The sequence below is a fragment of the Neolamprologus multifasciatus genome, chromosome 7, assembly GCF_963576455.1.
Source record: "Neolamprologus multifasciatus chromosome 7, fNeoMul1.2, whole genome shotgun sequence".
Lineage (NCBI taxonomy): Eukaryota > Metazoa > Chordata > Actinopteri > Cichliformes > Cichlidae > Neolamprologus > Neolamprologus multifasciatus.
The window spans coordinates 46,451,853-46,710,328 of record NC_140445.1 but is presented as its reverse complement, the minus strand read 5'-3'; the positions used below and the strand labels follow the sequence as shown (position 1 = coordinate 46,710,328).

The following is a 258,476-nucleotide window of genomic DNA, read 5'->3' as shown; positions in this document are numbered from 1 at the left end:
ACACTTACATGCTTCGGATCAAAGAACATCAAATAAATGTTAATATTAGACAAAGATAACCTGGCAAGTCATCCAGGTCCTGAAGCAGCAAAGCAGACCCAAATCATCACACTACCACTACTACGCTTGACTCTTGGTTTGATGTTCTTTTTATCAAATGCTATTAATTATATGTCAATTTTAAACAGGACTCAAGCCTCCAAAAATGTCTTCATTTTTGATTTTGGCCAAGTATTTTCATTGGATGCCCTTCCTGATGCAACACTGAGACATGAAAAATGGTCCTGTGCCATATGTTTCTACCCAGAGCTCTTCCTTTTCAAGGTCCTGTGTTACTATAGATGTTCTAAAAGTTCTACCATCCTGTGTTACCCAGCCTGAAAAACATAACCTGAAAAAGATGTCCTGCAGCTCTGTATTGGCATAGTGATGTGGGTTGACCCAAATAATGGGAGAGATGATGCATGATAAGTGAGCGTTAAACTGGAGGGGGACAGGATACTGGGGCATAAAACTTTGGTAACAAAAATAGACTTTGAAACAGGGCGTGCTAATCTTTTTTTTTTTAAACAGCATGTTATAGTTTTGTTTTTTTGAATTATCTTATAAAAATGGCACTTTTAGATCCACCCTTTGATGCCTCCATAGACCAGCATAACTGTCATGTATTTGTATCAACACTCACATTTTCTATACCTGGAAAAAGAACATAATTTTCTCCTTGTCTTGCTCTTACAGCGGTATCACTATTGTTCTCGCCACCTACGTGGAACATTGACAGGTGAAAACAACACGTTTCAACACTTTAGACTGATTCTGGGAAACGTAGATCACTAAGTGTACAATGCAGCTGAAAGAAGTTCAGCATACCACATTTACACACGATAAGTCCTGGAAAGCATGATGTGGTTTGTGACACTGAATCAGTTAATTTTTTTTTCTTTAATGAACCATAATTTGGAAAATCTGCAAAAAAGCAACGTTTCTGCAAGTGTTTGCAGAGTTAATTCCCCAGTTTTCTTGCATCTGTGGTTAAAGGTTTCTGCAAAAATCTAAAGAATACGCCTTGTGTAATCCAGAGCAAATTGACAAATGCAGTTCATCGAGTACAGTCAGATACTTCCTCTTTCACCTCTGTACTGAGAGACATGTCAAACAGAGCAAAGCGAGATGTGTGGTTACTGCAAGAATTCCGATATGACTCAGCAGTACTTTCCAGGAACCGAGCACCTGCCAATTCACAGATACACTTTTCATAGTGCTGTCAGTCTCTCCCCCCCCCCCCCCCCCCCCCCCACACACACACACTCACACACACTCACACACACACCACAGACACACACACACACACAAATGCTCTGATCTTTACGAAAACCTTGTTACAAGACGTTTAAGGAGTGAAGCAGATTTGTGTTTCTTCTGCACATCTCTCTCTCTGTGCACGTCTGACAGTAATATCAGTGAGAGCAAACTTCATCTGTGTGCCACATTAGTAAAAGAGTGTAAACTGCTCTTCAGGTCATTAAATCTCCTCAGTTCGCACGCATAGCACTAACATCATACAGCTTCATGCAGCACTGGGTTCACAGACTTTGGCTAAGTGTGTTTGTGTGTTTGCGAAATCCATTTAGCACCCATTTTAGACTTGATGTATAAAGCCTGAAGTGTCATTAACCCGCATTACGTAAAACAACTTCAATCTTGTAGCGAACTGAATTTTTTTTTGGCAACAACTGTAGAGAACCTCATCTTCCTCTCTAGCTTTTATTGATGTTTTTATCAACTCTTGAAATCTTCATTTGTCACAGGTTTACTGCGTTCCTTTTTTCTCTCCTTTTAGTCAGATTGACACTATGAGGGGGAAGAGCTAAAGGTTTACCAATCACATTTTCCCAAAGGATGATGTCAGCTGGTTTCACAGGAAGTCTATTGTTGTCCACTCCCTTTTCCCTTTGGTTTTCAAGCCAGACTTTCTCACGCTTCAATATTTAAGGTTTGCTTATTGTGGGGGGTAATAATCGTGCATTTTAGTGTTCCTATATTTGATGGCCTACAGAAGCACGTTGACAAACACTGCCATCTTCCCTTCCTTCTCTATCTACCTATGTTGAGATAAGCCCGGCCTCTCACTTTGTTTTGCATCATTTTACCTTTGCAGTCTCGTTAAAACACCCAAAGGCGTGAAATGATTGCCTTCAATAGCTTTGTGGTATATGCAATCTCCTGGCTGCGCTCGAAATAACCTCCCTGCTGAACTATATGAGCAGCCCATAATATTCCAAGGGAGACCTGTATTGTGTCTGTGGCTCATGTTACAGTGACTTTATCGTGCTCTTGGGTATTTTCTAATTCTTATGATGTCATGTATTTCCTGTAAACTCTACTAGATTATAATGTAGCAAGAAGGAAGCAAGAGTTGAGAGTTTGACTAATTAAACTGCTATAAGTGCAACCAACTATTATGGATGGGCCTGCTCATATTATTATTTGTGTCTTCCCACTTTATGTAATGCATTAATAATGCGAACTGCTGGTTTGGGGAGTGCAGCTGTGCTGTAGACTCAAAGCTGATGAAAAATGTGCACAAAGCTGCACACTATGAATGCAGATTACAGTGGCTGAAAATTACAATAACATTGTGCTTCAGATTGCATGTACCTTTAAGAAAGTTGCAATGCACAGCTTGACAACCTCAACAAACACCATGACATTGCTGTTAGTCCTACCTATGGTGCTTACTGGCTAATGGTGATTCTGGTGTTCATTGGATTAATTGTGTTTTTAACTGAGAATAAGCTGTTTGAGGTCGCAGTGCCAGCTCAATGGCGGAAAGAATAAAAGGAATGTTAACCCTTCATTAATAGGATTTAAAGTTCTTGAATCAGGAATAAAGCTTGGAGTCCAACAAACAAATTAGCTGCAGCACTGTGCAAAAGTCTTGAGCCACCCCTTATTTCTTTATATTTTGCAAGAAAAATGGGGAATAGGTGGAGCAGTTTATTGAATTATGTGCAAACATCCATGGAATATGAGGAATTTATAAGGTATATAAAGTAAGTACAATTCTAACAAGCTTGAGGGTCAATATTTGGTATGGCCACCTTTATCCTCAACACAGCTTAAACTCTCTGAGGCAGCTTTCTTGTCATTTCTTTAAGTATGTTCAGGAATAGTTCTCCAGGCTCCTTGATGGACATTCAAAGCTCTTCTTTGGATATTGGCTGTCTGTTGTTCTGTTTTCTGTTAAGATGATCACACACTGCTTCAATAATGTTGTGGTCGAGGCTCTGGGGAGGCCAATCCATGATGGCATTCCATTCTTTTGTGCGTTTGTTTTTTAATATCCAGATATGTTTTTACAGTGTGTTTGGGATCGTTTTCATGTTGAAAAATTAAGCTGATGCTAATCATATGGTTTCCAGATGGTACTGCAATCTGACAGTACTGTTCTGAGTTTATAATTCTATCAGTTTTGACAAGATGTCCAACACCACTGGCTAAAATGCAGCATCAAACTAAAAGAGCGCCTCCACCGTGTTTCACAAATGTCTATAGAAAGTCACTGTTGTACCTCTACATGACCTCTTCTGTGCTTATTGATGACCATTTTTAATGTTCAAATCTGGAATCATCTCTTCATAAGACATGTTGCCACTAATTTTCAGTATTTACCTCAGAGTATTCTTCACATTTTCTCTTTTTAAGAATGGCTTCTTGGCAGCCACCGCTCCACTGAGACCATTTCTGACAAGGTTTCGATGAACAGTGGATGGATCAACTACAGAGCCAGATCCTGTCTTGGGTCTTTGCTGCTGTGGATAGGTTTTTTTGTTTATTTGTTTGTTTGTCTGGGGTTTTGTTTCGTTTTTTGGGGGGTGAACTATTTCTTCTTATGTCCTCTGGTACCACAACTGGTATGGTTTTGCAACAGGGTGCTCATAACAAAGTGGCTTGAGAAAGAAATTAAAATTGGTTCTTTGCTAAGTTGTCTGTTACATGTATGAACAGCATGACTAGACTGAAAATGAATGACAAACCAGCCAAAGAAACACTTGGCAGCCTGGATAACTATTGCTCAATACTACTTAAAAAAAATAACAACAACAACAAAAGAAAAAGAAAATGTGCACCCTTGGAAGCAAAGTATAAAGAAATGAGCAGTGCCTCCAGACTTTCAAATTATAGTTTTTTCTTACCATAGGAGAGAAGATGGGCTAACAAATCTCTACCTTGTACGCTAAAATATGCTAAGCTAACAATTTAATTGCACTAGCACTTACATAAAATAGCCACCAGTTTTAGCTAACTCCTCACACTCAACAAGGTGTGTTACTAAGATTCTATTTTTTAGTTAACAGTAGTAGTAGTAGTAGTATTATAAAGATAGAAAGTTCCAGGTGCTTTGGAATAAATACTGAAAAACTATAAATTTCACTTGAAATATAGCCTCCCTAGTCAAAACTACTCACTTAATTAGCTAAATTGAGATTAAAGGAGTTCAAATTTTGTACTTACAGGAAACATATTATAATAATACATATCACTGAACGCACTTTTCACGTGTTCTTTTTCAAATAAAGCATCCTTTTATGTTTAACCGATGCTAAGTGGCGTTTTTCCCCGTTAGTTTTCTATTTTTATGAATGAAGGCGGAGGTCAGTGTGTTTTCGTCATGTTCTCGACTTATCCACTAGGGGGGGGCGCAGCAATACGCAGAGAGAAAAGCCTGCTGTCTCTCGCGGTGCTCAGGGTCGTGCGCGTGTCACCGTCTCACAGCGTAAAGGCGAGGTTCACAGCTTCAAAACTTGCGATACATGGCATGGAGGAGGCAGCGGGCAGCCGCAGTCCGACGTGTGCTGAACACGGTCTGAACCCGAGCTGAATGAAGCGAGTCCTCGTCTAGGCTGTTCCGAGCGCCGTGCTCCCCCCCCCCCCCTTCCCTTTTCCATTTCTAATTTCCTTCTCGGTGAAATCTGACACATCAGCGGCTCGCTCGAGTTTGTAGACTGGTAGATTTATGCTAATTGACCCGCGTGCTTCGCGATCGCAGGCGGTATCAGGAGCGAACACACTCGGCCGAAAACTGTGGCGTTTTTAGATGCCTTCAAGTTTGTGAGCGAGAGGGACAACCCCCCCCCCCCCCCCTTCCACCTCCTCCTCCTCCTCCTCCAAACCCCGTTTTTTCACACGAGGGACAGACACACCGACATCACCGCCATCCTCTGCTGTATGAAACGGACCAGTGTCGGGAAGGAAACAAAAAAAAAAGAAGTGGTCAAAGATTTGACGAGAATCATGGCAGCTACTTTATCAGCGGAGGAAGAGCAGGTAGGCCCTGAGAGTCCGTGTCTTTTACACTTCTTCGTTTCTGGGTTATGTTGGCTAACAATAAATAAATAAAAATCTTTCAGTCTCGAGACTCTACCTGGAGGCTTTTTTGCCCTGTGTACTGTGAGTGCGCAAATGGTGGCTGTGCTCCGAAACGGTCCTGAATGCGGAGCGAAAATATTGTATCGATTTCTGGCGCATTACTGCTCTCTTTGCATCACTGTCAGCGGCTGAGCTGATGAGCTGCAGCACAGGCCGAGCTTGTCTTTATCGCCCCCCTAGAAAATGGAAGGGAAGGGGGGCATGTTTGTTTCGTGTGTCGTAGTTAAACACGGTGTATTGACGGGAAACTGCTTGGCCGCGAGAGTCGGAAACGCTGGCCGGTCTTTCACAAAATGTACACAGTAGAAACTTGGCTCAGCGTAAAGAGTCATGCATGCTCATGCCGTGCCATCCGAGCACATTTTAACGCACATATCGCCGCACTTTCTAAGTTAAGGATGGAGGAAGTGCGTTTCTCTCAAATATTTGAGTACTTTGTTGTTTGCTTTAAGTAAAAATAGCCGTGCAAACTCTGTCCCCACACTCTTAAACACCAGCTTTAAGTCATCATATCGTTTTCGACATTATTGGCCTGTTTTTCTACTTGGAGGCTTGGAAGTAGTGAGAAGTGGGAGAATTCTGAGAAAACTATTCCAAGAACAGGAATTGGCCTATTGGCTCATTCTAGGCTTCAAGAACTCGGAGCCCGAAGAACGGAGCGTTTATTCTAGGAATGATGAGACTCTTGATTATTGGAGCAGAAGGATTTGCTTGATAAATCCCTTAGATGATGGACAAATAAGCAGCCAGCCTTTGTTTTTGTTTGTTTGAGGTAATGTCTGAACAGGTCCTCAAGTGTAAAGATTTGCTTGTTTGCTCTTTTTGACTTGTGATTTTTGAGGTGAATATTCCTGCGATTTCAAGTATTTAATCATATGAGGATGGAAATCTTTTACAGACCTAGCTATAAAACAGAGTGTAGTAGTAGAGTTATGCATGAATGGTAGAGCCGGGCAGATCGAAATATCGATGGTATCGATGCCGATGCCGATGCCGGTATCTTACATAGGCGAGTTCAGACTCTTTTTAGGGGTGCTCAAGCGTCCCTAAATTTCATCACACCACCCCTAAAGAAAACTGCTCCATGTTCTTGGTGACATGATGATTCAGTCTCTCACAGAGGCGTTGCTGCTTCAGCAGTGTGGTTTGTCATTAATACTCTAGATAAGACTTGAGTTGCTGCACCAGAAAGAATATGCAGGGGTAATTTCATGACACAAATCAGTGATTACCTTAGCTAATGTAGCCTAAATCACCAGAGATTATTTGCTAATTTTAGCTTTTCAAGCCACTAGTCTGCTGGCAACTAGTGATATACCAGCAAAGGAGCTGATGTACTTTATTTGCGCACTTTTTAGTTTGTTAAAGATTTCTATTCCGGTTCTGCGCTTCATTGTTTGTCTACAGTACAGCTCCAGATCCAGGTGAGAGCAAGTCGAAAGGAAGTTTACATCCAGTAGCAGCCTGTAGTCAGTCTGAATATTGTTATAAATGAGGAGCAGTTTATGCCTTTCATTGGTTTGTAAGTTCTGCTTCGCTGTTACAGTTGAACTTTTGGGTAACAGCACAAAGTCGGAGAGAACAGAAGCGAGCACAATGAAGACAGCAGAGAGGAAAACAAACGGGCAAGAGTGAACCTGTAGTCAAGGTCAACAAAATTATAACGGGGGTGTTGCTTCCGTTTTGCATATATTCTTTGATAATGATTTTTTTTCTCACTCAGTGTCTAGGTGGGTTCTCTCCAGGTACTCTGGCTCCCTCCCACACTGTAAACACATGCAGTCAGTGGGGTTATGTTAAGTGGTTCTTAACTGCTCATAGGTCTGAATGGTTGTCTGTGTTAGTCATGTGACAGTTTCGCAACCTGTCCAGGGTGTAGCCCACCTCTCGCCCTATGGCAGCTGGGATAGACTCCAGCCTCCCCACAACCCTAATAAGTATAAGTGAAAGAGAATGGATGGATGGATGGATAATTTTACATGCATTTAATGGAAGCTTTGTGTGCATACTTAAAAATGTCAGTAGATGCTCGAAAGAACATATTCATGTTTATTGTTTGTTTTTGTTTTTTTGTTTTTTGTCCCCAATTTTATTTATATAGCACCAAGTCACAACAGTCACCTCAGGGCGCTTTATATTGTAAGGTAGCCCCTACAACAGTCATGACTCCCTATGAGCAAGCACTTTGGCGACAGTGGGAAGGAAGAAACCTCGAGCAGAACCAGGCTCTGAGAAGGGAGGCTATCTGCCGCGATCAGCTGGGGTGAGGGGAGGAAGTTGGGACAAAATACATGCTGTGGAAGAGAGCCAGAGATTAATAACAAGTAATGATTCAATGCAGAGAGGTCTATTAACACACAGTGTGGGAGAAAGGTGACTGAAGAAGAAATACTCAGTGCATCATGGGAATCCCTCAGCAGCCTACACCTATTGCAGCATAACAAAGGGAGGATTCAGGGTCACATGATCCAGTCCTGACTACATGCTCTAGCTTACAGAAAGGATTTTCCACTTTCTGTAGTGAAAAATGCTGCTTTAAGTGCTTGATGATTTAGTTGACTTCCTCTGTGTGGTTAAGAGACTGAACCAATGTCGTGCATGTTTCTTCTTTCTCCTCGCAAACTGTTATTTAACTTATTTTGAAAAGTTTGCTCAACATGAGTGAGCCTCTGCCTCAGATTTGATAACTAAAGTGTTTGTGATGTGCTATTCTGTATTGGCTGTTTCCAGGAAAAAATAGCATGTGTGTAGAAATGTAATTGAAAATGGCACAGAGATGAATGATCAGATAAACTGAGACTGGGGCCACGAAAGACTGTAAAGTCTGTGTACTGTGGGGGGAGGAAGGGAGGAATCTGGCAGAACATCTCAGAAATAATTAGGTTAGTTTGTAATATGATTGGGTATAAAAAGGACATCCCTGTGAGGCTTTTCAGTCAGAAAATGGGAAGAGGCTCAGTGCTCTGCAAAAGACCGCATGGGCAACAGTTTAACTAGGATGTTTCTCAAAGTAAAAGTTTAGGCTTCTCATTATCTGTGGTACATGGTATCATTAACAGATTCAGAGAATCCAGAGAAATCCCTGCACACGAGGCCAAAAACCAATATTTATCGGCCCTGATTTTTCTTTTTTGGGCCCTGGGGCGGCTCTGCATTTAAAAACAAATGCTCTTCTGAGTTAAAAAAAATAATAATTTCTGCGTGGGCTATGGGACACATACAAAAAACTGCATTCACAAATGTGAGTTAAAACACAATGTGAGAGATCCAGAAATGCTATCAGCTTCTCAGGATCCCAGCTCATAAAAGATAGACTGAGGTCAAAGTGGAAAAACTGTCGTGGATGAATGAAAATTTGGAATTTTGCTTTGGAAGTCATGAATGCTGCTATCTGGATAATTTGTCAACATACAGCCTGCGATGACCACTGACATTGGTAACTTGGAGATCTGTGAAGGCGACATGAATGTTATAAACAGGTTTTTAAACATTTACTGCCACACAGGTTGTCCCTTCTTTCTGGGACTGCTTTGTGTCCTCAAGAACTGTAATGTCATTCACATTCTGCACATATTGTAGCAGTACGATTGAGTAGTAAGACTGGCTGCTAAGGTGGCCTGCCTGCAGTCCAGATAGGTCATGCATCATGAAATGCAAAGACCCAAAACTGTCTTTGTGCTTTTCTCAATTACATACAGAGTTTATATGATTTGCAAACAAATGCATTCCACATTTATTTACATTTAAAGATTAGTTGTGTTTTTGTTTGTTGTTGTTTTTGTTGTTGTTGTTGTTTTGGGGGGGAGGGGGGTTAAATGTAAAGTTAGCATAACCATCTGTTCTCAGAAATCAGTGTTTGATCCTCTATGGGTTGTCGTACAGTTTCTGGTATTTTTTTCCACCTCATTGATGTCACTTATGATACTTGAGATAGTAGAGGACATTTCTCAATATAATTCAGTTGAAAGAAAAAAAAAAAAAAAAAAGCACCACAGACTGCTGCCTCTAAAAATAAATTCAAGTTGAATCAACAGCAGTCTAACTCATTCATGAAGGTAGGGGTTTATGTATGGCTGTCGTATTAGATTATGTAAGATTTCATCAGCTTCTGCTTTAAACATAACCAGTTGAAGTTATCTCGCTGTTAAGCTTACCCAATTATTTCGAAATCCAGCGTCAGCAGAGCAGAGCAGTGCAGTTACTGTGGTGGAATAACAATGAGTTTGCAGAAGCTCGATTTCTCATATATATACTTCTCGGTGCCAGTCATGCTCGTGCTTTCTCTTTCCACCGACTCCTCATCATCTGGCCAGCAGAAAGCTCCTTATCTGCCTGCTCCATTTCCTGTGTGAGCCAGGGCCCCTGCTAGGGTACCGGACGCCCTCATTACATCTGCAGCCGTGTGTGTGTGTGTGTGTGTGTGTGTTCTCGTGTTCTCTTGGGAGTATACACTGTTGTAGTGGTACTTCATTCTAAAGGCAGCTGTTAAAAGTATTTCCACTAGACTCTGGGTGGGGGGGGTGGGGGGACTTTATGAGTTACAGAGTGTGTGTGTTGAGTAGAGTCTACTCCCCGGAAGCAGCAGAGTGAGGGAAAGTGGGAATAGGGAGATAGTGACGTTATTGACTTCCTGTTTTGGTATTGACTCGTGCCAAATGGGACTCAGTGAAGTGAATCGAAGGCGCTTGGCAACAGCAGTCCTACATTTGTAAATAGATTAGCATGGCATCTGTAATCAAATAAATGCTGGAAAAACCATGTGAAGGGCAGCCATGAATCCCGGGGGGGGGAGGAGGAGGAATGATCCTTCCATAAAATATAAGCTGACACACTGATACAGTTGCCACGAATCCTTCTCAGATTATAAATACAGTGGACTGATTATTGATGTCAGTACTGAGACATTCAGGACCAGTTCTTATAACCAAGCATTGTGGTACACGTGAAAATTCCAGTTTGCACATTAATCAGGTGCTTCATTATGTACCATTTAATTGCTGGATAATGAGAGTTTCTAATCAGCCATATGGCAGCAACACAGTGCATTTTAGGCATGAAGAACTGATCAATAAGAACCTGTTGCAGTTCAAAGTGAGCATCAGGATGTGGAAGAGAAGGGGGGGGGGATACAGAGACTGGTCTGAAAACATGGGAAGGCGACAGTGACTCCATAGCCACTTGTTACAACAAGAGGTGTGCAGAAGAGCATCTCCGAAGCCACAACATATTGAACGTTGGAGCAGATGGCCTATAGTGGCAGGGGACCACGTGGGTGTCACAACTGTCAGTTAAGAAAGGGGAAATTGAGGCTAATTGGACAACAGAAGAAATTTGAGGTGAGGGTGAGTTGGCTTATCTGATAACCACTTGTTACATCCACAGTGTGCAGAACAGCATCTCTGAACCCACAACATGTTAAACTTTGAAGTAGATGATACTTGTTCACCAAAATTGGACAATAAAAAATTGGAAAGATTTTGCATAAAGAATATGAAAAAATGGAGCCATCTCCCTTGTATTACCGTTTCAGGCTGGTTGTATAATAGTGTGAGGGATACTTTCCTGACACATTTAGGTCTCTTAATGGCAACTGAGCATCCTTTAGACACCTTAAGTTGCCTAGATTTTGTTGCTGACCATGTCCATCCCCGTCTCCTTATGGCTGCTTTCAGCAGGATAACAGAGCATGTCACAAAACTTGGATCTTGAATGTGACACTGAACTCAGGTGACCTCCACAATCACCAGATCTCAATCCAATAGAGCACCTTCACATAATGGTTGTGCAGTCGACAAATCTGCAGCAACTTTCTGATGCCATTATATCAATATGGAGCAAATATTATTGTTTACTGTAAGCTTATTTTAAGTAAACATGCACAGAAAGAATTGACTTGTTTTACTTATAACATGTTGGGCCTCAGACCCTCATCAGGCAAAGTTTATGCAAACAGTGCTTTGTTTTTCTGTCCAGTTAAGAGTTTTTGGATCCTGGTTTACTAAATACAGTTTTTCTACTGATGACTGGACAGAACAAAACCTTTGCACATGGATCTTAACTCAGACACAAGGAAGATGTGACTGAGATGTTTTATTCACAAAAATGAATAGAAAGTAATCTTGATAACTGATTGGCAACATTGTTGCTCAAAATAGTCACCTTGACATAAAAAGTATAGCAGTATTGGATGGTAATTGCAGCTTACCACGACGTTGTTCCTTGGAGACAAATTGCAAAATTATTTAGTCATTATTGATGAACTACTTTTCCAACATGCATGCTAGTAGCATGGTGGGCAGTTGTGGCAGGAGCCTTAGTCTAACGTGGGTTGAAGCAGCATAGAATAAAGGTTGTCAATGAATGTAAGGGAATGTACTATAATAATAGTCGAGTGGCATGACATTTGGATCACACAGAAAATAGGAGTGTAGAGGATAATGTATGTTAATCAACTTTCAGTTGTCAAAGTGGAAATGCTGACTAAATGAATGCATTGCCAGTATGCTGCTATCAGTAATGATTTCCACAATGCAAAGTGCAGCATTATAAAGGTGTGAAAGTGATATCATGGTTCATTAGTGTCTTGAATCTGTTAACTCCTCACTGCTGCTGATTATAGCCCCTTTCTCTCTATAGCAGACATCTTCCTGTAGTGATTTCCTGTAGCAGTGACCCCTTTAGGGTGGGGTGTTGTAACATGTTTGTACAACTGGATCTTTGCTTTTAGCGCTAATAATCAATCACAACTTCATCTGTTAACTCCCAACACAGCAGGTCGCAACCACAGCAAATCTGATCAATTAGTTATTGTCTGTCATCGTCCGCCACAACCAGCGAACAACACTCAAAAACAGGATTATGTAACGTCAGGCCAGAAAATGTTTCTCTCTGCAGTCAGGATGACTTGTGACTAGATACAAACTCATTCTGTGCTCACAGAAACCCCTCTGGCTATGGCAGGACACATAAGCTCGAATCAAGTGGTGTGTTTTTTGGTGGTGTTTTTTTTTTTTTGTTTGTTTGTTGTTGTTTTTTAAATAATTGAACTTCAAGGAAAAAAGAGAATCTCCAGTTATTTCAGAAGTGGGGCAAGTCAGCCAAATATTTATGCATCCTCCAGGAATTGAATAAGTCACTCCTCTGCAGTGAGTCTTCCACAGCAATCCGGTGCGCTATCATGAAAACAAACTGGTTCATCCTCACATTCCACTCTTGGCAGATATGGCCCCAGTGCAGAAAAGCCAAACAAGACTGGCTTCTACTGGAACACAGGGTCACCACCTGGAGTTGGCAGGCTGTCCTTAAAAGGCTAAGAGCAGCTGTCAGACCGCTGAAGTTTTTGGAAACCTGAGTGTACCTGAAGGTAATCTGACAGGAAGCTGTCTTTGGCCAACAAAAGAGCGCAAACGCTTAATGTTGCAGCAACAACAAAGAGCACAAGGCCCATATTAAATACCTGTTGTACTTTTAGATTTGTAGACTAGAATTTTGTAATATTAGGAAATAGCTGTACTCAGAGCCAAAGCAAAGGAAACATCCCACGTTGAATGTCATGAAATGTGCTGGAGAGGTGGAGGCCAGAGGAAGAAGCCAATAAATGTTATGAATCTGGATCATTTTCTTTAAAGTTGCGAGTTGCGTCAAATGCGTTTGCTTTGACTGAGGACTACGCTCGTCAAGCCCACTTGCGCATCACATGTATGTTAGATTGTATTTTTTAATGGAGGTATATCTAACAAAACAAACTAGTCCGAAGTCCACTGCTTGTGTATCGCACAGATCTGCAAAGGGCGCTGGGTAAACTGGACCTAGCTCCGTGGTCCAAAACAGGACCTTCTTGGTTTTGCTTTTTTCTGGTTGTTGGACCAATAATGGACAGATATTTTTGTTTGTTTGTTTTCCATCTCTCTAAACCCTAGACCCTGTTGTTTGAAATCTGGCATACTGGATTCACAAGAGAAATCTGCAGACACGGTGGTCACTTTTCCGTGACAGGAATTCCAGGCAGGCATGTGGCGGGGCAAACATTTAGAGGAATGGACCCTTAATGGCCCCTTTTTGTTTGCATCTCTGTGTAGGATACATTAATGAGTTTGCAGTAATTTTGTGTTGGCAGCTTTTCCTCAGCTGCTCAGAAGAAAGTACCATGAAGTACATACATTCTGAAGTATCGCAGCAGGTGTATCTTAATGGCTCATTCCAGGATTTTTTATTTTCCTTGCTCTTCTCTGCTGGCCATTCCCACATTTTATGACACATTGTATCTTCTCTACAGTGAAAACCTCATAACTCATTATACCCTCCCCCGCTTCCCTTCCACATTTTTTTCCCATGAGAATCGGATGTCAACAGGCCTCAGCCCTGTCAGGTGCAATCATCCCTCATCCCTTGCATGCTAAGGCCTCTTGAACAGAGCAAAAGCTGCAGGCCCTCCTGCTTTTGAAAGCACCAGCTCTGCCGAGGGGAGACAGTGGCATCCTGTCTTCAGGCTCGGCGCTCATCAGGGATTGTTCTGTATTCCTGAAGAGCCGCGGATTCCCTGAACTTGACTTCCTGTCTCCCGAGCGTGCCCCACTGCTGCCGTGCCTGAGCAGAGAAGCGGAACCCTGTGTTTTCTGAAAGCGTGAGCTTTCATTGCCTCCTCCTGTCGCCTTTTTGAAGGATTCACTTGATGCTGACTCGCTAACGCAGAGAGTGGGAGGGGCGGGGGGAGGGGGGGGCTGAGGGAGTGTATATAATAAGAGGGGAGAGGCAGGAAGCCCCTGAATGACTGCAGGCTAAATGCAGAAGTTACTTCCAAGATGAGCTGAAGGCCTCGAAGTTAAACGCATTTTTCTAAATTACAAGTGCAGCATGAAGCCAGCAAGACATTAAAGGTATCACAATGCTGAAAGCACACTTTTTAAAAGGGAGAAAACTTTCTTACTTAAGGAAGTTATAAAAACATATTTATAGGTATCACATGTGACGATCCCACAGAGGAGTGCGTGAGTTTGCAGTTCCCTGCAGCTGTGCAGAGCTTTATGGAGTTGGCGCATGCAGCGTTCGTGTTTTGGCTCATTTTCATCACTCATGGTGTCATTTTTGGCTGCAGCAGTTTTCAGCTGGCTGTACCTGCTCAGCACCATGTGGCACATAGACAAAGTTAATAAAAGGCTAATGAAAATATGGAGTGTTTGGGAGCTAAAGAGCCAGATGTTTCCCTTACTGTTAGCAGAGACCAAAAAAGGGGAGCAAATATTGGGCATTAATGCCAGATAACCCCCAGTAATCATAACATCAGTTGCTGTTTTCACGCTTCTTGCCATTCTGTTTCGGTCCATTAGAGGTTCTTTCCTGTAGTTGCAGCCAGATTTCCTAAGAAACCAATTATCATCTTCACCTCAGATGCAGAGTTTGATGGCCAATTAATCACCTTCTCTTGAAAGAATAATGCTGACACGCAGTTCAATTTCTTTGAACAAGGCAAACACACCTTTCAGTTCGAGCAAGCTCAGGACACACGACTTTACCCGTGTTGTGTGGGGGGTTTTTTGGTTGTTTTTTTTTTTTTTTAAAAAGCTGGTGCTCCACAGCTAGACAAGTAATTTCACTGCCAAGTACTATTAAAAGTCTGTGCAGCCTTGTCATTAAAGCAGCTTCATGTCATAAACACCAGTTTGCAGGATTCGGTTATCTTCCCCCGCTCATGCTTCAGGCTGCGAGTTTTATTTCGAGCAACAAATGTCTCCCCGTAATGTACGTGTCCATTTGCATGTGTCACTCCACTTTTGTGTTCATTTTGGTGTAAATGTTTACTTCATCTTCTTTCTGCTTGCTGCTACATTCTTTACTTCATTCTCAAGGATATACAGCAGCATATCCCCCACTGCAGCAGGCCATAACATTGCATCAAATAATCTCTGGGGCCGTAGATAGCACTTCCTTTGAGGATGTATCAAGTTCAAACCCCCAGTTTCACTTCCTTCCTGCTTGACCCTCAGATTTTGGGACAGCAGAGTTTTCTGACAACATCTGTGTGTGTTTCAGGCTACCAGGCAGTTTCTGGAGGAAATCAACAAGTGGACCAGTCAGCATGGAGTGTCTCCGCTGTCCAGGGAATTGGCCGTCAAGTTCCTCATGGCTCGCAAGTTTGACGTCCTCCGAGCCATCGAGCTGTTCCACAGTTACAGGGTAAGGGCGTCAGGAGACGATGATGCTGCCGCAGCACTCTGGAACAAATACAAATATTAAAGGTCAACAGCTCAGCGACCTAAAAAGGCAGTTTTCCATCCTTGCGGCATATCCTGGCTTTTTTTTTTTATTTTTATTCAAGCTTCCACAACACGAGGGAAAATCTGCCATGCGTGCTAATATTACAATGATCATACAAATATGGAAGTATGCATATGATCTTTACATTTCTATTCTGCTTTCCAATTTTCCCATAATCCAAATGGAAATTGTGTTTTGTTTTGTTTTGTTATTTCCCCCAAGATTACAGAATTGGAATACAGTTTCATCGCCACAGAGCTACTGTTTAAAGTCTGTAACATCCCAGTGGAACACTTTTTTTTTTAAAACTTAAATTATAAAATGATAATGCTGACATAAGAATACAATGAAAAACTCACATCAGTCATTATCAGCCCCTTTCTCTGTCCTCCCTCTGCTGCTGTGGATTCATCACCTTCAGTTAAAGGAGTCTACTGTAATTTCAGCCTACAGCTAAGTTTACAAGTCCCCATTAAATCTGAGGATACACTGAATATGAAGCTGGAAGTTTTTTTTTTTTGGGGGGGGGGGGGGGTGTTTGTTTATTTTTTAGTACATAGTATTTAAACAGGTCCTACATAGAGTTCAGTATCAACAGTGCTACGGTTGTGTAAAACATACCTGCCATGTATGTTTAAGCTTGTTAAACGGGTGCATTGATACAAGTCTGTTCTTGGCTTTGTCCTGGCAAGGTTTTGATTTCATTTACATAACCGAACCCGGACATCAAGTCTAGAACAATGTTATCTTTCATTTCACCTGGGTTTGCTGTGTCATACACACGGGAGTGGCTAGAGCTCGAAACACCTAAACGCAATAGATAACATTCAGTATAACTGGGTTTTTTTCCCCATTTTTCTCTCCCTCCCAGCAATATTAAAAACCAAAACCAAAAAAAAAACTTCCCCAGATCTCACCTGAAACACAATTTAAGTGGTTGGGAAGTTTTAATTCGCACTTTGACTACTCCAAAATCTCAAAGTGTGGGTATATTAAAAAAAATAAAGAAAAAATCCTGAAACTAATTTATCCCACATTTGAAAGGGGGGGGACACATCCTTATCGTATAATGGTGAGATCAGCTAAAGGCAGAGATTGGATTAGTGTTGTCACTGTGGGCTGTGCAGGTGGGTGCTGTTTTTATAAGGCTGCTCCTCTGCTTTGCTTAAGGTCACAAGCAGATGAAAGAACACCTTAGTGACAATGATGCGATATGTGACGCTGCGCCTCCGTCAGCCAGGGTCAAACTGCAAACAAGCTCCCTGCGTTAGGTTAGGTTTAGCTCCTTTTAAAGGAGGAAAAAAAATAGAAGCCCTGACTCATCTCAAGCTTAGTTGTTTTGGTGAAAAGATGGTTTCCAGTTAATAGCTGCTCTAAATATAGATTTCTAACTGAGAGCAGCAGACTGTTATGAATCTGTAACACGTTGCTTCTGACGTATAACTACAGTTTACTGACTTGTTCCAAAGAAAATGTACACTTAGTGCTATATTCTGGGTTTCTGTGTAGTTTTTATAAAATCTGCTGCAGTTGACAACAAGCGTCCCTCTTGGTTGACGAGTGTGGGGTGTCTTCACTGTGCCCAGAAATGGCAGCACAAGGCCCTTTTTCATTGAGCATATTTCCTCAGAGGCTGTTGCCAAGCAAGAGATGGCCTGAGCAGATGCATCACAAACCTCGGGGCCTGACACACACACCAACTCACGCACTTGCTTTATTTTTTTATTTTTTAAATTTTACATTGGGGGATATTTCAAGAAGCGGTATTCAGGCTTTTCAAGCTTTCCAGAAAGCTTGTTGCGAATCAAAATAGGGGCTGGTTTGGTCAGCTGAGGTTATGAAGTCGGTCTAAAGGAGGAACATCAAGTTTCACATGTTGGGCGTGCATGCTAAACCATGTTAACACAAAAATAGTGCTGGATGTAACTACTTTGTGTTAGAGGTCAAGTGAACTAGATGGCACGTGACTTGTTTTTAAAGTTTACTTTGTGGGGGTGATCTTGTCTTTTGTATTTTGGAGCCTGTTTGAAGCATAAAAGGCAAATGACAGCTATTCATGTCAAATAGACATGGCTGATCTTCCCCTTTTTTGCTTCCTGTTTGCTTGTTGTGCTCTTAGCCACCTCCCTGGGGAGAAATGCAGTGAAAAAAGTTTAAAAACATACTGTATATCTGTAGCATGCTGGCTGTATAATCTTCTGGTGCGGGGATATCGAGAGATCACCAAAGAGTCAAAATGAGAAAACGATTAGGTGAATCTGAGGACTCACCTGACACTACGTGTCACAGAAAGGACATCTGGTGAAATGACTATCAAGCCAGAAACTGATGAAGGTAAACTTTCAGGGCATCAGGTCCTACAGCAGGTTTTGTTTTGTTTGTTTGTTGTTGTTTTTTTTTGGGGGGGGGGGTTACCCTCTAAATGTCAATATGGCTCCAAATATGAACATGCAGAATGGCATTTATCAAATCGACAAACAAAAAGTTGCCAGGCAAGTTTCACACAAATTCTAACTTCTTTGTGATTGTAGTTGTGGCACCGTCCTTTTCTTGTAAAGTCATTTCAGTCATCAAGGTAGCTTTCACCAGTGAGTAGCTGGCTCGCTCATGACCGCCTTCGGTGTGACTTTAAGAAGGATTAGTCTCCCCTACCACGCTGCAGCTCATTTAACACAGCTTAATGCTGCGCCAGCACCAGGACGAGGCTGGGGACAAGTCATTCGTTAGGAGAATCGGGAAAGGGAGGGGGCTTGGAGGGAAAGTTTCCAGTGCGCTGTTTGTTTGGAGGGTTAGAGAAATGAGAGGTCGGCTTTAAGTGTTGCCATAAAATGGAGAATCTAACCTGGTTTAGTGCCGCGAATGTGGCAAATGATAAACCCCAAGGATCAATTTGCCACTTGTTCATTTCCTATTTTACATTGAGATGCTACTGTGAGGTTTTAAAATGCACAAAAACATGTTTTTCCCTGTGATGATTTTAAATAATAAACAGAAAATGCAATGCAGTATGCAGGGGGTTATGAGCCGGGGTTTAATTATGGGGACACGACAAATTTTCCGAAGTCTTTTTGCTGTCAGGGTTACTATCTATAAACTTTAATAGTTGTGGGTCATAGAAAATGTAGCATCTTGCAAGTATCCGGTTTAAAAAAAATCGCCTTGCAGATCACCCCCTGTGTTTACGGTCTGAGGCCACAGATTGTTATATGACGGAGTGCAAAATTGGTACGATATTCTCTTAAAGAAACATGCGTATCAATTTTTACTAAAAGCTATTTAACCACAAGTAGACCAGCTTCAGATAAGCTAGCCAAGTGTTACATTAAGGATGATGGTGAGCATCAGTTTTGTCAAGACGTGTGACGGGATTCATTCAGAATATCAGAGCATCTCAGATTACTCCACTTCCTTGATAAAACATCATGAAAAAATCGTGAAACCACAGAGAAGGCTCTCCTCCACACAGTCCTCATTTAAAAGCAGTAACATTACGACTAACAGCTAGCCGAACAGCCAATCATTGTCTTAGCCAGGAACAGAACAAAAGTGATCCCCCTTAGGCTGATTTTTAGTTTTAATGTTAGTTAAGTCTATTAGACCCAACCAACCACATGACGTCACGTTCAGTACTGACAGAAGATGGCGCTAAACATGTTTTTAGGACTTTACGCACTTATTTCTTAAATCCAGCTTTACAGTGTTACTTCTATGTCAGTTTTTGAGAGCGAGGCTTGATGGTGCATATTAGCCATGTGTAGTGTTTCATGTCCCTTTTAAATTATCGGAACAGCTGTTACTTTATTCCTAAGGGCAATGTTCAGAAAGAAACATTGGCAGCTATAGTTATTGCATGTGGACATGTGAGTACACTATACTGCCAGTTTTAAACAGGACTTTGCTTCACTTTAACTATTATAATTCATTTTATCAGGATGTCCTAAAAAGCCTTCATTTGATCCAAAATGCTGTAGTGGGAGCACTGACAGGGAGCAGAGAGAGCATATTTATCCCATATTAGCTTCTCTTCAATGGCTCATTGAAATTAAAAAAACAAAACAAAAAAAACCTTCTCACATGCAAGGTTTTGAATAATCAGGCTCCATCTTATCTTAAAGACATCCTAGCACCATATCACCCCAATAGAGCACTTCATTCTCACCCTGCAGGTTTACTTGTGGTCCCTGGAATATTTAAAAGTAGACTGGGATGGAGAGCCTGCAGATTTCAGACCCATTTGGGGAAGAGACTCTCTCTACTTTTAAGATTAGGCTTTAAAACTTTCCCTTTTGATAAATTATATAGTTGGAGCTGAATCAAGTCGTGGCAGATGGCCGCCCCTCCCTGAGTCTGTCTCTGTTGGAGGTTTCTTCTGTTAAAAGGGAGTTTTTCCTTCCCACTGTTGCCAAGTGCTTGCTCATAGGGGTTTGTCTGATTGTTGGGATTTTCTCTGTATAATTAAAGTGTTTACCTTAAAGTATAAAGCCCATGAAGCAACTGTTGTTGTTGGTGCTATATAAATAATTATAAATAAATAAATCTTCAATCCTCTTTAGAGTGGCAAGAAAGCACTTCAGGAAAGCTGTACGGTTTAACCAAGAATGCTTTTTGTGGAAAGGGAGTGTTTGAATATGTAACTCTACAGTTTCCTTCTGACGTATTTCATGGAGTAATGGCAGTCTAGTGAAGTCTGAATCTGTACATCCGTTACCATTAAGACCCGAGTGCTTATAGTCTTAAAAGGAATAAAAGGGTTGCAGAGAAATCGGTGAGCTGCAGCAGTTCCCGTCAATCTGTAGAAAAGCTTCATTTAAAACTAAAGGTGTTTTAATTTGGCCAATTTCAACAGCGGGAACTCAAAGTATCTCTAGTTTAATATTGTTCACAATAAGTCTGTAAGATCAACTATAATTGAAAAGACACACCTAAGCTGAAGTTTAAGACTTTCCACAGAAAGTGGAAGGGGGGGGCTAGCAGAGAGGAATCCTCCCGGCAGGAAAGCCAGGCAGGTGATTCACTATTGTTCAGAAAGGAATTCACCTCAAAGTGACGGCCTGTTAGAGCTGCCCCACAGCTTGCCTTCACCTGCTGTGATCTGTTTTCTTCAGGAAACGCGTCTTAAAGAGGGAATTGTCAGACTTCAGCCTCAGGAGGAGCCTCTGCGGTCCGAGCTGCTCAGTGGAAAGTTCACTGTGTTGGTAAGTGCGTTCCTGAAATATCCTCCACATTTTTAGATTAATTCACGGTGTAATGTGTAACGTGCCCACATGGAAATGTTGTGTATTAATATTGTGCGTGTATATGTTTAGTCAATTTCTACAACGTACCTCATCCCAGTGATTCCAGTGACGTTTAGTGTGCATGTGTGTGTCTTTTCATCAGGTTTCTAATGCTGCTGCGTTAACAACAATAACAATGACTTTACTTCATTCCTTAGATTGAATGTTCAAAAACTAAGCACTCATCCTGATGTGCTTTTTGGGGTGCAGGCTATTTGTTGACTTTCCAAGTGTGTTTCCTGTGCGAGATAAATCTGGCCTTTTGTCAGCCAAATTGTGACCGTTAAAGATGCCGACTTCCACTGCATACACATGCGATCACACGCGCGCACACACATTCCCATTTCCCCGCGTTTCCCTTTTTTCCTTCCCCGCTGACGTGCCACAGTGGCATTGATGCTGCACATCCTCTCGCCTGACGTCGGAGTTCTCCAGCCTCGGCAGCGGGCTTCACATCCTGTCTGGTGTATTTTTAGCCCTCGTGCCAGAGAATACAGGCTTATTTACTTACAAAGGAGCTTTTTCCGGAGGATCTCTGGTCACCAGCTCCACTCGAGTGAAGAGCCTCGGTTCCCCGGGCACCCCCATTCTCAGCACAGTTCAGCTTTGGCTCAGAAAATGCATTCTGTCTCTACCCCAGGAAGAAAATGAAGAGATCCAAGACCCGCGGCATCAGTAATGACAACAATTGTTCATTCTGTTGAACTGTTGACAGCCCTTTCTCTGAGCTGGCAACCTGCCAGCAGCCAGCATGTGAACCAAAGTGCCCCCCTGTGGTCATTTTTCTTTTTCCATTCTTCATTTTTGCACTTCTGTTTGGGTGTTGTTGTCACACTTAGCTCTAGTAAACTCCTTCAAAAACCACACGGTTTCTAAGAATGGCATCATAATTCATGCATTTGAGAAACTTGAATGCTAGATATAAAGATATTCAGAATAAGGCTGGTATTTCTATGTGTGTGTGTCCATCTTGCTTATTTTCTGCCGCCTTGCTCATAACTCCATATAAACAATACAGAATGAACCCAGTACTAATAAACAATCCCCAATTCAGTACAGGGGGGGGGGGGGGCAGCTGTTGCCTGGAAAATTGTGACAAACTGCTTTTGCTCTGCTGAATGATAACCTGCCAGTATTGTGTGCTTGTGTATTTTCAGAGTGTACGAGACCCTTCAGGGGCCTCCATCGCCTTGTACACAGCCAAACTGCATCACCCCAACAAGACAGGCAACCATGTGGTGCTTCAGGCCCTCTTCTACCTCCTGGATCGGGCTGTGGAAAGGTGAGGAACGTGGATTTAAGTGAATGAAGCTGCAACAAAATGGTCACATTTTGTTTTGAATTTTTGGAGAGTGTCGGGTAAAGTACTGGGTATTTGTTTTTCCTTGAAATACTGCATAGTGTGGCATTGTAGCCTTTAAACATCTTACTAAACACATCACTCGCTTTATTTCGGTGAGCGTTTCTTTTCTTTGAAGGAATCCTATGAATCAAATTTTGTACATGAAAAGACTGTCTTACTGGAACTTGTTTGTTTAAGTCTTCCCCAAAATGACGTTTATCAGCCGTGTGGGGAATAAGTTCCACTTGACAGCACAGGGTAGTAGTTAAATGACCTAATGAAGATATCAAAAACTGGATTTTTCCTTTTTGTTTTTGTGTCACAGCTTCGAGACTCAGAGGAATGGCTTAGTGTTCATCTATGACATGGCAGGCTCCAACTACACAAACTTTGAGCTGGACCTCAGCAAGAAGATTCTCAACTTGCTCAAGGTTTGGGATTTCAGTGCAGTATAGTGAATAGGTGCTGTAAACATCAAAAATGAGATGCACATGCTCGGATTATTCACAGGACCAGATGTAAACAGTACTTTCATTGATCTAAAGGAGCTGAAAGTCTTCATTCCTTTCCAGGGCTAGAGTATCGGCTAACTGCACATTTATTTCCGTCTTAGAAAGTAGTAATCTGATTTATTTATAAATGTTTTGTCTTCCAGGATTTAAGTAAATGTCCAAAAAGGCAAATGAGTGGCTCACTGTGTGAGTTGATAGCCTTTAAAGTATTACTTAATCCATATGCAGTGGCAGTGGTACTTATTTTTGCAGTTGCCTGCATTTAAGTGAGTTACACTTTAAACATGTAGCAGTATGTCCGCTGGAGTCAATAACACCGACTATTATGTGGTCACATCAGCAGCAGCGGGATGTATTCTGTGCCCACATATTGATCTCTCTGGAGCAGCTGTCGTCCTCAGTCACATACAGTACACATACTGTGTACTTAATACCTAGATGCACAAGTACCATAAGATAAACTTGGCACTATCTCCTGTGTTTAGAGGTTGCCCCTTAATTTACAATATATTAATAAATATAATAAGCATAAAATTTAAAATGTGAGTTCTAAACAAAGAATTTGGTTTACTGTAATTTACCATCTTTGTCCACCAGGGGGCGTTCCCTGCCAGGCTGAAGAAGGTGCTGATCGTAGGTGCCCCGGTGTGGTTTCGAGTGCCCTACAATCTGCTCAGCCTGCTTCTCAAGGAGAAACTGAGGGAGAGGGTAAATGTTTTGACTACTTCTCAAAGTAGCTCTTCAGCTTCATTTTTATGATAATTTATTAAGTAAGGGAAGGGCAAAAGCTTTTTTTTTTTCTTTTTTTTCCTTCTCAAATGGCAGGCAGTGAGTGATTCAGTGTACCAACTGTGCATGTGATTATGAGATTCTTTAACTGCTTATCCTGCTGCCTCACACATGCCTGAGATGTTGAATCACTGGAGTCAGGATACCTCCTACATTATTACCAGTCATTATTTTATTAGCATGGATTTTTCTTAAGAGCCACTGTGCACAGGATGTATTTAATTTTTATGCCAAGAGTAGGAGAGAAACTGATATTTAAGATAAAGCAGGCTTAAAACAAATGGTATCCTGTTGCATTTTTTTTTAAATTGGTTCCATATCATGAAGTCAATTTTACATACGCAGGTTCCTAAGTGAGTGAGTATTTGCGTGCCAGCTGTAGAAAGACTGCAGCATTTTCACATTTATGTAAAGTGCACAAAACCCTATATGAGATCCAGTTATTGTAGTCTGCCTTCAAGATATGGTACTGCTAACAGGTTAAACTCACGGGCAGAGTGCCTTTGACCTTTTATGCCGTTTTCTTTGGGGGTAAAAACAAATCCATCTCAGTCTATGTCTCTCCTAACTCCAGGTTCAGATGGTAAAAATGGCCGAGCTGCGCCAGCACCTCCCCAGAGACTGTCTGCCTCAGCACCTTGGTGGCCTGCTGCCTCTGGACGCGTACAGCTGGAACCAGCAGCTACTGGCGGGCCAGAATGGCAGAATAGACCCTGTGGATGAATTGGTGGGCATCCCCTTTGAAGATGCCTCCATTCACGTCCCTGGACCAGAGTCCATGCGCCCGCAGGAGCTGCTGACGCACCTCGGCAGGCTACAGCGCTCGGGCATCCATCAGGAGTATGAGGAGCTACGCAAAGAAGCACCACCCGGAACCTTCCACTGTGCACAGTGAGTTTAGAGCAGCAGGCGCACATTCAGTGTTCACTTTAAAATCTGATTCTGTCTGGCTGAGCAGAGCTGCCAGAAAGATTAGTTTATTAATACCTGTAATCTTTTTATGCTGTAGGTGCAGCATGCATTCTGGGAAGGACAAAAATTAGTAGCATTGTAATGTAATCTCTTCCACGGCATGTCCTTTAACCCAGACTTCAATAGATGACCTTTCTAATATTTTCAGAATGTTTTGTTTTGTTCCTTATTGGCATTTATAAAGTGGAATGTATAGCTGTGCTTGGTGACTGCATCTTTTTCCTCATTTTGCATACTTAGCCTCTAGTTTTCTATAAATTCTTCAAGTCTTCTATAAATTATAGACCTCACTTCAATGTCACATGTAACTAAGTAGCACATGACCAGAAAACCAAAACTTTAGTTCAGTGTGTGTTGACTGTTATTGTAATTGTAAACCGCATTGGGCAGCAGCAGTAAACGTTTGTTTTGTCTACAGAGCAGCCTACAATCAGGAGAAGAATCGCTACGGCGACGTGTTGTGCCTTGATCAGACGAGAGTTCGTTTGAAACCCAGAAAGAATGAGGTAAATGCTGTTTTAAAAAAATGTGCATTTCATTTGATCAGTTCCATTCATGGTCACTCTTAGCTGTCAAGCTAACTGGCTACTGCACTCCCAGTACTCAGCTGGACACCTACCACCTAGCTTATAAAGCAAACGTGTAACCAAACTGTTGGATTTTCTCCTCTAAAGTCTCTAATGCTCCAACAATTGAACTGACATGATGTGTTTGGCATTCTGTTGACCTTTTGTGACCGAGTTTTGTTGCTCTCACAGAGATCAGACTACATCAATGCGAGTTTCATGGACGGCTACAAACAGAAGAATGCCTACATTGGTACTCAAGGTACGACAAGTTAATTTATTTAAAAGGACTGTTTTGCAGTGTTATGCCAGTTTTACAGTCCTGTTAATGAGCTAAACTGATATCATCAGTAATGTTAAGTGGAACCTACAGCCAAATAAGTGTGTGACTACAAGGGAACCTTTTTAAATGAGGACATTTGGTCATCAGCCTAAGTGGGTACTGTTACTACCACTGCTGTGTCATAAATGGCAATAAATGTAACTGAAGCATATAAGTGGACAGTGGCAGTAAGCTGAGGTGGACAGTTTGTTGCCCAATAAAATAAATATTATAATAACAGAAGTTAATACTTTCAAAGGTGTATTTCTAATTACTCTACAGTAAGTTACTGCAGATTTCTGATTAATTGAACTCTTCTGGAGTAAGGTTTTATATAAACACTTAAAAGTACAAGGAGAAAAATGTTACTAGGAGGTATGTACACTGCTCAAAGCATTATGTCAGTGTCACTACTGGTAACATGAGGTGATACCTGAACCCTACAGAGGTTGCGCAGGTAGTCCAGCTCCTCCAGGATTCCACATCAATGTGTGCCATTGCCAGAAGGTTTGTGTCCCCCAGCACAGTCTCAATAGCACAGAGATGATTCCAGGAGATGGCTAGATACTCTAGGAGAGCTGGACAGGGCTGAAGAAGGCCTTTAACCCATCAGAACTGGTATCTGCCCCTTGGTGATTAAAAAATGACCTCACATAGTCCACTTGTGTGAACATGTCTGACCAAACAATCAGAAACAGACATCATGAGGGCGATATAAGAGCCTGACAGGTGCCTAGCACCGTGGAACCCGATTGGCATTTACCACAGAATACCAGAATTGGCAGGTCCATCACACCCCATGCTTTTTACAGATCAAGGCATGTTCACCCTGAACACATGTGACAAAACATGAAAGGGTGTGGAGAAGATTGGGAGAATGTTGTGCTGCCTGTAATATCGTTCACCGTAACTGGTTTGGTGGTGAGTACCCAGTGTTGGGGAGTAACGGAATACATGTACCGCTGTTACGTATTTAAAATACAAAATATGAGTAACTGTATTCCGTTACAGTTACCGTTTAAAAAGGTGGTATTTAGAATACAGTTACTTTGTTAAAATAAATGGATTAAACGGCGGCACGTTCCTGTTTGATATTGTGGCGGGTCAGGCCTGTTTGGGTTTTGTTTGACAGCTATGTTCTGTTGTTCCAGGCAGCAGCATTGCGGTTGCCATGGTTACAGGGTGACGCCCTCGCTCTGCGTGTTTCCTGGGCCAGAGAGCGCCTTTTTGTTGTTGTTGTGCTAAGCTAATAGGCAGAATGCAGAATGTAGCATCATGGGCAGTGTAGTCCGTGCTGCAGGGAGAATGGACTGCCATACTCGTTATGTGTCTGTGAGCGTGAGGTGGGAGAAAAAAGAGAGTCGAAAACTACGAGTTGTCATCGAGCAAAAACGGGAGCTGGAAGCATGTAAATATAATAATAACCACTGCAGCCAAGAAGAGTGCCTGACGAGCCCAGTTGTAAGTACACCATTAAAACGCAACTGTACGCTTTGTTCGTGTTTTCCTCTGAAACAATAAGTTCCGTTGGAGCAGCCTTTCAACGCCTCTCTCTGTCTCTCACAAGCAGAGTTTACCCAGACAACAAAGTAAAGCTATTTTTTGGCTACGAGCCCAACACGGAACCCGTATTAGGCAGAGGTCCCTTTACTACGGTTCGGAGCCGCGGACCTTCAGTAATAGTAATAAATCACAGCAATGGTACATTCACGTAGTTGTAAAATGCATGATAATATGTTAAGTAATCCAAAGTATTCAGAATACGTTTTAGGGCATGTATTCTGTAATTTGTAATGGAATACATTTTAAAAGTAACCTTCCCAACACTGTGAGTACCTGATGTCATCAGGCATGCATAGAATCACATGGAGTCCATACAAACTACTGAGTACTCTTGAGCTGCTGTATCAAAAACTGTATCACTTTTTTCGTTTGGGGTTTTTTTTTTCTCTCTCCAGGGTTTCTTAGAATTCAGCCCTCTGTAGATTGATTATCATTTCCAGCCAATGATGTAGCACCCTTTCATTCCTAACACAGTACAGAGTTGTTGTTGTTTTTTTTCCCCACATTAAGATCTCGTGTGTTTTCAGTGTGTTCCTCCTTCCTTAATTTCTTTTTAACACTGTAGTTCAGGTAGAATTGTATTTGAACAGCCGGGAGTGAGAATAATCACTCATGCACTGATACGACCACAGTTTCTGATGGTTTTGCAACATGTACCAAAACGCACTCACCACCCAACCTTGTACACAACTTTACTGGCAGTGCAACATTTCTTCTCTCACTACAGGAATCCCTAGGCTTCTAGGAACATTTGTAAGATCAGTGGGAAGAACAGTAACACTAATGACCGTGCACCTGAAGACATCTATGGTATTTTACTTAAGCTTGTGTCCATAAATACGCCGTCACCTCTGAGAATGCTGGGAAAACCTTTGCTCACTTCTGGGACTAACAGTTGCTGACTGTATGAAGACCAATTCTTTGGAATAACCTGAATTAGACTTTAAAAAATGAAGTGACACGAAACTGATTTGTATAAATGCCCAAGGTTAATCTGTTTGTTTATTTTCAGAAATGATCATGTCATCCTGATTTCTGATGACATTTCACTGCTGTAATTCAATGATTCAGAAACGACTGCTAAGACCACCAAAATTATTTGGCAATCTTACATAATGAGCTGAATGTTTGTCTTTATTGTGGGTTAATGTATCTCATTAAGGAGCTACTCCATGCAGTTAAATGAGTATGACTCATTACGCTGGGATCAGATTTTAATTTTATTTATTTTTACTCACTGTAATTTTGATTTGCTTCAACTTTGGTGTTTGTATTGTGCAGGACCACTAGACAGGACCTACGGTGATTTCTGGAGGATGGTTTGGGAACAAAATGTCCTTGTTATTGTCATGACAACCAGGTAATGGAGTTGATGAACTACAAGTATCTGTTTTGATTTTTAGAAGTTGAATCAGTGTTAATTTTGTCAAATACGTCCTGACCCTCTGTCGCAGGACCGACGAAGGCAGTCGGAGAAAGTGTGGGCAGTACTGGCCTCTGGAGGAAGGTGGACAGGAGGTCTATGGCCATATAGCAGTAGTGAACCAGAGGGTGGACCGCCACAGCCACTACAACCACACCACTCTTGAACTGCACAACACTGAGGTGAGAAAAAACATTTTGCTTAATGTTGCGGCCAAAAAATCTGGCATTGCCTGAAAAGCACCAGTAACCAAGTGGGATTGATATCCTCATCATACTCTTTGCATTCCCCAAAATGTTCAAAGTACTCCACTCCCTGGTTCAGTTGAACGGTTTTCAACAAGCAGAATGCATTTTCTGTCGTACATATTTTCTATCATAAAGCGCATAACCTGTAAAATTTTATTTGTGTATCCAGACATGTGAACAGAGACAAGTGAGTCATTTCCAGTACCTCAGCTGGCCCGACTATGGCGTCCCCACCTCAGCAGTGACTCTGATTGACTTCCTGGGAGCTGTGAAGAGACAACAGAGAAAAATGGTCAAGGCTCTGGGATCTCAGTGGACAGGCCACCCGCTGGGACCGCCAATGGTGGTCCACTGTAGTGCAGGAATTGGGAGAACAGGTGAGATGCAGGGATAAAAACCTTCTTCTAGGGCTTTGGGCCGTTTTATACCCACCGTGCAGTGCCTCACAAACTGCACCCAACAGCAAAGTTGATGTCAAACTGACATGTCCGCTGTCGCTGCAGCTGGGTTGAACACAAGTGTTGTTCCTGTCAGTTTTTACCACTATTTTAATGATGTAGTTATCCAGAAGCTCACGTTCACAGATTATACAGAGCTAGATGGAGCAACAATCTTGCATCTTTTCATTTGAAAAGATGCAAGATTGCTTTAGTGGTGAGAATACTGTAGCAGGTACCTGCGCCTTCATGGCTTACATGAATAGATGCATGTAAAGTGACCAACACAATGGGTGTGCTTGTGCTTTAAGGCCTCAGTCACACAGTCTTAGCAACCCATCACCAACCACAGGTTGCGCAAACAAAATCTATATTCCCTGAGTGGTTTGAGACTGGTTGCTGGCTGTTAGCATGTGAACTAGCCACACAGCAAGTACTGCACCAAAAATTCTCCTTACTTTGGTAACTAGCAGATTGTTGCGGTTGGTCCTGGTTTGCCTACCTGTCTGCAGACACTCATACAGAGGGGGTTTGTCTCCAAAATAAAAGTCATGCCTTTTGAAAGGTGTTGACTCCAGTGCTAAGCCACAACCTTTACTCTAATGGGAAACCTTCTGTTTCTAGTTTGCGTTGCATGGCTTCAAAATTTCTTACCACTGAGCAAGCAGTTCCAAAGTATTTTCAGAGAAGTTTGCATGATGATCCAGACTGAGTCGCTGCAGCAATCTGCTAGCAGCCAAAAGAATCACAAGGAGGTTTTTTTGGTACAGCAACATCCTGCAAAGAGTAACCTGAATATTCTGTTTTCCTGAATGAGTATGTTTATCAGACTGTATGAGAATAAGGCTTCTAACCAACATGATAGCGTTTCATTGTCTGCAATCTTAGTGTTGCCACTAACCCGCTGTTGTCGGCAGGTACCTTCTGTGCCCTGGACATCTGTCTGTCCCAGCTACAGGACGTAGGCTCACTTAACGTGTGCCAGACAGTGCACCGCATGAGAACACAGAGGGCCTTCAGCATTCAAACCCCAGACCAGTACTACTTCTGCTACAATGCCATTTTGGAGCACGCCCAAAGACAGGGCCTCATCCCAGCCAATCAGTGAGCTTCAGCCATGATCTTCCAAACCAGTCCATGAGCCCTGTGATTCCTGCAGTCAAGTCTGTTAGCTCCAAGCCATGTTTTGTGATCAGTTAGCCCAGGAACTGTAACTTCCTCACAGATGCTGTCTTTACAAAAGATAAAAATAAAAACTAGGCCATAGCTTTTTGGCAGACCAAGACTGTGATGATAAAAGGCTTGATTGTTGACATAGTGTTTTTAATGATGACGTTTCTGGCAATGTGACGTTTTTGTTTATTTGCTGAACATGTCTCCAAAAATGCACGTCATTGTGGAGAAACTGCTCAGCGCAGCACAGTGGTGTTGCATGCATGAGATCGGGTCCAAGATCATCTTTTTTTCTTTTCTTTTCTTTTTTTTTCTTTTTTCCCAAAAGTAGTTTATCCCATTGAACCTTTTAACATGGACACAGTCCAAAAAACTGCTCTTTCATTTTACCTTAACTGCTGCTGTAGTGTTTCATAAGTGTTTCTTTGCCATAATAAATGCCACCTCGGATGAGACTGAACTGTGGCTGCTATCTTGTTTCATGTGTTCTTGGACAAATTGTTCTCAGTGCGGTTCGGAAAAATTGGGGTGAAATTGCTTGAACCATTACCATGGCTGTTCACTTTGGAAGCGTGTCTATGTTGAGTAACAGTGTGTCGTGATAAATGTTTGAGCTTTGGGAGAGTCAGATTGGGATATTTTTCCACCACTGTCCTTTCTCACGTGTAGACCTGAGGAGGGGAGGGGGGTGCTTATACCACTGGAACTGCGGTTTAGGCATGCAGAGCGTGCTCTAGGTAAATGCAGCAGGAAAACTGATTATGCTTTTTCACCGACTTTCTAATTGGGAGCCGGCAGGCTGAAGACTGACTAATGACCGATTTGGCTGCAGACGTTGTAGGTGAAAACGGCAATGGATGGTACGAGCTACTTTTTCATAGTCTCAGGAGTGTCATACCAAACACGAAGTGAAACCACAGTCAGGATAGAAGCAGTTTCATTCCATCAATGTATTCTCCTCCAGCCCAAATAAGTAAAGCACATCCAAAATGAATCCTCTCAAATCCCAAATGGCATTATTCATTTCAGTCCATGATTGTGCCTTTTTTTTTTTTTTTCTTGTTCCCCCCACCCCCCCTTGATATTTAGCAGAAGGACCCTTTCTGCTAAATATGGAGTCATGGCAGCTTCGCTTATAGTGAGGTGGGCCATTGAGCTTTCGTTATTGTGGGAATGTATTCCTAAGCCCCCCACATGCATCCTCACACACTTGCTTAGAGCAGCCCATGCTGCAGTTACTATGCCATTTAAGCATGCATCTGTACATCAGTTAAGACCTCATGAGTAGTGCAATACTTTTTTCTTTAAAAAAACAAAAACATGTCTTAGCACTTTGAAACAACTATTCCCAACATGCTCTGAGATTGGTCGTTATGGCAACGGGATTGGAGGAGGAAAAACTTAATTCTTTTGCTCTACACGTGATGCTGGGATAACTTGATTGTTATTGTAAATTTAGTGACGCTTAAATATAAACCATTTACTGTAAAATGAATACAAATCTGCATAGTGCTTTACTGGGACAAACAGAGCTGATTTTTACTGGGAAAACCAGACAGCAAGGGTAGAATAGTTGAAACAAGCACAAATCTGTGCCTACACCTTATGAAGTCCTTCTGGGCCATGTGAGCATCATAAACTTAAGTATAATTTTCATTATTATTGTTGCTTTCAGTTCTCCAGACTGTGGATGTAATCTGTGCTTTCATTTGGTCCCAGTATCTTGCCATCATCATTATTATTATTATTATTATTATTATTATTATTATTATTGAGTACATGTACAAAAACTGTTATGTTTATGCGTTGGGGGCAGGGAAGGGGGGGAGGGGGGTTGTTCTTTGCTACAGAATTCATATTGAATTTGCTTGTAGTGAAGTTTGGGGGGGGGGGGGGGGTTTCTGTCTGCCATCCTTGTGTGTACTTTTTTTTTTTTTTTTTTTTTTGTAGACTTTTCCTTTCAATGATGAACACAAATGTGCGCTATTTTATTTTTCTATTATTCAACAGCTGTTTTCATACGATTAGCTAGGATTATACAATTATCTACATTAATTTTATATTTGTTCTGTTATAACCTGTTTATCATTCGTATGACTAGTGATTAAAGTTATACTGTATTAAATAAAATAAAACCTATGCCAACCTGTGTCTTTGTACAGGCGGTGTGTTTCTTGGCTTTCAAAGCTGCACTTTTACTGTTCTTCACTGAATATGGTATCATTGTGTCGACAAACGCAGCTTCAGTCTTGTACTTAATGCAATGACATAAATGAAAACATGACAATTATAAAAGTAAAGCCAGGAATAAAAGATGTCTCTTACATCGTGCGCATGAATCAGTTTTTCTGATTTTAAATAATGATTTGAAAGCTGCACAACAGAGCAGATTTAATGGTATGCGGCTGTTGTCAAACCCATAAGGCAACTTTATTGACTTGGTTCCCGTTCACTGCGCTCAGCTTCTTGAGGAAAAAAGTTCTTGCTGTACATTAACTGGAGCAAAACCTGCAGGCTAGTTTAAGCAGAAAACTCAACCTGCATTGCATCGTGCACACCAGCATGCCTCACTCTCCTCAATTCACACCAAAAACCCTTCCAATCTCTTGGTCTGCTTAAGTTCTTTCAACCTCTTCACCATGCCTGCATCCACCTGTAAGCTCTGGGGATATTTTTTTTTTTTCATCACTATCACTACCCAACTTCTCTGGTTTCATATTTGTAGAGAGTGATGAGCCTCTAACCACCAGCTGCATTTTGCTGTAATAAAACAATCGTATAATCCTCTGATACCAAATGTATCATTTGACACGAGTTTTTGAGACCTCTACATTGTAAGCAACAAATCGTACAAGCTTGAGCAAACTGATATTTAAGTTTGGTTGTAATTTATCAGAAGCTTCAAAAAGCACTCTTAATTTTTTTTAAAGCAAGTCAAGTATCTGAATACATTATTGAAGAAGCTCAAAAAGTTACACTTTGCTAGTATGTGTATAGAGAAAATCCCAGAAGATCCGCAGTCTCTAAAATACTGGGACCAGCCCATCCATGACACGTCCAAAGTCACTTAAATCACTTCTCTTCCCCATTATGTCAGTTTGAACTTGACCATGTCCAGTTTCTGAACAAGTGTATCTAAAAAAAACTGGCTATTAAGTCTATATGAAAAATCATGTGAATTAAGCAGTGACCAAATCTTTACCCAATTGAACACAGTTATTTTTTTATCAGTTTTTTTTTTTTCCAAAAATAGCAACGATCCCTCAGATTGACCCAGATTTTCTTCCTGCGCATTTATTGGTAATAACTAATAGCAAACATAGCTTTTAAAAAAAAAAGTAGCTTCTTGCCACAAATACAATCGTAGAGACAATATGATCTCTTTATTTATATAGCATTGATACGGGGCTTACAAAGTGCAGAAATAACTAATGCAGGATTAGTCAGGAATTCCAGTCTGGCCCACTGAACGACTTTGGAAAATGTGAAGGAGGACATAAATTTGAGAGTTTTAACTGTATTTTCACAAGCGTTACAGCTTTCCTGTTGATAAAGAGCTCCCCCATAACCAGTCACACAACACCAAAGTAAGTAGTAATAGATTACTATAGAGTATATAGCTATAGACTATTAAATAAGAGGAGGGTTGCTGTTTTCACTATCTACTAAGGCATTGTGATTGTAGACAGTATTAAAACAAAAAATATTTTTTCCTTTATAATTACAGAACAGTCTGCGCAATAAGCTTAATTACAGAACTGTTCAGTAATTTCACACATTTATTTCTTACAGTTTAAGCAGCATTTCTTTATCATACAGAAATCCAGAGGAGCATTGTTGACACTGCATTTCTTTCTCCTTCCTTCAAATATCTCCGTGATTAAGTCCAGTTCTTCACACTGACAGAAAGCCGACTTTCACTGGTAGAGCTTCGTGTGGCCCGCGGTGTAAAATGAGCTTGACACCCCCACCGCCGCCCTCGGTAATCCTCCACCAGTATCGTAACTGCAGGTTTTGTGCGTGCTGGAGAGGAGGCTGTTTCCCTGTGATGCTGCCTCGGTTTTTAGCGGGTCATATTCAAACGCAGAGTGACGTGTCTTCGAGTTTGCGCCAATGCCAGTGGAGAGGGGGCGTGTCCAACTATTTTGTTACAAACACGAATCCGGAGTAAGGAGTCTTTTTACTGGGTATGTAACGGCTGCTTAAACTAAATAATATCAAGAGTGTCGCTGCGTTACGATGCGTGTGATTGTTGCGAAGGATCTGAGGGCGGTCTGGTGTCAGTGGTGGCTTTTTTTTAACATTCTTAATATTTTGTGCGCGTAAATGAATTGCGAGGCTCTTGTTTCGAGAGTAAACGGCAGCAGAATAGCCAGCTTCATAAGGTGTTGGCTGCTTAAATGTGCGGGATGGCATTATGTCGGCCAGTAAACAGCCTCCCGGGGCTGTGTGGACACCATCTGAGGCATCCCCTCTGTCTGCGAGTCGAAGCATTTTTGTCTGCAGCGTTGTGTGAGCGTGTAATGGATCGGCAGGGGGAAGGAGGGGAGGGGGTGTAGTTGTTGTGGTGAGACAGGTTAGACATTTTTACTCCCGACTAGTGAAGTAAACAAAGAGCTGCAATACGCGCGGTGGCCCTGTCTGCGGGACCCGAGAGCGGGAGAGGGGGGGAAGCGGAGAATGGCGTGGCTCCGGTATTGCCACACAGCTCCGCCGTAGTTCTCGTTTCGTTTGACTTTGACATTGTTTAGTAAGGACGACCGGATCGGCTCTTTCTGTCCGTAAAAGCCGCCGTGCTGCCCGCCGAGGCCCCACTGAATCTCCTAGTCCACCGGTACTCGCGTAAAACAAACCGCGAGTGAGCGGTGAGTGAGTGTTCTAGTGCCGCGAACCCTTTTGTTTGTGGACTCCGCAGCCAGCGTCGACCGAGCGAGTGCGCGGTGCAGAGGGGCTGGCTGGTCCTGCTAGCTGTGCGCCTCGGTGCTGGGGCTGTCTCCGCGTTTCATCCAGATGGGAACTTAAAGGGGAGCACTTTAATGTCACGCTTTTTGTTCGTCTGTGTTCGGTTTGGAGCGTTCGTGGAGATGGGTGTAATTATAACGGGGGGGGGGGGGGACCAACTCGGGATAGTGAAGCTGTGCGTGTTTGTGTGTGTGCTGCAGCCGACGGTCGCAGCTGAATCCTCTGCCTGGGCTGGAGGGAGGAATCCCGGGCTGCTGTTGCAGCTCCGCCTGTCGTGGGCGAGGGTTTATTTCGGAAGTTCCACCTTTTTAGGGGATTTGTAATGCGGGATCCGTGCAGCGATTGGCTGCAGTGCCCCCCCCCCCCCCCCCACTTCCCCGCCCCCTTACTGTGGGAGGGACGCAAGCCTTAATGGCATAGCCCGCCCGCAAAAGTCACGTGCCTCAAAACTCCAGGAAGTAGTTAATTGTTTTTCAAGATTGGGTGGATGGATAGATTACTTAATGAACGTTAATAGGGAAAATGCAGTATTGCAAACAGCAGGGCAGAAAAAAAGAATTAATACATAGATGCAAAAACTAATTTAAAATAGAAACCAGAAAGACCGAAAATTCCAAATATTTATTTATGTTTATATTATGGTAGCTCCAACCATCACAGCATTTTAAATGCATAGTTGCTGGACAATGGCAGCCACTGCAGCAGAAAAGTCCTAATTTTTTATTTTTTGTAAAACAACCCCTTGAAACATTTTTTGTGGGAAGTTGAACTGTAAATCTACTCTTACGCAATACTGCCAAAGGAACCCTGCATCTTAACATTATATTTTGCATTAAAATTCTGCAGACTATCTTGCATGTAGAAAAGCTGCAATGTGGTATGATGTGATGCTGATGCCTTGTGTGTGCTGTGAACTAAACTTCATCTTAGAAGAGCCATACCATAGAGCCCCAATCATTCCGTGACTATGTCCATTGAGTCAAAAAACAAAGAAATATCAATAATCACACTTGTGCTTTATTTATTAAGTAGTTATTATTTATTGAACATCCATCAGTTGTGCAGTAAATGACATGGAATATATGTGGATGTGTTGCTGTTGTTATGAGGTTAAAAGAACAAGACTTACAATTTAAACCAGTGGTGTCAATCACATTTTACACTGAAGACAACATACTGTACACTTTGATCATAAGTGGGTGGGATGAGTAAAAACATTTCTTTACATAAAATACAGAAAAGGTTCTGCCAATTCATTGACCAGACTGTCCTGTAATTATAAAATATGTTTTCATGAATTTACAGAAAATGTACTTGTACCCCCATGGACTCAATGTAACAGAATCCAAAAAAACAAAACACAGAATTGTTACAGTACATAGTGGAGAAACGGGAACTTTTCTGTTATAACTTTTCTGTAATATAACTGTTTATCTATTAGTTAATTACTTTAGCTTAGTAGTAATGGAACTGGAGGTGATGGGTATAGTTGGAAAACCTGTAAAACGTATGAAAATACAGTTAAAAGTTCAAAATCTATGCATTCCTTCTCAAAGCTGGCCAGTGGGCAGGATTGGAGTCTTGGCTGGGCCAATTCTGGCCTCCAGGTCTTATGTTTGACATCACCAGTGGATGCTATTTAAAACCCAGTAACTGCCGTCTGTATATTAATGTTCAAATTCATCTTCAAAGCAAGATAAAAAAAAAAAAAAACTCTCAAATGCTCTTTAAACTTTTCCCTGGTCAGTAACATGCTTATTCCTCTTGATGAAACTCATGTGGCACCTTATCTAACACCTCCGTTACCGTGTTATACTTTAATAATGGACGGGCTGTGCTTTCTACGTTCGTCTCTAAACATGGTGCTATTATGCTTTCCCCATTTATACTGCAGCTGAGCCTCTCCGCTCTGTGCTGGCATTATCGCGCTTCAAGTCAAAAGGGTGTGCTTGGTAACTGCTCGAGAAATCTTTGATTGACAATTCAATTTCACAACCGAACTCGTCGCCCCGCCCTTGTCCGGGTTCTTCGAACAGGCTGACCAATAGCTCCTAAAAGGAGGACCGCTTTTCACTCCAGGGTGAAAGCCCCGCCCACCCCAGCTAACCGAACGGAGATTGTTTTCGTTTGTAGGGGAGATTCTCACTTTGTAGCTTGAATTGTTTATTTCAAGTAATACGCCATAGATTAATTGCTTTTTGCAGATACACTGAGTTTCTGTCTTCTCCAGTCAGTGGTGTAGCCTTTCACCACAAGCGAACGGATTATCGTACCATCACCACCGAACTTCTGCTTGCTATTTGGGAGAGAGGGGTGAGTTCATTCAGCAAGCTAGTGTTGGCAAGCTAACTCCCTCCGGTCAGAAGACGTTTTAACAAGATCACGTAGATGATCGATGCTTCTTTGTATGCCGTTCACTCATAAGCCATCAGTGTGGCAAATCGTTAGCAAATATTCGCCGTTTCAGCGAGAGCCCACCAGATCGCTAATGGCTTAGCTGCATGTGCTTCCCTCTCCTAGCCCCGGACAGCGATCGGTGTCAGGCTACTCATGTTGTTTACATTAGCTAGCTGCTAGCAGACAGCAAACAACTCCCGTCGACAGAACAAGTTCCCAGCAAAGTTAATTAAAATAAACAGTATACATTTATTTTAGCCTGACCGTTCAGCAGGGTACCTTACGTACGAGTTGCTCTTGGCTCTTACCTGCTGGAAAATGGAGCGTAAACGCGCTGAACTCCTGCGCCACGCTCTAAATGGCGGGCGTGGGGAAAGCGTAACTCGAGGTCGCTGCTTGTAAAGGCCTGTAAACGGGACGGGAGAACCGCGGTTGTGGGGCTGTTATCGTGTAATAGACAACCGCGTTTTCATATTGGAGGACTGTAACGTTACTACACTGCGCTTCTGTCTGTAAATACCACAGGCTGGCTTTCTTTGGCCGTGCGGAACGACTCGTTTGCTGGCACGGTGGAACTCAGCTGCTGGTGGGAGCAGAGAGGAAGCGTCAGAAGCAGCAGCAGCGCACGAGCACTCGTGTTTATCATTGTGTTACTTTTGCTCGACACACGCGTGTAGAATTTTATTAGCTGCCTGACTTTAGCGCTTTTATCTTTTTTTAAGTACGCCATTCCTTCGAGTGCCCGAGAGTTGCCGTCGTCTTGAGGAAGTTGTGAATGGCAGACCGACTTCCACGTTCCCACAGCACCTGTTTGTCGGTGACGTAGTCTGCGTGTCCCATTGGCTGCTCGGAGCGCGAGTCGTACATTCAGTTCATGCTAACGTTGTCATCCATGTAGCACGTAGAGACACGGGACAGATAAGACATGGCAGAGGGGATCCGCGACAAGCCACAAGTTCTCGTAGAAATGTATTTTTGTCAGCGGCGTAGCCAGAAATAACAGAAAAATACACAATACACTTTGGCTCAACCAAACGTGTATCAGTAACGCCTGCGTGTAGCTGAGGGAGGGGGGGTATAATTAAATCATATTCATCGATTCATTAACGTGGCTATTACTTTAATGTAGCAGCTGATTTAATTGTCTGTATTCTGCCGTATTATTATAGCTAATGCTACCTGTGTATATTATGTATACATTTGAAAACTGCAAAATAATGAGAAAATAAGAAACTAGAACTCTGACGAAAATTAAAGTTTAGTATTTCCATCCAAAATACACTAAAGTAGAAGCTGAAAGCAGCAAAACATGCAAGTACTTAAATAAAGTGCAAGTACACGGAGCAATATTAGAAAGTAGTGAATTACCCATGATTAAATTATTATGGTACACACATTTTGTAGCTTCATCCGCTACATTATTTGTGATTAAAGTCCTTGTTTTAGCCAGTTTTTTATGTGCACTGCTGGAGTGGTAAACACCATTTTTTAATTTTTACCATACTCCTGTACAGTTGTCTTCTTCCCTTTGAAAAATACTGGCTAAAATGTGTTATGTTTTTAATCTAAATATGGACAGGAATATTTGTAAAACTAACTTAAGAAAAAAAAACTTCTATAATTTTATTAATCAGAAGGAAATTCACACATCAGTAACCAGGCTTCCCCCACACATAATAAAATCAAAATAGAAACTTCACTAAATACAAAATATGTGCCCCGTCCTCACATGGGAACTGCAGTAAACGTAACTTTGTGGCATTCTTGCTGCGGCGGGCAAGAGGGAGGGTACAGATAACACTGGTGCAGAAGTGCACAATGCAAAACAACAAAAAGACCCCCCCCCCCCCCAAAAAAAAAAAAAAGAAAAAGAAAGAAAGAAGAAGTGGGGACTCAAGACTCCCAGGTGCTGTATCCTGTGTGTAGTTCACCTTTGCCTGCCAGCTTTTCTTGAATTCTCCAAACGTGCACATGGCCAAACAGCTGTTCAGGAAGCTCCATATTCATGCATAAAAGTTGGATATAGTTTCTAATGAGAAAAAATAAACGTAGAGGCTTCTTTTTGGTGCTGAAAGCATCAGACGTTTCAATAAATCTGCGTACTGTGAAGATGGTTATGCAATCATTTTCTTCCACAGCCAAACAAGAAAAGTGGTTCACTGTGTGTGTGTTTGTCTGTCTATAAATTCACAGTACAAGCAAAAATATATATATTCCCACAAATTCTTGAATGAAATTGTGAGTTTGATGTAATAGATTCAGATAACTTCTCAGAGGTCTGCCAGTTTAAAATGGGCTCCATATGTTGCTGTGTATTTACAGATCTCGCAGCTCTCCCGAGTATGCGTACATAATGAAGCGGCGTGGGGAGGATCCGGAAACGGTTTTTGCGTCCCCGCAGCGGCGCCTCGGTGGCAACGCGGAGGCTTTCCAGCATCGTGTCCTGGCCCCTGCTCCAGCTCCGGCTGTGTACGAGGCCGTGTCTGACAACATGCAGCCCACAGCAGGCGTCCAGTACTCCGTCCCACAAGGATATCAGGTACACCGTGTTGGCCCACTCAAGATTTATTTGATCGTTTTGTTTGAAGAGTTATCATTTAGTGAGGACATAGCAACTTTTCTTCACTAAGCACTCACAACTCATGCTCCAGGCTTCCCCACCTGTCAGCTGTGCACATTCTGTCTATGTGTCTCAGTTTATATCGTCTTGAGGGGACTGTTGTTGTGATTTGGCACTACCTAAATAAAACTCAGTCTAATATTAAGGCACTATGTGTCACTTTCACATGGTACTATTTGCTATACTTTTAATAAAACCTCTCTGATTTCCCAGGTTCCCACAGTGGCCCAGAACAGTGGTGGGCATGGGCACACTCCAAGCCCAGCTGTCCATGGGGGCTCCCACCACCACAGCCCGGCAGTGCAGTCCCACGGGCCCTCAGTGATGTCAGGGCACAGCCATACAGTTGCTCCTCAGGCCTCTGCACAGGGCCAGCAGCAGTTCCAGAGACTCAAGGTCTGTAAATCTAATTTTACTTTTACAGTTGAAAATGCTAAAGAGGTTTGGGGAAATTAACAAAGCTACATTATTAGAACTTCTCTGGAAATGAGTTTATTTTTAAGTCATTTGCTTTTTAGCTTGTTGTTTTTTGGTAGTTTAAACACAGCTTTTATTTATTTGCACTGTGATCGTAAAAACAAATAAGATCCATTCATAGTGATGGTTCATTATGCCTTAGACTGAAACATTTAAAATGTGTGATAGTAGAGAAAATCTGCCCTTTTTAGGCAGATCACACATCAGTTGTGAAATTCAGTTCAGTTTATAGCGGATGCAGGTACCAGTGTTTTGGAAAAAAAAACCATGGCACATAAAGCTGACTTTCCTCTCTCCCTCTCTCTCTCTCTCCCTAAGGTGGAAGACGCTTTGTCTTACTTGGATCAAGTGAAGCTGCAGTTTGGCAACCAGCCACAGGTCTACAACGACTTTTTAGACATAATGAAAGAGTTCAAATCCCAAAGGTGAGGCCACGGTTTTGATTAAAGATTGATCCCTTAAAAGTTGACCGACTTTCTAGAGCAAATTTTACATTTGATCGTGTATACAATAATATTCAATGCAGGTTTTTGCTTGAATCGTATTAGCGTACAATTAAAGTGAGCAGTTAAACACAGTGGGAAAAAGTATTGGGGTTATTTATCTAATTTATTTACATTGGTTTTTTTCGGTTCATCGTGAATGGTAGCGGCTCCATACTGAATCCAATAACCTCACGGACGGTCGCACTGGAGTGAAATTATGATAATATTTTTTAACGAGCTGAGGACGACGCCTTATATTAGCACAATTGAGCACAATTGCAATAAAAAGCTTCGCGACACGTGTTAAACCACAGCAGCGACATTCTCGCTTCTAAACTGCGTCTCTGAGCGAACAAATTGAGAGGGAAAGTTCCTGAGCGAGCTAGAATAAGCGTCAGCGGATCTTTTCAGTCATGTCACTTGAGTTTGCAGTTTGCAGACACGGTTTGCAGTTAAGTAGAAGAAAAGCAACAAACACTTTTGCAAACATACAAACAGAAGGTAATGGTATTTCAGGGGTGAAGTACCTCCGAGTCTGCTGCTTAGCTTAGCTTAAGATAGCTTAGTTTTGTTCGAGTTAGCTTGTTTCATGCTAGGTTGGCACTTTCGCTAGCTGCTGCGGCCGCCGCGTAGCGAAGTAAACAACAACAATGAAATGTTGTGTAGATGAAATGATTCGTGGCACTAACGTGGACCTAGACATTAAACGTTTTTGACCAGTCGTTTATTTTACTTTTTCCCCCTTCAACATAAAACGAGCTGGCATTTTTTTTTTTCACAAGCAACAAGTCTTGTACAGTTAGCACCTACAGAGATGCATTTATATGGTTTAATTCAAAGTCCTAAGAGTACACACTGCTCTTGATGCCTCAGATGTTGCCAGGTTTTAAATGTACTCAAGATATCTCCCCAGGTATAACTGAATTTTCAAATTCTTTCTGCTTTTGCGTTTCCAGTATTGACACTCCCGGAGTGATCAGCAGAGTGTCACAACTCTTCAAAGGTCACCCTGACCTCATCATGGGCTTCAACACTTTCTTGCCTCCGGGCTACAAGATCGAGGTCCAGACCAACGACCTAGTCAATGTGACGACACCGGGTCAGATCCACCACATCACCCCACATGGCATTTCAGTCCAGAACATCCCCATATCGGGAGCTGCTCCCCAACCTCAGCCTCCGCTTCCCTCTTCTGCAACCACCACTGCTCCACCCCTTCTAACACAGCCCACGCCTGCCAAGACCAGCAAGGTGAGAATAAAATGTGGTGGAGTAGAAACTGAATATTGTGTGGGGTTTTAATTTTTTTATTTTTACTGTGAAGCATGTGTTTCAGTACACTTAAAATCTTTCCTGTTTCAGCCTCCTCAGCCCCAGGCGTTAACACCAAGCAGCCAGAGCAATCCGTCCATCCCTGCCTACACCTCTCCCCGCTCGCCACCTATGCAGCTCCACCCACCACTCAGCGGGACCCCCACCGGCCCACCCATGCAGAACAACCAGCCAGTGGAATTCAACCATGCCATCAACTACGTCAACAAGATCAAAAACCGCTTCCAGGGCCAGCCCGACATTTACAAAGCCTTCCTGGAGATCCTCCATACTTACCAGGCCAGTGTCTCAAAATGAAAGCCAAAGTGAAGTTCTAAAGCGTTTCTGAGCTTAAATTTTGAATTTACATTAAAATTAGCTTTTAAAGAGGACCTTTTATGCTGATTTCCAGCTGTTTTTGCTGTAGCTCTGTACTGTTCCTGCATGCAGTGTCAAAATGTATGGAAAAGCTACTGTTTTTTGTTAGTGCTGCTCTTGGTCATTTAGCCTGGCTTCTACTATGGAGTACACAGAAGCGGCCACAATTCATGTAATGAGATATATGACAGGAAAAATATTAAAAAAGCCCAGTACAGTGACTTTTAATCACTCAATTTGTTTGTGTTCCTCCACCCACAGAAGGAGCAGCGTAATGCGAAGGAGGCTGGAGGAAACTACACACCAGCTCTGACTGAACAGGAGGTTTATGCTCAGGTGGCCAGGCTCTTCAAGAATCAGGAGGATCTACTCTCTGAGTTTGGGCAGTTTCTCCCTGATGCCAACAGTTCAGTGGTGAGAAAATCCATATATTTAATGTACCGTATTCTACTCATGAGTTCAGATTTATTAGAGACACCTTAAACACAAAGGTAAAGTTTATTCATTAAAATCAGCCTCTCAGAATAATGTTCCCCCCATAGTCTGTGATCTGTCATGTTGATGCGCTTGTGTCTTAATCTGTGTTTTGTATTCGTCATAGCTATTAAATAAGACCACTGCTGAGAAGGCTGAGTCTGTACGAAACGACCACGGTGGCACTGCCAAAAAGCTTCAGCTCAACAACAAGCAGAGGCCCAATCAGAACGGCTGCCAGATCCGTCGCCATCCCACGCCAGGGGCCACGCCCCCTATCAAGGTACATGCAGTCTCATACTGCTAAGCCCAATTTGGTTTTATTTCCATGTTTTATGTGAAGTGTTTGAAAGTTTTGGTTTTTAAATTATTGAACCCTGTCTTGAATGTCGTTTTGGGAATGCTGCAGAAGAAGCCGAAGTTACTGAACTTGAAAGATTCCTCAGTGGCAGAGGCCAGCAAGCATGGAGTCGGCACAGAATCTCTGTTCTTTGAGAAGGTGAGTTTATATTTTGTTTTTTAGTTTGAATAAGAGGAAAGGGGAATTAAAAAGTGGATCGTCTTCCTCCATCCCACCCTGTCCCTAGCTTCCTCTTTTGTCACACGAACCCACTGCATGTCCTCCTTCACTACATCCATGAATCTTCTCTATATTCTTCCTCTTTTCCTTCTGCATGTTAGCTCCATATTCTCCGGCCTTTGTTCCAATATATACACTATCCCCCCTCTGCACTCCTCTGTCCAAACAGTGTTTAACATAATCACAGAGCAACTTAACTTTATTTGCTAGTTTATCCGAAGAACACAGGCTTTGTGTTGGTGGTTCTTGTTGTTCTCAAAAACTTGACTTATGCCACAAGACTTCAGCAGATTTTTATATTTTAGGTGCGCAAAGCCTTGCGAAGTGCAGAGGCCTACGACAACTTCTTGCGATGTCTGGTCATCTTTAACCAGGAGGTGATTTCCAGAGCTGAACTGGTGCAGCTGGTGCTGCCGTTTTTAGGGTGAGTAACTCGGATCACGTAAAATAAAACTTTTGCAGTAAATTTGATAGATTTATTTATTTTATTTTTTGGTTGTTTTGTTTTTTTTGTTTTTTTTATATCTTTCTGTTAAACAGAAAATTCCCTGAGCTATTCAACTGGTTCAAAAACTTCCTGGGGTATCGTGAAATGTCCCACATTGAAACATACCCCAAGGAGCGGGCTACCGAGGGCATCGCCATGGAGATTGATTATGCTTCCTGTAAGAGACTAGGCTCCAGTTACAGAGCCCTGCCTAAAAGCTACCAGCAGCCCAAGTGTACAGGCAGAACTCCACTTTGTAAAGAGGTGAGAGAGGAGTGGACATCCAGGCGCTCATAAAGCTACTGTGTTGTTCTTTAACAGCAGTTGTCCTTTTTTCTGCTTTGATTTAGATTTATCTTGTTTATCATTTCTGAAAGTAGCTGTTGAAACTCACTTGTCATTTCTTCCTGGTTGATTGGTTCGCACTTGCAAACAGGATTTGTACAGTAGGAAGGGGAGGGGCTTCTGTACTCACAGCCTGAGCTGTGTGCATTAGAGCCCTTATTTAGCTTCTCTGCTCTCATTAAGTTTAGCCTTTAGGCTCACAGGGATAACTTGTACCTGAGCTGAAAATTCTTCCCTTGGTAGATATAACGTATATGAATATAATATGCAACGCTGTCAGAAAATAAGAAAAAAAATCTTTTTAATACTTTATAGAGTGATATTGGAAGATTGTATAGAAAAAAATTGGATTTGCAAAAAATAAGTTAATTTCATATTTTTGTAGTTTGTTGGATCCGTTTTTGCTTAATGCTAACAGTCAACCTCATCCTCATGAATGTAGTTTGAGTTGACGTCTGTATTAATTTTTGTGGGTTTTTTTCCTGCTGTGTCCAGGTCTTAAACGACACTTGGGTTTCCTTCCCCTCTTGGTCTGAAGACTCCACTTTTGTCAGCTCCAAGAAGACTCAGTATGAGGAGCACATCTACAGGTGTGAAGATGAACGTTTTGAGGTGAGCTAATACGTGTAACTTGTGTTAATGATGACAACAAAAAGATGATATCCTTGAAGGGGGGAAAACATTGTGGTAGATGCTATTTTGCCTGTCCAGAAATTTTCCAATTTTGAAGTTAACTGGCTATACTGAAAACATCTCTCTTGTCCTCAAACAGCTGGATGTTGTATTAGAGACCAATCTGGCTACCATCAGAGTCTTGGAGACGGTGCAGCGGAAATTGTCCCGCATGTCCGCAGAGGAACAGGCCAAGTTTCGCTTGGACAACATGCTGGGTGGCTCCTCAGAGGTCATTCACCGCAAGGCCATCCAGAGGATATACGGAGACAAAGCGCCCGACATCATTGACGGCTTGAAGAAAAACCCTGCTGTTTCTGTCCCCATCGTTTTGAAAAGGTACAGCTTGAATCAAGGGCCGACTCATTTACTGTATTTCGTTTAACTCTTCACAGTTGCTTGGTCTCTGTGGAGGTTAGAAGATTAAAATAACATGAATCCATTCTGTGAGTTTGCCCACAATTTATAAACACAGTAATCCACACAAGGAAGGGAGCACAAATATCATGTTGGAGTGGTTAATCCAAAAATGGATTAAGAGAAACAGAATGATCTGGCACCTCCCTCTGTGTCACGCGCTGAAAGATGCAGATTGTTGTTTCAATTGTCATTCAGATTTGGAGTTCTTACATTACTTTTCTTTTCAAACAGGTTAAAGACAAAAGAGGAAGAGTGGCGGGAAGCCCAGCGAGGCTTCAACAAGATCTGGAGGGAGCAGAACGAGAAGTATTACCTTAAGTCTCTCGACCATCAAGGCATTAACTTCAAGCAAAATGACACCAAAGTGCTTCGATCAAAGTCCTTGCTCAATGAAATCGAAAGCATCTATGATGAGGTCATTTTCTTTCTTTCTGTGATCATTTTCAGCACTTGGCAAGCATAAAGGTTTACTATACAAAAAAATATTTTACTGAAGTTTTGTTTATTTGCTCTGCAGCGTCAGGAGCAGGGCTCTGAGGAGACCACCACACCAGTCACAGGCCCCCACCTGACACTGTCCTACGAGGACAGCCAAATCCTCGAGGACGCAGCAGCCCTCATCATCCACCATGTGAAGCGGCAGACCAGCATTCAGAAGGAGGACAAATACAAAATCAAACAGATCATCTATCACTTCATCCCTGACATGCTGTTTTCTCAGCGGGGCGAGCTTTCAGATGTAGAGGAGGAGGAGGAGGAAGAGGAGATGGAACTGGAGGAAGGAGCTTCTAAAAAGCACAACGGTGTCCCGGGCAGCGGGAGTCCCTCAAAGTCCAAGCTGCTGTTCAGCAACACGGCAGCGCAGAAGCTGCGCGGCTGCGACGATGCCTACAACCTCTTCCTCGTCAACAACAACTGGTATGTCTTCCTGCGGCTTCACCAGACACTCTGCTCACGTCTGCTGCGGCTGTACGAGCAGGCGGAGCGGCAGATCGAAGAGGAGGTCAGAGAGCGGGACTGGGAGAGGGAAGTCCTGGGGCTCAAGAAGGAGAAAAATGACAATCCAGCCATCCAGCTAAGACTGAAGGAGCCCAGTGAGTAACAGTATACCCCATATACCCCGATTTTGTGTTACTTTTGTACCATGTCTGTTTGTAAAGGTCCTATCAATGCTATCTTCGTAAAGTGCTTAAACGCACCGCAAACACGATAAAACCAGATTAAACGAAAACATCTTGGAACACTTGGCATAATGTTTTAAAATGGAAGACGCATGACAAGACCTAAGTGTCGTATCAAGAGTTTGGCGTGAAGTCTTTAAAAGTGATTTGAGAGAAGATACTGACGAAACAAGTTGCCGTTTATCAGGCAAGTCAGACCACGACTGCATCTCTCGGTCACCTTCTTTTAGCTTGAGGTGGAAACAGTCTGCAGGCTGTGCTCTGGTTGCAGGGACTGCATTTCCAGTATATCTCTAGGCCATGAAGAGCTTTAAATATAACATGTAAAATGTTAAAGTCAGTGCTGTGACTGTAGGAACAGTGAAATGTCAGTAACATGTAGATACACTGAGAAAAACTCACCAGTAGTTTTTGTAACAAAAAGTGGAAATGTTTTTTCCCCTCATGCTGTTCCACTTAGTGATCTGTTTTTATTAAATATTTCTTCTCTCCAGTGGACATCGAGGTGGAAGATTACTACTCTGCTTTCTTGGAGATGGTTCGGAATTTGCTGGATGGCAACATGGAAGCATCTCAGTACGAGGACTCTCTGAGGGAAATGTTCACCATTCACGCTTACATCGCATTCACGATGGACAAGCTCATCCAAAGCATCGTCCGACAGGTATTGGCCTGTTTTTTCAAGGAAAGAGCTGCTGTAGTTGTTTACCAGCCAGTCACTAACTCTCTTTCCTTCAGCTCCAGCACATTGTGAGTGATGAGATCTGCGTCCAGGTAACAGACCTCTACCTGGCAGAGAGCACCAGCGGAGCCACTGGAGGAAGCTTGTCCACACAGTCCTCCAGGAGCTCCGCAGAGACGATCTATCAGCGGAAAGCCGAGCAGCTCATGTCTGACGAGAACTGCTTTAAGGTAAATAAAGTTGCCGCTCGTTCTCAAACCTAGCCATGGCATGACGGCAGATTAAACCTTTTGCTAAAGCTTTGGAAATATGGAAATTAGCTCATTTAAAGTTTAGAAGAGGTACTTAAAAGTAATTTTAATTTTAATTTCCTGCACAGCCCAGATGTCAAACTTAATTTGTTGCTGTGAAGAACGTCCTACTTTTACTAACTGGAGAGTTCCCTTTTTTATGTATTTTGGGTGCGTTCACTGTCAATAAATGATCTCCACATTTTAAAACACAAGCAGTATCATTCAGTCTTTCCCTCACCATTTGCACTCATTTATTGCTTCCATTGACTAAAGCTGCTAAAGCCACCTGTCACCAGCGAGCAGATTTGCTTTTTGCTTTACTTTCAACTTCACTTTAATTAAATATTTATCCCATTTTGTTAAAAACAGAAATTACCCAACTGGCTTTATAGTTGAATACCTAAAACCCATTCATCCTGTTTACTTTGACTGCAAACTGACTTGTTACGAAAGAGAGATGGAAACTTCCACTGAACACATCCATTTCCACTCTTTTTATAATGTGTTCAAAAATCTGAAGCTCAGTAAATCTAAAAACTGGAATAAAAGAGTAAAATGTTACAGTATTTCCTGTAATCTGAGCCCTCAGGATATTTTTTTTAATCTAACACATTAAATAATTTCTTACTCTTGGATAGAGAATATCATAGACTATGGTCTGTTGCCACTACACTGAGTCCAACTACTTGCCAGTTTTTAGCCGAAATCCAAATATCAGATCAGCCCATCTCTTTCTGACTATGTTCCTTTCTCTCCTTACTTTCTCTTCGCTGCTTAGCCTTCTTGTTTCTCTCCACTGTCACAGAGTGCTGGTTTAAAGGGGATCGTTGGTGTTCCCTCTGTGTCAACGTAGGAGTCCTTATTTTTCGTTTGAAAAGTGTCTTAAACTGTCTGTCCTGTTGCTTTCTCAGGTGATGTTTTTGAGAAACCGAGGACAAGTGCAGCTCACGGTGGAGCTGCTCGACACAGAGGAAGAGAACTCAGACGAGCCCATGGAGGCTGAGGTAAGAAACACAACGGTAAATCTCGAGTGTCAAGGTCCATTAGCATCAGGAACTATTTTTAAGCCAATAATCCATCTAATCTTTTGGGGTTTTGGGTTTTTTTTCTTCACATTAAGGATTAAAAAAAACAAAACATGGCTATTATATAAATGATGTATATATGTTTAATAGGTCCTCTTTAAATAAACAGGCTCTGTGATGTCTAATCAACTGTAAAATGGCAACAGTGCTGCACAAATGTTGTTTAAATACTCACACTGATAACAGTATTTGTATGGCAGTAGCAGCTCTTCTTTTATTCCCACACTGCTGAAATGTGGCATTTTATTACACACAGTTCAGTTCACTTAAACTAGTCATTTAAATGCCTGTACCGGTAATCAAGATAACCAGTGTGTGGAAATACTAGTAAGAGCCTGTTGCCAAACTTGTGGTAATACTGGCGCAGTGCTCGTGTTTTCACAATCATAATGTGTGTGTGTGTTAAACTTGGGTTTTGTACTTGTTTTCTGTTTGCAGCGTTGGTCTGATTATGTGGGACGCTACTTAAACCCAGATTCCACAACTCCTGAGCTGAGGGAGCACCTCGCTCAGAAGCCAGTTTTTCTTCCCAGGTGCGTTTTCCACATTTCATCGCTCTCTGATGGGCCACGCCCTGTAAAATTCAAACAGGGGGCTTATGATTACAGCAACCCTAATTGACTTGTCCTGACATATTCCTGCTCGATGTCATGAGTCACTCTCATCACGTTTGTCTAAACCAGGAATCTGAGACGGATCAGGAAGTACCAGAAGGGCCGAGAGCAGCTGGACAAGGAGGCCTGCGAGGGTGGCAAGAAATCGCTGGATAAGGAGAAAATGGAGTGCATGTTCAAACTAAACTCATACAAGATGGTCTACGTCTTTAAGTCTGAGGATTACATGTACCGACGCACTGCCCTGCTGCGAGCTCACCAGGTATTTACCAGCTAGTATTGTTATTTAGCTGTTATGCCAGAAATATTTCTTGGTTACAGCGTTCCTGTATTTATCATAAGGGAGGAAAGTGAGTGACCTTTGACCTCTCATTCATTCTGTTTCAAGTCTTGGCTCTGTAAGATGTCAGTGAGGGCGGAAGGCTTAGGCTTAGTTTGAGGTTTCTGTGTTCAGTGAGTAGAAAATCTGTTTCGTGACATCAGTCTTGTTTTTCCTCAGTCACACGAGAGGGTGAGCACGCGACTACACAAACGCTTCCAGGCCTGGGTGGAGGCGTGGGTCAAAGAGCACGTCACCCGCGACATGAGCGCCGAGACCAACAAGTGGCTGATGGGCGAGGGACGTGAAGGCCTACTGCCCTGCAGCACCACCCGTAACCCAGAGGTCCTTCACTTCATGAACATCAACAAGTACCGTGTGAAATACAGCACACCTAGCAAGGCACCGTAGCCAGCCAGACCCACGAGGACAAACGGAAGCAGACTGACTTTTGGGGGGTTTAGGTCTGATATCAAACAGGAATAGAGGTAGAGACGAAGGGTCGTCAATGTGTTTTTAAAGCGGACATGGGAGCACAATTAAGCTAGCTGCCGTGTGTGTTGAGACCGGGGCGGCAGGATTACTGAAATCTTTTTTTTTTTTTTTTTTCTTTTTTTTTTAAACCAGCGTTTTTAGCTGGGCCCATTTTTTATTTTTATTTTTTTAATTTATTTTTCCCCAGGGCCTTCGGTGCCAAAACTTAGGAATGGTCATGTTCCAGTCGCAGACCTGAGGTCTTACCAGCACTCGGAGCCACGTCACAAACTTCCTCAAGCCTTTACGACAGAGCTTAGCGACATAAGAAAAGAGAGTGTGGTGCTTTTTTTACTTTATCACGGCTGAGTTTCAATTCAGCCTTAGACAGTCTGAAGCCATCCAAGTAATCGAGTTCCATCAAAATCAAATACACAGGGATTTATTTATGAAAGTGTTATTCTGTAGTATTCACTGAGAACAATATGATGGACAAGTGCACTTATTTAGAAAAAAAGGGGGAAACGGTTCAGAAAGTTTGTTCCCCAGATTGAAGGTTTGGGGGGAGCTCAGTAAAGTCTGAGAGATCTGGTTCAGACATTCCTGTGTTACGGCCAAATCACAATCATGTCTCATCAAGCAGACGGAAAGAGGGTTACAGTTTCTTTTCCAAAACACATGGCAGCACTATTAGAAACGGTGCCTGGGCTCCAAACCGCGTTGTCGGGTTAACGTAGAAAAAAAGCACTGTTACATCTGTTTTAAAAAAAGAGAAAAAAAATGAAGGGGCCTCACAACACTGTTTGGTCTCAGACTGTAAAATTGTATAGCTCGTGAATGTCAGATACTGACATGTATTCCAGTGTATGTGTTGTGTATATATATTATATATAGTTCTATTAACACACACAATCCTCGCCGCCCTGGAAGTCAACCTTTTTAAGATGCCCTCCGCCAATACACCAGCTTTAACACACTCAAATACAAACACACACATGCACATCTTGCTCATGCCCTCATGTTGTAAATACACTGTGTATATAGTCTCAGACTTTTTTATGACAGATCTGTGTTGTTGTGCTAGTAATACTTTCCAAGCTTACTGTGGACTTTAGTGATAAATGGCTAAAGTTAGTATGTATATGAAAAAGATAAATGCAAGACCATTTATTACCGTTTTTACCAAAGGGAGTCGATTCTAAAATAGCTGTTTTTGCCCCCTTTGTGTGTTCCTTTATGTCTTTTGCTTTTTAATTTCTGTAGTTAAACATGGGGGGTGGGGGAGGGGAGTAGAAATGTATCCAGGTCTTTCCATTTATTTGAAACAAAAACATCTTTTCTTTTCTGAGTGTCACATTTGTTTTCAATAAAATCACTGCCCCCGATTTCTGACAGCCGACACCGTGCGTGGTGATGGTGGGACTCATTTTAAAGTTCAGTGGACTCCACCACAGTCTCACATTGTGATGCACGCTTTCCTCCCTGGATAGATTTCTGCTGCAAACATCACCCCACACCATATTTTTGATAATGGAAGAAGTCACATGAGCATGTCTTTAGTCCCTTTATTTAGACATTATTTAAAGTAATAATAAAAATGACATTTGTAGCCTACAGAGATCTTTATTGTGTTGAGTGATTTATTTTTTTTCCACACTTTCATCTCATCTTTCAGTCTCTGGTTTGCAGTTTTATTGGTGGGAAATATTATGGAAGTTCATAAAATTCAGTACTTCTTTACAGCCCGCGCTCTGAATACGTTTTCACCTGTATTGCACCGTAAGAAGTAAAACAAAGACCAAGAAGAATAATTTCTACAGCAAAAATTACAAACTCCCCCAGTTTGCCTTTGAGTTGGATGAACAAATCAAGTCAGCCAGTTGCTCCTCAGTGCTCTGGAGTTGTTTATTTCTATATAAACACTGCCTGGAATCAAAGCTCACCTTAATCAAATACAGCCCATCTGCATTAGTTTGTATGCGTATATGATCTTTATGTTCACACACATTTGAACTTTTGTTACTGACCTATGAGGGATAACCAGGGCAGCTCGGTGTTGGAGGAGGAGAAGCTGTCGCAGGTTTTGTACCTACACCGTGTAAATCAGGATCATTGCAGCTGCTGACTGTGCTGCAGGAACTTTTCAGTCTATTTCAATGAAGCACTTTAAACACCACTAACTAAAGCAGGATCTTCTTTTGTAAGATCAGCTGACCTTTTTTTGCACAGCATCTTAAAAAGGCAGAAGAAGTTTTACCTTTTAAGTTACGTATTCCTGACCCGTTATGAAAGAGAATACATGTAGACGAAGAACTTAACGCTATCAGAGTGCAGAGTGCACCTCAAACAGAAAAGTCTCTAAATATGTTCTTTCATCACACTGAAATGTCCAAACTATTATCCAGAATATGTAAACATAATTGTTTCTCCATTAAGCAAAAATCTAAATTCAAGTATTAAAACCTGACCTGCATGTGATGAGCCTGATATCGAAGTGAGGTTGAAAAGTTAGACCTTTCAAATGCTGTGACTTATTCTCACAGGGCATCTATCCTACATGGTATTAACATTTACACACAATGCACATTTTAAAGTTTTTCTTTTTTTGAAGCTTAAAGTTGGCTAAAGAAATGTTTTGCTTTGAGAGCAAGGCTTTGGTTTTAAATTGTGTCCACTTCCATGTGACTGTCTCCTGTACAAAGGTTCTGAGGGTTAAAAAATGCTGGAAAAATTGTGTATATTAAATGTGGCAGGCTGTACAGTGAGTGCTTAAAATGTTCAAATTTTGATGGTATGAAGAAAAAAGGAAAAATTGCATGGCTTCCTTAAACTAAAGATGGGTTCAGCTCATTTGTAATGTACTTCTGAGTGGATCAGGTGGGAGTCATGCTCTGATTCTTTGAAAGATCCAGCAGCTAAGAAGCTCTCTGTCTCATAATAGGCTGTTTTAGATTTTAGCCAACAAATTAACTTAAATAATTAAATTATTTTTAAACTGGCTAATTTACCCTTCTATTATCCCATCCAGGTCGCACTGTGTAGCTAATTGAATCTTTAAAATCCACTGCCATGCTCTTCTGGGAAGTGCTGGGAAAATGATATGTTAATAGGGCTGAAGGTCTCCACAGACTTTCAGCGTGCTTTTATACAGTGAGCAAGAAAGCTGTTTTAAATTGCATCTGCCAAGATAACAATGTCTTTCTAAGGATGTATTAGCATGATTATTAGCACAATGGGATAGTTTAAGAATCCCATCATGAAACTGTCAGTTCTCCTAAAATCCTGCAGAGGGAGACCTCACCCTGTCCACCAGCATCCCGGGGTCACTTGTGTTGAGTATATAAGGACAATTATTATGCAGCCTCACAGATGAAGTCGAGTTTTATGTCTTTTGATTTATCTGTGTTGTGTTAATTTGCAGGATGGCTGTAGTAGGAAGTAGGTGTTAGACTTTGAGCCTCACTTTTCCTGAGAAAAGACATTTTAGGTTAAACAAACTCTCACAAGATTGATGTCTGTATTTGACAAGATTCATACTGGTGTACTCAGTTGTTTGGAAACTCGTATTACACAGAATCCTAAGTGATTGAAATTTAAAAAGCCAAACATTCAGGTTACCATGAAATTGAGAGGAGCAGGAATTCAAGAAGCAGAAAATAGCAACAGGAATACTTTATTTCTTTGTTATGGAGATCAAATGACCATTTTTATTTTATATTATTTATTATTGTCACCTGGCAGAATTCATTTTACACAATGCTGCCAGGTATCCAATGAAGTCTGAAGAATACAAAAAAAGAAACTGTTAGACCCTAAAATGCAACATGTTAAGATCAGTGGATTTAAATACAAATCCACTGACTGGATAAAAAATATTTGCTGCTCCTGCGTGGACGTCCAATTTGGTGTTAGCTCATATGATAGAGTAGAGGGAGTGCAGCAAAAGTATACACTGGTCACTTCATTAGTTACTCCTTGCTAGTAGTAAGTTTGACCCCTGTTGTGCCTGGTGTGACTTTGCGGCCCATCTGCTTCAGGCTTTGAGAGGCGCTCAGAGATGCTGTTCCACATCTTCAAACCCTGGCCTTGCATTACCTTTATGCCATATGGGTTATCTGATCAACCCGATGTGCTTCACTAGCACCTGCTCACATGCATACCTTGATTGTGATGAGTAGTTAGCTGAGTCTGGCCATTTTCCTCTGACATCTGGCATCAGCCTGGCATTTTTTTCCCACAGAACTTCTGCTCACTGGACATTTGCTCTTTTTCACACCCTTCTCTGTGAACTCTAAAGATGGTTGTGTGGGAAAATCCCAGGAGATCAGAAGCTTCTGGAATATTTAAGAGTAGCTCGCCTCGCACCAACAATTAGCTTAAATCTCCTTTCTTTCCAATTCTGGTGCTAAGGTTATCTTGAACATCTCTACATGCTGCCATGTGATTGGCTTATTTTTACACAACCACAGAGAGGCTGTTAATATTTAAATATGATGACACATCCTTTTGGAAAATCGCAAGCAATGAAAGTACCCAGAACTTGTATTGGTCTCACCCCTGAAGGGTGCTGAAGTTTAGCAGGCAGGACTTGTCTTTACAGCCGGCAAGGAACAGTAGAAACAAAAGGACCCAGGACGAGTTCAGGTACGGGTCACTGAGTTCTTCTAGGTGAAAAGGCCTCTGTGGGTGGTCTCACATACTGTACAGAAATCACTGAAAATGCCCCGAAGCCTCTCCCCAAACTTAATGTACCCTAACCCTTTCAGATCCTTTCACAACATTTCCACGCAGACTCACACACACAAACACACTAAGCTTTCACCCACTTTGCTGCCATAGCGTTGAGGCCCTGACAAGGAGTGAGGCTGACACATGCCAACAGAGCCCTCCATGCCTCCCACTAACAGCGCTAACAATGAGATCCTCAAAGGCAGCACCAGCTGAGGGGGGAATGGACACCCCCACCCACCCACCCAAGCTCTTCTGCGTGATTACTTCCATATAGGGCTACACTCCTGAACTTTCAACAGCTCTCTAATATGAGCGCTTCCACAACTTCTGACTTGAGAGCAAACCTATTATCACAGCCACAGAGATTGTATTGTGCTCTGTGCTTGGCAGCCTTGGCGCTCACAATGCAGAGCAATTAACTCACTCAGAGTGACCTCATAAGTTTCTGCTTGTCTCTTTTGTATGTGGAAAGGCTTTTAATTGTCTAAAAATGCATTTATTTTTTTTTACTCTCTTTCAGCGAGAGGGAACATTTTAGTGGAGCACAGTCTCCATGATGGCGGTTTTCCCTGTGTACAAGACCTGTGGTATTGCTGCATACAGATAGATTATCCAAACCTTTTTGTTATAGGTGAAGTATTTTTGGATTGAGTTATAAAGTTTGAGGCCTTGGCAGATTCAAAGAATAAGAAGCGCGAATCAGAGCTGCTATTAATAACACAAAGCACTCATCACTTTTTTTCACACGGACCATATGTCTGTGTGACTTTGCGGGTGGATGTTGTGTATGCAAGAGGATTTTTGTGTATGGCGGCGGATGCACATCTGAGACATCTGCTTAATAGGCTGATTTGTCTCAATGATGAGAAAGCTCTACCCTGCAGGCTCCTCTCTCCTCCATAAAAGGATTAGCCGAGGATTAGCCACTCTTGCATAACCGCTGCGAGCTCCTGTGCTTAACAGACAAACTCCCAACAAATTGTTTTAACTTTTTTCTTTTTTAAGAAAAGGTGCTGAAGCCAAGAAGGTCACTGTATTTTTGTAATAGCCACCAAAAGGCAGCACCCGTAGTTACAAAATCCTACATCCTAAAAAAAAATGTCCGTCACGCTTCCAAGTTCTTTCCTGATCAGATTTATGGGCTCAATCATTTGTCTTTATATTCAACAAAACATCAAGTCCGTTTCATAAATTTTGATCATTCTAAGTGTCTGAAAGTTGGATAATCCAGGCGGTGGCTATGTCACTATCTATGGCTGTCAACCCCTGGTTAGCAAGCTACAACGAAACAGTTTGAGTCCACGGATCCACAGACACGGATCTGCTAAATAAGTCGAAGTAACAGACTAATAAAAGTGCGGACTGTAACCAAAGTAAAGCACAGTGATGGAAACTATTTGATGAAACCAAGAAACGACCAGTGGCCACCAGAGTAACTGCAGTTTTCTCTGCATTTTAGCTCCAAAGGTACCACGCAGTACTTGGCTGTTTGTGGTACAGACTAATTCACTGCAGGAATCTTCTTGAATCTTTTTCTTTGGAAGTGAACTGCACTTGCATTTGATGTAAGAAATATTTGTTTTATTGTTGATGATGTACAACTGAAAGGGTGGCGTTATGACAGAATAATTTTTCTAATGACTGTCAGCATCGTCTGTCTCTCACAAGAAGAATCTCGAAAACATTTCCAATGGGACATGTGTTTTGAATCCTATTAAAACATTAAATCTTGTGACTGTTGCCAGGATTCCAGGGAACAGCTGTATTACTGATGCTTTGCCCAAAATAATCAGGGGAACACTTTTATTAGCACTTCTTTTCTTTTCTTTTTTTAAAACAATTTGCTGTTCAGTCACAGTTTTGGAGGATCAAACTGCATCAGAATAAACAAAATAGATGTTCAATCCTGGCAGTGCTCCACGAAATGCTAAATTTATTTACATTACTCTTTTGGGTAGTGCTCAATTTAAGTGTCTGCTACAAAAAAAATTATCCTGTCAAACCATGGAGATAAATAGTAAACATTAGTGCTGTGACAAGCAAGCTGTGAAATAATAAACTGGATCTAGACAGAAAAAAAGTCCTGCTTAGCAGTAGCTCTCAATCGTCTGAGTGTTCTTGAATGCAACTTTAAGAAAGATTTGTCGAATTGGTACAAGCTTCCATGCAAATTACTCTAACATCAAACTGACAGAGACACTGTGAACGCAACCAAATGCGAAACAGTTCCGAAAGCTTCTGCGACCGTTTCCTGGTAAAAATTAATGCCTGCAAGAAAGTTTGGAAACAAAGCCAAAAATTAAAGGCGATTTATTATTTACCACAGACCACAGCACCGGTGCAATCTTGTCCTCGCCTCTGGGCGAGACTGTTAGTCAAGTGGCAGAAATATAAATGGTTTTCTTTATTATCGGTGTCATCATTTTTGTTCCTGTCCTCTCCTCTTTGTGCCGGCCGAGTTCGTGCTGAAATACATGCGTGTCGCTGAGAAAGCCATTTATTGAGACTTAAGCGTGACTAAATATATCACAAGATGAGAGTCACTGAGGATGTCAGCGGCACAAAAGCACACTAGGTAATTTAATTTGAAAGCACCCCTCCCCTCCCTTCGCCGCTCGCACCCCACACCCACCCACCGGCATGCACGCACTTGGTTGAACTTGACCTTTTCTATCCTCCCTCAGTGTTCATATCCAATACGTGTGAGTTAAGGTGCTGAATGTTACACCCTTTTACACCACCAAAGCGGAAGGCTAGTCAGCACCATCTGCCAGGGGTGAATAAAACAGCACAAATGTGTGTTTTCTGTTAAATCGAGGGTTGTTTTCTATCATAATTAGCTGAGTCATGATGTTACAAAGCTGTACCTTTGGACACAGCTTTCCTATTCACTGGTGTTTTAAAGATGCAGTACAAGTGTTCATAAGACAAAGCTTTGTGGTTGTTAGGGTTGTGGAAAAAAAAAAACTATTGACCGTTTATGACAGCCATGACGTTATTTTAAAACCTTTCTAAGCCTCTGAGTTAGCATTTTGCCAGCATGATGGAGCCACAGGTGGTCCTCTTTGGAAATGATTGTTGAATGCTAAGTTACAGTTAAGTATTCATATTTTGTGCCAGGCTGATAAGAAGTGTCTGCCAGCCTTTAAGGAAACTTAACACCATTGGTGAAGAGACTCTATGAGGGAGAAGAGGAAGAAGAAGGATCCCTGTCCTACAGCTTCAAAGCCCCTTTAGCTTTTAGCTAAAGCTAAAGTCATCAAGTCACTCAGAGGGGTATTAAAAAGCTTGTTGCTGGTTATTTTGTGCAGGGAATGCAACAAATATCAAGTAACTATCTAGTTAGTTAAATTTAGTATATTTAGGGTAAGTGTACAGTAGGCTACACTCCTTTTTGACCGTATAAGCAAAATGTACTACTTAACTGCAAGGGAGTTTTTCATTATGGTAGTGTAAAGTAACTTTTGGTGGTGTGAAAATCTCACTAATAGAGTGAGTAGATGGCAGATTGCATTAAACTGAGCTCTGTTTTCTTATGTCTCTCAATTCAAGTCCATAATCCTAGCTAATGTGGCTACTATAGGACAGACAACTCTAGCTGCCATTCATCTGTAACAAGAGTATGCTGTCAGTCCACATCGATTTACTCTGAAGGAAGCTGTAAAATTTTGTAAATGGAGTCCAGTATGAGTCAAAGAAAGTTGCTTTTGTCTGATGATAGTGACACTAAGGTGAATTGTTGAGGATATCCTTAACTTTTCTATTGGTGAGCGCTGTTAGCCTCTGTTAGCTGCTGTAAGATGATGTTAGCTGCTGTTAGCCCACATTCCTGAAACTTTCTTTGAAGTGCATCTAACATTGCTGCATTCGGACACTAAGAGAATAAACTCTAATATGATGTGAGACTGTAATAAAACTGTTTAGGGGAAAGGAAAAAGTGTGTTTGTTTGTTTTTTTAACGTAATGTTAGCTTTTAAGCAGCTAATGTTTAGCTGGCTCATTGTCGGTTTTCCAGAGATGGGAAGATTACATGTCTAATCTGATCACAATAAGTAATTCTGACAATAACGGGAATAAATGATTTTTAGTAAGTTAATCTCCGTATATTCCTCTACTACCATTGGCATTTTTTTTGTGTGTCACCATGGCAATAAATTAGATTTGCATGAAATTCAGTGAATTCTAAAAACTTTGGCAAGACTGTCTCTGAAGCCCATGTGGTGTAGCTGTAATTACTTATTACCAATTAACACTTTGCTTTGCAATTAACACAAGACACCGAAGAGACAATTGATGGGTTAATTGTTTATAACATGAAAATGGATATCTACTGTGTTAGAAAGTTATGCATTACTCATTAAAGTAATTGGTTACAACCTTTTAACCCTTTAACAAAGTCATGAAAATAACTTACTATGTAAATAGTACTGTTGGTCAAATCTCTAACCTATAATGTTGCTGTTTCTCATAATTATTTACAACTAGATTGCAAGCTAGCTTAAATCTGTCTGATTATCTGAATGTTGTTTGTTATGCCACATTTCAGCAGTTGGCTTGGTGGAATTTCACTTAAGATTAATTAACTAATTAGTGTAAAGTCTTATTGTGGGGGGAAAAAAAATCCAAATGAGCTTCTTTCAATAAACAAGCAGCGAAGAGGAGGGGAACTTTTTATTTTCTTTGCAGTGCTGTACTCCAGTGTACTCACAGAGGATCTACTGTTTGGTGCCCAGAAGAGGTGCTCCCTTCTGGGCACCAAACAGGAGAGAGCACCCCTTGAGGCAGAGGGCCCCCCCAGTCTTTACAAAATGGAGCAAAAAGACAACAATCGCTTTATTCAGCTGTTTGGACCTGCCATCTGAACAGCAGCTCGTCATTAAATTAACATCACAGCAGGCGCGCGCCCTGGCCCTTGCTTCCCGGTGCATTGTGGTGCACTGAGGAGGAAATTCATTCTTTGAGCGGATACCAGGTCAAAAAGCAGGACTGGCATGGACTCGTCCTCACAGTCTTGGCGTTGAGGAATGGGAACAGAAGCAGTGCTGCTGTGTAAGTCCTTGCGAGTCCAACTGTTCAAAGGACAACCTTTTAATCCCTGGCAGCCGTGAAGGACAAAGACAGATTTGCTTTTTGTCTTTTGATGTTGTGCCACTTTCTCGCCATATCCACCCCAAGGACACGACTGTAGTCCACGCCAAGGCCTCCAACCACTGGTGAGGCTGTGACACATTTCCCTGTGCTAAGGCTGAAGCGTTCTTGGCCTGGGCCATAGGCTTATGTGTCGTGCACCTGCTCAAGGGAAGTGTCTTGTAGCAGTTTCCAAATGTTTTTTTTAGCAGAAAGTTTTGTTTGTTAGTAGTGCACGGTGAACAGTAAATTAGCTACTGAGCTTCATTGAAATGTCGTTTAAATAAAACAAATGCAAAGTTATTGTTAACGCAGAAGATTTGAAAACCCTGATTAATAAAGGAAATTGAACACAGTCACTTCACATTCATATTTCCAGATAACTGATCTAACTGTCCTATTCAAACAGTCAGGCCATTGACTCCAACCTTTGTGAATGGGTGCATTTGTTTTAGTCAACCCGTTTTCTTTTCCTTTTAGCATGAAAGAAGCCTTTCTGGGGAAAAACATTCAGCCTTAGTCCATCACACGAGGAAAGAGAGTTCAAGTAAAAGATGTAAGGAGGAAAGTTTAAACCAACAGTATCAGTCTGGGGAAAACAAACTTGTTAGGAGTAAAAAGTTACTTAATCACACATCCAACAGTTACAGAACTACACTATCACTCATTGTGGGTCTACTTGAGTTCTGTGTGCGAACTACTGAATGGAAAAATGCTCTCTGTTCACCAGCTAGTTGTTGTTGTTTTGGGGGTTTTTAACTGTGGAATCCCCTGTTTTGTTTTGTTTTTTAGCAACAGTGCGTAAATGTCTGGGAACTGAGAAAACTAGATGCTGGATTTCCGGGAGAGCAATGTTGTCCCATTCTTGCCTGAGTCAGTCCTGGGTCTTCTTTGTCTTATTTTTTGTTTCATGGTGTGCCAGATGTTTTCAGTTTGGTAAAAGATGTGGACTGCAGGCAGACCAATTTAGCATTTTGAGTTAGTTTTACATAGTTTTACATACAAAGTCATGCTGCAGTAATAGATTTTGTAGGCGGTGTAGCATTGTATTGCTAAAATATGCCTGAGAAAAACATGATGGATGGAAGCATTTATTGCTCTAAAACCCATATAGACTTTTCAGCATATATGATGCCTTTCCAGATGTGCCGTGTACCCTCTTACCACCTGAGATGCTGGCCTTTAAAGTGATTGCAGTGATTTCCATGACAGAATCGTGTCCGAGTCCTCAAAGATCACAGTCATTCAGTATTGGTTTTCAGCCTTGCCCCTTGCACACAGAGACTTCTCCAGATTTTTATGATACCCTGTACTGTAGCTAATGAGATATTTAAAGTCTTCCCAGCCTTTTGTTGCCCCATTTTTTTCAGACCTGTTGCAGCCATTAAATTTAAAATGAGTGAAAAAATTTTTTCAAGAAATATTAAAATGTCTTAGTTTAAACATTCAATATGTTTTCTCTGTTCTATTGTGGATAAATTATGGGTTTGTGAGATCTCCAAATCATTCTGTTACACAGCATTCCAACTTTCTGGAATTGAAGTCGTATTGCTTTTGGCCACGATCCCCATGGTGAGGCGTCCGCTCGGAGGAGTCTGTGTAACATGTGTGGTGCAGACATGAAACGTTCCTCTAATCAAAATCTATCAGTGTCAGAATACTGCTGACTGCAATGAAAGAAATGTACACAAACAGATTGCATTTTATTGACTATTTCGTTTTGCCACGAGACCAGGATGATGGCCGTCATGATGCTAAATGAGCAATGTAGTGACAGCAGCTATATTACCTGCTCCTGCCAGAAAGTGCACAAATATGGAGATAACACAGATTCTTTCATTTAAAAAAAGGATTAATTCACCAGCTATTAATTCTTTCTGTCTGACAATCTGGTCATCGCCCTTTTGTTCATCATAATTCATACAGATTGGGTTTTTTTTTTTCAATCTAACTGCCTCAGCAATGATAATCATATGCTTCCATTAATACTACTTCTTCTTGTCCTTCCTTTTTCTCTGGACTTTGTAGTTCAGGTGGTTATTTTTCACACCAAAGATCACTTGAGAAACAGATTTGAAAGGGTGGTGAAGCAAACAAGGTCAGATAGATTAAGTGACCATAACTCAACTCTGTCTGTTTGTTCCAACACTTCCTCCACATGACGCACCCGGGGAGCAAGTCACATGAAAACTATTTTCTTCATTTCTACCTCGCATCTATTTCTCTTTTACACCCTCAATGCATTTTCCAAAAATTTACAAATGTCTCCATGTCTTCTTATGTCTCCGTGAACGGTTGACTCTTTTAAATGTGTAGCTGTGGCATAAGTGAAGGTGGAATGACAGAGGCTTGCTTGGAAGCCTTTGCTCCAGTGTGACTGGTCTTATCTTGTGGCCCAGCTCGGTCTTTAATCTTGTTGCCTCAGCGCTGCATCAGACACAGAGACGCGTCTCTCTGGAGTTTCTGCTAAGCGCCAGCGCTAATGATGAGAAGCAGGTGTGAGGAGAGGAAGGCGGGGGTATGATGGGATGTCGTGTTTTCTGCATCTCTTTAATAAAAGAGGCAACTGAGTTTTTAGAAGTGTCTGAGAGTTCTTGCCACTTCACTCCAAAAATGCCTTCAGTCGCCTGTTTTACCGTCAAGATTTGAAGTTCATATTATATGTTTGTTGTATCTGACAAGGTTGGTTTAAATGACTGGGACTAAAAGCACAAAATAATAAGTGTTAGTTTGTTTCTTTGTTTACGTGGAATCTTTGACTTATTAACATTAACACATTTCTGGAGTTGGGAATTCAGCATGAATATTTACAGTATCATTTTTGCAAAATAATGTGACATTGTGCTCCATCTGGTAGCTACTCTGGAGCTGTCAGTAACAGTACATCATTAGTCAGCACTCAGATGAGTTTTCCCAATGGGATTTTAAGCTCATATTACCTTTTATAAGGGGAAAATTATAGTTGCACAGACCTCTATAGGTGGGAAGACGAGACTTTCCATGATGCACTGAGCGCTCCTTCTCCACTGCCCTTTTTTCACTCACAATATATTTATTTATATTTATTTATATATTAATTTATTCCTACACCTTCATGTTGGAGGTTTCTTCCTGCTAAAAGGGATTTCTTCCTCACCACTGTTGCCAAGTGCTTCCTTAGGGATCACTGGGGTTCTCTCTCTAATTATGTAGGGTCCTTGCACTATAAAGTGAGGCTGTGAACTGCCGACCTACAAAAAAACATTGTGTTATAAGGAAGAGAAGTAAAGAAAAGAATGAGAAACTTTTTAACCCATTCAGAGGTGGACTTGCTGGTGTTTTTCGGATTATTGTCCTGCTGTGTAACTCAAGGACTTCAGGTCAAAAGTTCTCCTCCTGAGTTTTCTGGTAGAGAGCAGGATTCATGGTTCCATCAGTTACAGCATGCCATCCACGTCCTAGACCATCACACTAACGCCACCATGTTTGACTGTTTGTGTAATCTTTTTATGAAATGCTGTGTTAGTTTTATGCCCGAAGTAACCGGTTGCAAACCTTTCAAAGAAATTCAACTTTTGTCAGATCAGACGTTAGAAAATTTTCCTAAAAGTCTTGTGGGACCATCAAGATGTTTTTGAGAGATGTAATGAAAATGACTCGGCCTTCCGAAAAACATGGTTAATCTCAGTAAATTCTCGATTTAACAAGGTGACAATTACTTTTTCACACAGGGCCAGGTAGGTCTGGAAAGAGTTTTTTCTTCCAAGAAATGAAATCATCATTTAAAAACTGCACTTTGCAATTACTCGAGTCATCTTTGTCTATTATTAAAATTTGTTTGATGATCTGAAATATGTATTACAAATATGCAAAAAAAGAAGATAAGAAACCAGGAAGAGGAAATTTTTTTTTTTTTTGCAGATTTTACTGATTCTATACATGCGGTTTTGTGTTACCAGTGAAGTTGCAGCTCTCTTTCCAGTCATGTAAACTGGGGAAGGGTCTTGGTAAGGCTAGTTGATCAAGATGATGCCAGTAGTTGCACTGCATGCTTATAGGGTGGCTGTAGCTCAGGACGTAGAGCAGGACATCTACTAGCCAGAAGGGTGGTGGTTTGATCCTGCATCCATCAGAGTGTGAATGTTCGATAGTAAAAAAAGTGCTTGTATGAATGTGAGGCAATGGGTGAATGATGCATGTTGGGTGATGCAAGCGTTTTGAGTGCGCAGGTAGAGTAGAAAGGCGCTATATAAAAACTACTCCGTTTACCATTGTCACTGAAGCAACTCATACATGTGAACGCTGTTTCTCTCTTTGTGGTGCTTTCACCAAACTATTCCTTTCAAATGATGTTTTGATGCCCAGGGCACCTTCACTTTAAATTCATGTAATCGAGAAATGAGCGCAGAGACTATTTGTTTCCATTTTTTATTGTGTGTTCTCATTGAACATGAGTATTTAATCGATGCAACTGATGACTAACTCCTACTTAAACAGCCGACACCAGGATTGTACATATGGATATGGAGATACCCAGCTACTGTACTGCTGACACAATATTCACTATTAATAACCAGATTACAGAGACATTGCTATGGGATACTAAGCAGGCTGATGCTGAGAGATAATACAGGATACGTCGCAAATGTGTTAGCATGTTAGCATGATGTGTTGTTGGGTTTAAATGAGCTGTGGCCCAAATGGGCGTCTGCCTCGGTCTGATGAAGGTCGTAGCGCTTCACTCCCGGACATAAATCCTTGTGCACACTACGTCATCCGCACCAAAAATCTGGAGGGGACAAAAAGATAATTTCATCCATGTGATAGTGATTATCGCTTATAATGTTCACATTTTGAAACTTCAACAAACCTGCCTAAAAGTCCTAAGGCACTTGGACTTTTTCAGTTTTTGAATGTGCAAATAAGTGCACAATAAATCTTTCTGAAAGAATGTGACTTTATCCTCTGTTCTAAACACACTGAGATGACAAAAGCCCAGCCTTGAGCTAATGCAAACATTTTTTTCCCCTTTGCACAAAGACACAGACACCGCAGCATAGTTTGTGTTGACATGCAGGACTACAAAATACCAGAAAATATGTGTTCTCAACCGATCTCCCAGGACTGATCATAAACAGGTTTTGTATTTCACATGAGAGTACTGATGTGTTTCCTGTAGTCTTATTACTGTTGAAGTGCAATGGGCTCATTTGGAAATGGCTTATGTCTGTTTCTGAATATGTCCTTCGTTTGCTATGAAATTGAATTTCATTTGTTCTCCACTGTTTTCTTTATAAATTTAAAGTTTATAAGCTTTTTTTTTTTTTTTTTTTTTATAAATTTCTGCTGTATATACAGGAGCATTTCCAAGATTTTTCTTTCTTTAAATAGAGTGGCACAGGTGGGCCTAAGACAGGAATTTAAAAATGTTCTCTTAAACCATTTAAACAACAGTGAGGTATCTGAGGGGGAATCAGGGGTGGTGTCCTCAAAGAAATTGTCTACAGAACCAAAAATCTGTGCCAAAAGTGACAAAAAGATTCTAGTTTCTCAGTTTCCCCCTCGCTCACATCCAGAATCTGATGATAGCTGCTGAATTCTTTGGTCAAAAATCATACTAGCAGTTGTTCACTGTTAAACTTTAAATGGGTGTTCAGTTCAGTTCAATTTGATTATATTTATATAGTATCAATCATAACAAGGCGTTTTATATTGTAAGATAAAGACCAACCCTACAATAATACAGAGAAAACACCAACAGTCAGAGAACCTCTTTGAGCAAACACTTGGTGACAGTGGGAAGGAAAAACTCCCTTTTGACAGGAAGTCCAAGGAACTTGAAAAGAAAAGCGTCTGGACTTCTTTAGGTTTCTTGATTTGATTGATTTCTTTACTTCTTGATTTCAAGAAACTTAAAGAAGTCCAGATGCTTTTCTTTCCAAGCTCATTAGACTACGATCAGCTGGATGACTGAGGACCTTCACAGACCTTTTAACAGGAAGAAAACCTACAGCAGAACAAAGGCTCAGAGAGAGGCAGCCATCTGCCATGCGACGGGTTAGAAGTGAGGGGAGGGAGACGGGACAAAAGACACACCGTGGAAGAGAGACAGAGATTAATAATAACTAATAATAAATGCAAAGTGCTGTATAAACGCAGAGTGCATCAAGGGAAGCCCCCAGCAGCCGAGGCCTATTGCACCATAACTAAGGAGGGATTCAGGGTCACATGATCCAGCCCTAACTATACACTTTATCCGGTGCTGGTTTAGCTCAGTGCATTGAGCGGCGACCACATGTCATACGGCTGAGAGTGGTTTGAGTCTGCCCCTGCTTTCCTGTCCTTTCTTCACTGAGCCTATCAAATAAAGCTGAAAAAGGCCCCCAAAAAACCTATATGCTTGATCAAAAAGGAAGGTTTTGAGCCTCATCTTAAAAGTAGAGATAGTGACTGTCTCCCAAATCCAAACTGGGAGATGGTTCCACTGAAGAGGGGCCTGAAAGTTAAAGGTGCAGGTAACAGTGCACATGACTCCCACCCACTGGGATCTGAATTGCGTTGTATAGATTTCATACTAGAGAGCTGGCAGAATAAAAATATCCGATGTCTGTGCCTGACATTTATGTTTCCACACACGCCTCCATCGAATAACATGTAGAAAGGTTCTGGGCTGCGACACGTGTTATAATGGTTTTAGACTCATATTAATAGGTTTCCCATTTTATTTTTGGCCATTTAGTCGTCAATCAGAGTGATTGAAAGATACTTTCAAATCTACTTACTTTCTCCTTAGAAAGTATCCTTGCTTTGAATTCTGAACCAAACAACAATCTGCTTTTTTCTTTAGGATAATGTCAAGAGAATAAGATTATGGGGGCTGAAGAAGAAAACTTTTCTCCTTTTAATAGTGAAGTATGTGCCACTACATCAGTGTCACATTTATGCTCATCAGTCTGGGTCTACCTCACACTGCCGATGATGAAACCAAAGGAAACTCCTGAATGACTGATTTATGCACAGCTCGAGCCCAGCCTTCTGTTCTCTGATTTCATTTCGAGATGATGCAGCTGCAAAAAGACGTCCACACAACAATTTTATCCCTCAAGTATTTCCAGACTTAAACCAATTAAACGGATCATGCAAATCATATGGAAATGTGCCCTAGTTATGTGCCACATTCAGACCATTGCTGTGTGATCTTGAGTCTTCCTTTGAGTCAGGAGCTGAAGCTCTGCTATTGTTAGTCTTTTTTTTTTTTTTTCTTAAAGCAGATAGCTTTAAATTAGATTCACACAATATTTCTTTTGGGTTTTGCAGCTCCTTGTCTGACAGAAAGGCATCTGGGTGTGAAGATGACTCGTGGTTCTCTCGTTCTTGTAATGGTGCTTCATGACGTGCTGAACAATTAGTAAATGATGCCTCTGTTCGTTCAGTGATTTAGAAATAAAGCAATCAAGAGTGTTGGCTTTCCACTTCAATGAGTTTAAAAAAACATAAACCATGTTAACCTGCTTGTTTAGTGTGTGGTGTGTTTCTGTTTCTGTTTGTTGAATTTCTTGTTTCGTGTTTCTAATAGTCTTATTTTCCCGGTGTTCCCAGTAGTGTTTATGCATTTATTTCCCTTACATTTCATCTGCCTCCTGTCTTGCATTTGGTCTTTGCAATTTTATAACAAATTAGGGAGATAAAAAGTCTGGAGGGTTTTTAAAAAAATGTTTAGTTTAACATTTGGTTAAGAACTCTTATAATCTGTCCAATGAGATGAAATGCAAACCAAAGGAGCCTATCAGAGACCTATCAGAGTATAGTGCATTAGTTGCCTAAACCTATCCAAGGATGGCTCCGAATGTAATCCAGGCAGCGATTATGTTTGCCACTCCAAAGTCATTTTAGTAATCTATAGACCAGAGCGTAGACCACTGAGTCAAGGTTAGACATCAGCTTGGCAGATCAGATGATGCCTCAGCTGACAGCCTTGCGTGAGTCCTATCCTGTCACATCCCCCATGCTGTTTAATCAGCTTCAGCTTGTGCACAGGTGCTGCTTCTCTGCAAGCCCCTTTGCAACCCAGAGGTTAATGGCAAGGCAATGGTACACTACTCCTTAGTATTATCATGGTTGGACAGTTTAAATTACATTGCATATTATTCTTTAAACTCTACAAGCATGGACAAATGTGGCTTCAAGCTTCTCTGACTGTGTAGCGATGTACATGGATAATAACAGTGAGGAGAGCTGAGAAGCACAGAGACTGAGCTTCTGTCACAGTTCAGCAGGATCACGCTCCGTAAGTGTGTGAATGCTTCAGCTCCTCCACAGCAGCATTTTTTTATTTTCAGCATCTAAACCTTCCATATTGTTTCAGGCTTCGGCCTTTTGGATATTCATCTCATAAGAACAACAGAAATGAGTGTGGGAGCGCTGAACATTGAGAATAGAAAGCTGTTGAGGCCCTGAGAACTGGTCTTCTGATGCGTTGCTTTGCTCCCCTGCACATTATTTGAGGGGCTTTAGACCCATTGACTCCTGCCCATATTAATCTGGATAAATACAGGGGGTATTACTGCAATGTCAGCGTAGCAGCCCCTCTTGTTCTCTTTTCACATCTCTCTGCGGGGTGGATGAAAGCTTGCCTCCTTGGGAAACAGCCTCTCTCATTTCCTTTATGGATGAATCTCCAGGGTGACTTCATACACTCACTGCCTGAGTTTTATTAACCATTTCTCAAACAGAGTACACTAGTTGCTCAAGAGGCACATCTTAATGCATCTGATGTCTTCTGGGTCCAAGCCGTGATGCCTTACAGAAAAAACCTTACAGATCCTGCTCTCGATCCGTGTAAAATAACATTTTTAGGCAAGCATTCATTCTTTGTCTTTCTCTTCATTTAGCCTCGACTTTTCTGCTTTTGTGTTGGTAAAGTTGTTTTGGGTTTTTTTTCTAAGCAACAGCAGTCATCTATTAAGAGGCTTTCAGTGAGAAGATGATTTATTAGTGTGCGCTCACCAGTGTGAGCTCATCTCCATTCAGCTCTCGGGTCCAGAAGGTCTTGGGGCCGTCACCATCCACCAGAGTCTGCTGACAGTGAATTTTGTTCTCTGACTCCCAGGCGGCGAGGCTCTGGGAAGACAGGGACAAAAAGGCATGAGGGTCAGCACGATTATCTAGAAGATATATATTCATGTTGCACTTTTACACTGTTTCAGGGTGTGCAATGTGATCATTTCCCAAATGGGCTTTTTGAATTTTACCCTTAATGCATGTCAGTGCTGATGCTGACATGCATTAAGGGTAAAATTTGTTGTAAGTTGTTTTAGCCAGAAGTGAGTTTTGCTCACAGACTGCATGTCAAAGATGGCTGGTGCGTGGACTCCCTTTTTTAAGGCCTCGAATTCAGCATTTTGACCGCTGCCATCTTGTTTTGTTGTTTTAAACTACGCATTATGAGAAACCGAAGAATGCTGTGTGTTCAGACACTGCTGACTTGCCAATCACAAGGTAGCACACCCTAAAACATGTCCAGCTTTAACATGAGTTTCATTCTAAATGGGAGCAATAATTTCAAACATGAACATTAAGCTATGCTGAACAATAACTAAAAGTAGTAGTAAACAAGGAAAATCTTTACCGAGATCATAAATCAGAGAACACGAGAAAGACTACTGAGAAACTTCTGAGAAAATTAGAAAGAAATGTAGGATTTAACCTTTTATCACCCAGACAGCTCACAGGCCACATGGACTTATTTTCAAATTTTGGCTGTAAAATAACCAAAATTACAGAATTACCAAAAATTACCAAAATGGTTGATGAGTTACAGTAATGTAAGGGCACTGTGTTCATACAGCAGCACTCTGTGAATGCATAAAGAAAGTTTCACATTTGGTTGATATATAGTTTCCAACCTTAAAATATCAATATAGCAACGATTTGTAGAACATTTACACATTTACCAATTTTAAACTCGTCTGCCAGCATTAATGTATCTTCAGTCTAGCCATGTACTGGTTCAGTGGACGTATTCACCAATAACTTGACTGAACAACTTTTATTCGGCCACACGTGAATTAGAACAACAAGCAAAGCTGCTTACAAACACTTGATGCATGTAACACATTACAGCCAGTCCTGGCAGACCTCCATTGGCTTCACATTTGCTAAAAAATCCAACACAGCCTACTTGAGAGAAAAAAAACCCAAAACGGTCAGCGTATATAATTTAGACGGTGTGGGACCCATAAACGGCCCTTGTAATTCATTTCAGCTGTCCACTGTTTCCACAGCTGTTCTGTTAAATAAACTGTATGATATTTTAGGAAATGTGCTTCTCTTTCTGGATACGAATTCATTGAGGAGTTATTTTACATCACACATGTTAATTTACTCTTTGTTGTAATTTTACTCAGACTTCATATATTTAAAAATGAGAGAAGAATTCAGAATTAGAGAACTTTTTTTCTAGTTTAATCAGTGTCACTGGCATCTATCGGTTTAACAGAGTGAAGCAGGGAGGTATGTTAAGCACAAAGACTGGAAACTCAGTGTACCACCAGCTCTACTATAACACCAAATGTTTTATTTTGTTAATCCATTATTTTATTGAATTTAACAAAATATCAGAGTGTAACTGGTGGCTAGGTTGTCACTCAAGAATAAAAACACTGCCTTATTCTTCTTTGACTCTGATTTCCCACAGTTGAAGTTTGCTTCGTCTCCATACAACCAGCTGCATTTTTCATTTCAGCATTGCATCCTAATTAGCTAAGTGATCTCACTCCAAAGCCTGGAACTGATCAAAGCTGTCAAAGCATTATCCAAGACTGCATTTAAGCTTAAAAAAACCCCCAAAAAATCTCTACAATAAAAACTCTCACATGGTGGAGTATTTGTGTTTTGATTTCTGATCATTTGTTTGATAGTTTCTTCTATTTTGTAATTCGAAAAAAGCACCATTCCTCTGATTTGAATTCAGCAGCCACCTCGGTTTCTCAGAGGCAAATGTTAATCACCATATCAAAGGTAGCCAAAGCCATCACAGATCCCCGCGGGCTGCCGTCCACAGTCTTTGCCAAGCTGAAGAACAGCAGGGCTTTCTTCCAGCGTTCCCTCTGTTTATCAGCCACGACAGCAAGGCTGATATGGTTTTTCACTTTGTAACTCTGTGTGTATCAGTAGCAAGTCTTAGTGAGATTTCCTGTAGCAGGAACTATACCACAAAGACTTCATAAGGTGCTCATATTTATATATCTGTGGACAGATTTTACCAAACGTCACATACAGTAACAGCTGTGCAACTGACATAAAAAATAATGGTCAAATTCAAAGTCAGCTGATGATATTCCTGCCAGATCATCTACTACTTTCTTTCTTTAGCTCTTTTTTTCCACTCTTTGCCTTTTTTTCTTTTTTATTCATTTGATCTTTCTTTTGCTTTCCCAGTCACAGATAAATTCTCATGCATCCTAAGTGCTTATGTACACACATTTGAGGCCAAGACCAATGTCTGCAGCACGTGTTTTACCTTTTCCAGTGTTGTCTGTAGTGTTTTACTTATCAGAAAATCCCGTCTTTGCTTTTCTTTTAGTCTCTCATGTTTTGCCAGATGCAAATAGTATGATGGGAAGTGGAGGGAAAACATCTCATTTCCTGTTAAGGTTTAAAGTTTTATGTTGGATTTTTCAAGCTTTCGTTCAGAGCCCAAAATAACACTCTCGCTCAGCTTCCTCCCACAGTTTGATCACATTATCTCTCTAACGGCAGTGTTTATCCTTCGCCTTTCCTTGCAGCTGCCAGAAGACAAATGACGTGTCAGACTGGTAAAGAGAGGGCAGATGCACAGTTTTTTCTAAGAACCGTTTAAAACTGACTCCTACAAAAAGATGACAGATATTTAAAAAGAAAATCGCAACATCTTTAGTGATAGATTCCCACGGGAACTTATGGTCACAAATGGTCATTTCGTTTATCTAATATGCATCTTTGCAATTTTTTCATTGTTTCAAAATGGCTTTTGGGGGCATATTTTTCAGTATCCGATAATAATTTCATACGAGCTCCGTTGAAACAATGTAAATGTATTCACATTACAGGAGAAAATAGAGAAGAAAAAAAGCTACTGTTGGCTGTTAAAATCTTTAGATTATTATCCATCAATGAATATCTCAGTGTAAACCACTGACTGTACAGTCAATGGTGTAAACCTGTGTAACTGTGGTGCGCGTCACTACCCGATCCGTACCGGAAACCCGATCGGTACCCCGCATGCGCGAAAGGTGTCTACTTCCGGTCGTAGCGTTTTACGATAGTTATGGGTCAGAGTATCTGTTAAGATGTTAAGAATAATAAGTATATCTTAAAATGTTTGCAATAATGAAGCATTTCAGTACAATGTAGACAAAAACGAAAAACAAAAAGATAGTTACGGATCGGGACTCCCCGATCCGTACCGCGCATGTGCAGGGGTTTTCTTCTTCTTCTGTGCGTTTAATAACAGTTTACTCCCCAGTGTACGAGGATACTGCCACCTGCTGACTGAGCGAATGAACCCTATTGTAAACTGAATTAGCGTCATTACAAACGTGTGTTTAATTTGATTTAGTGATAATCGAGTGTGTTTATGTTTGTCTGTGTGGAGAGGATTGTTGGAATAGTGATGATGATGTCCGCTATCACTGTCAGTTGTCAGTAAACACTTCATCTGGCTGCTGAATCTTCACGTGACATATTACAAAGTCTGTATTATTAACTCTGTAATTAGACGCCATTCTTCTTATTTTACGGCGCTGTTATTCAATCGGGGGACGCTCTCTGTTGAGGAGAAAAGCATGAATTTGTTTGTATACGGATTATCTGTCTGTGAAGGTTCTCAGTCATCCAGGTCATCGTAGTCAAAGGAGCTTGCAAAGAAAAGCGTCTGGACTTCTTTAAGTTACTTGAAGACGTTTCACCTCTCATCCGAGAAGCTTCTTCAGTTCTAAGGTCAAATGGTGGAGAGTCCCAGATATAAACCTAGTGGGAGTTTCCCCCCACAGAGGGACAAAAGGACCCCCTGATGATCCTCTAATCGCCTGAGCTAAGGTGTGGAACTGGGTGTGGGTCCCAATCAGCCAGAGTTTCGGGTGAGTTCATTGTGAAACCTGGCCCCACCTTATCATGCGAATTCCTGAGGTCAGATGTCCCAGGGTGTGAGTGGGCGTTAAGGCGTCTGGGAAGGGATCTCAAAACTGGATTATAGATGGCAGAGAGTTGGTGTCGTAAACCACCGCCTCTGTTCAAAGATGGTTGCTCACAGTGGACATAGATGGCTTCTTTCACTCCTCTTTCAAACCATCTGTCCTCTCTGTCCAAAATGTGAACATTGGCATCCTCGAAAGAGTGTCCTTTATCCTTAAGATGCAGATGGACAGCTGAGTCTTGTCCTGTGGAGGTGGCTCTTCTGTGTTGTGCCATGCACTTGTGAAGTGGCTGTTTGGTCTCTCCAATGTAGAGGTCTGGGCATTCCTCGCTGCACTGTACAGCATACACCACATTGTTAAGTCTGTGTTTTGGCGTTTTGTCTTTCGGGTGAACCAGTTTTTGTCTGAGTGTTTTGCTGGGTCTGAAGTACACCGGGATGTCATGCTTGGAGAAAACCCTCCTGAGTTTCTCTGATACACCGGCTACATAGGGGATGACAATGTTGTTGCGTCTGTCCTTCTTATCCTCCCTCGCTGGTGTCTGATCTTCTTTTCTGTGCCTCTTTGCTGACTTTAAGAACGCCCATTTAGGATAGCCGCACGTTTTGAGTGCTTCCTTTACATGTGTGTGTTCCTTCTTTTTTCCTTCAGGCTTAGTGGTGTAGGGTCCTGATTACTCCAAGTTTGTGTTCCAGAGGGTGATGGGAGTCAAACAGGAGGTACTGGTCCGTGTGTGTGGGCTTCCGGTAAACTTCGATGTTGAGGTTGCCATTCTCTTCAATGTGCACAGCGCAGTCCAGGAAAGGCAAACAGTCGTCCTTTGTGTCTTCCCTGGTGAACTTGATGTTTTTATCCACAGCGTTGATGTGCGCAGTGAAGGATTCCACTTCTTGTGTCTTGATTTTGACCCAGGTGTCGTCTACATATCTGTACCAGTGGCTGGGTACTCTTCCTTTGAAAGAGCCAAGAGCCTTCCTTTCCACTTCCTCCATGTAAAGGTTGGCTACAATAGGTGACACGGGGGAGCCCATGGCACAGCCATGTTTTTGTCTGTAATAGCCTTCGTTGTATTTGAAATATGTAGTGGTGAGGCAGAGGTCTAACAGTGTGCAAATCTGATCGGGTGTGAAGTTGGTCCTGTCCTCCAAGGAGTTGTCTTCTTGTAGTCGTTTTCTGACAGTCATTGTCAAGTCAAACCGAGTAGGAGGTGGAGAGCCCTGAGGCAAAAAAGTAAAAGTGACAGACTGGAGGGCGGAACTAATCTTGTGTCTGGGTTTCTGTCGGGAAGGAAAAAAGAAGGCGAACGGGGGAGCAACAGGAAGTTGCCACTTACGGGAAAAGCCCAGCATAATTCTTTCAATAAGTTATTACCAACATAGATATTGTGTGGAACTGAAGTATCTACAAAGCCAGGGAGGCAGCCGGTAAGGAAATGGTTGCTGACTATGTTAAAAGACTTTGAAGCGAGTTGCTAAAGAATCGCGGCTGCCGCTAGCTTACGTAGCATTAGCACTGTGCCGTCAGTTGGTCGCCTGTTTACGAGCGGTACCATTGTTTGTTGGTCTGCATATGGAAGACTGTTAATGCTTGCATATGGTTAAGAGAAGCTGGTTATAAACACTATTGTACTGCTTAAGTTCTAATGCAGATTGATCATTTAATTTGGCACTTTAATAGAAAGCAGTATTTCTCAAGGTGTATGTACAATTGTTAGTGAATTACATAATTTGATCATTTAAAAATACTCAAGTAAAACTTGTACTACAAAGCTTACGCACTGCATTGATGTGTTTAAAAAAGAAAATGTGTTTGGGATTGTTTACAATATTTGCAGATGTGTGATAACAAACATAATTTGTAATTTGGGTTTTGGTTTGTATTTAAAGGTTTTTCACCTATGGCTGACTATGGCCGAAAAAGAAGATTAAAGAAAAAGGAAAACAAAAGATCTGCCTGGTCATTGAGTGAAATCCAGTTAAACACCTGTGGTAGATGCGTCAATCCCTTTCAAGCGGGGAAGCTGCACAAACTTAAAGAGCTTGACAGTCATATTGCCGTACATTTTGGGAGGAACACCCTTCAACTGGTGCGGGAGTATGAAAGGGAATCAAGGAAACTAGCGGATTATAGGAACCATCTCCGTTTCAACCTAAGATGCAGACAAACCAGAGTTGTTCCTAAGAGCCTGCGCCTTGGATCCACTGTCAGGGGATACAGAGCAGACTTGATTCTACAGAGAGCGCAAAATCACCTTTTAAGTGAAAGGATAAGACAGGTCCATTTCACTATAGATGCCCTCCAGATCAAGATCAGCCAGACTCTGCAGGAACTGGAAACCCTTCTACCCTCTCCAATCTTAGAAGAGGTTTACAAGTTTGTGGACAAGGCTCAGCGGGCCCAACACTCGAAAGGAAAAGAAAGACAACGCAGGAAATTTCACACCTTGCTTTCAAAAACACACACTCCTCATTCTGAATCTGAACCTACACAACCCATAGAAGAAAACACACCTGAAGACAGTCAGGAGAAATGGGTTAAGAACTTTTCAGACAGGAATCTCACTGAACCTGAAAAGAGAATATTAGCCAAAGGTCTCAATTTTGCCATTTCTCCACAACAGTTGCCCATAGTGGACCTCATCACAGCCACAGAATCTGCCATACGGATTAATAAATTATCACAGACAGAAGCAGAGCAAATCAGGATGAAAGTCTCAGCCACCCTCTCCAGTGCCAAAGTCCCTCCGTCCAACCTCACAATACAGGAAAAGAAGGCCGTCGCTTCCCTGAGCAAAGACCACAACATCACTGTTTTACCAGCGGATAAGGGAAGATGCACCGTGGTCCTAAACACTACAGATTACCATACAAAGATCACTACTCTCCTCAGTGACAACAATACCTACGAAGCCTTAAAGCGAGACCCCACAAGCAGCTACAAAAAGAAAGTTATAGCTTGCCTTCAAGACTTGGAAAAGGACAAAATCATTGACCGCCTTACTTATCACCGCCTTTACCCAGGGGATGCCATACCCTGCATTTACGGACTTCCAAAAATCCACAAGGAAGCTGTCCCACTCAGACCCATAGTCAGTAGCATAAACTCAGCCACTTATAACATTGCAAAACACCTTGCTACCATCCTTGCTCCTCTCGTGGGGAACACCCCACACCACATCAAGAACTCCACCGACTTCACTGACAAGGTCCAGAAACTTACCCTGGATCCAGATGAAACCATGGTGTCCTTTGATGTAGTCTCTCTCTTCACGTGCATACCCACCACGGAGGCAGTGGAGACTGTCAGAAAACGACTACAAGAAGACAACTCCTTGGAGGACAGGACCAACTTCACACCCGATCAGATTTGCACACTGTTAGACCTCTGCCTCACCACTACATATTTCAAATACAACGAAGGCTATTACAGACAAAAACATGGCTGTGCCATGGGCTCCCCCGTGTCACCTATTGTAGCCAACCTTTACATGGAGGAAGTGGAAAGGAAGGCTCTTGGCTCTTTCAAAGGAAGAGTACCCAGCCACTGGTACAGATATGTAGACGACACCTGGGTCAAAATCAAGACACAAGAAGTGGAATCCTTCACTGCGCACATCAACGCTGTGGATAAAAACATCAAGTTCACCAGGGAAGACACAAAGGACGACTGTTTGCCTTTCCTGGACTGCGCTGTGCACATTGAAGAGAATGGCAACCTCAACATCGAAGTTTACCGGAAGCCCACACACACGGACCAGTACCTCCTGTTTGACTCCCATCACCCTCTGGAACACAAACTTGGAGTAATCAGGACCCTACACCACTAAGCCTGAAGGAAAAAAGAAGGAACACACACATGTAAAGGAAGCACTCAAAACGTGCGGCTATCCTAAATGGGCGTTCTTAAAGTCAGCAAAGAGGCACAGAAAAGAAGATCAGACACCAGCGAGGGAGGATAAGAAGGACAGACGCAACAACATTGTCATCCCCTATGTAGCCGGTGTATCAGAGAAACTCAGGAGGGTTTTCTCCAAGCATGACATCCCGGTGTACTTCAGACCCAGCAAAACACTCAGACAAAAACTGGTTCACCCGAAAGACAAAACGCCAAAACACAGACTTAACAATGTGGTGTATGCTGTACAGTGCAGCGAGGAATGCCCAGACCTCTACATTGGAGAGACCAAACAGCCACTTCACAAGCGCATGGCACAACACAGAAGAGCCACCTCCACAGGACAAGACTCAGCTGTCCATCTGCATCTTAAGGATAAAGGACACTCTTTCGAGGATGCCAATGTTCACATTTTGGACAGAGAGGACAGATGGTTTGAAAGAGGAGTGAAAGAAGCCATCTATGTCCACTGTGAGCAACCATCTTTGAACAGAGGCGGTGGTTTACGACACCAACTCTCTGCCATCTATAATCCAGTTTTGAGATCCCTTCCCAGACGCCTTAACGCCCACTCACACCCTGGGACATCTGACCTCAGGAATTCGCATGATAAGGTGGGGCCAGGTTTCACAATGAACTCACCCGAAACTCTGGCTGATTGGGACCCACACCCAGTTCCACACCTTAGCTCAGGCGATTAGAGGATCATCAGGGGGTCCTTTTGTCCCTCTGTGGGGGGAAACTCCCACTAGGTTTATATCTGGGACTCTCCACCATTTGACCTTAGAACTGAAGAAGCTTCTCGGATGAGAGGTGAAACGTCTTCAAGTAACTTAAAGAAGTCCAGACGCTTTTCTTTGCAAGCTCCTTTGACTATACGGATTATCCATTGTTTAAATGACCCGGTAGTCAGAAAGGAGGCAGAGCTGCTGAGAAATGCTAGGAGCTAACTGGGCGCTAACCGTATCATTCAAATATATTGAATGTCGCAATGTTGGCAAAGAGAGGAAGTGACGTGAGATTTGCGCATGCGGGGAACCGATCGGGTTTCCGGTACGGATTGGGTAGTGACAGTGCGTCTCAGACCCCAGAGTTGGTGTTCTTCCGCCATTATCATAATAATGTTGAGCAAGGATCAACATCGCAATTGACCAATCATGTTGTTGTGATGTCATAGCTTTGCGATGTGGGGAAAAAAGAAAAAAAATGTGATTGATTATACAAAACTCCCTTGTGGTAAAAATGGTAAACACTTCCACTCTTTTCTTTATTAATTTATACAATGTAATAAACACTTTACCAAGCAGCATATCCGATCTGACATCCGAGTGTTAGCTAGCTTTAAGGCTAGTGCTAATTGAACAACGCGATTGGTCAGTTGTACTGCTGATCTTGTACCAGCACTATTACGATGGTGTACGAACAATACCAATGAATCAGATTAAGATATCATAATTATTGCATCATTTCCTATAATTTTTTCATTTTTTTTTTTTAATTTTTTGTCATTGAAAGCATCGCTCTTTAGGTTGAAGTGCTACACACAACATTAGGTGGAATTATGAAAATCACTGGGTATTTATTAAAGCGTTAGACACAGCAGTATTTTTCTAAGATGTACATCGAGGTCATGTGAAACTTGACTAAGCAAAAGGTAAACGGTCTGCCCTTAGAAAGAAATTTTTTATCATTAGCCGGTGTTACAGTGGTTCGTTTGCAAAAAGGACACCACCGTCATCAGTGCTGCCCATCAGCATAAATGAAGAAAGTGCTCTTTGCTATGTTGTGCTCAGATGATTTTTTACATTTACAAATGCAAAAACCACAATTGCAGGTAGTAAATTACCTAATAATAACCACCTCTCTCCACTAAAGCGTATCTCCTTTAACTTTCGCTGTCACCTCTGGCATTGACAGGAAGCACCTTATCAGTTACCACACTTGCACAGATTAACCGGAGCTTTTTAACCTTGTGGTGGTGTTAATAAGCCCTCTGCTCTTCACAAGGTGCAGATCAGTTTGTAATCCTTTTAACCACTGGTGCAGCCAAGCCTGAAGGCTAAAACCCACTTAGGGCTTCTCTGCCAACCTCATCCACCTGAGACCTCGCCAACACCCGCGCACTCCCTCTCGCCCCTGTGGCACATGTGCCAGGGTCAGCGGGTCCTGCCTTCTGCAGGTTTTGCTCTAGGATTGTGTAATAATTGCCACACAAGGGAACTGACCACCATTGCTTCATTTTTACCTTGAAATGTGCAGCAGTATTTTTAATTGTGTTTAAAATAAAATCGTGATTATGTGGGGCATTTCATCACCTTTCATCTCCCTGCAGCTTTACTGTTTTGATTTAAAGCCTTAAGCTAAACAGCTGTTTTAAGACAAAGGGGGGCATTAAAGCCTTGCCAGCAACAAACTGCAGGGAGCTCAGTGGTAATAATGGTCTATTTAGTAGTTTAATACACAGTAAGTGGTTAAATAAGCTTAAGATTGGGTACATATTGGAAAGACCGGCTTCAAATAAATAATAGTGTTGCTTTATCTGTAAATTGGCAACTGCAAAAAATAATTCTCCTTGTAATGTTGAACCATCAATGCTATACAGTGTTTTCAGTTTCAGTCTCCCGTGAGTGTCCGGTATTTGTTCAGCACTGTTTGCATAACCCTTAATTAGTGGCTGAACTCAGTACAACACTGAGGTTGTTGTCATTTTCTTTTCTGTGAAAATGTCCTGCTGTTTTGCAACCATCTCCTCTTTTTTCACTTGTTTCAGACACTCTGTGGTCTCAGGAGAGAAACATGGGATCAGTCAGAATCCAGAACGAGAAGAATTTGCTGCACATCAAAACTAGCTAGAAGACTTTTTTTGTTATTATTATTCATATTATAATTTAAAATATTTGGTCCCCTGCTGAATTTGTAAGTCTTGCAAAGACGTGAACATTATCTAATTTTTGGACAAGCCCTTGTTGGTGGTAAGACATTTCTTGAAGTTGGTCAGTTTGCAGACATCTCAGGGTGGACTCCTTTAGGTTTCTTGGCTGCTGCTCAACAACTTGAAGGACTGAAGTCTGGAGACTGGCTAGGCCACTCCATGACCTTAATGTGTTCTTCTTTAGCCGCTCCTTTGTTGAAATGGCTGTTTTGGGTCTTTGTCTTGCTGGAAGACCCATCCATGACCCATTTTCAGTATTCGGGCTGAGGGACGGAGGTTCTTATCCTCCGTCTTTTTTTGTTGTTATTCTGTCTCCAGTAAAATGAAGCTGCCATAAAAAATATGTACTGTTCATTTCTTCGTGAGTGAACAAACAAATTCAGAAGTGGATTGAATAATTATTTCCCCTACTGTACATGCTATAACACAAATTTGATTAAGCCAAACACAATAAATATAAACCCCTATTTAAAGTGGCCCGACAGCCACTTTAATTTAAAGACAATTTCAAATCCAGGGTCAGGCACACCTCTGCCTGTACCTTTTGTCTCTCATAAAGCCTTTTGCCCCTAAAAGCAGTGACGAATCAATTCATGACAAAGTAGTGCGCTAACCCAAGCAACCAGAGGTGAGAAATGTGTGACGGTAACTTGACTTGTCGCCTTCCTAGCAGAGATGCTGCGAGCTGTGTAGCCCAGCCCCAGGGCTCAGACAGAAGGAGCCAACGCTGTCATATAAAATGGGTCATGTCTGCTCCCCCTGGCTGCAACATGTAGATCAAACCATAAAACAAAAGGTAAAGACAACAAGTCTGTGTGTCACATGTTATCCGGTGAGTGCAGCTAAAGCATTCACGTATTATCTGCAGTGCTACAGAGAGAGCGATACAAGGCTCAAACTGTTAATGAGTTCAGTCCAAATACCCACAGGGATGCTGTGGTTTGGGATAAATACACACTGTATCTCCAATTTCTCAGGCATGCATGCAATTACACATTTTCCTTTCCGTGTGCAGAATTTCTTCTCCACAAGCAGGAATTTCACTCCGTCCTGTTGCCCAGGAATATTTCGGTATGTTAACTTTTCCATTACAGATTTCAAAATGGAACCAGACAACTGTCTAGCTTTTTGGAACAGCAAGCTGGCGGGGAAATTACGTAATACAGGATAAAGAAAAGCAGCTTGAAAACTGTGAAAGATGCTACTGAATATCAATGCCCAATTCAAATAAAAAGAAAAAAGGCCTCTAAACGACTTCAGTCCCTCACGAATAGATGATAAAGGTATAGCGTGTTTTTTGATCATTTTTTGCAATGAAGTAGATTAACATTAAAAGGGAACCTCTTTATGTTTTAATGATGGTTGCTAATATTACCATTAACAGAGTTTTAGATATGGAGTTCATGTAGGTTCATGTGTGTACTGTACAAGTAAACCCAGTGAGCCAGTGGATAAGACTAATCTCTGTATGATGTTAAAGAGTGGCAGTATTCCCAATATAGTGATGTCAGGTGCAGATGCCCCACCCACCTGTTGTTTAAATCTTCTAAAAGGGGCAGCCAATCAGAGGAAAGGAGCTAAAAGTTCAAATATTTGACAAATATTTGACAATATCTTATCAAAGTATTTTAAAAATATGACTGATCTCCAAATTCATATAGGTTTGAGAAGGTCGACAAGATTCTCATTCGCACATCTGTTATGTAACTCTCTGCACTGCACTTTCTATATTCACATAGGTGAATATACTGCAGCACAGCTCTCACTTATTCCAAGCTACTTTTCTCCTGGCACTTATAGCAGGGTGACAGCTTACTGCTAGATACAGAATCCCTCCTAGCTACAGGATTTCTGCTGTGCAGCTCCATATTCTTGTTGAACACAGGCAAATGTAAAAGTGACTATCTTGCTTTTAAAATGCTTGTTGCAAATCCGCACGTGTGGAAAAAAAATCCTCAATTTAGTCATGTTAACTTTTATGCTCAGTTGTATGTCTCCTCTAAGTACCACAACCCAAATTAAGACTAGATATGTTTTTCCCTCTTACATACAATAATTTTTATATCAATTATAGGCCCAGAAAGACAGATGTTTAAATCGGTGGCTCCCAAACTTTTTTTGCTAGGCCCCCCTTTATTTTACAAGAAAAATGTTGGCGCCCAGCCCCCTTCTCGCGCGTGCACACGTGCACGCACACGCACAAACACATCCTCCAACCACACACACCCATATTTTGCTCCATTGCGGTTTATTTCACACCTCAAACATTTAGTTGACAATTAAGCAAATACAAGTAATATGCAATAAATTACAGGTAGTAATAAAATAAACTACTAACTATTTTACCCTGTGTCCACAACTACAGGGGTATTTTTGAAAACGCAGCTGTTTCGTCCACACCTAAACGGCGTTTCGAAACACAGAAAACTGAGATTTTTTTTTAAAACTCCTTTTTTGCGTTTACGTGTGGACGAGGAATACAGAGTTGGTCACGCAACGTCAAAGGTATGTGCCTTTTTTCACATCACGCTGTGCACCACGTTGTTGTTTACATGAGATGAATTGCAGAATGACAGATAGAGACAAAATACTGTTAATCTGATTATCTTCAGGTTTTACAGGCTTACATACACACGCAGTTACAGTCCCTCCATTTATAAAGGCAGAGGCTTCATGGTGTAATTATTTTATGTGTAGTTGTTTTTTTCATGTGCTATAATATTCAACATTGCTATCAATACATTTTTCAAAAAATGCTTCTCTGTGCAAAATGGGTTTAAAAACATAAACAACTGTGGGATACTGTTTGTCCGTGATTTGAACACCCCAGCGCTGCTCCCGACACAGGGAAAACCAATTCTGCAGGGGAGACCTACCTTTGCACTTGTGCAGGTGAAGCCAAGGGGAAGATATGCTTCACCATATTTTCTAGTCTTAGGCTTAGAATGAAGTTGGTTTGGAAACATATTCAGCTATGCTTTATCTCCTGCTTTGCGTTTCTGTAGGCGCCCCATGCTAGCAGTGTCCAAGCGTTTTGTTTTTTCCCCCCCCTTTTCACACCGCGCCCCCCTTGCAATGGCTTTGCGCCCCCCTAGGGGGTGGGCCCCACACTTTGGGAAGGTCTGGTTTAAATCAATGTTCAAATCAAATGTTTAAATACTCTAAGTTCATTTTTCTTCCTTCTTTCACACAGATTTGACATTTATAGCAATAAACAATATGACATCACGTATAAACTACATAAAGTAACTAATGATATTACAGTAACAAAGTAAAGTAGAAAAACGTCCACGTCTCCATTTACAGTACATAAATATTATCTCTGTAATATCAGGAAATGACTGAATGCAGATGATGTAAGTGACAGAAGTCAAGTGATTAATTTTCTATTAGGTCAACTTTAGAGGAGTGCAACTGATCATATGAGATCATTTTATTCGTTGATATGCAGACACAGGTGGCGCTCAACTCTAAGAAGGTCAGTTTTCACATGGGCCTTATCAGGCTTAATCGATCCCCGCTTCCTCTTTATTTAATTGTGCAGCCTGCATATTCACTTTACGGATGATGTAAATGCCTTGTTGTTCAGATCGTATCGAGAGATGTCTCTAAGAGACGAGCTCACTATCATCACAAGCAACAGAGTACAGCTGTTAGTTCAGGATGTCTACATTTCCTCCCCTCAGATGTGCAGATTGTTGTAATTATGAATTACACATTGAGTGACTGTTGCTTTACTGGGATTTGTTATTAAATGAACAATTTTATTAAATCCTTAGTCCACTCTGCTCCCCCTGGGGCACACACACACACATACACACATATATATGTATATGTATATGTATGTCTGTGTCAAAACTTTAGCTGCTTTTGAGGATGAATGAGTCCTCCCTCGGGGACTGCAGAGGTTCAGAGAGAAACTCTCACCAGTGCCCTTAATCTCTCTGCTCTGACGTGAGCACGATACCAATAGATGGGACTGTGAGGAGGTATTAATTTTCTCATTCGGGCCTTTGAAGACAGAAAGAATTACCAGGAGTACAAACAATGCAGACAGTTTAAAGCATGAAGCCAATTGTGTGTAATATCTGCTGGAAAAGAAGACCAAAGACAACTATTTGAGACGTACCAAAGATTACAACATTGTGCTTATATGTCACATCTTTTCATGAAATAAATGTGTTGAAGGATGCCTGCTGATTTAAACCTCACATTAGTGCATGCTTTTTTTCTTTTTTCAAACAGCTGCAATGATCTGTATAAAATGCTTAAGCCAACTTTAATGAACTCTAAGGCACTTTGTCAGCAGTTCAGGGGCAATACCCACCACATCCTAACCCTTACACTTAAACTAATTCTGATTTTTTTTTAAAAGTTTCTGTGTCCACCTTCAGGGGACTTCTGTTGCAGCACATGGGAGGCGAGTCCCCACAGTGGGTTTGTGGTCCCACAGTCACACCATTAATCAAGCTTATCCTAACACATGGGTGACTGTAACATAAACCATCTGCTTTGCATCTTATTTGCTTCGCAGAAAAACAGCACAAAAATTATTGTGTTTGAAAAAAAAAGAAAAAGATAGAGCTTAACATTTAAATGAGGGTGGGGAAAAGGGAAAGCGAAGGGGAGTAAAGCAATGTGGTTCTCATAAGCACCACAGATATAATTCAAAAATCTCAATAGCAGTGTCTTTTTTTTTCCATCCAGAAATTATGACTCGATTGCTCAGTAAAATCCACACATCTTGTTTTGAAATCTCTTTCTCTCTACAGAGCTACACCTGCCTCTTGTACCACTTTACAGAAGGACATGTGGACCTCAAGGGGCTTGTGCTAGTGACAGGGTATAAATATTTATGACACCTTTGTGTCTCTGAAACCACCGACATAGGGGTTTTAGAAGGCAGAAAGAAAATAAGTTCTGCATTAAGTGATCGGTTTGTGGATTTTTCTTTTTAAGTAAGTGGACTGTTTTCAAAGAGCCAGTTCTGCTGATTTTTTATTTATTTTAACAATAAATGAAAATAAAATCATTTTGACAGTGGTGCTCTTGTATTCCAGACCGTCCCATTATTTTCTGTTTTTAATTTGCCAAATAATATGCAAAATTAACATTTTCAAGAACCTGAGAGACAAAATTGAGCCTGCTAGAACAGCCTAAAACATACCTTTAAACTAAACCAAACTAAGCCCAAAAAAAAAATAGACTTAGTTAGTTTTAGCCTTTATTCTGGACCACATTTAACTTAAGGTTACCACTTGATCTTTTTACTTCTCACCAAATTTACCTTGCATTTCCGTCCATCCACCGTCTCCTCGTCAAACTCTTCACCGATGTGGAAGTTGATTTCAGTGGTGCGCACACTGGTGGAGGTTTTGATGTAGAACTGCTCCCCGTCCTGACGGATCTCCACATGAGGGTTGGAGGCCGCTGCCACGGCCACCTTCCTCAGCATGGCGTTCACTCCTGGATGGACACGACCCGAACCAGGTCAACAAGAGGGAGAAACAAAGGTCGGTCTCACGATTGTAGCTGGGTTTCACTAATTTATCGTTTCAAAATATCCTTTATGATGTTTTAAAGTTGTTTAAACTCTCCACTGTCTAAAAAACCTTTTACTTCCTCTCCCCTTATGCAATCTTTCTTCTGACTGGTTGCCCTTCACAAACAGAAGGTTTGAATAATGGTTGGGTGTGGCTTTTCTACCCAGACTCAGTGGTATGTGCTTGGAGTCACAATATTATCCCTTATGTTTGCTCTTGTTGTCTCTGGGACCCATTTTTGGTGTTCACCAAAACCAAATTTCTTTTGTTTTATTAATATTTCAATGTTGGGCTCTTTGGCTTTGGCTCGTTTTCCATTAAAAGCAAAAATTAAAACATGTTAAGTGACTTCACAAGGTTCCAGTCACATGATCAAGATGGCAAAAATTCTCTCTGCTCAGATTTTAGAAGAGAGAAGGATTTGAAATAGTTTTCAGATTGTGAGACCTTTTGGCTTTACTGGATAGTGCAAGGCAGACAGTTGGCAGGAAAGAGGGGAGAGAGTGAGGGACACACAGGAAATGGTCTGGATCAGACTCGAGCCTAGATCCCACAAACAAGGACTTCAGCCTTTAATACTTGGGTCACCTGCTCAACTAGATCAGCTACACCAGCATCTTCAATTCATAGTCTGACTCAGCGCATGAGACTGACCATCAGTCAGCTCCTAAATAAGTTGGTCAGCAGTCAGCAAGGGCAGAGATATGGATGTCAGAAATGGTCTTGCATGGTCTTCGTTTCCAAGGAATGAGCCACCCCACACGCCTGCCAGTGTGGTTACTTGTGGTTCCTCTGATATTCAAAAGTAGAGTGGGAGGAAGAGCCTTTTAGCTTTCAGCCGCTCTTCTGTGGAACCTGCTCCCAGTTTGGATTCAGGAGACAGACTTTCTCTTTACTTTTCACATTAGACTTAAAACTTTCCTTTTTGATAAAGCTTATAGTGAGAGATAGATCAGGTGAACCTGAATCATCCCTTAGTTTTGCTGCAATAGGCCTCTGGGGGTCTGGGGATTTCCCATGATGCACCAAGTGTTTCTTCTTCAGCTCTTTTCACTCTGTGTTTATACACCACTCTGCATTTAACTATTAGTTATTATTCATCTCTAGCTCTCTTAATCATTGTGTCTTTTGTCCTGTCTCCCTCCCCCAACCAGTCATGGCAGATGCCCCCTCCCTGAACCTGGTTCTGCTGGAGGTTTCTTCCTGTTAAAAAGGAGTTTTTCCTTCCCACTGTCACCAAGTGCTTGCTCAAAGGAGAACATTTAAATGTTGGGGTTTTATTATTATTATTATTTTCCTTATAACACAAGACACCTCAAGGTGACGGCTGTTTTTATTTGGCATTATATAAATAAAATAAAGTTGAATTTAACATGGAGAGGAAGATTGACTTGTAGTTGAAAAGAAGTCAAATACAGATTTCCAAAAACAAAAAGTCTTTTTAGTCTGTTTTAGTAAAGATATAGTGTTTGATTTTTTTTTTGTTTAATTTTGACACGTTATGAGAAAAAGTGGGACATGCTGTTTATTCTGTACATTAACTAACAAAATTCTACATGTGACAAAGAGAAATATCGTTCTGCTGATACGAGATGTAGAAAACCAGCCATCAATATACCCTCAGCCCCACCCAGATAGTCTTCTCTGGGCTTGCATGCCAGTTTCTATCAGCTCAGGACCTTAAATATAGTGAGACAAGCTGACTGCGGGTTTCCTTGTATTGGTTTGTGTTTGCATCCAAACATGTTTGAATATTAACCAAGAATGACAGCAACGCATTTGTGAGTAAAAACACAATAAATGCTCTGTGGCTCGGGCAGAGCCCACAACTATTTCACAAAACTTGGAGAAATGTGTGCAATTTTTGGCACTAAACTCACTGTGAGGGATTATTCAGCCATGTCTGCAAGGAAAGGAAACAAACTGTTGAGGATGTCAGGTCAGGTCAGCATTGACTTTCTCCTTTTGTTTGACGGGTGCAAAAGTGGTGATCCTGCACGTGGCTCCATGCAGGCGTGTGACAAGTGTTTGGCATGCCTGGTTTGAGTCCGCAAGACCATCTGGCCTTGCGTCCTGCCAAAACCCTGGCTCTTTTATGTCTCAGTGCCCTTCTCCTACCAACAGCCGACTTACAGTTCCATCCATAGGCAGTTTATAAGCTTGCAAACAACATCAAGTGTTTCATTTCCCAATCACTAATTAGCTCAGATCATTCTATCCCCAAACCGCTGTGTTAACAGTCAGGATTCAAAACACATTTGACAGTTTACTTGACCCCACGCATGGTCTAAGGAGATCACAGAGTGGTTTGGGGGTTTTTTTTTAGCATTAAATATGCATGAGGATCAGTGCGACCAGCAGGCTGTCCTCATGTCTAAAAAGGCTGCATTTCCTTTGAATTTAATTTGCATGCATGTCTCAAGGTCTATAAACGGTGCTAACGGTGCTAACAACTTGACTAAAGTTTCTATTGAGTATTTACAACATGCTTTGGATGCAGGTTTGCACACATCAGGTCATTTTGTTCTGCACATTGTCCCCTCTTTCTGCAGGGGAAACCTCTGAGCCAAGAAATAATTATAAAGATGTTGATGGAAAGTGGAGGCCGCAGCACTGGCATCCACGTCAGTTGCCCATCACTGCCCTCTCTCATTTTCATTGATGGGGTCCTTATGTAAGAGCTACCGGGTGATCTGACGTGGCAGATGTTAATGTGTTCCTGAATGGATGAGGTGCTAAACTAGCAGAGTGACTGATTTCCCCATTAGAGTTAAGGCCAGATCAGCTGCTGCCTGGTGAATGTCAAACACAAAATGGGGAGGGGGGGGGGGGGGTTGCTGGAGAGGTGCTGAGAACTACTTTAGTGAACTTTCCAAACTCCTTAATGACTCCATATAAATAGAGGCTGGAAATGAAAGAAGTGTGATGTTAATTTATTTATCCATAAAAACTGAAACCAGCATTGTTTCAGTCTTTGCCTCAGTGATCTCCAACTAAGGCTATAGGTTCAAACCAGAAGACATTTTTCAAACATGTCAGGAGACCAGATACAGTAGATACGACCAGCATCCATATTGATATTAAATGACATAGATTAGACCTGGGTGATTTTTTTTATGCTAAAACCAGAAGTGTCCATTAACATTTTGAATCTTAATCCAGTCTTTGGTGTCAGCAGTTCGGGAGAGTTCCTGGAACCTCTCACAGTGGAACTTCTCCCTGAAGGGTTCTGCATTATTCTAAAGACAGGCGGCCCTTTGCCGTGCCCTGCCTGCCTCGGCGCTGCCAGCGTGACTAAACACTGCAACACAATTGAATGACCCAGTTAAACTGGTCTGAACCTAAACCATCACAACCATCAGTTTTAAGAAGGGTGAAAAAACAAAGAAAAAAGAACAGAGGCGAGAGAAAACACTGGGCTCCAGAGACCTCCCCTGGCATTAATGCATGCCCTACTTAAATGCTTAACATGAATAATGTTGTGCACCCCCCGTTTTCCTCCCCATGTAACAATACAACGTCTGTTTAGGGTGGAATTTAGCATCCACTGTTTCTTATCTCCCTTAAAGCCAAGGGATTTCCCTGCGGCAGCATCTCTCCGTTCTCTGCCTCCTGTTCCCAGGGAGCTTCTCCGAACAATATGATGTTGTCGGAAGTCAGGAATGCCATTCCCAAAGAACAAGAAAAGCCCTTTTCCTATATGGGCATGATGGATAGTCAGCCTTGCACAGGGATGTGGCTCTGGCTGTGGAGGAGACCGAGGGAAGGATAGAGAGGGCTTACCTAGAGCTTTGAGAAGTTCATCAAAATTCTCGCTCTTCTTCATCTTCCAGGTGCCAGCAAAGTTAGGCATGTCTGCTGAGGCTGAGGGCTCCAGAAAGAACCTGTTCCACGCTCTGATGATCTCTCCTCGCTCTTTGCTCTCTCCTCTGTCTCTCTTTGACTCTTTCTCACCCTCCTTCTCTTTCGCTGCGCTCCCGTGTCCTCTGTTCTGGGCTCAGCCTCCCGCTCACACTGTTAACACCCAATTGTTTCTGTTTCTTTATTCACACAGACAGACGCTCACTCACACACACATATACACACACACTCCTGCCGCTTTTTTCATCCGTGCGTCTCGGTGTGCTGGATGCTGGATGTCTTCAGCTCCTTTTTAGCAACTGTCTTTAATGAGAGGCAGTGCAGGTCCCTCCCCCCCTCCCCCCACCGCCCGGACGCTCTGTCCCATTAATACAGGAGAACAAGACTGACACGTCTGCTCTCTCTGGGGATCAGGAAGACTAAATTCATTCTTTTAAAGGGTATTTATAGACCAGCAGTTTGTCAACAGCTGCTTTAGGAGTAGCCATAGTGTGAAAGGTTGCTTTCATAGTAATTAACAAGCTGGATCCAAAGGCAGAAAATATATCAGGTCACAGGTTTTATTGATTTTGAAGACAGATTTTTGTGCACTTCTACAGATCCTGTGAGATATTAGGTTAAACCGAATGAGCTTAAAACACATCGTGAACCACAAACACAGATCAAAGATGTATTCATTATGCATTCTATTGTATTGCATTAATTATGTATTAGCTTTTGAACTTTTGCCTTTTCCAGTCAGAAATGTGTTGCTGTGAGAAATCTGCTTACATGAGGAAGTAGAACAACCCCAAAATTGACTAAAAGTGAAAGTTGATGAAAACAGATGTCTGTGTGTCTCACTCGTGCTAATGATATAAACTAAATAACACGAGGGAGTGAGTGGAAATTGTCAGGGTGCGGAGAGAGTGCTGGATCATGAAAGGCCAAAAGGCTGTAATATGCTTCCCAGGCAAATGCTGCCCGCATAAATGCAAGTCTCTCTCTCAGCCAATCACATACAAAATTTTGGTCAGGATGTGACTGTGTCCCATTTTCATGCATGTATGTATACCGACCCGCCACTTCGCCACTTAGTAACACCTTGTGATTGCCTTTAAAACTTTAAATTCTTCCATGGCACAGGTTCAACAAGGAACTGGGAAAAATTCAGCAGACATCGACTCTCAACATTTCTCCAATCGTCTGCTGGGCATTTTTGGTGAGCCCATATAAATTGCTGCTAGTGAATAAAAATATTCTGACTGTAAAAATACTTTGCTGTTAACAAGTGATTGTTCAGAAAGACTCAAAGGTGTCTTGCCATTCTCCTTTTACCTCTGACATCAACGAAGCATTTTCTCCAATGCAACTGACACATTGCTCACTGGATATTTCCCTGTTCCAGATCCTTTTCTAGAGGTGTTTATGTGGGAAAACACTAGTCGATTGGAGGTTTTGCAAAACTCAGACCTGTCCATATATCACCAACAGCCATGCCATATTTCAAGTCACCTAAATCTTCTTTCTTCCCATTCTGATGCTCAGTTTGAACTTCAGCAGGTCGTCTTGACCATGCCAACACACCTAAATGCACTCAGTTGCTCTCATGTGATTGGCTGATTAGATATTTGTGTTAATGATCAGCTGAGTCATGAGTGGTCCTTTCATAGACCCCTCAGTGTCTGAAAGGGACAGCATGAGATCATGTACCAATTAGTTTTGTTGTCTAAACCTAACCAAAGAGCAAAAGTAAAAAGTTAATGTGAAAGATACAGCGGTCCCATGCACACCTTTGTCGACTTGCTGGAAGTCACGTATTTGTGCCATTTACAAACCAGCACTCATGTGGTGGATGCATGTTATTGTTATTTACCCTGGAAAAGGTCCTCTGAAGCAGCACAGCCTTATCATGTCCCTACAAACTGCTAAGCAGTGTTTAGTCCCTAAACCTTACCAAAGGACAAAAGCAGGATTTTGTTTTTTAAAAGTTAGTGAGAACAAAGTGCAGTCCAGACAAGACGTCAGCCATAGCTGTCCAATTCATAAACCAGCAACCTGTGTCACCACAGTCCCTCTAACCCTCTTGTTTGGGACTTGGTGGTCTCTAAATGTGTCCTGGTAAGACACAGATACTCTGATAAAACAGTTTTACACGACCCCTCCAGGATATATAATCTATATATACATATACAAAAAAATCCACTCTAGCCCCTGCAGGTGGTCTATCCCTCAGGTTCCCAGGCTTCCGGTAGAGGACCTGAGCTTGAGGGTCCTGCGCAGTATCTTAGCTTTTCCTGGGACTGCACTCTTCTAGACAGAGATCTCAGATGTTGTTCCCGGGATTTGCTGGAACCACTCACCTAGTTTGGGTGTCACCACATCTAGTGCTCCGGTTACCACTGAGACCACTGTTACCTTCACCCTCCACATCTTCTCGAGTTCTTCTCTTAGCCCTTGGTATTTCTCCAGCTTCTCTTCTTCCTGATGTTGTTGTCTGGTTGGTTAGCCATCACCATTTTGTTCGTCTGTATCTGGAAGTCCCACAGGATCTTAGCTCAGTCATTCTCGACTACCCTGGGAGGCGTCTCCCATTTTGTTCCTGTGCTGCCATGATTAGTGCCTCTGCGCTGTCTTTCAGTCCAGCTTTGTTAGCCACTAATAGGTCTTCTGGATGTCAGCCACTTCCTCTATCTGCTGGTGGTACATACTGTGCAGGGGCCTGTCCTTCCATCATGGTTCCTCCTCTTCCTTCTCTTTCTTGGGTTTCTGCTGCCTGAGGTATTCACTGAGCGTGCATGTAAATGCCACTAATTTTATTCTCTGTTTTCAGTCCTTAAGAATTAATAGCAGTTTGTTCTTTCCTCGAGACTAAAATAGAAACTCCTGTCTTCATCTAAGAGAATCTTGATCCGACCTACAAACAGGGTTAATAGTAAATTCAATAGACGGATGAATGAGTGTTTTATGCTGCTCTGCTCTTACAGTGCTTCGTTTTGTCATGTCAAACATAATGACAACATCGCTGTCCTCCTTCCAGTACGCCACATGCAGCCATTGCCAAAACAACAGGTTCATTACCCGCCATTATTACTTCCCTGAAAGTCATCTATGCTGAAAATAACTGCATCATTATTGTTGCTGCATCAAGTGCCTGAAGAAAAATACATGCGTGCGTTCCAGTCGAGGCTGAGAGAAAAGAATCCAGGTCCACACGTTGTACTGTATGCAGCGTGTTTCAGGTTTAAGACTGAAGGCACGGATTCCTATTTGCCAATGTTTGCTTTCCCCTTCTTCTTACAATAAGAGACTGTCCTATAAGTCTATGTCTGTGTTTCCAGTTGTCATCGTCACAAATGTCCAACATTTTAAATATGGTTGAACAAACAATGAAGTAACTGTGACTGGCAAAGAGATTTTTAATTTACTTTTTCTGCATTAGTGAAAAGTAAGTTATAACATTATATCATTACATTTGTATTTTACCATGTTGTCATTTATTCATACATGAATTTTAAGAGCCCACACTTAACTGTACATTAAAGATGGAAATATCCTCTGTCTGAAAACTAAAACCAATGCAGAAGAGCTGCACTAGGGGTGACTCTGTGATCAGACCAGAAGGAGTTCATAGAAGTTTACTGGGAAACAAACCTACTACTCCTGTGACCTATGACCTCTTAAACAGCTTTTCCAATGGGCTCCATTACCAAATTAGAGTCTTACTGAATAAAACATGTTGTTCCTTTAGTCCATTATGGTCCCCATTACTGTGCAAAAGGACAGATAAATCAGGACTAATATGGCAATTGCTAAAATGCTCAAGTAAAGAATTCAAAAAAGGACTTCAGAGCTGCTACATCCTATAGCTACAGTCTGAGTTTATTCAAGAAAAAAAAACATCCTTTGCCGAATATATCCACTTTCCTTCGTCTGCACATTTCCAAATTATCTGAGCTTTGCCTCTCTAATTTTGTCTCCAACCCGAGCTGTCTATTTGATGTGCTCATTTCTAATATCGTCCTTGCGATCCCAATGCAAATCTGACATCTTCTACAACTTACATGCAAAGCCACATTATTGTAAGCAGGTCTCACCACTCTTAAGGGTTTTTTGTTTTTGTTTGTTTTACTGCAAACACTATTTAAATTAACTTTAATTTCAGTTTTTACCAGGAAATGAAAAACTGGATACAAAGTCACAAATCAGATTTGGAGTATCAATTTTTCTGACTTTGTCTCAAAAGAAAAAAAAATGTTATTCTATGACCACAAATTACCTATTATTGTGCACATTTTAAAATATAAATCCCCTTTGCGTTTAAATTCATATTCAATATGAAAATAATACCCACTGTTTTTTTTTAATTGTATGAGTTTCTTCTCCGCTAGCGGCGATAGCGAGCTCTTAAGGTAGAAAAAAGTTAGGGAGGGGGAAATGATGCAGAAGAAGAAGTCGGCTGAAAGCGGAAGTTACATCAAATGTTGTTATGGCGTCTCACATGTAGCTCTCCTAGCCTCTAAAATTTAATAAAACATTGTATAAGGGATTTCTGAGGTACGTATTATCGCTTATATTGCCGCAGTTAGCAGGTTTACACAGTTAGCACATTAGCTCAGTTTACTCAGCTGTAGCTGACAGGAAGCTGCATTTCATCGCATCGTTAAGCCGCAGTGACAGAGCTAACAGGCGTTAGCATCAGTTTTTCCCCACTAAGTTAGTTTTTCTAGGTCTTCAGAATTGGGTAAAAGTAGTAGGACTTTAATTTTCGACTGTCCCGGCGTCCAGTATGTGCGTTGGAGGTTACATTCATTGCCAGAGTCCATTATTTCATATTTTGGGTTGCTGCCACTGACTCTCATTTAATCTTAGGTTGAAGAGAGTGTTAACTGGAGATCCAGGACCAAAACAATGAGCACTCAAGTAAGCAGTAAATACAACCAGCCTCATATTTTCATGTTTTCTTGTTGTTTTTCTCCGCAATTAGAGTAACTCTAAATTTGTGTTTTGATTTCAGTACAGCATTTTGTTCAAGCAAGAACACGGTGAGTAAACATGCTGGGTCCCACTACGTTATGAGTTATAATATAAGAATGAGTGTTTTTTGTTCTTTCTTGGCAGTGTTGCAGTCTTTATCACGTTTTTTTTTTTAAACTGAAAATTGTCTGTTTTATCCAATAGGATATAGTCATGTCATGAAAATGAGATTGTCAAACCTACCAACAATGTCACTAAAATCTTACATAAATTTTGCCAGAAGACAGTCAGTCTGCAGCAGTCTGATATCTTATTATTGTCTCTATCTTACAATGCTAAGCTGCTGTTGTGATTGAGCACTATGTAAATAATATTGAATTGAATATCTGCTGAATGGTTCAATGGGATCATGTTGATAATTGCATGCAATCAGTTTCTTATATTACGATGATTAACTGTGATAAATAAGGAAAATTACACATCTGTTGCTTTCTGTATAGATAGAAATTCACATTTGGCAACCTTCCTCCAACAGAATACCACTCCCTCAAGTTGTGCATATTGACAAAGACTCATTCAGACTGATGGCAACATGCTGGGAGTCTGTCTGCATTGATAAATCAGATCCCAGCTATTTGCAATTCTTCAACAATCTCTCTAAGAGTGATTGCAGTCACTCTCCCTGACACACGCACATGTTGTCACCGTGATAAAGCACCCCTTTGTTCACATTTATTTAATTTTTTCTGCATTTGTTTCCTCTCAGCACACGATGATGCCATCTGGACAGCAGCGTGGGGTAAAAGTGAAGCAGACGGCTCAGAAACCATCGTCACAGGCTCACTCGATGACATGGTGAAAGTCTGGAAATGGTATGCATTTCATTTAGACGATACTATTGCTGATCACACGTAAAACACTGTACTAACGTTTAAAAAAACAAAACTCAGAAGACATTTAAAAGCCAGTTTGCTTAAATTCACTTTTTCTGCTCATCACTTTAAGAGCTTCTCTGGAGTTTATTTGACTTGACAAGATCTAATAATCAGAGGTGGAAAAAGTAGAGACATTCTGTACTTAAGATATTTCTGTTACAAAATACTCCAGGAAAGGTTGAAGTACTGATTCAATTTCTTCTTTTCTTCTTTCAAAGTAACAAAGTAAAAAGTTGCTCTTTGGCAGATGTTTCTACCACATATTTTTATGCAAAGCTAAGTTAGCCTTGTACTCTATTAATGTAATAATAAAATAGAAGATGGGAATACAAACTTTAGCATGATTTTTAATTTTAATTGTGCTCAGTTTGAAATAGAAGAAAAAGAACGAAATTTTAAAAAAATAGCTCTGATTTCTGTTGCTGCTTTGTAGAGGGTGACTTTGCCTCTAAACAGGCAAATTAGCACAGTCAGGGGTTAAAGTGGGGTTTTAGCAGGTGGAGGAACCCTAAAATTGGGGAAAAGAATCACAACTCAAAATAATTTCTGTTGAGAGCTCCAGTAGATTTTCTTAGTGTACAGGCTGTGATCAGCTGATCTGTGCTATTAGTCCTCTGTGGTTTACTGCTGTTTGTGGCTGTACACAGCTGAGTTCAACAAGATGTCAGCAGATGTTTCAAGAGTTTTCCTGGCTGATTTCCATCCTCTACACTGATACAACACCGTTTACTGTCTTTACATTAGACTGTATAAAGTTGGTATGAAGGTAGAATTCAGTGAAAGAGTCTCAGCATCGTCAGTTTAACTTCAGATTAATCTCTGCTGCCCTTTGTAGCAGAGATATACATAAGGTCACCATGAAACCAAAGCCACCGTGCACCAGACACACACTTTAAATCGTCACTGTACAGCAAACAGACCTGTTTATCCTGCATTAACCTGCAGAAGATTTTCATGCAACCTTTAAATAGCACAGTTAGTCTACTTCAGTTTGTTTTGCAGCACATTTCACAATATGAAAAAACATGATGTCACATGTGCAGACTCAAAATGTGATTTAAAAGCACAAGGTCTTGAGCTTTAAATGAGCAGCCCTTACATTTAAATCTGACCTCTCTTCTTCCTCTCCTGTCTTGTCTTTCTTATGTTCTCCATCTCTGAGTGAAGTTAGCTCTCATTCAGTCCCTGTGAAATACAGCAGCTGGACCTTTAGCTGCAACACACTGTGAGAGAAACTGCACACAAACAGTTTGTGTGTTTGCTGATGTTTGTTGAGCTGATAGAAACGCTGCATTTGAAATTACCTGACACTTAAAAAAAGTCAGTCTCTTTATGCTCCTCTTCTGTAGGACTAGCTAGATGCCGAATTACCCCAACCACAAACTTATGGACACCTGAAGTTTTGGTGTTGTGCCAAAAAAACCCACCACCCACTTAACCCCTGACTTTGGCACATCTCTTGTCATCTCTTTTTATGCAACATCTCCTGGTGATTAAGACACAAACAGAACTGCCTGTCATGTGTCACTAATTGGTCTCAAATCAGTTTGATTTATGAAGGCCCGCAGTGACGTGAAATAATTACTAACTTCAGATTTGTTAAAGCAAAGCTAATGAGCCTGTTTTGAAAATGTGAGGAGTAGAAAGTACAAATATTTGTTTAAAAATGTGGGGAGTAAAAGTAGTCAGAAAAAAGTACTCTACTCAAGTAAAGTACAGATACCTGAAAACTGTACTTAAGTACAGTAATGGAGTATTTATACTCCATTACTTTCCACTTCTGCAAATAATCTCAGTGTCGTGCTGTCCGTGCAGGTCAGATGAGAAGCTGGAGCTGCAGTGGACGCTGGAGGGCCACCAGCTGGGGGTGGTGTCAGTAGACATCAGTCACAATGGCGCCATCGCTGCCTCCAGCTCCCTCGACGCACACATCCGTCTCTGGGACCTCGAGTCCGGGAAACAGATAAAGTCGATGGACGCTGGGCCAGGTAAGACCTGACCTCACACACTTTGTTTGCTGCTGCCTTTTTTACCACTTGGCACTTAAGTGAGGTCACTACAGAGCAAACTGTTGCCCAGTTTATATGCAACTAACGTGCAGAGGATGGTAACTTGGCTGCTCTGCTGTGCAGTCTATACACACTTGTTTCATTTTTGCACACTCACCTTCCAGGAACACTTACACCCAGAAATGTCCGCTCTGTTGTGTATCTTCAGCCCAGCTGTTCTTCATGTCACTTTACATTAGTGACACTCTGTTTCACTCAGCAGGCGGTTCTATTGCAGACTTTGTCTTTATTCCCTCCTTAAGACAATTTATTTTACTGTTCAAACTCTTTGTTTCCTTGCTATTTATATGAATTGATGTTATATTGGTCGGATTCTTTAATGATCTTTACATTAGTGAACAAAGGACTCGTTTGGTTAAAAGTAGACTTGTGAAAACACCTGAACCTGTGACACAACGGGGCCATCACTGCCTCCAGCTCCCTCGATGCACGCATCCATCTCTGCACGCATCCATTCAGGTCCTGTACAGATAGTGTGAAGGTTTAGAAACTGCAAGAGTACTCTTGGAGCTTTTTCCCATAACATTTTAATAAAAGTAATCCAGGCGCCAACACTTAATTGGTTCTTCCTCCACCACTTTGATAAAGTTCTCCCTTTATCAAAGGTTTGATAAAGCTTTCTCACACGTAGCCCCGGAGCAGGAAATAGTTTGACCACATTTGCAGTTTGGGAATACTCGGTATAATCTTAGTTCCTGGGTTAACAGTGTAGCACACATTAAGATGCACTTTGCCAGGCTAATGTTTGATCTGCTGCTTTTGTATTTTCACTTTGATGATGTGTGAAAAAATCAGGGTTGTAGTTCATTTGTGGAAATGGCAAACAAAGAGCATTGTGGTGATGCCCAGATTTAAGCATTTTTTTTGGTTTTAATCCCTCTTTGCTCTCCTCTGTAGTGGATGCATGGACGGTGGCCTTCTCACCAGACTCCAAGTACATTGCCACAGGAAGCCATCTTGGCAAGGTCAACATCTTTGGTGTAGACAGCGGAAAGAAGGAATATTCTTTGGACACGCGAGGAAAATTCATCCTGAGCATAGCTTATGTAAGGAGCTGTAAATTCTGGTTTTGGTCAGCTCGGTGGTGTTTTGTCAAGCTCAGTCTCTGAGGGACGAGATGTCACCGCTTTAGTTTTCCAGTAACCCATCTTGATTTGCTCATTCACCACAGTGTATCCCTTTGTTTTACCTATTAACTCATTCTTTCCAGGGCCAAAGGTTATATGTGATCCAGTCTCATTTTGCTACAGTTGTTACATGTAAAGTAATCAGTTTACTGATCCTTGTTTCTCAGAGTCCAGATGGCAAGTATTTGGCCAGCGGAGCTATCGATGGAATCATTAACATCTTTGACATCGCCACTGGAAAGCTACTCCACACGCTGGAAGGTTGGTTCAGTCATCAGAATTCATTTTAAAAGTAACGACCAATTATTTTCATTTCATCTCGTTACTCATTTTGGATGAACTCTGTGAGTCATCATTGATTATGATGACTAACACTAATCAGGTTATCTGGTGAAAAATAAGTGTTTATTTATTGATTTACTTTCCTGTTTGGCCCTTTTATTGCTAAGAAATTGCAAAACAAGTTTCAGAAGCCAGAAATGACATATTCATACTGCATTAGGGTTAGTGGTACTTAGACCTCACAGGTATGGGCCTAATTTATAGTAGAGACAGTGAGGCTATATATGTCCCTGTTGCTTTCTTTCAAAGCATGGCAGTGGTGGCATCACGCTCTGGGGCTGTTTTGCTGCCAGTGGCACTGGTACATTGCACAAAGTGGATGGAATAATAAATGAGGAGGAGGAATACCTCCAAATTATTCATTTACATCTCAATCTAACATCTGTATGGTCAAAAGTTGGACACAACCGGGTGTTCCAACAGGACAATGATCCCAAACACACATCAGTACTGGTTTTGGGATGGATAAGGCAGGCTAACATTAAGCCTCTGGATTGCTCTTCCCAAAGCCCCGACCTCAGCCATATTTAAAATTTGTGGACTAAAAGCAGCATTATAAGCGAGGTCAATGCCAGGAAGCCAACCACTGAACGAAATGAATATTCAGTTTGTCTTTGTTGATTGTCAGCACTTAAAACAATGATAGAAAACACAGGAAAGCAGGATATCTCATATAGAAACACTGGCACAAGGAATTTTGTTCTTTCTGGATGATAAATAACTAAACACAGTTTAAAATTTAAAAGCTAAACATGATGAAATATTTTTTTAAATTGTGGCTAAACAGTGAAGGAAATGCAGACAGCATAGTCTTAAGAATAAAAAGGGCTTCAAAGTTTTTAAATGCACGTCACAAAGATCACCAACATGTGTGGGGACTCTTACAGAGTGTTTACCGTCTCCTCAGGTCATGCCATGCCCATCAGGTCCCTCACGTTCTCCCCGGACTCCCAGCTCCTGGTGACAGCTTCAGACGACGGCTACATCAAAATATATGACGTGTGAGTTTGGGAGCTTCTTCCAGACAGCAGCTTTAACTCTGTACATGAGTTCATTGATCCTGAAGGACATGGAGTTAAAGCTAGCGCTACTATTACACAGCAAAGTTATGGTATAATAAAGATTACAATGCATTCTGTTTGCTTAATTAACTTTGCTGGAATCACTTCACAGGCAACACGCCAACCTGGCCGGCACACTAAGCGGCCACGGGTCCTGGGTTCTCAGTGTCGCCTTCTCTCCTGATGACACTCATTTTGTCTCAAGGTAACATGAAGCTCCTCAGATGGTAGCACAGTGCTAGTTTATATCCTGATAGTTAAAAGCTGCACTTTGGTATAAAATGGATGGAAAAATTACATCTGTTATTACTTGGAGACATCGTGTGATTTAGAAGTTCTGCCTCCAGGTCAATATTTTCTGCTTCATGTTCACACAGAATAAATAAAGTGACGATACTATTCAGGAAAGAGACTTGAAACACGATGCTGTTGTGCATGTGTTTGAATATAATGGCAGATCCACCCTCATCAGTTGTATGTCAGGGATTTCAAAGTCTGTTTCCTCATTCTGCTTTCTCATGCTTTGCTCTCCTCGTGTGAAACTTTAGTCAGTGAAAGCTGTTTTTCAGTTTCCAGCTCACAATGCCGAGTCAAACTGAGCTGGCCAAGGTAAAATCTGTAAGATCTTCTAATTCCCCCCCCCCTTTCAGCTCGTCTGACAAGAGTGTGAAGGTGTGGGACGCCAGCTCCAGAGCATGCATCAACACATTCTTCGACCATCAAGACCAGGTGACTCTGCGTTTTTTCCTTTAACGTGTTAACAATCAAATTCAAAGTAAGAAAATCCTGTTACTGTCAGTTAAATCAATATGCCTGGTGTCATCCAACGGCCCATCACGTGACCTCTGTCTGATGGTTGAGCTGAGGGGAAAACCAATAAGCCTGGCTGTCATTAGATCTCTGGTTGACGCCTGTGGGCAGTTTGATCGGTTTTCCAACAAAGCCTTTAATAAAGTAGCACGTGTCCTCAGGGACGACGTCAGAGGCAGCTGCCATTATTGTTTTTGTGACGGCAAAACCAGAAAATCTACAGGGACAGTTTGCAGCCAATTAACTGCTCAGCTTCACGTTGTTCTCTGCTTAGACATTGGTCAGATTAACTGTTTGCTCTCTTCTGATTAATTTCTGCCTTCTGCACTGCTCAGTTAGGGTCAGGCTGCATTTTTTAGATATTTTTAAAGCTTGCGTACACACACATGCACTTCAGCTTAAAAACAGTTGGGAATACTGAAGTAGTGTTAAATTATAGTACAGTATACAGGGCTGTTGTGTTGTGCGTTGTCATACATATGCAGTGAAGGTGCTCAGAGCTGCCCGTTTTGATCAATCCTCCTCTCCACAGGTGTGGAGTGTAAAGTACAACAGCACCGGCTCAAAGATCATCTCAGCTGGGGACGACCGTGCCATCCACATCTACGACTGTCCCATGTGACGAGACACATCCAGGCTGAGAGAGGACCTCCACAGCTGTCAACTCAAATCACTTATAGAAATTGATAATGAAGGGAGGGAGAGATTAAAGCTGTAAATGTGATGGACTGTTTTGCACCGGCTGAGTGCGGTCAAATAAAAGGGTTGTTTTTGTATTTTGGCGTTCATCGCATTTCTTTCAGAACCGAGCGCTCTCTGTCATGAGTTAGTTTCATGGCAGTGTCCAATTTGATGTGATATTTTTATCCATATATGAAACCAGAATTTTGAAACGGAAAATAGGCAACAGTGAAACCAACTGCAACGCTTCAGTAAGGACTTGTAAATCACGATATAGGTATACCTAAAGAATAACCTGCTTCTATTGTTCTTTTTGACTAAAAATGTACAAAATTGTTGTGTTCAGTAAGGCTTGAAAGAGGCGATTAAGACCATGAACTTAAGTATTAGCTCCCAAACAGCTGTTTTCTCACCCAGGAGCTACATCCACCTTTTAGATATCCTTTACTTAAAATAGTGTATATATAGATAAAATTCAACTCTTTATGATGAAATAAAACTTTTTTTCATTCATTCAATTCCATTATTCATGTGTGGAAATTTACTCATTGCTCAGTGAGTTTGGCAGCTTCATGTCAAAATCGTTGCTTTTGTTAAACTACCAAAGTGACAATCGGCAGACTTTTGTCAGCTCCCCAGTTCTGCTGCTGGTTGCTTACTGAAATTAGTGGATGAACTCTATGCTTCATGGACCACCATTCATCATTCCTCTTGATCCTTTATCCTGCAGCTCTGACGTCAGAGAACCTTCTGGCAAAGACAAAAAGAAACACGTTTGGATGGCGAGCCGACAGGAGGTTATAAAGCTCCCTCTAGTGGGAGGAATTGTGTACTACAATCACAAAACAACACTAAGCCTCACCAGCCACTCCGGTGAATCCAAGTCCTTTATTACTTTTCACCAAATGTCCACAGGTACTCAAAGTTTTTTGTTTTTTTTTACACTACTCATATTTGGCAGGTAGAAGGTAAATATCTTCCATACAGGTAAAAGTCCACTTTATGTGCTTTTGTGATACTGAAGGACATGTTGAGTCCACCATTTCACAGGAACACCATATTTACACTGAAAAACAATGTTTGCAAATGCTGAAAGAGTTTATTTTAAAAAAAAATAAGATAAGGGTACACAGTATCAGGTGTCGCTGAGATGAGGAGTTTTTGGGGCAGTAGTTAAGTCAATTCAAAACATTGCAGCTTTAACCGGAGCATCACAGCTTACCTCACTCATTAAATAACCCGTGAACTCTGAAGGCATTTACATAGTTTAGTTTTTGTTTGCTGGTGTGGTGCAAATGCCTTTACTGACTGCTCTCATTTACCCAACAGCAAAATACCACCTTCTGTAACTGAACAGCAGCAGATTAGCTCCGTATAAATCACATACAGGATTACCACAAAGAAACTACCAGATTTCCATCTCTAATGTTGGTCTAAAGCTCTCCTCACACCCACTTTTGCTTCCTAGAGTCAACCTACAAGAAACCAAAAGAAGCAGAAACTCTTTTCACCTTCCTGATTGGCCCAATCAACATAAACACGCATAAAATTCACAATGAAACCTGCACGACTGACTCCATAGACCGCCGGCACATAAATGTCAGCTTACTGAAAGGAGTTAAAAGTAAGCTGCACATAATTATAATAGGCCAGGTTTCAAAAGGACCTCTAGACATCAATATAACTGTAACAGGACACTGAGCACATTATAGTTTGGGAATTCTTGAATTTCCACTCTTGTGTATAATCTAATGACATTTGCATGTTATTTAGGCTTAAACTCCGGAGAGATCCTTTACACTGTTGTTGTCACTGGAATGCGCTCTGGTTACAAGCTCTCTTACGCTTTTTAGTAGAGAAACTAGGCCATTTGTCTCCAGACTTTGGCACGCTGAAATCCCCCAGCAGAAATATATTTGTTTTGTTGAGCAGCTCAGTTTTAAAATATGAATTCAGCCACCATACTCCAGCTAAGGAACAAGTAAAAACCCTGATTTTTCTGCATATGTAATCATAAAAAACAAAGACAGGCCATATAGGAGCAATTGAATGTAGCATTTTCACGTTTCAGTGGATTTTCTAAAAGTAACCATGATTTCCTTTTTGAAAAAGAGAGTTTAGTTTTGGCAGAAATATTGGTTTCACTTGTAACTTTACATTCCGCAGCAGCAAACAGAAAAAAAGACAAGAAAAGCTGTAGTTCCCTGGCATACCTACAGACAAACATCAACATGTGCACTTTTAAAATGACACGGCTCCATGTGGCGCCTGTTGAATATCTGAGCTGTTGGCTGCTGCGAGGCGGACCTGCGTCCCTCCCGTCTGTTATCACCAGTGTCTGGACTCGATCAGGTCAGCTCGCAGGCTCAGTCTCTTCAGAGTCTCGTATCCGACCACAATGAGCACTGACGTGGGCGTGGAGGAAATGACGCGGGCAGACAGCCCCTTGGTCAGCCCGTACGCCCCCTCCTCCACCAGCAGCTGCTTGAATGTCCCAATAACAGACGTTCGTCCCTCCACCTTAAACAGACAGGACACATCACCTTTGCTAAGTGCAATAAAACTTATCGTGAGGCTTAAACTCTCCAAAAAAACAACAAAACATTATTAATGCCTAATTTATGTTTGCTGCTGCAGTATGGACTGTGTCAGAATTACTGATTTATCAGTACAGGAGCTCACAGACTCCCAGACTATACAGAGGAACATGCTTTAACAACTTTCTGGAGAAAACTTTGAAACAAGACGCAAAGAAATTTCACCGATTTTGTCTCAGAGTAGAGCTGCTGCTCCTTCATATTAAAAGAAGCCAGTCGAGGTGGTTTGGGCATCTAACTAGGAAGCCTAAGGATGCCTCCTGGATACCTCCTAGTGAGGTGCTTTAGGCATGTCCATAGAAAAATGAAGTTCTACATAGAGTTTGCTGACAAGTTCAAACAAATGTGTCACACAAAATCTTTATGTTAGTCTGGTCCACATTGAACACTCAACCAGTCACCCCATAATGTTTACTAGTCTTTGTAGCATTTAGTAGAGAAAAATTAAGGATTCTGGTTACATATTTATCATACTTTTTCTTCGCTCACTACTAGAAAAACTCAGTCTGGTCACTCACTCACTGTGCACCATTTCCACATAGCCTCAGGCATTACAAAGACCATGCACTAATGAGCTGGCAGCGTAAAATCCATTTTATTTGGATCACACTTAAATGCATATTTGTGTTCTTGCATACAGCTCTGGGAGGTAATGTCTTGAAAAGCTCATGGATGCAGAGGACCTGTGAAACAGCTTTTAGCTTTAGTGTCACGCACAGCTGTGGGTTATCTGAGTTTACCTGGACTCTTGCACGAACAACATCCATGGGGTTGGTGATAGTAGAGGCGGTTACTGCTGCCATCGGTCCTGCAACAGCCTGCAGAATCAGGTGGGGGCACTCACTTGGTGCTAATAGGGATAACTGCTCTGGGAACACAAAAGATACAAAGTAAACAGCGTAAGGTCAAAGCGGTTCATATCCACAGGTTTTCCTGATTCAACTGTTGAAGCTACGATCTTCATTAGCAGCTTCCTGCCCACTGAAGACATCCTTCTGACTCTCTTGTATGGTTTCGTTTTTATTTTGCATACTGAGTATTTTACATGATGCTTAAAAAGTGACCTACCTGCATAAAAATGATAAAAAGGCCACCAGAGAGCACTGTTCGGGATGTACGTGAGCAGCGATGCCACGTAGCCCCGGTAAAATCCTCTGAAGCCATCGGCAGAAAATATCTGTACCGTAATGTCACGGCTCTGTCCGAAACTCAGTTTGTGCTTGGTGGTTGCAAGACCCACTTTGGGTTTGGCCTTGAAGCGTGTCAGGTGCTCCCCTTGTCCTTGCATCATCAGATGCTGTGACACTATGTCTATGGGCACAGTGATGGTCTGAGCCACCAGGGACGCCATCCCTCCTGCCACCACAGACTTCACTGTGTTGCTGGGCGAGTACTGGTTCACATACTTGCGCACCAACTCGTAGGTGGTGATGTAACCCTGTCCCGCGATCAGGGTTAGCGTGTTGACCATGAAGCCACGATAAAGGCCGCGCACACCCTCCGTTCGGAGAATCTTGCAGAAGGCATCGAAGGTCCCTGAGTAGAGGCTCTTTCCCTTCTGTACTTGCAGGCGGGTGCGGATGACGCTGGCTGGGTAGACGGTGGCCCTGGTGGTCAAGGTCATGAAGACACCCAGGGAGTAGAACTTCCTCTTGTCCAGGTCCTCCCATTCGATAATCTGGATTGCACCTTTCTGCTGCATGGTGCCAGCCTGGGCAGCGACGCACCACTAAAGCTGCAGAACAGCACTGATCACCATCCTGCCTGCAAGAACCAGAACCACTCACCATTAAAAGTCCTGCAGTCAGATAAGAACACACGTATTTGTTCATTCAGAATTTAGACCCCAGATTACTGATAGGAGACATAACCATTTCCTCACAATTTCATGGGAAAAAAACCCAAAAAGTAACAAAAGCTGCAACTGCATTTTGGGACGTTACTTTTAGTGTGACTGTTTCATACACTTCCACTGAAAATCAACTGAGAAGAGCTCGAACAAGTGACTATCAGGTACTTTTTCCTTTAAAAGGAGACCTATTCTACTTTTAGCCACATGCCTCTGGCTGTGAAAGCAGCTATCCCACTGACGTGCTGTTCTAACCTTTCACCTCCAACAGGCAACCAATCAGAAGAGTTCCAAAATAAAAATACTGGCAGATGCCAGAGCAACCCCTCAGCCTACTGGCAGATGCATCTATGTACATTTTTCTTGAGTTTTGTGTTCACGAGATTTTCAGAAAATTTGACCTCTGACCTTGACCTAGAAATTGAGGTCACCAGTATTCGAACCCCACCAAGATGTTTACTACGTGCAGCTATAATATTAAAATCCTTTTTTCTTGAGTTATTATGTTCATAAAGTTGGGTGTTGACACCCCCCAACTGGCAGGGTGAACGCAGTACCCGCTCCGCCACAAAAGGTTGTTCAGAGTTCACAGGTGATTTCCTTTAAAAAATAAAATGCTGACTTTTAATGCTCTGGGAGTTTTCTTCTATCATCTTATTGTCATGTGCTGCAGTTTCTTTTTTGTATTATAAGTGAGCAAGCTACACAAAAGAAGCGAGCGCACCTTCTGCACCAGGACATAAATGTCAGTAAATCAAAACTATATCATTTAATCCCTGCAAAGCCTGAACCATTGAAATAATTGCCAGAGTTCTTTTTTTTTCTTTTTTCTTTTTAAACTGGAAGGCTTAATAAACCTTCTGACAAATTAAAAAAAAAAAAAAAAAGTAAAACAATTTACTTATGAGTTCTAATTTACACAGTCTTACACAACTTACACAAGTTGTGTAAGCTGCACAATCTTGCACAATCTTACATAATCTAGCTGGGGGGGGAGGGTAGTTGCTTCAGAGCAGAGGTTTTTCCACAGAATTTTCGGTGATAGCTGATAAAATATAAAAGGGAAAACAAAAAACACTGTAAATCACACCTATTTGGATGCCATCCAAGGAAAAAAATAACAACAACGAGACTCAAACCTGCAGTAACATAATGTCATTTTGTCAGATAAGACCAAGAGTAATCTCTTTCACTCAGTAACAAAAGATGAAGCAACTTTTTCCATTGAAAACTTTGATGGGACCTAAATTCTCATCATAGATAAACTCAACTCCTTTTGAAGCTTACATAAGAGAGAGATCTCTACAGCAGCAGTGTAATTACTCTGAGGTGACAGTTATTTTTTTATTTATTTATGTTTATTTAATATCGACTTTACTTGTTGCCCATCAGCAAACAAATCTAAAATTTAAACATGCTAATTTTTTTGGCAAAATGACTAATTTATATCATCTGGGCAGGTTACATTAAACTAAAAATTTCAGCAGACACATACAAAATCTAAACAAATAAACAAACACAACCCAGACAAGACACAAATTAATCACATATATTATAGTATTCAAGGAGTCTGACACTAAGAAAAACAAATGGTGCCCACCCCTGTTCTGGTGCAACCTCTTAGAAAGAAAAACGTGGGAACGCCCCTGTACATAACGTCGCTTTTCTGTTATGTGACGGCGGGAAGGGGGGTAGTTAAACTAAATAGACCTATTTGCGCCATGTACACTAAAACCTAACACGACCTCCACGACAAGAGTCGCAGCACTGCCCTGTGTGAACGTCTAATCTAACTTTAACTCCTTCAAAAAGACTGGTCGAGAAAAGCGGAAGCACGTGCAAAGGCAGTGTGCACTTGCAGTTTGTTAGCTAGCAAACAACGCTACTGATCCCATGCTGTGCGAATTCGTCCTTTTTAAAGAAACAAGGATTAAACATAATCACCCACAAACACACCAACTAACCTTGCAGGCGGTCACGAAGCTTCTCTTCCGTCGCCACTGCTGCAAACCCGAGTTGTTTTCTTAAACTCGCACGGCCTGCTCTGCTACAAGAAGGGTCATATCTTCCGTCCATCAGTGCTGCGAACAAATGTCCTCAAACGTGATAGGTCATGACCTGTGTTCTTCCGCAAACTGTTCTTACAAATCTGCTTAAACCTCTGCTAAAGAAATCAGGGGACGGAGAGTTGTTTGCTCTTTCAGGTGACCCCTATAGTTGGTATGTTTACGTAGTTACCTGCTTGTACGACGATAATGGTGCCTTTAGGTCCTGAAAAAAGCGTTAGAATTCCAACAAATCACACACAACCAATGAGAAAATTTTAATAATGTAGAAGTTTTTACTCAATCAAAATGAATCCATAAACGTGGTTTATTGTTTGTTTGTTGTGTTTACCGGTGGCAGTCTATAAATGCACAATAAAGTTCTCACCTGTAACTGACAGTTAAAACTTTATCCTTGCATAGTCCGAGGCGCATTGAAGGTCGCAGGCACAGAGACGGTGGCGCTATACTGTCACGTGGGGCCTGTGCTTTTTAAAGTCACAGTGACTCATATTAGTGCTTCTGTGTGCACAAATGAATTCCTCATTAGTTCATGTATATAAACTAACTATGAAATACATTTTGAATAATTAATGTTTGACATATGGGACATATTTTCTTTGTTTTAAGCCGTCGCAAATCCCACCTTATACTAATTTAGAGCACAATTGATATATTTCACAAATATATTGGTATCAGTTTATGTTGTATAATTTGCTCCAGTGGGAAAAAAGCACGAGGTTTTCACCGAACTGTTTAATAAGTATGACCTCAGCCCAACGGAAAACCCAGTTGGGATAATCTTGAAATATTAAACAAATCAAATGACAGGGCCTTTTTTAAAAAAGATAAAATGCTTCAGAATATAGATAGAAATAAGCGAGTGTTACCTTGGATGTTAAAATGATTGTTTTTATTAGAAACCACTATTTGGGTGTCAGTAAGCTATTAGATAATGAAAATTCCCCAGTCGATACATATTATTAAGGCAGTCTGCCAATCATAAGCTAATTCACCCTTAATTTTTACACTGCAATTACAATATTACATTATAATATTATTACAATATTTACAATATGAATCATTATGTGCTAATTTACACAAAAACTACTTATAAAAGATTCATCCAACCGGGGTGTGACCTATCGCAGCTCACTGTAAAACAGTCACAGTAATATATATTTTTATAGTTTCTTTGTTTTTTCTATAGTGTATAAACATGTCATCAAATAAAAATTTGTCTGACATCTTACACGTGCACATGCATGGGATTAAAAAAAATGATGCCATAAAAGATTTATAGTGCATGCTCTTACTGACCCTGACTTACTGAGCTGAAATCAGTGGCTGAGGCAGGTAACAGCATCTCAACTTTTAGAATATTTAGAGTATGCGATGCTCCTGATACATTTAAGATAATTTGGAAAGACTTTATGGACCATGTTAAAACATGCACAAACAGCCACACCTTACTCACACACACTCCCTATATTGAAATTTATTAAATAATAACTTTATGGCCTTCATCTCTGTCTTAGCTGCTGATCATAATAAGATTAGAATATGGTTAACAAGATTCTTGTTTATGTCCGCATATAAGTAAATCAGTCAGGCAGTGTTTATTCCAGACTGATGGTGGATAGGAAGAAAATCACATAAAATACAATAAAGAAGATAACAAATAAAATACACCCAAATTACTGTTGTCTCAGTGAAGACTGATAACATGCAGGGACAAACTTTATATCTGTTAAGCTCACAGTGATTACATTCTCAGAAGGGCCAGGCTTGGAGTTATATTTATACATGACATTTCTTGATAAGCTTTAAATATACTGGCTTCAGCAGTATAACATCTCTGAGCCACCTTAGTCTCTTCAACAACAATCTCATGGTGTCATTATGTGTTACATGAAGTTTTCTTAAGCTTGCTTTCCTGTAGTCCATACACAGGTGTTCTGTGTACAGTATGCTCTAAATAAAGAGATCTTCACTATATCTGTTCTGCTGTTCTGTTAATTGGATACCACTATTTGGGAGCTAATAAAATTAGCAGATATTACAATGAAACAACTAACATTGAGGTAATTACTTGTTTATGTTTCAGGTTTTCTAAAATGTTATGTTTAAATTTGCAAATGATGCAACTAATTATGACATAATTTACACAACAGTTTAATTGGTAAACACCAAAAACCATTCACCAAATATATATTACGGATGTTTTCTTTTAATTACTCTACAAGCAGATTTATTAGTTATCACTGCATGGGTGAAAAACGATGTTCTTGTTTAACAACCCTCACTTAATAAGCTATACAATATGTTTTATAAATGTTGATATAACTCAAAAACCACTATGTTGTAGCTTAAAAGACTGTGTGAAACCTGTCTGTTCAGTGCTTACATTAACACAAGTCGTTCGTATGTTTCTAAAATTACGGTTAAAGTTTGCAAATGAGACCTCATTGATTATGTGCAAATTTGCAAAAGGATCTCATTGAAAAACACTGAAAAACAGTGAACTAAATATATATTTTGAATTCTTGTTTCCCAATTGTCTGTAAAACATGCTACGGAAGAAAAATAGCACAACATTTTAAAAATGACCAGTATATGAGATAAAACAAACAAACAAACAATAAGATTTTGCTGTAAAAATGTTTTAATTTTGTCAGTAGTCGACCGATGGGCGTGGCCATAGATCTCTGTGATCTGATTGGTCGGCTCCGTGCTGCCTGCTCAGTAGTGAGAACGAGTCGTGTTGATTTCAGAAGTCATCATGGCGCACACTTCCCCAGTCAAAGGTAAAGGGATTTCTTCTCTTAACCTTCCGTTAGAGCTGATATCTGATCCACCGTTTAGCCTAAGACACACACGCCGCTTTTATAAACACGTCCATGTACTGAAAACTGCTGTCGTTAGCTTTTTAAGATTATATTCACTGTACGCGGCGTCACACTGTCAGAGACATAAAAGCTAACGTTAGCTAGCTCGTTGATGCTCAGTGTATAACTAAACAGGGAAATTAGCTCATACCGCAAACCAGTGTTGTCTTTCTCTTCTTTTCGTTTTGTAACAGCTGTAGCGTGCACTATATAACAGTAGAGTTTGTGTCAAGTACCTTGCATTTTCTTATCGCTTTAAGATGTTCACCCGGTAGAGCGATAAGTAGTTGGTTAGGGAAGTGTGTGCTTCACGATAAGAGGCAGCGTTAGCAGCCTGTTAGCATTGAAGCCGTCTTGCTCTGCTTGTCATCAAGAGGCATGCAAAGGTGACATAATGTACGGAGACATTATTGTTATGTCGTTAGTAATTAACATTAGCATCAAAATAATATCATTACAAAGTGTGATTTCACGGTATATTATCAGTGCGAGCTCTTTGGCTGAGATCTTTTGAAAACGACTTTATAAATACAATACAATACGATACAATGCAGTGACACCGACCGGCAAACACCCCCTATGGAAAAAAATAACAATTAAAGAAAAAAAAAAAAAAGATCCAGACGATTATTTAGCTTGGGCTGATTTTGCAGTAATTATGTAGTCTGCGTAGCAGTAATATATTTCTTTCAGGAAGCCCGCTGCTTTTATCGGTGGATACAAGTCTCCAAAAGGATCTGTCTCCACTTCTCAGGATTTCATAATGAGCCAGTGTTTGAGTTTAATAGTCTGTAATATGTTCTTTATATTTTCCATCCTCACAGTTTTTGCATACAGTGTGTAAGAGATGAGAATACCTGCTGGGCCTGAAAAGTGAAGCTACTTTGACCTGCTCCAGTAATCACATACGGTTGGGGTCCGCATATTTGATATGGCTTATTGTTTTTTACACCGGATGCCCTTCCTGACACAACCCCTGCAAGGGATTTGTGTCTGCTCTTGGGCTCGACCCAGGGATCTTTCATTTGTTAGGGGAATTTTAGAGGTTAAGAACTGAACTGGTGCATAAAAAGAAAAATAAACTGTGATGAAAATGATAGATATAGCACAGATGTTCAAATCATTTGGGTTTCATATTTAGACATATTTTCATTTATTTCCTTCCTCCTGGAGTTGGAGATGGCCATCCATTGTTCTTGTGTTAGTATTTTAATATCTGCATGGATAAAACTGAGCTAAGTTACGTCTTGTTTGTTTGCTGCAACAGGAGCAATTGGATGCATTTAGAGGAAATATTGCAGATAAGCCCGATAAGAAACCCCCAGTATATAAACTGATGTATATAAACAGATTTGTAGGATTTCACTGAATGGTTTTATATGTGTTTATTTACATTTAATTTTAAAATAAGTGCGGGGCCTTTTACTCCTTTTAGGATTCCTTAAATATACTCTTTGAATTTAGGAATCAAATTCTACAAGGGAGTCTTTATGTTAAAGGTGGATCGTTTTGAGGTAGTTCTGCTGTGTTGAATAACTGTTTTTTAAAAAAAAAAGGGAAAAAAAAAGAATGTTGCTTTCAAAGTAAGAAATCTGAGCGTTAAAGTTACAGCATGATGTCCTGTTGAGCGACCACTGAGCAATTCTGTGCCAAGAATGCTCTCTGTGTAGAGGTTTACCACTCATTCAGCTTAATTTTTTCACAAATTCAATCAATATTTAACAGGTAAATCCTGATTGGACAGCTCTCAAGATTTTGATCCCAACCTGTCATGTCATGAAGTGCAAATGGGCTTATTCTTAGTTTAGGTTCAGCTAACTACATTCTACAGGGGTCATTTTTACTATGCTTAAAGACGAGAAAAGAAGTATTGAAACTAAATGTATATCGTCTGCTTCTCTTTTTCTGTACTGCATTTTCATGTAGTTCATTTGTAGCATGCATTCTGTGGCTTTTCAGTCATAGACTAACCAAGAAACATATGTAAAATATCACTTCACGCAGGGGTGTAAAACATATAGCTAAAGGGCAAGAACCAGCCTTCCAAAGGGACCAGTCTGACCCACTGGATCCACTTTCTAAAGTATGATGCCAGGAAGCTTAGTGTTGTAAGTTGTGAAAAATTGATTAAAGCACTTTTATAGCCATGACCTTTTATACCACATTAAAGGTAGATGGTTAAACCAAAGAGCTGTGCTCACATGTTTTATTTCTCATGACAGTAGACTGGCAGCATGTGGAAAACCCAAGACTACTGCTCTAAAGACACATCAAGCCGGTTGTTCATGGTTCATTAAATGGGAACATTTTGAGGCTGCATTTCTTTACTCTAAACAAAAAAGAAATATGTTAATTTTTGTATGTAAAGAATTTGACACCTCTGATCTAAAGTGAAGTTTGAATACACAGCTACTGTGAATGGATTGGTTCTTTTGAAGCCCTTTTCAATTCGAGCACTCGAAGCACTTTATACCACACTCATTTACTTAGATGAACACGTTGGAGAGAATTCAGTATCAGTATGTCGCACAATGTTGCAATTGGTATGCTACAGCCCATCGCCTAATGACCACTAATATCACGACATGTAAAAACACAATTGTAAGCCTCCTGCCAGTCAGGTGTCTTGATTCTTTCCCTCATAAAGATGACCTCCCCTGTACTCTTAATGATGATTTTTGACAGTATATGTCAATAAAGTTGTGGTCTGACCATTCAATAAGTTCCAGGTTTTTACAAGGGTAGCCCAAGTAAGCAGTGTAGGTACACATTACTCCAACTACTGTGCACACAGTCACACACAGTCATTTTGTTCTAGAAACAGGTCTGAAATATGACGTCCAGAGAGGAAAGAGTGTGTCCTTGTCCTTAAATAACTCATCATATAAATGATAAATGCGCAGATGCTTATTGGTTAAAAAGTGGGCTTGAAAGAAAGAAAGCAACAGTGGAGAGGACTGTTAAGTGGGGAAGCATAGGAAAAAACGAGATCAAAAAAGCAGCACAAGAAGCACAGACAATGCCTTCAGTGGAGAATTTTCATTGTTTGTAACACTTCACTTTTTTTGGTTCCCATGCCGGCAGGAGCTAAGCTAAGGGACCGAGAAACAATAGTAGCCAACAAACTGGTTTTTCAACATATTTTTCACGCAGCCCCTTTGATGAGTTTGCAGCTCAAATATGTTGATGATGGTCATCAAAGCTCTGCATGGGACTGTTCTTCAACCTTAGTGGTCCCTTAAGTACTCTAAAGCCTAACCTGATCAAAGTATTAGATGTAATTTTCTAAGTTTAAAAAAAAAACCAAAAAAAAAAAAACCTAAAACTAACTGAAACTATTGTTTAGATAAAAATCAATTTTCTTGCTCTTATAACATGGGGTTAGAGCAGATGGAGTAATTCATGCGAGTCAGTAGGTAGTTAAGTTTACTTGACTATTTGTATATTTCTCAGGCATCAGTTTTATTTTCATGAGTGTATTTTTATTTCTTTTCCTTTCTTGCTGCAGAGCACCCGTACAGCCATCTAATCGACACACTGAAAGATGGCCAGATCAAGTTCTTCAATCCATACAAATTAAACGATCCCCGATATGGTGAGTTCAGGCCCTCTGACTGAAATGTTTTTACAGGATATGATGTTTTTAAAGACACTGCAAACTCTTTTGTGTCTCAGGATAGTTGTGTAAGGTAAAAGGATTGTCTTGAAGTAACACTTAAGAGGCATCGGTGTGTTGGCGCTTTCATTTGTCAACGAAAGCACATCTCGACAGTTAACAGTTATCTAACAGGGGCGGTTAATAAAGTGTTAGGCCTAATTACCCACTGTTTGCTGTGGGAAATAACTGTTTTGTTTGCTCTGTGCAGACAAGCTGCCTCTATCCATCCGTGTCTTACTGGAGGCAGCAATTCGTAACTGTGATGGCTTTTACACAAAACAAGAAGACGTCCAGAACATCTTGCACTGGCAGCAGGAGCAGAATAAAGCTGAGGTGCCATTTTCTCCCGCTCGGGTCCTCCTGCAGGACTTTACGTGAGTTTCACAGGGCTTTCTTTGCATCAGCGCTGTGGTCTGTGTGTTGGGAAAACATGAGATGAAATCACTTTATCTTCAGTTGGAGAAAGCAGAATGGATAGATGAGTGATAAGATGTTGGTGACGCAGGTGACCCACCAGCAATTAGCTTATCAGATCCTTTGTCATCTTTCTTTGTTTTCTGCCATAAACAAGTATATATATATGTGTGTGTGTGTGTGTGTGTGTTTATATAAATTTCCATTTATGTCCCTTTACAGTGGTATTCCTGCAATGGTGGACCTGGCAGCCATGAGAGACGCTGTGGCCAAACATGGTGTGGATCCTAGCCTGGTCAATCCTAAATGCCCTACAGACCTCATAGTAGATCACTCATTACAGATTGATTATAGCAAATGGTATGTTTGTGTTTATATTAACCGTTTTTGTGAATGTGAATTCTCTGTTGATTATCATGGAAAGTCAGATTGGTAAAAATATATTGTCGCCATAATTGTGCTGCTTTGCCTCACGAATTTAATGTTTCTTTTTACATTTTTACTCACAGTGCCATACAAAATGCTCCCAACCCTGGTGGAGGGGAGGGTCCAAGCCAGGGGCCCTCTCGCTCAGTACACTCCAGGCCTCCGTCCAGAGGGGGCGCACAGTGTGGAGGCCAGCGGGGCTCCTGCAGTAAAGTGGCCTGCAGCGACCCCCCAGCCTCCCCAGGTGGATCTCCAGCCTCTGTCCAACAGATTGAGAATACACCTCTCCTCTGCCCTTTCCACCTGCAGCCTGTCTCTGAGTAAGTTTTAAAGGATGCTGGGGGGAGGGGCTAATATGCACCATGAGGATAATTAAATGAAAACAGCAGTTGAATACAGTAACTGAGCTGTTGTGCGGTTATGTTTATGTGCTGATAATACATTAGATCAGATGATTTTACTGGCTGAGGAAATTGTGCAGCCTTTGAAATTCTTGCAGATGTGGCGTTTCTGTTTGCAAATGACCTGAAGAGCATGAGAACATCTGATTATCATGAGTTGACATACGTCAGTAGAAGTTGAATTCCCCCTTTCGCATGTTTGCTGATGACTTATTCCTTTTTTTTCTGCAGAGTTGAAACAGCTTTGAGAAATCAGGAAATGGAACTGATCAGAAACAAAGAGAGGCTTCAGTTCTTTAAGGTAAAACAAGAAAAATGACCGCTGCTACTGCAGTCTTTATATGATTTGTAGTTTTTATAACCGAGTAAAAAAGAAGTCACAGTTATGGGTTATGTAGCAAAACAATTTTTAAATGAATAAATGCTAAAATTTTTGATACTGTTTCCAAACAGTGGTGTTCAAAAGCATTTAAGAATGTGAACGTGGTTCCTCCGGATGTTGGTGCAGTCCACCAGTTGAACTTGGAGTATCTGTCCCGAGTGGTGCAAGTCAGTGACGGTTTCATCTACCCTGACAGTGTAGTGGGAACCGACTCTCACACCACCATGATTAATGGCTTGGGCATCCTTGGCTGGGGTAAGAGATTTTCCAATATTTTGACAGTTGTTGGCATTTTGTAAACATGAGAAAATGCTCAGTGGCTGTAATGTACACCTGTGTTTGAATAGCTATTCTGAGAAATGAGAGGAGGCGATAAAGAGACACAAATAAGTCACATACTAAAAGGGCAGCAAATACAAAAAACGGATTATGTCCAAGACGGTAACTTTGCAATGCAAACTTCTCTGCTTCTAAATTTACACTCTAGATAAAAACAAAATGGGACACTGATATGAATACAGATGTATTACAGATATATCCACCACAGAGGATAAGTGGCGCATCAGTATGCAGTACATGTAGGGAATTCAAACAGAAGGTAGTTATGACATTTTAGAAAATCCTGGAATAATGGGTAAATTAAGCACTGTGAAATGATTCTTGGAGAAATTGTGGGGCACATTGCCTTAAACCAAACATTTTTTGGAGGATGTATTTAAGGCACTTAAACAATTCCTTGGTCAGAAATTTGTGGAAGTTTTGACTCAAATAATACAACATTTTCTAGGGATAATGTAACAATTAATTTCACCACTTAGATGGTTTAAACCTGATCCTTCACCGTGTAATATTTTGGCTGAGAAAGCCCATGGAGACTCTCACTTAGAGAAATGATTAATGAATAATATAAAGATAATAAATTATATAAAGATTAGGTTTTGCAAGCAGGCCAAACTGGTATGATGTTGTAATCGTAGCCATGCGCCGATGGGAGGGTAAAGTTCTCCAGCTGATGATGCACTGATTTACATAAAACAGAAGCAGTTAGTTCATTTAGGTAATGACCAGCATACTAATGAAAGCAGCACAAATTAGCAGGTCAAAAATGAGCAGATGCATTAAGGGATATAGCATCATGCTAACCTAAATAATCAAGTGTACGTGTGTGTTTTTATGCATGCACTGTGTTTTAGAAACATTACAACGTTTCAGATTTTAAAAAAAGTTGAACGTTGTCTGTAAGGAACTGCTGAAGACTGTGTGTGATCTGACTGTTTAGGAGGATTTAGAGGAGTGCTGCTTTATTCTAGACTGTTCCACTGTGTAAACTTTAAATCTTCTCAAATCTCAGTTGACAGTTGTGCAGAAGAAGCAGACAAAATATTTTCTGTCAGATTGTGATCCATATGCACAGAAAGAAATTATTAATGTACCATGTGTATAAAGTAGGATTCAGACAATAATCTAACACACTTAAAAAATAAAAGTTGTTCTATGTGTGTGCACTGCTGAGAAAAGACATGCAGAGACATGTTCAATGTGGAACAATTTTTGTAACTAAATGTAGTTACAAATGTAACTAAAAACACTAAAAGAACATCCATATCCACACTTTTCACTCACAATATTGATGCTGCGCCCTTATAGGAAATATTGACTGGAGCTTTTTAACATCAGAATAGTTTTTTTCCGCTGGTGCAGACAAAGTGAAATAAAAACTAAGATAAAAACTCTACAATTTTTACCATATTTCTCTCTCAGGAGTCGGGGGAATTGAGTCTGAAGCCATAATGCTGGGCCAACCAATATCTCTGACTCTCCCTCAAGTAGTGGGCTGTAAGCTGGTGGGCTCCATTAACCCGTTGACCACATCCATAGACATCGTCCTCGGTATCACAAAGGTCAGTCTTCTCTTATGTTTCTTTATGTGTTGAGAGAGCGGAGCTGTGGTATGAGGATGCACCGATCTGATGCTTGGATCACCTATAACTCTGACCCTGACCCACAAAGCAAGGTCGACCTTCAATGGCAACAGGCCAATCAGATTTGATTATATATAAATAGTAATGAAATAAAAATTAGAAATAAAATATGACCAACTAAATTAATTTTTTGCTTTATCTAATTTACTAAATAAAAATGGTGTATTCTTTTATTTGTTTTATGAAGCAAGAGGGTGATATTTAGGTGCCATCTGACATTGAAATACAGCGTGAGAAACACAATTAATCAGTATAACACTGGTATTGGTCAGTACTTTGTAAGACGCCTAAAGGCAAGAATATGTTTCGACACTGGTTTGGTGCATATTTACTTTGTAAGAGGCAGGTGTTTGTAAAAGTGTAATTTTATCATTGTAAACTATAGAAATCAACGAAAAAAACTGAAGGAGGATTCTGTTGTATAAAAGTCATCTTGTTTCTTTATGTGTAATTATTTCTTGTGCTTTCTTTTTCTAAAAAAATTTTGTCCAGCACTTACGGCAGGCTCGGATTGCTGGGAAGTTCGTTGAGTTTTTTGGACCTGGAGTCTCCCAGCTGTCAGTCCCCGACCGAACCACCATTGCCAACATGTGCCCAGAGTACAATGCTACTGTCAGCTTCTTCCCTGTCGACCAAGTCACACTCAAGCACTTTAAAAAGACGAGTGAGTTAGTCACAGCTTCTGTTTATTTTTATTATTTACTGTTTATTTTATTTTATTTTATTTTTTAGTTTCCCAGGCTAACATGTCATTTTACACCATTCCAGATTTTACCCAGGAAAAACTTGAATTGTTGGAGTCTTACATGAAGGCTGTAAAACTTTACCGGAGCTACGATGACCCTTCAGAAGACCCCCAGTACTCTGAGGTAATTTGTCCAAGATGTGATCTCTAAAAGTCTCTTTTGAAAAGTGCAGACTTTTAGAGATTTAATTTTCTTAATAACTTTACAGTACATTGCCAAAGGTTGAAATAATGAGGTCATTGTTTTTGCAAATGATCCTTGTGAGCCAAAAACTCAGTTTCAGACCACCACTGTATTCTCCAACTGGTTGGCAAGTTGCTAGGTGAAGTTGGTCGCAGTTTGCCATGGTTGACCATAGTCTGAAGGAAAGATGCCAAATTGTCTGCAAACACTTGCCGACCACTGGCCGAGCATCAGTGGAACTGTGAAACGTGCCCCGCACACTGGAAACAGAGAAATGTCCGCCTCCAAAGTTAAAGCTGCGCCTTTTGAAACATGTTGGTTGTGCCAATAAGGCACAACTTTTGCTTGAAAGGTAAACGGGTTCGATTTCCATATTTACTTCACCTTTTCAGGTTTCATTACTCAGCAAATAGTTGGCCAGTGTTTAGCAGAGAAGTCTGCTTCATCCATGAAAACTATGGGGAACAGCTGCAGTCTAGCAGAGACCACAGTAATCTCAGGGAACCACTCGCCAACCAGTTGGGGAACAAATGGAGCCTTTGGGGGGGCTTACTGACTGACTTCAAGGCCTGTGTCACCGAGGCCTAATATGATTGTTTTAGGAACACAATTTTGACTGTTGGCACAGAAGCCCCACCTACGCTTTAGCCAGCCAATCAGAAGATGGCTGGTTAGAGGAAGAGGAACTAAAACTGGTTGTTTTAGACAGTGGGTAATTCGAGGGGCAAGATATATTTGTAGTTGAAAAAGTATGAAAAGTAAAACTGTGAATCATTTAAAGTTAAGTTGAGGCCAAGAATACAAATGTGGAGATATGTGATTTTGAATTAAAAGTAATAGATTGTGGTGTGGTGTTCTGTTGATATGAATATGTTTTTATGAAGTTCAAAAATGTAGTAATGACACTCTGACAAGCCCTATAGAAGCTATGTTTGCAAATAGCAACCTAGAGGTCAGAAGTAGAGGTCATAATGAAAGAAATTACAACTACTGATCTTTGTGCAGGTGATTGAGTTCAACCTGAGCTCCATGGTGCCCTATGTGAGTGGACCGAAGAGGCCGCAGGACAGAGTGGCTGTCAGCAGTATGAAAGAAGACTTTCAGAGTTGTCTTGATGAGAAGGTAAGATGCAAAAACTAAACAATATAACTTTCAAGTTAACTCTTGTGTATTTTGGTTTTCAGTTAAGCTGCAGGATTTGCAGTGTAATTATATTTTCTTTGGTTTGTCTTTAGGTGGGTTTTAAAGGCTTCCACATCGCTAAGGAGAAGCAGGAGATCTGTGTTCCTTTCTTGCACGGTGGTCAGGAGTACCAGCTGTCCCATGGTTCAGTGGTCATCGCTGCCGTCATCAGCTGTACTAACAACTGCAATCCATCTGTTATGTTGACTGCAGGTAAAGGACTGACTCAAAGAAAGAGCCAGAAAAAGTGCATTTTCCCCTCAATTCTAGCATAAAAGCTCTAAAGCTTGGAGCTGTTGGTATCATTTTTTTAGGGGATATCAAAGTGTCACATCACAATGTCATAGCAGCATGATGTGTTTACTTTTCCTTGTGAACACAACAAGACAAGCCCAGACATGTTCTGACAACAAGAGCCTGGTGACAGTCTCTAATGATATTTAGTAAAATGGAGCTACTTCAGCCCTCTAAGAGAGCACCATGCTTTGCAAATAGAAAGAGCTAACAGTGGATGGAAATTACTGAAGCGGTTAGATGGTGGAAGCACAGCTGATTAGAAAGTTTGACGCAAGATGCAACATCACAGAAAATAAGTCTCTTTTATTACGTGAGAATATTGTGCAGCTCCTGATGAGTTACAAGGTTAGTTAATGTTAAACTAAAGTGTAAACAGTAATTTTATACTTCATTATTAATGTTTTATAACTTCTAGGGAAACAATGGCTACTTTTGTGGTTACATTTAACTTTTGTGTCACTGTCGCTGCTGCTGACACTTTATTTTAATAGAGTCACACTTTGAATTAGGTGGTGTGTCATCACTCATGCAAGCTCAGTAGAGGATACCTTTGTTTATTTAAACGTATAAATCCTGCTGCCTGCAAGCATCAACAAAATGTTGTTCATTATTTTATATTGATATGAATATTATTATTGTAAATTTCTTGAAATAATTTTTAAGCTGTATTGCACACCCATATCAGCATCATGTTGCCTGTTTTCACTGGCACTCTTTTACAGTCTGCAGCACTGCATAACGTAGAGTTATTTGTGATTGACAGGGCTTCTGGCCAGAAAGGCTGCAGAGGCCGGGCTTCTCGTCAAGCCTTATATTCGGACCAGCCTGGCTCCCGGAAGCGGCATGGTCACGCACTACCTCAATGCCAGTGGAGTCCTGCCTTACTTTAATAAGCTGGGGTAAGTGTATGTACACAGCAAGAACACAGACAGACACAAATATCTCTTTAGCACCAAGACAATAACCTGGAATAAACAGGTTAAATACTGCCCAGCTAGTAGTGAACACATAATAAAGTGGTTTGAGTCCTCCAGGAGAGTAGAAAAGCACTGTATAGGAATCAGTCTATTTAAATGGTTAAAAGTGTATTTCCACAAAATCTTAAAGTTTTTGTGTATGTATGTATTGTGTGAAGTTAGTCTGTCTTATGTAAAGCACTTTGTTTTGTTTAGTTAAAAAGAAATGTAAACATGAAGCCTCAGTCACACAAGCCTAAATGCTGGCTGGCAACTGATTAGCGAGTGGTTGCTAAAGTTTGCTGGATATCACTGGGTGAACCAGCAGTCTCCGTTTCCAGTCTACGCTGCAGTTTGTCAAGTTTCACTACCATTTGGCAGTTGGTATCGTCCATGCAAACTACAGAGAACCTGGTAGTACAGAGGAACCTACAGAGAACAAAGCAATCATAAGGAGGTTTTTGGTGAAGCACAGTTTGTAGTTTTCTGGGTGTGGCTAAGGTTATCAGCACTAGCACCAGCAGGCCTCTTTCCTTTCAGATTAATGTGGTTGCAAATTGCTCCATTTGAGCGGTTCTGTACCAGGTTACTGAAATAAACCTACATACTAATGTGGATTTGTTTGACTGTTGTTCACGTTGCTTGTGTGAGAGAGAGCGGTGCTGTAGGCCGGGCTCTGTAACATCTTAGACGAGTAGTTTAACCGCCGTTTTTATGTAAATAAAATATGAATAACTAAATGAACTGATCTTGTCTGTTGCCGACTGCTGCAGGGTATAGCAACATTTAATCTAGCCGGGGTGTTTTGCACCCATCCAGAGTTTATAAAATTGGGTTCACCATGAAAGCATAAGGATAAGCTTCTGAAAGGCATGTTACTGTCACAACACAACCTTTAACAAATCTGCCCAAAATTACTGTTTTAAGAGCCAAACAATACATCAACTTTACCGAAAGCCCTTCATAAATGTATTTATGACTTTATGTTCATTTTAAGTTCTTGCATTAATGTTCATGACCAGATAGCTGCATGGTTTAGAAGTAAAAAGTTTGGAGCTTTGTCAGCATTGTGATCTAAACCAGTAAAAACTTTGAGCTTGTGTTAATTACTACCTGTTCGATGCAAGGTTTGTGTGCTAAGGTGGTGACGCAAAAGACGCCGGAATGATTCATATCCTTTAAACAGACCTGTGTTGTCATTTCCATGACAGGTTTGAGGTGATTGGTTATGGCTGTGCCACATGCGTGGGGAACACGGCGCCATTGCCAGAAGCTGTCGTGGATGCAATCAAACAGGTAGGATCCTCATCGGGCTGAAAGGAGCTGCTGCTGATGCTGTTAGAGCAGTCTTCATGATCTCTTTTGGTCTAGGGGGATCTGGTGGCCTGCGGCGTGCTGTCTGGTAACAGGCATTTTGAAGGGCGACTGTGCGACTGTGTGCGTGCCAATTACTTGGCATCTCCTCCCCTGGTGGTGGCTTATGCTATTGCAGGCACTGTGGGAGTCGACTTTGAGAAGGAGCCTTTAGGTAAGAAATGCGCTCTATTAAAGGGTTTTACCTCAGAGCTGAGGATCGTCAGAGGATTTGGCAGATTACACTGAAGGGGCATGTTGTGATTCTATGTTTTGTATAAGCCAAAGAAAACCTTTATTGCTAGAAATATTAAACAAAAAGCATAAAAAAGACATCCTGAGGTCTCGTGTTTGTATTTACATTATTTCATTTTCTCAATACAACTTGAGAAATTCTTAAATAAATTCTTACAAATTTGGTTTCTTGTTTGTTTGAGTAGGTTTGACATCCGATGGGAAAGAGGTGTATCTGCGAGATATCTGGCCGTCCAGAGAGGAGGTCCAACAGATTGAAGAGGACACAGTATTCTCCTCCATCTTTAAGGATCTAAGGGGAAGGATGGAGGTCAGGATATGAGCTTTATTACCTTTCTTCAACTTCTAATGCAGTTGCTGCATAGCATGAGCAGCAGTACGGTGCTCCTTCAGTCTGTCTGCACATTTGGAAACAATGCACATAAAAAAATGCTTTTATTCAGTAGTTTGAACAGATCTGAAGTAGAACATTTCCTTGTGTTTTCGATCTGAGAGAGAGGTGTGGAAGAGTGTGGAAACTGATCCTGAATTGCTAAAAGCGTGACACGGATGACTGGAAAACATTCTTTGCTTTTTCTATTTAATTAATGTGATTTCTTTCTGTCTTTCAGAAAGGGAACACATTTTGGAAAAATGTTGAATGTTCAGACTCTGTTCTTTTCCCCTGGGATCACAAGTCCACATATATCCGATCACCGTCTTTCTTCAGCAAGCTGGTGAGCGCTCTGTGCTGCACATCCTTTGACTGTATGTGGACCTTAGAGGAGATGTTTTTACTTCCCTAGTGTTAAATGTTTGAATGCTTCCGTTTTCAGAGTAAAGAGGTGCCTCCTCCTCAGTCAATAGAAAACGCACATGCCTTACTGTTCCTTGGGGACAAAGTGACCACGGACCACATTTCACCAGCGGGCAGCATTGCAAGGGTCAGCGCTGCTGCCAAGTACCTAATGAGCAAACGGTCAGTTTCAGCCTTCAGCCCTTGTGGACGCATACACTTAAATCTTTCAAGGCAGCTTCAGTTGGACAGCTTTGTAATCAACCAAAGTCAGGTTTTCAAAGATGATGGCAATGGTTAAAACTTGGGTTTAAATGTTTGACTCTCTAAATGAGAACATTTCAGCACATATTTAAAATCTAAAGGAATAAGTGGTGCAAAGGGATTTGTAGTTAAGTTATCTGCTTCATGGTCTCGATGGTCCCCCTGTGACATCATCCATGACTCGTGCCATCACAGAGCAGCAGAGGAGGTTAGCGTGCATCTGTTTGTGTTAGCACTATCCATCCTCCATAACACACAAACGTAAAACACAAGTTTATTTCTCACCTAACTGTGTGGAGATGCAAAAATCAGCTCAGCTGGCGAGCCGTCACCATTATTGAATCAACCATAGGAGTATGGAGGGAAATCAAGGGTTTCTTTCAGCAGAGTTCATACATTATGAACCTCAAGCATTTAGAATTTAAAGTAATGTTTGCAGAGATGATCAAATGAAATCTATCAAGAAAAGCAAGTCTTGTAAACCTGAATTATGGTGAGATCTTTTTCACTTTGAAAATTGAAGGTAATTCAACTTGTTTCAATTTTATTTCTATAGCATAAAATCACAGCAACAGTCCCCTCAAGGTGTTTTTTATTGTAAGAAAACGATTCTACAGTAACAAAGAGAGAACCCAACAATCAAGACAAACCTCTGAGCAAGCAGTTGGCGACAGTAGGAAGGAAAACCTCCCCTTTAACCTGATATTGACTAATATTGTTGACTTTGAATTTGTTCCTCAGACTGACACCACGAGAATTTAATTCATATGGCGCTCGCAGAGGGAATGACGCCGTGATGACCAGAGGCACATTTGCCAGCATCAAGCTCCAAAATCGATTCATCGGAAAACCAGGCCCGAAGACTTTGCACATTCCATCAGGCCAGACAGTAAGTGCAACAAAACCTCAATGGTTTCCGTTTAACTTTTGACAAATATTGGGCTGTTTTGGTTTTGCTGATGTACTCACTCGTGCTGCATGAGCTGGCTGTTACCCCAGGCGGGTCTGTGACCTTTGGGTGGCTGCATCTGTGTGTCTAGCACTGCTGATTGGTGCAGGCTCAAGCCAAACTCGGTACTGTGTTGTTTCTGCTGTGTCAGAGCAGCTACAGATAACTGCTCTCTTTTCCTGTGTCTGCTCAGCTGGATGTCTTCGAGGCAGCTGATCGCTATCAGAGAGACGGCATTCCCCTCATCATCCTGGCAGGCAAAGATTACGGCTCTGGAAACTCCAGGGACTGGGTGGCCAAAGGACCGCACCTGCTGGTAAACAAGCTGCAGTTTTTATAGTTGTAATTTAGCATAGTTTACACTACAGTAGGTTGACCCACTGTGGAATTTGGAAATGGCCGTGCATGTTCAGCAAACTGTGTTCCACTGTGTTTCTACTTCCTTGCTTTCGCTGTGGTTGCAGGGGGTGCGTGCGGTGATTGCTGAAAGCTTTGAGAAGCTGCACAAGAACCAGCTGGTAGGAATGGGGATCATGCCGCTCCAGTTCCTGTCAGGCCAGAACGCTGACTCACTGGAGCTCAGTGGGAAGGAAAGATTCAGCATCACCCTGCCGGAGAGCCTGAGTCCAGGGCAGGAGCTTACCGTCAAGGTATGCAACACTTGCTGCATTTTAGCCTCTGCAAAGCTAAAGTTATTTTTAAGCTCTAAACTAAATGATGAAACATGTCAGTCACAAAATGTGCTAAAATCCTGATTAGAAAAATGTTATTTTAATTCTTAGTCTCACTTTATGTGTTTGTCCACAAATTAGTCCCTCTCTGCAGTTTACCAGTCATGTTCGGGTCTCCTTGCTGAGTGGTGAAGTGAAACGTGTGTTTCGTGTTTTCTGTTGCAGACCAGCCAAGGAAAGTCCTTCTCCGTCACCGCCCTGTTTGACAGCGACACGGACGTTATCTTGTTCCAACACGGAGGGCTCCTCAGATACGTTGCTCGGACTTTGCTCTGAAAGAACAGCAGCCCTTGGCATTTAATGTCTTCATCATGGACGAGAAAAGCTCACAGAGCTGGATTAGCGTCTCCAGACTTTAGCGGAACGTCAGTTTTAAGACCCCCGCAGCTTCTAAATCACTACACACGGCTGTTTCAGCATTTAAAAGGGCACCCTTTCTCCTCAGAAGATCATCCAGGCTTGAGAAAAAATGGTGACTGTCACTCAGTAAGGAGATTGTATCCTAGACTAACTGCTGAACATAGTTTTTGGTGTTTTATCATGCTGAAAGGACTTTTCTTTCGACACGGAGATGAACCAAGAAATTGATCCTCCTTCATTTAACTTAAAAAAAAAAGAAGAAGAATTTGGCCAAAGGCTGAGATGGTGGTAGGTACGATGGCATGAATACTTTGTTTTTAGAGCGTAGTACTGCTCTTTCACCCCCCAAACAACAACAAAAACCATCCAAGTTGAATTTTATGAATTCAGAAATTTGCAGAATTGATGTCACTTCCCCGTTTTCAGTGCTGTTAAGATTTTGCTAATCAAACCTGTTGCAGAAAGTACACTTGCCTCACTTTTAATTGTGGAAAAATGTGACATTTCTTCTTTTTGCTGTTACTGGTGTTTTCCCTTCATAAAGATGGCTTGTATTACAACTGACAGTGCTCGGCATCACATTAAAGGTTAATTAAAACACCCTTTCAGCATTACCAGGTAAGCTCTTTGCTCTGTTTCCACTCTTGCTGCTAAGCTAAGCGAAATGACTGCTGGCCAGAGCCCGAAGCTTAATTTAAAGAACTGTGTTGAATCTCCTTAGAGCGACTTTTACAGTGAAGACAGTGATTTATAAACAGTTTTTGCTCAAAAAAAGGTGCTGCAAAACATATCTGGGCCTTATAATGAAGGAGACGCTGCTTAGTAAAAATGAGCTTTTCAGAAAAGAATTAGGGGAACACTTACATCACACACTCGGTCAGGGTATTGTTGGCTGAAACATGGAGGCCTGTGCAACTCTCCAGGGATAAACTTTCCCTGACAATCACTGACCTGCTGTCAGACCAGTCATGCTGGATGATGGTGTAGGCACAGCTTCTCCAGACTCTGTCACGTGTGCTCAGGATGAAGCTTGCTGTCATCTGCAAAGAGAATAAGGTGCCAGAAACTTCCTGTTTCTGGTGTTTTTTGTTGAATCCCAGTCAAGCTACGCATTGCTGGGCAGAGAGTACTGGTCCCACTAAAGCCATCCTCATGGAGTCTGATAATTGGGACACCTGAGTAGTCTGATGGGGGTCATTTTTTGAGGGGCTCTGGCAGCGCTTGTCCTGTTCCTCCTTGCATAAAGGAGCAGATAGCGGCCCTGATCTTGTATCAAGGACCTTCTACAACCCTGTCCAGCTCTCGTAGAGTAACTATCCTGGTATCTCCTCCACACTCTTGAGACTGTGCTGGGAGAGCAAACTTTCTAGCATTGGAACGTTTAGATGTGACATGCTGGAGGAGCTGGACTACCTGTGCAACCTGAATGAGCTGCAGGTACCGTCTGAAAGGCCACCAACAAAAAGCAAAATTAGAGAAAAGTCAATCAGGAGGTATAAAGAGACTTCCCACCTGTGTTTTGTCATCTCTCCAATGAACCTGTTGGTCTTTGCTCCCTAACAGAAGTGACTGATAATCGTAAAGTTTGCCTGACTTTGTGTTGTATTGTATTGATCAAGTGTTCCCTTAATTTTTTTTTTGAGCAGTGTAATTAAAACTTCACCATGTTTGACTACTCTGCAGTGAGACGTTCATCATTATTTGGCACTTTTGTGTAAAATTAATATTAATGATCACCGAGGCATAAAAACTGCATGTATGAAATCAGTAAAACACATCTAATTTAAAACTTGCTAAAAAAAAAAAAGACCTCACCTTGCCTTACCTAGTATAGAATAAATTAGTGTAGTTCTTATAAAAACAGTGTAAGTTTGTTTTCTAGATCTAAATCTCTGCATGGACTAGCTGTTTATTCCATTTCATACCTGTTGAGGCAGCTACTTCTCAAAGTCATATTAAAATGATGTCACAGTAAATCGGACGTCGGAGAAAAAAAATTACACACTTGAGTCGTTATTCTTTATGAAATTTCCAAGTGTAAACAGTGCAACTTTTATTGATTTGAATTAAGTTTCTATGACACAGTGCATATTGCTGACATTGCGCTGCACCTTTAACCACACACCAACAACCTTGTTTTTATTCAATGATGTAAAAATAAAAGCAAAAATAGTTATTTATCTAACCGGCAAAGAAATGTCTGCAAGTTAAAAGAAAGCCGTAATGACAACGAATGATACAGTGAAGCGCAGTCGCTGCACACCTTCAGTTTTTACATGAGTGCAAATGTGACATTAAAGCTGTAATCAAAGGGGATGGCAGTCCTGCCACGTAAAGCTGTGACGCAGGTTTGTTAAAAATACACAAAGAGACTAAGAAAGAATACACTCCACCGTCAGCGTGCGTACTGAAGCCATTAATCTTTTGTTTGCCAATCAGCGTCGTCCATCCAGCTCCGAGTAGTCCAGTTCGGCTCTTGCAGGACATCTCGTTGCCTCCTTTCTCATAAATCGCGGACAGTATTTTGTGTCTTTACGCCAAACAGCAAGTGAAAAAGTCAAACATCTGGTAGTACCTCCTCTGGGTTTTGTCTGGTGTATGTCCTTTGAAATTAAAGGAACTGTGTGGCTACTTTATGTGAACAAATGGGTGTTTACATTCACTGCTTCAAAGAAAACTTCATCTTGGATTTTTTTGATCAAAAGCGATGAATGCCACAAAACATTGACAAAGGCTGCATAAACAAACTGGATTTAAAAAAAAAAAAAAAAAAAAAAATGGACGTCCATGTGAAGCCTAAACTTCTGCATTTTGCAAGCTTTCACTCAGATGGCACAAATGAAGGGTAAATCTGACTTAGACAGAACAATCAAACTGTAGAGTCAAAATTTACCAAAATTACCAAAAAGTTTTAGTAAATAAGATAATAAACCAATTGTGAAGCATTTGCCAATGTAAAAAAAACGATTGAGTGCATTTTCTTATACACTTCTGTGCAATCCAATTACTTTTTACAACCATAGGTGGTGCCCCCTGCTGGCCAGTAGAAAGAATGGCAGATTAAAACACTTTCAACACATTTTTAAGCTCACAAGGTTACATCCATCTTTCCTATACAGTCTGTGGTCAAAAATGACTCCCCTTAGTGCGCTTCACCAACTGTACACTGTTTTATTTGTGTGGCCAAATTTAGAATAAGTGCCCTGAACGTGTCCATTATTTTGTAAAAATTCATAAAATTAGAGTGAAAATATCCAGTAAACTGCTGGATGTTCATCAGAAGTAATAAATGAGTGAACAGTAGTGATGTGGGACTCAGCAGTAGTCACCCTTTAATTTGTGCCCACAGTGCTGCACTCGTTAGAAGACATACCACTCTCACATGTCCAATCACTGGACTTTTTTTCCCTTCTGTTTTTTCATAACAAAGGGAGCCAACAGTACACATCATGGGATAGAGAGGACTTTGCACTGTGTTTGAGAACATGCATACGCAACCAAGAACTCCCTATTGCCCTCCGGTGTTACTAGAAGTGAATAACAAAGGGCTAGTTTGGACTGTCAGACGAAAACAGGACTACACCTTGGGACTAATCCACAAGTAAGACTGCTGTGAGTTACAGCTCTATTTACACCACCTCAAAGTTGAACCCTACCATCCAGAAAGCTTCTGGGTGTCATCTGACACAGCATGAAACTGCTTGCTTAGACTTGCTCGAGTTGGTTAATCCCACACAATCAGCATTTATTTCCTCTAAACTGCGTTTGCTTGCCTTAAAGTGTCCAACATGACGCAACTAGACAGAGTCTGAAATGATGTTTAGGGACTAGATTATCCAGTTCATGTCTCTGCAGGTTCATATGCAAGGCAGACTGAAAACATTAAAACCATTTTAGAAATTGGTAGTAAATGGGGCGCAACCGCAGTTCTTAAACATCAGCGCTGAGATGAAACGATGGCAAGCCCACAGCACCCTCTACGACTTCCTCCTAAACTGGTGTCTTAAGCCAAAACACCATTCTCACTTTTATAAAGGCACCGACATAAAGTTTGCACACTTACTGAAAGAAATTTGAAATCGTTAACCCCACAACCTCAGCATGCGACAAAGCCCTTGACCACAACTGCTAATCTAATGCCGCGCATCACCCTGCACCCATTTCCCCTCAGCATCATAGTACTTCAAATTAGAAAGAAAGAAAGAAAAACATGGATGGTACTTAATTTATCCACCTGCTGGAAGTGTTCATAAATCAAATTTGTAACTGTTATTTAATCCCTTTCAGTCACCAATAAGAGAAACAGTGAGAATTTAGCCACTTTCTTCATCTGGGTCCCCAGAAATATGTGATGAGAGAGCAGCCAGGCTGTAAACAGTGAACCACAGCTGATGTGAAAGAGCTCCTGATCAACACAAGGGAGGAAATCCTGAGAACGAATGATTCTCCTGTGGAAATTAATGGAATCGTTCATCCACACTTCTTTTTTTCCCCTCTTTTCATTTGTCCGTATCTTTGTTTATGCAATCTATTTTCATCTATTAAGAAAATATTTGTGGAAGGTTAAATGAAAATATACAATTATTAATACAATAGAATACAGAGCTATGTGTTAAAGGTGATTTAAAAAAACAAAAACAGAATTGATTGTATCTCCCTTTACAATACACACATTTTCCTTGGTTAAAAGGCAAAAGAGGTAAAGTGTATGAGAAAAAGGCAGCCTGTTGTAGTCCAGAGGGCTGGTGTTTGAGGATTAGGCGATTGCTTTTGCTTCTGGTAAGAATGCCTCCCAGTACTTTATCAGCTGGAGAGAGAGGAAAAACCAACAACAAAAACAAAGAAAAAACAGGAGTCTTTAGACGCTAAATTAATTGAGAATTTTGAAAAGTAAAACATCACAAAAAAAAATATAGCCTGTTATATCTAAAAAAAACCCCTGTCCAGTAAATGACTTGATGCATGCTCAATCATCCAGGATGGAAATCCCAATAGGTTGATTCTGTTCATCTGGACGCAGCGTTTTCAGTGGGAGAAACGTTTCATCACTCATCCAAGTGACTTCTTCAGTCTCAGCTGACTGCAGGTTTCCCCAACCTTATAAACAGTACATTTGCATAATGATTGAAACGAGCCCACTCTAGTTTCAGTCATTGTGCAAAGGTACTGTTTATAAGGTTGGGAAACCTGCAGTCAGCTGGGTCCAGTAAATGACTTTGTCACTTTTGTGAACCAAAGAAACAATTTAAAGTTGCTACTTTGGGCTCTTTCATATAAATAATCAAAACTCCTAAAATCGAAAGTAAGCACACAAATACATTTACATAATATGTATTTAAGTGTATCACAAATCATGAATATCTTTTAAAAAATGAATTTGATAATGATGTGTTACATTAACATTCATGTTTAATTAATTTCTAATATTCATTAACCATTGAAGTGAATGTAAATATTTGGTTATTTGTTAATTTTTGCTCAGACTTTTATTTGATAAAGGTTTTCATGAACTTGTCTATTAGTCATACTGGAGTCTAAGCTGGATTAGCCTCAGTTTTCTAACAAACTTACATAGTAACCAGAGCCTCACTGGAATAATGAAAAAGCATGAAGCACATGCATAAAGAATAGTGAAGAAAATACCATTTAGGAAACCAGAGTGATAAGTGCAAAAGTTAAATACAAAATAAAAATGTTTGCAGATTTACCGAGTCGTTTACTTATTTTGAATTTTGGTCCACACAAAAACTCAAATATTCTTTAACTGCTTTATTTAACTTTTTTATATAAAAGTATGTAAAGCCTTGTTCCTGCCGTCTTACCTTACTTATTACCTCGTGTATGATTTACTTTTGAAATTGTCAACTTCTGTAGATTATCTGTGATGCTCAACAGTTAAAAACTGACCTAAATCCAGTGCAGTACTTACAGGTTTATGAATATGAAAATGCTGACTCACTCACCTGTTGCTGAGATTGAAGCAGACACTCCAAATACTTGATAACCTGTCTTTTGCAATTCTTGGTCTTTTCTCTCTGTTAGGAGAGATTTTTCAGAAGGATTTATCACTCTCAGCCCGTTCAGCTGTCTGAGCAGTTACTGATGTGGATACCAATAAGAATGAACACTGGTACCTCAAAGCGAATGACTTCCTTGCGAACAGTTGCAGAAACTCTTTCAAAGTCTCGCTCGTACTGCGTCACTTTGGCCTCCCACTATTTCCAAAGATATAAATCACAGAGGAGTCTTAAACCAAATACAGTGCTTCACATACAGAGATCGTGCAGCAAAAGCTATGGAGTGATTAACATCAAGCTAAGAATGAACCAAGGATCAGAAAAATTAAAGTTACTACAACGTTTTTCCCAAACTTGAAGAGGCCTCATCAAACGAGGGTTTCAGCCACATCCGAGCTATTTTTACTTTGTTGTTTTTGGCCCATGTCGTACCTCAGCGATCTCCTCCTTGGCCAGCTGCAGCTTATCGGGCTTGTTGGCCCACAGTAGTTTGGCCTCAGTCTCCCTCTTCTTCTGCAGCATGGACTGAGCATCCTGCCAGCGCTGCCACGCCTTCATCCGGTGATCAAAGGACCCCTGCAGGTCACAAAACTCACATCTTTTTACCTTCATGTACGTGCTTTTTAATATTTCACAATATTGGACATCTCACTTCCTATCACTTAAAAAAGCAAAACAAAACTTAAACAGCTGTGATCTACAGAAACTAGCTAAACAAATTCTCTTCGTACCCTCACAGCACCCAGCAGGCGGATGTAATCTGCAATCATTTCAGCAAAGGTGAAGGTGTCGCTTGCAGCTTGTTCCTGGTGTAGCTGCTCCATCTTGTCCTCCACCTCGGCCAGCTGGGAGAGGGCGCGGGACAGGGCGGTGTTGTCCTCTGCGCTGCCCAGCATGGCCGCACTTTTGGCGAAGCTCGCTGTGTTCAGTGACAGCTCTAGATTTCAATGCAAAGACAAGTGTTCTTCACACAAACATGAATACGAGAACATATACAAGAAATGAAAGCAGCAATTATGGGCTAAAAGGTGCATTCACACATTTTATTTTAGGTGGCATCATTCAAAGCTTTATAAAAGCTTTTATTAGAGGAGGAATAGTAATTAAAAAGTGTTATAATTAACGATGTTTAACATCTGAACACATTTCACTCTGGTGCCCCCAAGTGGCCAAAAACTGTACAAACAAACAAAGACATCCGAATGATAACTGATGAGTCACTTTACAATTGGGAATAAAGACAACGGACCTTTCCTGTGAACCACCAGGGATTCGACCAGCGCGTGGAGCTTCCTGAACTGCTGGTCTGCAGATTCCACCTCCTGCAGCTTCTCCTCGAACCACTGCAGCACAACGCACCATTAGTACGACTCCAACACAACTGCAAGGGCTGTGAGCTCTACGGCACTACAAGCATCATTACCAAAGATAAAACCCTTAACTGTCAAAAATCAAACCATGAAACTGCAGCTCAGTTTATGCCCGAAAGTTCCACCAAAAGTCTCTGCTTTAGTATAAAGACTGAAAAATGCAGTGAAGAACATGACCGCGCATTTACAGCTGAACTTACCACGTCTGACTCGTTCATCTTGATGGTCATCTTGCTGACAGCGTCCGTCGCTTTATTGATCATCTTTAAGAAGCCGGCGCCGCTCAGAGCCTGAGTGCTCACTGCTCGAGGCAACTGCAGATGCATTAGTTGTGTTAGCTGTGATGATTCTAAAACTCGGGCTGCAAACTGCGATATGAACGTTTTCAATATTTTACTGCAACTCCATCTTCCTCCATTGTCTGCACACCCAACCACTAATGCTTAGGTAAAGCACACTAGTGTGATGAAAGTAATGTTTCTAAGTACAAATACACCATTCATCCACTACAAAAACAGAGAAGTGAAACAAAACTGCATTACACCTCTTCAGGGCAGTAACTCGAGCTGAAACCAAACAAAATCCTCTTACTTCCTCTCTCTCCAGGAACTCTCTGACATCGGGGTCTTGGAGCAGCGACGGGTGATTTACCACCCGCTGCAGATACCTGTTCAATCAGACAACAGGGACACGCTTGATTTTCACGAGTAGTCTGGAAATTGCAACATCAGAATAGCACGAGAGCATCAACGGGGAAGTGGTGGTGATGCTTTTACATTAATTATATTCTTGTCACATCATGCTTCCTGTACAAGGGTCGGGACTCTGTGTTAGCCGCGCTAACTGGCACCTCATGCCATTCTTTCTCTTTTACCTTTCCAGAGCACCTCTTCTTCTCTCAACAAAGTCTGTAGACGATGAATCTTCCTTCCCCACTTTCACCTTTGTCATCCCTGTGCAAGATAATGATCATCACCACTTATGATTGAGAGCAGATTTTACATTATAATTCTAAGGAAAGCGTGAGATGCGATGAGTGCGTCAGCCTACCCAGGAGGCTCTTCTCTGGTGGTGGAGGCACAATGAATCCATTTGGTCCATGTTTTTCAGAGAGCTTCTCATAAAGTCCGAGGAAGTCGCTGAAGCGTCGCCTCACTGTGAATGTCTTGTTGCGAAACATGGGCAGTGTGGTCTGAAACAGACATTAATGGAATTTATGTACCCAGCAGGCTCGTGTTTGCTCCAATACTCCACTAAACGTGTGTCGCAACCTTTGTTTTCCCTCTAAGAGCAGAGCACGGGTGTGTCTCCAACAAGGCACTCATCAATATTTCATCTTTGGTCAACTTTAACCAACTTCAAGTAAATTGATGAATAATGACACATTTTTACCTGTGTGGATACTTTGTAGGCCATGTAGGCATTCATACCATCCCCTGAAAAAAACAATACGTACATCATTAAATGTCCCTGACTATATAAATACATACAAAGATTACTCAGTGAACTGATCTTTAAACATCAGGCAAGCTACATTAAGCAATACAAAAACAATAAAAGCCTCACCTATTTTTTCTGGGTCTTTGACAGAGACAAAGATGTCAAATTTGTCTTCCTCCTCTTCCTCTTCCTCCTCTTCCAACTGAAACAAATTTTGAGCATGAAAGTGAAATATGACATGAAAACCATGGCTGAACAGTCAGCTTCTCCCACCGCATTTTGTTGTGGTGGGATGTTAAACAGGTTAAACCGCAGTTGGAAAGAACCTGGTGCTGCCCCAGGTTTCTCATTCTGATGTTTGGGCAGAGAGTTAACATTTAACCTTGTTAAAAACCAACAGGTTTTAACAAGGTTAACTATAGATCCAAATCTGTCATTTTAAAAATCAAATGAACCGCTTCTAACCAAATTGAAACGTTAAGTATGTTTTAAAAAAAAATAAAATAAAACCAGTTTCTTCCTCCAGACGAGGACATGTTTGATTTGAATCTTTACTGGATTAGAGTCTATATGAATGCACCTGACCAGCACCTAAAGATGTTAGACACTCTCTGCCACTGTGCTTTATATTTTATTACTGGCTTCAGAAGCTGAATACACCACTGTTTCCTGTTTCCTGTAAATAAGTGTGCATCTCTGTATGTCCTCAGACTTTCCATGGGCTGTTTTGTTTCAGTATATAAATCTCAAAGAGACGTTTAGCTGAATAAATAAAGGATAGAATAAACTGGTGTGTATATTTATTAAATACTTGGAAAGTATTTCATGGGCTCACACTCGAAAATCTTTGTCTGGGTTTAAATCTGAGCTCACCTCTTCCAGGGCAGGAGGCTGTGGCTTGGCGAGGCTGGCAGCTGCTGGCAGAGAGGTGGGGGCGGGAGCAGATGGCTTGGCCGTCGCCTCCTTTTTTCTCTCATTCCTCGGACTGTCGAGAGAGAGCTCCACCGTGGCCTCTGCTAGAGGGGAAACGTGCAGTAAGATATCCATTATTTCCCTAGTACAGTGGAGCTGCTTTTACCACAGTTACCAAAGTCTACCTTAAAGTATTTAAAGAGATTCTGAGTTCTGTTCCATGTGTGGTGATCTGGAGCACAAACTGGAGCTGCTTCTGTCATGCCTCAACAGGACCATCTGTGTTGGTTTCTTAATCACTTATTTACACCAGACTGAAATTTGTGTTTTCCATCTCAGGTGTCTGACACAAATATACACCGAGGGTTATGTTAAACCTGTGGATTTAACTGAACTTTGCATTCAGATGGTCCCATGTTCTTAATTGAGAGGTCCTCATCCTGGCTTTGGTGTCAGCCATGTGGTAAAATCATGATAGCTGCTTCTAGTTAAACATTGCTGTACTTGACTTTTAAGAGGGCTACTACTCAAAGGTTTTTTTTATAAGTAATCTGAGCTACTCTCCCATAACCGGCACAGCCCAGTACAAAGTTTCAAACTCAATGCTGGCAAAACAGTTATTTACAATGAAGCAAACATTACTTTCCATGCTGTTGATTCAACTTTAGGAGGCGTTCATCAACATTTTTCCAGCCTAGAGCTCATTTTATCCTCTATACAGATGTGATTATGCACAAACCTCTATATGAACTTCACTGAACCTGTCTTGAATCATGACTTTGTATAAAGACCAACTCTAGGCTTAAAACTTTGGTAACATAAACCGAATGAAAATAAAAAATAGAATAAAATAAGGTGGACCCACCAGCAAATATATCCCCATCCTCCTCAGAGTGGACTCCATTGGTCTTGGAGTTGACGGTGCTGGTGACGCTGGGTGTGGAGGCAGCTGCCTGACTGAAGATATCAGCTGGCTTACTGTCTTGCAGCGGTCCCCCAGCAGTAACTTTGGTTGTGACAGATTTCTCCTTCTGCTCTTTAGGGACGGGTTTCTTTGAGATGGCACCCAGCGGCTCGCCAAACACGTCCTCGTCAGGTTCACCGAAGAGGCTTTTTTGCAGCTGCTTGGCAGGCTTGGTCTGCAGCGGCTCTGCGAAAATATCACTCCCTTCCTCGTCGTCAAAGAGATCAACGTTTGCACTGCTGGGTTTTTTGGCTTCAGCAGCTGGTGGAGCATCGCTAAAGAGGTCGACCAAAGGGTCGGCAACTTTGCTAGTAACAGGCTGTGAGTCACCACTGAGGTCGATAACTGGAGCGGTGGACGTTTGTTTTGCTTCTTGCTGACTGAGTGGATCTATAACGCCAGCAGTTACTTCACTTCTATCAATTGTTGCTTCAACAGTAACATCTGCCTTTACTACTTCCCCTCTCTGAGCTCCAGTTTCGCTTCCCAATATGTCAACGAAATCATCGGATTTTGTTGCAGCTGTAGCTACAACGCTAACATTGTTTGTCAGGTCAAAAAAATCATCCGAGGGTTCACTCGCTGGCTTGTTTCCTGTTTGGCTGCTCATTGGCTCGATTAAAGGATCATTCATGATGTCACTGGGAGGCTTCAATGAAACATCACTGGTCGGTGTGGTGTCCATTTCGGTCACTGGTGATGTGCTCTGAAGGCCAAAAGGGGATGCTTAATGTCAATTGCTGTCATGTCACGTGTGTGTAGACAACAGACAATTCTTAAAGTAATCCAAGACTCATGCAACAAGTTGATAAAAGTTTCAAATTTTAAAGACCTTTGGGGCTTTTTTTTTCTTTTCTTAGATCTCAATAGCTTCACATTACACAATCTGGTCTCTAGGTAGCCAAATTAGATATTGGGTAACATCTAAACATCCAATGTCCATCCCAGCTACTGGGTGTGTCACTGACAGCAGAAACAATGTTTTCAAAATAAAAAAACAAGGACTTTGTCACTGTAACCATTTCATTTGATAAGCCTTTACATTAGGGTTAGACTAATGTAACAACGATTGCAGTGTTTAGGTTTTTGTTTACAGGGTAGTGAACAAAATTACTTAACAAACTTAAATGACTTGCTTCAAAGGCTGCTGATTCAGAAGATGAAAACAACTCTTGGATCCGTTACTCTGTGACCTTGGCTGGATTAAAGACAACTTTTTCTGATGACTTAATGGGCTTGATGTTTCAGGTCATACTGACTAAAACATGCAGGATATTTTTGTAAGTAATGGTCATCAATGGAGTCAAAAAGGCTATGCCCATTTGCTATCGATGTGTCATTAGCAAATGACTGTGTAGTTTCTTTCATTTCAAAGTCAGTCACATCCAATTTAGGAACGCGATGAACTACGTTTATTGCCAAGAAAGAAATTTCTCAGCTCAAGGTTTTATAATAGAGTTTTGTTAAATAATGAATGATGTCGTATTGGCTGTTTCCATCTTTTATATACAGTCTATAATATCTGCATACCTATACAGTTTAAGAAATAAGCCTGTCAAGCAAGAATGCTAGCATTTATCTGATAACCTACCACTCCACATTACTATTTATTATTATTATTATTATTATTATTATTATGTGACATACAGGGAAACTGCCAGTGTTAAATTTTTTCAGTACTAGTGGAAAATTAATGTACAATGACTAATAACTGTATTTACTGGTCCCAAAAATATTTCCATTTTATCTGTATATCTGTCGCCCCTTATTAAAAATGAAAAATGTGAATTATACTCTTTAGACAAAAAATGCTTAAAAAAAATAGTAATACATGCCCGAAACTTCTTTTTATAGGAAGTTAAGTCACTCTGGCTGCTGATACATTTCCAAACATCATTTCGGGCATGAGCTCTGACACCTAAAACATCCATAAAATGCTGACTGAGGGTTTCCGTGCAGCAGCGAGTTCAGTGTTGGGAGAAAAAAATCGAAGACAGCAACTTTCTCATGTATCCTCTGAACTTTGACTGTAGGAAAACATCCGGGTTCTGACCATGTGACCACACCACGCTCACATGACAGGAGGCTGCCCGAGCCAGCGTACAATCCTTATTTTAGGGGGAGAAATACGTAAATAAAATGGGGAAGCTGACTTAACCCACTAATAAGCATCGTGAAATAACACTATCACCTCCCTTACTGTGTCAGCTCTCACAGAAACCACACACAGACCTCACTGTCTGCAGATTTCACCTCACCTACGCATGGCGTGAAAAGTCTGCACGTCAAAAAAAATGCTGAGGACACCTTCAGATTTAAAAGTTAGCTCGAGAAAGTTTTAGAAGATTAAAAGAACTCACACATTCCATGCACCAAAACAGGAAGTACGGCGTTACCTGGTTTGGTTAACTGAATCACCGCGAGGGAGAACTTCAAAGAGCAACTTTCAGGGTGAAATCAATACCAGCGAGGGCGTTTGCAGAACTCCTAAAGCTCGTAGGCAGGTAGTAAGAAGTTTCTACAACAAATGCTTCGAAACATTAGGAAATACTAAGAGTTTTGGAGATGACAATATCTTATGTCAACATTGTTTGTTATTTTTCCCCTGTGCAACTGCTTAACGTTGGCCAACATCTCCTAAAACTTTTGCCTCATTAGCTTTCCTAGCTAACTCTGCATTAAGTTAACGAGTTATCCAGACCTGACCGCTAACAGCTAGGTCGACTCCACCAGTACATACCGTACTCCCGAAGAGGTCCTCGTCTTCATCACTGTCGCGGCCTCGGACTTCTTCAGTGTCCAGCACATCTTGGTCCTCGGAGTCCGGGAATGGGGGAGGACTGCGCTCCGAGCTGGTCGCCATCTTCACTCTCTTTGAAAACACAAGGGGAGGTAACGTCAACTGCTCCCCTCTGCTCTATGTCACACAGACGTGTCTCCTTCGGTTAGCAGCTAACGTTACCTTCGCCGTTTCTCAGTGTGGTTTACCTCGGCCGGACGGGGGTGTACACCTAAACTGGGCTGACTAGTGGAGAACAGACACTGCTCAGGACGTGCAAACCCGCCGCTGTCTTTTCACTTCCTGGTCCTACTCCTCCTACTTCTTATCAGGTTAGCTTCAGTGTTAGCTGTAGCCTGTAGACTTGGCAGTCATAGGACCGGACACCTCGCTCGGAGATTTGACGGATCTGGAGAGAAGTTAGCTAATCTACCCAGATCTTAAGTGCCCAGATTAGAGACATCCGACTTCTGTGGAGGAGATGTCCCGTCATAAGCATGCCGGAGATCCGGAGGCACGCCAGCCGCTTCTCACGGGACATCGCCTGGACGCAAGGGAGCTGGACTCGGATGAAGGTAAAGGCAGACAGTTTGTTTACTTGTATACGAAGATCCATAAAGAGGTCACTCCTATACCCCCCCCCCCCCCCACACACACACACACACACAAAGTAATTATATGTGTCAAAATTATTTCTTTATTTATTTTGGTTTTTTTTTTTTTTTTTTTTTACAAAAGTAAGTGGCATCTCTACTTATTTTGTTCAAATTCAGTTACCTAATATAGTTGTTTTTTAAAAACGTTATTATTGCTGTATAAACTTACTAATATTTTACACCTATTTTTTTTAGATTTTTTTTTAAACGCTTTAAGTCTTTACAATAAGTTGTGTACCTGAATTGGTCCCCATCATGGGTCCTCTAGTTACTACTCCTTTTTTTGTTTTGTTTTAGGAAAACAAAACAAAAAAAATCTGTCACTCTTTCATCAACCTTTCAAAACAATATTTCTCTGATGTTTTAAGGCTTCCACTCGGCTTACCCTTACTGACACTGTAAACCGATATTGGGTTGCAATTCTGGTCACCTGGCCTATAGAGATGTAAAAAATAATATTTGCTATCTATCTATCTATCTATCTATCTATCTATCTATCTATCTATCTATCTATCTATCTATCTATCTATCTATCTATATATATATATATATATATATATATATGGGCACATGGTGCAGCCAACATAAAATTATGAAAATATTAACAAAACAAAAAATCTTTAGAATACATAATAAAGCATGCTATTTGTAAAAGTCCATTTAAATTGAAAATACTTGCAGCTTCAAAAATTACTTACTTACTACTTTCTCCACCTTTTACATGTTTGTTTGTTTCAAAATTAATTGAATTAAAACAAAATAATATACTAAGATGACAAAAATGAATAATTTAAAAAGTGACGAAATTTGTTTAACAAATTCTTTAAAAGAAATTAATTCAAATTACATTTGAGTTTAAAACAGATCATACCTTCTCTTTGATAACACGTGCTTATTAACACACTCCTATAAATTCATTTGCTGAGTAAATTCAGGAACATTTCACGTGGTATAAAATGTAAATATGCTAGTGATAGAGATGAGATACATTTTGCGCACCTCACATGTGGAAAATTTGGAAAGTTGGACCAGTATATTTTTGTGGCAGTTTAAAGCCTAAAAAGTAGTTTTAAGCCCTCTTTCAGATCAAATGTTAAAATATTTTTTTAGGATGTTACTACTTTGAAATGGCTCTGAAAAGAATTTCCATTTCTGATACTCTGATTACTCTGTACTTTTACTTCTTAATCCTCAACATATATTTAAAGCGGTAAATAAATCTGTGCCTGATAAGTAATGGATGACTAACAGTTGATGTATTGATTTTTAAAAAGTAAAAAATGCTCATATTGATGTATCTGCTAATATTCTTACAACAGAAAAAAAGGATGGGGGATTTTTTTTGTTTAAATTTACTACAATACATTTCATAATCCAGTTACATTTAACTTTAATTTTTTTCCACAAATGCGACTTTGCTGCATGTGCTGCAGAGAGTGCTGAGAGCCTCGTTTTCTGCGTAATATTCTGTGAAAATTGTTTTTGGCTTCGTCAGTGTATCAGCGAATGTTAGCTATTTGACCATATATCAAATCTGCAACAGCTAATATGAAAATAAAAAAGTAACGAAGAGACAGGAGAAACACCCTTCAACAGTGTTATGCATTTTGATTTTCCATTGTTTGCCCACTAGAGGGCACTCTGCAACTTCCCTCAAAGAACATAACCAGCTGATCCAAGCAAACAAGCTATTTTTAAACTGCACTGTCTTATCTTAGTATTGACTCATAAATATCTACATATAATAAACGTTACAGAAATTTGGTTATACTTTGGTATCACTCTAAAAAATGTCATCCTACTATGAAACTTTCATTCCCACTTTGGACTAAATTGTGATGTTGTTGGTTTTTTTTTTTAATGATTTTTCATTATTTTGTAATATTTTGTAGCCAGATAATTATTATAACAGTTAGTTACTTGCCAGTTATTGCTAATTACATTTTCATTGCAACCATAGAAATGTATCAAATTATAAAACAGATGGAAACAACAACTCTGTCGTAACTTCATTAATATGTTTTAATGAAAGAAATGGTCTAACTGCAAAAAGCCTCATCAGCCAGTTACATGGCCCAGGCAAGCCTATTTGTCTTATTAAGTTAAGTTTATGGCTCGATTTATGCTAGTGCAATGAAAGTAAAACACTTCACCCTCCGTAAACTTTATACATGTTTGTGTTGTTACGGAATAAATATATATTGTTAGTGCTTGTTTTTAATATAGTTTGCTTCCAGTTTAAGAGAGGGACAACTTTGAGTATAAACTAGGTGAGAGGCTGACAGGATGTGGACAGAAAGTGAAACTAGGCAGAGTGCACTGCAGAGTTGTTTTGATCAAAACTATGTGTGACTATGTGTGACATATAGCAGAACTATATATACGCATTTGGCTTGTGATGCTTTAGACCTGTGGATGCTTGCTAGAGTCTGCAGCTCTCCTTTTCCGGAAATGTAAATGGCCTGCATTTGTATAGCGCTTTTCTAGTCCTTAAGGACCCCAAAGCGCTTTACACTACATTCAGTCATTCACCCATTCACACACTGGCGATGGCAAGCTACATTGTAGCCACAGCTGCCCTGGGGCGCACTGACAGAGGCAAGGCTGCCGGACACAGGCGCCACCGGGCCCTCTGACCACCACCAGTAGGCAAACATGGGGTTAGTATCTTGCCCAAGGATATTTGGCATGCAGCCAGGAGGCAGCCTGGGATCGAACCACCGACCTTCTGATTAGTGGCTGACCTGCTCTGCCACCTGAGCTACAGTAGAATAAAGATGATTTTTTGAGCTTTGACCACACTGAGTCGGTCTTTCTCTGTCAGTGAAAGAATTTAAAAGAACCGAATTTGACAGAATTTGGCTCTGGACGTTGTAGGGCTGTCCTGGTTGACACGCCTCTACAATGTTGCGTGGAGATCAGGGGCAGTACCCCTGGACTGGCAGACCGGGGTGGTGGTCCCCATCTTTAAGAGGGGAGACCGGAGGGTGTGTTCCAACTACAGGGGGATCACACTCCTCAGCCTCCCTGGGAAAGTCTATGCCAGGGTGCTGGAAAGGAGAGTTTGTCCGCTAGTCGAACCTCGGATACAGGAGGAACAATGCGGTTTTCGTCCTGATCGCGGAACACTGGACCAGCTCTTTATCCTCTCAAGGATACTTGAGGGTGCATGGGAGTTTGCCCAACCAGTCTACATGTGTTTTCTGGACTTGGAGAAGGCATTCGACCGTGTCCCTCGGGGTGTCCTGTGGGAGGTGTTGCGGGAGTATGGGGTGTCTGGCCCATTGCTACGGGCCATTCGATCCCTATACAACCATTGCAAGAGCTTGGTTCGCATTGCTGGCAATAAGTCGGACTTGTTCCCGGTGGGTGATGGGCTCCGCCAGGGCTGCCCTTTGTCACCGGTTCTGTTCATAATTTTTATGGACAGGATTTCTAGGCGCAGCCAAGTGGCGGAGGGCTTTCACTTTGGTGGCCTCAGAATCTCATCTCTGCTTTTTGCGGATGATGTGGTTCTGTTGGCTTCATTGGGTGATGGCCTCCAGCTCACACTGGAACGGTTCGCAGCCGAGTGTGAAGCAGCGGGAATGAGGATCAGCACCTCCAAATCTGAGGCCATGGTTCTCAGCCGGAAAAGGGTGGAGTGCGCACTCCGGGTCGGGGATGAGTTCCTGCCCCAAGTGGAGGAGTTCAAGTATCTCGGGGTCTTGTTCGCGAGTGATGGGAGAAGGGAGCCGGAGATCGACAGACAGATTGGGGCTGCAGCTGCAGTAATGCAGACGCTGCACCGGTCCGTCGTGGTGAAGAGGGAGCTGAGTGTAAAAGCGAAGCTCTCAATTTACCGGTCAATCTACGTTCCTACCCTCACCTATGGCCACGAGCTGTGGGTAGTGACCGAAAGAACGAGATCGCGGATACAAGCGGCAGAAATGAGCTTCCTCCGAAGGGTGGCTGGCCTCTCCCTTAGAGATAGGGTGAGAAGTTCGGCCATCCGGGAGGGGCTCAGAGTAGAGCCGCTGCTGCTCCACATCGAAAGGAGCCAGCTGAGGTGGTTCGGGCATCTGACAAGGATGCCTCCTGGGCGCCTCCTGGGTGAGGTGTTCCAGGCATGTCCCTCCGGGAGGAGGCCCCGGGGCAGACCCAGGACACGCTGGAGAGATTATATCTCTCGGCTGGCCTGGGAACGCCTTGGTGTTCCCCCGGATAAACTGGAGGAGGTGGCTGGGGAGATGGAGGCCTGGGCCTCTCTGCTTAGGCTGCTGCCCCCGCGACCCGGCCTCGGATAAAGCGGATGAAGATGGATGGATGGATGGATGGAATTTGACAGTGTGTATTTGGCTGCCTTATAGGTGAAGTCATTTTTGACAGAACAGCAGAAGCTGGTGGGCACGTACCGCAGAAACTGACGTATGAGGAAGCAGTGGAAAGAGCAGGTAATCTAATGTTTTTTGTTTTGCACGTAGTCATCGTAAATATGAGGAGAAAAGCATATGAAAAATAAGCTTATTTAAGATTTTAGGTATACACTTTATACCTTTAGAGGTGTAATACCTAGGTGTTTGTGGTTATGACATAAAATGAATATTTTATGCAACGAGTCAATCATGAATTGCTTCTCCCCTTTGTTTATTCACTTTGCTCTCAGGTTTTGGTTTGTTCCATTGGCTGCTGCTGGTGGTTTGTGGTTGGGCCAATGCCAGCGATGCTGTGGAGATTCTTTGTGTTTCTTTTCTGCTGCCAACGGCACGCTGTGATCTCCAGCTGAGCTCCTCAGACATGGGCCTGCTGACAGCAAGCATTTTCCTCGGTGAATCATTTAGTCAACCACCCTAAACTCCCCTTCACAGAAAATGAAACAACTGTTTTTTTGGTAATAGGTCAACTGTTTGAAGCGGAACTTGGAAATGAGAAGCTTTTTTTTTTTTTTTTAAGTTTATTGATTTATGTGACGTAACACCACAAGACCTTACGCAAGCCAAACACACAAGAAGTTATTAGCCTCTGCTCTCTGCTTATTTTGTAACCGTTTCTTATAAAACTGGAGCCATAACTGAATATACAACCATTTTATCAATATTATTAAGCCTCTGAAAATGTTGAACTATCAATAAAATCACTTTAATGTAATAATTTTATTAAATCCCTTCAATTAAAGCTGAAAATCTGCGCCTAATTCACATGTTGATTGTCAGATTTACAGTCCACTGTATACGGAGCAAAGCTGTCATTGTCCAAATACCCTTTTCCCTGACTGTAACTCAGTGTTTTGGGCAACTGACTGAGCCCACTGATTACACCAAGTTCATCTTTTTTTCCCGTTTTCCAGGAATGATGGTGGGTGGCTACATGTGGGGTTACTTGGCTGACCAGAAGGGGCGTCGCAGGGTTTTGATTGTGTCTCTGACAGTCAATGGGCTGTTTGGGGGTCTGGCTAGCTTGGCTCCATGGTTCTGGCTCTTCCTGTTGATGCGGTTCATCAGTGGCATTGGGTAAAAACATGATTTTTAATTCTTTTTTCTGTACAAGTTTACATTTTGCTAACACACATTCAACTGTTCCCAGGGCCACAATACTAGTGAATAATACTAGTAATACTTCACTTTGCAGACATTGTCACTTGAAGGACTGAACTATGAACTTGTACTCATATCCACTTTTGAGTAGATTTGTTTTCATATGTGATTTGTATATATTGTAATGTTGCTATTTTAGAATATTATATGTCACTGATTTGTGCAAAGTATGAATCTTTGTTGTAAAATGGTTTTATAATGGTGGTAATTCATGAATTTAAGTGATAATTTTAGAATCTGTAAGAGACATAGGTGGTGTGGTTTTGACATCAGGCGGTGATGTTAAAAGGTATTTGGCTTTTTGATGATGATGGCATTGACGTTTTGAGTGGACTCATTGCCTGATTGATAGTTTTCGCGTGTGAGATGTCTAATAGCCAGAATCCTTAATTTGCTGAATCTGTATATATGTGCAAATGTGCATGAAGACTGTTTCTGTGTAGCAAATAAAGGTCACTGAGACTGAAATGTTGTAACTGAAGAAAAGATTGTGGTAAGTGGGCCATTGTGCGGAGGTTATTTTATATATTTTTCCTCTATGCACCTGTCATTGATTCAGATGTGCAGAGTTTCCTAAAACTGGCTAACACACATTCAACAAAATATGTTTAAATGTTTAGAGCGATAATTCTCGAAGTATTACGATGTAACTTGTATTGCTACAATGCCTAATATTTATTTTGTGGAGGGCATTTTGGGGGGAAAAATCTTAATGACAGAGGGCAGTCTGCATATATACTACAACCAGAAGAGTTGCCTTCTGTTGGCTATTAAAAAAACATTCAAGTTTAGGGCAGTTCTACATTGGGAAGCTGCATCCTTCTTTTAGTTGTTTTAAAGGTACCGCTGGTGTCATTAGAGGACAAAAATGCCCCTAATGGGGCACAAAGGTCAGTCAGATTAGTAATTCACTGGTTTGATTTTATTCAGTGTCATCATTTTTGAAATACCCAAATATAGCACAAGACATGCAGCATCCCTCCACGCTGTATTTAGAAACCATCTAAATTTTCTTTGTTAAACAACTAAAACAGCTAAAGAATAAACACCATGCTGTTCTCCTCTGCAGGGTCGGCGGGTCAATTCCTGTCATTTTCTCCTACTTCTCAGAGTTTATGCCCCGGCTGAGGAGAGGTGCGATGATCAGTTGTCTGGCCACCTTTTGGATGGCAGGAAACATCCTGGCTGCAGGTGGGAGCAAGGAGTATTCTCCATATAAAAAAATTATATAATTGTGGTTATGCCCCTTGCACAAGATGTTAAACTCAACTTCTCTTAAAATAAACTGTAGTTTTTTTTTAATGAAATATTGACCATCTGTGTTTGCCTTTGTCTGCAGGTCTGGCCTGGCTGGTGATCCCCAGAACCTGGGTACATTTGTCTCTGGGAACACTGGACTTCAAGAGCTGGCGGGTGTTTGTGGTGCTGTGCTCCGTTCCCAGCATCACGTCAGCACTCATTTTCAAGCTGTTCATGCCTGAAAGCCCCAAGTTCCTCATGGAGGTATTGAAAGACCAAAATAATGTTTGTGTTGCTTGGATGCTTTTACTTCTGAGTTGTCTTTAGGATGATTTTTTGTGTTCTGTCTTTTCCAGGCTGACCGTGAGAAAGAAGCAATCCATGTTTTCAGATTGATGTTTAAGCTGAACATGAAAGGAAAAGAAAAGGCTCTTCCGGTATGAAATAAGTATACTACTATCTATATATCTAATAATTTTTTTAAACAAAAATAAAACCAACTTAAGTCAACAAAAAGCAAAGCCAAAGTGATGCAACTGACAAAGATAAGGTGAAATCAAAGAGAAGTGAAAGCTACCGTGTGTGTTTAGATTCCACATGTGGTATTCTACAGTTTTGTTGAATCAGTAGCAAGCAGTGACTTTTACAGGAAGGTAAGCAGAAACAATGGCCACCCCCTTTCCACCTCCAAATAAAGAGAACAAACATTTCTCCAGTGTTCAACACAACAACAAGAAAACTTGGACCAGATTAGAACATGATTTTGTGCTGCATGACTATCCTTTTGTATATGCTGACATCCTTGTACATATTGCTGCAATCTGCACAGACATCTTCACCTGTCTGAACTCCTTCCTGGCTGAAAAATTGTGAAATGTTAGCGCTCCTATAGTTATGTTTAAAAAATGTTTAGAATTAGCTGACAATAGCAAGTACTATAATGTACTTTAATGTGTATTTTTAGATTTCACTGGGCAAGCACTGCTTGCCTTGCTTGCATTTACGAAACATCAGTCATCAGTCAACATTTCCTTCCTTCATGCAACTGTATAAAAGTACTGTAAGTGTAACAACTGTCCTCTGAACTCTTTTGTAGGAATTTGGTTTGCGTACAAGTTCTACCCAAAAAGGTGACAAAGACAAGAGCAGAAGCTTGGGTTCAAGTAAAGAACGTCTTGCAAATATTTTGAAAAAGGTGATGTAATTTGTTATTATTAATAGTTTAACAGATTTTTAGAATGTCTGGTAGTACTGGTTTCAAGATTTAGGGGTTTTTTATTTTAAAAAAGAATGGCTGAAAATGGTCAAATATGAGTATAAGATACTCAATCCTGAAAGATTTTAAAAAGGAGCGAAAAGTAGCAAAACACAAAACAATCCTCCCGTGTGACGATTGTTTTGTGTTTTGATTTGAAGAATTACCAGAAATAGTTGTAAATTAATTTGAACTGGTTTGTTAGGAATACTCAGAACTGGATTTGACCTTCTTAGCCCTTCCCTGCCCTAGTATTGTTATATATCACCCAACATTGCTAATACTTTTTCAACAAATCATTTCAGATACCCAAAATGTTTTATGAACACAGTGCATTTTTTAATCATTTGGCCTCTGTACACCAAGATGTGATTTAAGTGAAGCATTTTTAATTCAAGGGTTTAACAAAAATATTCCATTAACTTTAGGAATTAAAAACACATTTTTATATACATCTGGGAATTTCAGTGGGATGAAAGTAACATGGGGGGTGTTTCTAATATTTTAATGAAAATACTTTATAGTCAGTGATTGCTGTTGCTGCTTGTTTGTTGGTATTTGTGCCTTCACTTTTGTCTTCAGTAACTGATAATTATGCAGTTTTTGGCTAACATCAGGTGGCTGACCTGGCCACTGAAGAATATCCCATTTATGGCCTTGAGTTCTTGAGCGTAACCTGTGCTTTGCACCTTGTTGTACACCCTCTGTGTTTACGTTAATGACGGCATCCTTTTTTGTACATATAAAAATTATGCCTAACTTCTTGAAAGTGTTCTTGACTTGGTTAGCTGTTGTGTCATCCTTCACTTGATTTGTTTTCTGTGATTTTTCCCAGCCTTTTGTTCAGTGAATTAACAATACACCAGATTGTTCATTTGGCCACTTGTAAATTTGTGCCATCTTTTCAATAGGTTTATTTTGTTTTGCCATTTTTTTGTCTTTTTTTTTAGTCCAGTGATCCCTGCCTTCACTTTCAAAGACCTATCTTTGGAATTGACATTGAGCGTTACCTTGAACAGTTAGCGGATGGTTTATCTGTTCAATTAGTCACGGAAAAATGAGGGAACAAGCCTTATCTGGCAATAAAACTGCACAGCAGTAAATTCCCTGTTTTCAGATGCTTCAATTGCTTTAAGCATCTGAAAACAGGGAACTTTGTATAGAAATGGCTTAATTCCTAAACAGTTAATATAACACTTCTGTGAACCCCTTGAATTAAGGTGGAAAACTTGACTTCAGTCAAGTTGTGATTATTTGGTTAATAGTATCCACTTGGACCAAACTGTATATATAACAAAAAGGAAAAGAGCTTTTGTTTGTTAAGCTATTGAGTAAATGTGAAAACACTGACAGTGCATGAGTAGTTTAGGCATTTCCTTTGTTTTTTGTTGGTTTACTTATGAATAATTTTCTTGTTAACTTGCAGGCTTTGGCTCCCATTAAAAAGATATTTCAGAGCCCTTTCAGATCCAGGAGTATCCCTCTTCTCATCATTTTCTACTCAATATCTTTTGGGTAAGAAATGGGCACCTATACATTCAGGCTTTGCTTCAGCTCTGTTCACGCTGTTCAGCTGCTGGGGGATTGTATCAGACTTATAAAAATAATACTACTAATGTGAGATAACCATTTGATAGGCATCACATCAAGTGATGGGGAACAATTAAATGGTAAACTCATATTTGTGGTTTTCTTATTTCTTCTTTTTTTACATTTTAAAACTTTCACACTTCACCCTTTATTCTAAATCAAAAGTTAAAATCTTTTGTTTGTGTGTGTGTGTGTATGTGTGTGTGTAGTTACTACGGGCTGTGGATGTGGTTTCCTGAGCTGTTTGAGAGAACCGAAGACGGCGGCTCGCCCTGCGCAAATGTGTCCCGCCCGTCTGCAATGGTCAATGCAACCTGTGACACGGTCAAGACAGCAGGTGTGTTTCAGAGGATTCATGCTCATATTAGTGTTTTCATCCAGGCATCGCTGCTCACGGAGGCCAAGAAATCAGCTTTAACATTGACAGGAGTCAGTTTTTACAATACTTGAAAGGAAGAGAAAAGCAAATATTTGAAACTTAAAACAAGTGCAGGACACTTCTGCTTTACTCTTTAACCTGCTTTTATGTGACTTCCAAACAAGCTTAAAGCACCAGCTGACACTGGACTCACTCAGGAAATCTCAGGAAATAACTATTAATGTGTTGTCTTTTAGTCCTGTACCTGCTGTATCAGTAGCTTTTTATTTTACCAATGCACGGTTGTCGAAGGATGTTTGCTCAAAAGACCCAAGTTAATCTAATATGGAAAAATTTTGCAGTATTTTGAGTTGTTTATATTGAGTTGTTTTTTATTTGTTTTTTCTGGTCCATCCATATCTCGCCACATGTCTTTCTCCTGTCCACACTCGTCTTCCTGTATTTGTCTGTTACCTCACAGTATATACGGATGGCTTCATCATAGCCGCGGCAAACCTGCCGGGTAACATCTTCACTATCCTTGTGATGGACAGCACCGGAGGAAAGGCTCTGCTTTGTGAGTTTTTTTTTCTTTCACAAATCAATATGTTTTCATGCCTTAACACTCTCCCATACACGTTGCATATAATCATAGGTTGTGTAAAAAAAAAAAGATCATAGCAGAGCCAATCCAGGAGAGCCATTCCACTTCACAGTAACCCACAGAAATTGTGGCCACAGCAAGTGGTGCTCAAGAAACAGTCCATGGAGTGAATGGAGCTACACAGCTAAAATAATTGACATCTTGCTAGATGTTATTTAAGTTTTTGCAAATTTAATGCCAATCATATATCTAAGGCAAAATAGAGCAACACATGTATTATTTTTTTTTTTTTAGATGAATGGATTAAAGATACTCCAGAAACAACTGAGAGGTCCAGTTTATTCATTATAGTCCATTATAGGAAATTCTATTATCGTAACAGTCTGTTCTGCTGTAACGTTGTAACATAGAAGTCAGAGAGGATTGACTCGCCTCCAGTGGACATTCAGCTTAATTTTTCCGGCTTGTTTCTTGTAAATAATTTATTCTCTGACTTTGTCAGTGAGTTGACACTTGACAGCATAAAATCTGTCCTTTTACAGTTCATCACTGTCTTTAAAACAACCCATTCATAGTTAAGCAAACGCTCCATCTTCATCTTCAAAAGCTTCGAGTCACGATTAAAGAAGCTCTCACACTACAAACAAATGTAGAAAATCAGAAAACCGAGCTGCTACAGAACGCCCACCTTTAAGTCAGTGTTTAACAAAAAAATCATACATTTCTTCATCTTTGTTACTTTCTCCAGCCGGCAGCCTGTTGTTGTCCAGTCTGAGTGTCTTCTTCATCTATGTGGTTCAGACCAAAGCTCAGAGTCTGATCCTGTCCTGCATCTTCAGCGGGGTGTCCGTGATCACCTGGAATGCGCTGGATGTCGTAGGAACTGAGCTCTACCCGACAAAGCTACGGTAACCAGTCTCGAAACTCAGATTCAGCCATGTATAGAAATGTAAATCAAACTAAGATTTCATTTTTTGTATTTTTTTTAATTGATTCACTTAAAACATCGAGGTGTTTTATTCTAACTCAGACAGGTCACATGCACATATACTGAATCTCTTTTCTTTCCATTTTTCTCTCAGGTCCTCTGCTCTTGGTTTCTTCACAGGCGTGGGCCGAGTGGCAGCGATCATGGGTAACTTGGTCTTTGGAAGGTTGGTGGATGCAAACTGTGCTGTCCCCATCCTGCTGGTGTCAGCCCTGCTGCTCACTGGAGGACTGGTGGGTCTTCTACTTCCACAAACCAGGCAGACAGAGCTCACGTGAACACTCACGTTGTTTTATTGGATTCAGCTTCCTCTAAACATCCTCACAGATGGGTAGAACGACTTGAAGCTCTGTAATCTGTGTATTTTCTGGTTGAATCCTGTGCCTTCTGTCATCTTTTTTCTATGGTGCCTAATTTAAAAATTCCACTGCTAAAACAAATTGTTAAACAACAGTCGCCTCTCTCTGACTTCCAAGAATTACAGTGTTGGAAAGCTGAGAAAGAAGTGCTAGTGTGTTATTAAAACCCTTGACACCTGTAAAAAGTTTGTATGTAAATGACAAAACCCTGTATTCAAAGTGAGAAAATGGGGCCTTATTATCTGGTTTACTGAAGAGTGATGGATCGACTGTAGGTCTTGTGTTTTTGCTTTCCTGTCATGTTTAAGAAACTAGTTTTGTATAGTGAGTACACTGTTCTCATAAAGGGCTGAATGTGGACAGCAACAATACTCAGGTAGGCTCTGTCATATAAATGATGCTCAGTTGGTACTAAGGGGCCCAAAGTGTGCCAAGAAAATATCCCTCACATGTTTACACCATCACCACCATCCCAAACTGTTGATACAAGGCAGGATGGATCCATGCTTTCATGTCGTTTACACGAAATTCTGACCCTACCAGCCAGATGTTGCAGCAGATATTGAGACTCATCAGGTCAGCCAACACTCCTGTTTTCCAATTTTGATGAACCTATTTTGATATAGCCTCAGCCTCCTGTTCTTATCCAACAGGACAATCAATTAAAACAGCTGCCTGTCCAGATGTTCAGTTTGAACTTAAGTAGGTCGTCTTGACCGTGTCTACACACCGAAATGCACTCAGGTGGTGCCATGTGATTGGCTGATTATATATTTGTCTTAATAGCAGTTGACCAAGTGTACTCAATAATGGGGCCAGTGAATGTATATTATGTCACAGTGGAGGATGCTCAAATTTAGTCTTATGCCTTGTCCCTAATAGGACCTACTCAGGGACACGGCTCTGGCTTTGAGCACACAAACCCTCACTCAGGCTGCATTCAAATCTTCTGGATGTGAGGTTCAGCCAATCCGAGAAGGCTGACTTAAAGCAGCTGCAGTTTTTTGTCATGTCTCTTTTGAATTGTGAAAAAACAAGACCAAGGCCAAGTGTAAGATGAGTGCTATTAGTTGTTTTTTTTAAAATCATTTTTAACTGTGAATCATGCTAAGCTGTATTAGTGCAATCTAAGAATAAAACCATGCAGCTAGAAAAAAACTTAATAAGTTGCCTTCAAATATATGTTTGAATAAATGGCCTTATATGATGTTTTTGGAGGTTCATGACCTGCATAGGTGGTGTAATCAGCCAAAGTATCATAGCAAATGGTTTCCAAAAAGTCTGTACTTATGCACAGAATAGATTTTAGTAGGTTCAGTCTGATATTTTCCTGCACAAACTGGATCGGGCAAGTTTAGTTCAGTTTGAGTGGAAAACCAAAGATTTCAGAGTGCAGTGATGGGAAAGGACCGAATCATTTACAGACTACCTTAATATCTGCCTGAGAGACTACATTGATGATCCTATCAGGGATTTTGTAAAAATTTAAAGCAGATTTACAATTATTTTGTAATGCCTTAATCAGGTTTTTAAATAAATGCAGCTTTTTCTTCATCTCACATGTGTGTGTTTTTGCTGTTTTGTTGTATCAAATAAAAAACAAGAAAGACTTCCCACATCCTTCCTACGTCTCTTTACCATGACGTCGATGAACAACTTCATGAGGTCAAGGAAAGGTATGAAGGAAAGTTTTCAAGGTCTTAGGAAAAGAGAAGCAGTCATGCTACTAATGTGTTGCTAGCTAACCTCATTATTTGTAAAATGTTTCTCCAGCTGTTTCTCTTTAATACCACGTTGTTTACCAGCTTTTTGTTACTTTTAACTTTCGTGCTGAACTTTAGTAAATAAGAAATTGTGCTCCAGGGTTTTAAATGTCACTACAAAGATGCCAAACAGATGGACGAGTTCGATTTCAGCAAATACAGCAGGCTTTTTACAACTTCTGTTTTACTCTTCCTTATTCAAACTGCCAGTCTTGCTTCCTTCAGTTAAGGCAGCTGTCTGTGGTCGATTTGACTAAAGACCATAAAAAAGTAGACACACGCAACACCATATCTGTACTTTTATTTGTATAATAACTATACTTGTAATACCTCAGGACCACATTTCACAACCACACTGTATGAGGAACTGTACTTTGGATATTTTGAAAGCAGATGTAGCAGATGGCCCTACGTAGGATTTGGAGAATAGAGTTCACTCTTTTCTGTATTTTTACTTTTGAAAGTAGACTTTCTTATTGTTTACTTTCATCATCATGGCTGCTGGAGCGAACAGGCAAATAACAGACAATGCGAGGAGTACGTTAAAGGCCAAAATAAAGTCCTTTCGCTACTGCTGTAGCTTTGGAAGATTACAGTTACAGTTTCCAACAGTACAAAGAAGTGCACAGATACTGCTAGAATTAAGAAACATGCGTCTGCAGCACAGATGAGGATATTAAAAGGAAAAAAAAGGGGCATCAAATGTAATTAGCCACGAAACCAGCCTGACCACTGAGATGAAAAGCAACACTTAACTTGAAAATCACGCACATTATCTTCAGCACATACTCAAACATAATCTAAATGTTTCTTTACTAAATCAACTTTATGGAAAGCTGAATGGGTTGAGTTTTGTTATAAGCTTTTGCGAACCTTTCACTTCAAAGCTTTATTGTGTTATTTACTAGTAAATATAGGCTGAGTTTTCTGAAAATAGAAATCTAAATGAATGCTTTAATATTTTTGATAAATATTTATCTTTGCTGTATTGCCAAAAGTCAGTTAAGTCTCATTTGGGAAAGCTAACTCTATAGCTACAGATAGCAACCCATTCGTTTAACACAAAACACGAAAACTGCTAGCTTTGCCTTCTCGGGAGTTAATAAAAATTAGAAAAATATGCTACAGCTCTATGGTCAATATATTACTTCCTTTATGCACATAAACAAACTGAAGACACAACTACCACCTCATTAAATCCACGTAGAATGACTTACAGTAAACGCTTGTCTACCAGACTCAGTTGAGAATTTAGTGGGCAAAAATCCTATTTTTTACAGTCCTGATTCACTTATACGAGAATATCACCAGCAGATAAATCATTTATCAAAATGATAATTGGGAAAATAATTTGCTGATATTCGTTAAGTATTTTTGTTGGAGTTGGGGTTAAACACTGGGTTTAATTCACAGCAATCAGAGAAAAGCAACCAAAAAAACATTTCTGTATAATCAAGCATGATGATTTTTTGGGATTTTAATGTGCTTCATGATGATGTCAAGTCAAGTGTTACAGTTTTTAATCAAAAGCGCTACTTCTTATTGTTAGGCTGATACTCACTCACACACCACACCTTACAGTAGTACTGCATTGCATGTTGCAATAAAACAGCATGTATACATTTCAGCTTTTATCAATGCCCCACTTACTGTGATGAACATGTGCACTTTGACAGCTAACCACATGCTAAAAATCACCAAATTATCAGATAAAACTCTGGGGAATTGTTCATTAATATTATACCAAAATCACATAGTTGAGGTTGAATGGTAGCTGTCTTAGATCAGCTATCTTCTTGTATCTTGTAATGATTTCAAATAACTGTGACAGTGCCACCTGATTTGAGGGAATATAATGATAGTCTTTTACCCACTTCGTCTATCTCAGAGTATCTCTCCATCTTAAAACAGTTTGATAGCCCCTCAAACCAGTTGCAGCAGATGGCTGCCCATCCTTGAGCCTGATTCGGCCAGAGGAAAAGGGAGTTTTTCTTGCTCACAGGGGGCATCTGATTGTTGGGATTTACTCTATATTGTTGTAAGATTTTTTATCTTTTGTTGTGAATTGTAGCTATATAAATAAAATGAACTGAACTGAAAGTTGTTTCATCTTCATGTTAACACCATAGAAAGACCTCCTTTAGTTCCGACGAAAACCTGTGGAGGTCCAGTCTTTCCCCAGCGTATGACGTTGCTCATTTGTCATAGAGATGGTTTAGTCATTACCTGATATACATAAAGTTGGAATAAAAGCAAAAAGTATATAAAACCAGCACTCACAATGTAAATGGGATTATTTCAATTTCCTACACATGGATTAAATCTAGTCTGAGATTTAAAAAAAAAAAAAAATCAAGGGAGATCGTGAGTGAGCGACGTTTATGGTGTAGGACCACTTTATTGGGAAAATAAAGTGTCCTGATCACCAAGAGTCACATATTCTTACTGCACAGTGTTAATACCCCTTTCATCGCCGCCAGCCTGAACCTAGTGAACATCTTACTGCACACGTTTTTGTTATTTTTTGCTCACCTAATCTTTGTAAAGCCTGACTACAGCATTAACAGAAGGCGGATGAGTCCAGTTACTACTACTGATTGAAGATTCTTCTGCATTTTTTTTTAAAGATGTGTCCTACTCCAGATTTTATTATATACCAGGTGAGAGCACAGAAAAATCTAGCATCACAAATTGGATTTGAATATCATGGATGACTTAGTCGTCGCTGTAGCTGATTTTGATTTCACAAATGATGAAAAATGCAGTTTATTCAGTCTTTGTCCATGACAACTGAGCAACTGCCTCCACTGAGGAAGATCACAGGCTGTGGCTGAACGTTTCAGAGCCACAGTTTTTTTCTCAAAGTCAAGAATAAACCTGCAGCCTCGATTAATGTTTATCCAGGAAACAAATTCTGACATTAACTTTATACCACAGAAAAAAAGGTTTAGATTAAGTAAATGTGAGTCCAGTAAGTCCAATTAGCTCCTCAAGGAAAGAAAAAAAAAAACCCAAAACGTTCGGAAATTAGTATTTTTGGATAGTCAAGTAAAAAGATTCAGGTTCAGTTTTAATTGTCAGGTCCAGGTGTGGCATTCACTGTCTCTGGGAGTCATTTCTAAAAGTTTGGGGCTCTTCTAACAAAACAAATGTTGTGGAAGCTTCCTCACTGACACGGCTCGCAGGAGATGCTACACTGTCTTAGATGATATGTGAGGGATGGCTGAAGTGCGGGTAGAGGCGGAGTTCAAAGCTGGAGAGCTGGAGAGCTGGAGAGCTGGAGAGCTGCTTCGCGTCACTGCGTTAGAGCCTGGAGGATGTCTTTCACCAGCATCGTGCCGATCACCATTTTCTCACAGTTGACCGTCAGCTGGGCGGCTCCTTCCTCTTTGGTTGCCACGGTGACCAGCACCAAGCTGCCACTGGTCACCGTCCTGCCGGCAAACCTGTGGACAGGATGATCAGGAGGAGGAACAGGAGGACTGAGGTCAAGGCAGTAAAGATCAAGAAGTAAAGATGAAGCCACAGAATAAAGAAGGGATACACATCGCGTGAGTCAGCGAGACAAAAATATCATCTGTGAAACACAACAATGAGTGCAAAAAAATGTTTTTGGTTTTCTTTTCTAGAAATTTTCTAGAATACTCTGATCAATATTCTCAGAACTGTATCAGATCCTACTTCAAGTCAGCTGATTGTGAATATATGTGTAACCCTTTTCCCCCCTAAAAGCTTGAGCAGCTTATGCTGTATCAGGTTTGTACAGATGATGTAGTGGTTCCTGAATGTCACAGTCACAGGCTTTTGTCATGTATTTCTTGTGTTTTGTGTCTCTGTTAGATTTGTTGGTTTTGTTACTTTCTTCTGCTTTCTGTGTTTCCTGGTGTCTGTCATCATGTTTAATGTCCACACAGGAAGCAACTTTTTTCTAGTGTTTCCTTCTATTATTGTAGATCTTTACCTTACAATATAAAGCACCTTGATGCAACTGTTGTTATAATTTGATGGTATATAAATAAAACCGGACTGAACTTAAACTAACAACAGTCCAACTGCTTATGACCTTAAGATTTTCAGATTTCCTCTCACTCAAACACACATTGTAATTTAAATAGGTCTAAATGTTATTAGAGGCAGCAAGGTGGTTAGCACTGTTGCTGCACAGCAAGAAGGTCCTGAGTTCAATTCCAACATCAGGCCGGGGTCTTTCTGTGTGGAGTTTGCATGTTCTCCCCGTGTTTGTGAGGGTTCCCTCCGGGTACTCCGGCTTCCTCCCACCGTCCAAAGACATGCAGCTTGTGGGGATAGGTTAATTGGATAATCCAAATTGCCACTAGGTGTGAATGTGCGAGTGAATGTGAGTGTGAATGGTTGCCTGTCCCTGTGTGTTGGCCCTGTGACAGACTGGCAACCTGTCCAGGGTGTACCCCGCCTCTCGCCCTATGACAGCTGGGATAGTCTCCTGCGCCCCCTGCAACCCTGAAAAGGATGAGTGGAAGCGACTGGATAAATGTTATTAGTTCTGTGATGTAGATAATGTCGTTGTGGCCATAAATGGTAATCCCCTCATATCTTGGATTTTTGAGACCAGATGTCACAAAGGCGAAGTGGATCTCATGGAGAAATAAAGAACACAGCCTACTTATTGTCATGTCAAGGTAGATCCTCCTGACAGCATCTGCTTCTTTATCATTTATTTTACTCAAGCTGGAACTAAAATTTACAGGTGTCTGAAAAATGTACACTTTGTTCCTTTAGTGGATTTTTAAAATCTGCGTAAAATACGTGAAGCCACACTTTTAAGCTGATCTTTTAAGCTGATCTTGGCAAAGATCTTGTTCCCAAACGATTCCGTGTCCTTTGCAGAAGACAAACACCACACAGAGCGCTATTTGCATTAAAAGGTGGCTCAGATAACAAGACGTGTTTGCTCAGGAGTGATTTGTCTCACCTGCACTCTTTATCTGACCCACAGGGCACTCTGCTGAGGTTGGCAGCGGTGGTCACTCTCTGGACGATGGCGTGTTCGTTTCGGCACTTGACGTCCAAAGTTAGTTTCTCTGTGATCTCGTTCATGCCCATCAGCTGACCTGTGGAGGTTGTAGGAGCAGAGCACTGGTCAGACAGGAATCTTCTCCCTCCCAGCAGCAAAACAAGCAAAGCAGTTAATAATCATAATAATAATAGTAGTAATAATAATAAGAAGAAGAAGACAACATGTACAGTAACAGAGTTCATTTTTTAACCATTGCTATTCTTTTTCAGGGTATCTGCTAGCTTCAGACATGTACAGTATTATTATATACATATACTGTACAATGCAGTGAACATTGCTAAAGTTCTCAGAGGGACTGATGTAATATTCAGTACATCAAGAACTGTAAATGCTACTAACACTTAACACGGGAATGTACTCATGCTTCCCACTGAACACAGGATTTTGTTGGTGAATTTACAGCACAAAAGAAGCAAATTTCTGACTGCTAACCAACTCGAGTCACCATTTTCCAGAGTATTTCCAAAGACAGAAATTCTGGTTGAAAGAGGTATTCAGTACTAATTTTCTCACTTGTGCGAAGATGGCTCGTAGAGAGCAACTGATTTGCTGGTCAAAAGACGCCTGGATGTCCAGGTTAAAACTAGTATTTCAGGATTATATATCAATACTGCTCTGATGTAAAACAAGTCCTAAAATCGCTGCAATAATAAGTCAAGTGACAGAAAACGTAAATTCAGAAAATTTAGCTAAAACAGACTGCAGTCCGTTCGTAGTGTTAGTGTCTATGCATGCTTCAATTGAACTTTTTTATAACACCAACCCAAATTTAATAAAATCGTAGCTCCTTGCCAAGAGGTTGTGCAGTAAGTTGTGTGAGGGAGCACGAAAAAACAAAATAGGGGAAAAAAATTTAAATTGCACAAAATGTTGTGGGTCCCACAGAAAACCAGTCAAACGTTTACTTTAACTGCTCCCCACACACAGAAATTTATGTTTTCTGTATTACACTTACAGGTAGATATAAAGTGTTTCCACAGCAGGAACTTTTTGTAGTATTTAAGAACTAAACCTGCATAAGGATTGTTTCAAGTCACAGCACAGGCATTGTAAAACAGATATTTAAGGAACAACCACAAAGTCCCTCCCCCTAACTGAGAATGGTTCCCATTTTTATTAAAACTGTCACCACCAGGGGGCAGTGTTATACCAGTGAGTGTGGTGAAATGTTTTTGGATGTGTGCTGCTCTCTCAGACTTTAGCTACTTTTGGCCTTTTTCTCAAGGGGTCACACAGATGGATCCACATGCTTGATCTCTCATGTATACGAGTGAATATACTGAACAGTGTATAGAATCAGACTGCCAATGTAAATAAAAATGCAAGGAATGAAAGCCGCACTAGTTCAGCTAGTTTAACTAGTTCAACGCAACACACAGATGTTTTGGACCTAAAGTCACAGCTAATCTGTTTCTTTAGATTAGGTCAATATCTTTGGCTCATTTTGAAAGGGTGTAAATCACTATTTAACAAATGTATTAACAATAGTTTGTTAAATAGGTTCCTTCAGTTCCCAGGTCCTGATCTTAGTTCCTGGAACTTTTTGGTTAAAAAGAGGTTGAAGTTTTGTTTAAAAGTGACCAAAGTCAAAAGTCTGAACTAAATCAAAAAATTTGCTGATTTAAAAACTAGACTTCAATACAAATTAAAGACATTATCATTTCCTCTTGAATGACTATAACCTGGTTTTAACTGAGATGTCAAGACCTCTTTTGACCTGCAAAACAAAACCCAGTGCCTGTTAGACCGATGCACTACAAGATGACCAACAGTTCAAACTCCCAGCATGGTTGGTGGTTATCAGAAAGCACATGATCGAGTGCTGCTGTGAGCCAGATGTATATGCGGAAGAGTGAATGAGGATCAGTGGATGAGCATTTCTAGCCATTCCTGGTGGAGCAGGAGAGTGTGAGCGGCAGGTTTGCAGATGTCTGCAGCTACAGACCCGGAGATGCAGTTAAGTGTTGATTACCCAGGCAAGAAGGGAGGAGGGGGAGTCAGCACGAGGTGTTAAAGGAGGAGGGAGGAGGGGAATGGGAGGAGGGGGTGGTCTGTGTGAGGATGAGTTTGGCTATAGGAAAGGTGGCACACAGACAGCTGGGAACAACAAATCTATTAAAGCCAACTTACCTAGATTGTGTAATAGCTTCTCTATTGGGGAGAGTATGGAGAGGGAGGAACCGTGGATATGACACATGTTTAAAGAGTCATTGTGGGCTTGTTAGAGCTCAAAACTCGATCACTGTTAGGATGGAAAACGAACACCAGAAACCAGAAACATGCTGGGAACCGCTGTCTGCAGCTGCTCTACCATCACCGTCTAATGCAAACCTTTGGTTTGTATTGGTGGATTTAACGTAGCTGATGGACAAAAAACTGTTTCCTGCTCTGGAGGAAGGATGATGTGGAGACTCAGAAACATCAGGCAGTTACTTTGATGTTTACTGCATGTGGCAAATGACTTGCTCGCAATGTTATAAAAGAAAAACAAAACAAAAAACACATTTGGAAAAGTGAAGTATACTTTCTAATTAAAAGGTCCTCATTTCATCGTGTCACACTATATGATGCACATTATCAACGGGTGACTGAGCATCAGTGCATGCTTTCCTCTCTGCGTAACTGTTAAAGATCAAAGTGCAGATCTCAATGTCTTTGATCAGCAGCAATTTTTTCATTTGTATTTTCATTGATTGACTGTTCAAAAGTTGCAGCTATCAAATCAAGTCAAACCTGAAGTTTCATGTATGTGCTAACTTTTTAACTTTAGATATTCAGCATGTGGTTCCCACATGACTTCAAACATTTAACCCCATCACAACAGTTATTCACAGTCTAATGAAATGAGCACTATATTTGAACAGATTATATGAAGTGTATATTCAGAGTAGACTACTAACACTCAGGGACAAAACTTACGAGTTGCAGCGCTGCAGCATTAGCTCACTGTTTAACATGTTAACAAGTTTGGACTATGCAACATTTAAAGATGTGTTGGTGTTAAAGCAGCAACTGAGACAGTGGTTTAGGGTCACAACATTCAGGACATCAGAAATATTTCGTGGCCTATTTTCACTCACCTTGTTCCTTTTTAAACTCGTTCTCTGTCAGGAAGACGGGCCTCATCAGCTCCCCGACAGGTGGCTGGATCGACACGAAGAATTTCCTGGTGTGAGTGCTGAAAAAGGGGGAACGGTAGTGTCAGGGATTTGTATTTTGTCTTTTGTTCTTAAACTTCAGTTTCCCAAAGAGCACTGACCCTGGTGGGATGACAGAGGTGGAATAAGATTTTTTAAATTATACAAGTAAAATATCTGATCTGATAGTCTGATGGTAATTTTATGACTGTTTTCAAAACAACAGGAAACTGAAAAATGTCCATCAGTATTTCTCAAAGCTTCAGTAGGTGTCATCAATATGTTATGCAAAACCCCCAAAGATTCAAATCAGCAAAGATTAGTAAAGAGTCAATGCAAACTTTCAAAAGCTGCAACTATTAAAGCTTGTGTCCGATAACAGCGATACTTTGGCGAGTTGTTGAGCTTTTTAGTCAGTTAAGTTAGGGTCATATTTTGATGTCCAAAAAAGAGGACACTTGGCTCAGTCATGAAGAACTTGCTTAAAGAAACATATTTAACATATTTAAACGATGCCTTCTCTGTGCGGTTAATGAATTGTGAAATAAAATCTGTCATATAGGACTTTACAAGTCAACAAGTGAAAAAAATAACTTAAAAGCCTCTGGAATTAAATAATGGTACAGAAATAATGTCTCATGTGCATAAGAAAAATGACCAGTACTGGGTCGGTACGAGGGAAATTTCTTTTGCAGTTCGGCTGAAAAGATTCACTTGCGTGTTGGGATCTTTTAAACATCATTAGGGGCGTTGCTGCGCGCTGTCTGTCCCGTCTGTGAGCGCAGAAAAACTTACAAGCGCTCACAAAGCAGCAGTTCGGGGATGACTTCAAACACATGGGTCCTCTGTCGGAATGTAGGAAAACCCAGACATTTTTATCAATCTCGAAAATCCCCCAGGACGCCCTGGACAGAACGTGAATAGTGGACTTGTGTCAAGCCAGCTTCCAGTTTGTTTTCTGCTCCCTGTGTATTCAAAGTATTACAGGAAGGAATGTGGAAACCGGATTTCAAAATAAAAGCCAACTTTGAGTGAATTAACAGATATGTTAAGAACATAGTAACATATAATTTAGGCTTGTTTACAAACTCTAATGTTAGATCTACATGACACAACCTTGTACCCTAATAGTGCCCTGTCAATATCAAGGCCATCTTATTTTGGATTTCAAAGTAAAAGCCCTGTGAATTTTCATTCATGAACTACTCTTTCAATGACTTCATAATGCTCTTAAAAGCAAAAGTCTTCTTTCTAAAGACTAGTTGCACTTTATATCAACACTATCCAACCACAGTGTTTTTCACAGTAATACCATGTCAATATCAAGTCAGTCTGATTTTGCCTTTCAAAGTAATGGCCCTTTGAAATTGCCCATATTTGACTTACTCTTCTAACAATTTCAAAATGCTCTAAAAAAAAAATTCTTGTTTCCACAGGATAATTTCACTCTGTATTTACAGTATACAGCCCCACAGTGATACCATGTCAATATCAAGTCAGTCTGATTTTACTTTCCAAAGTAATGGCCCATTGAAATTGCCCATTTATGACTTACTTTTGTAACGATTTCAAAATGCTCTAAATAGAAAAATTCCTGTTAACACAGGATAATTCCCCTTTAGGGAAAAGTATGCAACCCCACAGTGATACGATATCAATATCAAGTCAGTCTGATTTTGCCTTTCAAATTCATGGCACGTTGAAATTGCCGATTTAACACCTACCTTTCTGTGATTTCGTAATGCTCGTAAAAAGGAAAATGTCTGTTTCCACAGGGTAATTCCACTTTAGATCAACAGTATACAACTCCACAGTGATACCATATTAATTTTAAGTCAGTCTGATTTTGCTTTCCAAAGTAAAAGCCTTTTCAAATTGCCCATAGATGACCTACTCTTTTAACAATTTCAAAATGCTCTAAAAAGGAAAATTGCTGTTTCCACAGGATAATTCCACTTTAAATCAACAGTATCCAACCTTACAATGTTACCATATCAATATCAAGTCGGTCTGATTTTGCCTTTCAAATTAATGGCCCATTAAAATTGCCCATTTAAGACCTATCTTTCAATGATTTTGGAATCCTCTAAAAAGGAAAATGTCTGTTTCCACAGGGTAATTCCACTTTAGATCAACAGTATCCAACCTCGTGATGTTGCCATGTCAATTTCAAATTGGTCTGATTTTGCCTTCCAAAATAAAAGCCTTTTTAAATTGCCCGTATACGACCTACTCTTTTAACGATTTCAAAATGCTCTAAAAAGGAAAACTGCTGTTTCCACAGGGTAATTCCACTTTAGATCAACAGTATCCAACCCCACAGTGATACTATATCAATATCAAGTCAGTCTGATTTTGCTTTCCAAAATAAAAGCCTTTTCAAATTGCCCACATCTGACTTACTCTTGGAACAATTTCGAAATGCTCTAAAATGGAAAATTCCTGTTTCCACAGGGTTATTCCACTTTAGATCAACAGTATACAACCTCGCAATGTTACCATGTCGATTTCAAGTCATTCTGATTTTGCCTTTCAAAGTAATGGCCCATTGAAACTGCCCATATATGACTTACTCATTTAACAATTTCAAAATGCTCTTAAATGAAACATTCATGTTTCCACAGGATAATTACAGTATCCAAACCCACAAGGTTACCATGTCAATATCAAGTCAGTCTTAGTTTGCCTTCCAAAATAAAAGCCTTTTCAAATTGCCCATAGACGACCTACTCTTTTAACGATTTCAAAGTGCTCTTAAATTGAAATATGCTGTTTCCACAGGATAATTCCACTTTAGATCAACAGTATCCAACCCCACAGTAAAACCATGTAAATTTCAAGTTGCTCTGATTTTGCCTTTCAAAGTAATGGCCCGTTGAAATTGCCCATATATGACCCACTCTTTCACTGACTTCAGAATCCCCTTAAAAGCAAAGTTGCTGTTTCCACAAGATCATTTCACTCTACATTGACAGTATACAACCCCACAGTTTTATCACATCAATATCTTGATTATAATTGTTTATGAGGTACTTTTTATAACTAAACGCAGATGCTGTTAATAGGACAATTACTGTTTCCACTAAGTAATTGGAGTTCATGCAAACCATACACAACCTCTACAGTGGTAACATCTCAATCTCAAATCAATCTCATTTTGCATTTCAGAGTAAAAGCCCTTTGACTTTGTTTATAGGAGCTTCTCTTTCCATAACTTCAGAATGGCATTAAATGGAAAATTCCAGCTTCCACCCATTAATTCCAGTTCGTGCCAACACATATCATAACATATAATCTAACAGTGGAGTCGGGAACAGTTTTTATAAAACACCAGAGGTGCCAGACAATACCTTACGAACAAAAAGAATAATAACAATAATTTTTCTGATCACAGAGAAAAATTCCTAGCTCATCTGCTATTTGTATGAGAATTGAAAAACCTGCAGATAATTTTCTGAATCCAGTTGCTCAAGGCAAGATAAGGCCCCAGTCTTTAGATTCCTGCCTATTCCTGAAACACGTTACAATTGCAGTGTCATCTGAGTATTTCTGGATTTGGCAAGATATATATTTGAAGTCTGCTGTATACAATATAAAAAAGTGGAGCCAGGACAATCCCTCTGGAGCCCCCATGCTGCTCAGTAATGTTCCAGAAATGCTGTTCCCCAACCTGACAAAGTTGTGTTGTTTCTGTCAAACCAGCTCTGTTTTCTCTATATTCAAATTTCAACTTTGTGATTATATGCACTAGAGCTGATTTAATAGCTAAAAATTTACTTTACTGTGTGCTTGGTTAGCACTGTCGCCTCATAGCAAGAAGGTCCTGAGTTCAATTCCACCATCAGGCTGGGGTCTTTCTGTGTGAAGTTTGCATGTTCTCCCCGTGTTTCCGTGGTGAATAGGAGTGAATGTGAGCGCAAATGGTTGTCTGTCTCTGTGTGTTAGCCCTGCGACAGACTGGCGACCTGTCCAGGGTGTACCCTGCCTCTCCCTGAGATATGCTCCAGCACCCCCCATGACCCTGGATAGGATAAGTGGAAGTGAATGGATGGATGAAGCTAACGGATTCTACAGTATTTATGAAAGTCTTCAGTTGCAGAAATTAATAATAGACTTCTTTTTAAGGACCTTTTCAACATTTTCATTTTATACACGTTTCCCTGAAGCAGTATTGTTTAGAAACACTAGAGATTTTGTTGCAGTGCATTGCTATTGCTATGTAGCTTTTATGTATTTATCTATGACGCCAGATTACACGAATCAATTAGCTAAATTAAAATCATAATGCCATGGTGACCTGTAATATTCGGCTTCAAAATTTAAACATAACACAATTACCAAAGACCTTCGAAACATGGTGTCTAACCAGATACTTGCTGAGAGCAACATTGCCTTGGCCCTGGTGTGGGTCAGTAGAGGTTTTAAATTGCAGTCTCAGATAAATGAGAATTTGTCTCCCTGGCACTTTCATCTCGCATGATGGCATTTGGTTGATAGTTCTTAAACTGTGATGGTGTTGACTTCATCAATATAGGACAAAACAAGTTCCATAACACAAGCATCTTGTCTGGCTTCAGAAACAGATTGTGGATGTTACTGGGCAAGTCCTGAGAACACTGGCTGATACCACCATAACCTGTAACCTTCCTTGCCCTGGTCTAGTTTCTCAAGTTGTATGTAGCATAACCAGGCCAGAGGTCATAGTCAAGTTAGGTGTGTTTGTCAGGTTTAAAGCCACAAAATACAGTCAAGGAATAAGATCAACACATGATTAAATAATCAAAGGATTAGTGATGTTTGGAGGCCATAGTTTGCTGAGGAAAAGAAAATAGAGAGCTGCAAAGTGAATCCTTTTGAGAATTTTTTCAGCTCATATACTGTATATTAAGGCTGCAGACTGGTTGCCTGTCCCCTTAATCCCAGTAATGATCTTTATTAATTCCTGCGCATCCGTCGTGCATTTTTACTGAAATTTGAGCTCCAGCTTCATATTGTATTAGTTATTGAATATCAGTGCCTTTACCCTTTAATATCCTTGATCCTCAGTTTTCCCAGTCACACTGCCTGAGTACTTTTGATACTAAACATATTGGGGTTTCATTTTGAAAAACAAAATCAGACTCAATTGATTATGACAGAATTGAATCATAAAGATGATGTAAAAGGAAGCTGAAATTGCTAGTAAGTCATAATTGATAGTACGTCCATATTTCAAGTCTGTGGAAAGATGTCTTTTCTACATAATATCATTCTAAATAAAGAAATTACAAAACAGCTGGTAAAACATTTCCAGGGCAATTATTTTTAAATCCAAAATAAGAAAGACTTGATTTTCAAACTGTACAACTTTGAGGGAGTATATTATTGATTTAGAGAAAAATTAGTGCATGGGAACAGGGATTTTCCTATTTAACAGCATTCTAAAATCACTGAAAAGTATGGTCAATGACTCCACTGTTAGATTATATGTTATGATATGTGTTGGCATGAACTGGAATTAATGGGTGTTACCACTGTAGAGGTTGTGTATGGTTTGTATGAACTCCAATTACTTGGTGGAAACAGTAATTGTGCTCTTAATCTACTGGAAGTTGGCCTTCATTTTGAAATCATGCTTCAGGAGCTTTCATTTTGAAATCAGGTTTCCACGTCTTTTGCCATAATACTCAGACTACACAGGGAACGTAAAACAAAGTGGAGGCTGGCTTGACACCAGTAAAAGTGGACGGTTGGTCACCCTAGTTAAGTGTTGATGCTAGCCTCAGATAGCTCCTTTTAACTGGTGTTAGTGAAACTTTCTTTGAAGCAGATCCAAGTGTTGGGCTTGGACAAAACCGGTCTTATATACTTATTAATGAAAAGCGCATCAGTTTGTTGGAAGACATAATTGCACAATAATCTGTGTATAAGTACAACAATTTTTTTCCCATTAACCTCAAAAAATTACTGCCTGTAGATTTAAAGAAATTCAGAAACCACTGGAGTGTTTTCTCTGATATTATTAAACATGAACTGAATCGAATCAAGAGTTTTTCCAAATAATTAACTAACTTCCTGTCTGTGTATCAACGTATCAGTGGCTTAGCAGACTAACTGCTGCAGCGCAAATGCAAATCTAGCAAATCCCAAAAATGAAGCAGACCAGCAACCAGAAGCAGGACTGCACAGGAGGTCTACCCTCTGTAATCAAGAGTCCGTCTCACCACAGCTGGAAGTTTGCTGCTTGCGTTGAATCACAGAAATCGATGCCCATCACAGCTGTGGCTGTCTCACCTGCCGGAAGTAGCTCTGTGGACATGGAGGAAAGAAAAAACCTTTAGTGTTTCCACACAAAAAACAGGCACAACTCTTAAAAGTCACATGTAAAACCGACACAAAAATTAGGATGTGAATGTTCATACTGAAACATCTGAGACGTCCTTGTACAAAAAGTGTCCTCTAAGAAGAAAACTGAGATGGAGGCGCTGCTGATAAATTTAAGGGCACATAACTCGTGGCATGTGTGCCGGCACAGTCAGCTGTAGCTGATGTCAGGCCTCAGGTAGGGCCATTCAAGTCACTGAACTGTAACCACTGCGCCCATATTTATGGTGTTTTGCAGCTTTTTGATAGAATTGTATGAGTAACATTATTGGTTACTGAGTGGCAGAGCTAATTCAAGACATTTTGGTGAACAAAGTTCCAGTGTTTTATCAGTCTGTGGCTTAACACTAATTATCAGGATACTGGTGTCTATGTGGTTGCCCGTGTACAGGTCATAGAGGCAGCTTGTTACCTGGTGCCGTTAGGTGAAAGGACAGAAATCCATCAAACTTGTATTTCATGTTAATAATAAGTTTAATGGAGGAATTTAAATGAGCTGATATGTATATTTTAATATGTAGCAAGCTGCAACAAGTACGTCTGTTTTATCTGGTGTAATGAACAGTGCAGTTTCCAAGCACTGCCAGCAGGGTTGTATTTAATATGCCCGTGCATGTACACAGTGGACAATCTCACACACCAATCTCTGGGAACTCCTTGACCCTCATCCCAGACTGGAGCTTCACATCCTCTATGTGCAGGTTCTTGGTGTCAGAAGAGGCGTTGTTGGTGAACTGCATTTGCACCGCCACCATGTTGGCGTCAGGGCTGAAAGGCTGCCGGCTGAAACAGTACTCCACCGACAGACCCTCACCCGTGATCCGGTGAAGCAGCTCGTAGCTCTTCAGCGCGCTGGAGGGAGCAATGGTCTGTAAAAAGACCCCTCTGGTTTGTCATCTGCTTTAGTTTTTTCCTCCCCTCCTCTTCATTTTCATTTCATCGCTTCATTAACAGAGAATAAAGATGTCAACAAGCAAATAATATGAAACACTTACTGCTGGGGAGAGGACAGAGTCAGACAAAGACAGCCCCTCCAGGTCGGTCACGAGGCTGTTGGATAGGAAGGTGTTGACGGGTGTGACTTGTGGTGAGGGAGCAGGTTCAACTAAGAAAGAAAGAAACAAGACACGGGACGATGTTCCCAAATTCAGACCAGTGTGCAGTCATCTAATGGATTTTTTTTCCTTTGGCATCTTTGTAGACTGTGACGGGGTTTAGGTGTGAATTAGCATCTCCAAGTCTGGTTGAGAGATTAAGTATCTTGGACGGTTTGTTTATGAATGAGGGGAGAGCATCGGTTTCATGGAAGCTCTACTTTCCTACCTATTCTGTGGACACATCTGTGGGTGGTGACCAAACCCTTGAGCTCAGTCATCTAAAAGGGGCTCAGATTATAGCTGCTGCTCCTCAAAAAGAGCTAATGAGATGGTTCAGGCATCTGAACTGGATCTAATTCAGAAGTGGTTTGCGCATTTTGAAATGGGATGAGATTCTTAGATGAAAGAGATGAAGACGGTTCTGGGAAGAGTTAGATGTGGACATCTCTGCTTAGACTGCTTTCCGTTCGAAAGAGAGTGCCATACATTTTCTACTGCTGGAAAGATCGAGAAAAAGAAACAAAAACAACTTACAATCATCAAGGTCGAGCAGAGACATTTCTTTCTTTTCTTTCTTGCTCTCTTTCTTGAGAGGCTTGGGAGGAGGTTTAGATTCAGCCGCCTGGAGAACAAAGAAACACTGTCACGAATAGACGCTGTTCATGCTGCTGTATAGGAAAAGGGGCACAACTGCGCTCTCTTGTATTTTGAAATGCTAAGGTTATAAGAGTTTTAGTGGCTTCTTAGATACAGGCTGTATCAAAAAGAATAATCTGGTTTAAAAGTGCTTTTATTCACCGCGAACGATAGAAACACGCACTGATGGAAAGAGCGGATTCATTAGCTTCACATGGTTGGTGGTAGGTAGCATAACAACAGCAGGGGATGTGTGAAACCTTATATTCAGTCATGTACTTCTATATTTATTGCACCTTCTATATGCATTACTTAAAAAAGAAAACCCAGCCTTTTTAAATCTGATGATTGTTTTTGATACACCCTGCTCCTGTGGTCTTTCTCTGTACTTAACCCTGGTTTGCACCTTTTTTTTCTTCTTGACCTCAGCCTCTGACTCGGAGTCTTCAGACTCTGACTGGCTGCTTTCAGACTCGCTTTCCTCATCTTCGTCAGATTCAGACTCTGACTCGCTCTTGCGCGGTTTACTCTTCCTCTGGTGCTTCCTCTCTTCTTCTTCGCTGCTCTGCTCACTGTCAAAGGAAACCAGAGGTCAAACTTCCCCCAAGGAGTCAAACTTTATTTTCTATAAACAAAGCGACCACCAATTCTAATAATAACATCCATAGTCCAGCAAATATGCCTGACATGGCATGCAGTTTAAAGCAGTCTACCTTTCGCTTTCTTGCACTGGCTTCTTTAGATCTTTCTTTTTTTTCTTCTTCTGTTCCTCTTCCTCCTCCTCTTCTTCTTCCTCAGACTCGGAGGCTTCCTTACTCTCTTCGCTCTCTGATCCCGACCCGCTCTCCTCGCTGCCACTGCTGCTTTCCGAGCCACTGGCAGAGTCTGACTCTGTGGAGGGAGAGGTCAGAGGGAGAGCAGGTTAGATAGGCTACACAGAGTAAGTGTGATCTTAAGGCTGTTGGTATTCACATCTTACACGGCGTCCTCTGACAAACAAAGCAGCTGGGACTGAGTGAGACGTCTGCGCGTTAAACTGTTTTACCATCAAAAAGAGTCGAGATCATCAAAACCAGAGAGGAGATCAAACTTTTATTATCCTTTGTATTATTGATGCCTCAGACACTTTTTTCCTCCAGAGGCGAGGAAAAAGAAAAAAAGATTTTTAACTGACATTCTCAGATTTTCTTTCAGCGTGAAGCTGAGGCAGACACATCAGAAAGAACTAAAGACAGGTGTTTTATGCTACACCCGCACTCACAAAACTGCATATTGTCTATAATATTATTGTAGCCGATGATAGTTTCTGCAGCAGTAATAGTGAGGAATATTGATAATCTTCTTAAAAGAAGATTATTCTTTTTATTCTTCTTAAAAGAAGATTATCAATTAAAGATAACTGATCAGATGGAATCAGACATTTAGGGGTTTACTTTCTGTTTAATGTGAAATACTGTTGAGGTCAACAGATATTCAAAAGCTAGTAACAGCAGCGATGTTTCAGTCAGTACTGCTAAAAGTAAGAATAATATGAAGCTCTTAAAAGAACATAAAACTATATTCAGAGTACCAGGATAATATCCAAATGAGCACTTCATACAGTAAAGGCCACAACGTATTTTGCAATTTCCCAAAAGTAATAGGATGTCATTTTCAGTGCCTAAACTTGAGGCTTAATAACTCATGAAGCAAATTTGTAATATGTTTATTTGGGCTTTTTAACCTTTATTTAAACAGGACGGGGGAGAAAAGATGGGAAGGCTGGGAGGAAGAGCAGGAGGACGACAAGCAGCAACTGGCGATATACCTCACCCTATTTGTATTTTTAAGTAATTTTGGTGTATTTTAGACAATAAGAGACAAAATTATACTGGAAGTAATGGGGCTTTTCTATATTTCCCCATCTTAAGGTGTTATTAGAGTTATTTTAAGGTTGAGGGATGTATTCCTTAGTAGCTCTACTTCCGCATCTCACACTGTAATTAATGGGGAATATTTTTATATACTGAAAATTCCACACTAAACTCAGAAAACATTTTATAAACTGCTACCTAGTTTCTTATTTTACTCATATGATTCAGATCTATTTTTTTTTAAATAACATCGTGGCTTCACTAATGTTCACAGTACTGATACTTTCATCTGGTAACATTCTATATTTTTTTCCATTGCCAATAAATCAAAGTACAATACATTTCTTCTGTTCTTCTGTTAATACATTAAATGTGCATTAACCCCCCCCCCCCCCCCCCGAGAAATAGTCTGCAGCCAATATTGTTATTGCTGTTGAAGTCTCTAGTTGTCTTAGGGCATTATGACCAATTTTAAAGATTTATACAGCTGGACTTGGACCTGAGTGCCACAAACAGGGTATGAAAGTTAGAAAGGATTGAGAGATGGACCTTATTTCTTTAGATTTTTATAGAATTGGTCAACAACACAAATCTCAAGGGCTTGCTCAAAGGGGGTGATATGATTATTAGGACTTATTCTGTGGGTCTTTACAATATAAAGCACATTGAGGTAACAGTTGTTGTGATTTGTAATAAAATTCAATTGATAATGAGCTTATTCTTTGAGACTGTCTCGTTTTACCAGCCCCTACCAAGATCATTCACACTGACTCAAAAGTCTCTCACACAGACACACACAAACACACACCCCTGTTGTGAGCACTACTCATTTAGTCAAAAAAATGACCATGCTATCAGTGCCAGCAGCCTAAAGTTACCACTGTCAGCAGACTCCGTAGGACCAGACTCTCCCTCTGAGTCGGTGTAGAACGGCTTTTCTACTTTCTTCTCCTTCCTCTTCTCACGGCTACTGCATTTGGTCCACTCAGGCACCTGGCATAAAACAAAACGGAAAAAGCGAGAGTACAAACAGTAAGCCTCCAGCCCCGCCTCAGAGAGAAAACCCTCAGACAGAAAACCCTCAGACAGAAGCAGAAACGTGGGCAGATAGCATGGCCATGAGTGCCTCTGCCTGGGCGTGATGCAGCCAAAAGAAGCCAGCCATCGCTGCTGCAGATCTGCTCTCAGATCTGCTCTCAGATCCCACAGTCAGGGAGCAAATTTACACCAATGCTTCAATGGAGCGAGTCGTTTACTTGTTTGCATTAGAGTTTTCTGTTTTTGCACACAGAGACGTTAGCACCAGGTGTTGCCTTCATGACCAGTTGCAGAAATGCTTTTCTTGTAATAATAAGGGAGCAGTTCCATTAAGAGAAGTGATATCTTTGAGGAGCAGTAACTATCCTCCTACACTTAAAAAGAAAAGACCATCTGCTTTTTCTGTGACCAAACTCATTAACCAGAGCCATCTGCTAATGAGCACGGACATCTCAGCCCCACTTAATACCCACAAGGAGCCTAATGCTGCGTGACGTGCCTGAGCACCGATCTGCCTGCTGAAAGAATCACTTCTTTAATGGTAGAGACTGAGGAACAGGGTGCTGTGTTTCAGGTAGCTTTGGCTGAGCTAAGCACAGAACAGCGACTACTATATGCGGGAGGGAGGCGTTCAGTTTAAAAGCACTTGGGTTTTTGCGGCTATATGGGTTGAGGCTCAAGAACGTGTGGCTGTTTGCCGCTAACTGACTCACACTTGTTAATGTTGTGACTCTTTCAAGCAGCGTAAAAACCTGGCAGACGTAGGGGAAAAAAAGATTGGGATGGAGATGAGGAAAAAAGAAGGAAGAGGTTTCTTTCAGAATAAAAGTCAGGAGAGCAAGAGAAACAGGCACAGGAAGGTTTCAGGGGCTAAAAAATAAGAATGTGTGAGAACAGTTTTGGATATCACAGAGACAAAATAATAAGAATAATCCTAAATTTAATTACATGATAACTTTTAAACACAGTATTTGATAAAAGTAATCAAAAGGACAACTTCTGTTGGTAAAAAAATCAACATACTCCAATATAACTACTGGATATACCTTAATACGTACTCATACTGTCAAATTAAAAGTCAACATTAGCATTCACTACTTCACTAATACATAAAAAAAAAAATACATGAAATGCACTTAGTCTTCACCAGCAACAAAGTATGGTATGCTAGCATGGGTTAGATGGGCAGAGTGAAGAGCAGCACAGGGGGAGCAGCAGAGGGGTAGAGGAAGAAATCTGAGAACAAATCACATCAATCAAAAATAAAAAAAAAATATCACGTGACAACATTTGTGACGTGTTCAGCAAGCGAGTCACAAACTTTATGAAGAAAACCAAGCAGATGGACAGGAGGAGACCTGGAGGAGTCCCCGTCAGCGGGTCAAAATCTTTTGTTTTGCTTTAAGCTCTCACAAGGCTTCTGTTCTACGTTGGCGTCACTAAAAAGTGCACCTGAGTGAAAGAGAAACAATAAAATAAACAGATCTGTTCCTTAGTAGTGTAGATTTGGGCGTCATTCATACATTTTCTTTAACATTTCGAAACTTAAAAAAGGAGGTTTTAGCTAACCCCAAAGGGAAACACCCTTCATCCTTCCACTACTGTACTATTTTCACATGTCACATGACCACTCCTACGATGTCTATTTTCTATAGACTATGGAAGCTCCCTGAGCTTCTACAGTGTAGCATAATGTTCATTTCAGTAATCTTCCCTGTCTAAATGTTGGCTGCTTATCAAAAGGCACTGAGGCAGAACTAGCCTGGCATTGAGCATCAGCACTTCTGCTTTCTAAAGCAAAGCCTGGAAAAAGTCTTTAAGAATGAATAACTTGCTGTCAGAGGATTAACTTCTACAGCTCTGCTCTCACAATATACCTTCCTGCCAAATATTAATCTTTTCCAGTTCTTGTAGGTCCTTTAATTTCACTCCTGCCACTAAATTACTGCTTCAAACTCGTTTTAGGGCAGTGTTTGGGTAAACGAACAAAAATCTCATGTGCAGGAGGCACTCATCAGGTGGGTTTGGAGAATCCAGCTTGGACAGCGTGCACCTGTAAGCTTCACAGGTACATGTTTTCCAAGCTGGCAGGTGGAGAGGTTTAAGATAAGAACATGAAGATTTTTCTCATGAAACTCGCTGTATATTTAAAATTTTCAGCCAATATGAAAGAGAAGTCCCAAAACTGCTGATAAAGACAGTGTGATATGTTTGGAAGCCCCTGTTGGAGCTTAATGATTAAGTAAATCTTGAGACTAGAAGATTTTTTCCTGAGATTAAGAACTGATTTTGACTAGTCTCATTTACAAATTTGAATCAGCTTTGTTTATAAAATTAAAGAAACTTCTATCCCACTGCTTATTACTAACCAATTTATTGGACCCCTTAAAGCTGAACTCTGTCTGCTTGAAACATACACAGTGGTCAGCCTTACTTCGTGTGAACTGACAGAGGATTTATTTCTATGATGTCACCTAAATGGTAAATGGCCTGTATTTGTATAGCGCTTTACTAGTCCCTAAGGACCCCAAAGCGCTATACACATCCAGTCATCCAGCCATTCACACACTGTGATCACTGTGTGATATGAAATGTGTAAATCATTTTGTATAAATGCCAACATCAGCAGTTTAGACATTAACTGACAGGCAGGGAAGAAACAAAGAGCAGTCATCAACGCAAACACCACTGCATTTCCAAACTCAAAGGGAGGGGCACCTCTCGCCAGTCTCCTAGTAAGCCGATCCGCCCCTCTCCGGTGGTTATGACCTCCTCTGTCTGTGGAGGACCGTATAGCAGAGGGAGAGTCTGTCAGAGAGGCTGAGGCTTCAGAAGATTCACTGACCCTCCCAGCTTTAACAGCCACAACATGAGTGGATGCAATGCGAGACTTTCAGAATAACCCAGAGAGGTTTTTCCAGCAGCTGAACTTCAGAGGACAGTACTGAGTGTTTTACAGCTCTGCTTGTTTTTGCTCTTTAACTACAAATGATGTATAATAATGATTTGAAAGGCACACTATAGCGAAAAGCTATAGTGTGCCTTTCTTCCCTCAGCACTCCCTATGTTCTGAAATTTGTGAAATTTAGCTTTGCTGCTGATTACAACTGCATTTTAGCCACGAGATATCAAGAGGGGAATTAAACGAGTCTGACTGGATATAAAAACTCACCACTAACTGAACCTAATCAGTATTAATAAGCTTAAATATACTCTTAAAACAAGGAAAACTGGCAGATCCCAGCTTTTGGAAGGCTGGCCACAAATATTGTTTGGAATTTTAGCTAAAAAAAATAACTTGTTGACTAATTTGCACCCGCTGCTCTCGCCCTGGTAAAGCTGTCATTTCAGCTGGTCGTGCACGGCTCCGTGTTTGTAACCTCGTGCAGGTGTCACGGCCGGTGCGACTCAGTTTGTGTATAAAAACACAGACGCTGAGAGATTCCCAGATCACTCAGAGGGAGAAAACTAGCCGAGCAGCAATGAAACTGTGAGAAATATGACGCGAACTGGAAAAGCAGAGAACTCTCCTTCAAAGTAAAAAATTGTGCTTTACTGCTGTGACCAGCACATTTCAAAAGGCTCAGCTTTTACCTTGAAGGCAAACAGTCTCTGGTTCATGTTTCACTACCACCGTGCGAGTAAGTCCTCCACAGACTAAGCAAACAGTCAGCAATCTGCACACGTATTTTTCCCTAGTCACAGCTGCATTACCACACGATAAAAGGCCATCCTGATGACAAAACAACAATTTTCTAAAAGTAAAGATCCACTTGGGAAAACACTGATGTGTTTAGCCGGCTAAACTGTACAAACATCATGGTCAAGAACATGAAAGGCGCCTGTAGCACCACATTGAAATGTGCTTCACACTTAAAGAGACACAACATGGATTACTGCGCTGTGTGTTAAAAAGCAACATTATTGTTACGAAACACATGTCACAACAAAATCAAGCCTTGAGGTCACTACTGAAATTTAAAGTTTTGACTCCTTTTCTTCTTTTTTTAGATGGGGTAGTGAAAACACTCAAGTCTTGATTTCACGTTAATTTAACTGATGAACCGATGGCACATGGAGTGAATGGGATGGAGAAGAAGAGGAGGCTTTGGAGATTTGGGCTGACAGACTTTTGTGTTTTAAGTATTGACTAAACATTAATACTACTGTCAGCATGCTGCTGTTAAAATCTGTTCTCTTCTCTATCGCATGTGCTATTGGCTCAAACAGCTGTCAGGAAACATCTGGATGGGGCGAGTGAGCTGCTGCTGAACAGAAGCGAGTGCAGCAGAGAGGATGAGGTGGAGCTTCATGCCACTGACTGTTTCTATAATGATTCGGGTGTTCTCAAATTAGGCACTTTCTGTCTAACATGTTCTCTCATTAATATGAAAATAATCCTCTTTTCTCCTTTGTGACTCATTCTCCTCCATGGATGGGGAAGTTGTTAAGCGGCATCCATTTTGAAGTAGATGGAGACCAAAAAGGATGAGCTGTTAATGCTAATGAGCTGTAAGCAAATGAAAGATGACCAGTGAAAGAGGAATCAATGTTATATTGGAGTTAGTGTCAGGCTCTGGTGACTCTGTCCAACCCCTCTGAGGCACTGCTCTGGGGAAGGAGCAACTCTCGCTCCCCTCCATTCTTTGGGGCCCCCAGAGGGCCCCTGTGTCTCTGTGTGTTACTGTTCCCACTGCACGCACAGACTCCTTCACCTCCACGTTGCGCACGGAGGGGTCAGGGGCAGCTTCAGGCCAGTCAGGCAACTCCTGGTAGCCCCCAGCCTTGGCATTCAACAGGTGGGAGAGTGAACCCAACTGGAAGTGGTCTCGATCTGCAAAAAGAAGAAAAAAAATGCAAGCGCACACAGAGATCAGTGCAACAGAAAGAGCAGAGTCACTCTTATCATAACACAGAATCACAAAGTTCTGAGAAAGAACTTCAACAGCTTTGAATTTAGTTAAGCTCCACTTCAAAGTCATCTCCTTGTGCACCTCTGGACCCAATTCTTTTTTTGACTACATGCATGTGAACTCAAACTGAAGAAAACATTAACTTGTGTGTAGACTGACTCAACCTCCCAACATGTCTGCGATGACCATTGGACCACTTCCATTTACAGCCCAGAGACCAAACAGGAGTTATTAGTGGAATTCAATTCAATTCAGTTTTACTTATATAACACCAAATCACAACAACAGTCACCTCAAGGCACTTTATACTGTACAAAATTCAGACGGAAACCTCAACAGCTGGATGACACCCCGTGAGCAAGCACTAGGCAAAGGTGGGAAGGAAAAACTCCTTTTACAGGAAGAAACCGCCGGCAGAACCAGGGCCTGGTAGGGACAGCCATTTAGCCTGACAGGTTGAGGGAGACAGAACAAAGGACAAACAGCTAGAAGAAGTGTTAACTGTGTCCTCCGTCCCAAAGTTGGAGGATTGCTGTTTCAAAGAAGAAGAGTGTGTATCACACAGGGTACAAAGTGGCAAACAGGGAATTAAACCAAGGGAGAGTTACAGACACCCTGGAAGTGATCCAGAGGAGCACAAGGAGATGACCTCAAAGAGGAAATCGGGATGAACTTTTAAAATCTCAAATCTCAAGACTTTGCTCTGTAATATGAGGATGAGTGGATCTCCTTTCTTTGTTATGGTTACTGTCAGGCTGCTGCCACGTGAAGATCAGAAAGCTGAGCTGTAGGCAAAACCGCTGGATGTACTTTAGATGAATAAAAAGATGGACAGAATGTTCATGTGAAGAATAAAAATGCTCCCGGTGTAAGGACAGACTCACAGTTACAAAAAAGATGTGTGAATGCTCTGGATGACCTTTGGATAACCTGTAATTTTGTAAAACTGTATCCTCAAACAGCTCTTGGACACATGGAAAAAAATCCCTCGTTGATTATTTCCAAGCTGTTTTGTAGATTTCAAATTGGAATAAATTGAGATAATAATCCCTGGAAGCATAAATCACAATACTTGTGGAAAAAAAGGGCCTTATTTGTGTTGATATCTGACTGAGTTATGACTCTGAGAAGGATACGTTATATCTGATGCAGAGCCGCTGCTGCAGCTGCATCTGCTGGCTGTGTAGACCAAAACAGCCCATAACTTCCTCTTTCTTTCACTTTAGCTGTTTTTGCCTCAGGTGTCTCCCACGTTTAGAGAGACACCGAGCAGCAGGAAATTATGGCTCAATTTTGTGTTTAATTGATTGTGACTGTCTCATTTTTGTTAAGGCGGTTCATGACTGATGGTAATTAAACACTAATAACATTGCTCAAACTATTTCTGCCATTATAATTTTCAAACAGCCGCAATACAAGTTCACAAACTAGAAAACAAAACTTACTGTTGACTTGCTTCTGTACCTTTAAAAGGAGACTCAAGGACGGGTGCAGGTTTGAGGGCGAGGAACAGCTTTTTAGCATACTTGCTTAGGGCTCCACTCTTCTCGGTGGGCACGATGAGTTGGCGAATGAAGCGTGCCCGGTCGCGGATGTCGTAGTTCTGGTCGTATTTGGCCAAGTTGAGAACATACTGCGTCAGCAGTTTAGTCTGAGGGGTGAAGGGACACGAAAGGAAGGTGGAAGATGAGAACAGTAAAACAACACCTTATCTACTGCGTTACATGCATGTGCAGTGTGGGAGTGTATGTAACTGTGGATTTGTTTGAGAGGGTCTAAGAGGATAGGACTACTGCATTAGTCTTGAGCCACCTCTCGTGTCGTAATATTTTATTAGAACATAAAAAAAAGATGTGACTCACTGAAATGTGCAAACATACATGGGAATACTGTATATAAGGCAAAAACAAGAAGCTCGAAAATCAGTATTTGGTATCATTATTCAAGAACAGTTCTCCTTGTTTCTTGAAGGACATTCAAAGCCCTTCTATGGATGTTGGCTGACTTTTGGTGCAGTTTTCTGTCACAATGATCTCACACTGCTTCAGAAGTGCTGAGGCCCAAGCTCTAGGAAGGCCAATCCATAATTGACAATTACAAGGACACACCTGTGTGTTTTCTTATCCAGGTATGATTTTACTGTACAGGAAATGTGTTTGGTGTCCTGCTAAAAGGACCTAAGCCATTGCGGGTCAGACAATCAGATGGTACTGCATGGTGGATCAAAGTTGACAAGCATTCAGAAACGAGCGCTGGACTGAAAATAAGTGGAAAATAAATACCTCCAGAAAGCCTGGAGAACTTTTGCTGAAGACCACTTTAAAAAACGACTCTTTAGAAACAGGAATTAGGTGTTCTGTGGAAAAACTCAAAGTCTGTTTGTTAAATGAATGAACACATTTTAAACACAGACAGACTCCCTGGTATGAAACTTTCACAAAGAAAAACCAAAGGCTTGTAAATATCTGGATACACTGACATGTTTCTGGTTTCATGGATTCCTGTAAGACCTCATCACATGAAGGTTGAAGGTTTGCAACTAGTCTGCAACTAATTTATAAGAAGACAGAGTCCCTGATTGAAAGCTTACTCAAATGATAAAGCTCAACACTGTTTTTGGAAATCATTTGAAAATTGACTCTGAATGTGACATATTTGAGTTTTCTTTAACTTGGTCTGCATTGCAAATAGCACTTTTAATGAAGATATGCAGCATAATGACTGTGTGAGAGCGTCACTGGCTTTATTTCTAGACTGCAAATTGCATAAGTGTAGGTGGCAACAATGTCCCAGGTGAGACTGGAGAAGGCAGGAAGAAGAGTGTGTGTGGAAGCCACAGAGGTGTGTTTAGTGCGTTCTGTCACCTGACAGCAGCCTTGTTCACACAAACTAAATGAAAGCCAACATCATGTTCAGTCATTTATGCACAATACTGCAAGATCATTTTTAAAAACAACAGGTTGGATATTGAATGTAATCTCAAATGTTTCTTTTTTTTGATGATGATGATTTGAATCAGCAGACCTTGTTGATGTGGTAGAAGGACTCTGTGTATTCACACTTATTATCACGGAGAGGCAGCCAGACTATCACCATCCTGAATCCTCCCAGCTGCACTCTGCTGCTGTAAGCAGTGAGCCTAATTTAATTAAAGATTAGATTTGGCCTTTACAACAGTGTCTTTGCTCACTAGCACAAATATCACTGCTGACTTGAATTTTCAAGACAAAGTAGATATTTGAGTAATTTATTCTGTGAAGTGAAATTAAATGTGTGAGTTGAAATGTTTTTATTCTGGATTAAATTCCTCTTCCTCTAAAATGTTCATACAAATGGGTCAGACTTTCCTTTCAGGTGTACCTTCTGCCACAAGTTTGTTTCTAATAAATTCAAACTTTTGGGGTTGAAACTGGTGTATTTAAGGTGTTTTTATTGTAAGGTAAAGAGCCTACAATAAGAGAGAAGACCCCAACAATCAGACAACCCCCTATCAGCAAGCACTTGGTGAAAGTGAGAAGGAAAAACTCCCTTTTAACAGGGAGAAACCTGCAGAAGAACCAGGCTCAGGGCAGGGCAGCCATTTGTTGTGTTGTTGTGACCGATTTGTGGGTGATGGAAGGGAGACAGAACAAAAGGACAGCCATAAATACTAGTGACAGAAAAACATGCCATTCCCACCTGTTTGGAGTTGGTCAGATATAGCTTGGCTGCCAAATTGATGATCTGAAGCTTCACAATGTCCTCTTCATTAGTGAATGACTTGGCCATCTTCCTTAGAACATCTGGGGCGATCTTAGGTACATGCTCACAGTATTCTCCAATCAGCCACAGGATACTGGCCCGTGCCATTGGCACCTGAGAACACAGGTTGATAGCACACTAACACTGCTACTACGGAGGGATATGACTGGCAGAAACAGGTTTACCGTCAATGTAAACGGTGGTTCAAGAGCCCGAGTCAATTAGTGAACACTTAGTTGACACCTGGTTTATAATAATAGATACTGAATGAAGCATTGAGGTAAGCTACCATCTGCAGGTCATGAAAGAGACTCTTACCTGAATGTTGTCGGTCAGTTTCGCCATGTGCTTTATGATGTCGCTGTGCTTCTCCGGCTGCATCTGCAGCAGCTTCTTGATAACGACCACTGACTCGGCAACCACCAACTCTGCACAAAAGAAAGAAGAGTCACTCATTGAAATCAGAAATGAACAATAAATACATACTTTTAAATATCACTAATGCTCAGAGTCAATGAGTGGAAAGTATTCAGCATTCATTTACCAGTTCATTCGCACTAGAAATTCACGCTGTTCACTTCATTCGATATATTTGTTCAACTGTCATGACATTAAGACATGACCAAGTCAACCTGCTGAAGTTAAAACCGAGCAATGCAGTGAGGAAGAAAGGTGATTTAAATGATTTTGAATGTGGTATGGGTCTTGATGCCAGACGTGCTGGTTTGAGTATCAGAAAGTGCTGATCTACTGGGATTTTCCTGCATAACCAGTAACCTATAACCAAGTTACGCTGAATGCATAACACAGATGGGCTACAGCAGCTTCAGACCACAACAGGTGACTGTACTGACACCCAAGAACAAGAAACTGAAGCTGTAATTCACACAGGATAAAACTGGACAATAGAAGGGTGGAAAAATGTTGCCTGGGCCGATGACTCTCCATTAATGAAACAACATTCAACAACAATCAGAGCATGAAAAATAACATGAAAACACAGATTCAACCTACCTTGTATCAACAGTTCAGGATCCTGGTGGTAAAATGGTGTTGGGGGATATTTTCGCGACACATTTTAATCCCCTTCGTATCAACTGAGCACCATTTAAATGCCACATCCTGCCTGATTATTGTTGCTGGCCATGTCTACCACTTTCATGACCACAGTGTACCCATCTCCTGATGGCTGCTTCCAGCAGGATAACATGCCATCACACACATCAAACAATCTCAAACTCATATCTAGAACATGAGAACGAGTTCACCGTACTCCACAGTCATCTGGTCTCGATCTATTTGATTAGATTTTTTGGAATGTATTTTTCTCTTTTTACTTTTAAGTCTTGTTTTTGATGTTATTTTGCCATCTGTTCATACAATATGTACAGTTTAAAGAGTGTCTTATACTAACAAATAAAAAGACTCACCATCTCGGTTGGAGAGCAGCTGCACAAGACCGTTCAGACATGTATCCCTCACCTCGCCGATGTTGGTAGCACAGCGACCAATGGCTTGGATTGTTGCAGCCACAAAGTCTTTATCCATGCTTTTAATATATGTCTGCCAGAAAAAAACAGCCACTCTGCATATTAATTCATACAGGAAGACAAAGTTGGTTGCTGACTGACTGCTCTTCCTAAAACATGCCTTATATTTTTTAATTGTACCTGAAATTCTCTGAGGATGGTGGAAATGTTCGTCTCGTTGGCCAGATTGGTTAGAACCTCCAGCTGCAAATAACAATTATAAGAATCCATCATGTTCTCATATCCCCACAAACTGCTAAAAACGTCTGACCATCTTCAAAAAAAGAGAACAGAAAGCAACCTTTAGGACTTTGATCTGAGTTGGATCTGTTGAGCGGATGTAGAAACTCTTCAGATATGGTTCAAACATCCCCTGTGACACACAAAGACAGGAAGAACCTCCGTGAAGCTTCGTTAAAATAAAAATGCCATTTATACACTTAAATATAAAACAGAAGAAAACAGAAACACCAGCTTTAGCTCACCCGTCTCTTAATGGACATTGTTGCCACGTTCTGAAGAACAACATACTGGACTTCACTAAAAGAAGAAGACACAGAGTAAGTAGCGATCTAGGATTATTATCCTGATAATTGGTAATTATTTTGCTGTCAGAAGAAAACAAAATTTTTGTCTGAGATAGCCTAAGAAGCGAGGGACAAGGAGGAGCTTTCAGAAGGTCTCTAAAAAGGTCCTGATTCTTTTTTATCATCATTTCAACATCCTCATTACTTTTCTGTCACTGATCATGACTGAAATCACACCATCACAGACGCAGGATGCATGCATCAAGTGCATCGGCCATTAAATTGTTCTCCTGTTGTTATTTAACCCACTTTAGTGCCTTGTTTGGGACCTCTCTCCATCAATACAAGGCACTTTAAACAAACAAATTGTATTCTTTACCTGCATCTCTCAGCTTTTAAGTGATTGATAGAGTTTTTAGATTTTACATGGACCTCCTCTGACTTGTTCTTCTTCCCTTGGTATGTCATTACAAAAAACAAAAACAAACAAAACTCTTCTGCAGCTGTATCAAGGAAATCATTAGTATTAAGAGAAGTATTAAATTTCACCACGGTTCATAACGATATTATTCTCACTTATAATTGAAACTGCTTGCAGTGCTTAGCCGTCATAGTGCTAACAGCTGAATTTCTAGCTTTGAGGCAGAACAAGTAGCATCTCTACGAGTTGTGTTTTCTGTTTATTTTAATTTTTTTTTGTCCGATCTGTCAGAAAGAACATTGTTATTGCTAGTAACAGCTTCAACATCTGGATTTCAAAATTAAGTTCATGTTAGCTGATAAAAATGTTGAGGGTAACGTGACCTAGCTTACTTTTTCAAGCAATAATTCTTAATCAGCGCATTATTATTTAATGCAGTAAAAACATGTGGTTATTATGCGAGCCCGGACGCCACAGAGTCAATAGCAATAAGTCTAATGAAAGATAAGGTATGGTACAATGAATTTTGGACGACTCTCACACAGAGAGACGCTGGTGTTTGGTCGCTGCTGATTGATGATCCCATTACAGCACACCCTGAGCCACAGGACCAGTTGTGCAATAAAAAGCTGACAGTGTGCAGGACTTACAGGCAACAGGCCACCGATGTGCGATCATCACTCCTCATGGTTTATGAGTTCATGCTTACTTCAGCTTCACTGGGCTCCCTGTTTAATTTTGCTTTCTGCTTCTAGGCATTAGCGATCCATTTTATTACGCTCACTTGTTATTTTGTTGTCATACTGTTTTCCACTTTGCTGAGTTTTGTGGTTGTTAAATCTTTTTTTCCCTCCCATTTAGCTGTGTATTTTTTCGACATTTCAACTTGTTTCCTGTTACCTTCTCCAGAGGGGAGGCTGTTTTAATTTTGGAAAATGGCGATATAGTGATTTGAAAGCAATTTATTTTGAAATGATAGACTGTAAAGCTCACCTGTGGCTCCTCAGGAGACGGACCAGGGCCTTGGCAATCACACCAACCTCCGCTTTAGGGGCCAGATGGAAATACAGCTGAGCCACAGCCATCACCACCTGGATTGTGTAAAGAATGAGAAAACAGAAACTTTTAAATCTCACACAGTGACATAACCTCCCAATGTAAAAAAAAGAAAGAGGTGTAATGGTGAGTGTTGGGTCATTAATGAGTTTTGTTCTCTATTGAAAATTTATTCATTTTCAGCAGTTAATTACCAAGGCATCACTACCTTATGCTTATGTTGCACTGGAGATGACAAATGTGTTTGGATTTATTCTGCTCATGTGTTAAATATACATAAACAAACTAAAGCAAATACAGATTTGCTCTCATTTTACTGCTCTAGCAGTAAAAATTTAATTCAAGAGGCAGGAGTTTTAAGATGCTCAGTCTGCATTGGAAACAGTTCTCACAAAGCAGAATTAATTGTGTAGATCCAATGCAGCATGTTGAACAAAAAACAAAAGCGCATATGCACTGGAATGCTGACTGGTTGAAAAGTGGGCCTGAATAGGAAATGGAGCAATATTGGAGTTCCCCATGAAGAAGACAAAGTACAAAAAAGCTCAAAAAGCAGCATGAGAAGCACCAAGAGCAGTGGACAGCTTTAATTGTTTTACTTTATGACAATGTTTCCTATGTTTTCACTCCTGTATGGTGACCCTGAGAGTTCAAATGCACTGCAACTTAAGAAAACACCAGCAAATAGAAAAATGCTGCGAAACCACAGAAAACACAACCAAAACTGAATAACAAACATTGGCTGTAGAAAAAAACAAAAACTCACAAAACACAAGAGAGGTTTTTGAATGTTTGCTATTACCTGTTTACTGTTAGCTTGTCACTTTCACAGCTGTTCCCTGATGATATTGTCTCGCCAAAAAACACTCCTTATATGTTTTGTGAGGTTTTTTGTGACATTTTGTGGCATTTGTTCTGTTTACATTGAGTTTTATTCTAATTGTGTTGCAGACATCATCATTTATTCCACATATTTTTAACAATGAGTCCTGTTGACTCTACAACATGTAGACAATGGCTGGATCGCACAGGACCAACGCACAACCACGCTAGTCTTTTGAGAGAAAATAATGTTTGAGGCGTTCATAGGTGTGGTTAATTTCATGTGCAATTCACAAAACTTGCTCTGTTTTTAGTTAGTTTCATATCAAGCTCAAATATTAATAGATTCTATAGTTCGGCATTAAATATCAGCTGTAAATTGCATGTCACAAACATTACTTTGCGGACCTGATTCTCCTCCTTATATTTCGTGGTTTGAGTTCTCACCTCTTACACATGCTGATAATCCTTTTTTTTTTTTACACCCAAACCCAGTTCGTGTTGGTGCAATGCGTTAGTAAATCTGGCTCTAAACCCTTTACAGGATGCTTCCTCATCAGTCAGTCACTTCAGCCACCTCTAAACAAGAACTCTGAACAACGTTGGGAGAATCAGGTCAGAGTATTGTCCTTGTCCTTTCTTATATGTAGCACACAGCAGGAGACAACTGAAAATGTTCTATTTGTTTCAAGAAAGGCAGCCGCATGGGTAGACACCTGAATCTCAGTTGATATTCATGAAAGGAGTTTGAATTGACACAGACCATTTCTGATTGTTTACTGGTAAATTTATGGGCTGTAAAGAGATGCAGAGCTGAAAAAAATTATAGTCTGTAGGTTTGTCACCATGAGACTAAGCTTCAATGCTGGAAACTTTAAAGTAAAAAAGACCAGGTTGTTAGTCTGCATCAAAGTCAGAGCAGTCAGACTGGAACCAATGACACTATTTCATACCTTCATCACCTCTAGACTGGACTACTGTAATTCTCTCTATTTGGGTCTTCAACATTCGTCTCTCCATCGCTTGCAGTTAGTCCGCTTGCTGCTGCGCGTCTTTTAACAAGTGTTAGAATGTATGAACACATCACTCCAGTTTTAGCAAATTTGCACTGGCTCCCTGTAAAATATTGTATTAATTTTAAGATTCTTTTACATACTTTTAAAGTTTTAAATAATATGGCGCCTAGTTATTTAAATGAATTCCTCAACATGTATGACCCCAAAGGAGCACTGAGATCATCTAGTCAGATGCTCTTAGCACAACCAAGGTCTCGATTGAAACATAGAGGAGATCGGGCCTTCGCAGTAGCAGCAGCCAGACTCTGGAATAATCTGCCAGAGGAGATTCGTACTTCAGAGTCTATTCAGTCTTTTAAATCGCATCTTAAAACTCACTCTTTTACTTTGGCTTTTAATTCAAGTTCAGTATGACTACCATCAGGCTTGTTTTATGTTTTTATTGTTAATTCACTGTCTTCTTATTTATCTGTATTTGTTTCTAATTTAGCTATATTTGTTTCTCTATTGTTTTTTCTTGTTTTTAACCAATTGTGAAGCACTTTGGTCAACTCTGTTGTTTTTGAATGTGCTATACAAAGACATTTTGAATTAAACTGAATTTGAATTGACTGTAGAAAACTTTATATACAGTCATTGGTTGGAACTGATACCTGCAAAAATGCAACTGTATGAAGTCATCACTGGAAAAGGAAACTATTTGGTTTTCCATTTCATTGGTTTGATGCAAAGCAGGTAACCACATAAAGAGCAATTACAGCTCCATGATTGACTTTTCCACTTCATGCAAGATAAGCGAACACTTGTTGGCTCAGGAATGGGAAAAGTGTTTCATATTTTATTTCACCACAAGAAACCAGCTCGCCTGCAGCAGTACAAAGGTTGGATAATGTGTGTGACGGCAGAATTTCACAATATCTAACATGGGTCAAAACAGGCTACTCAAGGTGACCACAGCAGCACTAATGCATTGTGATGCTGTATTAATTTCCTTGGGGAAATTGCCCTCATTTTTGAGCAAGAGATCAGCTCAGATTAAATGCTGTACACAAGGACACTTAACCATTAAAATGCTTAAGTGTCAGAGGCTTTATAAGTTGAATGAAGACCTCATCTACTCATTAAGAAAAGATTTTAGAGGGCACAGTCACTTTCCATGGTAGTGAGTCAATAGACTGAGTTTTACTGCAGGAATGTGTGTGTATAATTCAAAAGAGCAGAGGTCTCACAGCTGCGTTGCGGCTCTGCAGGAGCGGTTTGGTATTCCTTAGTAGCAGCCGGTGGTCTGGATCCATCACATATGGCTTCCTCTTAGCCATTGCAGCAGCCTCGGCCTTCTTCTCCTTCTCCTCTTCATCTTCATCCTCATCTTCATCTGAGCCGTAGAAGGTCTTATCGCCGCTGCCTCCCTCCTCCAGCAGGGACTCCTGCAGAGAAAGTGATTCTTGAGGAGTGCTTTCAAGTTATAATAAAATTTTCACTGCAAGATGCAAATAGATGTAGACTTAAGAGTTCTGCTGTCTCATCCTTCCCAATTCAAGTGTTTAATCCTAGCTACTACGGCCACTGTAGGACTAATGTGTCAGTTAAGAGAGATAAAAAGCATTAAATTTACACCCCTTAATGGCTGTGGCCAGCCGGCATGATCTGATATTGTTTGGATCACATCTTCATCTGCCCCAGAGTTTTTGTGTATCTCTAGAAGGCTGTCAGCCCACGCTTTACCTTAGCTGTCAATGCTGTGTGAGAGGTGTCTGCATCTATTTAATCTGGAAAAGGCTGTATAACTTTGTGAAAGGAGTTTAAGGTCAATAAGTCAGAGAAGCTCCCGTCTGACCGATGACAGTGATACTGGGTTGAATTGTTAAGGATACTTGAACTTTTCTGTGTGAAAGACTGCTGTTTTTGCTACTGTTAACCTGTTAGCCTCTGTTAGATACTGTTGGCTGCTGTTAGCTGGTATTAGTAAAACTGTTGTTGTAGTGGATGCAATTTTTTGGGACCCTGATGCTTAGGGAATAAACTCATACAATGTGAGAATGTAATCAAACTGTTTATCAGATGTATATTGAGCTTCAAATGTATCAGTGTGATTTTTATGATACTCAAGCTTATCATTAGCTACCATTATGTTATCTTAAAACTAGCTGCTGTTGCTCTTTAGCTGGCTCTTTTCATCTGTCGACTGCTTATGTTATACTTGAGCCCTCAGTTCATCATCTGTATGCTTTTAGCTCCTCCTCTCTTTATCCTCCATTTAAGCCAACTTTCTGCTGATTGGCTGCCCCTTGCAAAAACATGGTTTGCTCTCATCAATATCACAACGAGGCAAGAGCAGAGAATGTGTCTGAAACTGAGCTCAAAGAGCAGTCTGGGGTTTTGGCTCACAGGGATTACTTGGACCTTACATGAAACTTCAGCCATGTTTAACCTTGTTTAACCAAATGTCTTCTTGTTAGAATGGTTTCATTAAATACTTTTATTTTTATATCTTCTTCTTAAGTGAGTTTGTACTGAACCTACACTGTTTCCTTTATATATGAGACATATTTCAAGATATTCTAATGACACCGGATTTGGTTTTTAATATTTTTTATGTTAGGACTTAAAAAATGTAAATGATATAAGACAAATTATATTATTTAGACATACCTTGCATGTTATCGCTTGCAAAACAAACCATCTGCATTTCAATAACACTTTAAATCTTGAGTTCCGTTTGAGTGAATTATATATGCAATATGCAAATATACAGTGGAAAAACTACACTGATCAACAACAAGTCATGGTCGGGTTTTTTTTTTCCTACTTTATTGTCTCCATTTAAACCTAAATCTAAACAATTCAATTCCAATATAAATTTTATAGCTGCACATATAATCATACAGCTGGTTTGGTAGTCCATGATCTCATCGCTGCACTTTGCAGATGATGTGGTCCTTCTGGCCTCACGAAGAACTGATCTCAGTTCAATTTATTTATATAATGTCTATTGCCGCACGGTGCTTTATATTATAAGGTTTTAATAGAGAGCAACCCCCACAAGATAATTCTTCACGAGCAAGCAGCTGGCAACAGGGGGAAAGAAAAACTCCCTTTAACAATAAGAAACCTCTGCCAGACCCAAACTCAGGGAGGGGCAGCCACCAGGTTTGTGTGACATACATATTAGTCTTGTTTACAAGTCGGGAACAAAGCTTAGCTATAGAGTGTGGAGCTCTAGTTTCTATCATTCAGGAGACTAGAGGACTCAGACTAGAGGGACTAGTCCTCCGCACTGAAAGGAGCCAGTTGAGGTGTTTTGGACATATCCTACTGTCAGGAGGCCCACGATATGCTGGACAGATTATATCTCTTGGCCTTGGCTTTATTAATGCCTCAGTGTCCTCTCAGAAGAGCTGGGGGAGGTGGCCGGGAAAAGGAAGGTCTGGAAGTCTATGCTTAGACTGCTGCTGCTGCGACCCAGAAAAACAGCAGAAAATTGGATGGATGGATAATAGGTCCTTTTTAAATCGTCCATGCAAGTCATGAAATGGAGAAAAAGGAGCGCAGTGTGGAAAAATGTCCTTATTGTAAAATGGCTGCAGCACATTTATGGGTAATTACTACAATAACAATGTTGTGGGAAAAAAATTGTTCCATTTGGGCCTAGTCACTTTTGACAAAAGTAAGTCAACAGGTGTGTTTGTAAAAACTGATAAATATACTGAAATCAGGTGGCAGTGAGAGAGGAAAATAAATGACAGGATGATTGTACCACTGCACAGTCACAATAGTAGCTAATGTACCTATACACCTCTGCTGCACCGTAGTCACCCAATATGTGATTCATATGCAAATTAGAAAATAGTGACAAAACATAATGGCTAAACTTATTTCTAGGGTTGTAGGTTTGCGTGGAGCGTCGCAACACCCAGTGATGAAGCCGGCGATATTTTGTTTATATTATGTACTAAAATTCCTCGATACAAGTAGAGTCTGCATGTAAGATGTTACTGCTCCTCAGTATAAATTCATGTTTCTGTAACACACAAATTAGTCATGAAAGTATTTGATGAGGCTCTAACCTATGAATCTCTTATTTTACCTGTTCAAGTGTGAACATCTGCTGCTTCTCTGTTTCTTACTTCACTCTCAGTTAAATAAAAACTGAAGACTGTCAGACTGAGGAATTGGTTAACCCAAGTGCAAGCAGAAAACTTGATGTATTTACAGAGAGTGAAAAAAGGCTGTACAGCAATGAAAAGAAAATGAACATCTCAAAATGGTCAATAAGATTAAATCCCCTAAACTGAGAGCGTCAACGACAGAATGCATGGCAATCTGACAAAGACAGACTAAACATACACTAAGAGGAAAGGATAATAAGGATTAGATGAATCAGACTTTTTTAATTCTCGACCGTGATCTCATGAACTCTTCCAATGAAGTCAAGTCAACGTGATTAGGAAAAGGAGGTAGAAGATTGGAAAGAGCAAAGTTGGAAATTGGAAATATTTTGGACTGCTCTTCAATTACTCACCTGCACCTACAGAATAAATTTGCACAAGGAAGCGAGATTAGGTTAGGTAAGGAACACTTGAACCAAGTAGGGTGGGAACAGATCGAAGGCGGGAAGTCACAACATAGAAAACCACATTCAAAAAGTAAAAGACAGACAAGGAAAAAACTCACATAGAACCGAGAATAACCAAGGATAATAAGAACAGTTTCACATTAGGCTATATGTTACTCATCAAAAATGTAGCACTTGTTGGCCTGCTTACTTTCTCGTGCTGTGTGTTGCTTACTTACATTGATGTTTGGGTTGAGAAACTGCGTTCTGGCATAGCGGGTTAGCATGTTGATGATGACGACCTGCCCCCACTCCTCAACATCAATCAAGAGATTACACAGCTTCCTGTAGTTCTTGTGGATCAGATCAATGCGCTCCGGACACACCTCTTCAAAAGCCATCACAACGCTTCCTGCCACCAACTGCAGTGCATTTCAGACCACACACATTAAGATAAAGTTCATGAATCTTCCTTTAGGAGGTTACAAGTTAGCCCTGTGGATTTTAACAATATCCATGCATTGTACAATTAAATCTTCAACGGTACAAAAAACCTGTAACTACTGACTGACATCTGCAGTTTGTTTCTGGTTTTGTTGCATTTCCCAGAGAAAGAGCTAATGCAAAAACTGCAAGGTGAAAAAGGAGACTGGTTAAACAAATGATAAGCCTTGAAACAACCGGGGCATTAAATGCAATCTGGTGCTGTGCACAGCAGCTGGTCCCTGATATTTTGTGTACTGTGTGGTTTGCAAAATTGTATTTGCCTTTGCTGGAAATAAAATCTGGAGAAAACACTGAATCAATAAAGAGAAGAGAGGAAAAACACACCGTGGTTTTGTCAGCGAGGAGTTTCTCTATGACTTCAATCAGCTGGTCTTTTTGTTCAGGATCCAAACTGAGAGGAGAGAAGAATAAATCAGTAAAGATGCATGAAAAATTGTTCCAGGAACTGTAAGTAATCATCCTCAAGGGTATAAAGAAAATGGATTTTACTGCTAGAGCAGCAATGGGTTCTCAGGAGTCTATTTTCTACTGCTAAAGTTTTATAGTGGCAGCAAGTCATATCAACATTTGATCTAGCAGGCCTAGCAGTTCTCAGACTGGGAATCAAGGCTCCCACAAAGAAAAAACAACAAAGAATTCATAAAAACTGGAATTTAATCACAGTATTACTTAATAATTGTTTGATTCTAAATGTCTTAAATAGAAAACAGGACACATACTGTGTTTTTCTCTATCAAATTTATATATTTCCTACTGTGTTAACGTTTGTGAAAAAGAGAAATGGTCATATGAAAAATAAAGTTTCAATAGGACTGTACGCAGTCCTGTAAAAAAACTAAGCACACTCTCGATGCTTCCACTGGAAATAAGAGGGTAAGTAGCAGACAGGTGCTGCTAATCAAATGCGCTTGATGAATTATGACCACCTCCATAAAAGCAGACAAGTTGTTAGTTTGCTGGTCTGGAGAATTCAGATGTATGTTAACACAATATTGAAATCCTCTCAGGAGTGGACACCCCAGCAAATTTGTTCTCTTTTGTATGAATGTCTGTTTGGACTCCTAAAAAACAAGACGCTACATCTCAAAGGGTTTATCCTGATACAATCAAGCCGTGCAATGCTCAGAGAAGTTGTTAAAATCCCAAGACAACACCGGAACCTCTGGTACAACGTTCTTTGGACACCTCATACCAACTGTCAGGCATGCTGGTGAAGAGGTGATGATTTGGGTTTGTTTTGCAGCCACCAGACTTGCAGCACTTTCCAGTTGACCATTTACTTCTCTGTATATCAACGGATTTTATAGTCAGTTATGAGGCCATCTGACTAACAGCAAACTCTTGTCCCAAATTTGACCATGAACTTGGAAAATGAGCCCAAACACACCAGAAAATCAGAATGAGTCACAAAGATAAGAATCAAGGTGTTGCAATGACCCAGTAAAGTCCAGATCTCAACCCAATTCAAATTTAGTGGTGAGACCTTGGGAAAGCTGTGGATAAACACATTTCAGCAAACCTCAATGAACTGAAGAAATGTTGTAAAGAAGAAGGGGATAAAATTCTTCCACAATGGTGTAAAAGATTCACACAGAAAACAACTAGTTCACTTTACAGCTGCTTCAGGAGTTTTCTGTTCTTTGCGTTCTTCACTATTAATTCAATTTAAAATAACCAAAACTTTATAATGACTGTGAGAAAAAAATATGATCATTAGTCATTATAATAACTGATACACTAAGAGCTAGCAACTCAATAAATCATGCTAACTTTGTTTTATAAACCTAAAACTGTCCTTTTGGGTTTGTACCTGTATAGTTTAGGGATTGCATGTGCTGCGGTCTTCCTGACATACGGAGACATATCCGAAGCAGCTTCTTTGATGGCCAACATCATTATTGGAACGATGATTGTTACTCTTATGCTGGAGAGGACTCGCAGGGCGCTGGCTCTGATCAGCTGGTTCGGATCCTGGAGAAGTACAAAGTGGTGGAAAAATACACTTTTAGAGGTGGTGAAATGTTGCATTTTGTTCATTGCAAAATAGTAATAAAATCTTAAAAAGGAATCTGTAGTTATGCTAGCAGCTCTGTGGTGCTGTTCCCAGGGCTAGTAGTTCCTGCAGTTTTATGCTAAACTCAGCATGCTAACATGATCACAATGAATAATATAAAGGTCAGTCAGTAATGAAATACAACACTGTTAAGTAAAGTAGCTTACCACTTTTAGGAAATTTGCACTAAAACACAGCACTGCCATAGCTGGTTCTAATATAAAACGTTTTTTAAATTTTATTTATTTGGTCGTGATTTCAGGCCAAGTTATCCAGTAATTATAGATATTTAAATCAATTCATTTTCATTTCATTTCTATAGCGCAAAATCACAACAACAGTTGCCTCAAGGCACTTTATTTTGTAAGGTAAAAACCCTACAATAATACAAGGAAAACAGAAAACCCCAACAATCATATGACCACTATGAGCAAATGCTTTGGTGACAGCAGGAAGGAAAAACTCCCCTTTAAGAGGAAGAAACTGCACAAAGAATCAGGCTCAGTGAGGGGCGACCATCTGCTGTGACCAGTTGGGGGTAAGTGGAGCATGAACTGGTTCTTATATAGCGCTTTTCTACTCTGTCCGAGCACTCAAAGCGCTTTATACAGCTAACTCATTCACCCAATCACACAAGCACTTCTAAGCTTAAGTATCTAACATTCATACACATTCACACTCCAATCTTGCATGCAGACTGGAGCAGCCTGGGACTGAACCACCGACCTTCTGGTTAGTGGCTGATCCACTCTGCGACCTGAGCTACAGCCACCCCACACATGGTGTGAAAGAGAACCAGAGATAAATAATAACTAATAATTAAATTAGTGCTGTCAGCGTTAATCTCGTTACAATGACGTTAATGCCATAACCGCATTAAATAGTGAGTTAGCGCGGACGGCGCTAACGCGTTGACGAGCTAACCGCGCTAATGCGTTAATTTAAGCAATCAATTCAGTTTAATTTAAGCTTTTTTTGTCCAAATGTTGTAAACAAGTTAGGCTTTTAGAGCCATTCACTCATAGTTAACGAGGACTATCGTGCAAGCTAGGTGAATTGCAGCTAATTTTTGTATAATATGAAGACAAGAGGCTTTACAAAAATGGTTTATATTATCTCAAATCTAAAAAATTGTCACATATATAAACTGCCGTACCTTCAGACCTCGCTGAAACGTGGAAATTGACAGCAGAGCAAGATCCTGCTGCTCCTCAGCGTAACGCACCAAGTAAACATAGACCAGCTTCTTCACCTGGAAAGAGAACAGTAAGAGGGAAAGAAGAAACAAATGTAATCATTTAAATCTTAACAATTTCATCCAACCTATGTATATTAGCTTAATTATTTTCACTGAGATGAGTCCAGTAAGGCACAGTTATTAAAACATGCAAAAGTGGAGAAGGAAATTGCAATTTTGTTTATATGAGATAAAACTGCACTCCACGGAGGTTTGGAAAATGTGATAAGATAATATGAAGGAAAATGAAGACTGCAGAGCCTGTAGCACATGAAGCAACATGAGACTAGGTTCATTACCAACCTCTATGTTTTTACAAGCCACGTTTTTCACCACAGCGGGGAAGAGATCTGATGCATTTTTACCTCGGGCAATCATCTGCAGAGAAAAGACGCATCCAAAAAGCATAACAAAGATTTCACAAGATGGCATTTTTCAAGCATTTCAATTGTTGGCAAGAAAAAATACATTTTTTATGTTTTATTTTATCTTTTGATGCTTTTTTTTTCATGCTCTTGGCCCGGCAGGAATGATGAATGAAAAGATGGGTGTGGAGCCTCAGAAGTAGAAATCTGACAGAGTATGAATATTTAACACCTGACTGCACAGTTTGCATCTCTTATCACAGTAGTTAAATCATTGGAGGCAGCCTTTGTCTTATGGCTCAGAGCACAGTTTTATAAAATGACTGCATTTTGACAATAATACCATGAGATTAATCGCCAGTTTTGGTATAGAGAGCATGCTTCTGGCCTTTTCTTAGTCTCAGAATAAGTAAAACTTGATGCATTGTATGTTGTGCATTTAAAGGTTTGACCTTGTGCACCTGTGTACCCGCTGATCAGTGAAATCTCAAGGGGGGGGGAATCTGCCCCTTTCTGCAATGTTAATGTTCCAGCTAGCCACTTACTTTAGTTAAAAAATAAAATAAATATTTCTAGGTTTTTATGTGAATCTACACCCACTGGCCACTTCATTAGGCCAATGAGTTAACTGTTCATGAGCTCGTTAGAGCATCAGTGACATAGTTGTCAGACAAGATCAGTTAAATAATAACTAAAGTAATTTTTTTTAAAAATATGGACATTATTAGAGTCAGAAAGATGGATTATGGGTATGCTCACTGGCTAATCAGATGTCAGCTGTGTGCCTTGGTTTTACAGTTAACACTACCTGTTGCTAATCATCAAGATGGAGACTGCAAAGACACTCAGCTCAGCTCAAGGCTTCAAAATTGAAGTAATGACAGACATGGTGACCATGAGGATCTTTTGCTTATCGTCCACAGTAAACTTGACTTTCTCTTATTTTTGTATACATTTCTTTCGTTTTGTATATATCCTTGTTGACTGTACGTTTTTCTCCTGTTTGCTATTTATTCCTGTTGTCTACTATTTATATTGTATTACGGCACAGTTGGTGTGGAGCACCCACAATTTCATTGTACATATACATTCTATTTTATTCTGTTCTCTGTTCTGAAATAGCGTTATACAGCAGTATTATCCATGACATTTTTTAAAGCATGATAATAAACTTCATGGCTCACTCTTGATGTGATCCTAATTTCCCATTGTGTCCATGTGATTTATACTCACAGCTACAATCCGCTTCATTGCCTCCAGCTTCAGGGAGTCTTTGTTGCTGTCCAGCATCTCTTTCAAGTCGTCATGTCTACGGGAAGAAAACATTATAAAAATATATTTCACAGCATGGAAACCACAAAACACCCAGAATGCAACAAGAAGTACTGATATGTTTTACTTTTAAAGCTCAAAATTGATCAAAGACTACAGCTGTGGCCCCAAAATTATTCTCTTTGAAGTAGGAAAGCCTCACAAAATAAAGAAACATTTGAACATAAAATACCTGGATAATTGGAACGTGACATAATCGCTAAAACAAAATGACTTCTCAAACACAGACTGTTAATAAATGGGTAGAAACGAGTGTTAGAAATATTTTGGATGTGGCGAAGTAGAACAATACATAAAATAGAATACATTAGGTCTATCAGTATCATATACAGTTGTTTATTATTTAAATAAATAGTCTAGTGATTTTATTAGCCAAATGATGGGCCAGTTAGCTGATTTGTGAATTAATCAGCAGCTAAATAAATGATAATTACTACGCTAAATCAACAAAACGATGACCAAATCAAGTAAAATATTTTGTTATCACTTGCAGAGTTGAAAAGTATTACTAATTCAAAAAAATTATAATTTATCATATTTGTACTTGACCAAAAAATATAAACATAAAGCACGTAAAGCAATTGTCATCTTCTCCAGTTGACTCAATATAAACTTTAATGATGGTTCTTGCTATTAAACCACATGATTTTAAACCATAGCAGAGAATGTCTACTAGCTTTTTCCTATTAACTTGTTCTTTGGGTATAAAAGCTGTTTTATTTTAGTCAAGCGCAGTTGTACTTTGGCTAATGTTCATTTTCTACTTCAGGTTTTTAGATTACTAAACAGAAACCAAATAAAGATTTGAGGTGTTCAGATTTAGCTTGTAGGACTCAAGCTAAAGCTAGTTTTAGATTTAGTTTTTACTACTTTTATTACTTTTGATATCAGTTTTTTACGGAAGAGGATTAGGGCCACTGGAAAAAAAAAAGTGGGCATGTCTTTTCTTTTTTTTTCGTTTCCAGAATTTTGAGATTAAAGTCAGAAATCTGACTCAGAATTCTGACATTTTCTAAGAATTTTGACTTTCATTTCAGAATTTTGACTTAAATAAACGTGCCCACTTTTTTTCCCAGTGGCCCTAATCCTCTTCCTTAGTTTCTGTCATCTGATACTGTAATATTTACCATTTTTAATGTGTATTATATATTTTATTAACGTTTGCTCTATCTAGACATAATACTATTTTTGGCTTTGCAATAAGCTCTGCTAGCATACTTGCCTCTATCACCTGTTGCATCTATTGTACAGTTTGTCCATCATTGAGTGCCAACGAAATGCTGATACAGCAAACTGAAAACACATTCTCTAGTTTTTATCCAATTCCATCTAACTTGGACTTGGCAAAGTATATCATGTAAAAGCACCTCTACTGTATTATCACCAGTATATATATTTTTATTGTATATTATTTTCTAACAGCTGTGCTTTGTATCTGCATACAGACTACTGTATAACAGTGCTTTGTTCTCCAGCTTTGCTCATCCATCATTGCTGTCAGAAACAACAGAGCGGTCAGCTCACACAGCAGTCTGAGTAGATCTAAGCCGACATCTCCACCCAACTGCAAAACAAACACAAATAAACGGCAGTGACAGTTTCCACCAACCCTGCCTGTAGGAGAACCTGCAAACACTGGTTTCAGTAAGACAACACAACAATACAGACAGGAACAACTGCTGCAGCTGTCAAGATAAACACACCAGGCTAATTGAATTCTGAAATACTGATGGATGGCATTTTCAAGCAACCTTAGCATTCATTCTGCTGCTTCCCCATAAATAAGATACAAAAAGACTTCACGTATTTTCGTTCCACAAAGACAGAAATGCAACTTTGAGGAGTTGTCTATATAATACCCTCAATCATAACCACTTTAAATCAACTTGTAAGTCTTATTTTCTTTTAATAGTAACAGTGTACATATATATACATTTGGCAGTGTTATGTGGGTATTATTCAATTTCTGCCCTTCAGCCAGCTGCTTAATTACCCACAATAACAATATGATTCAATAAAAGCAGCTTCTGAAATGTTTTCACGTCTAATTATGGAATCAGTTACACTCATACAGTAAGTTTCTTTAAATCTGACCCTACTTAGCACAAAAGGAAAACTGTAAACTACTCTAAAACCACCAAACAGGACAACTCTCCCAGCAGACAGACCTTTCATTACCAATCAGGGTCTTGTCATTTGGTGGTATGGGAAATGAAGGGTGGAGTTCAGTTGGTGGTGGGTGGAGTGATTGCTGCACATTTCCCCCAGCGGGTTTCCAAGGCAACAAAGAATGCAATAAAATGAAGTTAAGTGATTTCCCGGTTTCCTGGAGAGCCTTTGTTGCATCTGACAGTATTACCACGTGGGATCATCATCGACTCTAACAACCGAGTCCAGAGTCTCTGAAAATGATTGAGTGACTGCACACTTGTTTTACAACAGGTGAGAGATGGGAGGCTCAGATGTGGCAAAACTGGGGTTACCCCTCACACAAACAACCTCACTGCTGGCATTGAGAGTATTTCTTAAAGCTTCTCTTTTAACTGAAGTATATCTGAAAAATAAAGGGATCTATATTGTATTATAGCCTTCAAATTTGGCTAATACCCCCTAAACTGTGAGATGCAAATGTAAAATATTGTTCTTTATTTATATCACTACAGCATGCAGGTTGCAATATACAGCTTCTGCTACCAAAGTTTAAATATGTTATTAGTTGTATGAATTTTTAAAAGACATCATTACACTTCTGTAATTCATGTCAGATCCATTCATCCTTCTCCAGTTCAGACTGGAGGTGGCTGGAGCCTATCCCAACTGCAATAGGAGATACATTCTATAGAGGCTCACCTACATGTGAGACCCTTAAATTTAATAAACTAAATCAACAGATATTCAGTGATTACTACAGTAAGTGCATACATATTACTGATGTGCAGTTATATGTATTCTCCATATCTTATGGCCACAACTGGGAAACACAACCCCTCGGCTGTACTTTTCCAGCTTTCGGCTAAAGTGCCAACAAAGTTTTCGCTAGAGCTCCTTGTTGCCAGGAACAGTAAACCGCACAATCATAGACGCAGCCCATCCTTGTTGGTGCCTCATTGGCAGATTTGTATAAGGATGTATATGACTGTGTGCTCTGCATTTGAGTTACAAGTCAAAACACATTGGTCAAGCAGTACTGCAAATACTGCTAGAGCTGTGACTTCCTCAGATCTTGGCCTCTTCTCCGTAAGTGAAGTTGTGTCCAAAATGCTTTGAATTAAAAAAAATCAAAACATTTTCCTTCAGATTAAAATTAAAGCTATTGAGATATTGGACCCCCGTGGTTTATATAGTCTCTCAGTCATTAGACACTGGGGACCTGTCAAGTGTGCCTCACGCCCTAAGACAGCTGGGATAGACTCCAGCTCCACATGATCCTGAGCTAGAGAAGCAGTTAATAAAATGGATGGACTGGGAGATGGAGTTTTATAATTCATAACTTTAAAATTTAGCCTTATGAGGGTGTTGACATTAACCTTCAAGTGATTGAGCCATAAATTTATATGTGTAGATGTGATATTTTACAAATGTAAATATTTCAGAATATCTGTTACAGGTAAATGAATCAGAACAGGCACGGTGAGAGCCAGGAGAGCCTGAAAGATTCAAAAATCAAAGAATGTATGAGGAAATGATCTTAAAACAATGTTGTGATTAATTCATCATCTTCCTGTGCAGTGTGAATGTAACTCCCAACACTGCATGTTATTTAAATCAGGCTCCAACCAGTGCTACAAATGACTTCCTAAAGAAGACAATCAAACTGCAGGCAGAACTTTTACTTACTCTGCTGTGAGAGTGGGAGGCTGCTGGGGTGCACGATATAATTCATCTGTTTTGGTCATGTGACAGCAGTGAATGGAGGCTTGCAGTCTGTGAGGAGGTGGCTGCTGCAGAACACAGTCGGTTTATCACGACTCTGCCCCGAGTTTAAAGTGTGTGTGTGCGCAGGCGTTTGTGTGTCTGTGTGCTAAGAAAAGCCTCTGCTTTTTGCTCCGCCAAGCATCAAAGTGTTAATAATTGCACTGCATTGCAAATAATGTAGTTCACTCTGTCACACACTTCAAAAACCTGCACTCATCAAAGACTGTCAAATTAAGACACCACAGCAAGGATTATTTTTGGATGCAAGTGCAGAACTCTTGCTGGGGTTTTTTAATATTTTGGTCAAAACAAACAAGAAAATAAATGAATGGATATTGCAAATATAATTTGCCAAAAATACTGGTATATGGATGAGTGAGCCTAATGTTGATTTACAGCAGAAAAGGAAGGAAGTGGCTCATTTCATCCTTTAAAATAATGAAAATGAATCATAGCTGTTTGATGTTCAGTAAAGACTCTGGATTCGTGATTTCTAGCAAGCTTTGTTTACTGTGTAACTGAGCAGACATTACACGTAAGTCACCTCACTCCCGGGGGGCGGGTCTCACTTTCGCGCTGTCGCACTGCGTGCGTGCGCAGCGTACTACACGGAACAGGTATATTAAAGCAGCATTAATGAACAATATTAGTCAGATGTTCTACATCCCCTTTCTTTAGCTTAGGACTGCATAAACGACTAACAACATCTTTAGCAATAATACATTAACAACATATCCTAGTCCATAACATTCTAGCCTGGACATTAACGAATTACTTCACACCTGGAACTGTGTCATTGGTAAGAACATAGTGAGCATTTAACCTTGTTAACATCACATCACATGTACTGTCCACTGTTTTTTTTTTTGTTTTGTTTTTTTAATGTTACAGTCCATCTCTTATGCCTTAGTGTTCATACTTGGGGTTTGGCTTGCAGACTCTCCCAAATCGTGTGATGTAAGCATCACTTGCCTGGCGACAGGGGGACCGGACAGGGGCTTGTGTGAAGTGTTGTGTGCGGCTATGTGTTTGTTCTTCAGTGTGTGTCACAGGTCTTTGGATGTGCTGTGGGGAACTTGTGGTTGGTGGTTGGACCGCGGTGTAATCATCACGGGAATCTCCGTGTTGTGGTGGTGGTTCAGAGACTGGGAGGACATGCCTGCGGTTCCGTCTGTACTCTCCACCTCCTGACTGGACGATGTACGATCTGGGCTCCTTGCAGGCTTCCTTGATGGTTCCTAAGGAGTCATGTCCATGACGCGTTTGCATCCGCACAACCTCACCTGGCATGAGGGGACGGAGGGGTCTGCTGGACTTGTCATAGAATTTCTTTTGTGCATGGCGCTTGTGAAGTAAGTTTGTTTTAACAGCTCTGTTGCTTTTGGGGCTGGGAACGAGCAGACGTTTACACACAGGTAGGGTAGTGCGCGTCTGTCTTGACATCAGCCTTTCAGCTGGAGAACCTAATGTGTGGTCTCGTGGCACATTGCGGAGATTGAGTAGGTTGAGGAAGACATCTGTTCCATCTCTCTTTGACCTCTCCATCAACTGCTTTGCACTGCGAACTGCACGTTCAGCCAGTCCATTGGCCTGCGGATATTCTGGGCTACTTGTCACATGAACAAAGTCCCAGGCCGAAGCAAAGTCTGCAAAGCATTGGCTAGTGAACTGGGTGCCGTTGTCTGATATTACTTTGTGCGGGCAGCCATGGACGGAAAAGTGTCTTTTAAGCTTTGTAATGACAGTGTTGGCGGTTAGGTCACGAAGCAAGTCTACCTCGAACCAACCTGAGTAAGAGTCGACGACAACCAGGTGATGTTGACCATTCCACTCAAAGATGTCAGTGGCGACGGTTGACCAGGGTAAGTCCGGCACTGGATGTAGCTTCAGTGGCTCTTTCTGTTGATATGGCCTGGTGCTGTTGCACACTGGACACGCAGCTGTTTCTTGCTCTATATCTTCAGTCATTGTGGGCCAAAACACGATACCACGGGCCCTGCGTTTAGTAGCTTCCGTGCCTGGGTGCCCTCTGTGGAGGATGGCAATATAATCCTTTTGCAAAGACTTGGGGATCACTGTTTTCAGGCCTTTCATGACAATGCCATCTTCTAGGGTGAGTTCATCTCGATATGGGTGGTATTGACGAAGTTATGTGGGCAGCTGAGTTTGTCTGCAAGGCCAGCCTCTCATTATGACAGTGCTCAGTTTCTGTAGCTCTGGATCAGAGGCAGTGTGTTCCTTTAGCTGTGTCAGCCTTGAAGAAGAGATTTGTTGGATCGACATGATCTCGTAGTCAGCTGTTTCATCACTGTGCTGATCTGTCGAGGTTGTGGGAGCACGGGACAAAGTGTCGGCGAGGTACATCTGCGAGCCTTTTTTGTACACCATCTGAAAGTTGTACTTCTGCAGTCTGAGCATCATGCGTTGCAGTCTGGCTGGAGCGGAATGTATTGGCTTGTTCAAGATAGTGACTAACGGCTGGTGATCAGTTTCGATTTGGATTTGCTTACCATAGATGTAATCATTGAACTTGGAACAACCGAATACAACTGCAAGAAGCTCCTTCTCAATCTGCGCATAGCGCATTTCTGTCTGCGTCAGAGTACGAGAGGAGTAGGCGATCGGGGCGCCTTCCTGGAGGCATGCAGCCCCGAGTCCATACTGCGATGCATCACACGTTAGCGTGACGGGTTTCTGGACGTCGTAGTAGCTGAGGGTGGGAGGACTGGTTAGGCTCTGTTTTAAAGCATTGAATGCATCTTGATGCTGCTTCAGCCAGCACCACTGAATGTCTTTGCACATTAGCTCCCGAAGTGGGGCTGAGAGCTCACTGAAATTAGGAATGAACTTTCCTAGGTAATTAATCATCCCTAAGAAGCGTTGGAGAGCTGTGACGTTTTCAGGTGTGGGCATCTCCTTAATTGCTTTAGTCTTTGCTGGGTCGGGCTTTAAGCCCTTGCTTGTGAAGACGTGACCAACATAGCAGACTTCTTTGAGACTGAATTTGCACTTCAGGGGGTTGAGTCTCAGTTTGACTTCCCTTGCATGGTCGAGTACCTTTCTGAGATTGTGTTCATGCTCTTTCATATCTCTTCCGCCAATGATTATGTCGTCGACAATGACAGCACAGGGGTATCCAGCAAAGATCTGCTCCATTGCACGCTGGAACACCTCGCTGGCTGAGTTTATTCCATACGGCATTCTGAGAAAACGGAATCTGCCAAACGGCGAGCTGAAAGTCGTGAGCATGGATGATTTGTGGTCAAGCATTATCTGCCAAAAGGAGCATTTCGCATCCAGGACAGAAAAGACTTTGGAGTTAGGCATTTGGGCGGCTACCTCCTCTATAGTACGCATAGGGTGATGTGGGCGTTTCAGCGCTTTGTTTAGATCTCTTGGATCGATGCAGAGTCTGATGTCATCTGAATTTTTCTTGTGGGTCGCCACCATAGACGACACCCATTCTGTTGGCTCGGTGACAGGGGTGATCACACCCAACTCGACCATGCGGGTTAATTCTGCTTTAACCTTGTCTTGCATTGGAACTGGTATTTTGCGTGCAGGCTTTACTACTGGTGTGACTTCTGGGTCTATTTTCATGGAATAGGTAACCAGAAGTTTACCAAGTTTATCTTCGAAGAGGTCTGAATACTCTAAGAAGATCTGTTCTGAAAAGATGCTTTCCACATTCTTGGCTACATGGTGGACTTCTTTGTTCAATGTGATTAATTGTAAGTGGAGTGAGTCTGGTAAGCCAAGTAGGGGTTGAACGTCTCGTTTCACTACGAAGAACTGCAGAGGGTATTCCTTGCCTGCAGAGTGGCATGAGAGTGTTGCTGTGCCAGCTGTTTGAATTTCCTCACCTCCATATGCCACCAGTTTAGTTTTCTGTGATGGCAGGAGTTTTTCATCTTGTCTCAGTTGTTCAAAAAGGTCAGCTGGCATGACATTACATTTGGCGCCAGTGTCCACCTTGAGCTCTAAGGGTTTTCCATTAATATGCACTGTGGTGAAAATGTCATTCTTGTATGGAAAGCAGGGATTTATAGTGTCTATATTAATTCCATTCACATAGAACATTTCCTCATCGCTGCTAGGCGCTTGCATCTCAATGTGGTTAACGGGTCTCTTTTTGAATTGCCGTGTTTGTGATGACTTGCAGCATTTCTGGAAATGATTCCATTTTTGGCACTTATGGCATTGCTGGCCATATGCTGGGCATTTGTCTCTTTTTGCCTCGTGGCTGCCCCCGCAGTTGTTGCCGTTTGTGATTGCGTGAGCAAGCCTCTGTTCTGGATGTGTTGCACGCCGCTCATTGCCTGTCTTTGTCTTGACTTTGTGTGGATGTTTTTTCTTTATTGTGTGATGCAAGGTATCCACCTTTGCTGCCATTTGTTTTGGAGCTGCTAGAGCTTTCGTATGTTGATCTGTCTGCTCGAATATCTGGCACATTTCAATTGCTTTGCTCAAAGTTAAGTCACTGTCGCGCAGCAGTTGCTTTTTCATGCTGTCACTATTTATGCCACAAACGAGTCTATCTCTGATGAGCTCGTCTTTAAGCTGGCCAAATCTGCAACTGCCTGCCTTATTTTTCAAGTCACTCACGTAAGACTCAATTGTTTCATCTGGCCGTTGGTTTCTTGTGTTAAACTTGTGCCTTTCCATTGTTATGTTTGTTTGGGGATTACACAGTTCCCGAAATTTGCGCTTTAGACATTCCGGGTCTTCTCTCGATTCTGCTTCGGTCACCAATTGTCTGTGTTCTCCTTCCCCCGCGCGCTCCCGCTCGATGGCTTCAGAGCCGGCCAGGTTTAGCAGGATGAACGCTCTAGTTCGAGCATCCTTATCGGAATGAGCAGCGGCTATAAATATGTCGTATTCCTGCTCGAATACACGCCACTTCTCGGCGATGTTTCCACTGAACACCAATGGTTCTGGTCTACGGAATCCGTCTGACATGGGCTGTATCCCAATTCAGGGTCTGCAGCCTTAAAGGCCGCATTTTAAGGCCGATTACGTCACCACGACGCGACGAAGGCTGTCCCAATACAATGGCTGCTCGAAATGCAGCCCTCAAATGCGTCCTTAATTTCCCTGAATTTTAAGGACGTGGCGGTGTAGACTTCGTGGCCCAACATATCCCAGAATGCATAGCGTGGTGGTGGGTGTGGATAATTTTGCAGAAAAAAACGGCGGATGAGGGGCGCCTGAAGAGTAAACTTTAAGTAAGTACTGAATATTATGTCACTTATTTATGTGCAAATGTTTAATAACGAAGAACATTAAAACATTACTGTTGGCCACATGTCGGCAAAGTTATGTGACATTAGTGACGTTTGTACTAACTTGGTTTTAAAGCCTTTACTTTAAAATATACTCCGTTCAATAGCTGACCTTAATCTTACAGAGAATGATCAAAGCTCATGTAGAAACAAACAAATAAATGAACAAAAGATTTTCTCCTTCATTTATGTCAAACAAAGCTGTATGAAATGTTTCCAGCTGTTAGTATTATGGTTGCTAGGCAACCTGGGCAGCGCAACAGAGGCTAGACCGTCCCATTTCACAAGCCTCCCACTTCCGGCCTTAGTGGTCTTTAAGTACGCGGCCCTTGAGGATCGTTGAGGCTGCGTACTTTAAGGCTGCAGACCCTGAATTGGGATACAGCCATGGTCGTTGATGCTCAATAGCCTTTGCTACGATAGCCGAGCAACGCTAGCTGGTTACTTGCTTGCTTCGTCCGTGCTGGGACGAAGCAAGCAAAGTGCTGGGAAAACTTTAGCCTTACCACTCCGTCGGCAGGGCTGTAGCACACGACCAAACCACAACTTCTGACACCATGTTTGATGTTCAGTAAAGACTCTGGATTCGTGATTTCTAGCAAGCTTTGTTTACTGTGTAACTGAGCAGACATTACACGTAAGTCACCTCACTCCCGGGGGGCGGGTCTCACTTTCTCGCTGTCTCACTGCGTGCGTGCGCAGCGTACTACACGGAACAGGTATATTAACGCAGCATTAATGAACAATATTAGTCAGATGTTCTACAACAGCCTTTGGCTAAAACAAGTGATCATTTCTATCAACACAGCCTGAAACCTCAACTTCTACTTACTTTGATGTGGGAAAAACCTTTTTGTCTTTAAAAGTGAAAAACAGATAAAAATATTACAAGGCAAGTCTCAAAATGGTAAATGCACTGGTTCTTTTATAGTTTATTTCTGCTATAACTGAGGACTCAAACTGGCGTATAAAACAAAATGCCAACTCTTTTATTCGTGTCTCATTCACCCATTTACAAACACATTGATACAAGCAATATTTTCTATGCCTAAGTGCTTTCTATCTAACATTTATACTCCAATGAATGCAGTGGGAGCAACTCAGGGTTCAGTATCTTGCTCAAGGATACTTAAGTATACTGAAGCAGGCAGGAATCGAACCACTAACCTTCCGGTTAGTCGCTGACCTGCTCTAGCTCCTCAAAAGACATCCAACAGCTATAAAAGCATCTAATGCCAGAATATGTACCTTATGTACAGTTATCAAGTGCTATCAGAGCACATATCAGGCCACATATGTGGTTTACCATGCCAACAGTCAGGTCAGGCACTAACTGTGTACTGTCGATAACCGTGTTTTTAAGCAAATAAATCACAAAAATGTCTCAACAATGTAAATTTAAAAATATAGTAAGTCAAAGAGGAATTGTTTTTTGTATACTTTTGTACAGTCATGGCCACAGACTCTTGCCAACTTTGGTAAAAAAAAATAAATAAAAAAATCGAACGCTGACTCTGAATGACAGCATTATTGCAATTTCTTTTGAAAGTGAAAAATTTGATTTCATGACAGTGCAAATTTGTCTAAATGTCTAGAGTCTAAATGAAGACTTCACAGGGTATCAAAGTCATTATCCTTTATCTGGTGGGAGGTACGACTGTGATTTCAAATCAGTTTGTCTAAATGTCACATATGGATATGAAGCAAATGTTAACCTCATGGTTGTGCTGAAACCAGAGGCTCACCAAAGTCATTCAGATTCATCCTCTGGGAACCATCCAATTAGTGGATGCAGAGATATTTCACTGGAAAAGTAAACCTTAACCTGCTGATGGCACGAAAGGAAAGTCAGCAAATTATTTAAGTCATTAGGATTAATCCTAGTCGAACCCAAGTCCTATTGGACTGTGAAGGTAAATATGTTCATATGGGAGATGAAGTTCTGTATTTTCATACCAGAAATGAATAGGGATGGGTACCGGTATCCGGTGCCACGATGGGACCAGTTCTGACATAAACAATAGTAACCAGACCGAAAAGCAGCGCACATTTCGGTGCTTTTTTTTCCTGAGCTGTGATATACTTTAGGTTCTAGCCAATCATTTTACGTTTCCGAGGATAGTGGGTGGGTCCAGGTACGTGCGTTCTTTTAGAGCAGAGCTACAGATTAAAAATGCCCAAGGCGAAGCGGTCAAAAGTCTGGCTGTACTTCACAGCAAAAGATGCAAACTCAGCAGCCTGCAACAAGTGCTTTAAGCTGATAAGGCCCATATGGAAAAGATATATATAAATCTTATAAAGTTTGTATCTGTCTTGTATGAAACTTGTATGAAAAGCATACAAGAGTGAAAACACATATAAGATCCCTTGAAAAATTATATAATGAAACTTGTATGTTTTGGACACTTACTAAAAAAATATATGAAAGTAATGAGAAAGTGGCCACTTTCATGAGTAAATCATATATGTTTTTACTATTTCTTTTCCATATGGGTGTGCACTGGAGGTAACACCTCAAATCCGATGAAACACCTGGCAACGCATAGTGTTTTTTTTTTAAAAGCCAAGAAATGCGCCGTATTTGATAGCTTGCTGCGGGACCTCACACCGAGCACATCTACTGTGGATGTGGTGCCTGTTATCGGACCCGGAGTTAGCAACATCCCCCAAAAACCCGTAGAGTAGAGTCCTGGCCCCTACCCCTGCCAGTGTAGCAGAAATGATGACGGATGATGATGGCAGCAGCAGCCGTTCTTCTCTGAGTGAGTAGCTTAATGTTGTTCGTGTGTAATTTATGTTGAGTAGGCTAACCACGTTATTACATTAATGCATGTAAGGTGAACAGCAAACATCATCACAGCTACATGCGGCTGTCTTCTTGTTTGATGGCAGATACTCCCTTCACCCTGGCCAAAAAGGCTAAAATGACCAAAGAAAAAGTGGAAAACAGTTAAACATGAGAGGTTTTTGGACAAAGTTTGTGTTTTTTCCATTGTTTAAGCGCTGCTTCCAGCCAAGAGTGATACCATATATGCCCCATAGCTTAAGAAAAGGCTAACATTGTTATCTTTTTACAAAAAAACAGCTGAACATGAGAGGCTTTTGGACCAATTTTGTGTTCTCCATTCTTTAAGCACCGGTTTGAGCACCGGTTTGGCACCGGTATCGGATAAAACCTAAATGATACCCATCCCTAGAAATGAACCATATATGAGAGAAATTTCCACTGCTTAAATTACACATTCTTTTCACCTCTAATTAAAGCCTGTGGCTGAAAGCAAAGAGGTGATACTTCTACTGATTGTTATCAGCAGCAATTCTAGAAAACAGGAAACCAGTAAATTATGACTTAAAGACAAAGTCAATTTTAAAATTCCCTATCAAAGGCTCAATTTGCTTTTCCAGCTTGTGTTAGCCCCCCCCGATCAGCCTAACTAATTAATAAAGTGACAGGGATTAATGTGGCCTGTTTGATGACAAACAAGCCTTTAGAAGATCTAATTAAAACTGAACCTGCACCATTCATTACATTTGCTGTAGCTGTGGCCAAACATTGAATGTGTCAAACAGGAATGATCAATTATTTGCACACACACACACACACACACACACACACACACACACACACACATACATACACACACACACACACATACATACACACACACACACACAAGAAAAAAAGAAAATTAAAAGACTATATTGAGAAACTGCAGGACAAATAAACCTCTAACTGGTTTTAGACGTCCCAGCTTGAGCTCAAAGGACCTGCAGTAATTCAATACCAGCACTAGGTTTCTCATTTCTCTGGAAACCCTGTCCTGCTGAACAACAGATGAATTTACAAACCAGCGCTGAATTATTTAGCCCAGTGTGGTACAACAGAGCTGATGGGCGGTCAGGTTACCTGCCACCATCGCCAAGAGATCAGCGGGACTCCTCCTTCTGGAAAGTCTCCATGGGATTTGGCCAGTGTTTCATGTGTTTAATGACACACTTTTAGGTGTAATGTCAGTTTGTTCATCAAGAACAGGGTGCAATAACACCAAAAGCAAAAGATATGAAAATATATTTGCATGAATCAGCGGCGAGTGAAAGATTGAGGAGTTGCAGCTTGAATTTATAAGCAGCTGTTTTACATAAGCCGGCTCTCTTAGCAGAGCCGCGTCTTGTTTTTCCACAGTTACAGATGCAGAATTTGCCTCTTAAAGCCAACCAGAAGTGAATTTCTGTGCCTCTCCAGTCTTGTAAAATTAAAAGAAACTGCTGTAGCTGGTAGGTATGACCCAATAAAAATCTGAAAGTATAATTACATCTCCCTTGAAGAAAAAACAGCTTCTGAAGAGCGCTACACTGACTTTACATTTTAGTGGTTTGCAGTCTAATCAGTTATAGTAGCTCCATGGCCTTTAATTCATACACTCTAATTCCAATAAACAACTGGACTCCTTTTTCTAATTTCTTAAATAAATCCATCTGCATTTATACCGACCCGATCCCCGGGGCACCATGACATGTGATAGCAGTCCCCATCTTTTTAAAACCAAGTCTGCACTGCACCACTGCACATGTTACATATGTCCATGAAATGCTTCCTTATGATTCTTATAGACTTGAACCTAGATAGTGCGCTTTTATTTCATTAGTGCATCAGTAGGAAATTAACGAGTAACTAGCTTAATAAGTAATTCCTTTAGACATTTTCGGTTTCTGCCTTTTCCAGGTCAAGTATTTTCTACTCGTCTCTTTTTTTATGTTTTTGTAAACTGAATATCTTCTGATTTGAGGCCATCAGACAAGGCCATTAGTGGAGAAAACAACCAGCAGATTGATGATAATGATGCCAATTTTCAGAAGCAGGCCTACAGTCTATTTATTCACTCTATGTACTAGCTATCTCAGAATGTGCAGTAAACTTTTTCTGCACAATACTGTGCAAAAGTATTGCCATCTCATTTGTTTATGTTTTGTGTCAAAGGAGCCAGACTTTCTTGTAATATTTGAAAGTGTTCTTAAGCAGCAGTTCTCCAGACTTTCTTCAGTTTTCCTTTGGACATTAGCTGCTTTTCCACACATTTTTTGTCCAGTCCTTGTAACTGACAATGTTCAAGGGAATGATTTTGTTTGTTAAGCCACTTAATGCTAAATCATTTGAGCGTTAAAAAGGCACCAGGGATGAACCAGTGTTGTGTCTACATATAACAGACAAATTAGTAAATTTGAAGTTGTATTCTTAGGCACTTCACATTACTTGATCTATGAAAAATGCCAAAGAAAACATAGTTTGACAGTCATTAAATAGCATTACTGCACTCACAAGGTGATTTCCAAAGAACTACTATCTTAAAACTTGGTATATTTTGGTACGGTGTGCTTTCCATCTTTCCAAAAATTGAGGAAACAACTATTTACAGCAGCTGAATAATATCTGAAAGTGATGTTCTTAAGAAATAGGACAAAAATCCAACAAAGAGCTAATACATGACCTGAGAGATACATCTGGTCCTTCAACTGGTCCATCTATCGTTTGCCAAAGCATCATCAGAGGCTGTATTTCCATGTATATCTGTACGTTTCTATAAATTGCTGCACCTATTGCCATTTTTCAGTGGCTCAAGACTTTCCCCCAGTACTGCATGTTCATTTATTTCTATTTAAAAAGTGGTAACATTTAGCCACACAGACTAATCTTCATCTGCAGTCCCTGGCAGGTTGTTGTATTTCAAGGAGAATTAAAAAAAAAACAAAATATGTAAATGTATCGATATATAGACAAGAGCCAGAAGCTTATGAATGCAAAAACGGTGACATAAATATATGATATATTACACAAACTTTAAAGATCAGATCTTTAAAGAACATGAAGCTTGGATTACTGCTCAGCCAGCGAAGTGGCAAGTATGGAGAAGTATTTGAGTGAGTCAACATGGTCAGGTGACATTAAGATCAGTCCGGCTAAATCAATAAATTTTCCATGGGTATTCCTGGAAACGATTTCCTTCATGTTTAACCAGTAGACTAATGCCTTGCTGTAAAGCCCGTGCCATTTGTTCTACAGGATGTCTAAGCAACAGGAGGCAAACATAGTAAGTAAAGACTGGATCGGGCTGCTAACACTCACTTTTACACTGTTAAGCACCCTGTTAGCCCATTTTTGACATTTTAATCTTGTTCTCAAGTTGTATTCACTGAAATCTGCCCTGGAAGAGAAGCAGCTAAATACTCTCTTATTTAACTCTAGCACTGATGTGTTCTCATCCTACCGCAGCGGTTGAGTTTGGAAACCACCACCTCCACCACCTTCCTCCAGTGGGGCTCGTTCCTCCTGGTCACCTCCTCCTCCTCCTCCACCTGTACCTCCAGATCGGAGGTGGCGCAGCTCATCAGGCTGGAGGGCGCTGTACCAAGCCTGCTGCCCGCTATCGGGAGTCAGCACGGGGCTCTTGTCCTCCTCCTGGCCTTGGACCTGACTTTGCACGGTCTTCACCATGTTCACCGCGTTCACCGGCAGCTGCAGCAGCTTTTGCATGGCGGTCATGTTTTAAACTTCGCCTTGACCTGTGGAACCACAGGTTGAATCACGTGGAAAGAAAAAACAAACAAAAAAAAGCTGCGAGAAGATTGAAGCTTTCCAGTTAATCGGAGGAAATTCTCCTGGAGCTCCTCACACAGTTTTCATGCCACAAAGAGCAGTGTCAGCTACTCTGTTAGAAATCCTCCTTCCCTCTAAGGCTAAGTATGTGGACATTTCCTGCAAGACTGGCACAGCAAGCCTCCTCATAAATGCTCCATCCTGAGGAGAGGTTGCTGCCTATTCCCCATTAAAAATCCAGCGGTAGCTCCAGAGCTCTGTTGTATTTTTTTTCTCGCTGTCTTCTGTTACTGCTGAGTGAAGCAGCAGACATCAGCTGCTCAGTAAATGGATGCTCGGCAGCGAGGGGCGTGGAGTTTTATCTGCCGTGACGCCTCTCTTTTCGCGACTCCTCCCTGCTGCTCATGTGGTTCCTGTTGCCGCACCAGTCACTCTCTTCCTCTGTACGCATGTGTGTGTGTGTATATGTGTGTGTGTGTGTACAATATATTTATATCCCAGCTCACCAACAATGACACAGCCTCTCCCCACCTTTTGCCACGTTATCACTCGCTTCTCCTCGTCCGTGTCATCACTGCTCCGAATCCTCACATTAACAGCTAGAAACTGCACGTCTCCCCTCCACGCTATCACGCCGTCTATCACAGCTTCTTTTATCTGCCCTCACCTGGACTCAACGCCAGCGAGCCTTTGCAGAAATATTTCCTCCCTCCGCTCGCGCATTACGTTTAAAAACCTTCCGTCCTATTCATTTTTTATAGCCATCGTGCCTCTTTTTTTCTCTCATCTTACATGACTCAGCTTTCTTGGCAGTGTCGTGATGAGGACATCTCTCTCGCTCGCTCTCTCTCGCTCTCCCGGTTATATTTCTATGTGGCTCTAAACAAAAAAAAGAAGAAACTGCCTTGAAGCACAACTGACATAACGCGCTTCCTGTGATCTGCAGTAGCTCAGTGACAATTTGTTGACATTTGCTTAAGACTAATAAGATTTTTATCCATGATGTCATCAAGAGCAAACCCTGGGCTTGCTGCGCCGGCAGCATCTTTACAGTAAACAAAAAAACAAAAACAAATGCAGAGGATTTACAGATATCTGCAATTTGCTGTAGTTTTTCCAGAAAATACATTTGACAGTTTAACACATTTCAAACTCTGCTCTCCTGATTCTCAGTTTAAAGCACTCAAAAAAGCCAAAAGCTGAACATCACATTTTTTTTCTTTTAAACATCCAAATACAGTTGATTTGTGACAGCAACAACACAGCACTGCTGCTGGCTTTTCTTAACTTGTCTTTTTTTCTCTGTCTGGTCTTTAGGTGCAGTGCAGTGCTATCACACCCTCTAAATGAAGGAGGATGAGAGCAAAATTATATATGAAGACATAAATTAATAAACTCTCATATAGTCTAAAGTTGGATGATTCATATTCATGCTCTGTGTGGCCACAATGGAGATAAGGCTGGTACCTACATTGTGTTCGAGTTTGATGAAAAGATTATTAACAATGTCATTACTATGCTAAATATAAGATTACAGCCAGTAGTCAAGCCTTAAAATCCAAGGAAGCACTGGTCACTACTGGCTATCACTGATATAGCACTTGTGTTGCCTGACAGTCAGTCAATTTAGGAGCTGTTTTTTAACAAATCAAACTGTGGAAAAAGACGCATGCATCCATTTTCATAGCTGCTTATCCAAATTAATTTCAAGGGGAAGAGTAAAGCCATCCCAGTCACTGATTACCTTAACATGCATTTCTTTGTTCTGCGGGAGGAAATGGATGAACCATGAGGAAAACTACGTAAGCTCTGGAGGAACATGCAAACTCCACACAGCAATGCTCCAGTCGACCATTCAGGGTTGAGCCAAGTCAAATCCCAAAAGCCCATTCAGAGCCAGTAGTACAGTATAGTACAGACTAGTAAATGCAAACAATAATATTTAACACTGTTCAGTTTGAACAAAAACTTTAAAGACAACACTTTGTGGATATAAGGTGAGCATTGCAGTATTAACACAACCTGGTTGTGTTTTACAATGTCACATTTTAGGAAACTCACGTTTTTTTGCTTTGTGAAGATATCATGTTCATATCTTAGTTTAACTATTTCACTCTTTTTGTCATAAAGATGGCATTTGATGACCTCCACTCAGTATACATCAATGAAAACATGGCTTGACAATAGGGCTGTTCGATATAATGATATATATCGGATGACGATATAAAAACGTCTATCGTTTCATTTACGCTATCGTTTGTTTCGTGGTGTCGCAAAATAAACTGTTTACGGCAATATTTTTCATCGTTTTGATGGACACTGTAGTGGCTATATTAATTTCTTAAAGTTCTCTATTTCTCTTATATTTAATATAACCACACTACAGACAGACAAGCGCCTGATTTTATACGTTGGTTAGCAACAACGACGGTAACAGCATCGCTTGTTTATGTTCCACATAAACCTTTCACAATAAAGCTCAAGATCCTGTTGAGACTTTTCAAAATAAACGGAATCACGTGAAAGAGCAGATTATTTACGGATGAGAAGTAAAAAAGAGCCGCCAGGTGCTAAAAAATAGACCTTAGACTCAAACGTTAGAACAGGCTTTTCCCCTCAGCACCCTGTGTAATAAATACTCACAAAGACGGAGGCTGTTACAACTTATGTCAAAAAATGTATCGTTTCATGCATCGGTTAAAACACTCGACTTCAGCTATGACGCGCAGCTGGAAACACTTCACGTAAGTCGAGCTTCCCGAGACTCACAGAATTTACAGAAAATGTTACATTTTTGTGATTTATATTGTTATCGGGATGATAGAATTCTTATATCGGGATATGAGATTTTGGTCATATCGCACAGCCCTACTTGACAACCATTAGAATAGGTGGTTTTCAAAGGCGAGCCCTGGTAAGGTGTATGGGCACAGATCAATCTCAGTAACTTCAGAGGCACACCCATTTACTTTGTTATAGAAGCAGGCCTGAAATATTACAGAACCCATTCAGTTTAGTAAGAGAAACAAGGGTCACTCCTATTAGCCATCCAAACAAGAAAGAATTAACACAAAGCCCAAGAGTGCAAGGACATAAACTCGCTGCGAACAACTAATGCTACACTAGAAATGTAACATGGTGATAAAAGATAATATATCCTCTATGATAAGCTAAAGTGTACTTCTCAAAATGCCAAACAAGTTCTTAAAAACAAACAGTTGCCTGTTGAGATGTAGAAACTGGAAATGATAAGTAAAAATCCCACTGGAGACTACAGATTAATGCCAGGATGATGGAGGAAACAGCAAGCAGCGTTGCAGAGAAGCAGCAGCACTGACATGTCAGAGACAGCAGTTGGTGAGGATGTGTTTGGTATATGACAAGAAGAAAGTGAAGCTGAAGTTATCGCCATGTGAGATGCAGTCCAGTTCAAGTTCCCTGTGTGACCTATATCACAGACTTGATTTTTGCTGTCTGACAGAGATGTAAAAACCAAAAAGGATGTATGAGGAAGGGCAACGGTCCCATAAATATGAAATTATAAGACTTGACTTGACTTGGCTAAGACTTGACATACTTAGCCATGTAGTATGTGGGCACCTGCGCATCCAACTGAGCTAAACTGGCAGCCAACACTTTTGATTTTATTGTTTAAGAACACTGATCTACAATAATAATAATAAAAAGAAGCCAAGGCCTTTTTCGTTAAGTCTTGCAAACAAAGAGTCACCTGCATCAGTCTCTGGTCCTTTCAGAGTCATAATTTATTTGTCTTAAGTGCTGAAGGACAGAGTACACTTTTAAATGGAAGAAAGCCGATCTTTTCTCTGGATGATAATATACAAAAAGATTGGCACGATCTGAGGACCGAAGCAACGTTTCACATCCAACGTGTCTCCAAGGCAACAACAGTGAAGGTCGTGTTAGTGTGCTTCCACCATTATGTTTGCAGACAAACCGGTTAACCCACCTTCACTGAGCAAACTTTGACTTCTGCACACACACACATCTCTATATCAACAATGTCCAGCCCACACTGGAAAAAACAGTAAAGAGGGTGGAATTTAATCACAAGTAGTTTTGCACTAATGACTAATGTTTGCCAGACAGACTCGAGACAAAACCTCCTCATCCTCCACATCTAAAGGTCATAGTTCAGAGCCTGAAATTCTGCCATCTATAGACACACGGCTCCCTCTGCTGGTGAATTATGGTGACGCTGAAGGCATTAGAAACTGAGCGGGGGATGTTCTTGCTTCACCCACACAGTCTTCTTATGCTTACTGCCCTTTCCATTGGAGCAACAAGTCGCCAGTCAGGGTTAACACAGATACAATATCCTCATTTCTTGTATCGTATCTTGTATCCTCAGTTCCTCTCCTTGTGTCTCTGTCCCTTTTCACCAAAGATATGAGTAGAGGAGAAGCAGAAGAGACACGAGGAGAGAGAAACCAAGGTAACAGGGATTTAATAAATGAGACATCCTTTGCTTTGGAGCCTCATTTTAAAAGCATTGCTGAGTTTGATGCATGGCACAACCGCATCATGAATTGTTTTATTTAAAACCCGACTACTGTTGTCGTTCACGCTATCAGATTTAATAGTGCACGTGGGAGTTTTTTATATTTACGACCCACATGGCACAATGTGAAAGATTTACCTTTTCTAATCCAACACAGAAGCAGTTTGATCAGCTTAAATAATGGAAACATTCAAAACAAGTTATTCAATGAGTCTTCCTCTTGCAGTGGTTTGTACATTGCAGCTAGGTGTCACGACTCATGTACATGCTGCAGGTACGCTTGCCCACCCTTGATTATAGCTCCTGCAGCAAGCTTCCTCTTTCTTCTCGCCTCCAGATGCATTTTACAGATTGATAGACCCTTTAGCATACTGAGATTGATATCTAGTTCACAGGCAAAAGGACAGAGGAGGTATACGTTAGTGAAATTAGCAATGCCCAGTCATTCACACTGACATTCATATTCACATCCAATTTAGGATCCAAGTGACCTAGTCTAAGCTAACATGTATGTCTTGGATCTGTGGGAGGAAGCCAGGGGGAACCCACAGAGGCACGTGGATAAAATACAAACTCCACACAGGAAGGCCCCAGCTGGCCAGTGAATTTGAGTCCAGGATGTCTTTGCTGTTACACAACAGTGCTAACCACTGCACTAACGTGTCACCTTTATGCTCATCATGTCCGAAATGAAAAATACTCTCAGCAGCCAGTGGTACTCCTCAGCCTCCTAGTAGATACACATAGGTATTAATTTCAAAATCCTAGGTGACTTCTTTCTTGAGTTGCATTCACAAGATTCTCAGAAAGCTTGACCTCTGACCTATAACCTTGAGGACAAGTTCACTGAGATGCAAACTTATCTGAGATTTTTAGCAGATACACCTATGTTATCAATTTGAAACTCCTACAGTGCGTCGTTGCTGCCCTGGCAGAATGAGAACAATACCCCATCAGGCTTTCATGGTGGGAAAAGTCGTAAAAAGCAAAAAAAACAAAACTGTAGGAGTGCACGGTGTGTTAAATTGTCATTTCTATTGCACCGTTTAATCCCATCTCATTGGATATTTTTCACACATGACAATTTCACTTTGCATGCTAGTGAAAAAAATTATTTTGTAAATAATAACTTTCTGAAATTTGTCTGTAATTAAGCAGTAGTTTCAATAAAAACAAACAAAACAAAGAAAGAAAAAAACTATTGTTAAATGACTAAATGCTTTAAGCTATGAGCCTCTATAAGATGTTGTTAGCTGGTATTAGTGAAACTTTCTTTAAAGTGGATCTAACGTTGTTGGACTTGGACACTGGTGAACAAACTCAGAAAGAAAGCTGAGGAGGTAATTTAGCCATTTATATAGCGCTTATCGGAGTACTCAGAGCACTCTATACAACATGCCACATTCACCCAATCACCTCCATTCATACAAGCACTTTCTTCTATAACCCTCTTTACTTTAGTGCTGTTTAGCTAACATTCACACACATTCACGCTCCGATGGATGCATTGGAGAGCAACTGGGGATTAGGATATTTGGCATCACCACCAACCTTTAAATCAGTAACTGACCTGCTCTACCACCTGAGCTACAGCCACCCCCGCAATCAGTTGTGTTGAATCAAAGACACATCTAAAACCTGCAGGACACTGGCCCATGAGACCTGGAGTTCCCCCACCCCTGCTCTAATCTGCTGACAATAAGTAACTGTGATGAATACATTCTTTTTTTTTTTTAATTAAAAATGTGAAAATAAATACTCACTGTAACTTTAAACACTAACCTTTAATTAAATAAACATGTAGAAGGAGCTGGAGCATGCTGACCAGAAAACAGGTGTATACCATTAAATTAAAAATGGCTTAATTAACAAGTTCATTGTCTAATCACAGACTGCCTCTGTACAGCTGTGTGTACCTCTTTCCCTGTTTGTGTGCCCCAGTAAAGGTCAAAGTTTTCCAGACTACCAGTTATTATGCCCTATCTTATTTAAAAACATTTTTAAACACATTTTTCACAGTTGTTCAGGATGCAATATTCCTGAAAAAATGCGAATCAATGTAGTTGCAGTCAGGACTGATGACTGATGATTATTTAGCTGGTTTTGCTTTGTTTGTGATGACCTCATGATGTTTTATTTTCGTGTATTAATACTCTCTCTTGTAATGTGGAACTTCCTTCCGGTCCGGGCCTGTGTGCCGCCACCAGGCTGAGCTGCTGCCGCTGTCCAGCAGGGGTGGTGCTGAAACCTTGGAGCTCAGGCCTCGTATCCCCCCTGTGACAGGCCTTTCGCATCTCACTTCACAAACATGACGTATAAACACCGTAACCTTAAAAGCTTCACACACGTGAGCAAAGAAATGTAATAACAGGAGCGAACTACAAACAGCAGCGAGCCGCACACCGCAGCCTTATAGCGGCCAAATCACAGCCCGAGACTCAGAACTAGAAAACGAAGGCGCTGCTTTCAATCACGGGCCTGTAGCAACAAAGTTCAACATGCTGTCCGTTATCTACTGACGTTACAGCATACTTTATGTACGTGTTAGCGGACATAAGGCTGCCCCTCCCCCACCATAAGCTGGCCCATAACACCCCTCCCCACAATATGACAAACAGAAACAGTAGCAGGCAGCACCGAGGCAGGTAGCTCGTACCTTTTGTAATCGGAGGAGAAAATCCCTCCGCTCGCCGGATCGTGACCGTACTCCGGCTCCCCCACGCTGGACGAGCCGCCCTTCTCATCGTTAAAAGCGGAGCTGGCGGACATAGCCGTGTCTTTCAGTGTGTTTGTGTTTTTGTTCTTGTCGCTCTCAAAGAGCAGCAGCGACGGCGATTCAGTGCAGAAGGCAGCGGGATACACGGCTCTTAAAGGCGCATACACACCGCCGTTATCTCCGGGGGGTGTTGTTATGAGGTCACGTGACTGTTCTGGATTCCCCCCTCTATACATATATATATATATATGTTGATTCATACATTTTTATATAACAGGCAGTTGAAAAATGGTATTATCTCAACTATTAACTAGAAACCTGTTATTATCAAAACACACACGCAGACACACAACTTCTTATGTGGTAGAGTATAGTAAATAGTCTTTCACCGGCCCCGTTCTCCCCTACACTGCTAAAACTAGTGGTCTCTCTCACAGTCAGGCTGTACTTCCAAAATAAACTGAAATAAATCAAACGGACATAGGCTGGAAAATAAATAAAAAATGATGTGAAAATAATTCAGGAAGAAAACATTGCCATTAACTTTAAAGTTGTTGAAAAGTTCAGTGTCAGGACACACAAGTGAATCTGGTTAGTCGCTCACAATCACGGTGGATTTATGACTTCAAAGTTTGACCTGATGGTAGCCTGGCTGTCCCTAACAGTATAGGACCTGCTGCATGGGGCTATTATTGTAGCAAACGCATTTGTGCCTGTGAATCTCAGTCCACATGTGTGTATTTCGATCTGTGTGCGGATTTATGTGTGGGATTGTTAGAAAATCAACCCAGCAGAGATATAAATCTTTTTCAAATTGTTGGAAAAACCAGGAATGATGATCTTCAGTATCTTGCAGTAAGCGTACACTGTCAGTTCCAGGTGCATCACTCTGGTTTCTAGCTAGAGATCAAATCCACTGACTTGTATACAGTGAGTTTGTTTTTACCTAACTGCTTCAGCTAGCTCCTTTCTGTCTGTTCCTATTAAAGAGTGTACTCAGTGTGCAGCGGTGTTTGGGTACAGGCACATGCGGGGGGCTTGAGCACCTGCCCCTTTCCTGGAGCCCCGCCTGTGCCCCTCAACAATAACATTTTAATCACAATTTTGCTAAATAAAAAGATCTGGCTTGTATCAGTCACATGACAACCATTAACCAATGCTCACCCTTGACAGCAGAGCGTGCTGGTATTACTTTATTTTTTCATTCTCATTACTTTATTGTTATAGCACTAGGAATAAACAATAACAGAAGGATTCTGGATCAGCACCATGATGCAAACTTGTGGCCATGGTATATACAGTATTCTGGAGAAGATATAAAAATGTCACTGTATGTGCATGTGTATATGTTTTATGTGTATAGATTTTTACAAATTATTACCGATGATATGTGACATGGTTCAGCTATGTCCTGTAAGGACATGGGGAGAAAACAGTGACAAAGGTAGCTGAGGCTGTTAAAGGCAGTGGATCCATCACCAGTTGAATTAAAAAGAGCACAGGTAACATTAATACATGTACCAGTTGTTGCATTGCAGAGGTATTTAAGTATAAAAACAATAATAAACACAATTGCAATGTTTTGGTTCTATATAATATATATATATAATAATATATAATAATAATATATATAATAATATATATATAATAATTAAGTAATGATGGAATAATGTTATATATATATATATATATATATATATATATATATATATATATATATATATATATATATATAAAACATTTTTCCATCATTACTTAATTATGACTTTATTACTATTAATGCAATAACAAATTGTGCCCTTTTCTCAGATGAAAAGCAAGTGGAGAGTGATACATGAGATGAGAAGATGGAAGGAGGAAGAGAGGCAAAGAGTGAGTCACAGACAGAGCCTAATTTTGTCACGATCCTGGGTCTTATGACCCAGTGTTTTGAGTTTAGTTTATTTGGATGTTTATATGATTAAGCTCATGAGTTTTTCTAGTTCTTTGTTATTAGATTCCCCTTGTGTCTTCCAACCCCTGTTAAGTCTCCCCTGCTCTTCATGTGTTTCATGTCTGTGTCTTACGTTGTCAAGTTCTGGTTGTCATGTCTGCGTCTCATTATGTTTCCTATTTTATTTTGAAGAGATCTTGTGTTTTTATATTATGGATTATGTTTTGAGTCCTTTGTTGTACTGTTTCTTGTTTCCCTAGATTTCAGTTATGGTTATCATAGGTTTAGTTCTTTGGCTTTGTAATATGGCTTCCCTGTGTTCAATGTTGTGTCTACTGTGACTATTTTGTACCATGTTTCTGGTCCCTATGTTCTGTCTTCTCAGTTGCTGTTAAGTTTGCATGTTTAGAGTTCAGTCAGTGTGTTTCCTGTTTTACTTTGAAGGTCCATGTCTCATGTGAGCTTTTCTAGTTTTGCTTCCCTTGTCTCGTCCAGCCTGATTACTCCCAGCTGTGCTCTCCTTCTGTGTCTCATTCCCTCGTTATCCCTCTGTGTATTTAAGCCCTGTGTTTCTCTTTGTCAGTGTCGTAGTCTCCCTCATGGCTGTGTTTCCTTGCGTTTCAGTTGACCCATGTCCCAGTTTAGTTTTCCATGCTATTCTGCAATAAAGCAGCTTTTTGAGTTTAATTTCGTTGTCGTGGGTTTTGCATTTGGGTCCTTCTCCTGCCTGTACACAGCCGAAACATGACAAATTTATTCCCCACAGTTTTTTTTTTTTTCTTTTTTTGCCTTTTTTTAATCTGTTGCATTATGGTTCCAAGTGCTGTCACCAATCTTTGCATTTTATTATTATTATCTCATAACACTTGTTTAATCAACCACCATCTCTCCTATGGACTTTTTGTCTACAGTCTCAGACCAACACAGCCCTGCCCTCCAGTGCTATCATCAGCAGGAGCATCAGAAACCCCTCAACAGCAACATTGTACCCCATTAGGTAAAACATAGGCATAAGTTTACTTTGCATTGTCCCCATCTGATCACAATGATGTAGTATGATGCGATTCCATATTAGATCCTTGATGTATGTGAGTTGTTGTCATTCAGCCTGGTTCTGTGTGCCCCTTTTTAACTTTGAGCAGAACTAAACTAGAGAATAGCTTTATTGTTGGATTTTACAGGAAGATATCAGAAACTAGGAAAACACTAGGAACTGAACAAGGAATTACTAGCCATTTAAAATTGTTAAATAGCAATCATGTGGGGCTTAGTTACACCTAATAGTGAGACCTCTCTGACTGCCTGAGACAGTTCACTCAAATAAAAAAGTTTTTTTCTAGCAAAGGTAGCCTTTAGGTGCTGCAGTTCAACTGCCTGAAACCAGCATGTGATCAATCACTCTACAAATGTCAGTTGTGCATCTTTTGAATGAAAAAAACAGTTTATGATATCTATGAGTAAATCATATGAGCACAGACCCACAGACCCATAATGTTTTTAATCTAGCTTTTCACTGACACCTAGTGGACACTGATACAAAAGTAAACAAGATTTAAAGTGTTTGAAAAAATGTTTTTATTGGAACGCTTCATAGGATCAGTAAAATTAGTGTAATGAAGCAGCATAAATAAAATAAGTTGTATAACATTCATGAAAGAAAATCTACATGACAATTAGCTCTTCTGTATCCTCTCATTAACAGAAGCCTCTTTTGTTCTTTTTATTTAATTACAAAAAAAGAGGCCAAAATAAGAAGTAATAACACATTTGAATTCAATTCAGCTTCATACAATTTATATTGCACCAATCCACAACAGTTACCTCAAGGTGCGTCATATCATAAGGTGAAGACCCAACAATAATAGAGAGAAAACCCAACAATCATATGACCCCCTGTGAACAAGCCCCTTGGCGATAATAGCCAGAGTTTAATAATAACTAATTATTAAGTACAAGGCAGTTTATAATCACATAGTGAGTGAAGATGAAATTCTCGGTGCATCATGGGAAGAAGCAGAAGCCTAGCCTTATTGCAATGCAACTGAAGGAGGATTCAGGTTCACCTGTTAAGGGGCCTGGAGGCCAGTATGTGGAGCCAAAAGCAGATTCAAATACAGGAAGCAATAGTAAGGTGTTCTCACAAACTTTATTGAGCGACACAGTGTAAAACTAAGGAACAAGGAGTGAATGTTTGGCATGGAGGCTCTGTAAATGGAGAGAGAGAGGTTAGTTAATGAAAGCACATGATGTTCCAGCACTGACTGACAGCAGGTCATCACCAGTGTTTCTGATAAAGGTGGTCTCTGTCTGGAGCTGAAGGGGTGCAGCAGAAGAGGATGTGGATGCAGGGAGGTGTAGATGTGTGTTGTTTAGCGTCTCTGAGCTTGTCAGCTGCACACACACTGACTGCAGGTGAGGCAGGTAAGTAACACCTGGCTCTGTCTGTGGCTGCTGATGCGGCTCTGTCACAAATGAATAAGAGCATGATGTCTTTATCTGAGCTGGCCTCATGGAAAGCTGCTTGGTTTTCTGAACTTCCTGTTCAGGTTTACATGCCCACGCTGCAACACAAACAATAAGTAATAAGTAATAAAAGTCAATAAGTCTTCTTTTTCTAACATGTTTTTGTCTCAATTTTATCACATATCACATGAAAAAACGCTGCAATTCTCAGAAATCTTCTCTCACATCTACACAGATGCAAAGAGACAGATGTGAGATAACAGAGTTTATGAAGATGCAGATGTTCAGCAGCTGTGTTCACTTGTGTGTTTTACATACGGTTCTCCAACAGGATGCAGGTACTGAACCATGTTGTTGGGAATCTTCAGGATTTTACACTTGAAATGGTGATGAGACAAGCTGCAATACTATCATTAATCCACTAGGTGGAGGAAGTGATCAGTGGGAGGAGAACGGGCGCAAAACTACATTCATACATAGCTTGACTTTGTTCTCCTGAGTTATTCTTTTGAATTATGATTTACAGACAATGATTAAGTTTACTGATCAGCAAAGCTTCACAGCACAGTTACACAAAGGTAAAATACAAGGAAGGTGACAGCAGATTGATTTTACATTCAGACAAAACTGTTCTTCTTTCATTTGGCCTGAAGTATCCAACACTTGTAAGCAACTTTATCAATACAACTCTAATGACTCTGTCACTACCTCTGGGTCTCTCACCTGTTTATGGATATCAGCCCCTGGCCGACTGTTCAGGTGAGCTGGTACCATGTTGATGGGAGTAACCATCACTAGTCCAGCCGGCAAAGCAGGAGGAGAGGGTGGAGGGTTGGGTGCTTGCCCTTCTGACTCCATACTTTCTACTACTTGTTTGAGTTCTTCCCTGACGTCCATCTTACGGACAGAGTCGGTTTTATGCGGCGTTTTTGTCTGAACTCGTCCAGAAGAATGATAAAGTGATTCTGACTGGGATCCTGTGGCGCACATTCATAGCAGGTTTCGATCCTCTTAGACTGGGACTGACATGTAACACAGAACTAAGTGGGAACAAGGTGTGACTTTCCAGTTACAATTAGTCAGTTTTAATTAACATAAGATGCTTAGCCAAAGAATACAAAGGTTATTCGTTTTATAGAGAAGTCAAATACATCAAAAGTGCCGTATTTATAAACTAATTAAAACCAAACTGATAAATGTGAAAAATTAAATCTAATTAATACACAAAACAATTAACTCTGTGAACTCTCATGACTTTACTGCATTTATAAAACTGCAGTAGTTCCTACTTTGTTATTACCCAGTTATACAGAATAAGGTTAACAGGTTTCAACTGTTGACCAGAAACATTTAAATATGTTACATGTTTATGTTCAAGAATCTTTGTTAATTATCATATATATAATATTTAATAACACTAACAAGGAACTTGTAATTTGATTTAATTCAACAAAATTCTTTACTTTTAGATCAGCTTCAGCTCAACCAGTTACAACATTAAAATGCTGACTTCTGTAATTTAATACCCGATTAAGCTGAACTATACTGCAGAGAGAAATATTGTACATTTATTTAACAGCAGTGGAATCAGCTCACAGATTTATCCAAACACTGCAGATATACATTTTACAGTTTTTTCATGATGTGAATCACTCAGTTCACTGCTCCATCACGCAACATCTCAATAATTCAAACTTTCTACGCTTTGTGTTCAAGTTAAAGGACAAAGGGCATTCAGGGAAAATGTAGAAACACAAGTTGTGGGGTTGAAGAGTCAAGTTTACTATTTAGATGTTCCACTGTATCAACCACAATGACTTAAACCTATCGATGTAATAATGTGATGGTTCAGTTCTATGTTGTAAAATGTTGTTTAAAAGTGATTTTTGGAGATTTCGATGTTCAATGGAGAAGTGAATGATGTCATGTTCTATAGAAAGTTACTGTTTAACTTAATGTGTCCTCCTCAGGGATCCCAGGGCCGAAAGTTGTTGTTGGGCCCCCGCTGAGTCCACAGTACATGTCAGATTCCTCATTCCTTTAATAACCAAATTGTAAACGCAGACACAAAACAATCCTCAGAAACGTTCATGCGTGTTTTCTGCCTTGAGCAGTTTTGTGAGTGAGTGAATGTATTAAATATGTCTGATGCAATATGCCAAAAATCCATCATTTATTGAAGGAAACAGCTGTCAGATGTTGTTTTACTATTGTTTTAAAAAGGATAAATCCTACATTTCCACATGTTTGTGTCAGTTAAACACTTCAAACGTGTATTGGTGCTTAATAAATCAAACTTTAAAACAAATATAATCTAAATCAAAAGTACTTAAACTAGATTTTGACTCAAATTACAGAGTACGTAAAGTTTTGCTTAGTTCACTTGTGGGGCTGTTAGTATGTAGGGAGTGAAGATAAAAGTGGTTCAGGTGTATGTGTGTGTGTGTGTGTTATTCTGAAGGACGTGGCCCCTCTTCTTGAAGATAAGAGCATCCAGCTCCCCTCTTCCTGGCAGGAGTGAAATGATAACAGCTTGCTCAGCTATTATCACTGTGAGAAAGAATTTATAAAGCAAGTCTTGATTCCAACAACAGTCATAAAAGGGTCATCATGCAGTATTCTATAATATGCAAACTTATATATCACAAAAAGATTATACTGACTACTAAGTACAATTTTATATTGACAGCAGGTCAAAGTTCAAAGTGTTGCTGTTTTATTTTGAAGTCTGCGTGAGGCTCCGGTGTATATGTGGATGTGCTCTTTCATTATGTAGCGGTAAACAGCTTCCAGTCCAACCTTGCACAAAATTCAAGAATGCGTCAGCTAACACAGTTATTCTGGATGACAGTGCTTTCTTTCATTCACGCACTTGTTTGCACAAATGCATCACGCTCCCAAGACCAGCTGGTATGTCTGTCAGTGACAAACTTCAGTTTGTGAAGTTGTGGAGATTCGCCTCCACATTCCACAGCGGAGAGCTTCAAAAGGAGGGACACAAAACACACAAATTCATGAGGAAACATCACGTGCAAAAGCATTTTTACACTGACGCACCCAAATGTAGAGGCTCAGATTTCAGTCCATGCAGACATGAGCGAAACGAGTTTGTTTTCAAGATATTAAGTTACACCATTTCCCCCAAATGAACCTTTATGTGAAAAATGCTCAATGCTTACTTCATTTAAAGGGACTCTGTTTTACTTTTTAATTTTCTGTCATATATTTATAAAACTGCAATAATGGATGTTTAAACACAGACTCATTTTTTAAGTTTCTAAAAAAAAAAGGGGGGGTCAGCACACGCACAAAAATTGTTGTTTCTACTCCTGGTTTTGTATATTGTAAAAAAAAAGACACTGTTCCTAATATGGTCAACACATGCACACAGATCTGGCTGTGGGCACAGAAGCTCCACCCCCCTGCTGTTTGTTCAAACCTGTTGTTTACAAAGGTCAAACATCATAACATGGCCACAGCTACACCGACTCACAATTAAATACAAGGTGCGGTACAGGTGCATCATAAATGGTATAAATTTATTGTAGCCCAAACAGAGCTGTACTTTAGACCTCATATGTGCCAGTATGTGCCACGCTGTATATTTAAGTAAACTTTGCACAGTGTGACAAAACATTAGCTACATTTTTTATATCATTGAACAGTGAAGGGCACAAAGTAGGATGACATTAAATAACTGGAACAACATAGAAAATAATTTAAAGGATCTCATGGTTTGTATATTGCAGCTGTGTGCAGTGTCTCTTTGATACCCTCAGGTAAAAACAATGGATACACCTCTGCGATATAACTCCTGCTGCTGCCTCCTCTGGGGTGATTTTCAGGCTTTGTGCCGACTTTCAACATGGCAGACAGAGCTTGATTTCAGGGTCACAGACAGAAAATCGAGGAGAAACAGAAAAAAGGAAACAATAAAACCCTGAAGTATGACGGTGCAGACCTGGGAGCACGGACAGTACGAAAGATGGACATGGAATCAAAAACAAAAACAAAAAAAACAAACAATTCTTGGCAATATTATAGAGTAAAATGTAAGTGAATGATATAAAGTCAAAGTTTTTTAAATTATTACAGAAAATATGCTTGCCAAAGACTGACTGTATACCAACCCACCAACATTTCATTTGACCAGATTCCATTAAATGTAACATTTTACATTGTACTTCTTTAACAGAATTACATGGAAATATTTGCAAATTTTAAAGTAAGAATTTTGGACTTATATTTTTTTGAGTGTAGCTCAAAGTTTAAGTTTTTTTAAACCCATTTTGAAACCTTGAGCTGAGCGTTTCTTTTGTTGCCATTTTAGTCTAAAATGGCAACAAAAGTGGTGGCCTTCAGATAGAATGCAGGCAGGCATTTTTTAGGCAGCTTTACTTTTCCAACCCGGAAACTACATCCGTATTTTAACCAGTGTCACAATTTCACAGAGATATGGAAACCAGAGACCATAAAAAGTAGACGATATCTGGCAACTTCAAGCAACTGCTGACGATGTGTGACACGAGTGACTGAAGCGACTACCAATGAGGGTAAAGAATACTGTTGATTGACCATACTGACCATATGACCTGATCGTAAATGCTATGGGTTACCTTGGCAACAAAAAGATGACAATCACAAGATTATTTTATTTGTCTGTAAAGTTACAGCATTAAAAAGAACATGTAAAAAAGCAGCTTTGATAATATATCTGAGATGGAAAGTAGAATTTCAGTTAGTAAAGGAGCTCACTAAGTAAAACTCTAAAAAATACAATTAAAAGTAAAAGAATAATTCAATAAAATCCTGTATAAAAAGCAGCCCTGTAAAATAAAATTATTCAAAACCTCATCAGAATGTTTTCAGTGAGTTTGGATTCTTTAAATTCAATCCAACTATTTAAAAAAAATGGTGTTACAGCTATAAAACCAACCACTTCCTCTTTGTTATTGTATTCGGCCTCTGTGTGTGTGTGTGTGTGTGTGTGTGTGTGTGTGTGTGTGTGTGTGTGTGTGTGTGTGTGTGTGTGTGTGTGTGCTGACGCCAGGATTTCAGGCACAATGAGTTTCTTCTAGCAGGCAGAAGACTCACCACAGTTAAACGTGTGATGACGTGACCGGCAGACGAGTGTGTTATATTTTTCCCCACTCTGATCTATGACTGTAAGTCACACATCCTCACGTAATGTTGCTTAAGTCAGCTCTGCTGTCTGCTTACATTTAAACGCAGTGAGCAACAACAGAGATGGGAAGATATTAATCCCATGATGACAGGTCACACACAGAGCATGTGATTGTGGAGGAGATGAAAACATGAAGCGTAGCTGCATGTGGTGGAAGAACCACATGCAGCTACGAGTTGTTGTTTGTTGAGGGGAAAAGGATTTGGGCGTTCAGTCTGGTTTTCATGTTTAAGCTGTGATTTTCAGAGGATTTGAGTACAGTTGTGTGCTGCGTGTGGTCCGGGGTTACATCCCTTTTTATGTCCAGCAGTTTTTTGTTTTACTTTGAGTTTCAAAAAACAGCAGGAAGTGAACCTGGATTTGAAAGTGACATGTGACTGTGTCGCTTTCCGAGAGCTGGTAGACTTGTGATAATCTTTTTACACAGGGAATGCACCCACCTCCAAAGCTTTTATAGTTGTTCTATAGCAATAGCTATAGCTCTTAACTCACGGCCCTCTTATTAGTTTTTACCAGTAAAAACAAAGATAAAAACATATCCTTAGACATTTGCATGCCCTCATCTGGCTTTTACAAGTTTACAGTTTTATATTACTGTGAAAGCTTTAACGTAGATGTTTTCAGCCCTGCATAAAACCCCAGTGTAAAAAAAGTAAATAAAAGTCATGAGGTTAGAGAAGTCAGATATTTCTAACAAGAGTTCATAGAGATCTAAGTGGAACCACTGGGATAGTAAAATGTGCACAGATTTTTGCATGAAGCACTTCTTCTTCTTGTTTTGACTTCTTCTTTTAGGTGTGAGCACATCAAATCACCTGCCTCAGCCTCACCATGTCTCTATCCTTAGCATCCTCCTCTTTCACACCAGCCTTCTGCGTGTCCTCCTTCACTCCATCCATAAATATTCTCAGTGGTCTTCTGAGGTTTAGGATTTATGACTGTGTTCATAAACCATAATCTATAACAGAGGTAGGCAAATGCAGGCCTCATGGGCCGATGTCCTGCAGGTTTTAGATGTGTCCTTGATCCAACACACCTGATTCAAATGGCTAAATTACCTCCTCAACATGTCTTGAAGCTCTCCAGAGGCCTGATAATGAACTAATCATCTGATTTAGGTGTGTTGACCCAGGGTGAGGACACAGGACACCAGCACTTGAGGCCTGGAGTTGCCCACCCCTGACCTATAATGGGTGGCTGTAGCTCAGGTGGCAGAGCAGGTCAGCCACTAATCTGAAGGTCGGTGGATTGATCCCAGGCTGCCTCCTGGCTGCATGCCAAATATCCTTGGGCAAGATACTAACCCCATGTTTGCCTACTGGTGGTGGTCAGAGGGCCCGGTGGCGCCAGTGTCCGGCAGCCTCGCCTCTGTCAGTGCGCTCCAGGGCAGCTGTGGCTACAATGTAGCTTGCCATCGCGTGTGAATGGGTGAATGACTGAATGTAGTGTGAAGTGCTTTGGGGTCCTTAGGGACTAGAAAAGCGCTATACAAATGCAGGCCATTTACCATATAAACATTTAACTGACTGATTGTGTTTGGATTTAATTGGCCAAAACATCAGTGAAACATGACATAAAATAACACTGTCCATTGTTTGAACTGCATGTTGTTATGCCATTATCCATTTATTAAACAGTTAGTTTAAACACAGATTGTTATATGCATCGGTCAGCTGATTCAGCTTTACTAGAGAAAGGTGTTTGGAGTGCTTTTAAATTTTTGAGTGAGGTTATTGTTTTATCCAAACCGAATCAGAATGTTTGAATTTCTAATCTAATCACATGGCAGCAGCTCAATTCATTTAGGCATGTAGACATGGTCAAGACGATGACGTTCAAACTGAGCATCAGAATGGGGGAAATAAGTGATTTAAGTGACTTTAAGCATGGCATAGATTTTGGAGCCTGACGGGATGTTTGGAGTATTTCTGCTGATCTGCTGGGGTTTACAGAGTGAGGTCTGAATAACAGAAAATATCCAGTACGTGGTGGTTCTCTAGTACAAAATGCCTTTTTGATGTTCAGAGGAGAATGGCCAGACTGAGGTGGGAGGAACGCAACGGGAATTTGAATAACCACTAGTTGCAACTAAGTTATGCAGAACAGCACCTCTGAACATACAATGCATCAATCTTGAAACCGAGGCTACTATTCACATGGGTTGACCAAAACTGGACAACGGCTCACCTGAGTACCTGTCTGAGGACTGTTGCTGAGCATGTTCATCATTTTTTGACCACAGTATATCCATCTTCTGATGACTGTTTCCAGCAAGATAACACATCATGTCACAAAGCTCAAATAAACTCAAACTGGATTCTTGAATATGATAGTGAGCTCACAGGACTCAGATTGCCTTCACAATCCAACAGAGCACCTTTGTGATATATGGTGGTGGAGATTTGCATTATGGATGCGCAGCCAACAAATAAGCGGCAACTCTGTGGTGCTGTTATGTCAACAAGGACCAAAATCTCAGCGGTATGTTTTCAACACCTTGTTGAATTCATGCAACAAAGAAATATGGCGGTTCTTATAAGTGTATTAGTTATACTTGATAAAGTAGCCAGTCTATTGTATGGTGAGGCTATACAAACAGACATGTTACTAAGCTGGGACACTCTTATTAACTATTTAGATACTGTAATACTGATGTTAGCCGAAAAATTACAGAAAACTACACGAGCACTAAAACCCTCACGCACTCCATCCCTGCTACTGTGTGACGGACACGTGACTGGCGCAGAAACTCCAGTCAACGCTGCCCACCGTCACGCTTCGGGTCCTAAAATCTGGTCTGTGCCTTTAATGTGCCAGAAGAAGCTCGTGGATGGGTTTGTCCAATTAGTGTGTAGGTGGGGCGCAGGAGGAAACCGAGCGGAGACCTACAGAGCGCACACACTGACCCTTATCCCGGAGTTTCCGGACACGGAGAACAGTGCGTGGAGCTCTGTCTGCAGTCAGCGGCAGCGAGTAGATTATAGACCGCTGGAAGTGTCCGATGGTGCTGCAGGAAAGTTTCCCCATGATTCAAGTGTCGATACCATCGATGGAGAAGGAGGTGGATGATTCGGGAAAGACTAAAAAGGTGAGGACGCGGCATTTTAGTGTTATCGGGTTTTTGGTTTTGGTTTTTTTGCGCAAATCCAGCGGGATGAAATTACGACTGCGGTTTATCTGGACACAAGCACTTTTTTTCGCTTGATAATTAGTAAAACTTTGTCTTCCGGGGACGCCAGGTAAGCCGGGCTACCTGCAGGAAGAGGGACAGTGAGTTCAGCTCAGGTTTTTTTCCACTCCAGAGTGGCAAGAATTACGCAATTTTTCTTGCAACAACAAATACAATTATCCTTATTACTAAATGCGTTGCAAAAACGCAGCAGCAACTCACAGTAACTGTGGCCCTAGTTGCTGTGATTTTACACTGTAAAATGTACTTGAAGCCCAGCCGCTCTCACTTATAATGTGACTAGATGTAATTGTTGATGCATTAACCTGAGAACTACACTTTGAGGTTGTAGTTTGCTGAGCTGGTATTTATTTATTTATTTATACAATCCTTCTGCATATTATTCTTTAAATTTATCAGATCTTTATATTATTTGTGTGTGAAATTTAAACTGACGATCAACTCTTAGATATGCATGTACGACTTCAGTTATACTTCCTCTGCTGCAGGAACATCTTTAAGAAGGGGTCGGAGTCTCAAATACAATACAAATGTATTTATATAGCACATTTAAAAACCAACGGTATACCAAAGTGCTTCACAATAAAATAACAATATAAAACCATCATAGCACTTTTTAAAAGGGACCTATTCTACTCATTTCAGCTTTATCTTCTTTATTTTCCTGGATTCTACTAGAGTAACGTTGTATTCACTGTTCAAAATAATCCTTAGTGGTATATTGGTCATATTCTAAATCCCTCAAAGCTAAATTCCCCAGACAGAGGATGACTCTGTCTGGACAAAAAAAACAGTTTAAGCTCCTTTCTCTCTTAAGCCAGCTTCATTGTGATTGGCTGCCTCTCACAAACAGAAGGTTTGAATGGCAGGTTATTGGAGCGCTGTGTGCCTGAAGCAGAAACGATGGCACCTTGTTTGTGCCCTGTTCACGCAGACTGAAGTTTCTTGGGTATGCAGCCTAAGCAGACATGCTTGTATGCATTTCTCCAAACAAGTAACAGGGTGTTGTGTGAGGAGGCTGATGATGCTGTGTGTAAGCAGTTTGCTGATTGGTTGAAAAGTGGGCTTGAAATATAGTGACAGTAGAGATCAACCGGAAGAGGAAGAACCGTGGAAAAAGATTGAAACAGCAACTCAGACCGTGGTGGAAGGAGACACTTTTTTTTAAACACTTGGTTTCATTTCACTGCAAAGAAGCTTTTTGTTATGGTTTCTGTGCCATAAATGAAAGGATCAACAACATCTCAAACACAATCAAGAGTAGCCCACAGTCCCATTGTTCCCCATATTCGTGACACTCTGCCTGTCAAGCTCACATCACAGACTCAAAATTTGATTAAAAAAGCCTGGAAAGATAATTGGCATGCTCCCTCCATCTCACAACAAGAGACATCTGAAGGGCCTGATAAAGGATATAGAATTGAATACATTATAATAGTCCTTTATTGTCATTGTACATGTACAATGAAATTATGGGTGTTCCACGCCAACTGTGCAGGAGTCAAAAAGTATAAATAGTAAAGACAGCAGAAAAAAATAGCAAACAGAAGAATGTATATATACAGCCAAGAGGAATATATACAAAACAAGAGAAAGGTGCACATTGGAGAGCGAAGTGCAAAAGGACTTGGTCTAAGCACGTCACAAGTATGAAGAGGTTTATATCCTCAGAAAGAAGATGCAGGGTACCAAACTGTAAGTCAGACCGGTATAAAGTTTGTTTAATGCCACTTTTAACCAAACTGCTTAATAGTAATATGTGTACTATAAATGTGTGTAAATGTATTAATCCTATGATGATTATTATTTCATATTTGACTAAAGCCTAATGCTATCTACACAGCTAAAACATGTAGTAGCACTGACTCAGGCTGGTCACTTGAGATGACCATATTAAGAATATCCTGTCTTTCTGACATCACACAGCTCATAGAGTAGAAGCTGAGCGTTTAGAGCCGTGTGAAGCCCGAGCTTTTTTATGTTTTTCATTCAGTTTAGTTTCACTTGGTTTCCAGAGTGGTTTAGTTTTTATTAACCTCAGAGTTTTAGTTTTAGTCTCTCTTATTTTTATTATATTGCTATTGTATGCCGATATATATTAATGTTTACTACAATAAAACCAGAAGTTTTGAAAGCAGGTGATTCGCAGCCTTGTAGACCTTCAAAGTCTCATTAATCCACCGACAGCTCATCGGGTTGTGACAACAGATTTTATCAAACTAACAAACACTAAAATGTCCTCTTTTTTTAAATTGTATTTTAATTAGTTTTCCATCTTCACTAAAATTGTTCTTGATTGTTCCAATTCCCGGTGCTACAGTAAAATCACGGCTTACACACGTTAAATTCAGATTTCTTTGAAGTTATTTAACTTTTTTTTTTAAATTACAGGTAGTTATTTATAACGACGTTAGACTACTTCCATGTTAGAAAATAGCAAAAGACAGTCATACAAAGTAGTCATATATAAGATATGTACATGTTAGCATACTAACTCTATTTAAAAGTTGACTCATCATTGTGAAGGAAAGAAAAAGTGGATATATCGAATTTGCAGAGTGAAATCAGAAGCTCTGTGCCTCCGACTAGTGGAGAAGTCATGTTCTTGTATTATGAACCAGTCTGTGACATACAAAAGAAAATGTCTTTATTTCAGTAAATGGGTAAAAGTGGAGCCCCACAGTCGCCTGATTGTTGGTCATTTCATTAGTAACATTCTGCTGGTACCAGGAGAGACCCTCTTTTGTTTTTGTTTTTTCATAAGTTGCAGGAAATTTCACATTAGTTGTTTAAGAATTGTCATTCTGAATAGACTTTTGTAACTCAAGGATTCGTCTCACTCAGCTGTTCTTTTGTTTCTTAAACTTGAGTGTAAGTGAACTTCACTATAATAAAAATCATTTGTTAAAACATAACATACACATTTGTTTTTTTTTTTTTTTTTTTAAAGACAATTGGCTTACATGCTTTTCTTAGTAAGGAAAAATAATTACAATTTTCAGTTGGACTCTCTTTTGCTTTCAGAGCAGACTCATATTTAAGAAGGTGCTGGAAACATTCTTCAGAGATTTTGCCTCATAAATGTAACAGCATTACGCTGTTGCCTCAAATTTGTTTGCTGTACATCCATGATGTAAATCTACTGTTACACTACATCCCAGTGGTGCCTGGTCTAAAATTTCCGTGCAGTAAACTCATTGTAATGTTCAGGAAACCAGATTAAGATGACGAGCTTTGACTACTGCTAGCACCAAAGTCACCCTTTTCCCCAGTCTGATGCTCAGTTTGAACTTTAGCAGGTTCTGTCATGTTGCATTTTCTTCCGCTATTACCTAATCCCTGCTCATCATTTTATTTTAGAGAAGCACAACACTTAACACAACTTCTACCACTTAGTTCCCACCTTTTAGAAAGAACCAAATGCCTCAGTAGTGACTAAAGAATGAATCCTCTGTCTGTGTCCTGCTCTGTCTTATTTGCAGCTCTTCAGAATTGAAGTCTTGTTCAACGAGAGGAAACATTTTGTGCTGAGAAGAAACAGTGAATTTCAAAATCTCCACAGAAAAGTATGATCTTTGTTTTATGACCAGAGCTACTTTTACTATGATAAGGATGTTAAATGGGACCCAGATCTGTCTGTTTGAAATGTTTGAGGCTTCTTGTGCTGCTACCACATACAGCTCAGGAAAATCGTCCAGACTCCAGATTTCCCGAGCAAAAGGAACCAACATCTGAGGACCAAACCTCTGGAGCAGAGGAGGCAAGAGCTGGAAGATTATGTCCAGGTAAGACATCTGAGGCTTGGATTACGAAGCGGGTTCAACATAACCAACGTATCTCTGCGTTATCTGGATTCACTTACCCCAACAGTGGAAATCAGGTTATGCAGTCACTCAAAGCTGGTTATCAACTGGCCAAGTAAAACCAAAGCTTCCCCTGCACATTCATGTGAAAGAAGTGTGTTAGCACCATCTGATCGATCTAAAAAAAGGCATTTCAAAGATCAAATGACTCTTCTTTCTATGAGTGCTACCTACTCCAATCAGATGAAAATGAAACGGTGATTAAAGTAATTTAGTACGTTTATTTATTTTCTGCTGTGTTTTACTTGCATCTATTTGAAAGAGCGAGTGTAAACACAAAAAATTATTTTATTTTATATGCTGGAATATGCAGAAAATAGGTTTAAATGTTCGACAAATTTCTTCCAGTCGGAGAATGTTGCATATAATTTAATTTGCTTCATGCAATGTGCATAATGTTCAAATGTTAAAACTAATAAAACAAGTTTTAAAAAGAGACTTTTCCATTTGATTCAATGTCATATTGAATGTAAAATAGAAGAATAAAAGAATTGGGCTGAAAGGTCAGTTGCTTTATAACGTATTCAGGTTGCGTCTGTGAAGGTTCTCAGTCATCCAGGTCATCGTCGTCAAAGAAGCCATCTATGTCCACTGTGAGCGACCATCTTTGAACAGAGGCGGTGGTTTACGACACCAACTCTCTGCCATCTATAATCCAGTTTTGAGTTCCCTCCCCAGACGCCTTAACGCCCACTCACATCCTGGGCCATCTGACCTCAGGAAATCGCATGATAAGGTGGGGCCAGGTTTCACAAAGAGCTCACCCGAAACCCTGGCTGATTGGGACCCACACCCAGTTTCACACCTTGGCTCAGGTGATTAGGATCATCAGGGGGTCCTTTTGTCCCTCTGTGGGGGGACACTCCCACTGGGCTTATTTCTGGGACTCTCCACCATTTGACCTTAGAACTGAAGAAGCTTCTCGGATGAGAGGTGAAACGTCTTCAAGCAACTTAAAGAAGTCCAGACGCTTTCCTTTGCAAGCTCCTTTGACTTCAGGTTGTGTGTCATGTTTTTAAAAAGTAACAAAGTAATAAAGTAACTAATTACTTTTGAAAATAAGTAATCATTAAAGTAATAGTATTACTTACTTGGAGAAGTAATCAGTAACTAATTACTATTTTCAAGTAACTTGACCAACACGGCTCCCAGGTGACAGCTGGTCAGTGTGAAACTGCAAAAACTGATCTGTAAATGGAGCGATGTCAACATTATGTCCATGCAGAGTAGATGGTCTGACGATTTCTTACAAAGTGAGAACTAGATCAAATTATTTATTATTTATGTTCTAAATTAAATTCTTTCTAATTTGTTGGATAGTGAAGCTAACCTTTCTGGACCAGCACAACAATTGCCCATCTGTTCCTGCTGTTAGCATCATAAAAATGTGACTGATTAAGTGTGAAGACAAACAGCTCAGTAGGATGAGAAACGGGCTTCAAAGTGTTGATGTGTGCTTTCCTCTCTTTGGAACGTGTTGTTTATCTCAATTTATTCTAATATTGATACAGAAGTAGTAGAAAACTATCCTTGAACCCAAACTTTCTCTTACTAGAAAGTGTTAAAAAGAACGAACAACTTCACTTGTTCCCCAGTGTGCATATTAAACAAATATGTAGAACTGCTTTCGTGTATTTGCACAATATCTCTAAAATTAGAAACATCCTGTCTCAGAGTGATGCTGGATAAACTACTTCATGTATTTATTACTTCTAGGCTGGACTATTGTAATTTGTTATTATCACAATGTCCTAAATACTCCCTGAAAAGGCTTTAGCTGATTCAAAACGCTGTAGCGAGAGTACTGACAGGGACTAGAAAGACAGAGCATATTGGCTTCTGTTCATCTGTTCATTAAATGCAGAACCAAATGTAAAATCGTGCTCCTTGAACTGTATAGAATTGAACTTTTGAACTATTATTCAACCGTGACTAGATTTAGATAAAACCCCATCAGCTGACACTTACTCGGCATCAAAGAAATTTGCAAGGACCTCACTGAGTAACGCACAAAACCTTAGTTCAATGGATCTGTGATTCTCATTTTGTAACTCCAAATGTTTATATTTGTGTACTCTAATGGTTTAGTTTTGCATTATTCACAGAAAAAACTGCTTGAAACTGAAAGTTTAGAACCGTTTGAATTCAGAGATTTCGGCTACACTGACCTTGACTTGAAACTTTGAATTTAATAAACACTTTTCAGGTTTGAGGAAGTGTTTTTCTCAAACCTGAAAAGTGAGGAATATTTCTGCTGATGAAAGACACTTTATAAATATTATGTGGTTATACTACTGTCTAAAGAAAGGTTTTTTTTTTTCCTCTTTCTTGTAGACGTTTTGCCCTTAAAAAAACTGTTAAAGAAAACATGCTCTTTTTTTTTTTTCACCAGGATATCATCTACCAGAATGAAGATGTGCCGCAGGTGCTGCTGGACTTCCTCCACGTTAGACATTTCCACACGGGGAACAAGAGCAGCATGGAGTAAGTCCTTCAGTCTGGAGAAGCCGGACATTTTGCTATATTTAGCGCCTCTATTAATGGTCACGGGGGGCAATGTGACAACATAATAAATCTTCAGAAACGGCGATCTGGAGCAGTAGCAACCCTGACTCTACCCCACAGTGCATTTAATGAGGCTCTGTTAAGTCCCCGCTGCTCTTACAGAACACACACCATGTGTAGGGTACAACTAATTATAAAGACTAGTGTGCTATATGTAGGCACACTAGTCTTTGTTAGTTGTGTCTCTTTAAATTATACTGTAAATTTAATAAATCCTTAAAAACATGGACTGTATATAAAAGATGGAACCAGCCTGTTGGTTTTGGGAATTTGAAGCAAGTGACAAAAGCTGCAGTCCCTCGAGTGGCTCATTTTAAAAGTCGTCCATCCCTGCAAACTCCGTCGTATGAAATGGCCAACTATGCAGCATCAAAAAGCATTTCATTTTGAAATTTTTGGCAGTATTTAGTAATTATCTGCTCTGATTTCAGATCGCTTGATGAACTTGACAGTCAAGATGACAGGTGGGAGTATTACTGGTATTTCCTGTTTCTCAGTATTTGTGCAGTGTTCCATACGAATGATGACAGCTGAGTTCCAACTCACACTCATTGCATGAAATTAATCGATTATGTTTTGCTTTCGCTTACTCAGTTATCAGTTTACCAATCAGCGAGTGCTGGGATTCTTTCAGGATCCTTATCTCACCGACAGCACTTCAGGTAGGATGAACGCACGGCATGGAGAAATGAGTTTTGTTGTTTGGTGCTTTACTGCAGATATGGAAAGTTTCTTTAAAGCAAAGTTTGTCTTGCAGGTCTTCCAGATGTGGTTGTAGATGGGGTTCTTCAGGGTTTTTACCCCCGGGACGTCCGGGTCAGCTTCAATGCCCCCACAATCGCTGAACCTGAGCCCACTCTCCCCACATCTGACCCCACCCAGAAGCCTAATGTTCTAACTTAAAGTGCGCTATAGCTAAAAACACATGATTTTCAAAAATAGTTTTTTTTAAGAAAACCATCAGCACAACAAGACAAAGCAAAAGAAGAGTTTCTGTATGGTTGACGCAGTGGGACTGAAACCCGTCACCCAGGCTTTGTTGCTGCAGTGCTCCACCCATTGTTACTACAGCACAGACACGGCACATGGTTTATTTCTCTTTTAGTGTCTTCTGAAATCCAACTCGCATTGTGGCAGATTTGAGAAGTAGGTCAGATGACTGGTGGGAAAAATAACAGAGCATAAATGGCGGAAGTTGATGGAATTTTAGGAAAGAAAATCATGGCAGACTAAATGTGCCATTATCAGTGGATTTCATGCTGTCGCCACAGGGATCTACGTTTTAGAGTAGAAATGCTGAAACTATGTTCCGCATTTGGCACCGTCAGTGGAAAAGATGTATTTAACGTTCTCGTATTTAAACCAAGTAATACAATATCTCATTGAGCCCACTTAAATATTTTGCACTGTGAACATGACGGACTGCATCGGGCAGTATGGTGTCGTTCATACTGACTGATTCAAACCACAGCCTCAATTCTCGTATAATTCACTGTGGTTAAGCAAGTGGGAAGTTATTTTAAAACAAAGGGCTAAATTCAAAGTTTAATGAAATATTTTAGGAAAACACTTTACACATTTTAGGATATGCTCGTAACCGTTTAACCTGTAGAGTCATAACCAGGAGTAGCACAGAGCTAGTGCATACAATGTCTAATATCCTGACTGTAATATATTTTAAATATGAGGTTACATTTTTAAAGCCATATTTGTTCAGTCAAAGGTTTGACATGTGTGACTTTTGTACCATGTTTATAGTAAATTTGTAATAAAGAGTCGAACTGGTCCCGTGTGAATTTTCTTTATGAACACGTAGAACAAGAAAATCCACTTTCTTTTGATGGAGCAGCTGAAGGCAGGGGGAGAATTATCGTGTAGACACTTAGAAGGGTCTTCATTGATATAGTAATACACATGGACTAGCTTATCTGCACATGGACTAGCTTATCTGCACATGGACTAGCTTATCTGCTAGCTGCTAGCTTAACTCCTCTGTTTATGCAGAGAACTGCTTTGCTCCTGCTCTTCTCAAAGTGCAGTCTTTATTTTTCTGCACAGCTGCCACACCCACTTTGCTTGGAGTAAGAAGTAGGAAGTAACAATCTGAGAATTATTTTGTAGACACTTTCTATCTTTAGGTTGGAAATGTATCCATTTACAATCATGAGCCAGTTCCCCCTGTGGATACGGAGATAGGATTACTGGACTGACAACAAATGCTTTCAGAATTTGTTATTGGTCCCCCAAATACTACAGTGGCTATAACTAGGCACTAATAACAGTTTTCTGAAACTGAAGCTTAAGACGGCACCAATCTTCTCCACACTGAACTACTGCATTAAACAGGCATTACCGGATCCATTCTATTCCATCTGCAGCTGATGCACAACACTGTTGCACGGGTCTTCATTGATATAGTAATACACATGGACTAGCTTATCTGCTCTGTTTATGCAGAGAACTGCTTTGCTCCTGCTCTTCTCACAGGTACCTTCTATGTCAAGGCTGGTGAGTAATGGAGACCATGTTTTCCCCCTCTATCAACATTTGAAAAGAAAATCTTAAATCCACCTAAGGTGTGTTAAGAATATAAAGGGTTAGTTTGTGTTTCTGGTCTCTGGGTTCCCTTATCTTTAACTCATATTTATTTCATATTTTGGCCCCAAGCATCTGAAGCTGCACTTTGGTCATTTATTGTTTCTGGCAGCACTCCGTTCTAGAAACTCTCTGATATGTTCAGCCTAATCTTTATGGTAGCCTGGTTTGGGTTCAAGTGTTTTGATTAAAAACAATATTGATATCCACAAAGGCTTTGAAATAATTTGAATACCCAATCTAATGCTTTTTTAAAAAATATATAAATTAGTGATTGAGTGTGGCAAATACAGTAAAAAAGTGCAGTCTTTATTTTTCTGCACAGCTGCCACACTTACTTTGCTTGGAGTAAGAAGTAGGAAGTAACAACAAGCAGTTCAGGCAGGACTTGTGCTTACTTGTAAAGATGTTATGTGGCTGGGGTTTTGAGTGGATTCCTATTTTGTTTTGTTTTTTCAGAACCAGGTCAAACATTTTCACTCTGAGTAAAAGAAACAAACCTATCAAGTCAGAAGAGTATGCTTTCTTTGGGCTTTATGGGAAGTATGACCTTACGACCCAAAACTTATACAATGCACAGATATCAGTGAGCTAAACTCAGCAAGTTTGGGACTGAGCACCTCTCTCTGCAACTGGATACTAGATTTCCTGTCAGAGAGGCCTCAGTCCGTCCGAATCGACGACAACATCTCCAGCACCATCAGGCTGAGCTCAGGAGCTCCTCAGGGCTGTGTTCTCGGCCCACTGTTGTTCACTCTCCTGACACACGACTGCACCGCCCTACACAGCTCTAACCACATCATCAAGTTCGCTGACAACACAACCGTGGTTGGACTCATCAGCAGCAACGACGAGTCTGCGTACAGAGATGAGGTTCAGCAGCTGGCGTACTGGTGCAGTGAGAACAACCTGTCACTGAATGTGGACAAAACCAAGGAGGTGATTGTCGACTTCAGGAAGACTCGCTCCACCCACACACCACTCAGCATCCGCGTTTCCATTGTAGAGACTGTTAACAGCATCAAGTTCCTGGGAGTTCACATCTCAGACGACCTCACCTCACCAACACCACCTATATCACCAAAAAGCCCCAGCAGCGCCTCCACTTCCTGAAGCGGGCCAACCTCCCTCCTCCTATCCTCACCATGTTCTACAGGGGCACCATAGAGAGCGTTCTGACCAGCGGCATCTCCGTGTGGTTCGGCAACTTTAATGATGGTGATCACAGCAAATTACAATGGATTGTTAAAGCAGCTGCCAAGATCATCGGAACATCTCTCCCTCTGCCACAGGACATCTTCCACAACCGCTTCATCAGTAAGGCCTCCGGCATCGTGCTTGACCCCTCACACCCCTCACTTGGACTCTTTTCTCTCCTTCCACCCGGCAGACATTACTGCAGCATTGGGGCCCGATCAAAGGTATCCACAAGCCATCAGACTCCCTTCCACAGTATCTTAGCTGATCATAAGACTGCTGTCTTCTGGACAGAGACCTCAGATGTTGTGTCTGAAATCAGCTGGAGCCAGTCTTGCAGCTTGGGGGTTGCGGCTACCAATGCTTCCTCATGTTAATGTCACAGGAGTATGTTTGTGTGGCAATAAATTAAAAATAAACACAAACTATGGAAGTTAGAGGTTGTACATTATTCATCTAAATGAAAACATCACACACAATTCATTTAAATGTAGCAAACAATAAGCATAAATGTGGAAAGTTATATTCTTTAAATTCCTCTTATTTTTTTCTTGAGTTGTCTCAGACTCGGTCACGTGTTTTGTAAATGGATTACTGATTAAATGACAAAAAGGATTTAACAATAAATAATGCTTTCTGTCATTTGGGATTTTATAAGGAGTGTCTTTCACTAAGTAGAAACGTTTTTTTCCTGTTCTTCCCACTTTAACAACAGCACCTCAATGCAGCGTGGAGTAGCGCATGCGCGTTACGGTAGACGGAAGCCGCTGCTGGCGGTCTGCCGTCTTTTCCCCACTCCGTGCTCCTTGAATGACTTGTACCGACTTCTTCAGCTGCCGCTCCCTCTATACACCGGTAGTTTTCCGGTGTCTGGACCTACTTTGTGTGACTTACCAGGAAGCTGGATCTTCTTCGTGACTGACAGACTTTGAATCCCTTTAAAGCAGATTTTCGGTACGTGCCGCTGACAACTTACAGTGAAGCTTTGGCTACTTCGTTTGTAACAAGAGCTGTTTGTTAAACTGATCCGACTGTACAGCAAGTGTTTGGCTGCGAGCCTCCTTTCTAAATGAGATCTCCGAATAACCCCGACTAGCTAAAGCTACTTGCTACATGCAGATTATCTTTGCTAAACTGTGAGCAAACATACAGCCTGAGGGCTGCTAGCGTGTTAGCTAACACATTCTGTGTGTCCACGTTTGCACTAAGTTAACCCAGCATACTATGCATTAATGTGCACAGTATATCTGCAGCTTAGAGGGCAATGGGCTCCCTGTGCATACCAGAGCAACTCTTGGTATTATTAGCACGAAACACGGAGATCATATTTTAAACCTGCAGTTTCATCTTGGTGTCAATCTGGATCTTATCAGCTGAAATAATCTGAATCAGAAAGTGTGAATTGTATTAGGTTAAAAAAGAAAAGAAAAATTAAGAGGCTGGGGGAGGGAAGGGGGTCATTGTATAGTAGTATAGTATAGTTCTTTATACATAAATCAATTTACGAATCATAACTGGATGAAAGAAATGTCCACAAACAAATGTGGAAATTTACAATAAACAAACTTGCAGATTTAAAAGTTAAAAAGTGGCAAATTTGTGTGAAACAGAAATATACCTTTATCTTTGAGCCTTAGCAAAATGCAAATCGATGTTATGTTTTAAAAAAAATCAACATCTAATGTTGATTTAATTGAAGGACACTATCCATAGAGGTAAGGTTGTGGGTGTGTTTGTTTGTTTGTTTCTCCTGTGCCAGGCTGTAAACATATTTATTTTGGTGTTAAACTTGATGTTTTAGTAGAGGACTGATTCCTCAAGTGGCCATTGGAGGGACTGCAGTTTTTGGAGCCCCTGGCTTAATTCCAATTGTGATACAAGACATTTAGAGGAATTTAGATTTTTACGGTGATCAGATTTTTTAATTTTTTTTTTAAGTTTTTAAAATTAAAAATCATTAAAATAGCTGCTCTTTGGGTTTTTTTTTTTTTTGTCAATCCATTAATAGATAACACCAAATAGTTTTAGTTAAGAAACCTGCAAGATCAAGAAAATGTTACAGCTTGTATAAATATATGAAACACCTCCTGCATGACTGGATGAGTTTTGAATACCAATGGTTAATATTAAAGCAAGATTGTCCGACTTCCTTTGTCTCAGGAGCGTGTGGGAGAGCATCATGTGGAGGAAGGCTTTGGTAGCGGCCCTGCTGGCACTAGCTGTTGGCTATTTCTACGGCAGCCCGGAGCTGCCGGAGCAGATCCTGCAGTACATCAGCCTGCCAAACTTCCAGACTTCATCTCAAAACCTGAACAGTCAGAACAGCTTGGAGCGGGTGATCTCCAGCGCCTGGGAGGCTCTGATAACGCTACCAACCCGGCAGTGGAGCAGAGTGGCAGTGGGGTGAGTCACAGAGTTAAACAGTAACAGAGGTCTTTGTAAGAAATAGATTTGCGCATTTACTCAGGCGTGTCACCTGAAGGTGCTGTGCTGTGCAGTGCACATGGAGAGGCTGTAGTCTGCTCTGCCAGTGTGAAGAAATGTGTTGTCATGAGTCAGAGCTGAGGAGAAGGAGGTGTCTAAGAGAATTAAGTCATTTGCAACCTGTAGCCTGCTTTGGAATGGCCAATGAACGCAACCAGATTATCACATGGCAAAAGATGATTGGCTGAAGCTGAAGGACGGCCCACTGGAGGAATGGAACCCCCCCCCTTTTTTTTTCTCTTTTTTTTTTTAAAGAGGGAGAAGTGAAACAATACACCGGAAGTCCCACTGAAACGGTAGGATAGTTGCATCCAGGACTGCTGTGACGACAGGAAGAGATGCTTTATTTAACATGAGTGGTAAAACCAATTCAGCTTATCTGGATGTCCACTGATGATTCTCAAATACAATTTTCTTGATTTTGCATTTTATAATTTTTGCCAGCATTGAGCGTTCTCATTACTGTTGCAAGCCATGATTTCAATTAATTGCAGAACACTAATAGTGTTTTGTCTCCACCAATCAGGAAAAGTCAAACAAAATACCAAAAAAGATTTGTGATTGCTCTTAAATAAACAGTTGAGCTGTTTGGTATCCACTCGCACTTTATTCACCTGTGTTAGTAGGTTAGAATATGCAGGTTTCAAATTCCCTTACTTTTACTCTTAACGTAAAGAATACAACATTTACTGTGACCCACAGGCTACGTGGAGTATGACAATTTTCCATAAGTGCCATTAACGTCAAACCTCTGTTTTTAAGAGGACAAGGCTTAAAGAAATTAGTAAACATTCAAAAACATCAACACACCCATTGGTGTAATTCTGCCCCCTGTTGGTGTGTTAGTGAAATGTGATAGGGGAACTACAAAAAGTACCTTTAAAGCAAGTTTTCCTTGCATCTGTACAAAACCCTGATGTTTTTACTGAAGGAATTGTTACTTGTTTTGTGACACTGGTGGATTTGCCTCCTTTTTAACATCACCAGTTTGGTCATTTTGTCTGATTTACCCGTGAAATAACCCGTAGTCTGTACTTGCCTCTCTAAGGGTAAATGCCTGCGTGGACGTGGTGGTCTCAGGAGTTTCACTCCTGCAGGCTCTGGCTGTGGATCATGGCATCGGCCAGGATCACGAAGTGCTGCACTCCAAAGAGGACTTGAAGGAAGCTTTCATCCATTACATGGGGCGTGGAGCGGCCGCTGAGCGCTTCTTCAGTGACAGGGAGGCTTTTCAGAGGATTGCGCGTGCAGCAGCAGAGTACCCCAATGCAAAGGCAAGAGGGCTGCTTTACTCCTCAGGCAGCTGTTTCCTTTATTTCTTTTAATGTTTTTTAAAATAAATACTTCCTTCTCAAAAAATCTTTGCATCATCTTCCAGTTCTACGTGGGAGGAAATGCTGCCCTGATTGCTCAGAAGCTTGCGACATACCCTGATCTGATGGTAGACCAGCAGTTTGATATTTCTGTCTTAAACACGTACACAACATTTCATTTATTTAGAAGCATTAGCTTTTTGCTGTGGTAGCCCCCCAAACACGCTATAACACTGTAATTCTGGATATTAGAGCATCTCTGTCACAAATCCGGGAATTTATTCTAAGCAAGTGGCACAAAAATAAGTAAATGGTAGCCAGGCTGGGGAAGTTTAGAGTATCTGGATGAAGAGCTTATAAATATTGTTTTATGTAACAGGTTTTGCTTTGTGGTCCAGTTGGTCCTAAACTTCACGAGATGTTGGATGAGCAGATAATTGTTCCCCCAGATTCCCTCCAGGAGACGGATGAGTTTCACCTCATCCTGGAGTATAAAGCAGGTAAAGAAGAAGACGCTGCAGCCCGGGCAAGATTTCTTCCCTCACTTCAGCCTGGATGAGTAATATCACAGCTGTGTGTATGTGCTCCTCTTCTCTGTCTCCAGGTGAGAAATGGGGTTCAACTCAGGCACCTCAAGCCAACCGCTTCATCTTTTCTCACGACATGTCCAACGGGAAGATGAGCTCACTGGAGACTTTTGTGGCGAGCCTGGAAGAGTTCCAGCCCGAGCTTGTCGTCTTGTCTGGGCTCCACATGATGGACGGTCAGGGCCGAGAGCTGTGGGAGGAGCGGCTGAAAGAGGTCAGCTGGCTTTAAGCTCATCTTCTGCTTTCATGTTTAGTTTATTAAACTTTAGTCTTCATTATTATTTGTTGTTACGCAGTTCAGTTTTCTTGGTATAACGCAGATTCACGGCAGTCGGTGCTTTATATTGTAAAGACCCTGCAATAATACAGACACAGCAGTATATCCAGCAGGCAAGAAGTGTATATGTTTTTATTTATTGATTGAATTTAATGTAAAAAGTGCCTCTCTTCGTACGTACGCACACACACAGCCTTGCACCCACTTCTTACACAAATCTATTTCAGTTCTGTTTGATGCACTGTTATAACGAGGGGATAGAAGATGCTTTGTATCAATTATTCATCAGTTTATCTGCGTGTTCATGACTAAAATAATCTGAGTTCATCTGCCAAGGGGGTTATGATTTTGGCAGCATTTGTGTGCGTGCTTGCCATTCCGTCTGTAAACACAATAGGTGGAAAAGTTTTGAATGAATCCTGATCAAACTTTGTAGAGGTGTGGAGCGAGGTCCACTGAAGTCTTCAAGGTCAACTTCATGATTGATAAATTGATAAAAAGCCTTATAACTGACTGATGATTCTTACAAATGTGTCGCCATATAGACAGTAAAGATTTAAAATATCATGTCATATTTGACCTCTGACCTTTCCTTTAAGATCAACAGATTGATCTGAAGATCCAAATGATAATATTGCTATACAGATCTATTGAAAACTATGTTTCTCTCTGCTGGTGTGTGTAGTGACACCATGTAGGCATATAGGGAATGATATATGTGGATTCTAAATGTCATGTTACAGTTTGGATCCAAATAAGTGTAAGAACGTTCCCGTAGACGTAAACACCGGCCTGAGACTGAGCTGCCTCGATGAAGGTTTATGCTATATAATTCTGGGATCTTTGCTTCCTGTCTGTAGGCTGTCTCGGCCATATCTGACATCCGTAAAGACATTCCCATCCACCTGGAGTTGGCGAGCATGACCGACAAAGACTACATGAACAGCATAATGCAGGAGGTACATGTGGAGTGCAGCTGTGGCTCTGAGTTTTAACAAAATCTCTTGCAGCAAAGATTCATGTGCTTAGTGTCTTCACATCCCCGTGGAGTTCTGTATATTTAAAGTTTGTTTGTTTGTTTGTTTTCCTGATTCCTGTTAGCAGGTTATGCCCATTGTCAGCTCCATTGGGTTGAACGAGCAGGAGCTGCTCTTCCTCTCTCAGGCCGGAGAGGGACCTCATGCAGAAATGGTGGCCTGGAAAGGCATCCCGGATGTGGGTCGGGTCAGCGACATCCTCCTGTGGATCCTGGAGCAGCACGGCCGCAGTGAGCCATCGTCAGAAGCCGATCTCACTCGGATCCACTTCCACACGCTGGCCTACCACATTCTGGTTACAGTAGACGGATACTGGGGGAACCAGGTGGCGGCGGTGATGGCCGGAGCGCGGGTGGCCAGCAATCAGGCCTGTGGCCTCCAGTCTGTCGACGTCAGCAAGGTGGAGCTCAAAGCCCCTCTGGAGTTTTATAGCTCCCACATGGAGTCCCGGGAGCAGCTGTCCCTGAACCCAGCAGAGCCTGTTACAGTGTGGCACCGCGGAAACGTCACATTTTACTTCACGCCGGTGCTGGTCTGCAAGCGCCCGCTTCGGACAGTTGGGCTCGGGGATGCCATCTCAGCAGAGGGACTGCTTTACTCAGAGTTACTTCCCCAGCAGCCTTTCTGAGGTTTGCTTCCAGCGGACTGTCAGCATGGCAGACGGTGAGAGGAGCTTAAAAGAACCGGAGAGGTCTCAACTCCTACCGTGGTCGGCGGGATGGAGTTGCCAGATCTCCGGTTTTAAATCCAGCCCATGGACTCATCCAGCCTGCCCTGATCCTCTCTGTTGTCCCTCCTTCATTTTGCTCGGGCTGACACAGAAACTGCGAGGTGGCCTGAGGCTTGAGGCTATGCTCTGGATGCAGTTCGAAAGCCATCTTCGCAAACTCCAAAGAGTTTTGTCGGCCCAGCAAAACTTCCTTCTGACCTGCATATCTTCAGTATGCTGTGCCTTGAGAAAATACACGAGAAGTTATTGTTAAATATTTTATCCATATTATAGAGCTGAACAAACAAAAATGACCTTGAAGCTGTGACACAAACAGCTGAAACTGGAAACTGATGCACATGTGACCATGTGGTAGAGTTAAGCGAGAGATTTGCTTCTTCAACTTTGGGTGCATAGAGCTTAGTCAATAGAACAGCTTTAAAGGGTTATTCTGTCATGTTTATCAAGCATTACTCAGTGTCTGACTTATTTACATGTACGAACTGTTATCTATGTTATCTAGGCATACTTGACTTTAACTTTATATTATTTCTTAGCATAGAGAAAACACTAGACTGTGACAACTTGTGTTTTGTTTGTTTGTTTGTTTTTCTAGTGTTTGACCAAAACACTCTGGCATACAATGACATTTTAAGCTTGAAACCTCCACAGCACCATCCTTATTTTTTTAATAATGAATAAGAAAGTCTCATATGGCGACTTGAAATATGCTTCTGAAGCGGGTCCTTCTTTATGTAAGCTCTGTTTACAGTGAGATACCAGCTATTTAACTTAAAATGGACCTGTTATTGCTTATCTTTCATCTGTCCCGTGTATACTGTTAATAAGGGTTGATGCTCATATTAAACCGGGCAGAAATTGCAAAAATTATGACGTCCTACGTTCAGGTAATCCCTGTAAGATAAAAGCTGAACTTGGGCTGCATTAAACACCTGGTTTCGAATGTTTGTTTTTTTTTCTTTTTTCTTTCTTGGCTCTATCTGATGTCACTGAGGGCTTAGACCTGCAGTTTAAACCTTCTATTTGCCAGGGGCAGTCAATCCAAAAGGCGCTTGTTTCAGACTGTAATTACCACAGTAGCTCCTCATTAGAGATAAAACAAGTAAAAGTCAGAGTTACTGCAGTTTTCTTCCTGTTTCAGTCATACAACCTCTAATCATGTCACACGATCGGCTTGAATCAGTGAAAGCTGGCCAGTAGGACTCCTCTGCTTACAGCCCTAGCATATAAGGAGATTCTTCTTCATGGGTTCTTTGTTGTTACTGGTTTCTGTATCACTTACAGTATGTAAAATAATGTGTTTTGTATACCTCAGACGGCCACTAAAGGCACGCAATAATAATGGAGTCTTAATGCAACCCTATGACACAGATGAGGGTGACATTTTCGTTTAGCAGGACCATTTCTTTGCACTAGCGGAGGTGACAGGTTTGCTGAGAAGGTGAATGTAAGCTGAATTCTCAAAACTCCTGCTTTTTTTCTTTCTCTCTTTCTTTTTTTGAGCAAATACAATCTGTTCAACTTCACATACTTCATATTACGTCTTGCATGTTTTTAACATTTGTAACTGTCATTTGCATTTGTCATTAAAATGTATGTGGAGAGAGAGAAGTATGTGTCGTGCGACTGGTGATGCAGAATATTACGTGTATTTGTGTGGGCTGTAAGAGATAATGAGTCCCGATAGGCAGAATTTTAAGATGTTTTTTTTTTCCCTTTATTTCTTAATGGGTTTGTTTTATTTGTTTCTCATCATTTACCTGCTAAAATAAAATCAATTGAAAATCAATAGATGAACTTACAGTGGAACATTTATGTCTTAAAATGGAAATTAGATGCTGTTGTGAGGTAATTTGCATTTGTGGTTCAATAAATGTGTAAAGGGTCCAGAAACACGGTGTTGATGGATCAGTGCTGTGTTAGGTGGCGGATAAATAAATCTGAGTCTCCTCTGTACTTGAACTGCATGATTTGATTCCCATTCTGGTGTTATGTGATATGAAATTTTCTATAGTCTAAGGAGCTTGGAAAGAAAGGGGTTGGACTTCTTCAAGCCACACTAGTATGATTTTTTTTTTTTTTTTTTGTTAGTTTTCCAGCATTTTGCATAGCTTTCTGGTCATTTTATTCATTTATTGGTGCTTTTCCATTAGTTTGTAGATATTCTGTCTCTTGTTTTGCTTCTCACTTTAGTTGCATGTGCATGCTTTGTCTTTTCGTGGTAGTTTTATATATTTTTTGTTGCGTCTCTTCTGTATTTGTGATTGTTTTCTGTCTTGTTGATCACTTTTGTGTCTCTTTGTGGCCTTTAGGATATCATTTAGGTTGTTTTGTGTTACACTTTTGGGTGAATAGTGCTTTCCCCTCACAGTAAGAAGGTCCTGGGTTTGAATCTAGTCCAGCCTTATATTTTCTTTCCTTCCTCTTCCTTAGTATTAGTGTAACAAGGCCAGACTCATTGAGACCCTGGTTGGCTGTCTCAGTAGTCTACAATATCAGTGGTTTGTGTGCCTAAAGACCACCACAAAGCAAAACACATTTTTAAGGCAACTTGTATTTTTATCTCCAGGTATAAAAACCTCGTTTATGATGAATGATATTGGTAACAATGGGAGCCTGGCAGAAACTAGTCTGTGTAAGGACAAGAAAACTCACCGTCCATACGTTTCTTAGGGAAACATTTCTTTTCCATTGTTAGGAATACTTGAACACTCAAAAAAGACAAAAATAAATGTTACGCGTCTACATTTGATTGGCTTATCCTGTACGTGATCCAATCAAAGCTCCGTGCGTCTCTGCGCAGGGTTGAAACCCCGCCCCTGTGTGGTCGAGCCGGCCTGTAGCCTTTGGAGAGGGCGCCTCCACAGTCTCCACCCCCGGATACCACACTCACTCCTTCCCCCGGCCCTTTATAAACGTAGCAGCGCTAACAGGCCGTTCCCGGGCTGTTATTTTTTTTTCTCGTTGATGGTTAGACTCTGTGAGAGAAAGATGAAGTTCCTCATAGCTGTTACAGTTATTGTGGGATCCCTGATTTTTCTCGCTTTCCCGAATGGCTCGGCTGCTGACGAGAAGAAGAAAGCCCCCAAAGTAACAGCGAAGGTGGGTGTTAGCCTGTTAGCAGAAATCTTTGCTCTTATTTCTCGCTGTCCGCTGATGCTAACGGGAAGCTGCAGCTTGTAAAGCCACGTCACAACCAAGCTGGCCTGCAGGACGCCGTCTGCTTGACTAAGCTAGTAGACATTTAAGCTTTTCCGATATCAGCTGTGATTGCATTTATAAAGCACTCCGTGAGGTCAGGACTAAACTGACGCTGATGGACTAATATCCCAGAGCTAGCTGTCCATGGAGATCATGGAGCTAGCTCGCCAAGAATGTTAGGCCTTTATCTTAACTGTATGTAATCCCAAACACATTGTTCATAAATGGCCCCACCTTCCTTTGGCTTTTTCTTATCTGTTCATTTATTTATCAAATATAAAGAGATAAAACTGCAGCTGTGTGGGGTTCGGGTGTTTTTGTCTGGCATATTGTGTCTGGTTTGTCCACGTCTACAGATTGAAGGAAGCTCTAAACTGGCCGTTAACTGAGCCATCGTGTTGGAACAGACTTGCTATAAAACCCGATAAGTAACATCAAGTAGTTGCTTTCATTATTAAATAAATGTATAATATGTGGTGTCATAGGTCAGAGTTGAATTTAAGCAAAATTTTTCTTCCCGTGGTTTTATCATGCAATCAAAGGATGTCGTAGGTGAATAAATAAACTGCTGTACATGTTAGTTAGACTTCTTGCAATAATGAAGCCAGCTGAAACGATATTTCGGTATTATATTTTATACTATAATACAAAAAAGAGGGGGAAAACCCTTTTAGTCTTTACACGACTTCACACATTAACCATCGGGACTTTTATGTTGCAGGTCTTATGAGATTGATATTCAACCAAAGAAACAACAACAAAAAAACAAACACCAGGGATATTTTGAAAATTTAAATTGTCCTTCAGTAGCGGGATTTCCCCAGACTCAAAATCTGCATTTTGCTGTTTTTAGCTATTAGATGAAGAAAAATGTACTAAATGTGTTGTTCAGACCTACCACCAAATAACAGCAAGTACCTTGACAACCTCAAAGGGAAGAAAGGCACAAAAAAATTCAGAATCTAATGATTGCTCTTGCTTTGCGTACACGAGCACAGTCTTTTAAAGTCTTATAATTTCACATGGAAGTGTCTGCAGGCAAACTACCCGGAGAGGTTAGGTTGCAGCTGTCAGTTCATTAAATTACATGGGAGTTTAATCTTAGTGTTGTGAAGAACATAAACTACGTATTTAATTATTCTGACCCACCAGTTTTTACTTTTTGTTAAATATCAGTGACTTGGATCAAGCTGTGGGGGGTGGGGGGGCTTTGAGCGCTGATCCTGGGTTGGTAACCTGGTTCTTGGGACACGGATCAGGACATCACCTCTCCCAGGAAGGAGGCAGAGCTAGTTCAAGAGATTGAGAACTAAAATTAGATGTATCTGGGCTCACCCCCACACACAGCTTGAGTTCTGGATCCAGTCTTCTGGTGAATGGTGGAACTATAGAGATGGGGGGGCAGGGAACGTAGGTTCAGAGTTGAGCCGCTGCATTTGCCTAAAATGATGCAAATGTTAAAGCATTTGGACGCCTCCTTCTCTGGCCGGACGGAGGACATGCTGGCTGTCAGCAGGGACATGGCAGTGGTAGCTTGTGACAGTGAGCGCTGGGTTACTCTGCTTGGAGTACTACCGTCATGCCTGCAGAAGAATATGGATGGATGAAAATCCATTAAAAAAATCAGTTTTTTGAAAAAACAAACAAAAACATGTGTAAATGATTTTATAAACTGCTTTTTAAATGTATTTTTTAATAGGTTTTCTTCGACATTAGAATTGGTGATGAAGACGTTGGAAGGGTTGTCATCGGACTGTTTGGGAAAACCGTTCCCAAAACGGTTGACAACTTTGCTGCCCTGGCAACAGGAGAGGTGAGAAGCCATTTCTTCCTTTTGTCACCATTGACCATTGTATTTGTGAATAAACTGAAGGGGGTGATTTGGTCAACATGGGCAGAAACTAAAATCAGTATTTCTCTACTCATTCATTTCAGATGTTTCAAGTGGTGCTCATGATAATTTTTTGTAATTTGCAATTGAACAGAAAGGATTTGGTTATAAGGGCAGCAAATTCCACAGAGTCATCAAGCAGTTCATGATCCAGGGTGGAGATTTCACCAGAGGAGACGGCACTGGAGGTGAGACGTCAGGACTTGACAGATTTTTTTTTTTTTTTCTAGCAGGAATTAATTTGCATTTTCGCTGTCCTGGGTTTACAATGTACCAGGGCTGGGGTTGGGCGCGTAATCACAATCTGCTGACATAGTTAACTCTCTCTGTCCATAGTGTGGTTAGCACATTGGTTTGGCAAGCAAAAGGTTACTCATTCAATTCTAGCCAAATCCAAAGACAGTCAGCATCAACATATCTATTGTGTGCTAAGAGCCTGTTCAGTTCACAAACACTCCTTTACCATTTTTGTGGCTTTACTGGTCGAGTTCATTCTGAGAGCGACTGCATTCAGCGTTCCTGAATAATTAAAGTGAAGATAAGCGTTTGCAGCAATCGGGCCATTCAAATGAGTTGCAAAGGTCAGTGCAGGGAGGGAGTGGAAATGGCTAATATATAAACCTTTTTCTCTTCGAAGGCAAGAGCATCTATGGAGACCGTTTCCCTGATGAGAACTTCAAGCTGAAGCACTACGGGCCCGGCTGGCTCAGCATGGCCAACGCTGGCAAGGACACCAATGGCTCCCAGTTCTTCATCACCACAGTTCAGACTCCATGGCTGGATGGGAAGCACGTGGTGTTCGGAAAGGTCCTGGAGGGCATGGTGAGTCATGTAAATGGCTGAAGGGGTTCAGGGGAAATTATCACCTGAAATATGAATTCTAGGAGCTGATCTGAGCTACTAAAACAGACAGTTGATCAGTTTATTGTTCAATTTCTTACTCAGGTTTAGCAATTGGGGAAAATAAAATAATTGCAATAAAATTATTTCCCATCTTATAAATCAGGCACACACATGCACTGTTAAGTTTAAGCCGAGATGACTAAAACAGCCCCAGTTAGTAAAATCTGCCTAAAACTGTAAAGAGTTTTTGTAGGTGAGGCCTTGCAAACATAAATAACAGTTGCATGCGGCGGCTGCTGCTGCTGCTGCCTTTGTTCCCAGATCTTTGACCCAGTTTAGGCATGTGTGACAGTTAGCATCAGCTTTGGCTCTCCAAGGAGTCAATGCTGATGTACGCAAGTCCAGACATGCCTGGAATTCTCGGCAGGCTGGCTCGAGCTCGTCTGTGTCCTTTTGAGTCGATGCTTTCATGCAAAGTCGGTTTGAGTTTCTAAACTTGTTGCTCCTCCCGTAGTTTGGTTTCTTTTCATAAACTTTAAGAAAACCAGAATGGGGCACTACAGACTATATGAGAACATTGAGCCAGCTTACTGACCAGATGGGGGAACTGTAGCTCAGGAGATTGTGGGTTGTATACTAATCAGGAGGTTGGCGGGTTGAGCCCTCATTGGCTTCTCTAGTCTGCATGTCAGAGTATCCTTGGGCAAGATACCTGAACTCTGAGTTTCTTCTGAGGCATCATCAGTGTGTGTGAGTGTGGCTTTTTGGATTAAAAGGGTTTAGGCTTTTAAAAAACAAAAAGCACTAAATGTTTGTGTGAATGAGGCTTGCAGTAAGAAAGTGCTTTGAGTGCTCAAAGAGTAGAAAACTGCTAGTAGCTGTCCACGTGTCTGGGTGTGAGATCAAAAGTAAATGCAAGGTAGAAAGTGGTACTACTGTGTGCTCTGCACATCAAAGCAGCGCAACATAATTTATAATTTATCACACAGTGAGGGTTTTTTTTCTCCCTAAACTTCTAGATATGTCAGGTTTTGAAAATGCATGGGGAAATGAAAATGTAAGGGGAATAATCCAGGAGAGCACAATGAGTTAGGAGGAAGTGGTGTGTGACTCCAAAGTCACCAAAAGTATGTGACGATTAGCTGGAAATTAAGCGTATGCAACACCTAAAGACCCCTGCACTGTTACAGTAGTGGGCTTCAGCAGTAGTTTCTTTCTAACCAGTATTTATTCAGGTTTTAAAACTACCAGTTTAACCTAGTGGAATGCAACTAAGGACATTACTCCAGTACTGTACTTTGTTCTTTAAACTGTAAATAAAGTGCACTATGCATTATAGGCCATAAATTGCATGTAGCAATATATAAAGTTATGCAAATGTTTTTATTAAGCTTCAATAAAAGCTCAAGTTTCAAAAAAATTGTATTTTGTGGTTCAGGGTTAAACTGTACATAAGATTGCTCAACTTTGACCAAAAGAAGAGTACATTTCTTTCAAATTAACTCTGTATTGATTTTATTTACTTATTGTCTTGTTGAGGGGGAAATGTAACTGTACGTTCATCGTTTTATCTTCTAGGACGTGGTGAAGAAGATCGAGGAAACGAAGACCGACGGGCGTGACAAACCTCTGAAAGATGTCATCATTCACGACTGTGGAAAAATTGAAGTGGAGAAGCCATTCGCAGTTGCCAAGGAGTAGAGCGCTGCTGTAAGGTTAACTAGGAGAGCCGGACTGGGGAAGGAGGGGGCAAGTGGGTGGGATTAGGGAGAAATCGTGCAGGCCACCTCGTTTTAACACTCGGCTCTGTGGTCCAGGGGGAGGGGTTTGGGGTAATTCAGTGGCTGCTGTCTTAATGCACCAGAAAAGGATCGACTTCAAGCAACCGTGACAACATACTGGGTCCATTTAACAACGAGCATTCCAAGGTGCACTTTTTTGTAAGAAAAAGGAAATGAAATCTGAAATAAAGGTTTCAGTTTTTGTTAAACTGATGTGTACATTTCATTGCGGTCTCCTTGAAGCTCATGTATTTAATGCATTTACATAAAAGATCGATTTGGTTTTAACACAAGATTTTTATGAAGTCACGCAGTTCTTCTTGTGAGCACTAGGTGGAGCGACTTGCCTGCTGTTATCGCCGGGAACTGAAACCAGAGTTTGAAGCTCAGTGCAGCACCACAGAGCGAACAGAATAAAGTATATTTTTCACCAATTTCTCTAAGTATGGGTTTTTAATTAAATAAATTTAGCTGATAACCAGGAAGCCCCACTGAGGTCAATTCTTCACAAAGGAAACAATAACCAAAGTGTCAGCCATACAAACTCAAAGGCCACCACATAAAATGGGAAAACATGATCAACAGATGCCCTCAACAAAAGCGAGCCCAGTGGCCCTGAGGAAAATGAGCCCTTAACTGTGAAATTTCTCAAGAGTCTGTTAAATTCTGCAATGTATGGTTTCATTGCAGGTGGATATTTTTCTTGTAATCAGT

The 258,476-nt window shown here is 40.7% G+C and overlaps 12 protein-coding genes and 1 pseudogene across 35 annotated transcripts; 9 read left to right on the top strand and 4 right to left on the bottom strand.

The window, feature by feature from the left end:
- Nucleotides 1-4,723: 4,723 nt before the first annotated feature.
- ptpn9a (protein tyrosine phosphatase non-receptor type 9a) lies at nt 4,724-32,452 on the top strand. The gene is made up of 13 exons (XM_085168734.1): nt 4,724-5,328; nt 15,460-15,603; nt 20,790-20,879; nt 22,118-22,242; nt 22,628-22,733; nt 23,412-23,522; nt 24,178-24,494; nt 24,994-25,081; nt 25,334-25,403; nt 28,308-28,386; nt 28,481-28,631; nt 28,867-29,074; nt 30,052-32,452. The coding sequence occupies exons 1-13, from the start codon at nt 5,230-5,232 to the stop codon at nt 30,240-30,242; spliced, it is 1,779 nt and encodes a 592-aa protein (XP_085024860.1). The 5' UTR covers nt 4,724-5,229; the 3' UTR covers nt 30,243-32,452.
- A 1,945-nt stretch (nt 32,453-34,397) lies between these two features.
- LOC146515137 (paired amphipathic helix protein Sin3a-like) lies at nt 34,398-52,177 on the top strand. Of its 3 annotated transcripts, none has more exons than XM_085168709.1 (21): nt 34,398-34,494; nt 39,989-40,205; nt 40,500-40,682; nt 41,082-41,188; nt 42,205-42,499; nt 42,611-42,859; nt 43,199-43,351; nt 43,539-43,694; nt 43,821-43,910; nt 44,297-44,415; nt 44,532-44,742; nt 45,319-45,435; nt 45,596-45,834; nt 46,147-46,330; nt 46,433-47,009; nt 47,591-47,760; nt 47,835-48,008; nt 48,983-49,075; nt 49,595-49,689; nt 49,840-50,032; nt 50,270-52,177. In XM_085168709.1, the coding sequence occupies exons 1-21, from the start codon at nt 34,421-34,423 to the stop codon at nt 50,498-50,500; spliced, it is 3,927 nt and encodes a 1,308-aa protein (XP_085024835.1). In that variant the 5' UTR covers nt 34,398-34,420; the 3' UTR covers nt 50,501-52,177. The 3 variants fall into 3 exon arrangements, with proteins under 3 accessions (XP_085024835.1, XP_085024836.1, XP_085024837.1); XM_085168710.1 differs by lacking the exon at nt 34,398-34,494 and adding an exon at nt 34,532-37,582; XM_085168711.1 differs by lacking the exons at nt 34,398-34,494; nt 39,989-40,205; nt 40,500-40,682; nt 41,082-41,188 and adding an exon at nt 41,259-41,699.
- crabp1a (cellular retinoic acid binding protein 1a) lies at nt 50,735-90,110 on the bottom strand. The gene is made up of 4 exons (XM_085168740.1): nt 89,728-90,110; nt 85,689-85,867; nt 69,407-69,520; nt 50,735-65,189 (listed from the first exon to the last, which is right to left on the bottom strand). The coding sequence occupies exons 1-4, from the start codon at nt 89,795-89,797 to the stop codon at nt 65,139-65,141; spliced, it is 414 nt and encodes a 137-aa protein (XP_085024866.1). The 5' UTR covers nt 89,798-90,110; the 3' UTR covers nt 50,735-65,138.
- Nucleotides 74,755-78,348, top strand: LOC146515136 (uncharacterized; annotated as a pseudogene). The gene is made up of 2 exons (XR_014875402.1): nt 74,755-74,999; nt 75,462-78,348. The product of XR_014875402.1 is annotated as an uncharacterized LOC146515136 (transcript).
- A 4,121-nt stretch (nt 90,111-94,231) lies between the features above and the next one.
- Nucleotides 94,232-101,881, top strand: skic8 (SKI8 subunit of superkiller complex). Of its 2 annotated transcripts, XM_085168739.1 has the most exons (11): nt 94,235-94,341; nt 94,657-94,707; nt 94,802-94,829; nt 95,528-95,633; nt 97,512-97,684; nt 98,663-98,811; nt 99,060-99,153; nt 100,142-100,235; nt 100,408-100,500; nt 100,946-101,024; nt 101,638-101,881. In XM_085168739.1, exons 2-11 carry the CDS (start codon nt 94,696-94,698, stop codon nt 101,725-101,727), a joined length of 918 nt encoding a protein of 305 aa, XP_085024865.1. In that variant the 5' UTR covers nt 94,235-94,341; nt 94,657-94,695; the 3' UTR covers nt 101,728-101,881. The 2 variants fall into 2 exon arrangements, with proteins under 2 accessions (XP_085024864.1, XP_085024865.1); XM_085168738.1 differs by having other exon boundaries at nt 94,232-94,707.
- A 1,013-nt stretch (nt 101,882-102,894) lies between these two features.
- Nucleotides 102,895-108,730, bottom strand: slc25a44a (solute carrier family 25 member 44a). The gene is made up of 5 exons (XM_085168737.1): nt 108,666-108,730; nt 108,197-108,503; nt 105,452-106,147; nt 105,124-105,251; nt 102,895-104,306 (listed from the first exon to the last, which is right to left on the bottom strand). The coding sequence occupies exons 3-5, from the start codon at nt 106,083-106,085 to the stop codon at nt 104,115-104,117; spliced, it is 954 nt and encodes a 317-aa protein (XP_085024863.1). The 5' UTR covers nt 106,086-106,147; nt 108,197-108,503; nt 108,666-108,730; the 3' UTR covers nt 102,895-104,114.
- Nucleotides 108,731-110,973: 2,243 nt separating this feature from the next.
- On the top strand, nt 110,974-129,340 carry ireb2 (iron-responsive element binding protein 2). The gene is made up of 22 exons (XM_085168730.1): nt 110,974-111,084; nt 114,674-114,760; nt 115,032-115,197; nt 115,460-115,597; nt 115,747-115,983; nt 116,296-116,365; nt 116,518-116,701; nt 118,208-118,347; nt 118,921-119,092; nt 119,197-119,297; nt 120,363-120,479; nt 120,593-120,752; nt 121,600-121,735; nt 123,004-123,088; nt 123,164-123,320; nt 123,586-123,710; nt 124,012-124,116; nt 124,216-124,358; nt 125,181-125,328; nt 125,582-125,704; nt 125,853-126,038; nt 126,285-129,340. Exons 1-22 carry the CDS (start codon nt 111,060-111,062, stop codon nt 126,393-126,395), a joined length of 2,916 nt encoding a protein of 971 aa, XP_085024856.1. The 5' UTR covers nt 110,974-111,059; the 3' UTR covers nt 126,396-129,340.
- On the bottom strand, nt 128,493-140,045 carry snx1a (sorting nexin 1a). Of its 2 annotated transcripts, none has more exons than XM_085168731.1 (15): nt 139,923-140,045; nt 137,084-137,888; nt 136,180-136,322; nt 135,433-135,508; nt 135,259-135,302; nt 134,917-135,058; nt 134,741-134,819; nt 134,458-134,533; nt 134,067-134,180; nt 133,746-133,839; nt 133,228-133,433; nt 132,929-133,072; nt 132,614-132,694; nt 132,443-132,514; nt 128,493-131,286 (listed from the first exon to the last, which is right to left on the bottom strand). In XM_085168731.1, exons 1-15 carry the CDS (start codon nt 140,043-140,045, stop codon nt 131,236-131,238), a joined length of 2,250 nt encoding a protein of 749 aa, XP_085024857.1. In that variant the 3' UTR covers nt 128,493-131,235. The 2 variants fall into 2 exon arrangements, with proteins under 2 accessions (XP_085024857.1, XP_085024859.1); XM_085168733.1 differs by having other exon boundaries at nt 136,180-136,319.
- Nucleotides 140,046-140,409: 364 nt separating this feature from the next.
- Nucleotides 140,410-156,739, top strand: sv2 (synaptic vesicle glycoprotein 2). 2 transcript variants are annotated; one of them, XM_085168735.1, is made up of 13 exons: nt 140,410-140,536; nt 144,967-145,050; nt 145,263-145,424; nt 145,944-146,106; nt 147,260-147,381; nt 147,530-147,693; nt 147,786-147,866; nt 148,526-148,624; nt 150,111-150,199; nt 150,484-150,611; nt 151,114-151,209; nt 151,985-152,144; nt 152,319-156,739. In XM_085168735.1, the coding sequence occupies exons 1-13, from the start codon at nt 140,443-140,445 to the stop codon at nt 152,500-152,502; spliced, it is 1,626 nt and encodes a 541-aa protein (XP_085024861.1). In that variant the 5' UTR covers nt 140,410-140,442; the 3' UTR covers nt 152,503-156,739. The 2 variants fall into 2 exon arrangements, with proteins under 2 accessions (XP_085024861.1, XP_085024862.1); XM_085168736.1 differs by lacking the exons at nt 144,967-145,050; nt 145,263-145,424 and having other exon boundaries at nt 140,423-140,536.
- ap3b2 (adaptor related protein complex 3 subunit beta 2) lies at nt 154,631-220,808 on the bottom strand. 17 transcript variants are annotated; one of them, XM_085168726.1, is made up of 29 exons: nt 220,568-220,808; nt 197,502-197,577; nt 196,207-196,281; nt 195,823-195,918; nt 194,424-194,584; nt 192,938-193,004; nt 192,346-192,528; nt 188,781-188,978; nt 185,651-185,748; nt 184,195-184,249; nt 184,011-184,082; nt 183,851-183,913; nt 183,611-183,743; nt 182,499-182,608; nt 182,118-182,294; nt 179,904-180,090; nt 178,242-178,360; nt 174,240-174,278; nt 173,367-173,481; nt 171,349-171,526; nt 171,042-171,207; nt 170,534-170,621; nt 169,898-170,007; nt 169,543-169,771; nt 168,743-168,827; nt 162,483-162,580; nt 161,533-161,553; nt 159,298-159,436; nt 154,631-157,828 (listed from the first exon to the last, which is right to left on the bottom strand). In XM_085168726.1, the coding sequence occupies exons 1-29, from the start codon at nt 220,678-220,680 to the stop codon at nt 157,642-157,644; spliced, it is 3,438 nt and encodes a 1,145-aa protein (XP_085024852.1). In that variant the 5' UTR covers nt 220,681-220,808; the 3' UTR covers nt 154,631-157,641. The 17 variants fall into 17 exon arrangements, with proteins under 17 accessions (XP_085024852.1, XP_085024843.1, XP_085024846.1 ...); XM_085168717.1 differs by lacking the exon at nt 220,568-220,808 and adding an exon at nt 213,061-220,501 and having other exon boundaries at nt 178,230-178,360; XM_085168720.1 differs by lacking the exon at nt 220,568-220,808 and adding an exon at nt 213,061-220,500 and having other exon boundaries at nt 154,631-157,792; nt 178,230-178,360.
- A 12,149-nt stretch (nt 220,809-232,957) lies between these two features.
- On the top strand, nt 232,958-241,534 carry snx22 (sorting nexin 22). Its single transcript, XM_085166438.1, has 7 exons — nt 232,958-233,296; nt 236,881-236,964; nt 237,079-237,183; nt 239,654-239,745; nt 240,258-240,290; nt 240,421-240,488; nt 240,584-241,534. Exons 1-7 carry the CDS (start codon nt 233,210-233,212, stop codon nt 240,727-240,729), a joined length of 615 nt encoding a protein of 204 aa, XP_085022564.1. The 5' UTR covers nt 232,958-233,209; the 3' UTR covers nt 240,730-241,534.
- A 2,817-nt stretch (nt 241,535-244,351) lies between these two features.
- Nucleotides 244,352-251,366, top strand: adpgk (ADP-dependent glucokinase). 2 transcript variants are annotated; one of them, XM_085166435.1, is made up of 8 exons: nt 244,352-244,572; nt 245,779-246,021; nt 247,151-247,376; nt 247,481-247,543; nt 247,795-247,915; nt 248,020-248,216; nt 249,140-249,238; nt 249,384-251,366. In XM_085166435.1, exons 2-8 carry the CDS (start codon nt 245,798-245,800, stop codon nt 249,942-249,944), a joined length of 1,491 nt encoding a protein of 496 aa, XP_085022561.1. In that variant the 5' UTR covers nt 244,352-244,572; nt 245,779-245,797; the 3' UTR covers nt 249,945-251,366. The 2 variants fall into 2 exon arrangements, with proteins under 2 accessions (XP_085022561.1, XP_085022560.1); XM_085166434.1 differs by having other exon boundaries at nt 249,381-251,366.
- A 1,561-nt stretch (nt 251,367-252,927) lies between these two features.
- ppib (peptidylprolyl isomerase B (cyclophilin B)) lies at nt 252,928-257,971 on the top strand. Its single transcript, XM_085166436.1, has 5 exons — nt 252,928-253,148; nt 254,947-255,060; nt 255,233-255,326; nt 255,776-255,960; nt 257,560-257,971. The coding sequence occupies exons 1-5, from the start codon at nt 253,014-253,016 to the stop codon at nt 257,680-257,682; spliced, it is 651 nt and encodes a 216-aa protein (XP_085022562.1). The 5' UTR covers nt 252,928-253,013; the 3' UTR covers nt 257,683-257,971.
- Nucleotides 257,972-258,476: the final 505 nt, after the last annotated feature.

Bases quoted from the DNA above. Each gene is read 5' to 3' on its own strand.
- ptpn9a (XM_085168734.1), top strand. From the start codon at position 5,230: ATGAAACGGACCAGTGTCGGGAAGGAAACAAAAAAAAAAGAAGTGGTC. The intron at 23,523-24,177 runs GTAAATGTTTTG...TCCTAACTCCAG, and splicing joins AGGAGAAACTGAGGGAGAGG to GTTCAGATGGTAAAAATGGC. The intron at 28,387-28,480 runs GTAATGGAGTTG...CCTCTGTCGCAG, and splicing joins GTTATTGTCATGACAACCAG to GACCGACGAAGGCAGTCGGA.
- ap3b2 (XM_085168712.1), bottom strand. From the start codon at position 213,335: ATGACCGCCATGCAAAAGCTGCTGCAGCTGCCGGTGAACGCGGTGAAC. The intron at 185,749-188,780 runs GTGAGACCTCTG...TACACAATCCAG, and splicing joins TGCAGAGCCGCAACGCAGCT to GTGGTGATGGCTGTGGCTCA. The intron at 178,361-179,903 runs GTACAGAAGCAA...TTCTTTTTGCAG, and splicing joins CCTTGAGTCTCCTTTTAAAG to ATCGAGACCACTTCCAGTTG.
- crabp1a (XM_085168740.1), bottom strand. From the start codon at position 89,797: ATGCCTAACTTTGCTGGCACCTGGAAGATGAAGAAGAGCGAGAATTTT. The intron at 69,521-85,688 runs GTAAATTTGGTG...CTGTCTTCCCAG, and splicing joins TGGATGGACGGAAATGCAAG to AGCCTCGCCGCCTGGGAGTC. The intron at 65,190-69,406 runs GTGAGCGCACAC...TGTCCCCTCCAG, and splicing joins ATGGAGATGAGCTCACACTG to ATTTTTGGTGCGGATGACGT.
- skic8 (XM_085168738.1), top strand. The intron at 94,830-95,527 runs GTGAGTAAACAT...GTTTCCTCTCAG, and splicing joins TTTGTTCAAGCAAGAACACG to CACACGATGATGCCATCTGG. The intron at 100,236-100,407 runs GTGAGTTTGGGA...ATCACTTCACAG, and splicing joins TACATCAAAATATATGACGT to GCAACACGCCAACCTGGCCG.
- ppib (XM_085166436.1), top strand. From the start codon at position 253,014: ATGGTTAGACTCTGTGAGAGAAAGATGAAGTTCCTCATAGCTGTTACA. The intron at 255,327-255,775 runs GTGAGACGTCAG...TTCTCTTCGAAG, and splicing joins CAGAGGAGACGGCACTGGAG to GCAAGAGCATCTATGGAGAC. The intron at 255,961-257,559 runs GTGAGTCATGTA...TTTATCTTCTAG, and splicing joins GAAAGGTCCTGGAGGGCATG to GACGTGGTGAAGAAGATCGA.
- snx1a (XM_085168731.1), bottom strand. From the start codon at position 140,045: ATGGCGACCAGCTCGGAGCGCAGTCCTCCCCCATTCCCGGACTCCGAG. The intron at 133,434-133,745 runs GTCCGTTGTCTT...ATTGAAATCTAG, and splicing joins CCTGGTGGTTCACAGGAAAG to AGCTGTCACTGAACACAGCG. The intron at 133,073-133,227 runs GTACGAAGAGAA...TGTGACCTGCAG, and splicing joins GCCTGCTGGGTGCTGTGAGG to GGGTCCTTTGATCACCGGAT.
- adpgk (XM_085166434.1), top strand. From the start codon at position 245,798: ATGTGGAGGAAGGCTTTGGTAGCGGCCCTGCTGGCACTAGCTGTTGGC. The intron at 247,916-248,019 runs GTAAAGAAGAAG...CTCTGTCTCCAG, and splicing joins CATCCTGGAGTATAAAGCAG to GTGAGAAATGGGGTTCAACT. The intron at 249,239-249,380 runs GTACATGTGGAG...GATTCCTGTTAG, and splicing joins TGAACAGCATAATGCAGGAG to CAGGTTATGCCCATTGTCAG.
- snx22 (XM_085166438.1), top strand. From the start codon at position 233,210: ATGGTGCTGCAGGAAAGTTTCCCCATGATTCAAGTGTCGATACCATCG. The intron at 240,291-240,420 runs GTGGGAGTATTA...TCGCTTACTCAG, and splicing joins CTTGACAGTCAAGATGACAG to TTATCAGTTTACCAATCAGC. The intron at 240,489-240,583 runs GTAGGATGAACG...TTTGTCTTGCAG, and splicing joins TCTCACCGACAGCACTTCAG to GTCTTCCAGATGTGGTTGTA.
- LOC146515137 (XM_085168709.1), top strand. From the start codon at position 34,421: ATGCCAGTGGAGAGGGGGCGTGTCCAACTATTTTGTTACAAACACGAA. The intron at 44,416-44,531 runs GTGAGTAACTCG...TCTGTTAAACAG, and splicing joins CTGGTGCTGCCGTTTTTAGG to AAAATTCCCTGAGCTATTCA. The intron at 49,076-49,594 runs GTAAGAAACACA...TTCTGTTTGCAG, and splicing joins ACGAGCCCATGGAGGCTGAG to CGTTGGTCTGATTATGTGGG.
- sv2 (XM_085168735.1), top strand. From the start codon at position 140,443: ATGTCCCGTCATAAGCATGCCGGAGATCCGGAGGCACGCCAGCCGCTT. The intron at 140,537-144,966 runs GTAAAGGCAGAC...GCTGCCTTATAG, and splicing joins GGAGCTGGACTCGGATGAAG to GTGAAGTCATTTTTGACAGA. The intron at 145,051-145,262 runs GTAATCTAATGT...CTTTGCTCTCAG, and splicing joins GGAAGCAGTGGAAAGAGCAG to GTTTTGGTTTGTTCCATTGG.
- ireb2 (XM_085168730.1), top strand. From the start codon at position 111,060: ATGGCGCACACTTCCCCAGTCAAAG. The intron at 119,298-120,362 runs GTAATTTGTCCA...ATCTTTGTGCAG, and splicing joins AAGACCCCCAGTACTCTGAG to GTGATTGAGTTCAACCTGAG. The intron at 120,480-120,592 runs GTAAGATGCAAA...GTTTGTCTTTAG, and splicing joins AGAGTTGTCTTGATGAGAAG to GTGGGTTTTAAAGGCTTCCA.
- slc25a44a (XM_085168737.1), bottom strand. From the start codon at position 106,085: ATGCAGCAGAAAGGTGCAATCCAGATTATCGAATGGGAGGACCTGGAC. The intron at 105,252-105,451 runs GTAGGTCACTTT...TTGTGTTCCCAG, and splicing joins TTTTTATCATTTTTATGCAG to AGCAGTTATCCCTATTAGCA. The intron at 104,307-105,123 runs GTAAACTCAGAT...TGTCTGTTTAAG, and splicing joins TTGTTCGTGCAAGAGTCCAG to GTGGAGGGACGAACGTCTGT.